The sequence below is a fragment of the Chamaea fasciata genome, unplaced genomic scaffold (assembly GCF_029207755.1).
Source record: "Chamaea fasciata isolate MVZ Bird 193981 ecotype frontalis unplaced genomic scaffold, bChaFas1.0.hap1 SCAF_7, whole genome shotgun sequence".
Lineage (NCBI taxonomy): Eukaryota > Metazoa > Chordata > Aves > Passeriformes > Sylviidae > Chamaea > Chamaea fasciata.
This window is the reverse complement of record NW_027094092.1, coordinates 48,255,028-48,459,917: the sequence shown is the minus strand read 5'-3', so window position 1 is coordinate 48,459,917 and position 204,890 is coordinate 48,255,028. Positions and strand designations below refer to the sequence as shown.

General features: G+C 40.3%; 2 protein-coding genes and 2 long non-coding RNA genes across 8 annotated transcripts; 2 read left to right on the top strand and 2 right to left on the bottom strand.

The window, feature by feature from the left end:
• Window positions 1-20,203: 20,203 nt before the first annotated feature.
• LOC136291809 (uncharacterized) lies at window positions 20,204-22,123 on the bottom strand. Its single transcript, XR_010721742.1, has 3 exons — window positions 22,055-22,123; window positions 21,903-21,956; window positions 20,204-21,240 (listed from the first exon to the last, which is right to left on the bottom strand). It is a non-coding gene; the product is annotated as an uncharacterized lncRNA (long non-coding RNA).
• Window positions 22,124-26,808: 4,685 nt separating this feature from the next.
• Window positions 26,809-27,143, bottom strand: LOC136291808 (uncharacterized). The gene is made up of 2 exons (XR_010721741.1): window positions 27,078-27,143; window positions 26,809-26,934 (listed from the first exon to the last, which is right to left on the bottom strand). It is a non-coding gene; the product is annotated as an uncharacterized lncRNA (long non-coding RNA).
• Window positions 27,144-32,629: 5,486 nt separating this feature from the next.
• Window positions 32,630-107,963, top strand: CLMN (calmin). 3 transcript variants are annotated; one of them, XM_066188742.1, is made up of 13 exons: window positions 32,630-32,863; window positions 84,723-84,784; window positions 87,278-87,373; window positions 88,867-88,950; window positions 91,484-91,576; window positions 92,827-93,014; window positions 94,798-94,991; window positions 95,972-96,054; window positions 97,237-98,550; window positions 99,606-99,784; window positions 100,996-101,059; window positions 102,072-102,133; window positions 103,652-107,963. In XM_066188742.1, the coding sequence occupies exons 1-13, from the start codon at window positions 32,782-32,784 to the stop codon at window positions 103,803-103,805; spliced, it is 2,655 nt and encodes an 884-aa protein (XP_066044839.1). In that variant the 5' UTR covers window positions 32,630-32,781; the 3' UTR covers window positions 103,806-107,963. The 3 variants fall into 3 exon arrangements, with proteins under 3 accessions (XP_066044839.1, XP_066044838.1, XP_066044840.1); XM_066188741.1 differs by having other exon boundaries at window positions 100,978-101,059; XM_066188743.1 differs by lacking the exon at window positions 32,630-32,863 and adding an exon at window positions 77,802-77,829 and having other exon boundaries at window positions 100,978-101,059.
• Window positions 107,964-116,941: 8,978 nt separating this feature from the next.
• On the top strand, window positions 116,942-182,473 carry DICER1 (dicer 1, ribonuclease III). 3 transcript variants are annotated; one of them, XM_066188739.1, is made up of 29 exons: window positions 116,942-116,989; window positions 133,716-133,781; window positions 134,701-134,801; window positions 142,398-142,590; window positions 143,497-143,659; window positions 144,067-144,197; window positions 145,076-145,210; window positions 145,999-146,159; window positions 147,098-147,266; window positions 149,375-149,847; window positions 153,503-153,635; window positions 154,547-154,789; window positions 154,889-155,043; window positions 156,356-156,488; window positions 156,938-157,013; window positions 158,028-158,167; window positions 161,709-161,888; window positions 162,734-162,947; window positions 163,030-163,183; window positions 164,670-164,852; window positions 165,162-165,267; window positions 165,365-165,540; window positions 165,791-166,574; window positions 167,977-168,132; window positions 171,302-172,178; window positions 174,227-174,495; window positions 177,031-177,193; window positions 177,290-177,365; window positions 177,660-182,473. In XM_066188739.1, exons 4-29 carry the CDS (start codon window positions 142,447-142,449, stop codon window positions 177,823-177,825), a joined length of 5,760 nt encoding a protein of 1,919 aa, XP_066044836.1. In that variant the 5' UTR covers window positions 116,942-116,989; window positions 133,716-133,781; window positions 134,701-134,801; window positions 142,398-142,446; the 3' UTR covers window positions 177,826-182,473. The 3 variants fall into 3 exon arrangements, with proteins under 3 accessions (XP_066044836.1, XP_066044834.1, XP_066044837.1); XM_066188737.1 differs by lacking the exon at window positions 116,942-116,989 and adding an exon at window positions 117,033-117,210; XM_066188740.1 differs by lacking the exons at window positions 116,942-116,989; window positions 153,503-153,635; window positions 154,547-154,789; ... (15 more) ...; window positions 177,290-177,365; window positions 177,660-182,473 and adding an exon at window positions 117,033-117,210 and having other exon boundaries at window positions 149,375-150,420.
• The last annotated feature ends 22,417 nt before the right edge of the window (window positions 182,474-204,890 follow it).

The following is a 204,890-nucleotide window of genomic DNA, read 5'->3' as shown; positions in this document are numbered from 1 at the left end:
GCTTTTTATGGCACCATTGATACAGGAAAAGATATGGGGGGAATCCAGATGATGAATGTGCTGTTCAATCAGCTGGGATTTCTTTGCTTGCAAGGAGATAACTCGATGAAGTGCAAACAGAGACAGGGAGCAGACGTTGACTGCTTGTCAGCTATATACAGAGCTATCTCTGGCTGGGGCTGCTGGAAAACACAGCAGCTATTAGTCCCCCTTTGCCCTTTCACAGCGCCCTGTCAGAGGGTCCCCAAGCACTGCAGCCAGAGCCATCCATTAAACATCAGGGCAACAAGTCTGTTAAATTGCTGCTTCTTTACAAGGAGGGGGTTGGCAGCCCTGGGAGGATTCAGCCGACATTTTAACCCACTGGTTCCCCAAACTCCCACTGAAGTGGATGAATGAAGGCATTCCTGTGGGCACTCTGCATCTCCAGCAACAGATCCTGTCTCTGTCCTAGAGGGATGGATGTAGGTGACCCATCTCCGCACAGGGACCTTCATCCCCGGGGCAGAGGTGGGGAGGGCATCAGGAGTCCCCCTGGGGCATGTGCAGTCTCCCTTCAGGCCTGTGGTCATGCTGGAAGAAGGTTTTGAGAGGTTTCTTTCAACCCAAAGCATCACCAGACACAGAGTGAGGCCTCTCAGCCAATGCTGTTCTACTTGAATGGCAGTGTTGGCTGGTTTGTCTGGCATTTGGACAAATATCTTCATTAAAGCACCCAGTGGGCTGTGTCAGCTGTGAGGCCTAATTGCAGGGTGAGATGAAAGTGTGAAATGTTCCTCAGAAAGAGCTAAATACTCATAGAATCATAGGATGGTTTGGGTTGGAGAGGACTTATAAAGACCATCTTGAGCCAACCCTCACTCCTGCAATGAGCAGACACACCTTCCACTAGACCAGGCTGCTCAAAAGCCCATCTGGTCTAGCCTTGAATACTTCCAGGGATGGGGCATCCACAACTTCGCTGGGAAACCTGTTCCAGTGCCTCACCACCCTCAGAGTAAAGAATTTCTTCATAATATCTAATCCACCCTCATTCAGTTTAAAAACGTTACCTTTTATTCTGTTGCTGTCTATCCATATAAAAAGTCCTTTTCTCTCTTTTTTATAAGCCTCCTTTACGTACTGGAAAGTGCCAAAAGTCTCCCTGGAGCCTTCTCTTCTCCAGGCTGAACAACCCCAACTCTGTCAGCCTGTCTTCATGGGAGAGGTGTTCCAGCCCTCAGATCATCTTTGTGTCCCCCATCTAGACTCCCTCCAGAAGGTCTGCATCCTGGGGCCCCAGAGCTGGACACAGGACTCCAGGTGGGGTCTCATGAGAGCAGATTTAATATCAAGAAAAGATAAATGATCCCTTCTTTCTGCCTGTTGCAGCCTGACCCTGCAATGGAGCGGCAGTGTGTCAGTACAGATGGTTAAATCACCATACTACATTTGACCACATAGTATTTTTATATCATTGCACAAACAGAAATGAGCTTGTCTGATCCACTCTTGAGGCAAATTCTTTGCATTTATTGCAGGATTAATTTTTCCCCAATGCCTGATGCATCAACCACCCCATCCCTTTCTCCCATAATCACTGGCCTGAATTCAGAGGCAGAAGTGAGTCTTGGGGCCTGACCCTAATGCTTGCCTGCAAATAGGCTTCATGACTTACACTGAACAAGACACCCAAGCACTAACATTATATACTGGTTTCTATATTATATTTCTTATTCTTCTAGCATTTTCCTTATGAGGATCTCAAGGCCCACAGCAAGGTTAGACTAATTCTCAACAGTCATCTGCGCATTGTGTTCTTTTTGCTGAAATATTATTGCCAGGGCTGAAGGTTGTTGTTGGGCATCTGTCTACAACAGTATACAATACTTTCACTCAGGACTGTAAAAATAAATTGTAACAGCCACAGATCCTTGCATTTTATCATTTTCATTGAGGATTTTGACGTTCATCTTAAAAAATTTCAAATCCAGGAATAGTAAATGCCGAGTCATAAAAGCTTAGGAAATGGGTCAAATCCAGAGTGCAAGGCAGCATTACAGTGTCTGATCTGCTGTCTCTGATAATACCCTCGTAAGACAAGGGTCTCTTTTTTTTTTTTTTTTCTCCATTCCTGAATAAATGAATTGCAACATGTATGAAATCTCCAGAGGCCATCTGTGACTGTAATTCATTTACCCACTGTATTATGGAACAGATTTTCCAGTGAGTTCAAAACTCAGGAAAGGGGGAAGGGAATAGTATGATGAGAAGGATCTGTGATCCATATCTAAAAGCAAAAATATTATTCAATTGTCATATTTGATGGATAAAGTGTCTGACACACCAGGCAAAGCCATAGCAACTAGATAAATATGTTTAAAACATTTAATTTTGATACATTAAGAATGAGTTGGAGCAGGGGCTTATCGACACTGAAATTAAGCAGACATTTCTAAGTTCCTAAAAGCCTCTGATTTTGTTTAGTTTGGAAGAAAATTTGCTGTAGATAACTTGGAAGTGTAAGGGGAAGTTGGACATGGTGCACAAAGGAGCAGCTCTGACAGGTCAGGACTAGCAATTACCTTTCTTCTTCATCTGTTATTTTCCAAGTGCCAGCAGCCCCTACTTCATTTGTGTTAGACCACAAGAGGCCTCTCGGCAAACTTACAGACCCTTGGCTTCTGCTTTTAAATTGAAATTAGTACATTCATTTATGACTTTAGCTGCTACAAAAATATTTTTTTTATATAGGGCACTCTCAATATTTCTGTAGTGCTGTTAACTTTCAGTAATTGTAATTAGTAACACATCCTCATGAACAGCCATTTGGTTATGCGGCTGTAAGCATCAGATTTCCTCCCTGAGTAGTTCCAAGGATGTCACTGAAGCTGCAGCAAGAATGAATTTGGTTCATGGCAGCTGGCAGGGTTCATGTTTACTCTGCCGATCATGCCGGTACCTATTGAAGGGTCTTCATTCTGCACCAGGTCATGTGTTTCTTCATAAAGTGATACTGTTCAGAAGAGGGATGCTGCAAACTTCTAAAAGTTGTTTTCTGTAGACATCTGATCAAGTGTTCTGGCAGAGGAAGGAAAATGTTCTCCTCCTCACAGTAATTAGGGGGCTCTGTTGGAGCAGAGAGAAGTGAAGGTAAGAGGAGGAGCAAGGCTCTGGAGGAGAAGCTTACGTTGCCATCAGTCTGAAATCAATGGGATGTGCTCCACCAAGACCTTCACATGCGGCCCCCGGCACCTGTAGGAACCAGCATCAACTTTTTCCTCCTAATGCATGAGGCCCTCAAAAATCTTTCTTCTGAGCCAGTGCAGAAGTGAAGACACACACAACCACTTTCTTTTCCTTCTTTTTCAAAGGTTGGCAAATGCACTCACCCTGCCTGACTCATGGTCACTGTGGAGCTTGAACTGAGCGAGGGCAGGGGAAGAGCTGAGCATTAACAGTGCAGCTTCCAGCCTCTGGAGAAGGAGTCACAGCTCCTCAGTTGAGCAAAGCAAGCCAAGTGTGCTTGCCTGAGGACTGAGTGAGCCAAATACTGCTAATATGGCTGCATTACTGCTTTCAGCTTGACCATCACAGCTCACTAGGGATGAAGTAAATGACAATTATATTTCTTTTTTGCTCACACCTTCTTGTCTATAGCAGATAGAATACTTTGCGGGGTGCCCACAATGCTGAGTGCAATTTGGTTTTTTTACAATACTAGCAAAACATTCAATGACAGGACTTGGTACACACCAGCAGAACTGTATCTTTTCAACAATTCATTTTCCAGTGGAGAACTAAGATGTTGGCAGGGATGTGTTTTTGTTAGTGCAATTATGTCTATGGAACAGGCTTTTTTTCATGCCAGTATATACATACATACATACATACATATATATAATGATACCTATGATCAGCAAAATTTGTAGTGCTTGTCTTGGTGAATGCAGACTCTAGGTGAGAGGTTAGTAAATAAAACCAGTGTAGGCTTCTCTCTGTCTCAGCCCTTCCTGCTACTCTTCAAAAAATATGATGATGGTGAGAAATGTGACTGATTGCTTTGGCATTATTGCTTAATTTGTAGAGGGTGGCAATTTGGTCCCAGAAAACTAAAACTGTATTCAAAAAAAACCCCAAAAATCATTCAAACCCCAAATTTCCAAGGCTAAATGAGAAAATGGAAATAAAGGAAAGATGAAGCAGTAAGGTTAAAAGTGAATAATAATATCATTTATGTATGGAAAACAACCATAAATGACAAATGAAGTGGCAGTTTTCTCAAAAAGAGAAGAGGAAAGCAGGGTGAGCTGCAGATGAAAATGCTGTTCCAGGAGGAAGAGGAGGGACCTGGCAGGGAGTGGGAATGGGAGTGGGAGTAGGAATGGGCAGGAAGGATAGGGCTACACATGACTCTGAGCACAGAGCTGGTCCAGTGGGAGGGTGACACAGAGGTGACAGCCTGAAGACACGACATGCCCCTTGTGTAGGCACTGGACAGGCCTGGGATTCCTGTTCTCTTCCAGCTGGGTCATGGGTGTCTTCTGGCCACAGGGGGAACCAGGGGCAAATCCTACTCTCCTCTGGAATTCACTGCCAGAACTCCCCTTGGCTTTCCTTCATTTCACAGTGCAATGGCAATTTCGCACTTTGGGAATCTGGCTTTAAATAAGTGGAGAGGAACTGGGGAAAATGTGATGTTTTCCGTGACCAGCTGTAGGTATCTGGCTTGCTGGAGACCCATGAGAGGCAGGGCTGCAGTAAAGGCACAGCCTCAGGCACAGCCATGTGACCCACTGGACATGGGAGCTGCATCCTGGTGCTTCTGGGGGATGCTGATGCCAACTCCCATCCATCATGTACAGCTGCGGTGAGAACTCCAGGAGCTGATCTGTAAAAAGGGGATAAGCAGGGCTCTGCAGTCAGACCTGCCTACGGATCTTATGAAATTCACACCCCAGCTCTGTGCCCTGAAGTCATGCTGGGTTTCCCAAGGGCAGAGGAGGCAGCAAGGCAGCATCTCAGGCAGTGAAGATCCAGTCTGGGCACAGCCATCAGCCTGAAGGGGCACAGCCATGCCAGGGATCTGCTGCCCACACCTCAGCCTGTTTCCTCAGTTCTGACCAGAAAAGCCAAATGCTTTCTGCTAATAATCACATCTAGAGATACTTTTTAATAACCCTTCCAATCAAGAGTCATGTTGCTTATTGTAAGAAATTGCAAACTGATCTTCTTCCACGTTGTCACTCTCTTGTTGTGCTTGGCTCTCCAGCTCTCTTACAGCAGCTGGCAGGGAAAAAGTGCTCCTGGCACAGGGGAATGCCCAATCCCCTGCAGAGGAGCCAGAGGCTCACAGCAGCTGGCCCCAGCCCTGCGTCCAGGCAGGCTGGCAGGGAACCTGTGAATATGATCTCCCTCAGACATTTGGCAGAACTGACCCCTACCCAGAGATCCTGATAACCAGCAGTTACACCCATTTTCCCTTCAAAACCAGCTCAACAGTGCTGTACTGAAGGCAAAACCCAACCAAAATCAGCTTCTGGCCATGCCCATTGCCACAGGGCACCCACACGCTGTGTCTCTGCCTCCTGGGCTGTCTCCAGCCACCTAGGACAGCGCTGGGCAACACAGCTGCCTTCCAGCAGCACAGTCCTCTCCAGAGGGCACCTGGCAAAGCTTCAGGAAAGCTAGAGGGAAAGGTTTGATGGAGAGCAAGGGTAAATTTCTGTATGAAAGTAGTTAACCACTGCTAGTGCCTGCCTGCTGTGCTGGAAGGGCAGCTGGAGAATCTGGGTATCTCCTTTGGCTTCAGAGCAGTCACAAAACGCAAGGTTTCATCCCAGAATGAGCAGTCTTGACCATCACAGCCGTCTTCATGGGGCCAGATTTTGAGATGAGCTATTCCTGCTCTTGTGTGCAGTGCCCTTTCAGACAGTGACAAATGGTTTGTATTTGTCCTTGATAAAAGCCACGCCTTGTCTGAGTTATTTTTACAGCATTTTAACCACTAGTCAATCACCTTGGTTTTGCCGTGGGAAGAGCTAAATGCAGCAATTAGAGAGAACCAGACACTGTGCAACAATATTCAGTGGTGTGTTTAGTACTGCTGTCCCATACTCACCTCAGAAGGCAGAGTGCATGACCCTGTGAGCTGGCAGATGGGTCCTGCAGGAGGGGAATGGCTAATGTGTGTATTGCTGGGTGATTCCTCCAGGACAGCAAAAAGGGTTTAATTTATTATGACAAAAACAGGGTCGAGAGGAAAAGATTTGTGATGAGCAGGAGGAGAAATGTGTTTTCTTTGGTACCGTTTTCTTCCCAGCCTTGAAAAATAGAAGTCAACATCCTCGAGAGCTGTGTTGGATCAAGCTGGTAACTCAAGGTAGCTACCATGAATACAGGCGTCATGTTATGGATGTCTGGATGTCACATTGCCCTGGATTTCTTTGCTTATTTTGAGGAAAGACTTGGGTTCCATAAAAATGGACACTAGTTGTGTTAGAGCACAGACAGCTCTTGAATTTGTGCAAATGTATTGATATTGGAGAGAGAAGAAAGACAGAACTTACCTACTGGCAGCTAAAACATCTCTAAAATCGAACAAAAATCACAGCCAGACATGCATGCCATGCTGCTCACTCCCTGCTGAGATGAGTGCAGGTAGGAGTGCCAGCAGCTGGCAGAAAAAGGATCACTTCTGGTTTTAACCCATTTGTGTCACATCTCACTCATGAGGAGCCTGGTGGGCAGGCAGCAGTGAGAAAAGCTGGGCAGTTTCACAAGCAGAGAAGTCCCTGTGGTCTGTGTACAGGGAAGATCCCTTTCAGAGAGGGGTAATCCCAGAGTGCTGGGCATTCACTCAGTAAAAGGCTGCAAAATGACAGCAGCTGGGAATGGACTACGATCTGCAGAATAAGAGATGATCTGATTTTTTAAGGATTTCTGTTTGGAGGACTTGTCTGATACGACCCTCCTCGAAGGCCCCATGTGCTGACCTTAGATGCGATGGAGCTCCTAGTTGGTATCTCTAATTTGCACTGTTGCTATGGGAAACTCTTTTTGGGGCACACGTGTGTGCATGCACACGAGGCTGTGCATGCTTCCCAGGGGAAGGTGGCAGGCTCCATTTCCTCTGCCCCTTTTATACCACAGCCTGAAACATTTGTGTTTAAATTCCATTACATCGTGAAAAACCTCTTCTGTTTCAACCAGCCAAAACCAGCTGCTATTTCTTCCTTTGTTTGAAATAGCAAAGCAAAACAGTGTTTACTTTAATTCTTGAGAGTGTCACAGATAATCTGTGGGATGGAGTCCTCATTTTCCATGCACTCCAAAACCATGGAGTGTCACGCACAGCTGTCAGTAGTACAAAAATATGAAAACAAGTTGCTTAGCTCAGACAAAAGCAGATAAAAGTTCTGTGTGCATTGCCCTGTAAGAAAAAAGGTGGAAGGGATGAGGAGAAGAATCTTAATATAAAAGAAATGTGAGGATATTAGGCACTCACAAGAGGATAAAAGAATCTGAAATCTGCCAGTAAAGAAGGATCTGTTGCCTTCCTAAAACATGGGGATCTAATTACTCTTTTCTTCCCCCTCTTCGTTATAAAGCAACTATTGCAGAACATAAATGACCTTGTAGACTCATGAGATATTCCTGCCAAAAAGCGTGTCCATTATCAAGTAATACATTTTCTGCTTGTGTAGTTCCAGTGTGCTCTTTTGAAAAGCAGTAAGTTCTCTTCTGTCTCCCTTATCACATTTCAGGATGCCTTTAGTCATGGGACTCTGCTTATTCAGTAGTTCATGTCAAATTTACTTCAGTAAGCAAAACTTAAGGTTCTTTCAGAATTGCCTTCCTGTTCCCCGGTGAGGGAAGTGTTAGGCTTGATCCTTCTCTCACTAAAATGCATTTGAGGTTTGCTGTTGATTTCATGGAGGCCATAAAGACATGAGACAATAGTTTTTGAGCCTAAGTCTCTCCAGAGCTATTCTAATTCACACCATCTGAAGTGTCTTTTTGCAAGAAATCAACAGTGAAAAGAAAATAAGCTTTTGGGACAAGCATTTCAGAAAGTTAGAAACTAATTGAAAAGTTCATCATAGCTCAAGTCCTCCTGGCCAGCTGTACTGTAGAGCATGAAACCTGGATCTTTGATAGGGAATAACTTCAGGCTGAAATCAGACAACAATAATTCCTGATAAATAATAACCCCGAAATGCTAGAAGCAATCTGAAATGGGGAGGCTGCACCCCAGTGCCTTCAGGGACAGCCGTGACCAGTCCTCCCTCTAGCCCAGCTACAAGATGCTGGTTGGCATCAACTACAGCCAGGCCATGGACCATCCCAACAGGTTATCCACACACATGACCATGCAGTGGGAATGGTCACTGCAAAAAGTAGTTATATAAATGCATCTCAGGATCCCAAATTCAGGTAAGTCTGTTGTCCTCTGATGTCAAAACCTGGATTTGAGTGCTTTGCTTTGCTGAATCACATTCAATGATACAATAATAGAAGGCTATGGTTTTGTTACAAATGAGCATATACCCACTATTTTGGCTAAGAGAGTGAGCCTTTTGTTTGCTCAAAATAACTCATAAATTGGAATTGTGCCCTTAATAATACAGCTACTTGCTTTCATTTAAGAAAAAATTTAAATTGCTACTGTTATTGTGTCCCAAATTTTATTCAGTCATAATGGCACTCAGATTTTTATTGTTGCTGTAAAGCATTCAGGCATTTCAGTCCCACGAACAGAACACCAACCATCCATGTGTGGTACATTTTCTATCAGACAATTGCAGGTTTGCAACAAAAGAAATTTTTTTTAAAAAACCCAGAATTTGAAATAAAAGAGTCCAAGAAATGCAGGAAAATGTTCTGACCTTTTAAAGATGTATTTCTTGCTGGGAACTGTGAGTTAAAATCACCTCTCCAGCGTGCTGAAATACTGAGTGTCCCACATTCACACTAGGGTCATTAATGGCTGTCCCACAAGCACCATGCTCCCAGAGAAAAGTCATGTTATCCTTGCCATTTTGTGGTTTCCCAAAATTCTGACACAAAGTAAGCAAAACTTTTGCATGTACTCACATTAGAGGTTTCAGGCTTTTGTTGGCCTAAGAAGTCCAGTGTCATCAACAGGCTGAAGTTCGTGGCTCTTCCCAGCTCCAGCCTCAACTCCCACCCATCCTTCTGACACATGGAAAGAGGGCAAAATCCGAGCATGTTTTAGTACAAGTCAAAGCTGTTGCTCAACACACTGGACAAATGAAGCTGGATGTGGACAAACAGTCCACTTCAGCAGCAAATAATTTGGCTTTGGCATGGCTAAGGCTGCTCTTAACTTCTCATTACAGATGGGGCCAGAATGTTCTTTTGCAGAACCTGGAGTGACCCAACCCTAGCTCCTTATGTTCCTGGAAATAATCATGAATACTTGAGAGAAGATCCCCTTCAAGGATTGTGTCACTGTTCCTACTTACAGAGGGACAAGGAGAAGCCATGGGCTGCCTTGCAGGAGGTTACCTGGCAGTTCAAGGGCCTCAGAATGACAAGCTGGTGTGATGGGTCCTTCAAAAGAAATCCAGTTTATGGCACGGGAGGGCTTTTCCTGAGCCCGTGCTACCCCTTTGGAGCCAATGCTGCCCCAGGGAGACAGGCAGTTCGTGCTCTAGGGAGGTGCATGTTATGGCACCAGGATGGCAAATTCTGCTTCCTCCTGTGCTGCACTACAGCCTGCATCTCCCCCAGTCATGGACAAAACAAACCTGGTTTCTGACACTCTTGAAGGAATTAAAAGGCAATCCCCATGGCTTCTGCAGGAGCAGAGTTTCCGGCAAACAGTTGAAGAACCACTGATTTATTGGGCCAAACAAGTCTACAACAACACATAACAAAGTTCTCCTTGTTGATCTGAATACTGTGGATAAAAATTAAGAATTTACGCCTTCTGTTTTCATTTCTTTTGTTCAGTTCAAGTTTTACTTCTTGTACCCCAAATTGGGAAATAAATGGGGTTTTTTAATGAGCTTCTTCCTTACTAGTAATGTCCCAATAGCTTTGTCTGCGTGGATGTGATTCCCAGGGTCTTTCCAGTCTCACTGCTGACCTTGGAATGGTTCAGTCAGATCATCTGTACACTCCAGACAAGTCAAGGGTATCAGTCTCACTGTGTCCCACTTTTCCTTTACTGAGGTAAAATGTAGTGTAGCATGAGATAGTCCCACTTTTCTCTATGCCTGGAAAACAGCTTCATGCTGAAGGAGAAATAGTCTTCCAAGGTAAGGGAGTGGACTTGTTTGATATGGACTGTCTTCATTTCTTTGCCATCAATGTCTTATTGTTCTGAGACAAATCCTCAGGTCCCAGAATACAAATACTCCCTCTCAAAAACACGGCTATTAATGTGTGTGTCACATTAAATGGAAAATATCTATTGATATTCCTAGAGTACTGATAAAATAAATGTCACAGAACAGCTTTATAACTATCTCTAAGCAAATAGCTCTGTCTACCTGTATCATAAGGGGCAGATTCTGGTTTCAAATGAATTTGCATCTTGCAGTTGATTCTTTTCTAAAAACTGCATTAGGCTAAATCTGCAGCATGTGTTTGTGAGAGAAGACTTTATGAATGTCCATAGCACCAGAAAAAGCTCAATCAGAATTACCTTTTACTACACACAGGATATGGTCTTCATCCGGGAAAGACAACTTGAATGATTGGTGGATTTTTATGTCTAATAAAGCATTAACTGTGATCTAAACTTTTCCTGCAGTTAAAGTATTTAGAATGGCTCTTTCCTGTGTGGATTCTCAGCTACTCTCTCCTCTACTCAGCTGTTTATTTAAGACAGAAATTGCAGGAGCATCCTATCTTTGTGATTTCTCCTTCTCAGTCAAATCTGGTTGAAACTGATCCATAAGCTCAAAAGTTACTATGAGAAGAGCAGTTAGAGATGCACAAACACACACATGTACATTGACCACATAGGCCTTTTCGCCCAAGTTAAAAATAGAAAACCAATTAAATACACTAAAACTACTTTAAAAGATGAAGGCTTAGCCTTAGGCTGGAAAGAGGCCGTTTTTCCCCCCTCTCCAGTATTACCCATCAGTGTTTTGCTGTCTGGGCTCAGCACTCTGATTGGGTGCAGGGTAACCCCCCAGGCCTGGCAGTGGTTTCTCTGATGTGAACACCAAGCAGTTGAACCACAACCCCGTTCCCAAAAGGACTAGGACAGGGGTGCAGCTGTTGCCTTTGGAAGGAAAAGCTGCCGGTCCTGCCCTTGTATCTAGGCTGCCACACCACCCTTTCCACAGACTCTCTCCAGGGAATGCCACTGGCCTCTAACTGATATATACTGATATCACAAATAGCCATGGAAATGAGATTAAACCAAGATTCAGATCAGAATGTCTGTGAAAGTTTGTATCAAAATCCTCATGGCAGGGGCCACTGAGAACCTCTAGCTTTAGGACTTTGGTGATGTGCCTGCAAGGGCTTGTCAGCCTTTCCTCACAGGACCTTCCCCAGGATAACAAACCCACCATCCTGTAAGGTGCCAAATCCATCTCTCTTAATGAAGATGATGCACCCTGATGTACCTCAGTGAAGCATGGAGTACTCAAGCAAAAACCATCAGGTCAATTTAGCAAACAGCAGCTTTTTGCAGGAATGTGAGCTGCTTGTCTTTGTTTACCCAAATCCTAGGATTTCTCAGCTTTGCAGAGAACCATTTTCATTCCACCTGCTGCCTTCCACAAAGGTGTAGTTGTGCTGCCAGGTAAAATGGAGACGGCTGCAGAAATGCACCCAGACTGCATCAACAAAAGGTCTTAAACATGAGGGAAATAAAAAAAAAAATTAAAAAGGCAGGACATGTAGCTCAGCCAATGCAAACATGTAAGAAACTCTGCAAGGGCTCAGAAGAGAAACCAGATTGCTGTTGAAATAGCTGGTTAACATTTTGTCTGGAAGCACAGCTTCAATAAAAATAGGTAAGGAAACCAGCTAAGGACCCCCAATGGCAAACATATTTATTGAGAATCCAATAAAAGTCTCAGAACAAATAGCCTGAAGGACCTGTAGACACAGCCTCTGCTGTAATAAAAATGCAATACAAGGCATCAGGGAAATAGTAAGGGAAAAGGGCTGCTCCATGAGAAAACCAAACAAGAATCCCAGAGCATGAGGCCTGGAGACACAGGCCGGGATGTAATAAAATGACTGCCATTGGGGAAAAAGAAAGAAAAACAAAACATCTAACAAAGGCACAAAGAAGCCCCAGATACCCCAACTAGTCTAGAAAATCACCACAAGTTGCCGTAAAAACACATGGGAAAATAGGAAAAGGGTAATGGCTGCAAAGTGATCAACTCCTGCAGGTACCTAAGGGCAGTGTGTAGGCGAAAGTCCACAGGAAGCCATGTCAGCTGCAGTAAACTCTGAGGGTACCTAGGAGACAAGGCTGTAAAAGGTGACAAAACAGCAGCCTCGGAGGGGCTAAATCTCTGCATGGGAGAAAGATTTACTTTAAATCCAAACCCCACATTGCACGGAGCTACGGTTTTTGTTTTATTTATCTTGGTCAGCAAAACTTTTTTGGTAAGTACAAAAAATGCTAGAGAATTTCTATCATAAGTGCACAGGACAAATTGTTTTCAGAGGCATCTGCTAGCTCAAAGGTTCAAGCTGCACCTGCTTATTGTGAATTTTCATATACTGCAAAAGCAGCCAGAAAAACGGGCAATTATCGTCAAAGTCATTGTCATGTTAAGTACAGTTAATGAAAATTATATAAAAGAAGGGTTCGTAAGAACAAGCACGATTTTTTAAGGTGAGTAAATTGAGAAAAGAAGGTGATTTTCATTTCCTGGCTTCAGCCACCCGCTGCAGGTCTCAGCCATAAAAGAGCAGGTCCCGTGGAAAGGTGAAGCAAGAGCTGCGATGTCGGGCTGTGCCGCGGCTGCCCCGCTGCCCAGGGAGCACGGGGGACAGGACAGCACAGCACAGGGCAGGACGGGACAGGAAAGGGCCAGGTGACCACAGACACTTTTCTGCACTGCCCCTCGTTCTACCATCAGTGGGCGAGGGCAGCCTTTGGCAGTTCTGCCTGGGCTCTGCAGGGATGCCCTCAGGACAACCCACGGTGCAGACCTCACCTGGTTTTCTCCAGGTAAATGCCAGCCCCAGAGGAGCCGTGGCACACATAATAACACAGGTCTGCAGCGGAGATTCCTGTGTGTCTTCACAAAATTTATTCAATCCACATTTAGGGGTTTTGCTTCTTAAACAAAAAATATACATAAATACATAGATAGATAGATAGATAGACAGATAGATAGATACATATGTGTGTATGTATACATACATATACATATACATATACATATACATATACATATACATATACATATACATATACACATATACACATATACACATATACATATATATACATATATATATATATATATACACACATGCTTCTTCTGGAACAGCGGTAGAATTAATTCGCTTATAGATGTGCTGGAAGTTATCAGTAACAAAGGGGGGTTTATTACAATTAGGACACCTAAAGCTGACAGTGCTTTGGACCCACTTGTCAAGTTTACTTTTCATTGCTGACCAAGAATTATGTGCTTTTCCAGTAACACTTCTTCCACCTGCTTGTCGGCTCTGCCCCTTGCACCAATCATTTTAAACCACCCACACTTTTGAAATTGTCCTTCCTGAGCTGGTCTGCTTGTGCTGCACAGTCCTAGGATTTCCTGGGCACAGGGTTTAATGGTAGAGGATGTGGGATTAAGATTTATGTTTGAATCCCCAGCCAAGCATGTAGTGAGTTGTTCCTCACAACTTTGATCTCTCCAGTTCTCATTGATACTTTGGAGTAGAATTTGCCCTTCTTGTGTAATTTACAGTGTTGCTCCCTTTCAAAGACACTTCAAGTTATAGGTACTTCTTCCAGCCCACCTGAGGTGGATTTATCCATCATTTCCATGCAGCTTCCATCTCCTGCTATGCCACGAAGTGCTCCAAGGACACAGCAGTGTCTGCAGTTCACCAAGCCACACGTGCAGGGGTGCTCTCATCACGCGCAGGTCTGGAAGGGAGAAAGCCCAAAAAGACCAGTTACAGCAGAAAGGTTAAGCTCAGAAAGGTTAAGCTGTTATGTCTGGGTCCAAAAGAGCGGCAAGCTGAGCTCATTCCACCAAGTCTCTTGCTAATCTGGTGCTCTCATGGGTGTGAAATATTATCGGCTGTTAGAGTTATTAACCAGTGTTAACCAGGTACTGCGTGCATTGAGCTATGTTTAAGGTTAACTGTGCCATTAAGGGCTTACAAACTCAATTAGAGATTTTAGTGCTCAATAGCTAATGGTTGATTTCTGCAGATGTCCTGTTTCCAATTACTATTCATATATAATGTAAGCAGCATGGCATCACACTTCAGCTCAGACAGACCGATTTTTTAAATATATATTTTAGACCAGCAGAAGGTTTCACTTAATTGTGTAATACCAATATTTAGTATTCCTGGAGTGTCTTTGAAATCCCTTTTAAATCCCAACTATTTTCACCTGTCTTTTTCTATTATTATCACTGTTCCCCACGTCACTTGTGCTCATCTGACCTCACAATGTTACAGAGATGTTCTCTGCTTTGTGCTGTGACCCTCTGCCCAACAGGAAAAAGAACTGCTGCAGAGTGGTCCTTCTACTTCCCACAGCCACAGGAGAGACTCAGAGGGTTTTGGGTTTGGGTTTTTTTTTTTTTTCTCTCACTGGAGATGACGTGGGAAGCTCACAGCCCCCAAAGTGTATGGAGGAGCTCAAATGCAGATTTAAAAGCCTACATTTGATCCTGCTGAGTTTGGAAATTTTTAAGCAACAAAAACCCTCTTGTAAGACCAACTCTGATAAGAGAGAGTTTGACTAAATCTGCAGAGGGAGTTGAGTGGAAAGTTCTGAGTCCTGGAGTTACACTCAGGTGGTAGGAAACTTGCTGCTGTCAATAAAGAAAAAGAGTGAATAAATCAGCTCTCAACTAATGAGCCAAATAACTTCATAAATTCACCCATTAGGAAAAATCAATTACTTTCCATACATGCAATTGTGATATTCCTCCTGAGAAGGACATGAACGCATACCTACCTCTGCACATACGAGTAAATCTATGCTTATCATTAAATCTAAGTTAAGACTACAATTAAATTGAAATTAAATATGAAACGCCTTGGGAACTACTCATGAGCTTGAAATTCAGACATTTAACTGCAATGTTGAACTGGGGCCTCTGGGAGAAAATGACCCCAGGGAGATGCATGCCACAATAGGCTTGCAAAACCCTATGAGATGGTTTCACAAGCCCTTCCAGCCTTCTAATGACTGCACTGCTGTTCAAAAGGCAAGTCCCACCTCTTCTCTCTGCCACGTTTCCCCAGCACAGCAACCAACCAGACTGTTTGGCCAACTGGATCAGCAAACTGATCTGGACAAAAAACAATCCTCCAAAACACCCAATAATTTTCAGATGGGTGTGTTCCTTGACTCACATGACTGCAGGTGCTGTCTCGCAAAATGGAAGGGTGTTGGGGCAGGGTGATCCAACCTCTTTTGGTGGCTGCAGAGCCATCAGCTGGTCAAGGTAAGGAAACTCTGTTTGCTCTGAGAGCCTGTTATAAAGGTTGTGTCATCTGGAAAGTATTTGCAATCACTTCTGACCTGTTTTATTGTGCATGAAATCGTGGCTGTTTGAGTCATTCTTTCAGGTACAAGAGCTTTTTGGATGATATCTAAGGAGATGTTGTTAGTTGACATTTATAGTCAGTGCAGGCAATGTCAGTGCCTGTTATGGATATTCAGGTCAATGCTAGTCTACAGAAAAGGCATGAGCCACCCAATTATAGAGATCTGCTTTTTTCTGTAAGAAACACCAACCAGAGTAATTAACCCCAGTGGTGTAACTGTGCTCAGCCATTTTAAACTGGGAAAGATTTGAGCAAGAGATTAACAGAAGGGAGATAAAACTTCAGCTCCTAAATACAAGAGGAAAAGCTAAGTTCATTTAATGGAATATCAAAAAATTATTGTGGATGGGAATAACAAATGGTTGGAGCTCAGAATTTGTCTAGATATCCCTCAAGTTTTGGGGTGAGATCCATCCTTCTCAGGTGTGCAGGGAATTTACATTGTGCATAAAGCTACTCTGGGCAGGGGTCTCCATTCAGGTGGTTTTTCAGAAGTTGTGGGAGGAATTCCAGCAAAACGCTGGGACCCATCCTTATGCTCAGTGCTTCTTGCTGCACGTCTCCCACAGAAATACAGACTATTGAGCACCTCTAAATGCCCCCCACCAAGTCCCCAAAGGGGAGAGACTCGCCCACACAAGCCTGTAAATGGAAGGCAAGGAAGAGGAGGAATACGGCATGTATGACAGATATTCATCACATTCTTCAAAGGATCACTGGATGAGGTTCACATGGATTGTGTATGAGCAGTATGGAACATATCCAAAACTGAAGGATTCACCGATCCTGCTTAAGGAGTGATTTTCACTTAGCACTTTCACCTTGATGAAGATATTTATTTACATCAGACATTATTTACTTTACAATGGCAGTGGCACCTCTAACCAAGACCAGGCCATCAGAGCAGAGAATAGCCTCAGCTCCCTAAAAAGAGGCAAAATCAGGAGGAGATGAAAGGGTTTCTCAGACTTCATAGGATTTTTCCTTGCCTTTTTTTTTTCTCTCAGTAGAAACTCAAAAAAGCACTCAAGTGAATGGCAAAGTGTCTCACAAATATCTTGAATAATTTGGCAACCGCAATGTTCCACATCTAATTTCATTACAGCACATTGAATGTTTTGGGGGTTTTTACAATGGTTTTTGCACCTTTAACAACATGTTGATTATTGCATTTTGAAATAACTCACTTCTTTAAGAATAACTTAAGTGAAAATTTCATTTAGAGTTGCAACACCTGGAGAAAATCAACATCATGTGACTTGTAGGCACTTCTAAACAGGAAATACTCCATTTATTTTTTTAGCTGTGTTTGTGTAATAAAGTCCAGCATCCAAGTGTGAGCAACACATTTTCTCGTTTTATTAAACAGCATGAAAGGATTTATTACTTCTCCTCTGAATGCACTTCTGGCACCAAATGGAGCTGGACAATAATTGTCAGGCACTGAGTTTAACATTACGAGAAAACACCTTTGGTGGAGTTCAGAGTTTATTGTATAATGAAAAATACACCTAGATGGTGAGGCTTCCTTTGAGAATTTGTTTGGTGAGTATAATCTCAGGTACTGCTGCTAATAAATTGGATTCATTGAAACAGAAATTAAAGTACTGAAATAATATCTAAGACAGTTATTTTTCTTTTCCTTCTCCAGCTATGCAAAGTTTCCTGAGAAGGAAAATAAAAACAGAGGGAATGGAGAACACTTCTTTTACCACTCATCAGGTTAGCACTGCAAAATGTTTGCAAGAGCCATGTACCACATTTGAAATTTTTGTCCTTTTCTCCTCTGATCTTTCTTGAATGCTCAGGCTGTTCCTCCTCCTGTGGTTCCATCTCTGACCAGAGAAAGGCTTGAAGGACTTTCCTCTCTCTCTTTGTTTTATTCCCTGTATTGCAAGGGAAAGTTGCCTCAGCCAGGGCAGGAACCTTGAACATGGGCTTGGCTGGAGAGAAAGTCAGTGAGTGTTTTGCAGGTGTGCAGCATTTTTGTACCCTCAGGAGTTCCTCAGGAATGGAGACAGATGAGAAAAGGGAGAGATGTGGTAAAAAAAGATATGGTAAAAATTGAAGTCCTGCTCTTCAGAGGATGAGCAGGAGGGACCGATCTGCAGCACCGTGCTCCGAGTTCCCTGAATCTTGTACAGGCAAAGGTGCCTGTGCAAAGTGCCTGGAAAATGTGGCAGTTTTATGCTCTCTTGACTCAGTCACAAATGACTGCTCAAAGTTGAAATAATAAAAAGGTCCTGTGTATCACTAGGGTCCAGGGCTGACAAATTCTCCCCGATGTCTCTGTGGAGCATTGCAACACTCAACACTTGATTTGTTTTCCACTGAGACTGGCAGCATATGTATTAGAGGTTTCAGGTTAACTACAGGAATGGGAATAAGCTTTACACAATCCCCAAATAAGGGGCTCTAACTAATGAAAAGCTCTCCTATTTACTGCCTTCCTTGGTGCAGGACAGCAGGCGGCGGGCACCCCGGCATGTCCCGCTGGGGAGTGCAGGGAGGTGGGGAGGGGAGCAGGGGTGGGACTGGTGCCATAAGGCAGGGAAGCACGGAAACCATCTTTACTGCCACAGTTTTTCATACCCCCTTCTAGTTACCTGTAAATTGGGTTATAGCCAGGAAACCTCATTCCATTTAAGCATCCCGGAGCCCGGGGCTCATCCCGAGATGCGGGCGGGCGCCAGGAGAGGGCAGCGGTGCCCGGGGCTCAGCGGTGCCCGGGGATCGGCGCTGCCCGCCCGGCGCGCACCGCGGGCGGCTCCGCGGAGCCCCCCAGCCACGGAGGGCATTAAAGGAGATTTTCTGTACCAACCACGGAGGCTCAGACCTGCTGCTTTGCTGCGGCTCATGCTGCCCGTGACGGTCAGACGACACATGAGCCACCAGACACACAGGCATTTATTCGTCTTCCTCCCCCGAGTGCAGAGCAAGCCATTTCTTAAGGGGGTGCAGGTTTTAAGGCCAGAAAGGACCTTTATGGTGAGGCACAAAATTTTTAGTAGGGCCTGTTGCAATAGGACAGGGAGTAATGGTTCCAAACTAAAAGAAGGTAGATTTAGACTAGTTATTAGGAAGAAATTTTTTACAATGAGTGTGGGGAAACACTGGCACAGGTTGCCCTGAGAGGTGGGTGGATGCCGTATTCCTGGAAGCATTCAAGGCTAAATTGGACTAGACTCTGAGCAACCTGATCTAGTTGAAGTTGTCCCTGCTCATTGCAGGGAATTTGGACTAGATGACCTTTAAAGGTCACTTCCAACCCAAATTATTCTAAATAGCTCCTACTTGGTTACTTTCAGTTGCTTCTTCTGAGTTTAAATGATCCATTTCATTTGTGTGTACTGCAGATCTCATTCGGAATGCATGAGAACCACAGGTGAAGCAAACTGGCAACAAAAGAAAAACTTGTCTACTGATCAACAGTGCTCACAGAAGGAATATAGTAAATCACAGTCAGTAAATACATTTAAAAGTAAGATAAATCTTGAAAATTGTTTGTGCTTTTACACATTAATGTCTCGATGCAGAAAACAGTTATGCATATAATTGATGTTACCACCCTGATAATCCCATCGTGGCACATTAGCTGTAGGTATTTGCATTTTTATAGAAAGCCACAATAAGAAAGCACAATAAAGTCTTTCAGTTCTGCCTTAGTTAGGCAAGTTGCAGGATTTTATGTCCTTATGAACATGTGGATAAATGACATTTTGATGAAAATTATTATAATTAATAGATATTACGGGATCAAGACCTGGTTATAAATAACAAGGTCATTGCTAAAATGGGAATACTTTCCAACCAATTTTAAAGTTTGTCTAGCAAAAACAGGTCAGGCCATACTTACTAAATGGTGTTTCAGGCAATCCTGAAATCAGTTTGGAGGAATTGATTTAGAACTTACATGAGATGTATAATGAAATTTTACAACTTCAGGTAGCTCAGATCACATTTATGTGATTCTGCTCTGAATATGAAACTTTGGTTTCAAAAAGTAGAATAATAACTGAACCTCAGAAATCAAGTGCAAAAAAGAGGTGGTCAGAAGATGTCCTGAAAACAATCTTTTTCTTTTGAGATAGCTATATATGGCATGAATGAATGGCAAACTTCTGAGGCAGATCTCAGGGGCATGTTAATTACCTTCACAATCCTGACTCCTCACAGATCATAGACGTCTCCCTGGCAATCAGACCCTGGAGTCACTGATAAAGGCTTCAATTTGGCTAGGAAATGACTCCTTCAGAGTACTGCAGTTGCACACACAAAGGTACATACTGTATGAAGGCCTGTTCGTATGGAAAAGTGCTGCTGGGATTCAAGCCATTGCTTATATTTGTACTAGGTCTGTTTTTTCATGAAGTCTCTCCAGTGTGATACTGATGATAATTCTTGCCTGACTAGACAGCTCCATGCCTGGACACTGTTCCCAGAGACAGAAAAACCTAGCCTGATAACTCACATTGGTGAGACTGAAGTGTGATAGGGGTAAAAATAATAACAAGTATTTTTAAATATGTGTCTACTTCCAAGTTTCTACACAGAAATCTAGAGCTGGCACTCCTATAAGATTTTTACAGAGTGGACATTGTTTCTGTCTGACGATTTCAGCAAAGCAGCTGAGCATGTGTTTAGATATGAACGATGGTGGGAACAGAGAGAGAGAGAAAAACATGATCAAATGTGGCTATTCTTCCTAGGTGAGCCTGGATCCTGGAGATAACTGGGATGAGGAAGTGATCCTTAGAACTTGGGTAGTTACATTAGGGTTAGCCAGAAAAATGTTACCTCTCCAGAAAGGAGGGAATTGGAAAGACATATCTTGTACTTGCAGGATATATAACAATGCAAATATAAATATATAGCCAGCCTCCAAGTCAAGTCCTCTCCAGCATCATCCCCATGGAATGTCAATAATTCCATCATGTCAGTGTCTGGTACTTGTGCAGGAAGAGGTTAATTCCGCCTCAGCCTTTACAAAGTAAAAGCTCTTGTTATTTTTGTTTTGGTTTGGTTTTTTTAAACTGTGTGAAGAAAGAGGCAGGCTTTAAATATTTGCGTAGGCTGCTTGGCAACAGATTGCATGCGATCTTTACAAAAACAATGAGCTCTCATAGAATTTACATTGTTTGAACTGGGTGCTAATGGCTTCTGACCAGTGCTCAATGGCTGGTCTGTGGGAAGAAACAGGGAGAGAGGTGTTATATTGTGCATTGTGTGCTGCTGCTCCAACTTTCCCAGAAAGAGGCGCTGGCAGAAGTTAAGGACCAGGGCAGGGCGGGAATAAAGCTGCGGCTTTTACAGCACAGAAAATGCATGAGGTGAGAGCTGACACTGGCTGTGGCTGTGCACTCAAGGCTGCTGTTGTGGAGTTAAATCTGCACACACGACATGGTGCTCCAGATGTAACCGATGGCTCCAGAGCTGTCTCCTTTGGTCTCAGGAAACAGCAGTGTTCCCAATATTTTTCCCTCAGAAACGACGTCTAGTTGTCTGCAGAAAGAGTACTATTAAGCAGATTGCAATCCTTTCCCTATCAGCTGGGAACTGATCTAAAACTGATACATCATCTATTTAGGAAAGGCAGAGCATCCTTGTGCCTGCAGTTGTTCAAAAATAATTGAAATCAACTCAGAAATTATGAGATGTCTCAAAGCAGTAAGCACTACTTACTTTGATTGTTTGTTTGATTGGCCCTTTCACCTCTAGGATACAACTGGAACACGTTTTCTTAGGTTTCTTCCAATACTGTTAGAGCAAAACTATACTTCATCTCTCCCCCAAATTTTCTTTCTGGCACGGAAAAGGACTTTAAAGCAAATATCTTTTGCAACATCAGTAAGAAGAAATCCGAGAATTTCTGGTGCTTTCCATAATCTGGGGAGATTACACATTTCCCTACACTAACAGCCTTAGGTTAAGAACTTTGGAACCATTCCTGGTGATCACAGAGGGGTTAAGCATATGCAGTACCGACTGAGATACTCAAAAAGAAGACATAAAAGAGCATAAAAGACATAAAAGAACATGGGTATGTCTGATACCCTACCTTAAAATAGGCACAAATAAAAACTCGGATCACTATTGCTTCACTTTTACCAGCCAAAATACAGGCATTGCTTTCTATTAATACAGGGAATAATGAAACCACATACCTTTCCTGAAACTACCTCCACATGAAGACACACGAGTGTAGCAGTTCACAAGAGCTGGGAAAAGTAGGGCATAGTAAACCAAGATCATCCATACATAAATAAAACAATACGAATTCAGAGAAATAAAGTGATTTACATATGATCATGTATACCCTAAGTCACAGCCAAAGCCAAACTAATATCCAGACTTTTCAAATTCAGGTGCTCTACATTGATGATGCTGATAACATTCTGTAAGTGTGTCACGACTTGTGTTTTAACTCTCAGAACACACCTGAATGGGGAAGATGAGCTCTTGACAAGTATCACCTGGTAACAGGGCACCCACTGACTCCCTGATCCTCTCTTTGCAGATATTGTGTCAATGTTTATGAGTCTTTATGAAGTTACATAAGAGGAGCAGGAGGCAGTCACTTCTTGTGCACAGATGTGTGCAACTCATAGAAATAGTGCTGAACCAACCAGACATTCACATGCTCATGTTCCACCAACAACACTCTTCTGTTTACTCCCATATTTATTAATTCCATACATGTGTATATACAGGTACATACACGATAATTTTATACACACCTTTGGCAGAAAGGCCATTCCAGTTAGGTACACACATGGGTATGAACTGTGCTGTAACAACCATCTAGCAACATTCATTTTCAAATGTTTGCTGTATTGACTATAAATTCAGGATAACCTCGCAAAAATGGACTGTATAATTTAGTGACTCGTGCTGAATTGATAGAAGAGGATTAAATTATGACTATCAAACCATTCACCTTTGTCAGTGGATCTAATCACAATCTGTTTGATAGCGACAAAAAAAAAAAAAAAGCCGTCTGACGGCAGCTTTGTAGCTTTGTGAATGAGTGAATTAGTTCTCAGTGGCTGAGCACTAACTGCTAACTGTTATCACTTCACAGTTGCTATTATGACTTTTGCTTTGCTCAATGGCTTCATTTTCCAAGGTAGAAATCTGTAAGGAATGGAATTAAAATACTTTGACCTACTCTGTGCAAGAGCTGGAAAAACGAAAAGAAAAGCAATAGTCTATTAAGATAAACCCCACAAAACTAAAGGCAAAGGACCATTAGGCAGATCCTCTTATACAGCTTTTATTTTACAAGTCATTATACTTCACACAATTAACCCACTTTTGAATAAACTGTACTGTTAGTATGGCACATCTTCTAGAAAGGCACGCTCTCTCTCTGAAGACATTATGAGTTGGCAAATCGTCATTTCTCTGGATGACTGACTCACTATTAAAATCTCCTCATTTGGATTCATCTTGGCTCCAGCTTCTGGCCATTGGTTTTTGTCTTTCTTGTCCCCAGTGCATTTTAAAACCCCTCAAGGCCGGGTGTTTTCTTCTTAAGAAGGAAATTAACTGTGTGTGTGTGTGTGAAGAGCCCTGAACAGTTTGTCTCTTCATCAAACACTTCAGGGATGTTTCTCACCAATGATCATAGGAAAGAGTTCCTGGACATATGTACATATATACATATTTTAAAATCAGTTGTGCAATAAAACGCAACAAGATTTGTAAATGCTGGTAAAAATCACTGAATACAAAAGGCAGAGCTCTCCAGCATGCCTACATGTGGTCACACTTTTACCTCATCATGGAATATCAAAATGCTCCCATAAAAGTTTTTTGGATCAAATGGGATAAGCCATTGACTTGTATAAAAACATGAGAAAGAAAATCTTTGATTTTCAAGTTTTGTCCCTTTTGGCAGTATTACGAGAGCTTAACAAAATTTGGAAATTTGTCAGATTTTTATCTCAACAGTTCTGCAGTACTGGAGATAAAAATTGCTGTTGGGACTTGCATTCAAACCCATCACCTGCAACTGTGTTGGTTTTGCGAGGTAGGAGATTGCACCAAATGCCTTTTCTGGTCTCTTTGAAGGGGAGAATTGAGGGTATTTTCAATCTCCAAAATTTTTTCTCAAATTAGACCAGCTGAATTTTGTACTGTGGTATCTATGATCATCTGCCAGTTCAAGTCAAGGGAGCTGCAACATAAATAGATGTACTCCTTAAGTCTCTCAGAAGCAAAGCACAAACATTTCCATCAAAGCTGACTTAAGTGAGGATGCCTCATACTTTTGCCTTCCTTGTTAACTGTTGTTCATTTTTGCAAAGAACTTATTATAACAGGGGAAACAATGCATAAGTACATACAAATCCATCCCTTTTTTTTTCCCCTCAACCTAACTCTCTGATACAGAAGGACTGGGTGATACAGAGGGAGGTTGGGCATGGGGAAAGGCAACATTACTGAAATTCCCATATTGAACCATGGGCAAGTTGTCATTTCAGCCTGCATTTCAAGTTCATGCACACACAAACACCTACAAATTGAGCACAGAAAGTTCTTTTTGGTACTTGATACCCACAAGATATTGCTGTTGTTCTCTCTCCAGATTCTTCTGCTTAAAGGATGGGTTTGAAATTCAGAGTTTGATTTGGAAAATGAACAGATCAGAAGGAAGTGGGCAGCCCCCTCTCACTAGAAATCCTTTCTGTCTGGGGTGTTGCTCTTGAAACCAACACTGAGGGCCCTGCTGACCACAGCCAAGCAAGGACATCAAAACCTGCTTAAACAAAGACTCCACTGTGTGATCTCTGACATGACTTTTAAGGTGATTAGTCTTTAAGGGCATATTGGTTAGAGGATGACAAACCCTGACAGATGCTTGCAGTTAACTGAGCTCAGGTGAAATACCACCAACCATGACTTCTAAACTGCCTCTACAGGCACCACAAGGACATTCCTAGCACTCCTCAAGGTCACACTTTGAAACATGATAAAGAGAAACTTTCTAAATCATCAACTTCCTTCTGCTAAGGAATGACTGATGGGTTTTAATTCTCCTTATTTTCGGAGGCTTCTGGCAGAACTGTGACATTAAATATTCAGTGAAATATAAGTAAGGTTTGAAAATGCCTGCTCTGAAAGAGCTTGGAATCATTAGTGAGTGCGTCTCATACTGCAAAAGCCTCCGTCTGGCAGGTTATGCATCGGAGTCTTCCATTTCTTACCCAAAAAATTATCAATTTATTTATCAGCTACAGGATACAGCTCCTCCATTTGAAGCATTTATATATCTCTGTTACTTTCCAAGCTAATATTGTTTGGGAAGGTCAGGGAAGGAAGCTCTTCTCACATCTCTTTCACAATCAAACTGACATGACATTGGATGTAAAATTGAAACCTCTTCTTCAGGCAGGAACAAACAAATAGGAAAAGGTGGAATTGCTTTGGAAGGGTGCTGCATTGACAGGCAGTTTAGCTGAATGTTGCATTTGAAGAATATTTGACATCTTCAGTGCTGTGAAAGAGGTCAGGCAGTTCAAAAGAAGCCTTCTTGCTTGCTGGCTTCTAAGAAACCAATTCATTTTGTTACTATGGTGAAGTACGCAGAATAGATCACACATAATTCATTCCTCCACAAACATTTTATTGCAAAAATATACTGGTTGTTTTCCATAATACCAAATATTATTTCAGGGCTTGTAGATTTTGTTTCAGACAGGTTATGCAAGGAAATTACAGAAAATTGTTATATACAAGAGATTTGAAATACGCAGATGGAAAGCTGTGCATAAAAGTCAGCAATGTTAGCATTGTTTATACAGCAACTGCAACTGCAGTGCTTGAACACTACTAATTAGCTGCTGCCCTGCTTCCAATCCTAATATCAATGGGGTAAAAAAAAAAAAAAAAACAGACCAAGCAATCTCCATTTTTACTTGAAGCATTCTAGTTGGTGTTGGAGAAAGCTGATCCATAATTTACCCCGTATTAAATATTTGTAGTTATGTCCAGAAACAGTCTTTGCCAGTGAGTACTATCACAGAGGCCTTGACTTGTATCTCTGGGGTATACAATGATTGTACCACAAGTTTCTCTACCAAGATAATTGAGGCAGAAGAAGGTAGCTAGGCAGGCCAGGGTGACTCAAAGCTGAGCACAGGGATGGCCACCCCTGAGCAACCTTCAGCTGGATTGCTTCTTCCTGCACCACTTCACCAGCTGACACTGCTCTGCAGGACCCACCATCATCACCTGCAGAGACATCCACACAACAAGACACAGGTTGTTGTCCCTCTCTCCTTCCATGCAGTAAGCCCTGACACAGAACTGGCCCCTCTGTTTCCTGGGTTACTGTTTAAGGCACTGCTTGCACCAGGCTGGCATCTCTACCTTTGCATGGAGATCAGACAGAATGAACCCATGAAACTCATGTTATGGGAGCAGGTTCTGAAGAGACGGAAGCTCCCAGGAGATGCTCAGATGCTCTCAAGGTGAAAGCTTTGCTTCTTTGGTGTTTTCCCTGGCCTATAGGGTGCCATTCAACATCTAGAGCTAGAAAATTGATCCCTTTACTGGTAAACATTGCAACCTTTGTTCAGGATCTACTGGGGAAAGAAATCTTCACAGTGTGCTGAAGCACACAGAAGGGAATCTGAAGGTCCTGAATTCAGCTGGTCACAGATGAATGAGAGCAAGTCAGGCTCAAAGGGGCAGAATTACACAATACTGTCACATGGATGAGACAACTGCATCCCGCATCCATCAGAAACAGAAGAAAAATAGAAGAAGAATAAAGGGAAAAAATAACAAACAAGTTTCCAAAAACTAGATGGAACTTTTTCTGTGTCAAGTCCTCTCTGAATCAAGGAAGGATTTTGCCCTAGGAAGGGGAGATTTTGAATGAAAGGCTCATGGCAACAGAAAGAAATCAGCTCCACAAGTACATAATATTCAAATGAGTTTTACATAACTACTCTCCTTTTCTTCCAACTTTCATCTGCATGAAAGAACAGCAGAAAACCAAACTGAATGTAAGAAAACCAGCCTGAAGGCCAGAGAACAGCCTTTCCTATTGCCTCTGTCAGATAAAGCACATATGTTCTCAGTAAATCACACTTTAAAATGAACCACACTTACCAAAGAAAATGAAAAACCAACAGAGGGTGGACTGAGAGTGACCCACACAGCCTTGCTCCCACCACACCAGCTGTCCTGATGAAGAATCAGAAGGAAGTCACCTCTAGAGCACTAGCACATGAAAGTTGTGCCTGTGATCCCACCCCATCACCCCAAGAGACCCAGACTTGAAAATACCCAAGAGTATTTTGTTACTAAGTCAGTCCAAACCACCTTACCTTGGTAACAAGCAAATAAAACAAATTCGCCTTCCAAGTCAGAAGCCACTGTAACTCCTGGCATTAATCATGGACTGTGTGATGAAACTTATACAGAGCACATAAAGACCTTCCAGCAATTTCCATAGTCTATTTATTGCCAGTATGTGGCAACAGTTGTTGTGAATCACTGTGGTTCACCAGTGTGGTGGACTTCTGGGAGTCAAGGAAGGAGGACACACAGCAGAGGGAGGCTGCTCAACATTACCAGAGTTTGTAAATGTGCTCAGTGGTACACTGAGGCAGGGCCATCACTCCTCTTCCTATCTTACCATCTGAAAATGACTAAGAGGAACATGGGTCTACTAGAGCACAACACTCCTATTTCTAAGCTGGTATTCATTTTATTGATTATACACATTTTATAAATTAATTTATTGCTAGTTATCACACTTTGGTTGGACAAGTAGATCACACATTTTAGTGTACACTCCCTTTCCTTTAAAGAAGTCATAAAGCACTTATGTTTCATATCTTACTTGATTTTTTTTTTTTTTTGCACATGACCTTACTTCCTCCGGTTGCTTAATCCTCTTATTACATTTTTCTCAGTGTCTCCTCTTGACTTGGTTGAATTAGACTGTTCTTTTCTCCCCTGAGTTTTTTTGGTGTTTTGCTTTGAAAGTCTGTTTTACATGGTACCCCTCCCATTGTTTACATGTGTGTGGGAAGAGGAGCCAGACTATGGGGTGGCTGCTGTCAGACAGGGTAATAGAAAATAAATCTTCGCTTACCTGTTCATCTGGGAGAGCTAATGAGTCTTTTCTCTGGGCTCGCCCTTCTTGGTATTTCAGATATGGGCTAAGCAAGGAAAATTAAATGTTGATGAGACCTACAGTGGCATGATTATTGCCTTAAAATGGAGTGACCACTCAAGGTGGTCTGTTGTAATATATCTGTGAAATACAAGAGTTAAATATGAACGTGGATTACTTTCCTGTGTTAGAGACTTTAACTTTCCTCCTTTTTTCTCATTCAGCTATAGGGTAAGACAGTATCCATTTTCAGTCCTCTTCCTGTAAGACTTCAGAAAAAGGGTTAAATTGAGTGAGATCCTCACATATTCTGCAGCCCCTTTAACAAGCCAGAAGAACATGCAAAGACTCAAGGACTATGCCAGTAGTGCAGGGGCAGGACCCAAATGCCCACCACCTTTCCTGAAACACTGCTTGTCATGGGGAGAGAAACACCTCACAGAGTGCCATCTCTGTGGCACTCAGCAGGGATGTTTTGGGAATGTGGGCAGAGGAAGATCTAGAAAGGATTAGTGGAAAGTTGTGTTTGTAGCTCTGTGGTCAGAGCAGCCATAGATGGCTGAGACATGCATGGATAGGAAGTTACACTTCTCTGAGGTTTGGACTGAAATGCAAGATATTTTCACTTGTTGCAAGATAAACAACACTTTTTTCTGGTCACCACTGGTTTAGAACTATTTTAAACAAAAGCAAGAAAAAATCCATTCCTAGAATGACTGTTCATATGGAGAACTCTGTTTATAAAGGCAAAGCAAATTAGCTACAATGGCATAAATGTCTTCCTTAATTTCAGAAATAGCTTCCTTTCTGTGAGATACTTTCCCTTGCCATTTTAGCAGGAATCACAAGGTACCCTCCATCTGGACAGGCACAAAGCTGAGCTGCAGAACTTGATGGCTTTTTCCCTACTATTACACAACCTTCAAGGGTAAATTTTCTTCTCAAACTGAGAATTCAACTCATTAAATCACTCAGTGGTAAGATAGGCAAAGGATGGGAAATGAAAAGCTTTTAACATCTTTATTCTGCATACACTAAAAAAAAAAAAAAAAAAGATAAAGGCTATGCAGAAGAGTGGTAGGTTCTCCATGAACTTCCTATCAGACTCCCTGCCTTCTCATATGTGACCAAACTCTTTTTTTAATAAACCCGCTATTATAGTTCAGAGTCTCTGCCAAGTGTTTACAGCATTGCCCTAAGTAACAAGTCTGAGCCAAGGGACTTAATTAAATCTAACCTGCTTTTTCAGTTATAGAATAGTCCTTTAACATCAAAAGGCAAGTGGACTTTGTTAATAAAATCTGAAATCACTTTTTGTTTAAGAAAAGTTCTCTACTCCTCACTGCATACAATCAGTTACTTCTTAGAAGGCATACAGTATTTTCACAGATAATTTCCACATGTCTTTACAGAGTTTGCAACAACTAACATAACATCTGGTGTTCTAGCTTTATATGAGAATCTCAGATTTCATACTTTCTTGCTGAGGTGATTCACAGACCCCAGGTTGCAGGGAAGAACTTAAAAACTTAAAGAAAAATGTTTATACAGGATGCCCTGTTATCTTACAAATTTTAAATGTCCTTACAATTTTAGAGGCTTACCTTTCCATTTTGGAGCACTTGGTTCTGCATATATTGCAATGTTTTTTACAATTACCTCAAAGGATGTTCTACACCTGAGGGCTTCTGCTAACCACAGAGCTGATTGGGGAAGGTGCTGGAGAGCCATCTGAAAGTCTTGGATGGACAAACGGCAGGTGACATGGCTGCTGCCATGGTACACAGCTGTACATCTGCTAAGTGAAACTGCATCAGGGTTTTCATTCACAGCACCTCATGGTGTTAATGTAAGATGAGGTTGATGTGCTGGGACAGAAACTGGAGTGATCAGACCTGGCAGAAGGGCTGAATCCCAGGTTGAAGTCCTGCTTGACTTGCTGGCAAGAGAAGGGCAGGCTACTCTGCTGATGGTTTTGCCTCCACTGGCACAGGCAGAACTGACAGCCCCAGCCTGTGCTGCTGCTTGACCACACCAGCCTCTGCTATTGTGCCTTCAGAGTACAGGGCAACACAGAGCAGGTGTTTTCTCCAGTAAGAATGGTTTAATGCCTTTTTCCTCTCTCTAAGCGGAAGTTTTAACTTCTCTGTGCCCACAGTGTTAATCATTTACATCTTAAACCCAGCCTGACTCTGAGACCCAGACTGTGCAGGTCAAGTGCAGCTACCGGGCAGGCCTGGCAATGCCAGTGACGTGGGCTGCTCCCTCAACCACCATGAGAGTGGAGCTGAGCAGAGCGGCAGCTCTTGCATGAGGATAAGGAAGGTGAAGGCAGTAATTAGTTCTAGGGAAATCTCCAAGAACAATGAATCACAGCCATAACATCCCAGGTCAGGTGGGGCTGGCAAAGAGAAGTTACAGCAGAAAGAGCGTGGCCAGAATGACCAGGGCAGTGACTGTCCTCCTGTACCTGGTACTGGTGCAGCTGCACCTTGAATCCTTTTCAGTTTGGGGGCCTTCATTGCAAGGAAGACATTGAGGTGATTGTGGAGCTGGAGCACATCCAGCCAAGGGCAAAGAAGATGGTGACAGGTCTGAAGCACAAGTCATGTAAGGAGCTGCTGAGGGAGGGTTAGCCTGGAGAAAAGAGGGCTCAGGAAGGATCCTATTACTCTCTACAACCACCTGAAAGGAGATTGTAGCCAGGTGAGGGCCATGCTCTTCTCACAAGTAACAGGTGATAGGACAAGAGGAAATAGTCCCAAGTTGTACCAGGGAGGTTTAGATTGGATATAAGGAAAAGTTTTTCACTGAAAGAGTTGTCAAGCATTGGAAAAGGCTGCCCAGGGAAATGGTGGAATTCCTATCCCTGGATGTATTTAACAGACTTGTAGATATGCCACTTAGGGATGAGTCTGTGGTGGCCCTGAGAGCTAGTTTGAGAGACTTAGTTTGATGTCTGAGCTTGATGCTCTTAAAGGTCTTTTCCACCCCACACAATTCCAAATCTGTGAGTATATGATTCTACTGCTGAAGGCTGCAGGTTGGTTTGCTTCTCCTCATTCATTTGCCAGCATCTCATACTGCCTCCTTTTGTCCGGCTGGTGTGCTGACCATAGCAAATGGCCACTCAGAGGTCTCACAAGCAGGCCAGTGCAGAATGGAAAAGGCAATTTAGAGAGCTCATGACACCGCAGCTCCTGTAGGTTGCTCACATACATGAGGACAAAGCCTCAGCTGTCCCTATCCGGTACTGGGAGTAGCCCTGCTTCAAGTTGCAGCGTGGATTAGGGATCTCCAGCTGCCTCTGGCAGACAGTATTTCAACTGATGCTGTGAAGTCATTCACCTGTTTTTCCCACAGGCACACTTGCTCAGTTTCCAGCTCCACCTCTAATGTGGTACTGATGCATTCAGCCCACTTGGATAATGCCTGGAAAAAAAAAACAAACAAGTCCTCCCAGTGTAAAATGAAGGCAAAGCCTGGCATTGTGATTTGTGCAAATCTATCTGAGTTCAGACACTTTTTCTTTTCCACAAGCCATTTTTTCTGCTCCTTATATTCAGGTTTCTAAACTCTTTGTCATGGCATTCATATGTCCTTACACCTGTGCAAAACTTTCCAGTCTTGATATGTAAACAGCTGAAGACTGCCTCAGACTCTTGGAGACTGCATTTTGGGATAGCAGACTGCTGCATGTTATAGTGGTGACGAATCCTTATTAGATGCTAAAAGGGGTGACTTTGCCTTCCTACCATCTCCATCTGATTTTGAGTCGTAATGGCAAAATCACCAGTGGAGGCTGTGGGAAGAGAGCTGCATTCCTGAGCTGGGTGAAACAACTGGTTGTGTGGAGTGTTTGCTTGAGATCACATAAACACTTTAGACTTGAAAGAGCCACAATTTCTAGATCCCAGTTTGTTTATATTTAACTTTGTAGATTTTGCTTACATGTTTTGCTAGTCTAAGTCTTGATGCTATACTGGTCTGACTTGATCATGTCAAAATTTGCTGTTTACTAGCACAAAGGTACAAATAGTGGTATATTGCAATGAAACGCCTCGTATGCAAATGAAATGCTCACGCTGTTCATCAGGTTTGTAGAGAACAGATTTCAGTGACACCCAAGGGCCTTGGTAACAATTACTGTCCAAGCTGGATGAAAAACGTTGTCTATGAAGACAGTCAATGGGAGAATTCACCTCGAAGGAAATTTGTGAGCCTGAACAGGCTATCAAGAGCAAACTAAATCAGTATGCAACTATTAGTGTTTTTAATGTGTAGTGTCACTGATTTCATCCCCATGAGGAAAACCCCTCTGCTGCTCATACTTTTGTTCTTCTATTGCTGCCGTGAGTGCTTGACACTTGTTCTAGGGACGAGCCTCCTCCGGTCCCCAGGTACGGCAGGAGGACGCGGGCACAGGCTCGGCGTTGCTCACGGCGCCCCTACCCCGGCAATAAACGCGTTTCCACGGGGGACGGGCGCGGGGTCCCCGCAGCGCCGGGGCCAGCCCCGTCTGTGCCCGAGGGGGTGGCCGGGGCGGGCCGTGCCGGGCACCCCGCGGGGCCGGTGCGGGGCCGGTGCGGGGCCTGGCCGCCGCTGAGGGGAGGAAGGGGCGGCGGGCGCGGCGCTGCCCGCGGCGGAGGCACGGCCGGACCCCGGCCCGCTCCGCCCCGCGCCAGCGCCGACGCTCCGCCGCCCCCGGTCGGGCGGGCAGAGGGAGGGAGGCGGCGAGCGGGAGCGGAGGGAGGGACGGACGCGGGGCGGGGCGCAGCCGGCGCGGAGAGGGGCCGCCCCCCCGCCCGATCCGCTCCGCTCCGCTCCGCGCCCGCCGTCGGTGCCGGTGAAGGCGGCGGTGGCGGTGCCGCCGGCTCCCGCCGCCCCCCTGGCCCCGGCCCCGCGTCCCTATGGCCGGGCAGGAGTGGGACTGGTTCCAGCGCGAGGAGCTCATCGGGCACATCAGCGACATCCGAGTGCAGAACCTCCAAGGTAAACCAACACCCCCGCAGAAACCCCTCCCTCCGCCCCCGCGCCGCCCCGCTCCCCTGCCCCTGCTGCTCCCCGCGCCGCTCCTTCCTCCGCCGCCCGCTCCGCGGGCCGCCGTGCGCGGCTCCCGCAGCTCCGCGGAGCGGGGGTGGCGCGGGCGCGGGGCCGGGGGAGGAGGAGGTCGGCGGGGCCAAAGTTTCCCCCGAGCGCGGCGACGGCCCGTCCGGCCGCGGAGAGCCCCGGAGCTGGGGCGAGCGGCCCCGGGGCAAGGACGGGGCGCGGGGGCTCCGCGGTTCTGGGGATGCTGCGGGGGTGGCACTGCCGTGTCCCCCCGGGCGGTGCTGCCACCCACGGCCTCCCCCGAGGACCGTCGGCGCGGGGGTTGCGGGCTCCGGCTGGGCTCAGGGGAGATGGCGGTGGCCGGGCGGCGCCGGGGCTCACCCTGCCGTGGGGTGGCGGGAGTCGCACCGCCGGGTCCCCGCGGGGCCTGGACGGGGCGCCCCAGCTGCGGGCGGAGCCCGCCCGCCGCTCCCCGGCGGACATCTGGGGTCACTCGGCCGCGGTCAGGGCATGGCTCCGGGTCCGGACCACCGCGATTTGGACCCGATGACTATCAGAGGACTCGATTTAATGTATCCTCTAATAAGCTACTGTTGAATAAACATGGACAGGGCTTTTGGATAAATCATCTACGGGATGCTGTCCTATTCTGCCACAGGCTGTGCAGGCGGAAGGGATGCAAATACCTGGCTCTGAGTGTAGATCAGTATCAATGTAGTAGTAGTAGTTGTAGTTCCTCCAAAGTTGTGTTTGCCCCTCACCAGGTAACTCCTCGTGATTGGGAAAGATGACAAGATTCGATGGAAGAGGAAAAAAACAGCAGTGGTTTATGGGAGAACAACTTGTTTAATGTAACATACTGATCTGAATCAATAACTCACATAATACTGCGATGTATCTTCCTGTTCCATAAAAATAATAGACTTGAATCAGAGGTCATTATCTCTTCCTGTCTATGCATAATTATATTAAGGCACTGACTACTGGCAGAGCAGTGCAATTGCTGGAAATTAGTTTCGGTTTGGATTGATTATAGAAGATACATAATTTATCAGAAAAGAGAGTCAAATTAGCCATTCTTTCAGCTCTGGTGTATTAATGCAGTTAGCTGCTGATGGAGCTACTCCACATCATTTTGACCTGCGTCATCTTAACCTCTGAAATTCAGATTTTGAGTATGGTCAGGGCTGTTGTTTCCAGATTGCATTCCCCTTGGGTTTTGACAGTCTCTCATTACATTGTAGTTCTATGTAGTTTCTGTCTCAATCCTTTTCGATTTTCTATGTTTACATGGCTGGCCTGCCTCTGATCTCTTGTTGCTCAAAACTATAGTAATTAAACCAAGTTTAATCCTTAATTCATGGGCATTTGTGAGAAAGAATACTCAATCATTTGTGAGAGAATGGTTAATTTCCCTTTCTGGAACTTAAAATGCATGTATACAGATGCACACAGCCTCATCTAAAATTCCTGTAGCTGTGTAGGAAAATGTCATCCTACAGAGCAAATTCCTTTGAATGCCATTATGTTCATGAAAAAAACCCTTCCAGTTCTCTTCTTACCATCCAAGAGGAATTTTGAAACATATATTGATAACCATCTTGCTTGCACTACTAAATGGGTTTTTAAGAAGTTTCGTACCTCACATGAGCTCTTATAGGGCAGAAAAAGCATTTGTTCTAAGGTGCTGCTCCAAATCAAGTGATAATAGCTGTCACAAAATAAATGATTTGTAACACATAGTCCTCACACTGTCTTCTAGAGATGAAAAACATTTTACAGATGGCGAGTCTAATACTCGTGAGAGTGTGATTTTTGTCGCTTGGGAGCTTGGTGGCAGAGCATGATGCTTCTCTTCAGAACAGTTTCTTGTAAAATGGCAGCATATGCTCTACGCTCATATGTAGTATTAAACGTGTTTCTGCTTTATAATTCAAAATTCATTCTCTCAAAACAATGCAATCTGGATCATTGCTTAGTATCATTGTCTATCTGTTGTAGAACCAATAACAGCCTTGATGGGCTAGAAAGTCAAGAGTTTAGGATGAGAAACTAGGTGAGGACAGCAGAGTTTCCATCAGCACCATCAGACACCCCCCCCCCCCCCCCCAGGGCCCTGCTGCCCAGAGCCACATGAAGGACCCCGTGCAGTGATGGTCCCTGTCTGCTGCTGCATCTCCAGCTCCTGCAGAGCTCTCTTGTAACACCAGCTGTGTTTAGAGGATGGAAGTGGATGGTTTATCTCATTCCAGAATGCTCCCATTCAGTGGGACATTACGTTTTGCATATGGCGAGATGCCTCCTGGTCTCTGGGGAACCCATCATATTAATGTAGACCCAAGAAGAAGTAAGGAGAGGATGGAAGGCAGCAGCTAAATATTTGCAGATATGAGCAACACATGCAAACACTGGCATGTCTGCAGAGGTGGAGACTTCTGGGCTGGTGCACAGAGCCAGGGAAATGTGAGGTGTGTAGAGCAGATAGAGGCAGTACAGCCATGCTGTCCAAGCCATCCTGCCCAGCTTGGAAGAGCCCAAGTGCTGATGACTGTGAGAAAGGGTCCTGAGCAGCCTAACTGATATTAAGGTTTCTGCAGGAATCATACAGACATCTGCTGTAGCAGTTTACCATACCTTCTCTGCCTCCTTTTTTAAAAGCGAAAATTGTTTATTTCTCATGAAACTGTCTTCATTATGTCTTAGCTAAGCTGTAAAGCATTGCTGTCATAGAATTCTATTTGAAGATAGCATATGTTGTTTCAGTCTGTTGCATCTTCCCTCTCTAGTTTGGTTGTTCCACATCCAGGAAGAATCCAAGATGCCAATTACTGGGAAGTGTCTGCTCTTATGAAGGTGCTTTTGCAGTGGTATGATCCCACCAAATTGAGAAGATTTGGTTGTTGGTGCATGTGCTGGCTGCAGAAGTAGCTTCAGGAACTATATGTTCTGTCATGTAACTGTGTAACTAATGACTTAAATTATGGCCTCTGTGGGTTTTTCAGCTTTTTCATAGGAAGACTAAAACTGACAGCAAGGGGTAAAATGTACTAAATGGGCTGGACTTTGGGGGTGGAAAAAAAGAATGATTTTAAAAATGAAATTACATCTTGATATTTAGGCATATAATGATGGGCTTCTGTTTTCCCTTTCCATCAAGAGATTTTCTATTTTTTTTTTAAAGGGAAGTGAGATTTCAAAACTGTATCAGCTAAATGATGCTAAAACCAGGTGCAATTCTTCCATTCTCAACAGAGGTGATTTCAGAGAACAGAAGCAGAAATGACAATCTAATGGAGGAGAGAGGAATATAAAGAAGGAATAAACACTAGATGTGGTGATGCACAAACCAAGTTCCTCTCTCCCAGTCTGTTCAGTTTCTAAATACATTTAATAAACTGGTACCCTTGTGCTCTTTGTTCTGTTTGTATATTCTCCATAGTGAATTTCTCCACATACTGAGAGAGAAAAAATGGAAAGCCTGCACAGAATGTAGGAACGCATTGTCAAGCAGGGGAATGCTCAATAATTAATTTCTTGCCAGGAGGTGGGTTTTTCCCCCCTATCTTTCTTTCTTTCTTTCTTTCTTTCTTTCATTATAACACCATTGGGAACATTTTGTTACAATGCAAGAATATTTTAAAATCTTCCCTACTGGAAACTTGATTTAGGATCATCAAAAATATACTTCCTTATGTAGTGAATTGCACTTGCTAGAAAGAAGCGACATCCTCATCCTCTTTTTGGATATGTTGGTTGTGTGCTTTGCAATAGTCTAAATGTCTGTTGAGTAGTACATGTCTTTCCTTACATTGCTTGGAATGAAATATATAGAGATGAATAATTGTGCAGTCAGATGTCTTGTTCATCTCTGGCAGACAAGTGCTGCTAACACAACTTTAAAATAGTTATGATTTGAATGTTCATTTTGTATATTTCTAATAGAGCAGATAGGCTGGAGTGGTAGAACTCTACCATTCTGCTATCAGGGGACAAGTCAAGGTGTCCTGCTGCTCAAATTCATGCAGGGTTTGATCCAGAACACACAGAAACTTGTAAATGTTTATTCCTTGGTTTCTGTAGATTTAACTATTTTCTTGATTCTCATTCTTGCTCCGCTGAGGGGTTCATGGCCTCACAAAGTGTTTGGAGGGCTACACAGGACTGTACTGTAGCACTGACAGAAATAATGGAGGAAAAAAAAAAAGGGTGACAGACTGGAAGAAATAACCTGAACAGTATCAGCCCAGTTGGTTCTTCGCCATAGTTTATATCTCTGGGTGGATCACTTAGTCATAAAGTCCCAGCACTCTGATTTTGCTTGTCTTCCTGTTTGGATCCTTGAGAGCTGGACTTCATAAGCTTTGGACAGTAGTAACTATAATTGTAACTAACATGAATCTCAGCATTTTATGAGGTAACAGATTCCAAAACCTCTGTCTCAAGAGGTAATACAAATGCCTAATGCACAGAAGTTAATTGTGGCAGTGAGAGTATCTATGTATCTTTACTTTGCAGGGGCTTAAGCATCACTGATGGATGACCAAAGGCAGGTGCTATAGTCAGACCTGAAAATGTTTCTCTCTGTACTTTTCTTTTTATTTGTGTATGAGGCATATTTTTAATTACTTTTGCACTTAACTACAGAGAGTAATATTTTTCCTTTAATTACAAGATACAGCAGCATTCAACTTGTTTGCTATAGTTTGACATGCTTTTCAAATACACGGAAATTTCACAAGTAGGAGGAAACCTTTTTAATGCATCCATTCATTCTGACAAAAGTACGGTGCTGTAACTGTTCATTACTTTAACTCTTCTATAACTTGTCACCATACTCAGCAGGATTTCATTCTGCCTGTAGGCATGTTCATTTAGTGGAGTTCTTTGTAGATTCAGGTGACATTTGGAAATATTAAATTGTCAGGAGAACCTTAGGCAAAGCGCTGTACAACTACAAAGTGATCCTATTCTATATAAAAGTGAAGTTAAATAGGCCTGAGAATTATAAATGTGAACCCCCCAAATAAAGATTCAGATCCAGGTGTAAGAGGCCAAAGTTAAAGCTGGAAACCTAAGTGTCCTAGTGGGGATGGTCTTTGTAAGGGCAGTCTCTTACCTGATAGTATTTGTCAGCAATGGAAGGAAGATTTACCTGCTCCAGATGTAGGAAACCCTGGCACTGAAATAAAGACGCAGAAGGAGGTGAGACACAGTGCAGATTGCATGTTTCATCATGCAGTTTTAACAAGGTTAGTGCCTCATTTCTCTAACAAATTTGAAGTCTGGGCTCTCTGTCCCACTGAATGGATGAAATGACACCGAATTCAAATCATGCACAGTAGCTCCACAGTCCCATGAACTCACTTGTGCACTGACACTTTGTCTTAAGAGAGACTCTGTTGAGCAGCTGCATGAATCTGACTCGAGGCGTGGGGTTGATGTGCTGTCACTTACCAACATCACCTTCTCTGTCTTTCCTGGGTGAGCTGTTGTTCAAGTGCTGACCAGCCCCAGCATTAGGAGAGCTGGTGAGACCTCGGATCATATCACTTGCCTGAAGTCATAGTTTTAAAAATGAGAGTCTTTAAAACACTGTGTTAAAACTAGGGATGATTTAAAAATATAATGGACTTCTTGTAGTTCTCCTGCTTGTTTTTGTTTTGTCCACTTGACTTGGACAGAACTTCAAACAATTTTCTTTCTCCTAAGGACAATTTCAAGGTTATGTCACTTGCCTTCTGAAGTACGTGTAGCATTTATTTTGAAAATATTACAAAGAGATGACTTGATTTCCTTTTTTCACTTTTAAAGACAGACTTCTGTTGGACTAGAAAAAGCAACCTTGGGCATTTTGCCTTGTCAGTGTCCATTTAGACATTATTTGTTTACGTCCTAAGTTGTTGAACCTTACGGTTGTTTCAGAATGATTCTTAAGGGCATATGTCTAAAGGGAAAGAACCAAATATCTGTCTTGTCATGTAGAACTCAAAATGATCTCAAAAACATATTCAGGAATAGACATTATCAGATAAGCAGTGAGATGTCAGTCAGTGCTGGGGTGGTGAAGGGCATCACAGCACCTTATAAGAAATAAGTATCTTTTTCTACATGTCTCTGTACCTGTTATTCTATTTTTATATCTTCCCAACCAGTTAAATACAGGGGACTGTAGGTGGAGGATTGCAGGATGAATTTTACTTCATTGTAATTGCTGCATATTTCTGTGCAAAGAGCTGAGCTGTATTTTAGCTGCAGTTTGAGGCTGTATAACCATGAACTGAAGTTTAAATTGGACTCTTCTGGGGATGGTCGTAATAGCAACAGCCTGTATTTCTACCGAGTGAATGCCTGTGGACCAGTAAGCTTTAAGCAGAGGATTTCTTTATTAAACCAGAAATCCCACTGAATCTGAATAGATGTTATCAAAAACACTTAAAAGATGACTCTAATCCTGTGCCCATTACTTTATTTGATAACGTGATTCAAGACATATTTGTTACAATAATGTAATACTTCGAGGGATTCTATTAACTTTCCACTAATTAATTTCAGACATAAATTAAAATGTATTTTACATTTTAGTATCTTGAAAGTTAGTGCTGATGTTGGTCAATGTATTTCAGACCTGGTATTTTTGTGAAGAATGAGTTACCTTGGTTTTTATACTTTTAATATTAGCATCTCTTACTGTTAGCAGTCAGAAATGAGACTTTTTTAGACTTTCTAGCAAATCTAGTGCTGATTTGCTTCATTATGTTTTTCCTCTTTTGGTAGTGTAATTGGTAGTTTAACTCCAGTTGTTTACAAAATAAATACTCATTAAATATGTTGTCACAGGGTTCATTTTAAAAACGAAATTTGTAGTCCAGTCCTTGTTATATTTAATGCACTCATCCTTTTGGATCTTCATTTTATCATAATTAAAACTGTGGAGATGAGTGGATTTTGTAGTGTCCAAAACTGCTCTTGTGTAGTGTCCATTACCAGGAAACGTCTGTTAGATGCTCCATGTGCCTGAGCTCCTCTTGAGCCCTGCTAAGGTCAGAGGTGCTTTATCCATACCCGTGAAATGGCCCAGATGCATTTTTACTCATCCAGCCTGTTTCTCCTAAGTTTTCTTCAAGAGATGCACATAACAGTGCACTAAACCCCCGACGATTGGGAGGCCATATGTTATTCATATGTTGTGAGAGTCTCATCACAGCCTGAAGTGTCCATTTCACAGGACTCCAGCTGAAGCTCTGAACTGCAGCCAGAGCAGAGGGAGCAGTTACATGCACAGGCTGTCTTCCTGGTGTGCACTAATGGCCAGATAGAAGTACTTTGCCATTTTGTTTCAGTCTCTTTGAAGAACCCCCTAATGTATGTCAGTAGGTATTTGGTGTATTCACTCAGGGTAGTTCACAACTGAGGGCTGATTATGCTTCTCTTGGCTCAGGGAGAAATGGGAAGGGCAAGAGAGACCTGGCTCTGTGACAAGTGAAAGCAATGCCAATGAAGATAACTTAAAATCTGATCCTTCATATGACTGCATCTGGACACATGATTAAAGTTTTCTTGGCTCTTACTGATGCTTATGATAAACATGAACTGCAGTTGTAACTTAATAAAGATAAATTTATAAATAACATAGTATGAAATGTCTTCTTCAGACTTATTGTCTTAAATACAAGGAATGAAACATAAATCTGTCTGGGCTGTTTGCCCAGGGAGTAACAAGGCAAACAGAAGCAGGCCCGTGGGGAAGAGTGTGTTCCTCAGAAACCTAGATAGTGCGGGAGGGACTGTGGCCAGCATTTGCACGTCATACTTAAACTTGGTGAAACAAAAAAATCCTGACCAAATGAGAAGATGATCTTTCAGAGACAAAATTCCCACTGACTCTCCCTTTCTGATAAGGTACTCCATAGGCCTGTTTCTGGTACAGGACCTGAGTGATTCCAGGAGTAAGACTTAAGAGTAGCTGGGAAGCATTTGGTCCCTCTCCTTGTTCTCAGGTTTCAGGCTGTGTAGGGGACTTCCTGGCCTGATGAGTAATGCCACTGAACAACATTTAGTTCCTGTTGCTTTAAATTTTTTCTATTTTTTTTTTGTTGTTTTTCTTGTTTGGTTGGTTGGTTTTTGTTTGTTTGTGTTGTTGTTTTGGTTTTTTGGGGTTTGTTTGTTTGTTTCAGTTTTTTAAAGATCTCTCAGGACAAGGGATGATTTGAAGTTTTAGACTCTTCCCTGAGTTTTTCTGTTTCTTCCCATTATAGAGCAAAGAGTTGTTAAGGGACCTAATCTTGTTTAAAATAACTTGTGCTCAGTCTTCTTGCAGAAGTTGTTTGGTTATTGCCACTGGAAAGAAGACAGTATATGAGTTTTTACTGGCTAAACTGCATTTCTTCTTGTGAAGGTAGACAGTCTTTTTGACATATTCAGTGTTGGCCTTTCAAAACTTTAAAACATGTTTCCTTATTCTTATCACAAGAATTAAAGAAGGTAGGAGACCTTCATTCAACTCCTGCGTGTATGAGGAGAGGAAGCACCTAGCACAGCTAAGGGATGCTGTAAAATCCTTTGTCTAAGCTGCCGCTGACAGTATCACTCATCATGAGTTTATTTTAGTACAAGAATTTAGAGGTTGCACCAGTGTGACTCCTGTGAAGTCAGGAAGTGGTTGATGGGTTGACCCTGGTGATGGGAGCCCGTTTCTGCTGGAGAAGGATGGTGCACACTTCCTGTCCACACCTAGGCAGAGCCAGGAGGGGCCGTTCTCAGGTGCTGAGAGATCCCAGTGTAGTGAGGAGCTCTGGGAAGCTGATATCCATCTGTTTCAAAAATGTTTGGAAACTAATTAATACAGCAAGTTGTATTCAGATTTGGTTTGAACTGGTCAGATCTTAGTACTTTTCAAGTCCTTGACACTTTAATTTTGGGGAAGGACAAAGCATTATTTCATTGCCCATCCACAGATGGCTCTAGAGCAATTTTTTTTTCATGCAGGATCTCAGCTTTTTTCATGCACAGTGAGTCCCTTGCTTTTCTGCTGACACTGATTACAAAAGCCAGTTGCAGAAGCAGTCTGGATGCCACAGCAAGCACTGATGAGACCCCCTTGCTGCGTCACTCAAGCCAGTAAACAGCTTTGTCATTTAGGCACTTAATTATGAACTGAATGTTCACTTGACCTCTTGTATTCTCATTTCACTAATGAACCAAAGCTTAGGAAGAGTGACTGACTTCAGAGCTGCAGCAGTTTGGGCTCTTTGAGCCAAAGTTTCCACTCATTTCATTTATCATACTAATGATCAGTTTTGGAGCCTACACACAGGAGCTGCATGGAAAATACAGCGTAATGTGCTAATGTGATGCCCAGAAAGATTGATAGAAAGATTGGGGACGGCTGCCCATTTCTTCTTGCCTTTCTGGTCCTGCTACACATGTGTATTCTTGCATGCAGCATCCTTAAAGAGGAATGAAGGGGCTGTTGTGGATGTGAAGTAGCATTTAGGAATTTTTGGTTTTGCAGAGAGGGTCCAAACCTGAGTTCTGGCACTCAGATAATATTGATGTCACATAGGCTTTCCTTCCTTTCCTTTCCTTTCCTTTCCTTTCCTTTCCTTTCCTTTCCTTTTCCTTTCCTTTCCTTTCCTTTCCTTTCCTTTCCTTTCCTTTCCTTTCCTTTCCTTTCCTTTCCTTTCCTTTCCTTTCCTTTCCTTTCCTTTCCTTTCCTTTCCTTTCCTTTCCTTTCCTTTCCTTTCCTTTCCTTTCCTTTCCTTTCCTTTCCCTTTCCTTTCCTTTCCTTTCCTTTCCTTTCCTTTCCTTTCCTTTCCTTTCCTTTCTTTCCTTTCCTTTCCTTTCCTTTCCTTTCCTTTCCTTTCCTTTCCTTTCCTTTCCTTTCCTTTCCTTTCCTTTCCTTTCCTTTCCTTTCCTTTCCTTTCCTCTTCTTTTCCTCTCTTTTCCTCTCTTTTCCTCTCTTTTCCTCTCTTTTCCTCTCTTTTCCTCTCTTTTCCTCTCTTTCCTCTCTTTTCCTCTCTTTTCCTCTCTTTTCCTCTCTTTTCCTCTCTTTTTCCTCTCTTTTCCTCTCTTTTCCTCTCTTTTCCTCTCTTTTCCTCTCTTTTCCTCTCTTTTCCTCTCTTTTCCTCTCTTTTCCTCTCTTTTCCTCTCTTTTCCTCTCTTTTCCTCTCTTTTCCTCTCTTTTCCTCTCTTTTCCTCTCTTTCTTTCTTTCTTTCTTTCTTTCTTATTGTTTTTTTGCTTGTCTTGACTAAAACTGAAATTTCCTACTGCATTCTAGTAGGAATTTATTTCTGGGTGTTGGTTTTTTGTTTTGTTTTGTTTGTTTGTTTTTTTTTTGTTTTTTGTTTGAATGTCCCATTGTTTTAATGTATTTCTCTAGATGAAATACACCCTTAAGTTAGGTTTAGGATAAAAGGCACATGAAAGCCAGTGGATTGATTTCAAAGTTATCTAAACAATCTAATGACATGCTTTTCTGTGTATGAACATGGAAAATTTTGGTGGAGCAGGCCTTGAATCTTTATACTCTCTTTTCAAGGTGACCATTGGAACTACCTGACCAAACTCCTTTCTTCACATATTCTCTCTTTCACTATGTTATAGCAAAAGGTAACAATGTCCCCTAACAATTCATGTGAGCTCTAACACATATATACTGCCTTCTCCATAGTAAACCTTTGCAGCTAATAATTACCATGAAGCTACAGACCCAACTTTCACCCCAGCATGTGGTGTTCTCATGTTTGCTGGCAGGTGGTTCCCCTCTGGGCTTGCATGTGCTTGTTGGTGTTCTGTGCAGTGCACACCAGTTGGTATGAAGGTTAACTGCAACCAGATTTCAGTTTGGCTTGACTTTGGGGTGTTTTAAATTCAAGAAGAACAAAATGTTTGTAGAATGAAATAAACCTGCCTTGCTCTACTTTTTCCCCATTTGTGAAGATGTATTTTTGATGTCTTATGTTGATCATCTCTGAGTTACTAGTTAACTTCAGGTAGAAACTCCTTTTTCCTCTATGGGCTTTGGAATTACCTCAGTTAAGATCCAGGTTAGCTGTGTTCCCTCTGGCTCTTTGTACTATTTCAGTTCACTGAGTTTGTTACGGGAGGTTTTTTTTTTATTATTTTGTTTTGAGTATGTGTTTCTAGAAAGAAGATAAAGTGAAGCTGGGGAAGGAAGAAAAACTTCCTGCTAGATGGGGGAGAGTAATTACTGATGAACATCTCCAGGAACTATAATTTGTTTTCTTTGAGAAATGTATGCTAATAAAAGCTTTCTGCTTGCATGCATAAATGAATCAGATTAAATTTTATCCCAGCATGAACTTGCTGTCAATTCATGCTCTTCAGTTCAGTTCTCAGAATCATCCAAATGTGATTTTAACAAACAGCAGTGCTATATCCATTGCCTTAAAACCCTGTCTGCCTTGTGCACAAGTCTGAAAGAGCTTGGTGGGATAGAGAGGAAGACCAAGGAAGAGTTTGCTGAGGGTATGGATGAGGGATATTTATCTTGTGTGAATGGAGGGAAATATCTATCGAAGGATGTGTGTCTGCCCTGAATGATCATAGGAATGAACATGTTCTGCAAGAGAAAGAAATCAGAGAGTTAATAAAAACAAAATTAGAAATAGGACAGCAACCAGATTCTGTGTTTTCTTACTGCAAAGGTCACTGAGGAATGAGGCAATTAATTGCCTAACCTTTAAATGTGGTTTATAATGGAAGCCCTGCGATATCTGGGAGTGTAAACTGCCTTGATTTGAAGCCAGTTGAAACTGGTGTCTTGTGGAGTTACAATTTGATAAATAAGCCATTCTGACCTGCTCCTGGAAGATTCCTTTCCTTCTTTGTTGTCTATTCCCAGTTTCTCAAGCTCTTTGGTGTTTGTTTGGTCATCTCCATCTAGGCTTGGTTTCATTGCCGGTGCAGAGGAAAGCATTGCTGTTTAATCTCATTGTTAGAGGTGCGTTATTAATACTAGGAGGAAAGAATAAATGAGAGGTGCTTTGCTGAGCACTTTCCCCCTACCTTCTCAATCTTTCTTCCCGCCAGAGCATGGGAAGTGCTGAGGCTAAGTCCTGAAATAGCCCCAAGTCTTCCCTGGGCAGGTTTTTCCCACTGCACACAGGCACTGGCTTGCAATCAGCATGTGCGTAGGAGCTGATCCATCGCTTAAGGCTTCTTTGGGAACCCCAAAGAACAATAATATCCTGTTGACTAGGATTTTACTATTTATATCCATCAGCTGAGCAGCCACCTCCCGTGTCTGCTCCTTAGTTACCAGTCTTTGGACCACATTGTGTGCTGCATGGTTGACAACATGATTTTCAATTTCAGATGAGTTTTCTTAAAACACTTAGAAGAGCAAATACATCGATGACGAAAGGCATCAGCTTTTCTTGTTTTGTTGACCCGTTCACTTTTTGGACATCAGACAAAGAGACTGGCAGGAAGGTAACACAAAAAACAAGGGCTTTCATTAGGAATCAGTATGATAACAAGAGGAAAACAATCACATCTCTTATAGGTATGTTTGTGAAGAAGTGCTGACATACACCTGTCAGATTAAAGACTGAATCCTGCCACCCACATACTGTCCTGGCAGTTTATTTCTTTCCTCTTTTTTTTCCACCCATTTTTTTTTCTGCAGCAGATTTTCAGTCTTCTTGAGTAGAAAAGGTGTCATTTTCTTCCAGAAAAACCCTTCCCTGGCTTTGAAACGTAAGGAAAACCTGTCAAATTTAGCCTGGTGTTTCCTAGGCTGTTTTTTCAAATGTTAGCTTTTTAAGAGAAGCTGTTCAATTTACTTTGAAGAGAAAAAATACAGTCTAACCTGTGAGAGTCAGCTAGAGGGAAGAGAAAAGAAAGCAATTCTTTTACTGCAAGCTTTTATGAAGATTTCTGAGGCTCCTATCAGAAAATAAAGTGTGCTAATAATGGAACTTAGTTATAAAATCCAACTGCTTTGGCTCCTGTATGGATAAACCCATCGTGGACGGAGGGGGTTAAATCTGATCTGAATCAGAAGGGGCCATTGCTCCTCATTGGAGCTAATTTTAATGGTTTGAATGCAGAACACTTAGTTCTGTAATTTTGCTTTTGTGGCATCCTCCATGACCAGAGACTGGTTCTTTTTTGAAGACCTTGCTCGTATCCACCAAGGAAGAAGCATGATATGCTCTTGGCTTCCTGGTTCCTTCTTTTCAGCACTTTGGAATGTGATGGTTCTGCCCATCTTCCTTCTCCTATGGTAGCATTTCCCAGCTCTGCCTTTTGAGGTTTTCCAGTGCATGTATGTCCTTCTTGTTAAAGTACTGCAAGCAAAATACATGGCATATTCAGCAGTGAAAAGTGAACTAGAAATACTCAGAGACACCAGTATATTTTCTGAAACCATTTTTTAATTATAGTGAAAGCTTTGTGCTTACAGAAAGTTTGGAGTATTTTTGGTACCATCTGGACACCTAAGCTTGGACAACAAATCACTTTTGACATAATGACGACAGTGTATAATACTGTGTTCTTCCAACCCATGTCTCATTAATGTGGAAACACATGGATTTTCCTGCAAAGTGTGGATTCACCATCTGTGCTAGTATTTTTTGCATGAAGTGAAAGACTGTTCTTTGTGTTGTGATTGCAATAGACCCATTCTGCTTTTACTGCCTTCTCTCTTGGACCAAATGGAGAGGTCACAGAACAAAATAAATCTACACCAAACACTACTTACTGGTAATGCCTATTTACCTTACATGCAATGTGGGAGCTAGCAACATTTATTAAAGGTGGAACTCACAGATTGACATTTTTATGTTGTTCCCACTTTCACTTCTTTATGCTTTGACATTCATTGGCTTATTTGGGCTGGAACCTCTGGCCTTGGGGAAACTGTGAATTCCTTGTATGCCCCTTGGAGATGTCAAAACCCAAGGGACAGTAGCATTAAGATAAAATGTTACAGGCAGGTGTGTTGCAGCTTGGTTTGACTCATGTTGCACATCAGTTATAAAGTAGCTTAGAGGTTATTTGCCTGTAGGACTAGGATTGGCATTTTAGTTTGATGTAAGGCTGGGGATCCTCAGCTTCGCTGTACTTCACCATTGATGTCTGAACTGCTGTTTAAATTTTCCTGCCTTCATTGTGACTCTTTTTATATTTATGGAATAATAGCTAAGATTCTTATATAGAAGGTACTGCAAAGCAGTCTGTCTTTTAACCATTATGTAATTTGAAGTATTACAAAAAAAGTGTTTTGTATGCTCTGGAACTTTATACCACTATCATAATTACTGATAGCTTCATTCATACTCATAAACTGGTACTGATGGTTTCCCCATGAAACCTGTCAAGCCCAGGGATCTTTGATCATCTTATTCTTTCTTCATCTCTGTCAAGTTCTTCTTTTTCACTCTCTCGACACTGAGAAATAGATGGAACATCTTTAAGTAATAAAATAAATATATTAGCAGTAAAAATTTAATCTGCTTCAGTAAATTAATTGATGTAGTATGACTGAGCAAAGAACTACTAAAGGACATTCTATTTTCTTGTGCTTTCAGTAGTTTTACTTCTGGAATCTCATGGAGATAAGCTGCTTTATGGAAGATACAGATCTGTGTTTTATTAATGAGCTTTTATGGTAATTTTGATACATCAGTAAATAACACCAAAGGGGAAGGAAAGAGCTCTAAAGGAGATTTTTTTGTTGGTGGATTCAAAGTATCAGTTGAGGGGTTAGACTTCTCTGAGGACACTGCAGGGGAAGACAGTTAAAACAGGACAGCAAGAAGATGCTGGGTCTGGAAGGGGACTGAAGAGGCTGGAAGGGGACTGAAGAGGCTGGAAGCTGGACAAGCTGATGGAGAAAGAAGATGACTGATCCCCATGCTTTGAGGGCAAGTCCATCTTTCTTCAGACACAGTGAATTACTCTTATTGAATTCACTAACAAATTTGAAACAGCAATAGCAAAGCTTTTCTTAGGTCCTTAAGGCAAAATTCTGCTGAGGTTTAACAAAGAAGTGCAGTGGCTGGTGGTGGTCAGCAGGATATTATCAGAGAATTTGGCTGGAGTAGCATTTTCAGAAATGAGAGAATGTCAGTAGGGGAGACTTGAATGTGTAGGTAGACAAAACCCTATGATTTTGCCTGCTGGGATGAAAAAATCCAAAGCTGCTCACTAGGGATGTGGAGGAGGAGGTAGTTATAATATAGGAAGATAAAAGACTTCGATGCTTTGTTCATGACTTAAATCCACCAAACCATGCACTCGTGCAAACCTCAGTAACTGTAAGCTGTTAAGCTTGCCTTTATCCTTCCTACTTGTCATATGAATTTCTCTGCCTGCAACTGGGATCTAGTCTTGCACCCACTGAATTTTTTGCCATTGAGCTCAGTGAGGCTAAATCTGGCTACTGCAGTGGAGAAACAGCTCATTTCTGCCTGTCTTACATGCAGAGTTGCATGCTAAGGCTCTGAGCACACAGTGAGGGTCCTCCAAGGGCTGCAGTGTGGCTGCAGCCAGTTTATATAAGTGTATCTACCTGCAGTTCCAAAACCTGAATGTGCAGAACCACATACCAGAATCAAATCCAGATCCTCAGATCAGCCTGATAATCCCATGCACTTGTCCTGGGTTGGCATGTTGCCAGGCGAGCCAGCAGCACACCTGTGCAAGAGGGGTGATGTGGAACCCCTGGATGTTGCAATGCTTTATGCATTCATTTGCCTGGCTGTAGGAGTCATTCTTATGGCTTCTGGCCTATTTCTCAGCAAAGCAATTAGCAAGTCCGAAAGGTCTTGCCTCAAGGCTTTCACAAGCCATGAATTATGCATTTTATTCTGCATCCTGCCTTTCTTTTCACTAACATGCTCTTTCTGATCATGTAATGTCTTATTTTCCCCTCTCATAAAATCTGACAGCCTGGTGCCCAGAGCAGGGGCAAAGGAAAGCCTTTTCATAATCTATTTCCAAGATACAACTTCTTTAGTTGCTTGGCTGGTTGATTTTTTTCAGGTGGTGTTTCTGAAAGAAGGTGCTTGTTGCAGACAGTGATATCTTTAGGCAATTCAGGGCCTTCCCCTCTGAGAGCAATACCAATCTGCTGGGCATTCAGCAGCAACAGCTGCTGCCCACCTGCCACCATTGAAACACAGGTTTAGCATTTATTTACAGCACCGTGGAGCCATAAACGTGGCCACTGCCACTCTGGTCTGGTGCAGCTAAGGAATAATATATGCTGCATTAACATGAGTACCCTCAAAAGTTAATGAGAATTAACTTTCCTGAAAGCCTGGATGCTGGTGTAATGGTTTCCCTGAAGAATGAAAGTGGCTCTGCCTCAGCTGTTAAATGTAAACTGATTTCCATTGCATGCTTGAAGTCGACCTTACAACAGAAGTGGATGCAGAGAAAGCATTGAGGGTGGCAGAGGACCCTGAATCCAGAGAGCTGGGCCAAGCATGTGCTTTGTACCAGGATCAAAACCTGTGGAGCGGGGCTCACTCACAGCCTCTGGTGCTGGAGGTTGTGCTGGGAGGGGCGGGCAGAGGAGAGCTTCGGCTGAAAAGGCTGAGCACAGAGCCCTGCTGGAGCGCTGGGGCTGGGGCTCATTCGCCTGTAATTCTGGTTTTGGCTTTTGACATTGCCTTGAGGCAGGGAGCAGGAGTTATGTGGCTACTCTAAACAAAAATAGACTAGGAATTAATTTGAAGAGTATTTTCCTGCTTTTCTGTCTCAACAAGAAGCTCACTGGGGATGCCTGAGCTGCTGTTAATAACAAGAATGCTGGAAAATCACCACATGCGTGTGGGTATGTTTACTCTGCAGCTGACAGTAGGGTTTTATACTTAATAGCTATATACCTATAGTGGTTCCTGTGAGCAGTTTATTGGGCCTCTCCAGACTTCGAGGGTGCTCCAGGGAAAATGCCTACATGGCCCCATGGCTATACATTACCTGTTCATCTGCTGATCCATTGGATGCAATTATTCCTCCAGCCTCCCAGGAAATGCTCTTCCTAATTGAGTGCCGTGGTAGTGAGTGTGGAATGAGAGATGACTTTCAGCCACTTCAGGAGCTTGCTGCTGCCTCCTCTCAGGAGTCCCCAAGGAATCCTGCATGCCTGCAAGGGAGCTAGCTCGTCTCTCAAATCAGTCATTTGGCATACAGACCCACCCACTCTTGCGATGGTAATTCTGGGCAGTGTCAGCTGGGAGGTAATTTGGTCCCAAGACCCATCGTTTTGCTGCTGGGGATTCTCCGTGGATGCCAGGCTTGCAGCATGTGAGGGTGGGGGAACTCGCAGATTCAAAGCCTGTGCTGGCCAAATTGCACACGCTGTGTTTCCAGTACCAGTGTTCTCCTGCTTTCTTTGCCCTTCTGCACTGAAAATCTTGTTTAGTTAACAAAATCAATCATAAGCTGAGGCTGCTCTTGGACTTCTAGTAAATGTAAAATTTAATTGCTAGGAGGAGAAATATTTGAGTAGTGAATTTAGTGCCATGATGTAAGCAAGGCAAGGTTTGTCGGGAAAGGTAATGCCTTTTTTTAGGCTGGCTGATAAGTTGCTTTGTTGTTTTCCCTGATCCTGTTTGTTGGCCTAATAAAAGCTCTCACCTCACCTCAGAATTTTTTGGTGGCATGCTTATCTGAGCAACAGAAATCAATGACATTAGCCTTGTGCAAGTGGTCATGTTTCCAGACTGCAGACTATGAAACAAACAAATTCAGTGTTAATTTGTATAAATCCAGTTTATTTATTGTCTTGCTTATATTGCTTTTTTATCTAATTTTTGACCATTAAGAATATAATTAGGCTCTTTCATTTGTATAGAGTAATCTCTTGAAAGTACATCATTGTATGTTCAACAGCTTGGCTACAAATAAGTGAGATTACAGCAGTGACTGACTGAGAATAACAAGTAACTAACAGCATAGCCAAGGCCCAGCCTGACTGCAGATGCAAAATGTGAAATTTGGCCTTGGAGGTAATAAATGGATAAATTAAACTACAGCTGTAAGCAGGAGAACAGTTTAGCTGTACTGCCATAACCTGAGTTTTTCCAGTGATGCCCAGTCCCTGAACAAAGTCAACCATCTGTGCTTCATGGTAAAAAGCAGCACATAAAATACCTACCCAAGTCTGCAGCATGCTAGTAATCCCAGCATTTATAATGTATCAAAACAAGAAGTTGCACTGCTTGAAATGCAAATATTGCAATTTATATATACATTTTCCCTAGTTTATTTGACTCTGTAGGGTGAGGCCTATTTAAAGTTCATCCTACCTTAGCTTATTTATGCATGGGAAGTCCTTGAGGAGTACTTCAGGGAGGAGGCAAGAGCAAAGGCTGGGAGATGCCTGAGTGTTTCCTCAGCCCTTGCCAGGCTGTCAGCATTGTCCTGGGATCATTCATTCCCAACAACAGTGGGATTTAATTCACCTTTTCTGTTCTTGCAATGGCTAGTAGAGCAAAGCGGAAATATATTTTAATTTACTAAAGCAGGATTTGAGTACTAACAAAAGCCCCGTGTGTGGGACGACACAGGTGTAAACAGTGGGGAGATTGTTTGAACTGCTCACTTCCCAACTACTTCAGCAAATGTTTCCTTGATCAGTACAGTCTACTCCTATCTGCAGTCACCATAGCTGCTGGTATTACACGCCTGGAAGGTCCCTCCTGTTGACTTAGCCCTCATTAAAGCTGTGCCTTTCTCACAGCTGTGACTCTTAATGACAAACACTTTGAGTTGTGGCACTTTGCAGGGGCTGGATGTGATCCCTGAACCGAGCTGCCCAGTCTCACAAGACTCCCGGGACTCTCTTTACAGTTTTGGCTCACTGGGTGGCATTTCTCTTAAGCCTTAACCAACTGGAAGCTGGACCTTCTCAGCTGGTCATGTAGACTTCCCCTGCAGCCCGGACTTCTCCCTGGGTTTGATGGTTGTTTGCAGTACATGAGAACGTGAAATGCTAAATGCCGGGGTGGGAAAGCACTCTCATTTGCTGTGAGAGAATTAGGCTCGATTTCAGCCTCTGCTGGAACCCTGCAGATGAAAAGGTTTGGGGCCAGCAATGTAAACACTGCAGGCTACAGTGTAAGGCCTGCAGCTACCGAGGTGGCAGAACAAGCAGGGGGGAGACAGAGGTCATCCCAATTTCCTTCTGCCAGGGTCAGCAAACACTAATCTTTCTCTGCCAGGGGAAGGTTGCTCTGTTTCGTCGCAGGGAGCCCTTGGTCACGTCAGCCCATGTTTATGCACCAAACACAGTATGAGAGCACATAAAAGAGCAGTGTTGTCAGCTGAGCACCCCCCTGCCCAATACAAATACTGCCTTGTTTAGCCAGCTTGTCATTTTTATTTCATTTTGGTAGGATAAACTCCTTTTCTTTTTCTTCTGTGGTGTTGGTAGAAGACTGTGTTCCATCTCTTAGTTGCATGTAGTGCTTGCAGGTTGTGTCTGCCTTAGAAACCTCCAGGTTTGTCCATCTGCACCATCCCAGGCAAAGACTGCAAGAGGCAATTCCCGTCACTGCGTATTCTGAACTCAACCTGATCTACTTATCCACATTCCTGCTTTTCTTACTGAATGCAGATTGAATATCAAGTGCTTATGCACAGGTAAAACTATTTGTTATAATTGAGTCCATCAAGTTAATGCTGAATTAACAGGACAATTAAGTGAAAAAACCCTTGGTTGTGATTGCTCATGTAGACCCAAAGAGCATTTTGCTGTGGAAAAAGAACAACTCTACCAACCTGAGTTTCTGTTAATCTACAAAAGAAACTTGTCAGATTATTGCACTTTTTGATTGTTGCTTCATTCCCTTGGCCTTCCCCATCCCACCAGCTTGAATTCACTAATAAATATCACTAAATAATCTCTAAAAATCATAGTGCTGATATTTGCAAACCTGTCCTTGCAGAGAGGTCATTCCTTTTCATTGTAAAGGATGCAAATGTGAAGCAGAAGGTAACTCTAGTCTTTTCTGCATGAAAAAAATATCCAAGGTCAAGGAGAGACTTTCTGTGTGCAGAACTTTAAAATAATACTCAAAACCTAACTTTGTTGTAGTCACGCTAACTGTTTTTAAAGAACCATTGAAGTGGTATTGCAAAAAAAAACAACAAACAAACAAACAAAAAAACAAACAAACAAAAAAAAAACCCCAAAAATAAAACAACAACCAGTGAAAAGTCCCCCAACACCCATTCCTGTAGGTGCTGACTCTTCAAGAGCTGCCTGGCTACAGACTCCCTGTCACTGCTACCTTGGCATGATGTGCCACCTTGGACATGTCTGAACTATGCTGAGCTTGTCTGTAAAGAGAAGGGCGGTACTTCAGCGTAGAAGCTTTGTGTGTGTATCTATGCAGTCTGGAGCAAACTGTCTTTGATTTTAAGTTGTGCTAATAATTAACCCTCTGCTTGTAGTAACTATCCAGCATAATGATAACCACACTGATGGCTCCTGTCCACAAGGTTATTGGGTATGTACTGCACAGCATATCCCTTGCACTCCGTGTCTGGGAGCTGATGTCTGTGAGTGTGAATGAATGTGAAAGAGTCTAAATTAGACACACTTGTCAGTATCTTTTTCCAAATTCTAATACTTTATAGGCACATACCAGTTCATCTGTCCTTTGACCTGTTATGTCAGGCTTAAAGAGAATTCTTCTTGCAGAGACTTCATTAAAGCTCTTGTGCACACACTGTGGGCTGTGTTCTCATGTTTGTGTTAGCGGTGGTGCTTTTTCATGTTCAACTGGTTTGACCATGAACTGTATGAGATTAAGTCTATGTCTGTTTTATCTAGATTGTTTTTTCCTTCTTCTGTGTTACGTGATGGTGGGTAAGCAAAGCAGCAGTTGGGTCTCTGTGTTGCTAATCACCCTTTCTGTCCAATTCCTTGAGGTATGGAGGATGCAAATAGGCAGCAAGTGCGTTCCTTTCTGCCAATCACTGATGCTTTGGCAGCTCACATAGAAACCAAGAGGTGCAGGAATTAACTTTTGTTTATACTTAAAATATAATTTGCTTTAAATTTCATCTGCTTCTTCTTGTCACATGCTTTGCCCTAACTGCATTCCCTCAACTGATTGTCATCAAAGCTGAAATCCTGGCACTGGTGATGTGGCTGTGGATTCCATCATTGACTCTCATCCTGGTGGCTGAAACTCAGCAATGAGAAACTTTTCACTGCAAACCAAACAGGCTGCTCACACAGCCTGGGAAGGGGAGCAGAGAACATGCCCTCACCCCTGTCTGCCCCTGCCCCGAGCCTGCATGGTGACCCTGTGTGGTGACCCTGGGGCTCACCCCACAGACCTGCCATCCTGAGTCTCCCACCAAGCTGATTTACAGCCTCCCCTTAAGTGCATGTGTGTAGGAAGGGGAAACTGAGATGTAGTTAATCTCATGTTTCTAAGCAACCAGGTAATTCTCTGCAGCCAATCCCTAAAGGGAAATTCCTGTTTTCCTGCACCACTGCTCAGAGGATACCTACCTCTTTGCCTTCTCCAGCTCCTGGGCAACAGGCGGTGGAGTCTGAGGAGATTCACAGCTTTGCAGCATTTCTCCAGATGCTGTGGGGGAGGGCGAGGACGCAGAAAAAGGGCACTTTGTTAATGGTCTGTAACAGGTAAGGGGGTGTTCCTTGCAAAATCAGTAGAATAGAGGTGCGGAAAGTTTAAACGTTTTTTCCAGAGCTAAACTGAAAATCACAATCAAAAGTTGGGAGTGGGAAGCTGTGCTTCAAGAAGCTTAAAGATATCTGAATAGTATTACCAATCCTGTTAACAGTGAAACCTGTTTGCTGTAAAGTTTTGATGATAGAAGTGACTGAATTCTATTCTGAGTCTGTTTGAGCCCCTCAGGGTGACTGTAAGCAACTAGCTTTCTATTGATATAAGGCTCCTGAACCTCAGACTGTAGAAATAGGAGTTACAGGAAATTGAGATGAAATGAGATCTCTGAGCTCTTTCACCGTTGGGAGAATGGATGCCAGGCTGGAGCTTCATAATAATAATTATTATTATTTTTAGGGCTTTTTTTTTTTCTTTATTTCTTTTTTTTTTTTTTCAAGTCACATGACCCTTACACAAGCAGTTACACTGCAGGGACCTCAATCTGCTCAGCTGCACCACTGAAGGTGATGTGTGGTGAACCCAGAGATGTGCTGGAATGGTGACAGGAATTGGGCAATGAACTCTAGTCACAGCTCCAGCCCAGTGGGGAAGGTCAGTACCTGACCCTGGAATTAGCTCATTTGGTTGGAGCATGGTGCTAATAAAGCCAAGGTCACAGATTTGATCCCTGTACAGGCTATTCACATAACAGTTGGACTCAGTGGTCCTCACTGGACCCTTCCAACTCAGAATATTTCGTGATTCTGCTCAAGGAAGCAGTGTAACTTGAAAGGAAGCAGATAACTTGAGAAATGCTTCTGTTGTTTGAAGGCTGCCCATTTGACCAAATAAAACTACTGGTTAGAGTGTGGGGGGAAAAAACCCTAGAAATTCAACAGTAGTTAACAGGAGGGAATGTAGTTAATAGAAATAGACATGCCATGTAGGAAAGGTGCATCACTGTCTTGAGGTTAGGGGGGTTTTGCCTCTCCTGGTGTTTTATAATCTGGAGCTCAGCTGAGAAACTGTCCCTGTTGGCCTTTGTCCTGTTTATTGACAAATATGTGCTATTGGCTACTGTTGAGAACACCAAGTCCACTTCCATTTGACTCAGATAAGAGTCTGTGTCAAATGGACATTTAGGTGTGATCCAGCATTCTGTCCAGGAAAGTGCATACTAAACCACTCTGCACAAAGGTTTTACAGCTTGGATAACCAGATGCTGGGAGCACAGTTCTTTGGAGCAAGTCTACAAGCCTGATGCATTTAAGCCTGTAACAAGCATGTACTTTTACAGAGTGAAGTACAGAAATAGGTAACCTTTTGAAAATATAACTTCAAAGTTATATTCTTGAGTTATAACTTATGGAAGAGGCACTTATGAAATGGACTTGCCTTTGGCTGAAGTGCTGACCAGGCAGGGTGCCTTGTGCCATGTACCTCCTCACTTACCTTGGGGGAGCCACAGAGCCACACCTCTGTAATGGCCAACTTCATCCCCAGCATCACCCTGGCCCTTCACTGCTTTGCCCTGGAAGCACAAGGTAAGGTTCACCTGGGTGTGTCCAGCCAAGGGGCTGGCCTGCCCTTGGAGCAGCCTGTGCATGGGCTTGCCTTGCGTGGTGATGTGCAGGGGAACATAACCAGAGCTGCCTGGGGCTGGACAGATTTTATTTCCAGGCAGGAAATGCTGTCAGGGCAAATTATGAGGAAATCTTCCAGCAGACTCATTTAAGTCTTAAACCTTGGCTACGTTTATCTCTTCACATGGCAGTGGAAGGGCACGTACAACAGAGCAATGTGGCTGACACAGGGCAGTGTGGCACACAGGGCAGTGTGGCTGGCAGGGCTGTGTGGCTGACACAGGGCAGTGTGGCTGACACAGGGCAGTGTGGCTGGCAGGGCTGTGTGGCTGGCACAGGGCAGTGTGGCTGACACAGGGCAGTGTGGCTGGCAGGGCTGTGTGGCTCACAGGGCAGTGTGGCTGGCACAGGGCAGTGTGGCTGGCAGGGCTGTGTGACTCACAGGGCAGTGTGGCTGGCACAGGGCAGTGTGGCTGGCAGGGCTCTGTGGCTGACACAGGGCAGTGTGGCTGGCAGGGCAGTGTGGCTGACACAGGACAGTGTGGCTCACAGGGCTGTGTGGCTGGCACAGGGCAGTGTGGCTGGCACAGGGCAGTGTGGCACACAGGGCAATGTGGCTGGCACAGGGCAGTGTGGCTGGCACAGGGCAGTGTGGCTGGCAGGGCAGTGTGGCTGACACAGGGCAGTGTGGCTGACACAGGGCAGTGTGGCTGGCCGGGCTGTGTGACTCACAGGGCAGTGTGGCTGACACAGGGCAGTGTGGCTCACAGGGCAGTGTGGCTGACACAGGACAGTGTGGCTCACAGGGCTGTGTGGCTGGCACAGGGCGGTGTGGCTGGCAGGGCAGTGTGGCTGGCAGGGCTGTGTGGCTCACAGGGCAGTGTGGCTGACACAGGGCAGTGTGGCTGACACAGGGCAGTGTGGCTGGCAGGGCTGTGTGGCTCACAGGGCAGTGTGGCTCACAGGGCTGTGTGGCTGTCACAGGGCAGTGTGGCTGACACAGGGCTGTGTGGCTCGCAGGGCAGTGTGGCTGGCACAGGGCAGTGTGGCTGGCACAGGGCAGTGTGGCTGGCAGGGCTGTGTGGCTCACAGGGCAGTGTGGCTGGCACAGGGCAGTGTGGCTGGAAGGGCTGTGTGGCTCACAGGGCAGTGTGGCTGGCACAGGGCAGTGTGGCTGGCAGGGCTGTGTGGCTCACAGGGCAGTGTGGCTGGCACAGGGCAGTGTGGCTGGAAGGGCTGTGTGGCTCACAGGGCAGTGTGGCTGGCACAGGGCAGTGTGGCTGGAAGGGCTGTGTGGCTCACAGGGCTGTGTGGCTGTCACAGGGCAGTGTGGCTGACACAGGGCTGTGTGGCTCACAGGGCAGTGTGGCTCACAGGGCAGTGTGGCTGACACAGGGCAGTGTGGCTGACACAGGGCAGTGTGGCTGACACAGGGCTGTGTGGCTCACAGGGCAGTGTGGCTGACACAGGGCAGTGTGGCTGACACAGGGCTGTGTGGCTCACAGGGCAGTGTGGCTGACACAGGGCAGTGTGGCTGGCAGGGCTGTGTGGCTCACAGGACAGTGTGGCTGGCACAGGGCAGTGTGGCTGGAAGGGCTGTGTGGCTCACAGGCCTCCCCTTGGAGTTCAGTGGTGCAGCTGACACGGGCATGGCAGGTCCGGTGCCACGGCGTGAGGTCAGCGTGGGTACCGAGGAGCAGCGTCTGGCTGATACCTGGCAGCCTGTGCACAATGAGTTTCTTCCTCTATGGTACTTTTGTTGAAGATCTGACCATGGCTACAGGGAGAGATTAGTGGGCAGGAAGTGCCTGAGAAGACAGAGAGATTAAAGCTGTTGTTGTAATTTTGGTTTGGGAACACACAAGAAATATTCTAGCTGACAACCAGCAGCACTGCATATGAGGTAGCTGTTTTCTGTCAGGTGTGTCTACTCTCAGCACCAACATGGGCTTTCATCTGTTTTTAAATTAATGTTAATTACAAGTTATTAATACTTTTTTAAACAGCAAAATGCAGCTGAAAGCAATTACCCCTAATTACTAATTTGTGTATGTACACCCAAAATGGTAATCTCTTCATCTGAACACCCAGTTCTCACTGGAGTGAGTGTATTTTTGCTTCCATTTTTTACTTCAGTTTTGGATTGTATGATAGTCTTTCTTTTTAATGGCCTTGCTGAAAGCTACGAGATCTCTCAAGTTCTGTGATCTTCTGGAAAGCATGATCATATTAATTGTTAAGGAGGCCTCACTGAAGAGATGTTCTTTGGTTTTGGAAGAATGCTTAAATCACAGGCACTGGCATTGGGAATTAATCAGTTCTTGCAAGTTGTGCATAACATGCACTTGAATTTGTGCTGGATCTCGATTTCATCTGTGAACATCATCATCCTTTTTCAGAAGCTAAAGGGCACAAAGGCAGCTTGTGCTGATAAATTTGTGGTACAGTTCAATGCTGACCTTTGCAATCCCAGATCTCAGATGGCTTTGGACTTTAAAAATATAATTCAGAGATACCACGGCTTCTCTTTCCATCTGCATATTTTCATCCTTGCCAGTGTAGGAAAGATTCAAAGCTGCCAAATTCTGCCAGTGGGAAATGGCCTTTCTGGTGCTGCAGTCACAATCTGGTGGAACAGATTGTCAGATGAGTTGAAATCTGCTGGGACCACCTTCAGCTGGACTCCAGGAGATCAAAGGGCTGACATCCAGCTGGCACCAAGTAGTGAGCAGCGTACTCTGCTGGAGTCCACTTTGCTCGACATTTTGATCAGCACAGAGTGTGCCTTCCTCAAATGTGTAAATGACACTAAATTAGGGGTAGCAACAGCAAATGAGAGAGTCCAAATCCACAGGGATAAACTTGGTGACTAGGCCAACATGAAGCTCATGGAGTTCAGAAAGCAAAACGGTCTGGACCTTGGCAAGACCAACTCCTTGCAGTGGCAGAGGCTGGGAAGTGACTGCGTGGCTTGTAGTCCAGCTGATATGGACGTGGCTATTACCATGAATGCCAAAAGATGCCAGTAGATCTGAAAGTTGAAAACAACCCAACAATGCACCTTGACTGTGAATAAGGGAAGCCATTTTCTTGGTTACATTGGGGAGGTCATTGCCTTCTGTGTTTCGATGTTAGTCACGGCCAATCTTCTCCAAGGAGCGATCATACTGCAGTTGACATTTGCTGGCTGTGGAAGGGCACTTGCCTGAGAGATGGTGTATTCCTGAACACTTGTATTTGTCTGAGCACTTGCATTTGTCTGTGTTTTTATCCTAAAGTTCTACTTGAAATGTGCCTGTTTGCACTTCCTTAAGAGACCTGAAAAAAGTTGAATACACTAAGGCAGGAAAAATGTTATTGGGCATCAACCAGTCGTTAAAACAATGACTTTACTTTGTCTAAAATAGCCCAGCTTTTAAAAAGAACTGAAAGAGGAAATAAAGTGATTTTTATGCCACCTATTCTTAGTGTTACAGAACTGCCTGCCCTTTTTGGAAGATATGCAGTGCTTCAAGTGCTCAGGAATTTCTTTCCAGAAGCCAGGACCTGCAGCTGAGCCCCGTGCCCACTGCCCTTTGGGCTGCCCTTCCACAGCCAGAAAATCCCAACTGCACTGTGGTCGCTCCTTGGAGAATATTTGTTGTGACTGATGCCGAAACACTTCATCCTCACAGTGGTGAGGACTCCCAGGTGGAGGCAGACAGGACTCTGCCATGATCAGCCTTCAGGTGTTTTAGTTCTGTTTAGCAAGCTGAGTATTCAAAGGGCCTTTGTCATCAAAAGTTGTTCTCTTATTTTTCTTATTTTTACATCCTTATCTCAAATGTTAGATCCACCTCTTAGCCTGAGGTATATCCAGAGTACTTTTCCTGCACTAATGAGGGTAAGAGGACTTCTGACTGTGCCACTGGCACTACAGAGCTGTCAGGCTGTTAAGGAGGAAAGTGCAGCTGCCAGCTCTACTGTAGACCTCACACGTGTCTGCAGGCAGCAGAGCCAGCCTCCATCATGGGGCTGTAACACAGAGATTTCCGGACTGGAGAAGCATTTGTTGCACCTTCCATCCTACCTGGGTAGGTGTGGGTCATGCCATGTGTGCCCAGTCCATCCCACTGTGCCCCAGCATAGCTGGCAGCACCAAGCCCCCTTGGAGAGGCTGCCAGGGGTGTCAGCTAGCAGCAAGATTTGCTGAGAGCAGGGATTTTAGTAGGCTTCACCTATGGAAAATGATTTTTCAGCCATGGTCTATATTTAACTAGCTTCTTTTTGTGCAGCATTAAGTCACTGGAACAAGATGAGTTTGTTTCATTTGCACTGACATGGCATCTTGCAGTGAATGCCACTCAAATCCCACACCCTGAGCCCAGCTCTTGTCTAACCATGTGGCACATTTCGTCCTGGAGCAGCTTGTAAAATTAAACTGAAAAGGAGGGAATCTTCATCTGCCTGTGATGTGTCACCAGCACGGTGAAAACAGGACAGTTGTGTGAGTCCTGCAGAAGGCAGGGATGCCTGTGTGACAAACACATTCCCCAGCTGAGAGCCAGAGTGTCTCAGGATCAGTGGGTGTGTGCTCTGCACATCAGACCTCTGCTGCCAGCCTGCTCTGCATATGTCCAAGGGACCTTTGACTCATCTAAGCTCTTTCTTATATATGAAAGTCTGTATCTGCTGGATGTTGTTCTGCTCCTAACTAAAGATTTAGTTCCAGTGAAGAATACCTGCTGTCTTTTAATTATTCATTCCTTCAGCTATGAAATAACTAACAGAGTGGATCCTTTTATGGTGAGCTGGATTTAAAAGGTAGCAGCCTCTTGTGATTCTGATATTTAATGCATGAGTGAGAACTGAATGCTGCTATCAGGCCTCCTGAGATGGTGCATCAGCTGCTGCCTTTGGGCAGCATAATGCAGAGATGCCTGAGGGGTGTTGTGTTCGTCTTGTGCTGGCCTGAAATGTTATAGCTGGAGTGACTAGGTACGTGTATTGCTCCCCTAACCACAGCTATCACAGGGCAGCATCAGAAATGGGTTATGATTGCTCTGGTTTTCCAAATTGTTGTCTGATAAGAAAAAGAACTACCTCTATAGAGCTGCACTACATTATCAGATGTGAGATGGAAAGAAGGAACAGGGAAAGGAAGAGTAAGAGATAACCATGTGCCAAGATTACAGCCAAGATCAAAGACTTAATGGGGAAATCAGCACCAGCAAAACACAGAGGTAGGAATGATAAATGCAAAGCAAGCAAGGAGGAAGATAGTTATTGATCCTTGTGTCTCCAACCACTTGTGCAAAACAAAGTCCTCCATTTACATCATTGGGAGTAGGATTGGGATGAGCAGCTGACAAAATGTGTAATTTAAATGTCAGAAATCAACACTACGTGTATTTTTTTCTGTGGCTTATCACTGGATAGGTAAAGGTAAGTATTAGGGAGAGAGGAAATGAAGAAACTCTTAAGATAAGGACTTTCTTGTAGTGCAGACCCTGCAAATACACAGGAGAGAATGGACAGTCAACCTGTTGACAGACGTTACACATACCTAGTTTTTATCACAGCTCTATGTTACATTTTTGAATGCTTTTAAGAATTTCAATAATTTAAAGGTTTTTTCAGCTGTTTTTTTCATAGACATGCAATCAAAATATTATTCTCATTCTGAGGTCTTCCAAAATTCTTATGGAAGGTAGGGAGACTGAGGCATGAAAAGATTTGTTTGCTTCTCTCATGTTGGTGGCATACCTCAGCCAATCCTTTTCTTTAACTACCAAACTGTAACTATTTCTGAAAGTACAACCGTTGTATGCAGCCATTGGACTACTGAGTATTTTGTTAGACATGCCACAATTTTCCCTCCTGTACGAGGACTCATGCTTTGTTTATGAAGTGTCTCCAGTCTGGACACCAGCAAAAATCTGTGTCATATATGTATGACTCAAGAGACTAAATAAAATGGCTCAAGGGCTTTTAAGACATACTTTAACATACAGTTTAAATAGAAATAAGCCAGTGCTGCTGCCAAGACAGGCAGAGCTATTACACACCCTTTCCCCCCTTGGCGCATACAGGCACAAGTGTTTGTGTGACTGTGCAGTGAATTGGATTGAGTGACCAAGTTAAAATAAACCCTTTTGTCCATTAGGTTAACTTTAGCTGGCATCAAATCCTGCATCTGGTTTCCCATAGAATTACAGAAGGATTTAGACAGCTCTTCCCTATCCCCCACCCCCAGCCATTTGAGTCTGTGAGCTGATGGAGAACATTAGGCAAATCTTTGCACAGGAGCTCTCTGCATGCTCTCATTGGGTGTGTGAACTGTGAATCCATGATAAAGGTAGGGAAGAAGAGATACGAGACTACACGTCATGCTTAGTCATGTAGCACTAAAGGATGAAGAAGAAAGTAAATTGTCACTCTAAATCTTTTCTACCTGATGGGGTATTGCAGACTTGCAGCTCTGTCATGAGATACATGTTATGTGGCTGATGAAGCCTGCTGTAGGCAGGCACTTCTCCATTTCTGCAATTCTGCTTTTGAAATGCCTCCTAGGATAGAGATTTGAATCCAACTACATGAACACTTCTGAGTTAAAAATGTAGTAATATTTTAGTTACAGCCTCTCTTTTTCAAGAATAGGCTATAACAAATTACGATTGAGTTATGAACATATTCAAATGTGACAGTCACAATAAAAGTAGCAAACAAAACTTTTTTTGCCTTTGAAGACGGTGAGAATATCCCTTCCCTTGCTCTGATCCAGGCATTCCACAGCCACCCTCTTTATAGGTATAAGGGCTTTAGTTTGCTTCCAGACCCTCATGGGGTAGGAATTGAGGGCAAAGTGAGGCAGAATCTGCTCTTCTTGCTGTGCATTCAGGTGCCCTCAGTGGGTGTAAAAAGAAGTCTGAGGCTCTCCTGGGGTGGATTGCAGCTGGCTGTGCTAAAATACAAGATGAGCTAAGAACAGACTTGTCATTAAGTGTTTCCCTCCTTTTGGTGGGTGCCAGGATGCAATGCACAGGCTGATGGGTGACAGCCTAACTCAGGGGAGAAGTGTATCCTACTGCCCCAGCTCATTAAAACCAGGAGTTATTTTAACACTACCTTGCCCATTGCTGTTAATAGATTATATGTTGTTACTGTACAATGAAACAATGCAGAGGTAACTGAGATCACACGTGGGCTCACATTTACTTCTCTGCTGCATTTGCCAGAACGTGCAATGAAGAGTTTGACAGCTCAGCACTGACCTGCTGGCTGCAGAACACCAGACAATAACTGATGTGATCCAAAACTTGGAGATATGAAGTTAACTTCCAACTTTTTTTTTCCATTAAAAGGCTGCTAGGTTAAGAATATATTAGTTTGTCATTTTTTGTGATGTGGGTTTAAAAAAATGGTTCCAACAAGCTTTAGGATGGATTTACTGTACTGTTGAACTACAGTGTTGTTCTTTTCTGCTTATGTTATTAAGTTATTATGTTTATCTCTGAATATAATGAAAATGAACTAAAAATTACTTTGCTTTGCAAAGGTTTTAGGAGGCAAACTCTTGGCTAGGGAAAACAGCCTCAACCTAGCATTAAGTGTATCTTTTTGAATGATTTTCTGGGAAAATTACATAACCTACACTTGGGATCCAAGCCACCATGGGGAATAGAGAAATTGAATGCATATGGGGAAAATGACAGTTTCTCTAATTGTGTTTCTTGTCATGAGTCTTGGAACATCAATAAATGTTTAAAGATGACATTTTTGAAAGGGTAGGAGTGCGTTTCTCTGAAAGCTTTAAGCAAGTACTTCAACTTTTCCAGAATGCAGCATAAAAGCTAAACTGACAAAGGAATAGAAGATGATGAAAGTAATCCTATTTAAAACAATTAAATAAACACATCCAGAAAACACTGACAGCTTACTAAAGAAATATCCAGTGAGTAATTTCAATGGTTTGCTAGGCAGCAGGTACATTGCTTGGGCTCCTAACATGGAGGTGACCTGAAATCTTCAAATAATACTTTTGGCTCCAGAGGTGCACCAGGATATCTGTCCTTTCTTGTGAGCACCACCAGTCACCCTGTGGCACCTCATTAGCCTTTTCCTGCCTCTGTGCCAGGAGAGGAGACTCAGGTGTCTCTCTGCAGGTGTGGCTGCAGGAGTTATATCCTAGTCACAGTTTAAGGATATTTTGCACGTAATAGTATAAGATTTGGGGATTTTTAATAAAAAATTTCATTCTGATATGTAGACAGAATAACTAGTTTAAAAAGTCAACAGATCTAGTGGATTATCATTCAGTAAAACTCAGTACACTTTGCATTTTCAAAAAACAATTGACAGTTCAGTGTAACTTTAGCCAAAACTTACAGAAATTTAATGCTTCAGTGAATTGAGTTGGATAGTCATCTTTGGAGCTACAAAAATATCTGAGATGCTGACGTTACTCCAAAGATAAAATGTACAGACTGATATTTGCTTAATAATGTCCATAAATCCTTCCTTTTCTTTCTTCCTTCCTTTCACTCAGAATCATTTTGGCATGGAAAGTGTTATTTTCCCTCACACTGCAGTTGCATGGTTCTTTTTGATGTATCACACTTGCACACTTCCCACAAACTCTGAGCTGCTGATTAATCTTATTAAGGAGTTGGACCCAAATTATACAACAGGAGTCAGTGGGCCTTTTGGAAATCCTAACAAATAGCATTTAGTCAGCTGAGGAACACTGTGCTTACTGATGAGAGTGATGCTTTTAAAAGTGGCCTGCACAGCTGTTTGCTAATTGTTGAAAACATTTAAACTGAAAGCAGTTTAAAACATAATGATGCTTCTGTAGAGGAACCTTTCATGTCCCTGAATTATTTACAATATTGGTGCTTGCTTTTCCATCTGCCTTTCATAGGCATGAAAAAAATGAAAGTGCCTGTGATTTGCAGCTACATTTTTTCCTTGCTACTCAAAATGTTCCTACTGAGGGTCAAATTATCAGACCTGGAGAAGAGACAGAGATGTAGTGTGTTTTTGAGGAAACACAAGAACTGCTCAAAAGCAACATGAAGCAATTTGCATTCAAATTTGAGGAAGGTTACAGAGGAGAGGAATTTGGAGAACCCCACAAGAGTCTGTGTGTACCTAGTGAGACAAAAGACAAGCTGGTCTTGGAATTAGCTGAGGTGTTTCTGAAACCAGCTTTTTCTCATCTTTTCTGAAACAGTGTATTTTCTGGTACTTGGTAAGTGTAATAGAATCAAATAATCAATTTAACAAGTAAAGAATAAAATAGGAAAGCAAAGTAACAATAACTGGAAGATCTATGCATACAGCAGAAACTACCTGGAAAAAGGGTATATAATGCTTTTTAATTGCTATAAAAAGGCAAATAATGCTTGCTTGCATCTGAAAACAGTACAGAGCCTGAGTGCAGAGAGGACCATAGGAAAAAAAGTAATTTAAAAACCTCACTTAATATTACTCTAAAGTGGGGGAGCAAATGACAAACTGGTGAATCTGCAGGATTTATTTCTGCTGTTCGAAATACATGCAGCATCAATTTTTAATGGGATAGAGTGTACTTTTTGGGGAGAGAGAAGTATGCTTTTTTTTTTTTTTTTTTTTACTTGACTTGACTCAAGAAGCAGAAGGAGGATGAATGGTGGGATAATCTGTGGAACATGTGACTCCATATCCCAGGAAAAATTGAAATTCAGCCCTAGAGAAATGCCTGTAAATTGCAAAGGCAGATGAACTCTTCAGGGAAAGGATAAAATAATGCCAGCCACTAGCATGGAAAAAGCTTCCAGACTGCAATTAAAGGAGCTCGAAGAGATTAACGAAGACAGAAAAAGTAGCATCTTATCCAGTATGCATATGTTAGGCAGTGGCACGCGGAGTGTGGAGTAAAACTCGTCCCTGCAGGTTGGGGCAAAGGAGGAGGAAGGGAGGGCAGTTCCCCCCGTGGCCCAGGCTGGCAGAGGTGCTGTGGGGCTGCCCTGGTGCCTGCAGGCTCTGGGGTGCCAGGCTGAGGGCAGGCTGGTGCTCCAGCCATGGCTCTGCTGCTCCGGGAGCCGCTTTGCTGCTGCCCCCGGCACCTGCTGCCTGCTCGGCCGCTGTGGCTGCACGGGTGGTTCTGCAGAGGGGGATCGTTCCGACAGAACTGGGTTAGCTGCGCGCACCTCTGCAGCTTTGAGGAGAGCTGGCAGGAGGATACAAATCTGGGACGGCGATGTGGGACGCTGGCAGGAGCCGTGTGGAGCACAAGGACATGCATTTGCAAACGGGCACCCAGGGGACATGTGGGTTTGAATTAGGCCTCACTGGGCCTCTAACTTCCTAATGAGGAAGGAACTCCCTTTTTCTCTAAAGCGGTAGAGTAGATTATCCATTATCCAAAATGATCCATTTCCAAGGGCTGATACATCTGATACTACTTATACCACCAACTCCATTCAGGGCAGAGGGTTTCACTGGAATGAGCGTTCACCCAGAATGAGCATCCTGGTGTGCAGAGCTAACTAGAACACCTGTGAACCTCTTCAGTACAGACAACTGCAGACAGTGTAACTTGGTTTCAGGGACATTTTTGTACAATTTCAAGCAAGAACCAGGCACTTAAAGGTAAAGCATGAGTTGGAGTTTCCAAACTGAAGGCAAAAATTCACGTGTGCCATAATTGGCCATCAACTTCTCATTGATCCATGTTGCAACTTGGGAAGCTATAAACTTTTTAAAGGAAGGTTTTCTCCGAAACTGGATTGCTGACAGCATTCCTTAATGCAAAACAGTTCTACCTTCTCACCTCTGTATCTGAAGCGAATACAAAGTCTCCAAGCCCTAAGAAAATGCTGGTGAGTGTGTCCAGACCAGTGCAGATCATTTGATGTTTAAGGACTACACTGTAAGAAGTTCCTGCCCAGGAACTGCAAGGGGTGGCAGATAGTCTGAAGGGAATGTGTCCTTGAGAGTGTAGCACAGGTGGCTTTGTGGGAAAAGTGCTTGGATATGCACCTTGTGCATAGGTCATGAGTAGTCACAGTGCTTGGGGACTGAGCTGCTTCCTCAGTAAGAACACAGAGTCCTTTTAGGTGACTGTGGTATTCTCTTTTGCTCCAGGCGCAATTCCTGAAAAAAATACCAGTTAAGAAACACCTTTTTTTTTCCTCTCTCAGAAAAGAAGAGGCAGAAATGAGATGCTTTGAATTGAAAGAACATTCCCATATATCACCATACCCACAGAACTTATCAGATTCTCTTGAGAAGAGTCAAATTCATCACTTAAAATTCTTTCTTCTTGTCTTTGACTGAAAACTTCTCTGCCCAGAGCTTATTCCAAAAGTGCCAGGATGCTCTTACAGGCCAAAGGCAAGAACATTGGACAGTAGGTGCTGACATGCCTAGAAGCAGCAGGTTTCTTTACAAACACTCAGTTGATGTTGTAGCATTTCCTTTCTAGGGCAAGTAAATACAGTGGTGACCTTGTCTGTCAAGCAGTTGCATTGTTAGGAAAACCTTAAATAGTATCATTTTCCATATCCCTAGCTGCTCAGCAAACCTGCTTCACTACAAAAAGCTCTCCTGATGAAGGGAGGGAAAGAAGAGGGGTGTTCATACAACCTAGTTCAGCCCAAGGGAAAGCAGGCACAGCCCTAGGCAAAGCAGGCAGAAGTGTCATTTTCTGATCTCCAGGAAGGAATTAGGGGTCAGGCTAAGATAAACAGATCTACAAGGGGATGGAGAGATAAATCTCCAGAGGATGTTGGCATCAGTGAAATAGTCCTCACTGGGAGGGCAAGAGAAAGAGGAAAGCTCTTTGCTTCTAGTCCACATTGAGTAGACTGTTTCTGCTTTAAAAATATTCTCTGTGGTGACCTGTCTGAGAATAATTTTGTGTTACTTTCCTGACTTTATTTCTGGCTTTTGATTTCCCATAGAGATCTGGAGCCTGATGGATTAGACCTGTTTCTGGGAGTAATTGTGGCAGTCAGGAAGGGCCCCGTATCTGGAATGTGCTTTCCTTGGCAAGCACTGGGTGGTGGCAACCTTCAGGGTGTGACAGGAGACCTATTTTTTTTTACTTTGGTTCTTATGCTCACTGTAGGGGTTTTTCTGTGTGTCCAACTTGGGATGACAATACTTGTCTCCCACCCATGGGCTCTGTGTTAGTTACACAGTCTTAAGACATACACTACAGAAATTTTTCACGGCTGTTTTATTAACAGACAGCTGGTTTAACAAGGCCAGCTGTTTTATAAATAGGTTACTACATTTTAAATTAACAAAGTAATTTGGTAAAGCAGTTGACTTTAACAAGTGTTAGTTTTTACCAGTAAAAGTCAGTGAAAGGCTCTTGGAGTGGGAAGCCAGAGTTGTTTTATCCTTCCTTCTCCCTGATTTTTTTTTTTTTTTAATGTTTCAGTCCATCTAAGGGTCAGACCATACAAGGTTGTGCAAAGAAGACTGTAAATTGATTTGAGGTATGGTAATGATCATCTACTTATCTGCAGTGGTGGAAGTCCTACTGTAGACCGGACAGAGCAGGCAATAGTGAAAAGGAAAACTACACCCAAGCTTTTTGCCTTGCCACTGCTACATAAGTGTGAAAAAGCAAAGGTTTCTCACTTTTTCTCTACCTCCCAGGGCCTTTTATCCAAAGTGGTTTTTTGCTTCAGCCTAGAACATGTCAGCATGCCTTCAGCCCAGGTTCTCTCTGACCTGTCCCACAGCTGAGACTCATGCACTGCAGTACCTGATATGAGAATGTGCTGGAGGCATGTCCTCATACAAAGGTCTGCCCAGTCAAGTATCTCTCTCTGACAATGCCAAAGGGGGTACCTAGTTAGTATAAGAAAAGGTCAAGAGGTTTCACAATTTCCTCATCCAGTCTGCAACCATTTGCAAAACAGGAACTTCCAGAACCAGGAGGGAATATGCTGGTGAGTAACATGGGTGAATTTTCCTTCCATGATTGTGTCTCCCCTTAAGTTCTCACTAAATGTGTTGAATCCTCAGTGTCTGCCTGTGAAGACTTCAACAGTGCAACTATGTGAAGAGTTTTGTTTTTAAACCTGTGCCCTGGTGTTTTCATTTGACGTTCCTTAGTTCTTTTCCTGGGAGAGACAGCAAATTAGTCTCTCAGTGCCACTCATGAGACACCTCACACAAAGAGAAAAAATTATTCTGTCAAATCCTAAATCTTCATTTCTGCAGATCAAATAACCTCACTCTTGCCACCACTCTTGTATCAAAAGATAAAGGAATTGTTTGTCGCCAAAAATATTGATCTGCCAGGTAACCAGTCACAAGAGATTAGCGGGATGTGTTCCTCTGTTCTGGTAGAGCATAAAGATGACAGGGCAAAGGCTGGTATCACCCACCGACTTTTTTTCAGAGCCAGCTCTTCCTAGGCAGAGACACAAGACAGCAATTACACCCTGCCAATACCACTGCAACTTGGAGCTCTTGTTAGGAAACATGCCAGGACCAGCGCTGCCTCCTAGTTGTAGGTGGATATTGGCAAGAAGTTCAACGCTGGGTAACCAGAAGGAATGCTGGAAATATGCAGCTCCTTCTTCTTGCACCCTAGAAGTGAAATATTCACCAGCATTTATGCTTTATCCATGAGGAAACTGGCACTAATGCTTACATTAGTGCCTGGGTAAAGGGGGAAACCACGCACCATGGTGACTTCACAGATTTCCTCCACTGGCTCCCAGGAGCTCCTCAGGAATGTGTAATTCATCATAGCTTAACTGGTACAGCTGTGGATCTTGCCTCTAGAAGTCATTGGTGCTCGAGTGTGCCAGGCATGGTATGAAGTCAGGATACAGTCCCTTTCCTGGAATGCCTCTGGTACCTGGCTGAGCACCAGCTGTCTCAGACTTGAGTAATTAGTCATGCATCTCTATTTCGATGCCAAAGGTTAAAAATGTTTTAGGGCTACCGCTAAAGTATGAGATGAGGACTTGCCTGCATTGACTTTTGGAAGTAACTTGAACCACAGGTTAGGTTTGTTACATAATGTTGTTACATTATTAAAAATAGGTGGATCCTGAGAAATTGTGGGATTTGACTAGAGTGGGCAAGTTTCAGGGATACAAATTCAGCATTGATTAGCCCATCTCTGTACTTGAAGAACAAACTGTTAGTACAAGATGTGAGTGGAGCAACTGTATTTAGAAACATGTTTCCAGGGAAACATTAGTTTCCCTGAAAGACAATCCTGAGACATGAAATTTTATGTGACTCTTGGGACAAATGTTAAGTTTGAAGACTTTTTTTTCCCCCCTTACTTTTTATAGCAAGTACATTCTGCTCCAAATACATTCACTTCAAACCTGTTTGGTAAAACCTATTTTAACTGTGGAGTTCAGTATCACAGAGGATTTCATTAAGAAAAGGGCCCACACAAGCTGCATTTCAAAGATCCATCTCTTGCATAGCAACTCAAATCAAATCAGCTTTCGAAACATATCCTGGCATACCATGCAAAGTGTGATTTAAAAGAGCAAGGCTTGAGATGTAACTTGGCTTTTTGTATGAAATCAGATAAATCAATCAAATGTAACTTGTTTGTAAAATCAGTATAGTGATAATTTCTTAGCTTTTACCCTGAAATTGCATGGATCAATTTTTTAAGTGTCTAAAAATCCAGAGGAAAAGAGTCAGTTTATACCAGCAGAAAGTTTTTCCTTTGACTGGCAATTTCTCTTGAAACCAGGTGATTTCATCTCTTAACCCCTTGGCAGCTTCCTTACCAGCAAAGTTCTCTAGAAGACTGCTGTATCTTATTTAGTGAGCAAAGTTTATGTTCTTTATGCAAGATCTCTGTTGAAACTGTAAATACTATGAATTTATCTAAGTACTTTTTTTCCATTATTTTGTAAATTTTAATCTGTTCATAAACTCAAAGGTTTTATTTCTCTTCACGTCTGTGACAAAAATCTGTCCTTTGCTATATAATTGTACTTCTATACCTGATTGTATGCAATTTTTTTTAATGGAGACAGTTGTCTGAAAGTGTCTAAGTGGAAGGGTTTATATAATTAAGGTTTAAAATCCTATGTTTAGTGTCATAGAAGTAAATCAATTGATTATTGTTTTTTCAGTGGAGACATAGAGCCAATACTAACATTTGTAAAAGTCACCAGCTATCTACATTTTTAATTTTCTCTCCAAGGTGGGAGAGGCGGATGAGATTTGTCTTGGGAATTTGAATGACCCATGGTCCTTTCTTCTCATCTGTTTATGTCAAAGCGTCTTTATTTGCTATAATAAACCACGTGTGAGGTTTAATGTGACCATCCTACAAAAAACAGCTATAAAATTAAACCTCTTCAATGTTGAAAGAACAGATAACTATTATTTATTATTTTATTTATAATGAAATGATCTACAGATTAAATCTGTTTGTTTTAGGAGACAAATAAAAGCTAAATCCTGATGTTTATCTTGAGCTGTGCGTTCTGTCAAGGAAGAGCGTCTGTGGGACACAGCTGTGCCCAGAATGCTGCAGGATGTGACATGAGTGAGGAATGAAGGCTCTGCAGACTTTAAAGAGGTGTGCAGCATGTTGTGGTATCATAGCATCAAATCCTGATTAAATTATGTGCTTAGGGATTTCTGACAAGCTTTTTATACTTAATTGTCAGCCATGTGTTTCATCTGGCATGGAACTGTAAGTAATTATGTTGCTGTCTTTGGTCCATACATGCTTTCTTTGCTTTTATCAACTGTTGATTTCCAGAAGAACAGCAAAGCCCTCTTCTGATAATGTGTCTCCACTTAGAGGATTCCCACCTACTCTGCACACACCATAGAAGATGAAGAGTGTTCGCGTTATTGGTGTTGCTGTTGCTGACCATTTGAAAACAAACAAAAAGTGAAATTACTGGTCTGTCAGCCAGATGCATCTGTAGGCAATAGTGTGAGCTGAGTGGCAGTAAAGCAACATGGAGCAAAGTTATTTTTCAATCAAGTTAGGCTTTACCCTATTAATCCACTGAAGCTGCAAAGGCTGTTTTCAGTAGACTCGTCACTTTATTAAATGGGAGCCAAAGCCAGAGGAAATCCACTTAAGAAAGAAAAGTTAAACAATGTAATTCTGCAGCTGTAGAAATAAATGGAAATAGAGAAGGTATATTTTCAAAGCCATTTTTACAGCTAAATTGCAGTCATAATTATTAATGGAAAAAATGAACTAAAGGGTAACCATGAAAAGTCTCTGTGAAGTTACACTGAAACAAAATTCCCATCCTGACGTTTCTGGTGACTTTCTTACAAATGTCATGTTCCTGAGCAAGGGAAGAATGAAGTGATGAAGTTCAGTTGTAACATTTTCTCCTCTGTTACTTCCAGTATCAGTAACTTTCAGGGTTAATAAGTAAAAGGTGTTTCTGTCTTTACAGCTTTACTGCACTGGGGTGAATATACAGGTGCAAACAATGCTAGCACAAGAGAGGCACACTGTTGTATCAAGTCCCATTGGCATTCCTTCCTTGGCTGTGCAAATGTTGTTATTGAACAGCAATTTTGGTATTGTTGGATATACGACTCATGAAAGTCATCTTACAAATTCCTTATTTTCCAAACATTAGGGCCTGACTTTGCAGTCAGTGTTTGTGTGTTCAGTTTCAAGTTGGCTTCAAAGTTTGAATGATTGCACTGTTACAGATGAGAACCACAGAGCATGAAAATTTACCCAAGGCCAGAAAGGAATTCCCGCAGGCATTTAAGATTTTGAGCCTTCTCCTTGACATACTTTACATAGGATTTTTTGATAGAGGTCATACTCTGGTATCCATGACCTTCCTAGCAGTATTTTGTCGCAGAGTCTAAATGCTGTTTTGCATTGAGAATCATTTTATTTTTTTAATGATACCTCATTTTCAAAGTAGCATCTTTTGTTTAAAGACTTGGTGTTTTCCTGTTGCTGTGCAAGAGGCTGCAATCAGGTTGTTGCATTCCCGATTTTTTTTCCTCTATGAAGATTTCATTGTGTTTCTAATCCTGTGTGGTCATGTTTTAGTCATTATTACTCAATTCTCTGGTCTGGCTTTGCTTGTACTATGGGTGCTGCAAGTGCTTTGATGGTGCTCATTAGCATGCACACTTCAAGCCTGCCAGAGTCCTTGGAATACTTAATAATGTCTTTCCATGATCTCCAAATGGCACACAATGGGCCATATGTGAACTCTGGCTCTCAAAATCCATGAATCATGCCTCATATTTCTGAAATGCTTTGTTTGTTTTAAGTCATTTCATACAGCTGTTAAGAGTAGAAACTCGTCACAAGAGTTAAGCTTCTCAACTTAAAACCAGGCTCTCAAAACTAAGTAGTTGCTGGATGGCATGAGCCAGGCAAGGCACTGATTGCTGCACAGGACCATGACCATCTGCAGAAGCTTCTCAGCTGAAAGCACCATGCAAAGGCAGAATGGCTCTGTCCTGGCGGCTCTAACACAGCTCTATGATACCTGGGCTTCTTATAAAAGAATCTTGTACAAGTCATATACAAACAGTCTTAAAACAGCTTTGAAATCTCTATGTCTGAACATAGGGCCTGAGTGAGGAGATTTTGTCATCCCAGTCACCTGCAGTGCCCATGCCCGTGCTTGTACTGGCTCACCTGATCTCAGTGTTGGTGATGGGTCTGTGTGCAGTGCAGCCTTCCTTATGCTTTTGATGTGTTTTCCTATTTTACTGGATTGTCCAGCTCCTTATGGATTGCCATAAGGAACTGGAGTGTGTTGTCCTGACAGCAGCGGTGTCCTTTCTGCTGTCCATCCATCCATCCATCCATCCATCCATCCATCCATCCATCCATCCATCCATCTCATTTCCTATGGTTAAAGAAAAATGGAGGCCAAGGTACTGATTTTTTCCTGTTGAAGAGCATGCATGTTCCAGCTCTAAAGGTAACTGGAGGCCTAAAGAAGGTGGAGGTATCACCTGTCATCCATATCCAGCTCATACGAGCATTCCCCTGGGCTGAAATTGGCAGGTGTTCCTGTTAGAGAGCGGAAAAAGAGGCAGAACAGAAGCTGACTGATTAGGGCTCTTCTGACTCCTACAGCAGCAGGAATGCTGTCAGCCCTCATGCACTACATTATTCCTATTGCACAGCATTCCTGATACGATATGGCAAATGGATAAAAAAAGCAGGAGGAACATGCACTAGCCAGAACCCTGTTGTTGGAGCTTGGGGTGAGAGATGCAAGGCAGTGCAACGTGGGGAGCAAGAGCGAGCTCATGTGATAATGTTTGTAAGTGCTCTTAGGCCAAGGACTGCTGTACACAGCAGGCCAGCTCTGCTGCCAAAGTGGGGCTTGACACCCTCCCTTGTGCTGGCCCTTCCTCTCATGCCAAAATGCCTTTACTGCTCTTGCTATGGGCCTATGACGTATATTGGAAGGTCTGCCTTTCTCTGGAATATCAGATTAACTTCTTCTGAGTACAAGCTAATATAGCAAATAAATGGCTTATGTCCCGTTTTGAAGTGTATCTCTTAAACACATCTAGGGAGAGATCATTATGCATGCTGAGCACAGTTCAAAGCAACAAAATACGTGTTGTTTCCATGAGCTTTTTTTTTTTTTTTTTAAATTTTAAACTTGGCTTTTGGAAAGATGTGATGATGCCATGTGAGCACTGCAGATTGTATTAAAGGAAGGGCTTGTTGCTTGTATGATAATTGGTCCCCAAAGTTCTTGCTGTTGCCATTTGCTTCTTTGTAACAGAAGACACTGCTGTGTCTTGTCCCCAGGGACGGAAAAGTCTGATTAGGAGGATGACAGAGCTGATGAGGTTGAAGGTACTATGCAAACACAGAACATAGTTATTTAGTAACCAGGGCTTTGCTTGAAAGAAGATTTTCTTGCTATGGGTAATACTATACCTGAGGTATCTCTCTCTGGTAAATGTTGTCTTTGGAAATGTCCATAAAGAACACAGATACTTGCTTGGCACTTAATTCCAAATTCTTTTACGCTTGCCTTTCCTTTTGAGTGGCTGTTCCATGTTGTCTATGAAGGACAGTGTGAGTTTTCATGCTTCCTGCCATGTTCTCATTTGAAATTTGGAAAATAGTTGCAAAAAATAGCAAGGTAGAGAGGCTGTCCTGGAAGCTACAGGTGAACAATTTAATAACAAAGTGAATAGCCATGTCGGTGTCAGTGTTGAAGATGCATGAAGTGTCTACAGCTCACTGTGCTGTGGTTTTTGATGACACTGGTTTAATGTCATAAAATGGTACTATTTTACTGTTGGATCTCCAGAACAAGAGATCTCATACACACATTGCTCTTCCTTGGGTTTTCATCCTGGCAGATTTGTTCAAACCTGCCTTCAGGCATATAGCTAAAATTGTGGAGCTCCATCAAGTGCATCAGTCAGTCAGTCGGTCACTTGAGGGCTGCATTTCCACATGCTTGGAGACTCAGGAAAAGCTGGGATTCTGAGTGTTACTGCTGCAGGCCTTAATCGAAACCCAGTCCAAGATTTTGAGTGATACCTTCTAGTTTTGATTGATTGGTAAGCTGTGCCAGTACTATTTCTGAACTATGTTCATATATTATAACCTGGTCTTAGTTCCTGCTGGAGCAAAGGAAAGAGTGCTACTGACTTCAGAAAAATAATTTCTCTGCTCACTTTTGGTAGCTGGATAGCATCATTTAGAATAATACCCAGGACTTGCAGCTCACTGTTCCCTGTGCTACCTAAAGCAGTGCTCACCAGGGTGCAGAGGGGACCAGGCTTTCTGCTGTGCTGCCCACAAAGCCTGTGTTAGTGCTAGAGGGGACAGGCTTGGGGTCTTGTGGGGGACATTGCATGATTGACTTCGCTGAACACTCAGAATTTTGCCATCCTTAGTCTGCCTGTAACTTCTTCTGTGGCAGGCACCCTTTCTAGAAAAGTAGGAGTAACTCTCTTGAAGCCTCCTAGAATACTCCCAACAGGTCATTTAAGTCAAATGGCAACTCCTCGGGAGTATGCACTGGGCACTGCTAGGCTCTTGCATTTTATAAAATGCATTTCAAAAAGAATTTCTACTGTGGTTCAGCTTTTTATCCATTTTAATCTAACTTGGGCAGCCTACAATCTGCCTTCACCCATTTTTGGATGGTGGTTGCTTTGCGCTGCAATACAGCACCTTGTATAGTGTAGCTCCCACCTCTTATATTGTTTTTGGTGTTCTGTTCCTCTCTGTCCCTCCAAAAGAGTCTTGTACCCTCTACTTCAGATCACGTGTCTGGCCCACAATGAACAAAGCATCTGCTTATTCCTCCAAAGCAAAGAGGATTTTTCTCTAGTTAATATTAATCTCTGTAAATCTCTTCAATCTTTTGCTCTTAGAGTTGCATGTATTTCTGCATGTTTCTAATATTCACCTGAGTACCATGCTCTCACTCTGTTTCTTCTGTGCTGCTTATTGGCTTTGATAAAAGACATTAAAAGGATGAATAAGAGGGAGAAGGGCAGAAGGCAGTGTGGCTCTGGATTCTGCATATCCATCCGAGGCCGCTCCATTTCTTGAGGAGACCAGTAGGTTTTGGTAGTCCCTGCACTAGGTTACTCTTTCTGGCTTTTATTACTGTTCTTTCAGTACTGGACACATATAATTAAGTTTTACTTCTGAAGCTCTTCTAGTGCTGTGGTGTCCAGAAGGCTTTGTAAGCATTCCTTCGTTTGGATAATGTATTGGCTGGGTAATCTTGACTTGTTTGGGGACAGTGGAGGAAGCAGAAAAGAGAAATCCAGAAGCCACCGGTACCCCAATAAGCAATTCTTTGTGATTTCAGGGCTTTTGCAAGGTAGTTCTTTGACACATTTTTTGTTGCCTTTCCTTACCTGATTTTAGAAAATGAAACTGTCTTTTAAGTTTCCCACAGGTAAAGGCAAATTCCAAAGACGATTATACCCCTCTGGTAGTTGTCTTCTCAGCCTTTCTGTACCATCCTGTGGTGCATTAAAGATCCTGGTTAATAATAGCAAGAATTCAAATTTTGTGTTAAAGACTGATTTGTCTAAAGAAGCTCAGGAAACTGCCTGGAACTCTTCTGTGGAAAGTGGACATGTTGCAAATCCCCTGCACCTGCATTTTCTTAATTCTACTCACAGAATTAAATACAATGGTTTCAAATGCATAAAAATCCAGTTAAACACCAACCCGTTAACATTAGCTGACAAATATAGGAAACAGTGGGACTCTGGGCACGTGCTAGTTCTCATCTGATTTGGAATGTCAAGAAATAACCCTGACACATAATGTGGGTTTTGTTTGGCTCCTTTGCTCATCTCAAATTTTTCAGGCTTTAGCACTGTTGTCAGATCTGATGTATAGCAGAATATCTTACTGCATTTCAGATTTTGATGTTTCAACAAAGTCAACCAGTCAAAAGGATTCTTTTTCCTCTCTAGAAATGAAAAAATGTGAAAAATAAAGAATGCTTCACAGTTTAAGTTTTCTAGGTTTGCCATAACAAGTAAAGGTAAATGCAAAGTGGAGATGGAATGGACTGGACTCTGTGACTAGCCCTTACTTGCTGGATGTAGGATGATTTCTGGAGGATGATGTATTAATCATTTTAGATGCCACAGGATGAGAATGGAGATCTTGCCGGGGATCATTTAGAAGTGATACATAGCTACTGGTGCAGATACTGATATGGCTGCAGGACCTACTTCTCCACATGGGAGGGAAAGGTTTGTGCCGTGTCGATGTGAACTTTTTTCAAGAGCCATTTCTCTAACTGATAAGAAGATAGTGCTAACTGGTACCTGTCTGAGCATGGCAACTATGATTTTGTTAGTTTCAGAAGGGTGCTCCTGATGTTATTTTTGAACAAGTGTGGGTAATCTAACCAGATATACTCAAGGAGGTAGAAAAGGTGCAACAGATTGAAATTGAAATTAAGCATTGTGCTTTAAAGCAGAGTTCAATAAGCCAGCAATGACAGAGGTGGGATATTTTGCCCCCTACAGAGCTGGGGACCTCAGTTCTTTCAAGAAACATCAGCAGTCCCAGGAGGTGAACCATTTGGAGAAGCCAAATGCAGTGCAGCAAGCAGCACTGGAACATCGTGAACTCTGGGCGAGGAACAACTCATGAACCACGACGTTATTGGTTGTTGTTGCCTTTCTCCTAATGGCAATTGCTGGTAACAGCAAATCCTGTTTCTTTTCATACGCAGAAGGAGGTATTATGGTCCTTGAACAGTGTGTAATAAACCACAAGAGGTGCTGTGCACACCCTGAAAACCCCTTGCTGGATTCAACACTTAAGTCACTTTTTAGATCAACTTCAAACCCATTGAATTTAACTTAATTAATACTTTATTTGGGCCCAGCAATCTTCACAGTAAACACTGATGTCTGTTTCATTCAGAGTTCAGAACAGAATGGTATTTCTCTTTTTTAACCTTGTCAGATTTTGCTCCATAACATTCCTGGTATGTAAATGAGAAATTCTGTTAATCTGTTCAATAACATTTCCCATGCATATAAAGAGTCATGCGAACAAAGATGTTTGCTTTGTGATTGAAGGGTACATGAAGGGGAATCTTTACCATCTGCCACTACTAAATTAGTTTTCAAGGGAAAATATAAATCCCTCTTATTGGAAGCTATTTTGATCAGCTCTAATAGTAATTTTTTATGTAGGATTTCTCTTCCAAAGCCCAATAGAATTTACAAGTAAATTCATCTAATTCTTTGGTAAGAGAAACATCTGTCTCAGACATTATGAGGATTGAAGCACTAAGCGTTTCTTAGAAATCTCATATTCATCCTGTAGTATTTGTCTGGTGCATGTAATCTTAATATACCAATTGCAACAGTAAATATTTTGCTATAACCAGACACTAAAGTCCAAAAGAAACCTGTTTAGCTGCAGCTAATGAAAATGTAATGCTTGGGATCTTACAATGTTTGTGTTCTGCAGCACCAACTTGATTTTAAAGAATTTTGAATCAATAAGACTTGGACTCTGCAACTTTAATGGAATGAAAAAGCCTCAAGCTTTCAACACCTGCCATAGAAATTTAATAAGGACCCTAATAAATGGGTCAGTTTCAACAAACAATTAACTTAACAACTTCATCTGGAGGGCTTAGAGGCCCTGTTCATAAGAAGTAACTTGAGAGCAGACTCATGTTATATAGTGTAGTTAATGTTTCCTTTAGAAAACCAGGGTTTTTAAGATTTAATATTTCATGTGCTCCAGATTACATCAAATTGGCATATGGTACACAACAAAGCCTTCAACCCCTGTACAGATCAAACAGAAAATTTATATTAATCTTCTAAGCTGTTTGGGGGTTTCTTAAGCACAAGGAAAATATAGAATTTACAGGAATTCATAAGCTTATAAAATAAATTTTGTGGGCAATTTGGCTAAAATTATTCCTTATATTTTGATTATGCCTTTAAAATTCACACTCCTACAAATATGGAGATTTTTATGTGCAAGTACTGAGTGCTCACAGAACAGTGTTGCTGGACTGCACAATATACATGAGAGGAATGTTGTGAGCTATTTTTTCATCTTCTTGTGAAAACATGTAATAGAAACTATGTCTCTGAGCATTCACAGTTCAATGTATTTAATGTAACTCTGCGTTGAGATGAAACAAAAGTACAAAATTTAATTGCACTTTCCCCTGCCCTACCTTACACATTTCATCTTAAACTCTCCAGTTCTTTTGCTGTCAGTTGGTACCCCTGTACCCAGTCTCTCTTGCTCACCCCCTTTCACTTTCATTACACCTTTAATCATCCTTCCTGTCTCAGATGTGTTATGTGTTACTTGCATGTGCTCTGTCCTCGGGCTGTGCACGTGAACTTTGTTCCCTGTATTGTGTTTGAACAGTAGAAGGTCTCCCGGACAAGGATCCGTGCTTCCCTGGGGTTGTCAGTATCTGGTATCTATCATCAACATCCTTTATCTAGTGCCTGACCATGTACTCTAACTAATGGCATGGTCTTTATTTGCCCGTAGGCAATTACTTGCATCTATCATCATCTTAAATGAGCAATTTTAGGTAAAATCCATTTTCTAAGATATCAGTCTGGCTTCCTTTGTGAACAGTGTTTGCAGAGAAAGGAGTATTCAGATTAGTTAGTATGATGCCTAGTAATCAGAAATACCTAAGATGTGTCACAGTGCAGGAACACCATGAAGCCCAGTTTAAAACACAGTTCTCATTTTATTTAGTGGCCTGGAGTTCCAAAGTGGATTGTTCAATGTGTGTTCATTAGAGACTGATTGATTGCTTAACTCTATGAACAGGGGCTTCGGGGAGAAGAAGGCAGAAGGAGAGGAATTTGCATTTCCCAAGACTTAGGGTGTCTGAACCACATTCCACTTTGGAGTTAGGCTGTACTATTTAATTATCATACATTTTCCCAGATCTTTTTGTAGTGCAATAAGAAGTGTCATTTTCTCCAGATCAAAGACTTCAGCAAATGCTGAGATACTGCCAGAGCCATGCACATTATGAACTGGTTCTGTGGTGGACACCGGGTACTTACGAACTGGATATGGTAGGGCAATTATCCTGGCAAGTTATTGCTACTGAAGCCAAGGGTGGTTAAAGCATCCTCTGTCACAGTTAGATGGCCAACATTTCCATCTTGAAGACTTGCTTCTTGTTAATAGTGAGGGTATCTATAGAGGCTGAGCTTGTGGTTGTAAGAAGGAAGCTGGATTTTGTGCTTATTATAAAACTGGAACTTGCCAAGTGTCTGAAAGGTAAGTTTTAAGTGGATATACAAGCTAGCTTGGCCTGTTGTGAAGGTTTTAATGTCATTTGATGATGATATCCTAGATGAAATGCTAATAGGTTTGGAAGCAAATTTGAGTGACCTGCTTTGCTTTGGGAGTAATATCCATACATGCAAATCAGGCAGTTTCCTGAAGCTATGTAATTACACACTGACAAGTGTTCTACTCAAATTAGCTTCCATGTTTCATAGTTCCTTGAAGTGCCCAGCCCTATGGTGGTGTGTCTCAGAGGATTATTCATAACTGGTTCTACAACAACAGAATAAATAGTATTTAGAAGCAAATCAATATTTGCTATCTCCAGTTTTCTGTTGAACATAGAGGCTCTTAGGGATCGGCTTCCTGCAGGTGATGCAAACAGTAGTGACCTTTGAGGAGATATGGGAGGGGGAGAAATGGCATTAGCAAATGCCTGAGGAATTTCTACTGATGGGGAAGGAAATAGTGCCACACAGGAAAGCAGCTGAACTCCCTTGTGCATTAGGAGCTTAACCTTGAATTTTACCAACTGGTTTTTGAACTAGCTTAATTTTACTCTTTGAGGAATTAGTTGCTTTTGCCATAAGATTTTACAAAGCAGTATATCTTTGTGAATGTTCAGAACTGACTAGGATGCAGTTACTGGCACTGAGCCAAATTCTGCCAAATTCTGCTGTCCCCTAGGACCTAGATGTGGGGCAGAGAACTGTGTGAGTTATACAATAGGGTACACCCAATCCTAACAATACACCTTTTCCTTCTCCAGTAGCTTTCTTCCCACTAAATTACTGTAGTTGATGCCTGTCAGTGCCCTACCCATGCACTTTGACACAAACACTGCCTCTTACACCCTCCTGTGAAAGCATGTTGTAGTTGGGCTTACTGGAAGATTGGGGAAGACCCAGCCTCTGTGAGTGGTCAGAATTTGTCTCCATGACTTTTCTCCTATATCAAGATCTGAGCTGAGATGATCAAAAAGGCAATTCCTGACTTTTTACTACCTTCCAGCATTACATCTTTCAATTCAACCCTCACAGCAGGCGTCCTTCTTTTCCAGTGTAGGATTTGTGTGCAGGCCAGCCATATGGTGGGTGTAATTATTATTTTATAATAGTGTTATTGCTCTCTAGCTGCCCAGTAAACACAGAGTCGTTTTTTGTAAACTATATATGTAAGTATAGGAACTTTGGACTTGAATCTTTTATATAATATTAGGTGTGAAGGAGGAAAAAAGATTCAATTTAATTTATAGAAACTGCATAAAGTTTATAGAGTCTCTACAGTCGTCTTAAATGAAAGGATTGTGGAGAAGAGGGGCTGTACTGAAACTGGGAGGTCCACAACACCAGAGCAGAATAGCAGTTAAAGGCACACATCAGTAAATAACCTGTGCTGAACTTTTCCCATTAATTCTGCCATCATGCATATGGACTGCATTAGGGGTTTGTGTGCCTTAGGGATTTTATAAACACATTTCCTCTCCTTTCCTCTTCCCCTTCCAGTTACTGTTGCTTTAAAACTTTACAGAATCAAATAGTGTCCATTCTGGGGTCATCACTCTTCCTGGAAAGAAACTGTTTGCCATAGAGACAAATTCATCTCAGAAACCTGTCTATGTATGCAAGTGCTTTCCTGAATGTGCCTTTTTGTTTTATGTTTGGTGTGTGTGCTTCCCAAAGCAGTAATACCAGCTTGGCTCACCCATCCTTTGAGGCATATGTGCAACTCCTGATTTGCATCATGGCAGAATTTCTTCAGCAAAATTAGGAACCAGTGTGTGCTCAGTTTTATGGATGATCTGTAAATAAACACAGCTCTCTTTTGCATCCTTATTTACACTGAAAGTGAAGGTTGCCAAAGTGACTGGTGAAAATGCAAGAAGAAATCAAGCCTCTGATGATGCCAGAAAACACTATATTTGTTTCTGTGAACCTTTCTGTGTTTCCTTTTTGATTTTGGTTGACATTATAAATCTGTATATCCGGCCCATTTGATCAGGTCTCCTTTTTCTTTTCTGAAGCCTGGCACTGGTGCCCATCCAAGCATTCCTCACCATTTCAGACAAGTTTAAGGTGGCCCTGTTGCCTGCTGCTAGCTCCTCTGCCTGTTCTGCCTTCCCCTTTGCACCAACACCTGTATTTGAACAGAAAGAAATGTATCTGGGAACAATTCTGGCTTAACCTCCACCCACTGTCAAAGGTTAATTTTAACAGCTCGATTGTCGAAGTTACACCCTGGGTGACACACAGCACTTCTGCTGCTCAGCCGTGGCTGTGGGAGTAAGTGCATGGAAACCCAAATTTGAAGCTGAGGAGCTGAAGAAAGTGAAGCCCAAGAAATTTGTGACACATCTCTCAGTTTACTGTACTTTGAGATTTGTAGGTGGTAAATGCTGTGGGTGTTTTACAGATACTCTGGAGTCCTAATATAATTTACAGTTTCATTTGTAGAGAGCTGTTTCAAATCTTTCCACATTCTTCTAAGACATTTTAAAAGAAAAGCCAACAGCAATAATTAGTTTGGCATTTTCTATGTTTTCTAAAGCACTTAAAGGGTAATGACTTTTTTTAACCAGTCTTGGAGAAAATCAGGTTTTATGGAATAAGATGACTTAAAAGGCCTGAATGGACATCAGTGACAGATGTACTTCATGCTGAAAAGCTCTATTCCAATGCATCAAAATAAGGAAAACAGTTATACATATGATTAGAAGCTGCTGACTCTTTGGTTAAAATGATCAAAAAGAACAATATTAAAGTTTGATTTACAGAAGCTACTGCTTGGCCTGTAATCAGTCTGACCAATAAAAGCAACCCAGACTTTTTCAGAATGTGATTTCCCAGTAGATAAGTTAGTTGTTTTTGTAGGGCTGAAGAAACACAAAATGGTTTTAAAATATATTTGATATGCTCTATGAGTAAATTGAAATACTAGCATATAACTTTTTTTAATGGGTTTTGTTCATAAATTGCCAGATTTCCTTAATTCAAGTGAAACTTGAGAGCCACTTGAGAATAATTGTCTTTAAAGTAAAATATTACTTTGACAGTCTACTTCATTTATATTAAATATACGGTTTACTTTTTTATATTACAAGGTAAATGAAAGCTGGTCAGTAATATGATTCCCCTTTCCATAGTTCACTATGGAAATGGATTCAGGAAATGGCAGATGTGATTAAAAACTCTTCAGCTGGCCCAAGAGCTGTTTGTACAGCACCCAGTGCACAGCACTTCTGGCAAGGAACAAGCACTCCTAGTCTTATTGCAATATAAATAAAATGATTCTTCAGTCTGGGGACTTGGGATTTTGATTCTAAATGCACTGGTTAGGAGACTGGGAAGATGGGATTTCATGAGGCTTTTCCATTCATAAGAATGAAGACAAAATTGTTGTTAGTACTGTTTCTATGTGCATGCAAGTAAGTACATTGGAATCCACGCCAGCCCAATTTGCATGAGGGTGTCAGAGCAATAATCCTATAAATTGGCATAGAAGGGTCAAGCTGCCTGCTCAGAGGGTGACAACACTGGAGGGCTCTGCACAGCACGTAAACGTTCACCTCTCAGAAGCTGAACACTGAAGATTGAAAAACTAAGAGAAATTCCTTCCTCCTGCCTTTAAATTGCATCTACAAATGTATAGCTCATGTCTGGGCAAAGGATTTGAATAAAACACTGAAACTGAACCTTAAATCTCCTGATTTGGAATGTGTTTGTTTTATTCACTGAGTTCTTATGAATTCTAACTCTTTGTGCATCAGTTTCTGAAATTTCCTACCAGTTTTCCCTCTTCTGGAAACTTAAGTGCTGTTTTTTGTTTCTGATGTTTCTAGTTGAACGCGAAAATGTACAGAAGAGGACCTTTACCAGATGGATAAACCTGCATTTGGGAAAGGTAAGGCTGACGAACAGTCTTGATATTGGGATACAAGGACATAGCCATTGTAGTTAACTCCTCTAAAGTAGTTAAAATTTGGAAACAAAGTTGACATCTGTGCATATCCCTTTGGTGGAGAATGAGCCAAAGCTCAAATCTGGTTTCTGGATTAATTAAATTCTGTTTTCAGGCACAGTGAATGCTTCACTGGCATTTATCATCTCAGGTGCATTTAAATCTTTAATGCCGCTGTCTGTTACCATGAGGGTAGAATTTTCCCATAGAATGCACCCCCATAAAATGAAATATGGTTGAGGCTCTGAGGTGATGATGTCTGTGTTCTTCCCTGAACTGGGAAGAGCATCTGAGGAATCATGGCTAAAGACAGATGTTCTTCAGAACCTGTCTTCATCCCAGATCTGAAGATGGAAAACAGTAATTCCTTGTCTGTCATGTTATGGGGGGGCAATATGATGGGATCTTCCTATGTCCACTTACATCAGAGAGCTAATGTTTGGACATCATATCTTTAAGTTGTAATTTTTTCAAAATGACACCATAATATGGCTGTTAAACCTAATTTACTGTTCTTATTGATGGTAGGTAAGTACTACCTCTCCTGAGTAATCTGTCATGCAGAGAACATTTTTGCTGCTGTTGAGGTTGAAAAGAGAAAAAAGAATCCTAATATTACTGCAACAGCAGCAGTGCTTAGTGCAGGATCAAGGAGTGAGACCGGCTTCCTGATCTAGACAGAGCCCTGATTCAGACTGATAATGGAGCTTCACAATGCTTGAGTATGTATGGCTAAATTTCAAAAAGTACTGACTGGAACTAGGTTTGGGCTGACTCTCAGTTTAGTAGTTCTTGAGAAGTGATTGCATTTCAGACACAATAAAATAAAGGGGTTTTAGAAGAAAGGCATCACACATATAGTTGCTTAAGTGTACCACTCTGCAGTGAGTGTTTCTGAAGGCATAAAAGGATCCTCTTAAATCTCACTAAAAAATCAGAATAAGGCTAGTTGGAATTGTTTTGACTAGCAATTGCTCTCAAAGGCCTCTCAGAACGAAGACAGTATTACAGGATGCTTTCGTGAATCAGGCTCTAGGGCTTTAAACTAACTGCAGTTTTGGAACTTGTCAGAAAGGGTTGTCAAATATGTGACTGCAAAGATGGTCTTTGATTTACAGAAGGAATTATATAATGAAAAAGGCTGTAGGGTGCTGTTAATTCTGCTGTGCCAAACATATGAAGTCTTAGAACCTTTGTGGGCAGGTCAACTTTCTCTGGAGGGTGTCCAAATTTTTTTCCTCTCTGATTCAACAAATAAAAATGCTTTTCTGGAGGAAGGGTGAAAGCCTTCTGCTTTATTAATATTTTTGCTGGAAGTGGTATAATATACATAACCATGTAAACAATGACAGCTTCACCAAAGCTATCTCTAATTACAGGTGATTCCCTGAGGACACTCACTGAGAAAGATGTCTTCTGCCTTCCTCCTCAAAGAAGCACTTCTTGCAGAGTGGCTTCTTTTTTTCAGAGGCAGCAATGAAGTCTTGTACTTCTTCAGGAAACTTTTGGTGTGATCCCTCTTGGGTCGTCTCTTGAGAGAATCTAGATCTGCTGGTCATGGGATAATTGGGAGTAGTCTGAATTTCTGAGTTCTGTTTGGTCTTCCTTTAAGTACTGAAAGAATAGAACGTGTTTGGGCTTTAGTCTTTCAGATAAGTTACTTAATTTTGAAATGAAAAATACTTTGCTTTCTTTCATGGAGCATTGTTTAGTCTCTTGGCTAGATTAAAGATCAGTAATGAAAATTTGTGGTCCCAGTTTGCCAGGAGCAGTGCTGAATCGAACAGAAGTGTGTTGCCCAACCAAAGATGAAAAGATTGGGCTCTTTAGGAACACCTGAGTGAGTGAAACCTGAGCAGAGTGCAATTGCTGCAGCTGGACCTACCCCTAAGGGCTGAGCTGACTTGGCTGTGTGCCTTGAAGTGCACACATCTACCAACACTGAAGTGCAGAGATGGTTTCCTTTGGAGGAGTTTGCTGAGAAAAGAGAGACACAATACAAGAAGTTGCTTTTTAAAGTACTTAGAAAATGCTGGAAGACAGATTGGCACCACCAGAAGCCTTTCACATGAGAAGGGGCATCGTGGCTGGCTGGATCATGGACTTGTTTCAAAGTGGTATTTGCTTCTGCTGGACATGTCTTAGTCTGAGGGATCAGCACCCAACCCCTGCGTGGGTATTTCTTAGGAAGGGTTTTTAGAGTTAGATTCTGTTATAGGAAATCTGGAATTAGTCCTTGTCTGATTTCAGTTTTAGCTCAACATTCATAGGACAGAATTGCCACCAGTGTGAAGAACAATCAGCTCTTTCTTACAGCAGGCTATGATTTACTTCTTGTATCTCTGTCTTCTAAAATTCTCTTTCCATCTCTCTGAAATCATGGTGATTTATCAAAAGGTAGTGTTTTAAAAACTACTTGGTTTCTTTTCTTCACAGTGCAAGCCTCCTTTGAAAGTGAAAGACTTGTTTATTGATATACAAGATGGCAAAATCTTGATGGCGCTCCTGGAAGTCCTGTCAGGACAAAAGCTGGTATGTACAGAGGGGGAGAAACCTCCATACCTAGGAGCTCAGTATGTTACAAGCAACAGTGCCTGGACATCCAAGGAACAAGGGTGAATTTGGGCCAATGACTTGCATAAGGTAGTAAGAATTTCAGCAACTTTGTTGTAATTTCTTGTGTTACTGGTGGGTGTCCTGAGCTATAATGTTTCAAGGAAAAAGATTTCAAGGAAATATAACAATAAGGTGTAAATGGTGTGTGATCAGTGTTAATGTTCCTACCCCTAAGGGTTTTTAAGGCTTTAATACTTTAATGCTCACACATTCCATTTGGAGATTACCCAAGTCATATTACCAAGAAAACACATATTTGCTGTATCATTTTTTAATCCCTAAATTCTGATTTGTTTAAGTTCATTATGACACTCAGTAGGTCTTCTGATGCCTGCTGTAGGTTTGAGTTTCATTCTGGTATCCTGGCTCAAGTTTCATTAGTCTTACTAATACGGTCTAAATCAACAGGGCAAAGCTTTACTAATCAGAAATTTCTTCTCTCTTCCTTTCTTTGTAAGAGCTGTGTAAAGTTCCACATACCAGAAATGGAACACCCAATGCAAATATAAATGCCCAGTTGACTTTAATGTTTTCTTTCTCCATCAATCTTGTCATCAGAACTCTCCTGTGTGTGGCTGTCACACTTGGGTAAGAGGAGCAGCTGTCTCACCACTGCAGATGCACCTGGTGATGCTCTGCAGTGACTGACCACCTGCATACCCTGCAGCAGGAATGCCCCCTGAATGTGTGCCCACACATTCAGAGTCAAGAGTATTTTTTAATATTCTTGAAAGTTAGCAGAGCTGCAGCAGAAGCAGCAGTGTCTCTGTGCATTCACACAGATTGCATTGAGGGCCAGCCTTGAAATAAATTGAAGGGGGAGATACATCATGGTAAACCCTAGGCTGTGCTCTGGGAGGTCAGGGAGGAGGTGAGAGAAGGGGGTAAGGTCAGCTGGCTGCATTTCTTGTTAGCTGTTTCTGCACACATGGGATAAAAACAGTGTGCCAAAGTGGAACTGCAGGGAGACAGGCATGCAAAATCTTTCATTTCTGCCAAAGTGAAGGGTTTTGCCTCCCACCTGCCTGTGCCTGCTATTAGAATTGTTCATGCTTCCTAATTAGGATAATTTCTTTTAATTCAAGACAAAAGAAAATCTGTTATTATGAATTTTCAGGCAAATCTGTTCCTGTGACTGAACATGGTTGGCGAATGATTACATAAATAATCAATGTGGCCAGTCCAAGAGAGTGATAACATCTGGAGAACAAGAAAGCTGGTTGCTAACCCTGTTTTTTTACAATGGTGTAGTTGAAGCATTTTACTGCTCACAAAAGATGGCAATAATTTTTCATAGAGAGATTTCCTTAGCTTTGTTTTGACTCAATGCTTGTAGTGTTTTAAGCTTTCTATGATGTGGTGAATGATTCCACCAGTTTTAAAAACAGTGTGGAACTTCTTTTTTCTAGATGCATGAATACAAATCTTCAACCCATCGCATTTTTCGTTTGAACAACATAGCGAAAGCACTTAAGTTCTTGGAGGACAGTAATGTGAGTATTTTCAAAGACAGGTTTTAATATTTTCTCTGGATGTATGCTGCAAGTGTAATTGTTGCTAATCTGATGTGCTGCTTATATGCGAGAGGAGTGTACTTCTCAAGAGGCTGTGACTTACATTTGCAGCAATGCTGAAAAGCCACATAAAAATGCACAACAAGAACACCTACAGAGCCTAAAGCAAGGATTATTTTCTCATTTTATATGTTAAAGTTCAATAGGATCAAAGGATCAGGAACGCAATATTAAAAGAAAACAAAAAGAAATGCAAGTAATTTTTATGATCTCGGTCTTAGTGGTATTGCTTCAGTTACTCTGATGGTAAATGACTCTTCTCAGAAATACTTTCACTATTAGAAATCGTATATTTATCTGGTAAACTGATTGCTGCAGCAGCTGATCATGAGTCAAAAGCAAGAGAAAATGAAATCTGGGAACATGATATAAATGCGTAATTCCAGGAATCAACTTCCCTCATATTCAGCGTTGTACTACCACAGCATCACTTCCTACAGTTTTAAGTGACCAAGTGTGATCAAACCCTGTAGCTGGGAATGATTCATTCCTTTTTTTATTTCTCCTGTGATGGGTTAATTCCAAAATCCTGTGGAAGTGGCCTGTGTGTTGTTGAGAGTAATGGGGTCAAGAGAAGCCCCAGCCACGAAACAATTCGTATACATAGTATATATACCTAGATCTTCCAGAAAGAGAAAACAGATATTAGGCAGTTTCCTATAAAGGACTCCAGTAAGGTTATGGGTGAGGAGGGATCAGTGTGTATTCAAAAACCCTGCCTCGTACGGGATGCTCCAGCACCAACTGGTGTCGCTTTGCTGCTTCCCTGCTGAGCTTAGCTGCTGTTCCAGCAGCAGTGCTTGTCATGCAGGAGAGTGGCTGCAAACCCCAGTGCAGGAATGAGCATGGTGTAAGGTCTTAGCACATCTCTTATGACTTTGTAGATGTGGGAGGTTTAACATCCTTTGCCTTTTTCCCCAGGGGAGGATGTGAAAGGTCAAGAACTTGTCCAGTAACTTCCAGGTGTTCCAGCCTCCCTATGGAAACTCCATCAGTAGGGGCTGATCTGGCCCTAAATGTGTACGTCTACACGTCCTGCCGTAGAACTGCTAAGAAATATTTTACATATTCACATATTTCTTAACAGTTTCCCAGTTGATGCTTTTTAACCAAATCCAGCTAAGGCCCACTAGCAGATTATTTCTCTCTGTTGGTACCAGTGCTTGGCAGAGCTGCAGTGGAAGCATATCTGGTTGCCAGGACCTCACTAGGTCCTCAAACACCAAGGCCAGGAAGGAGGAACCTTGAATGCAGGTGGCTTTTTAATTAGTAGTGCAAAAAGCTACTTTCCTATGAATTTCCTGTTTCCTTAAGAGTAAGAAGTCAATATCTTCTAGCTGAGTATCTCTGCTGGGCTGGGTGACAAACATAAGCAGCAGTAAGAGGACAGAGCTCACACTAAGCAATGTAATGATAAATGTGACTTGCTCCCCATTTTGGAGAAACTGCTATTCAAATGTACTAAGTCTTAAAGGTTTTCCTGTGCCAAATACCTTGGAGCTAGAAGGAAATCTGATCCTTGACATATGACTACTAGAGGTGTCTTCTTGCTAAGACTGAAAATGTTGTGCAACCCACTAGATAAAAAGTTATTTTGCTTTCCTTTTTTCAGCTTAACCAAACTAGTTAGTGAAGGGTGGTGATGAAAGTGTTGGCAAAATGCCTTGGCTGCCAAGAGCTTCAGGATTAGATATTAAACCACAGAGGGTGGAACTTGACAGCGTCCACTCCTATGGAACTGGGGCAGCAGGGTAAAGCCCTGCTGAGTGATTCACCATGTCCGGGACTTCTCTGTGATAAATGGGCTGCTGGGCTTTAACTCGGTCTGGGTGCCATGTGCAGTACTGACCGCTTCCTTGTATCCTCCCTCCTCCGTGATCTTTGCCAAAACCAAGTCTATGTTGTCTGAGAGAATAACATCCTGGTGTTATCAGCTGGAAAAAACCTCAGTGTGGGAAAGTCTAGAGTTTGCTTGGATCAGGCAACCCTATCCGTTGCTAACTGATTTAATCAAAACTCTGTGACAAGCTGTGTGAGGTGGGATAAGGAAGGAGAAAGGAGATACATAGAAAAAAAAAAGAAGTAAGCAGATCTTACTAGGATTTTAGATTTTTTCACGAGAAATGACTCTTTACTTTTTATGAGTTGAGTCCACTGGAGGGGGCCCCATCTTCTTCCATTTTTGTATGGAGGAAATGCATTTGTAGCCCCAAAAATGCAGAACTGAGTTCACTTCTGTTCTGCAGACTATGCTGGGGGTTTTAGATAGGAGTTCCAGGAGAAGGGTGATTGTGATCAGGGCAAATTTTCATTAATACAAGATTGCAGTATTGTTTTTTTCTGGCCTGTCAGTTGCAGCAGTGGTAATGGACATATCCAGTAGTCTCAGTGCATTTTTTGCATATACCTTCCTGCTTTGAATCTGGCTCTGAATTTATGATCTCTTCTACAGGTAAAGCTTGTTAGCATTGATGCAGCAGAAATAGCAGATGGAAATTCCTCTCTGGTACTTGGACTAATATGGAATATAATCTTGTTTTTCCAGGTAATAAAATTTGAATACTTTAACCATAAGTAATCAGTCTTCATGGTATCCATCTATTTCAGCTGAATACTTATTTTTAAATTGATTTTTAATCCTAAAGAACATAATTAATCATGATAAACCTGAGCTTTTTTTCCTCCTAATATACACTAATTTTATACTTGCAGCTGCTTTCATTTTACTTCATTGGACCTATTTTGATGTTAATTGGAGACAATTTAAGCCCTCATTTAACTTGGACCTGAATTAGAGCTTCAGATTACTACTTTCCCTTCATTCCTGTGCCTTCTCAGGGTTCTGTTCCAGATTCCATGGATCTGAACAAATGTCCTGGGCATGGTCACAGTTTATTTTCAATAACCTTTACCTGGATTTGGTCCAATGTAGTGGGAAATTCCATTTAGAATCACTGTTCTCTGGAGACTTACTCAAAACAGCAAAAACTTGCAACTGATATACACGGTCATATGAAAGATCTCAAAGGACCTGGAACTGATAACACTTATTTGAGCCTGAAAATTGATTTATCCCCAGGCTTAGATTAAAACTGCTCCCTAACCTACACATAGTTTGAAAATTACCTTCTAGACTATCCCAAATTCTAATGGACAGAGAGAGATGGAGGGAGGGTTCTGCAACTCTCATAAGACTGTGAGGCCGTTCATTCTCTTGGTCCGATTTAAAAAATGGCTATAAGGTTGAAAAAGTGATCTCCAAGTTGCACTGGGGCTTCTCTCGCTGGCTGAGCTCCTCAGGCTAAGCAGTGCTGCACAGAACCAGTTTGGCCAGGCAGACTCACAAGCAAAGACCGTGTGACCAGAACCTGTCACCCTGGCAGCAGAGGGCACGGGGCGCCCAAAAGCAGCAGAGTCTTAAATGTCAGTGCTGATCAAGGACAGGAGTGCTGCTGCAGGTCACCATTTCTTGACAAAAAAATAGTTCACTCAAGCAATTCCTGCGAAGAGAACAATTTCAGTTACAGTAACTTTTCTTTCAAGGACATGTTTCTTTGCTTTTTGTTTAATTTGCACAGTTCAGCCTGAACTGATAGCTTGCCCTTTCTGTTGCCTGGGCTGCTGCTGGCTGTCATGCTTGTAAAGTACAAGTTGAGAGTTAAAATGGACAGGTCTATAATTATCACTTAAAATTCAGTTATGGCACTGATCTCTTTAAAGTTTGCATGAAAACAAGGACACGATGCAGCCAGTGATAATAAAGCAGAACGCTGTGTATTTCACCTTTTATTACAGATTAAGGAGCTTACAGGCAACCTCAACAGGAACTCGTCCTCCTCCAGCCTGTCTTCTGGGCCCAGTGGTCCAGAGTCAGACACATCCCCCAGCACTCCCAGCGTGGAGAGAAACATGTCCATTACAGTGAAGGATCAGCGGAAAGCCATCAGGGCCCTTCTAATCTGGGTTCAGAGGAAAACCAGAAAGTAAGCTAACAAACCCTTGAACAAAACAGTGTCCTGCCACCTGCCCCTTTGAAACTGAGTCTCTTTTCTCTGTCCTGCCCCATGGGTGTGTTACCATGTGCTGTGGCTTCTGCTTTTGGAATTTGGGAGCACAGGATCTCTGCAGGGGGTGTTTCACTATGGCCATGTGTTTACAGCAGCATCTGACCTTGAAGGCCGCTGCTGGCTCCATGGTTTGAGTGTTAAATGTTAACTTGCACTAACCTGCTTGGTGCTGTTTAAAACAGGATCTTTCTCTACTCCCCAGACGCCAGTTTTCATGCAGTCTATTTGGCATCTTTTGCTGATTAAAGGTTAGGTATAACCAGGGGGTGAGCTGAAAAAATAAATGTACTGAAAGACTTTATCAGCAGCCTTTTAAATTAAACAGTAGCCCAGAGGAAGCTTCTCCGTGCACTGCAGAGTGCCTTGAAGGACAGAGCCCCTACTAGAGTCCCTCCTTCCTCAGAATTAAAGAGGGGGAGGGAGTGAAACTTAAGTCACTTCTCTTGAACTTGTAACATTTGAGTGCCTTTCCACTGCACAAGACATCTCTCTCCTCTTTAATAAAAAAGTGGTTCTTTCACCAAAGCATTTTGTGTAGTAATGCTTTATCCTGGCAGAGTTACTGTCTAGTTACAGGTTAAAAAACAGCAGTAATATGTAAGATGTCTCATGCACATGCAAATACTTGGAGTGTATTTTACATGTATTGTTATTTGAAGTAGTGACTGGCAGAGGGTTTTAAAGAGAGCATGTATCAAAGTCGCTTATACAGGTTGGTTAGCTGAATATTTGGCATTTTTTTCTCTGGATTTATATCTTGCTTTTGAGCACAAATTTTCTATGTCTAGTGTTGAAGACAAAAATTTACATCTTAAATACTTGGTCCTGTGGACCACATCATCCCTTGGTTATCTCCAGTGAAGCTAAGGGTGCTTGTTGAGCAGCTAAAATTGCCTCATTGAGATCTGTAGTTCACTGCTGCCAGTGCAGACCATGGAGGAAGTACAGTTTTAGTCCAAAATAATGCTGATGTCATCATTAATAGGTGGTACAAAGAAAGTGAGGACCTGAGAAGTAAAGGCCACAGGCTTTTCAGCCCAGTCAAGGAGTGCAAATTTAAAAGATCTAATAAGAGAAAATTGTTCTTGCAACTGCAGTATTTAAAACATAAAAGCATCATTGTAATCCCATTATCCCATGATCTGTGCAGAATTTTCTATTCTGGGGCTGTTTCTTCCATTGCAAGTTTGATGGCTGTTTTTCCTCCAAATCTTTGGGCCTCTAACACTCTTGTGGTTTATGCATATGCTGACACCATTTGCATTTGGCAGATTTTCTGCTATAGAAGGCCAAGTACACAGGAATGTGAATAATTTATGCTTATGTGTTTAAATATTTAAATCTTGGAAGTTTTCCCAAGCTATGGCATTAAAATGCTGGAGAGCAACAGAAACAGGAATCACAGAGACATTTGGTTTTGTGAATGTTAAATGTGGTTACTGAATTCTTAAGGGCTTTGTTTTTGCTAACTACTTCCTAAAAGCAGGTTGGTGTCAGCTGTTAGCCACACCAATTCAGTTTGTGAGCCCATGTGTTTTCTGAATGTATTTCTAGATTTTGAAATCCAAAAATATCTCAAATGTGACAAGTGCTACTCAGCAACCTTATGTTTTAACTTTGAGGAGTCTGAAAATGATGATGCCTTCACTTTGGATTTTGTAACAAACCACGCATGTAAACTGTATGTAATTCTCTTTAGGTATGGCGTTGCAGTCCAGGACTTTACAAGTAGTTGGAGGAGTGGCCTTGCTTTCTTAGCCGTCATAAAAGCCATAGATTGTACTTTGGTAGACATGAAGCATGCACTGGAGAAATCAGCACGAGAAAACCTGGAGGATGCTTTCAGCATAGCACAGAATAAACTGGGTGTCCCTCGGCTCCTTGAACCAGAAGGTAAACACATCAACTTTGTTGGGTAACACTCAGCCTACGACGAATTCATGAATATTGCATTGTGATACATACCAAAAACCTCCCAGAGATTAGGCTGCTGATGGATTCAGTGTGCTGCGCTTTTGGATAATAAAAATAAAAATGGTCAGTGGCTTGTAATTGTATACTTCCAGTCATATTTGTAAGCTCCTTGAGGTCAAAGATCTTACCGTGGTTTTAGCTGTGTACACTGGTCCTGGCTCATGCTTAGATGCTTTGTGACATCTGCATTTTTAGAGGGCATTAATTGTTGTGCTGAGGGGTGTCTCAGTGTATTAGCACTGTTCTGTAACACCTAGGCTGCAGAGACTAAATGTCACTCCAGGATGAACTGTGTGAGGCTGCCATACCAGGCAAATGGAGTGATACCCTCTCAAATGCATCTGCATCTCCCAGTTTTCCCCTTACACTGCATATATACACACAAGTATTTATACATGTAAACCTGAGTGTTTATGTGTACATAAAATGTGTATAAATGGATTTCTTCTTGTTCTTTTTACTGAACCCTACTAGACTGCTGCTAGGCCTTAGTGTCAAGATTGAAAGCACAATTGCACTTTCATGGCCTGTTAGAAGACTGGGCCATCCTGCTAAAAATAAACCTCTGTATCGTCGCTCAACAACAGTTAGCTGCCTAGTGACAACAGCATAAATGGCAGTATAAAAGTGAATGAAAAGGGAGCCCTGATCGGGGGTTCAGGATGTGTTTGGAAATAGGAAAAAAATGAATGTGAATAGGATGTTGAGAACTCTGTCAAGTGCCATCAGCAGTGAAGAGCATCTCTCTTATCTGTCAAAAAGAAAAAAAAAAAGAAGTAGCTGTTTGTAGCTTGTTATTTCTTTGACCATAATGGCAGGATAAATGTCTGACAATCTGTTCCTTTACAAGAGTGTTTCAAAGCTGTATGTGCTCAAGCCCCTCACGTCTGTCTCCACAGATATCATGGTGGAGTCACCCGATGAACAGTCAATTGTGACATATGTGGCACAATTTTTGGAGCACTTCCCAGAGCTGGAAGGGGTATGTGTTTACTCCTGTGTCATGTAATTTCTTTAATTTGCCTTGGTGTACGTAATAAAGTCAGATTTATTTTCTAGGTTTCTTTCTAAGCTATTTAAAATAAACAACAAACCTGGACTTAATTTTTCATATTTTTGTTAAATCCAGTGAAATGGGCTTTCATTGGTGATTACTAAAATTATTTAGGTAGAATTGTGCTTTTATACATTTACATCCAATTGTGACTTTCAGAGGTTAGAACTGGTTTCACAGGACTCTACTGCTTTGCTGTATTGGTTTTAAAATAAGGCTGAAATTTACTCCTTTATCTATAATGATTCGTTGGACCTCAAATTTGATTTTTACTTCTATCTTCTCAAGTTTGAGGGTCATGATCAGTCTGAATTTAGCAGGTATGAGACACAAAATACCAAAAGCCGAATCTTGTCAATACAACAGTAAAAAATACTCATTATAAGCATGAAATAAATTGCAGTTTAAATAACCATGATTTTAATGCAAGAATAAGGAATTGAGGATTAAGCATGGGCTGACATTATCAAGAATTGCCAAAGGCCTTTTGGAGAAACAGGCATTTTTTCTCATTTCTTGACTGAAGGTTAAAGTTAGGATATATTTTGTAGTTGAAAAAATTGGTGGGTATTACCAAAGTAATTGAAATTAAAATTATTATAATAATCTAATTATTATTATTAGATTAGATGAGCAATAAGATTGGTTGACATTAAGACTTGTTGGCATTTTAATGGACAAAGTTAAAAATTACCTTTCTTTTAATGGAGTCTGTTGGAAGGAAATAATCTGGTATATCAATGTATTTCACAATGGACTTATTGGAGTTGTCAGATTTATGTTATTCTCAGGGTTTGGGATTGTGTCAAAAAGCCAAGTCAATTGTCTCCACAGGTACAGCAGGGAGAGATAAATACATCAACAATTGAGGAGTAGGCTTGTCTGCATTCTGATCTTCCTGTACAAATGCTTTCTTGACGTTGAGCTTTGTTCAAGGCACTTGACTTGCCAAATTAGTTTTCCTACTTTCAAAATAAGTGAGTCATTAATTGACCATTTATAAAGTAATGGACTGAAAGACTAGGTATTTATTCTTTCCATCGTGTTTGGGAAATGTAAAATGGTATCTGAGCTAGGATTTGTCTTCTAATGGTATATCATCACTTACAGGAAGACTTTACAGATCCTGACAAGGAGCTTCCAATTGAGTCCACATATGTCCACATCAAAGACACACCATCAGAAAAGGAAGGCAAAATCTTGATTTTAAGTGAAAGTGAAGAAAACATGTATACTGTTAATCATGAGAGGAGTCATCCGGCTCCTCCAAAGGTCCATATTCATGACATCCCTGAGAGAATCCCATCAGAAACTACTTCTGAAAATTGTAATGGGAAACTGAGTCAAGTGTTAGGTGATTTACAGGGAATGTCTGAAGAGGAGCCTCAAAGGCCTACCTCACTGAAAATTACAGGACCTGTCAGTTTTGAATCCAACTCCTCTTGGGAGGTTCTAAATGATAAATTCATGCCAGGCGAAGAGAGCATCTCTGATGATGCACTGAAACAGAATGATGACCTTTCTCCAGCTGTTCTGACAGATCAGAAAAATTCTGTTGACTCTTTTGAAGAATACTCTGAAGAATTAACTAAGGAAACTCCTACTGAATATGACAATGAAACCAAGAGCCTTTCAGCCAATACTTCTTCTTTGAGTCCATTATCCTGGACTTCAGGCATACTTACAGATGATTCTATTAATAAAATCGAAGACAGCAAACCCCAGTCTTCAATTCTTTTACCAGAAGATACATCAAAACAAGAAGATACGCAGAAGTACGTTCTCCACCTTCTAAATGATGAAATACAGACACTTCCACAAGATGAACATACAAAGGAATCACCTGTCCTTGAGACAGTAGAAACGAATCCTTGTTCACCAAATGGTTCTAATCCCGAAAGCCAAGAACTATCTACACAGCATGAAACATCTGATGACTCTCTCTCAGATGTACCTAAAACTCCAGAGGACCTGGACAGCTGTGATGAAGTTGAGCCTGCAGCTGAAGTGCTACCCAGTTCTTCGAAAGTATCCGTGATACCTCATGATCTCTTTTATTATCCACATTATAATGTTCCCATATCAGCAGTTCTGAACGCTTACCTCGAGCCTTGTATCGAAGGTTATGATACAGGAAATGAAAAAGCTTCTCCTGAAACAGTACGAGATGTTTTACCTGACAAGAACTTACCAGAACAGGACCACAAGGAAGATGCTTCAGAGCCAGACTTGGAGAATAAGCTAGATACCCCTCTATCAGAAACAGATACTGAGAACAGTGAGGAGGAAACTACAAAAACAAGCAGTCACGTGAATTCTTCTGATGAAAAAGAAGTGCCATTACTAGTAGAAGAGTTAGAAATAGAAGAAGATGGCAATAAGGCCACCAACCATGAAGATTCCACTATTCCACAACATCCTGAGGTATTTTATTTTATTACCAGCATTTCTTTGTGTATATATGTGGGCTTAACATCAGATCCCACCGGTTTTCATTTGCTTTCATTTTGCAATGTTTGGGAGAAATACTTAGAATGTACTTGGTTTCCTGTTCCATTACGCTGTTTGCCACAGCCCCCTACTGGAATGAATGGAATTACAGATCCCTGAGAAGATCTGACGTTTAAAGAGAAAACAAGCCCTAATACTAATGGCACTGCAAAAATGTGAATTCATATTATGTTTTAAAATACTGAGAGGCTTCTGTATAATTCTTAGGCATAATAGATTACCAGAGAGGGTATTTTTAATTATCTGTAATGAGATGAACAGAAATTAGTATTGCTACTAAAGAAAGGATACAGGCAATGATAATTTTTGTCTCAATCCAAGTAAGTTTGCCTACAAAAACTTGGAAAAACAATTTGAGTAGGATACGTTAATGGGTAAAATGAAAGCTTGTCTGCACTGGAGGAGGAGAAAGAAGTGGGTGCTTTGGGGGTGTTTGGTTTAGGCAGTTTGTTCCTGCATCTCCTCTTGCAGAGTTTTTGAAGTGCCGTACATGTTTTCTAGCACAGTAATTTCTGACAGTGTTTTTCAGGAATGGGTGTCCATTTAATGCTGCTCTACACATGGTTTAGACATGTTGCTTGAACATGTTTTGATCCTGACTCTAACTACAGTAATGAAGTCAGTTTGCTGTTAACTTGAAGGACTAATTGGGGGTAAATTTTAAAAAGTCTAGAGGATTGCTTGAGCCACGTCATGTCATGACTTCTTAATAGAAAGATCTGACTTTCCAACTGTATGTATGTATGTATGTATGTATGTATGTATGTATGTATGTATGTTGAACTGATGATTCTGTGTATCCCAAAAGACTTTCAAGAAATTCATTGCTTTTTTATTCTCTTCAGTGAGACATTCAGTTTCATACTATCTGCAATTGAGTATATGAGTAGGCTGCACCACTAAGGTATTTGGAAGATTTGGGGAATCAGTCTTGTTGTCTAAAACAAAACATTTCTTAATTTCAACAGGCCATAGCAGAACATCTAGAGGATTTACCAACAGCCATAAAGACACCAGAAGAAAATGGTAATAGGGAGGAGGAAGAAAAAAATGTGATTGAAGAAGATTTGCAGATCTCAGAAGTTGCGACTACTGCTCTGTCCCAAGATGACCTGGAAGAAAATGCTGAATTCCAGGAATTTACCAGGTATTTCACATTAACTTTGTCTTAAACACGCCTAACTGGTCTTTTGAAATTGCCCCGTCCATTGGATATTTGTTGTAGTCTTGGTTTAGGAAGAAGTACTGGGATTCATTGGCTTCTTCCTGTGTTTCTCTTAAATATGTCAAGTGATTCAGTGGGACTTGATTTGACTGTGCTACAAACTTTGCCACACAAAACCCAAGTGGAAGCTGAGTGCATTTTGAACACAGAAGTATTATAATGGCTTTTCTAACAGAGAGAGTATTTTGTAATGTAGATGAAATAGTCCATGTGCATTGTGACACAATGTGGAAGCATGATACTGATTGATTTTAGTAGATACTTTTTGGATGTTTTTTCTGGTTGTGAGCAAGTAAATGAGGTGTTGGGAGAGAAAATAAGATGAAGAACTCATGGGTTGAGGTAAAGGCACTTTAATGAAAAGGCAAAGGCCTTGTGTGAAAGCAAATTAGAAGGACACCAAAAAAATTTATTTATTCTCTACTTCTGATCAGCACGGCAGTGTCCAGCCACTTCCTGGGAAGGAGGGTGTAGCGGTTACTTCAGAAGACAGATATAAGATCAAGTGTGTATGTCACTGCCCTTTGGTCAGTTTGGGTCAGCTCTCCTGGCTGTGTCCCCTCCAGGCCTCTTGACCAGCCCCAGCCCACTGCTCTATGGAAATTTAAGCACAGCCCAGCCAGGCCCAGTACAGACACTCAGCTAATTTTGCTCCATTTACTTCTGTTTTTTCTTATGTTCTAATTTATTCTTATGTAATCTATTTGAGGACATGAACTGTAATTTATTGATGCTTATCACTGAAGCACTCTGATGAATTTGAGACTTTGCTTAGAAAAACCTGTTGTTCCCTTCAAGCTTTCTGTTCCCTGTCAGTCCAATTTATTTTTTTTTTTGTATCAGTGGCCATAAAACTTGGGTATGCTCTCACTTAAATGTCAGTGATGTCAAAGGTGCAAAAATGCTCTCAGATACAATTTTTTAGAAAAGGTTCCTTTTTGAGCATATGAATTTTTTATTGTGGGTCAGATTTTCCCAAAGCCATTTTTTTCATGTTACTGATAAATTCCAGCCCATATTCTAATACATGTAACAATGCATATTTTTGGTTTCATGTAGCTTAAACCTGTCACGTCCATTTGCAGTGTCTCTTTTTAACTTTATGAATTTAAAAGCTTTGCTTTTACATACAGAGACAATGACAGTGATGCCAACATTCATCTCCGAAAAAGGTTTTCTCGTAATGCTTCTGAGGAGGTAAGTGTGGACATTTATTTATTGCTGTTTCTCTGGTTCTCTTAAATTCCAGAAGTTCACACACTGTAAAAAGGTCTGTGACAGTATGAAAGTCATGTGACTTCTAATAATTTTAGTGCTAAAACCAGGCATAGTTGCAAAGTTTTACTGAACTCTCCTAAATACATACTAAACTTTACTGAACCTTCAACAAATTCACAAAGGAGTACCTAATACTACAGTTAAATTTATTGTAACTTTAAATCTTACTTTGTCATACCTGTATAGCTGCAACATTTTGCTTGTTTGAAGCTGCCCAGTTTCTTTTAGTTCTTGCATTTTCTGCATGATGTTGGTGCCCTGGTTTCAACCCTGCAAAAATGCTGGGTGTCTTCTGAAATGCGCTGTTTCTGAAAAATTTGGCTCTGTCCCTTTTCTTCACAGTGTATTATATTATCAGTAGCAGCAACTAACCCTAAAAGAATTTTAGTTGTAATGTCAAACTGCGTCCCTAAAGACAGATGTGATTCATACTGGCTTCTTGAGAGCACACGATACAGCTGAGGTCTGGATTTTTATTTTTAAAGTCAGAAGGAAGGGACAGCATCAGCAATCTGGGCATGCTGAGCAAGGACAGGAATATAGCTTTTTTTTCAATACAAAAAAAAAATTCTGACCATCTTGGAGTTTTAAAAAAATGCTGCCACCAGTGTTCAATGAAAGGGAGGTTTCACGCAGATGCTTTAGTTGCAATGCTGTCAGAGCTACTAGAAATACATATGAATGAGGGGAGTTTTACTCAACTGATGAAAGCAGTTGAAACCAAAAAAAAACTTATTTGACAACTTTTTTCCTTTTCTGTGTGTGCACCAGACTGCAGTGCTGGATGTGCTGATGGGAAATACATTTATAAGCACACTTTCATTTTACTTGAGCAAACATAAGATACAATTTGCATAAAATACACAATTACCACCTTTGTGAGGTGCTGAATTTTATTTTTGTTATCTAATCTATTCCTGGTTTGTTTAAGGAAACCTATGGTGTAAATGAGGAGAAGATGACAGATATGGGTGAAAATCCATTATTCATTGGGTGAGTGTTTTTTATTCAAACTTGGGTATAAGACTTTTGCAAGGAAGCCGTAACTTCTAGGCATTACTAGCAGTGATGCAAAGGGAGCTGGAAATTAATTATAATGGTAGCAACTGTCTTCTGTAATAGCTCAGAGTCCACATTTCCCATAGGTGTAAGATAGAGAATTTCCTTATTGCTCAATCTGTCCCTTGACTAAAATGCTTTTTCTTGACCTGGAAGATTCAGGTGTCTAAGCAAGATTCTGAGCATCTTCCCCATGTGGTGGATATCTCAGGCTGAAAGAAGAGTGGGAGAACTTCAAATGTTAGGCTCTCTGACAGCGATGACTCTTTCCAGGTTTGGAAGTCTGTAAAAACAAAGTTTAGTGAGATGAGTGCCAGGGAAATTCGATTACTTCAGTGGAGGACTGGCCTCTGTTGGAGGATCTATGAGTTTTGATAATTTGCATGTGTTTAGTTTAGTCTTAGTGTGACAGGTCATGAACACAGAGTGTGCATCCCTTTGGTATTAGAGTCTAAATATCTATAAGAAACAAGGATCGCTTTAGGTTTTGTCTCTTAGCTGATATGAATAATACCTCTCAGAACTTCTAAAAGTAAAAGTAAAATGGTTGTTATATTCAGATGCAGAAAACACACAAAATGTTATTAGGATCTACTGGCCTGCCTCTCTGTTAAAAAAAAAAATATATATACAAATAGCTTTTACAGTTTATCAGTAGTACAAATTGCTGATATTAAGTAAATTTTGTGTAATACTCAGGTATATATCCAGTAGGAGGCCCCAAGCAGAAAAGCACAATTTTTTTCCAAAAGTAGATTAAAAACAGTTTACCAAAGTATTTTTCTTACAGTACCACAAAATTATAAAATAATTGTACCATCTTCTGCCTTTTTAAATAAGACCTTTCCTTGTCTTTGTGAGAGCTCAGTGGTGCTGGCAGAATCCATTGGGCTTTGCCCTTATGAACCACAGCTGGAAATTTGGAAAGTTGAAATTTTGGAGTTGTCCTGAAAAACCCCTAGCAGCTAGTTGGTTTCTTGGTTGGAAGTCTTGGGCTTTTTCTGTTTAATATTCTAGTGCCTAGCATGAGGGGCTCTGAAAGTAGATGATTTGGGGGAAAAGTATATCAAGTCAGATCCAGTGTATAAGCAAAACTATGGAAGTGTGAGATGTGTTGCCCAGTGCTATGTTTACTGTTCTGAAAATAAAAGGGCATCTTTTTGACAGGTGGAACTCTCCTTACATCAGAATGTTGTGCTGTAATGGCACTTAAACTACCTGAGAATTTTTCTGGAGTTTTCAGAAGATTGGTTCTTATATCTGTTGATTCTGGAAGGAACACACTGCCAACGCAGTGCCCTTCCTAGTCTAGCTGGGGCCCTCCAACTGACTAGACTGAAAAGGTTCAGTAAACTGCTGTCTTTTAGTCCACCCTCTGATCTTCACAGTAATTATTAACACTGAAGGTTTCTTCTTTTCCTTGCCTCTCACTGAATTCTCTTCTGTTTTCAGGAAGAAAAAGGACTTGGAAGCAAGTGAGACTCCAGCACCAACTCATGAGATAACGATTTTTGAGCAGCCAGAGATATTCTACTTTGTCATTTTCTTCTGGGTGCTGGTCTACTGCCTTTTACTCCTTCCACAGCTTCTTAGCAACAAAGCTTGATCTGTGTGAGGTGTGGAAAATAAAGGGATGGTGGCTGGATTGCTTTGTGTATCTGCATATGAATATGTTCCTTCAGGTGAAGCACAAACAGAAATCCAGGACCTGGCATTTGTGTTTGCTATCAGGTTGTCTTCAATTCCGCTACTGTTGTGCTATGACAGTGTCAAAGCACGTTTTATATTATGGTCATTGTGTAAATATATATAAAAATTACCTGATTTAGTAGATGCAATTTTGTACATTTGTGCCTTGCTTTATAAGATGCTAAATAAAACCAGATAATTATCAGTAGAAGTATGAACAATTCAGAGCTCTAGTCTTCAAAAATCATTCTTCTGGCTTCATTTTGTTATGTAGGGCCTGATAGCTGTGGAAGAGGGATGGTGTTGACTTACCTCTGGATCTGACCACCTGCAAGGGCAAGGCTAGAAATGCTTCTTCACATTTTCCATATGAAAGAGTTGGAGGCAGAGCAGAACTACAGGTAGTGAAATACACACCAAGAATGATTACAATTCCAGCAGCAAATCCAGTGGAGCACCAAAATCAGGTTAAGGGTTTATTGGGCTAGGGAAGTTTGATTTTTTTTAGGATTTAAAGTAATTTTTATCGTGTACCTTTTGGTATGTTTGATTTGCAGAAATAAATTGGGTATGGAGATGTGTGGAGAACATACATGCTAGCTGCTTCTTAGGAGACTTTATATGAGAAATCTCAGGCCAGAAACTAAAGTTTTTTAAAAATACCTCAGTGCTTCTGAGTCTGCTTCTGCTTCAATTTCTTTGCTGCTTTTATTCACAGACTGCAGAAAGATTTCTCTCTTCTGCAGATACAAAAAATAATAGGTAACCAGCTTTGCTGAGGCTAATGTTAAGGCACTAGGGCATGGCAAAAGAATTAGAAATATCTTTTAAGTGTCCAATTCAATTGAGAAAGAAATGACAGACATAAAACTAAATACAAAGAAATGCTGACAACCAGTATTGACTTATTAGTGCAGTTGAAGAGTGGCTTATCCATGGGCACAGTTGAGCTGCTTCTTTTAAGTTTTGTCCACATCAATGATCACTTTAAGATATCTGATATAGGATTTTTCCCAGAGAAGGTGTACCATGCTTTGTAGGACAAAAGATGAGTCTTCAATTTCATGGTAATAACCTTTCTCCATGTGGCTTTTAGTGAAGTCACTACTCCTCATTGGCACAATTTTAGTTTCACTGTATGTTTTATGAGACTACATCACATTGCTGCTTCCACCTGAAAATTCAGAAGGTTGACTGCAATGTGCTTCCTAAAATGAAGGGTGCTATAATTTTACACTGAATGAAAAATAAATGACATGGCTACAAGTTTTGCATATTTTGTTGCAGCATATCCCTACCGTGGCTGAGTTTTCAGATGAACTAGTATCACCTGGGATCAAGATACATCAAAACATATAGCAATTTATTTGCAGGTATTTAAAATCTGTCTGTAGTCATGTTATCTGCTGGGGTAATCCTAACCATCCATCACACTTCATTCTTCTTCATAAGCTTTTTGTTCCCCTGGGATTTTTCTCCTGAGCTGCGGTTACAATTCAGTAGAAGTAAGGAATGACAGGACATCTTAAACATTGATGATAAAATTCTGGACACCTTTCAACAAAGCTGAAATCTTTCGTATTCTGTCCTGCCACTGTTAACTAGAGCTGGATTAACCTCATGAACCTAGAAATAAGATCCATTGTTCTTGGTGACAAAGAGATCCAAATGTCCCAACTTAATTTGGTTTAAATCAGCTTAAGTAAAAGAAAATACATTTCTTTCATCTTGTTCATGAAAATAGTCAAGATTTTGAGTCAGCCAATTTTGTGATCCATGAGCCTGTTTGTGCTTATTGTGGAAGACAATGATACTTTCTTCCAAAAGAAAACCTATATAAGAATTTTTGAAGGTGCTTTCTGGAAGAAGGCTAAAATGGAAAGTTGAAGGGTTAGTGCTTTTTCCTCTGAAAGAATAAAACTTAGTACAAGAAAAGTTTTATGCTTATCCTGAAAACCAGGGAATACCAGGCTGGGGTATGGCATCTATTTAATAGCAGCAAGCAGCAGTGTACTACACTAGTTTGGAGGAAAACTGTTGACAGCTTTTCATTATGTTCCACTCTTCATAGACTTCTTTGTTTTATGATAACTTTTTCTGACCCTTTGTATCTTTACTCTGGTTCTTCCATGTTTATTCATCTTCAGCAGAGGCTATTTGGAGTTGGATTACATCCTCTTTATAAGGCTTTATAGCTATCAAAGTTCAATCAAGTATGCTCCCTTCTTCTTTCCTTCCTCCTAAGGAAATGAATCAGGATGAGGAGCTCTTTGGATGTCTTAGCTAAACAACTGACATCCATGAAGAATGGAAAGGTGAACGGGAACGTGCAGGTGCCAGAAATGTCATTACACAGTATTTTTGTCCAAGAAGGAGAAAACCCAAGGTTTTCTTTGTTACCCGCCACTGATGAATAGTGACTGATACATTGAAATGAACAGTTTAAATGTCAAACAGCATCCCGCAATTGTATTAGTCATCTCAGCCAGTGTTTCAATTGATGTACACTTTCCAGTCTATCGCACTGAGAGACAGAGATTGCTTCCTCCATCCAAAATAGATGAAAGAAAAAATACTAGGCCATTCCATGATATTTGGTATTAGATTGCTTTCAGGTTTTGGGTTTGTTTTGTTGTGGGTGTGCTATTAAAAGAAGCAGTGTACCTTACGCAGCCATTCATGGGTGAGAAGATCCAGGGTGAAACGCTAAGAGTGATTAAACTGGTGGTGTCAATTGTGCTTAAAAAAACTACTGAACTCTTCAGGAGTTTTGCCTTTACCTGGAACTGTAAAGACTGACATCTGCATAAGCAGCAGCTTCCTCCAGCTAAACTGACTTGTGAGCCTGCATCTCTTCTTCCACAGTGAAAGGTCCAATTCCTTAATGTAAGTGCCCTGTTCCGAAAACACTGCTTGGTTTTGGGGTTTGTGGCCTATTCTGAGCTACTGCCTAAAAGCCTGATTATGAAACATTTGTTATGGCAAAGCCTATTTTAACTTGCTGCCCAGAGGACTGGTTGGTGAGAGTGGAGAGTTTAAACCCTGGTGGGCAATCCATTGCCTACCCATTTTCCAACAGATATGTGCAGTGTCTGGATACAAAAGCTTTTGCAGAACTTTTGCCTGGCTTGAAAAATGCTAATCTTGAACTGACCACATTTGGTATATTGATTTAGCAGCTTAATTCAGATACGCAGGGGTACTGATCTGTTAAGACTCTTTCTAAAACCTGCTGGTTTTGAGCAAATGTGGGTAGCAGAGCATTGTGAAGTGTAAGTGTCAGGAAGTGCCTTGAGGATCACTGGATAAAGGATGTTTGGTGTTCACAGAAGCAGCATTAGAGTGGCAACTGTGCTAAGATGGTTCAATGTCATTGTAGTCATGTAACTTAACTGCAAAATGTTTCATTGTGATTTTATAGAAGGTGCAAGGAAAGATACACTATTAAAGACAGGACCCCACTAAACATTTATGGGGCAGATGACTTTGAGTTGAGGCAATGAGTTAAGCAGTCACATAATCTACAAACTGATTGGAATATAGCTTTTGCCAAACTGTAGGAAATTATCAGTGTAAAGGCAGGGTAAGCACAGACTACAGTAAAAAACGACAATCAATTTTCAACGCCATGAATATTTTTGAGAGATTGAGCTCTAAAATGTATTTTTATTGAGTTTCTAGATTGTAATGAATGTGTCTACAGAATTTTATGCAAAGCTTGAGAGTTCAGCTGTTTTAAAATGATTTTTTTTATATAGCAGTGATTATTTTATCTATATATTTAATAGAACTGTAAAACCATTTTAAGAGTACCTGTAAAATTCTATGTATGTGATAGAATTATTTATTAATTATGACTCATGAGAATGAACATTAAGCTATGCATTGGTTGTGTCATCCATTTGAAAACTGGAAACTGCAAACAGGAGAAGAGCTTTTATTGAACAGCAGATCTGAAAAGCAGGGAAAATGATTGAATACATTTGTGTGATTCTTAAAGCTGCATAGCAACATGTCATTTTGTGATGTTAAACCTTCAGCTAAAGTTGCAAAATATACTGAGTGATTGAGCTACTTTCTTCCATTAAAACTTCCTGAGGCTGAAATTTCTACATGTTGATATTTGGCGCCTAAACACACTTAAATCCCGTGCATTTTCTGGACACTCTCAGTTTACTCCTGTTCAGTATGACAGTGACTTCTTTATTCACATAGTGCTCCACTGAGTTTACAAGGGTACCATGCCATACCCCGGGGTTTTTAGGGTTCTCTGCACTAATCCTCAAAGAATCCGAGCTTTAGGAGATTCATTTGGCCAGTGTATGTGGTATCACATCCAGCCATCTAACACAATAATAATTAAAATAGTGCATTATCACTTATGCTAGCTTTAAATACTTGGGAGTCCCTTCTTGCCAAGCACAAATGTGAATGCATCCAGTGATGTGTTCAGTTCCTCTACTTCTGTGGAAGTCAGTGCAACACATCTGTGTGCTAAGCACACACTACAAGATCTGGCCCTGAGGGCACTTGAAATCAACATCAACCACATAGGCCAGAAGTCGCTGAAGCCTATGCAATGCCCATGCAAATCCAGTACACTAACCATACACCACTCAGTTACCTCCATTTTACACAGAGCATTTGTTTGCCTAAATTCTGCATAATCAACCCTCCAAAGAGAGGAAGTAAACATCTACTTCCATCTTCAATTAAGAGAACAGCATCAGGGAACAAATAACTGGAAAACAAGGGTGAGGTTTCGGGCTGGGGTATGGTCATGGAAGTTCCCAAACTGCTACAGCTGAAAGCTCATACCCTGGCAATAGGTTGCCTGCTGTTTCCGTTGAGCTTATAGATAACAGATCTGAATGGAGGTAAAACCATTAAATCCTTTGTACTTCTGCATTGTGCAGGTTTTTGCCGGGTAAATAACTTCCCCTGGCACACCACTGATAACACTAATTCACAGCTGCCCAAATTACCATTGTTCACATTCCAGGTTTGTCTATAAAAAGGACACACAGTATTGGCTTGTCCTCACCCATACTAGCCCAAGATCATGAAGCTATTCATGCAGGAGGATGAGATACATGCACATTAAATTATATGGAAAAGTCATGTTCTCTGTGGAGTAGCTCGCTTGCTCTGTCCATCGCTTCACACAACTCCAGAGCTCACAAAGGGTGAAAAATTAATCCTTATTTTTTCAAGTGCCATAGTCATTTCAGGTTTATCTGAATTGAAATTGTAGAACATCAAAATATTTCTTTCCTCCACTAAATGTAAGACATGGAAAACCTCTTTCCACCTCAGTGGCACCTTTGATAATTCCTTTACAAGCAGCTGCTACTGCTGATACTGGCAAATGAGATGCATATTATTTTCTCCACATAGTGGAGGAAAATGCCTAAGTTTATGTCTCTGGAACATAAAATTTGGCCCTGAGTGATTAATGTATTTTTTTTCTTCATGAAAAAGTTAGAAGGACCAATATAAATGATTTTACCTTAGTAAGAAATACTAAAACCTACCATTCCAAGAAAGGCTAGTTCCTGGCCATTGCGGCTGTGTTAAGGCCAGGTTATATCTTAGTCCCCAAATAGTTTCATTACTTTCACTGGGCCTTCCTGGAATCCCCTTGATTCACAGAATAGATTTGCTGTGTCCAAGGACCAGTTTGCACAGGGGGGTCCCTGGTCCATGGCCATTATTAAGACTGTAACAGAAAATCACTCGTTTATTTCAAGATGACTGGTCTGATGTGAATCCAGTAACTTTAACGTAAATGCTGCTGAGTTCTTGAGAGAAACAATGCAGTCATGTTTGAATGCCAAATAAGTTACACAAGTCAAATATTTTTACTGTAATAAAAAATTCAACTTGTACTTTTGTCTCGAACAAAACATTTTAGTAGGCATACTACCTTGTGCTATTGTATACTGCTGTGTAAAAAGCTGAATAAACTGTTTTACCTTTCTTGTAAAGTTCTCTAGTTTAAAATGTAAAGTGCTAGATGGCTAAAGAGTTAATGAGGGACTTCATCTTAAATAAATCGTTTGTAAGTAAGGAATGTAATATTTAAAATACATGTTTCTCTTTGGCAAGTGGTGAGGAATTATGATTTTTTTTAATGAGAACAAATGCTGCGAGGATTTGAGTGGTGTCCAGATATACTGAAGGAAAGAAATTTTCATGTACTTTCAAATACATTTCTTCTGAACACTTTCAGTCAGGGGCTTGTATTGGATGTTTGCACTAGTTGATCAAAGCTAATTTTTCTGGGAAAGAACTAAATTCTTCTGTATAGCTGGTAAACAAAATGTTTTTAGAAATTGTTATGCTGTAATAAGAATAGTATTTACTAGTGAATAGCTCCAATTTATTTTACAGAATCTCCAATTTTGAAATAAATGGACAGGCTTCCTGTATCTAATCTGTTACCTGTGGGTTTGTCCTTGTGGATTCTAATTGTTTAATTTATTAATTGTTGTTGTTGTGATTATATATTGTCTCTATTATGTATATTATTTTTATCTATTCACACATTTTCATGCCCAAAAACTAAATGCACTTTTTAGGAGAGAAGACCTCAGTAAAGTCTGCAAATTCATAAAGTCCATTGTTTCCCACTTACCCAAAAAGTGACTTTTCATTTTGGAGGAAGAATCTAAACTTTTTTTCTGGTCAAAAAACAAATGGATTTTAAATTTTTATAAAGGGGAAGAATTACTAATTTATTAATGCATACTGGCATTATAAAAGGAAGCCATGGGAAAGCTTACAAAAACAGTTGTCCTTAAACAAATTGTAAGAACAGTAAGTAATTATCTGGGCTGTTTCTGTATTCATGTTTAGACTTGGGGATTAGTAAATTACTAGCTCCAGTACCATTTAATATTTACTATGTACTTCCCCCTATACCTAAATTCCCTTTGCAGTGTATGAGAAAAAGAAAATAAAGTACCATAGAGTTGCAGTACAGTTCAGAATCAGCCCCATGATGTGTGTCCTGAAAAATATATCTAAATGGGATAAACACAGAGAAAGGAAATGGCATGTGGGAAAGGTATAGGAATGCTTCTTCTCTAGAAGTTTCATGGGTATCACACTTTAGGACTTGTAAATACTCCTCTAATCCTTCTACAAAAATCATCCCACATGCTTTTAAATTGTTTCTAACCACTCCTGGAGTAGCTGTACCTGCCTATTGGACCACCCTTCCCTACACCTAAGCATACACAGCAAGAGAATATTCATGGTGCTCTTGAGAATTTGGGATAATTTGGGTCCAGTCCTGTTGGCAATGCAGTTTTCCAGAATCATAGAATGGTTTGGGCTGGAAGAGACCTTTAAATGTTATCCAGTCTAACTGCTCTGCGATGGGCACCTCCACCAAATCATGAGGTTGCTTGGAGACCTGTCCAGTCTGACCAAATGTTTCCAGGGATAGGGCATCTACCACTTTTTATTACCAAAACTTTAAAATCTCTAAATTTTTTTTTCTTTTTTTTTTTTTTTTGCTACTGACACTGTGGATAGGAATTTGCAAGCACACTGGGGAGGGTATGAAGTTCAAATAGGCAAGATGGGTCTCAGTGTGTGGAAGCAGAGTAAGGTTTTACAATGGTATAAGATCCAAAATTTAGTTCAATTTCAAACATAGGAACACAGGAACCATTGGACTGGTTTTCTTTTAACTACTCTGGGATAAAAGTAATTCTGACAGAAACTCAAAAATAATCTCCCTTATCCTTGCTGTGTAATCACGGTTTTTGTAGCTTGAAGATGATGCACATGCAGTGTTGGAAACACTGGATCCATCTGGATTTAGGCAGCAACAAAGACAAGCATTTCAGATAATTTCATTTCAGATAAGGAGCCCTACATATGTGTACACACTGAGTATACACCTGGGTTGTGCAGGAGCCCAGACCTCCTAAGGATACCCTGTGGCCATCACATTTATTCTTGCTGGTAGTGTAAACTGAAACCTTCATCCTTTCTCCAGGGCTCATTTTACCTGGCCAGTAAACAAAAAGCCAGCAGGAGCAGGAGAACCTTCAGTCTGGTGAGTGGATATAGCAAAGCCTTTGACTTGAGGTGTGATCTCTATAAAGACACCAATATATGGTGGTAATCTTTTCTTGAGTAGCTATTTCTACTTATGTTAAAAGGATTATTTCCAGGAGAGCTAATTGCAGCAATTGATGAGATGCCTTCTGTGACTAACTCCATTCTTTGGTAACACAGTACCACTGGCTTACCACAGTCCTTGGCAAACTACACTTTATCTTGGAATATCATATAACATATGATCAAAGCAAAATATATAGCTCCATCTACTGTAAATACTTTGAATTGATTATTTTTACATTTCTTTTTTATGGTTGCTCTGTACCGCGGGGATCAGATTTATCACTCTGCTGATACGTATTTTCTGCATGTTATCAAGAATTGACATATAGATTTATACACAGTAAAGTGGTATTTCTTGGTTCTCCGGCATAAATGAGCATTAACAAGGGTATATCTCAAGGACATTAGGAACTTCTGTTAACTGTTGCATGACAGATCTTTTGCACTGTGCCATTGCAGCTACTTGTGGAATTGCTCCTCTCTTGCAGTAAAAAAATCCCTGTCAGGTGAAGTCCCAGATGACTGGAAAAAGAGAAACCTTGCACCCATTTTTAGAAAAGGTAAAAAGGAAGAGCCTTTCTCCCGTGCTCCTCTGGTTCCCTACTGGCACAAACCTGAAAGGACACGGTGCAGTGCTCAGTTCTTCAAGGCCTCAACTCATCAGTAACCCTGAGCAAAACTTCTTCTTGCTGCCCATGTTCAGGAGATGTTTTTAGTCACAGCAAAGTCTTTTATGACTCCCTCTTTTTTCTACTTTTGATGTATTTCTAAGTTTATAGGAAAACTAATCACAGCATCCAAACCCATTATAGGTTTGATGGCATCAAAATAAGCCAAAAATAATTTCTAGAGGAGTTGGAAGCCAATTTTAGTTTAAAAATACTCTTTCTGTGAGACATTCCAGAACAGCCGACACAATTACAAGCTCAGAGTTGAATACAAATCTTATGGTTGACATAAATTTTGTTCCCCATTTTTTTTTTCACCCACTGAAACCTATAGGGGGTCAAAAAGGGATTTCTTTCCTAACAGAACATTTCTTTTTCTCCATCCTTCTTCCTTACCAGTGATTTAAATTTTTTTAGTTTCTTTAGTGATGTGTCACTGTGACAGAGACACTCTAGAGACTTTAAGTAGAAGATGATGGAGTAGATCATCAGTCTGGAGAAATCCAAGGAAAAAGCAGGGAACTTTGCCTGGGAAATGTTGCCAGGAGACAGAGGAGTCAGTTTCCAAACTACATCAGTTCATATCCACATGTCAGTAATTTAAAGAGGTAAAAAAAAAACCAAAACCAAAACAACCAAACTGAAGTTTCTCTTGCACTAAGGAAAATATTCTTGGAATTACAAAGTCTGGGTCACTGAAGCAGAAAAGCATGCCTTTTTTTTTTTTTTAATGCATTTTAGGGTGGGACAAAGATTCATGCAACCTAACACCTTGTTAAAATCTAAGCTTCAGTTTTAGAAATGGAATGTGTTCAAAAAGGGTTCTTTCATTCTTCCAACCTCCTCTATCATCAAACCTGCAGCTTTTTCCCATAATACATTGCAGGTGTTATTATTAGCACTGTGGTTTAAAATGTTTGCAACTGCTCTTTCCTACAGTGATTCAAGCTATGAGCTAGAAAACCTGGTAGCCAGACCAGGGGCTTCTTGAGAGGAAAACCTCAAGGAGAAATTTCCCAAGTGGAGTGCAGAATAGACACATCCTTTCCTGGCCAGAAACTAGAATGCAACACTTGGGCATGTATTTCCCTGGTAACTGCCAGCTTGTTTCAAAGTGCATTACTGAAGCAGTGTGTGACACCAGGCCAAAGACATCGTGGCTGGTACCAACAGCAGGGAACAACAGAGGTCACCGTTGTCTCGCAGGAAGGAAGCTCTTCAGAGTCTATTTTGGAACCTGATGTGACCGGTGGAGCCAAAACGCCTGGTTTGTGTGACTAGAGAGTTCTGTAGCATGAACAAAGACAACTCATTGTGACAAAGTGATTTTTAATGCCAGTTTTCCTCTTTTCTAACCCAAACAGAATTTTTTTTTAAATCTTAGTCAACAGAAAAAAACAGAAAAGCCTCCACTCCCATTCGTTAGTGATTTTTTAAAAAGGGAGATAAATGGCTCTATTTTCCTGTTGTCTAACAAGTTACTCCATAGAGTAAATATCAGTATTTATAGTACTAAAGATAAGGGGAAGGCTGTTACTTGGTATATTGTTACTTATTCTTTTCCAGATTTTAATAGTTGGGCAGTATGTCCTTTTCATCCCACAGCCTGCTTGTTTTTATGGTTGGTTATGTGGTTTTTCACCAAACTCTGAATGCCAAACAGTTTAAAATATGTAGAATTTTTCAGCTGCATCACACATTGTTGAGTTCATCTCACTTTAAAAATCTTTGTAAGGAATTTGTGAAATCAACATAAAAGTAATTTTTTAATCTGAGCTTAAACTCTGGTTTAAGGTTAGGTCTGATTACACGAATTTATGACGTCAAATATCTGTTTCTTAGAATGGAGAGAGGGTAGTGGGGACAGGATTGTTAAGGAACAGCAGAGATTGTATGCTGTGGTTTTTCATCAAAAATTCCTGTCAGCAGGCAGGCTCAAAGAAGAAGTAGCTGTGGAGAAAGACACCCGATTTTATAAGAAAATAACTTCCAGAATTCTCCTGGCATTTGTCTGCTTTGTTTTCTAAGTATTCTGCTTGCTTTCTCTTTGAACCTACTTGAAATGGATAAAATTCATTATTTAACTATGGCCTGCATTAAGGAGGATTTCTTTCTGCTCTATTTTATGTTAGAAGGAATCAAGAATGCCAATTTCCTTCAGTACTTCAGCTAAAATTGGAAAAATAGATCCATATGCTCTGACATTTCCCACTGGATAAGGCTGACCAGCTGCTCTTCTTCCTCAGCTTTTGTCCTGGGATATAATTATTCTTCCATCCATAAAAAAACCAGAAGGATGTCCTTTCAATCCTATAAAAATACTGAGTACTCTAACATTTAACAACATAATGGCAGGCATTACAAAAGATGTGCTCTAAACAGCCGCAGAGGTTTGTGCCAAGAAAATACTTAATTTGATAATAGCCCAGACCTCTGGATCACTTTGAACCTGAAGTAATTTACTCAGGTTGTTTTAAATGAACCTTAGGAATGCTCCAGTCAGCTTTATCTTTTCATACCGATTTTGTAGGTACAGTTGTGTTACAATGGCAAGTCCCTGGTAGAGAGAAGATGGAAGGAGGAAGCTGGACATCCAGCAACAGATCTTCCATTGAAAACACACTGCCTTCTGCACAGCTTATAAGGGCAGTGGCTGGCCAGAAGTGATATCACATTTATCGTCACCTTCTTTATTGGGTACCAAGGCCGATCACCATCCAGTCCTCCTGCAAGCATATGTGATCATAGGAGACTCTCACTTGGTCCCCTGGCTTTAAACAAATTAAACTCATTCACCTCTGGCTGAAAGGTTTTGGTGGTGGCAAAACCTTACCCTATGCCAGCTGTTTAATCCCAGACATTTCAGGGCACTTTTAAAAACATTTAGTGGTAATATCTACTAGATGAATGGAGTGTTGCCAAGATACTGGAGTGAGACCAGTGGTCCAGCCAGGCAACAATCTGCCTCATGTAATTAACAGAAGGACATGCTGCCTTGGGAGCCCATATAACCCAACCACCTCCAGCTGTCCTTTCTTCTTCCACCTTCTGGGCCCTGCACCAGTGTTACAAACAATCATGAGCCAATTCAAAATCCAAAGATTTATTTAGCAATTTTCAAAAATCAATTTCAAAAACGCCACGATAAATCAGGACAACATTGATCGAATGTTGGGTGGACCACCCAGCAGCAACAATGGTGCTCTCAGGTATGGCCACCAATTCAGAATCTCAGGGTAGGAGCTTTGTACCATTTTTCTGCCCTGAGGCAAAAACACGACTGCCGCAAAGAACACGAATTCGTCCAAAACATGACATCATGCAAATAGCACAACTGCCGAAATGTCCTTCATCCCCCGAGGGATGTTTTTGAAAGGGTTTCCTGAAGAATTGTAAGAAAGTCCAAAAAAGAGTCTGAATTTTCTGTTGGGGCACTTGGATGAAATCATCTGCCGGTTTCCCTCGCGATCGATATCAGATCCTTGAGTGGCTGCGAAGATGCGGCCGGCCCGTGATTAATGAGCCCTGTTCACGTTATCTCTTCTCTTGTGTTGCAAATGTCGTGGTGGCGCCTCCAAGCTAAAAAAAGACTTTGAAATTCTTGGAGACGCCCTCGGACTGTCTCCAAGAATCCAGGGTTTTTAATTCCAATGTATAATTTTCCACATATAATTTTAATACACGAATTTTATATAGTACATCTATTACAACCAGCAAGGACTGAAGGCTCCCCAGTGGAAAAAGCAGCACTTTGTCCGTGGCAGGAAGGTGACTTCTGATGGAAAACGGCCACTTGTGTGTGGAAAGGTGCGAATTTGTTACACGGTCACGAGACTGCTCAGCGCTGCTCTCTATCCACATTGCCCAAAAGGGATCACGGTTTTTTCCCCCCGGCTCGCCGTGCGATAGAACAACCCCATTCCCTCAGATCCGTCTCTCCATGACCAGCCCTGCCCCAGTGGCTCAAGGAGCGAAGGCCGGGGCCTCGGCCCCCTTCCCAAGATGGCGGGCGCCGCCGCGCGCCCGACGCGCCCGCGGGGCACGGCCGAGGGCTCGCGCCGCTCCGGCGGGGGAGGGGACGGAGCGCGCACGCACGTGAGCTCCCGGAGGCTTTCCGGCAGTCGCTGTATCCCGCCGTCCCATTGGCCGCCCGGCGAACCTTTGACCTTTTACCCGGCTGCGGCCGCCAATCGCCTGCTTCCTCTCATAGCGTGGGGGATGCGGAGCGTGCGGATTGCGCAGGGCGGAATTCTCGGAGCGGGGTTGCGCCGCGGGCGCTGGGCGGCCCCCGTTGGTACGGGCGGGAGGGGCGGGGGCGGCGCTCCGTTTGCGTAGCGCCGGCCGTAGCGTAGGGCCGAGGGAGGGAGGGGGAGGCCGTCCCGGGCCCAGGTGAATGGAGGGACCTGACAGCTGCGGAGACTAAGGCGGCGGCGGCGGGGAAATGGCGGCGGCGGGAGCACAATGAGACGCGGCCTGTAGTAGGGGGAAGCGCCGGGCTGGGTCCGGTCCGAGCAGGTAGGAGATGGCGCGCCGGGAGCTGCATGGCGGCCGAGCGCGGGTGTGCCGCGCCCGCTGGCCGCAGCTGCCGCGGCCCCGGCGCCGCCACCGGCGGGGTGGGATGGCGGCAGTCCGTCCCTCCCTCCCGGGGCCCGGGCAGTGCTGCCCCGCCTCTGCCCCAGCGGCCTCCCACGCCCGGGCCCCGGCATCGGCCTGGGCAGCTCCCCCGGCGCCGTCGGGGCCCGCACGGCTGGGCCGCGCTGCGGCCCCGCTCGGCTTTGTCTGGGAGCGGCGCCCCCCGGGGCTCCGGGGCCTCCCGCCGTGTCCGGGGAAAGCAGCGGCGGCTAGTAAAGGAGTTTAAACTCGGCAGTGCTGGTGTTAAAGGCTACATAAGAATGTCTTTGCTCTCCTCTTTGCTTCCTTTCCATCCTTTTCCAGGGTAAATGAAGGCAGCGTGGTTAAGGCAGACCTTGTGCTGTGTTGAGTGTGCGTTGAAAAACGAAAGGTTAAAAAGACGTATTTTGTTGCTGTGTTAGGTGATAGTGAAATAGCTAGCATAAGTTGAAAATGAAGGGTGATATTGATATCTGACCAAAAAAAAAAAAAAAAGTGGGTTTTTTTGTGTGCGTTATGCTTAACCACAAATTAGTTCTTAAAAACAGCGACTCTCAAAGTAAATAGTGAATGTCAGTTAACTGCTCACAGTCCGGAGGATCTTTGGCACTTCAGATGAGCTTTGATGTTAAGGTTTTGGTCTTCAAGTGTTGAAGGTGTGTAGACAGGAAGGTTGTCTTCCGTTTTCTTTCCCTGAACGTGGTAATCGAGACAGAGACTCTGCAGACACTCAGTTTGCCCTGTGTGACTGTGCTTTATGTGTTTTCTTTAAATAAGCCACTTCGGATGCTCTGTTGAAATGCTGACTGCACGTGTATGTTCCGTAGGTGGGGGTGGTGCTTGTTTTAGCAAGTTCATGCAGACACTCACTGAAATTCATTTCATAACTGTTCTCCTAAGTTCCTCTCTTAAGAGAATCTTTCTTATTGTCTATCTCCACATTGTGGTCTTTGAGCTTTGAAGATGCTACTAGCAGTTTTCAGCTGGAAGATGCTTTTTTTTGCATGTTTAATAATTGGATTGCTACCTTATTAATTGGTAAGGTTAAAAATACGTATGTATTTTTTCAGAAGTGTTGACCCTGAATTAGCTACTGCTGTTCTTCAAAGCATCCTGATGATACAGTTCTGTGAAAGTGACAAGTCAGTACTTGGCAGCCGCAAAGTGATTAATACAAGAATTAACAATTAATTGAGAAGGAAATAGCATCAATATGTCATTGTATAAACCTGTTCTCAGTCCATATGTTTAATATTAAATGCAGTTTGGGTATTTTCTCTTTATCTCTGTTCTGCTTTAGAAAGGTTGTGTTAGGCTAAGAGAAGTGTAGATGGAAAATTGACTGGAGCTTTTCACATGAGGAGGGGACATACCGGTGAAGGGATAACAAACATCACAAAGAGAGTCATGAAGAAAGTAGAAGAGGGAAGTGTTGATTATTTGTTTCTCCTGTTTTTGAAGGATTTCTGTATCCTACAGACTGAACACAGATGTGATACTTCTTTACACTGTGTGTAACTGAAAGACATGGTACATCAGTCTGTTGGGAGTACCAGAAGTTTGCAAGACAGTTGAAACAATTAATTTGTAGTGAAATGCATCCAAGGCTATAAAAACAAGAATATCTTTTCAGTCTGGGCAAACACCAAGGTGGCTGGTCCGTGGAAGGTACTTCTGCCTGCCCTGCAACTACACAGTTCCATGCATGTCCTCCACTGGTTACTGGTAGGAGGAAGCCAACCAAGCTGTTTTGTCTGTTACATTACACTGATGTTTTCCTAGAAGTTACACTTTTTTTTCTTTTTTTCTTTTTTTTTTTTTTTTTTTTTTTTTTAATACCTTGATCATCTGTAGCATACAAATGGAAAAACCCTAAAACCTGCAGTTCAAAAACAAGTGTGTTTTCATGGGTTATTTTATCGTAGTCCATAGATAGTTCTCCTTTCCAACCTCAAAAATGTGCAAAGTACTTTGCCACATTTTCAGCAAGGTGTATGGATTTGCTTTAGCACAGGTGCTCAGAGTCTGAGTGTCACTGCTTGACCCATCTTGGCTTTCAGTATGAACTGACTAAATGTGCATTGATCTCTACTGAATGCAGATTACTGCAAAACCAAATGAAGACACATGCATTCTTGCACGAGCAAGGAGTTATTTAGGAAAATGGATAAAAGAGCTAAAATAGTTTAATTTCTCTTTAGATAAGCTCTAGAATATAAGTGAGAGCAAGAGTTCAGGAAGATTGTGTAAAGGTTTCTAGGACTTTATGTACAATGAGCATTATAATAAGTGCTAAGACTACAGGCAGGTTTTTTATTTTGAGGCATAGGTTAATCTATTGATACTGAATTGTTTTTTGCCATTTTGCTTCTCTGTCTTCTTTACATATATATTTGTAGCTCTGTAGTCTATTATTCTATTTATAGCTAGCATTTTACCTACACTATTAGACAGAAAGACAAAAGAAATTCCCCAGTGGCTCCAAGCCCGAGGGGTCCACGGTTATGTTCTCTGGGAACTGTGGTCAAAATGACTAATTGAGACACATTTTCATGAACAAAGTTTAGTTATTATCCTAGGGACAGTTTCAGAAAAGGGTAGAACCAGGGGGGAGTCACCTCGTCACCTGTGTCTCTAATGGGGGATCCTTGTCAGTTTTGCTAATTTGCTGAACATAAAAATTGTATCTGCTTTGTTATGTGTGCATCTTCGGCGCTTTTCATCCAGCATGTTGTGCATCATAAGGGTCCTTGTAAAGGTGACTCCTTTTTATCACCTACCTGTGTCTGGCTTGTGGTTTTAGGGCCAGTGAAAAGGCATCACTACCAGGCAGCAGGTAGAACTTCTGAACATTCTGAGATGGGTTGTTCTGTTCCACAATTCTCTCTGACCTTTTCCCCTCTCGTGTAGGTAATACTAACTGGAGAGTGTATGTGGAGTGATAGGTTGTTGGCAGAACAGCAAAGTGGCTCCTGATTGACTCTGTCACTTTCATGTATTCAAGTAATTTCTTCAGACTGATAGCAGAAGTTTGTTTTTATTTATGTATATATATTTAGGAAGCACTACTTTTAGAGGAAATAAAAAAAATAATGCATAATTATAGTGTTGTGTAGAACAGGGGCTTCTACAAAATATGTGCAATGTGCGTTTAGAATGCTGTATCCTGAAGGCTCCGAATAGTTGGAGTAGATAAGGAAACGTGATTTTGCTTTACACCTTTCTGATACATTTTTTTCATCCTTTAGCCTTTTGTGAGTACCATATGTATTGTGATAAACCAGAAGAGAAGAAAATTGATCTATAGTAAAAACTGAAAGTTAATTTTTTAGCTGAAGTTAGTCTTCGTTGATGTTTCAAATTTTGATGCTTAAACTGTGTTGATTTGGGGTATGGTGGCTTTAGGACTGTTACTAAAATAAACATTCTAGAGGACTTAATCTAGAGAACAAAGCAGTGCCCACTTAAATCTATGCCATGTTATTATGTTAGGTAAACTCTTGGTTTTCATAGTTCTTGCATGCTTATCTAGTAACCTCATGATTTTTCAAGTTTGCATGCTGAGCAGTATTTTTGGAATTCCTTTGTTATTTCTGCTCTGTATTGCAGACTGCCTTAGTTAAATCAGTTTTCCATTATATTTGTCGCCTTCAAAATCATACAGTCAAGAAGCAGGGATCTGAAACTTGTGTCAGGAAATTTACTTGCCTTGTTGCACAGCTGCGGGTATTGAAAGGCTGTCCTTTGATGGGACAGAGAAGAAGGAGCAATATTTTCCACTTTTGTAAGTACTCCTGGATCCATGAGACTTCAGTACTGCTTGTTGTGGCCCTTCCTTTAAGTGCAGTACACTTGTCAGTCTGTGATGTGTGTTTTGGTTGGCACGGGTGTTACTACTGAGTTCCTTCTTAGCAAGACAAAAATCAAAAGTGTTCTCTCTTGATCTTTGCTAATGATAGTAGAAAATCTTGGTTTGCTGTGCTTTCTTCTCTTTATGTCAGTGACTCAGTACTTCTGTGATGTAAGCTAGCATGATCAGTTTCTGCCCATGTTGTAAATATTCTGTTATTCTTCATGAAGGATTAATTCCTTTGGGTTCATTGAATGAGCATGAGAGATCTGAGAAGCAGCAGGGTGGTTATTGACTGGAAGGGTTGATTGCTAGAAACAGAGGTGGACAGTTTAGGACTGTTTTAGCTGGCCTTGGGATTTTTTTGATTTAAATATCGGTATCCTTGTGTTTTTTCATTTGTGCAAATGCACACACAAATATAAAAAGACCCTGATCCCAAATGCATGTTTGAACCAACCCCTTATTGTTAGTTATTAAAACCTGATTTCCGGTACCTGTCTCCTCTTTTGGATTCTGATTCTTGATAATTTGTCATGCCACTCAGTAGCCTCAGCTCAGATCCTAGTAAGTAGCTGGGTAGCAGTAAAGAAATTGGTCCTAAATACAGAATTTAGGATTTTTAAAAACATTTTATTTTTGAAAACTGAATTGGAGTTTTAGACCTGCCCACTTAGTGATTGCATAAATCTCCTTTCCTTCGGAAGTGAGGTAAATACATTTTGCTTTTTAAAGTTAATTTGTTTGACTCCATTGAGGTGATTTGGCTATGCAAGTGTGTCTGGGCTGGCTACCTTTCCAATTCATGTTTCTCTTTTGTTTGCAAAGTCTGCTTTGTTTCTGTCCTAGACCAAGTTTTTTACGGCTTTCTTTGAACTGTTACTGGCCTTTTATGGTATTTTCATTCTATTTTTTTTTTTGTTTAAGCAGAAATGAAAAAGGCTTAGCTATCTAAAGGTGAAATTGCCTTGTAGTTTGTAGTAAAAACTTCTAGAGGTGATCTGAATTCTAGACAGCATACAAACCATGGAAGACTTAACTTCTCTCGCTGAGTTTTGGCAAATCAGGGGGGTTTTTTCCACCCCTTTTAACTTTCAAGTGCATAAATAAAATGCATTTTTCAGATGTTTATATTCTGCATACCTTAAAATATTAGTGTCTGAGATCAATCTCAAGCAAGACTTTTAATTTCTCACTGAAGTTGTGTATTTCTGAGCAGGCAAACTTGTGCTTTGCTGTACCTTCATGGTCAGTGGCTACTAGGCTTTTGTTTTTGGAAGAAGACAGTACAAGCAAAAGCTCGGGTCAGCCAATTTCTTTTAGTGACCCACAACTTTGCCATCTTTCAACTAAAGTTAAATGCCTGTATTGTCAAATTTCTATGTGAAGTTGTTAAGAAGGGATATGACCTCTGTTAAAATTTGTTTTGCAGAAAAAATAAATGCTTCCCCCTCTGCTACTGAAAATAATTTTTCATGGTTCTTGCCGTCTAACATAGTGCTATCTTAATGACCTCCAAGACTGTAGAAACAAAATTACTATTGGAGATAGCTAATGGACATAAAAAAGTACACTAGTTCTTAAAACAAACAAACAAAACCAAATAAACATGCACTTAAACCTCTGTTTCTGCTGTGTGGTTTTTTGAGTCCCCAAAAAGATGTATGTGTTTTTGTCATTTGTTCTTGCTGCTTATACTTTCCTTTTTCTATGAGACGGAATAAGAGGAAAATTGGAATATGAATATTTTCTGCCAGTTTAATGAACAGAGTCAGCATGAACGGCAGAGGCTGCAAGGAGGAAGTGACAGAAGCCTGTTACTGAGAGTCATGGGATTACCTTTGTATCTTTTTCATTATCTCTACAGTTATTGTCAGAAAGGTCTCCTGGACTGCCTTACAATTTTTTACAACGTGTGAAAAAAGAGTGTGGGGAGTTTTTTTCCTTTCTTCATTGTTTCTAACGAATATTGAACTCTTACCAGCATTGGCCTCAGGAGTTCACTGACTCTAAAGAAAGATAGCAAACTGTAAGTGATAGGGCAACAAGAAACTAACAATCTGTATGCTTTCAAGGATTATAACTCAAAAAATAAACATATATCCAGGTATTTCCAGAAATGTATACCCAGTATATCCAGAGGTTTATATACTGAATAGATCAGTTGATTTGTTTACTATGTAATCAGTCACAAAGGCTCTGAGATAATGAAATCTTCCACTACAGAAGTGTGGCTGTACCACCTATTGAGCGAGTTTGAGGCCTGATGGGTGATGAAGCTCTGGAGGAGAAAGTGTGTAGGTTTTAGGAAAGTAATGCATTTTTATCTTCAAGTATTTAATTGAAAAAAGGATTGGAAGAATGCCAAAGACATTTATGAGCTCCCTGGGTCTTTGAAAGACATATGATCAGCTTCCAGGAAATGAGCAATTTTCCCTGTTGTAATCCTTGCATAGTTAATGCTTTGCTATGTTGAATTTAGGAAGTTGAACCTGCCTTGATTAATAGTAAGTTGTCTGGAGAATGGTCTTCTAATGACTGATTAATAGTAAGTTGTCTGGAGAATGGTCTTCTAATGACTCTTTGTTGCCTAAATTGAATACAGGCTGAGTTTTTAGTGTCAAAATTCATTATTTGGTAAAACTGTCTACTGACCAGTCATCTCAGCTGATGAGGGTCTGCACGGAACTATTGGATGATTTTAGGCCATGTAGTGACTGGCATAATGATGAAGCAGGTGCTGATTTCTGGCAGGCACTTGGAGTAGTATGTTACTGATGTATACATTGCCAGCTATTAGGAATTGTTAAAATCTTTCATCGGTTCATCCCATTACTGCAGTCTGCTGCCTCTAGGTGTTTCCTGTGGCACCATTTAAATAAGTTTGGACTACACAGGAAGAAGTTTTGGGTTTGGAATTTTTATTTATCTTAGTGTAACACAGTTCTGCAGCTGTTGACAATATAGAAGAGAAGCTGATGTCTGATTTTAAATTGCATGGTTAAAAACCTGTAGAATCCAATTTCCTTGTTTTCTGGAATGAAGGCATTCAAGTGGCTGTCAAAGTGGATGACAGCCTCCTCCTCATGCCAGCTCTAATACTCCTCTGATCCATATCAACTACTAAATTCAGCTTGCTGAGCCAGTAGAAAACCTGTCTTAAGGAAAAAAATATCCCTTGGTTATATTGTCCTGAACTGTTTTGTTTTTTTTTTTTTTCCCCAGAGAGTCAGACAAGTGTCAAAGCTATTAGAGAAGGGAAGGAGCAGCGACAGTGGGATCACTTCATTAAGCAGGAGGTTGTCATCAGATTGGATCTACAGTCTCATGAAAACTAATCTCAAACTATTTCTCACCAATTAATTGAAATAATTGTAGCATGTTTTTCGTGGTTTTCTACTTTCTCACTTACTGTTAATAGCAGGTGTTACAAACAGGGGTGTTATTGCAGTGGTTTTGTGTATAAAAATCAGCTGTGGTAAATCCAGGATAGGAACCAAAGTGAGGGGAAAATTAAATAAGAAAACAATTGGATTTACCAACACTTCTTTAGTGAGTACTACTGTTCTGAGATATGAACGGCTTTTTAACAAAAGTAACTGTAATCAGTGCAGTAATCAAGATGGAACACTTAGACTGGCTATTAGCTTGGAAGATTCACATCTGAAGTTATGCCTAGCTTAAAACCTCTCATTTTTACCAAATGGTAATTTGTAGTTGTGACTCCATAATTAGGAATTTGTACAAGAAACTGCTTAAAATTCTAGGACTTACTTTCCTTTTTGCCTCAGATGTAGTGATTGTATATTCCAAGACACTAATACAATTGGATATAAATCAATGACTTAATAACTTCATTAAATTTTATTAAAAATGAATGTTATCTTCTATCCATTTTTCCATTCTTATGAGAGTGGTGGGGGGAGGTTTTTAGATGGCATTTCTTCCTAGGAAAAAAAAATATTCCCCCCAGGTCCTGGTATTTGCTGTTAAGCTTCATTAGAGCAAGCATTTCTGAAATTCTATGGTAAAGTGAATTAACAAGACTAATTAATGTAAGAAACAATTTATTCCGTATGATTTTCTTTCATTCTGTTATAGTCTGACTCAGATATGGTCACAGTGGTCACAAATTACTTGGAAACAGTTGCGGAGGCAGCAGGTAGATTAAAGAGAGTAAGAGTGATGCTTTAGGGGTATAACTGTGCCGTACAAAATGTGCAATAAGCTGTCATCAGGAAGCCTTTATTATACATTGTTTTGTCTTGCTGCTGAGTGAAAATGAAAGAAAAGTGATAAAATGAGAAGTATCTTTCTGGTGCTTTGTTAACATCAGAAATTTATTTCTTCTCTTACTGTTTTAGAAAAATGTGACTGTACAACCAGCTACAGATTTTTATAAGCATATCTGAGAAAGCTAAAGTGAAATACCAATCTGGTAAAATGATGGGATGTAAAACCTCTGCATATGCCACGTGCTTAATCCTACTGAAAGAGGAGTAATAAGGTCACTCTTCTCGGTAACAGCTTGCTCATAAGGATTTAAGGCATTTTTCCTTTTCAATGTACTTCATTGCTTTAGTTGATTAGTCTCATTTTCTCTAACATCTTCTCTGTGCAACAAGGTCAGACTTAATAATTTTTAACTTAAAAAATCACATATCTTTAAAATTTCATTTCAAAATTACTTTTCTATTACAAATCTTAGAGGCCTAGAGGTTTGGGGTTTTTTTTTTCCTTTAGTGATTTGATGGTTTTTTCACCAGTTTGAGTATTTGAAGTAGCTTGAATTGCAAATTAAGAGATTATGAAAAAAGTAATTTCTTAAAATCATTAGCTAAAGAGAAATGAAAGACATCCTGTTCAGGGTTGAGAAAGCAGTGCTGAGGAAGAAGAGGGAAATCTCCATTGAAAGTTAGGCATGTAATCTGCTTAAGTCATTCTGGAAGTCATCAATTATCTGCCTCTTTAGGCATCTTAATGCATCTGTTTATGCCTACTCAAATAAGCTGCTCATTAGCTGATGAAAGCAAATGATTAGTCAGTGAAATTGAAAGTCAGTTGTATTTAAATATTTATTCTGAACACTTTAAACTTTATTATTATAAATGTAATATATGTTTGCATTAATTGAGTTATGAATTCTTTCCAAATACTCCATAGTATGCAGGGGGAAAGTTGTCCTACATAATTCAGTATAACAATTAATAAGGTTAATGGTGTGATTACTGCAATGTTGATGGCTGTGATTATATTCTCCTAATTAGTCAGATGCCTGTGTTGTGAATCAGCCTGAATGATATGTATGCACTTGTTTCTAAGGAAAACTGGAAAAGCAATGTAAGTTCCCAGCTAATAGGGTAGTTTTGTAATAACCCTAGATGTAAGCTTTCCCAGTATAAATCTGGGACGTTTACTGGTATGCATCAAAATTTGGGAAGTTAATGCCTCTGATTTAATTGGACTTGCTGTATTGGCATGTTAATGGTAATTCGCTTTAAAATGCTTGATTTTTCCTTGTTGATAAAAGAAATCATTTGGTATCTAAAGATTTTTAGTAAAGCGGGGGGGGGGGGGGTTGGTTTGGTTTTGTTTTTTTTTTTCATCTGAAATATCTCTGCTTTTCCAAATCTTTGATTGTGTTCATGTTTGGTTTTTTTGGTTTGCTTCTAGAAACTTTCTCCTTTCCTTTAATTACCTCATAACTAGGTCGAGTTCTTTGTTGCTTGCATGCTCCCAGTGCTTCTTCTGATCCAGCCAGTCTGACTGACTGCGTTCATTACGACTGCCCTTCACTTCTGTGCTGTTTCATGGATGTCTTCAGAGCGTCTGGGTTTGATTGACCTCTGGAGAAAGTCTGACCTGCTGAATTGGTCATCTGCAGGGTACTGGGAGAATAAACGAGGATAAGAAAGTACTCTTAATCCAGTACTCATCATTAAGTGAAAGAATTGATGTGTGTGCAGAGCTGCCCAGACTGGGGGAGTGATGCGGTGATACCTGTGAGAGACTGTACGTGAATTGGAGTTTTGTCTCCCACAGTTGGAATGGTGGAGATGTGTTCTACTGCTAATCTCATTCTTCTCATTCTTCTTCCTTGTCAGCCACCAGGAATGTACCTGCCAGCCTGTTACTGTTTTCTTCTGGTAGGTCTTAATATATCCAAAGTAGAAGCTGAGCTCAGCAGCAGCGGAAAGGGGAGGTGAAGTCCAGGCTCTGCCAGTGCAGCTGCCAGTCAGCCTCACAGAATTTGGATGCATTTTCTTCTGAAAATTGAGAACTGTTGAATTAAGAAAACAGCTCAGAGTTTTTGATTGTCATTGCTTGATGTTGGCTACGTAATGCTGCTGCAATCAAGCTACTATACTTCTGGTAATTAGATGATACCAGGCATAATAATTGGTGGTTTGGCAGCATTGATGCAAACTACAACTAGCATGGTAAGAACAGGATGGAAGTCTTGCTTTGTATTTTCTATTTTTTGATAACCAGGGTTTGTGGAGCGGGTAATCCTGAATAAAGCAAAATCTGTTGTGTTGTTTTTAGGCAAGAGTCTCTACTCAAACTTGCATTTTTTTTGTTCTGCTCTGAAAATGCAGTTCACAACTGATTGAATTACAGGACTGTCTTATTTTAATATTCTAGAAGACAGGAACTCTCTTCCAGTGATGGTTGTGGACTAGGATCATATACATACGTGTGTCTTTTTTAATATACTGTTGTGTCAGTAATACAAACAGAGTCTGGAATTGAAACAAATATAGGAGTATGTTAATTCTGAGTTGTGCTTAGCAAAAGAGATAATTGACGGGTTTAGTACTATATTAACTTAGTTATATTGCTTCCAGAACCCAACATAGTGTCAGAAACCCTCAGTTGCACCATTTACAGGAATTTAACTCCTTTAAAACATTTCTCAGGCCAGAGTAGTTTTAGATAATAATACAAAAAAAGGAATTAACAATAATTTCATTTCTCTTTCCTCCTGATTTGCCTCTGTAATCATTACAGGAGTATTCAGTAAATGCTGTATCCAGTAAACCACAACTGCTTTAATATTTGGAACAATCCTGTCATTTTCATATCTGGGAATGCTTTTGCATAAATGCAGGAATAGCTCTCCCTCCATTCTGAAAAATGAAAGGTAAAAAGTTACCTCCCCCTTCATGCCTCCCTGCCTATTTTTAAATGATGGCTGTAGCAAAAGAGCTTATTTCAGTTTTTGAAGCTTTTGTTACCGTTCAAGGATGAGGAAGAGCTTGGATTTTTTTTTAACCCACATAGTTAAGAGTATCCATCACTATAGATGTTATGAGAACATTTAATGTGGAAAATTGGACTAATGCTGCACAGGTTTGTAATCTACATTTGGCATTGGGGAAAGATACCTATCAATATACATTGAGAGAACTCTCTCAAGGATACCTATTTTATCTCAATTTATTCTTCTTCAGCTTGCATTTGTTCTGCTATTGTGGGAGTTTGATGGATGAATCAGGAATGGGACTGTTTTCTGATTTGAAGTTGTGCTTAGATACAATAGGATTGGAGCTTAGGCACCTTTATGAACTGGTTAAACCACCTCCTCTGTTAGCAGTGAAGTATGTTTGACCTTGTTCCAGCTGTCATGGTTGATCATAATATAAAAAGCTTTCAAAGAAGGGAAGAAAATACAAAGCTTCTCAGTCAATATTTAGATGCCTGTGACCCCACATGTTGGGGAAAAGAAGCTGTCCACGTCACATTTTGTGGATCTTAAATATTTTTATTTTTCAGATTCAGTTGGGATTCCATATTTACTCCTAAACTTAAGAATTCCCTTTAAGGCATCTGTTAAAAAAGAAGCTTTAATTGAAGATAAACACCTTTGGAGCTACTTAGCACAGAAGAAGTCCTCAAATCTGTGCAAAATGTTCTAGTTTTTCCTACTGGTAGTTCAGGACTGACAGGACACAGAACAAGCATGTCTCATCTCATAGGTATTTTTTACCACTTTACCTTAGATAAGGACTTCAGCTGTACTGTCACAACCTTTTTGCCACGTAAATTGTTGAATATTTTTGATTCAGTATTGTGTCAGTTGTTCTGAAAGGTCAACAGTGCTACAGATTATCACCTGTGATATGAAAATGCTACATGAGGCTTGAAGCATTATACTGGTAAAATGTAATATTTATGGCTTCTCACCACTTTTGATCCCCAGACAGTGTGCAAATGTTTGCTTTATTGGACAATATTGAAAATAAAGATTGCATTAAAAGATAAAAGTTGTTAATTGTTAGGAGCTGCTGAAGTCTTATATTAGTTTAACTGTAAAGAACATGAACGACTGCTCATATTCTGGTCTAAGTGCGTGTATTTACATAGAGGGAAATAACTATATCTTCTCCACTTCGGAATTATAAGTCAGATCATTTTACATGATTGACATTTATTCTACTCGTATCTTGTGCAAGAGTTCTTGCAACAACACTGTTAGTTTGCCCCAGAGCATTTTCACAGAATTGTAGAATTCCATATGTTTTAGGGAAAAGACCCCTAAAATCTAGCTATCAATAGAAGACTGCCCAGTCCGCACAAAACCATGTCCCTATGTGCCGCATCTCGATTTTGTTAAACAGCTCCAGGGGTGTTGACTCAACCTGGGTAGCATCTTCACCTTTACATATTCTTCCATATTCCAAAAAAAACCACCCAAAGACAAACCCAACAACAAGCAAGCAATAAACCAAACCAAAAAATAACCCAGTGGGCCTGTGGAAATGTCTCGGAAGTTACTCACAAATTGTCCTTCAATAAAATAATCGAGTATGCAAGTATGTTTTTTTATGGTTGTGGGTTTTTTTCTCTCCTCTGGTGAATTCTGTGGCAGCTGAAAAGCTTTGAATGTCCTCTGAATTTGGGAGGAAAAAGTTTCTTCGTACTACATGTTTTTATGAATTTAAGACTGACGTCATCCCAGCTTCAAATAAATGAAAATTCCAGTAGTGTGCCCACAAGTTTGTTGCAGGGAAAGGCCGTGTGAAGACAAGTAGTGTAATAACTAATGAGAAGTCTTTCTTTTTTAGGATGAAATTAAAACCAACCGAACATAAACTGTCGACTAAATAATGTGCTAACCAGCATATAATACACATTTTAAGGTTGCACTAGGAGGAGTTGGTTTGATTCACCATTGATGATGAATACTTTTCTTTTGTTGGTGGTTTTTTTGGAACTAAGGCTAGAATTTGAACACTGGTTCTTGGGTGGTACATAAATTGATACGGCCGACTGCAGTAGACTTGAACTCTCATTTTAGAATTGGTAGAAGTTTTAGAGCTTGATTTACAATCCAGATGTCTGCTGGCCTTGCATCATTACTGACTTCAAAGAAAGCCTTTTGTAATGTAGGGAATTTAGTAATTTTGGATGTTGTGGCACAGTGATAACAGTGAACTGTTGAATACTCATGTTTTGAGGAGCTTGACTTTCAGCCACATGCAGAGAAAGGGTTTATGTTTATGCAAATAATGGGATTGAAATCTCCACATGGGGTTATATTCAGGTGGCAGCTGCTGCTTTTACTTATCCAAAGCAAGAATAATTAATGCTTTGGAACTGTACTTGCCTCACAGCTTGCCCCCAAATTGGGGAAGAGAGAAATCCCTGCTCTAATGTCTGCTTAATTGCCTTCCTGTAGAAAGGCATAAGTGCCTGAAAAGCTTGAACGTAACCTTTAAATTAACTAAATCATCACGAGTAAATAATTTGGTACCCAAGTAAACAACCAAATGATAAATAAATTCACAAATATGGTTAGTTATCCCTACTTGTGGTACTGATATTACAGTTACCCATAAATTAGATTCTACACATTGAATTGCAATTTTTCTGTGCAGCAGAAAACCCTCAAATATGTGGCATAATTTAATTCTAATTGCTGTTAAAACTAATAAATGTGTTTAAGAGTGTTTGTATAGTTGAGGGTTTTTTTTGGGTTTGTTTTGTTTTGTTTTGTTTTGTTTTGTTTTTTAGAGAGGTGTGTGTCCTGAGGACTTCCCTGAAGTCTTAAGTCCTTGGATATCAAAGAGTATTTTGCCTTCAAATTAATCTGAGGCAGTAGGGAGTTTCTACTGTGGTTTCTGGTGTAACTTTGTTGTTTGTACCATAATAAACCAAAGAAAAATAGTTGAAATATGAAGTTGCTGAAATAACAAAAGGAAGAGAAGGATAAGTCCTGTTCTATAGTCACCCCTTCCCCCCTGTCCTCAGCATCTGCGACCAGCTGTGATTGTAGAGGCAGGATGCCAGCCCGGATGTTCATTTTCTTCCCAATCATAAATGCAGTTTTTGCCTTACCCCCTAAAGATCATGCGGGACTTTGGTCGTGCTAGAATTCGGTTGTATCTGCATAAAGATTGTTCACTAAATAAATCATGTGATTTTAAGACTCCATAGAACCTCCTGCAGAATAACTTCATTTTCAAGTTTTTAACAGTTCGAATAATTGCTCTAGGGACTAGTTGTTTAATCTCAAATTGTCAAAGACGTTGAAGAGCAAGAACACTGCTGGTCTTTCAGATTCAGCCTTTTGCTAAAACTGTGGCAGCAGGTGTTACACTGTAAATTTCAGTTATCCTTTTTCTGACCATCCTTTTTTAATAGCAAGTTAGGTATCATATGAATGTGGTTATTTTCAAAGACTCAATTACAAACCCATGGAATAAAAATAAAACCTGTTAATATAGTCTTGATTCTCTGATACAGTTGGATACTTGGTTTTTGCATTAGTAGTGTTTCAGTAGCAAATAGCCAAGATACTTGAAGATCTTGGCTGAGATATGCAGAAGTTACGTGTGGTTGCTTGCAGATTTCCACAGCGCTGGAGATTTGCAGAGGCGCCTGCTGTGTCGCTTCTTGGATGCTTGTCTTGACGTCTTTATAGGAACTGATTTTTTTTTTTTTAATGTTAGTGCTTTGAGTATTTATTGTGTTTGCGGTATGTTTCGGAGTTTGACACTCCCGAGTGTCTGATTATTTTAGAACTCTTGCTTTCTACCTGTTGATAAAATACTTGAATGTTGAGCTCTTAGAAGGTGACATTTAAAAAAAGGGAGAGCCTTGCTGTTTGATGAAGACATTGACCTAAAAATTAGGTTTCTAAAATGTCACTGATTTTTCCTTTTTATTTTTTTTAACAAGATCCTGAGAAACTATAGAGCAAAATTAAACATTTATTTGATGTGGCATAAAGGATTTTGCGGGCTGTGGCTGCGGCATGGGGGATGTTCAGCGCCGGGCAGGCCGGCGGTGCCGCAGTCCCGAGGGCCGTCGGCAGCCGCAGGTGCCCCTGGCCCGCCCGGGAGGGATCGCACCAGCCTTTGTCTGAGTGGGTGTACCAGCGCCATTTAGATGCTAATGTGATATACGCTGCTGTTTTGTGCTAGACCTTGACTGCATCTCAGGAATGTGGCCTGTCTGGTTTTAGGTTGGCATTCAAAGGGCCTACTGTAATTCCTGCCGGCCGATCGATTGATTAAAGCCGCGGTCTTCTGGCTCCGGTGTGCCTGAGGAAGCGGTTGTGCTGGTGGAGAATTAGAATTATGTACCTTTTCGGTTCTCCAGATCTTACCTACTGGTCTCTGTGCTTTGTGTTTGCCATCCGCGATTTGGCTGTAAAGTAAATTTGCTCTGTTAAGCCGCACATGCGGCATTAGCTTTACTAACAAGGCTTGAACCTTTCTTTCTGTTCGTGTTTGCTTTTTGCCGGAGTATCCAAGTGCTGCATTGGTCCCTTTAGTTTTTCTTGCAAATATATAGAGAGTGGAGTAGATTTCTATATTTTTACCGTGGATGTGGCAGTTTTCTGTTGTTAGGCTATTTTCTGGTTCAATGGAATACATATTCTGGTTCATGTTTAGATGCAGTGAATAAATAAATAACCTAGACATAACACAAACATGCTATAATGACTCTAAGTTCTACTTAGTACATCTTGGAAGTAATTTGCTGTATTGTGTGCTGAAAATAAAGGATGTGTTTATGTATGCTGCAAACACAAATTTAAAATGTAGCCGAGGGAATAAATTTCTTGTCAGTCTGTTTTGTACATGAATGCAGTATCCATCGGGTTATCTGTTCTGCATTCCTTTTATATTCTTGTAAAATGAAATAATAACTGTTTACTTTGTTTCCTGGAAAAACATACATTCTTTCAGTTCTCTCTCTTAAATGTGTTAAATAATAATTTTCTTCTGGTTTTCCCTACCGTGTTCAGCGAAACATGCATGGAGCACAGGGGAGACAAGCTGTGAATCTAGTTGGCCTTAGCTAGCAATTACTTCTGCAAATAAAACAAAACAAGCCAATATCTCCTGAGCTCTTATGGCTGATCTTTCAGACACTGACTGACTGTATCCCTGGCCAAAAAGGGGCATATGATAATTAGATTTTGAAGGACCATGTGCTCTTGCTGCAGAGCTAAATATTAAAATGCAAGAAAGCAGACTACCACATGGCACAGTTGATTTTAATGGCAGTTCATGGTAAAATGCTCTCTCTTTATGTTGCCTTTTAGGTTACCTAGGGTGAAACAAAATTACAGGCTTGGAGACTCTGGAAAAGCTCAGCATCAGCATTTGAGGTAAAAATGAACATACTGAACTAATCTTGTGAGTGTCCTCTTTGTTAACTTTATGGAATTGATTGGAGGAGAAATTTTCATCAAGATTCATTTTGTGTTTAAGTTTTCATTATTGATTTAAAAAAATTGGACTTCACAATCTCTCTTTTTAGGTCTGGTAAAACTCACACTCTTAGGTGTATATATTGTTCAGATTTTTTTATGGCTTTAAGAACACTCTAGGTCTGCTAAATATGGTATTTTTGCTTTAGGTTGTAGTTTTATATACATATAGTATTTTCAGTATAAATATATGATACGTATATTTGGCTAATATATCTAGAAATTCACTGTCATGAACTTCTTTCTTTCTGAATTTTACTTTTACGGTTGAATCACCATCTTAAGTGCACAGTATTTTTTCTTCTACTTAAAAGACGTGTACTTTGAGAGAAATAGTTGTTGCCTTTTCATGAATTGACTGTATTACTTGCAGGTTCAAATTGAAATAGTTAAAAGAAACCTGAATTCTGGTTTTCTTTTCTTAATGTCTAACTCAGTGAAAATACATGTGCATGGAAAAAGCAGTACAGTTATACAAACCATAGTGAAATTATATCAAACAGTACTGTTGTATTTCTCATGAGCCAGTAATTAATGATAGTAGCTTGGAAATCAGAGTAGGAAAGTATGTGCACATTTAAACTAAATTATCATTTATATCACACTTTTAAATTTTAGTTTCTGATAGTAAACTAAAATAATTCATGTTTGGAGTGAACCTGAATAGTTAATTTCTGTCAGCAAGTTATAGTATAGGTTCAACACATAAATGTTTATGAGCAACTGAACTACCATAATTAATCTTGCTATTGTAGTTCCCTTTTCAAATAATTTTTATAGTTCATAGTTTTGTTTTGTTTTTTTTTTTTTTTTTAAGTGTCAAGGCTTGAAAATTATGTGATTAATCTACAAGCTGTTATCATGATGTCAAAATGCAGTTCGGGAAGCATAAACACAGAGACTGCGGAAATTAAAACGGTAAGGCTGTGCTTTGTAGTATGGGAGAGGCAGGTTTTGATGTATGACTGCTCTATGTTCTCCTGTTTTATATTTAAAGATGCTTCAGGACCATAGAGTAAAGTAATTTCCATGTGTGAGTTTATAGAAATTAACTTAATTTCTTTGGAAAGGAAAGTGAAGGTAGCTACTTCATTTTATTCATAGAAGTTTAGATGTTTATCATGGAACACTTGCCCTGATACTTCTTATGAAGCTGAATATGATTAAAAATCTATTCAGTTTTTCAAAAGTATGTGTGTGTGTTTTTCTATGTATGTGTGTGGGTTTTATATTCAAATGTGGTTGTGTTGGTGAAACACAATCAGTTAAAAAAAAAAAAAGAGAGAGTTGACGCAAGGGGTTAGAATTAGAATTGAATTCATATGTTGTTCCAGATAGGAGATACAAAGTAAATGCTAAGGAAAAGAAGTGACAGGTAAATTAAAGTCTTAATTTTAATAGTATGCTTCAGTTTGAAATATGAGTTCGGCAAAAACAGGGAAAGAGGCTATCTGATTAAAACTACATAGCAGAAGAAGGTGCTTTGATAGCATAGAGAAGACAGAAATATATTTAGTTCCACTGGTGCTCATCTTTCCTTGCATCTTAGATCCATATACTTCATGCTTTATCTTTTGTCATCTGTGTTAGGGAGGTGAAAGGAGTCTGCATAGCACCAGTTCTACACTGCTGATTAAGCAACTGCATAGTTAGGATTGTTGCACAGGCTTGTACACATCATTTTAAAAAATGAGTTTGTTCCAGAGTCTGGCTGCATGTCTGTGCTCTTTAGAGGAGAAACATCCCCTTTCTTAATATTTATTCTGATTGCCTCATGCACTGGTATCACTGGAGATGTGCTACAAAACTGATTTTTGTTTTTACATTGTATTGCTTTACTTGTAATGCCCTACAAGCTGTGTGTGTTCTGCTAATAAATAGTGGCATAATGCATTTGCATTTGACTGTTCAATGTGCAGCAGCACAACTCCTGTGTGAATGCTGACTTGCTGGCTCTGTTGGCTAGTCAGGGTGGATTGATGGCAACACAGTGTTTATTAGGCTTTTGCCCCAAGTCCAGATTTGGTCATACTGGACACTACATGAAGGACTTAAAGGGTTTTCTGAGTCTACTAAGTGTCATGTTGTACTCCATTTCTCTCCTACAAATGGACATTTAGGAAGAATTTGCCAGGAATTTCACTTGTTAACTGTTGTACTGCTTGTAGAAGTGCTTCAGAATCAGCTCATCCAAATGTAGAGCTTCAGTTAAACTTTCGTTTTAATAAGCTCTTTAATGAAACTTTTCCTGAGCATCAGAAAGCACAATGCCATCGTTGTGCTGGTATGCCTTGGTAGGATATTAAAGACCAATGTTAGACTAGTTCTGTATCAGAAAAATAGAAAAAAAAAAAAAAGAATTCTTATTGTTCAAAATGAGTGTTTCTGATTGTGCTAGGGAAACCAGGAAGTGCTTATATTTGAGCTTTTTAAGCATCTACACATTCCCTTCTTGGAAAGGAGCACATCTGAAATGCATTCTTTTTTTTTTTTTTCTTATTTGAAAATATTGTAAGACCAAATGTAAAAATTGCTGTTAGGAAATGCATGGGATAAAGATCTTTGAAGGATGAGAGAGAATTAATGTCTCATAAGGTGTGTTCTGTTTTAAAGAGAGCGCAGTATAAAAGAGATTTCTGATTCATCTTACTGAGTAATATTGTCAGTTGTTTGATGTTTGAGTTTTGGATTCTTTTTTTTTTTATTGCAGATAAAACTTGGGAGTGTTTGGGATTTTTAAGTTCTCTTAAGAGAATTAAAGTTGCAGGAGTAATACTAACAAAATACGCTTCTTTTTCTGGAAGAAGTAGTGTGTTCTTCTGGGCTGTCACTGAAAAAGTCAAATCCTTTTTAAAAGTACACTTTTAAGAAAGCTTAGAAACCGGACAACATAGAAATATTGCAAGTTCACTTAAATTGAGGCAAAACCAATTCTTGCCTCTGAATGCTTACAGTGTGAGTTGGTATGGAACATTCTCAGTGACATTTTACATTTTGTATATTAACATTTACATTAATTTTCTACTCTATATTTTGTATTTGTAATATTTTACATTTTTCTTTTTATTTGGTTCTCCTTTACCCAAGTAAGAATTTTCTGTTAGATCATTCAGCAAGTTAATGTTTCATGTAGCACTTGAAGATAGAAATTGCTATAAAGAAAGTGCATTCAGACTCCTCAGGTGCTCATGTAACCGAATATTCAAGCAGCAAGGTTCTATTGATATTTTTTTATAAATTGTGGTTTATTTCCTTTAGAGTAAGTGGATTATTTTTACCTCTTGAGGCTATCTTGTTTTGGCTGATGTTGAGTGTGTTTTTGGAGGATAAATTAGACATTCTTGGACAAAGATGAAATCCTAAAGCATCAAAAGTAATGTTTGTATCACAAGGATTATATTAGGTATAAATTTGCAAATCAGTATAGAAAGCAAATTAAATACATTGCAAATGGCAGTAGGAAATTTTTGTTGTTAATAGAAGATGATTTAGGTTTGCATTAACTTGTGTAAACAGCGCAAACTATGCTCACAAATGGTGGCAAAAACTTTAAAGTTGCATCCCCAGGACACTACTCTCTTCTCTGTGTACCTCAGTGCCGTTCCATAAACGTTTTAAACTGACCTCCAAGCAGGACTAGATCATGGAAGTCTCATTCCGGGTGAAGCCTCTGGTTGGTTTGGCTTGTATTCCTTGAATACAAGTGCATAAACCTTGAATTTTTTGTGCGCCGCAGGATGGCTTCAAATTGGATATAGTGATGTGACTGAAAAACCTGCACCACAGTTCCAGATTTATTACAGACTGGAAAAAATTGCTATTGCTTGTTGTTGACTTCATTTCCAACATTGTATGTTTTTCTGAAAACTGGTCTTTAAATGACAGAATAAGGGGTTAATTTTAGCACTGCAGTTCACTATCTGTTCACATAAATGTGCATTTAAATAAGGACACTAGGTTGTGAATGCTGCTCTTAAAACTCAAGATCGATGGCCATGAAACTGGAACTTTCACTGTTATTTGAGTAGAACAAATAATCTTGAGCACTGTGCTGCCTTATCCATAACTAGTCTAGAGTCACAAGAAATATGATCTGTTTCAGATGTTTCTTGCTCCAAATTCAGCTACTTCTTACAGTTTCTTGTTCTGTCAAATTTCAAAATAATGCAGTGGACAAAGGCTGAGCATCTTGGCAAGTATCTTTATTACCCAGCACTGGCTGAGCAGGACTAGCTTGGCTTTTTGTTTTGCTTCACTGTTAGCTAGTTTCAGTTAGCTCATGTTCAGTTTTCTGTCCACAGATTCTGAACATATGTGCTTACATCTCAGATGTTTTCAATTTAAAATCTGTTCTTCAAGTACATGTGTTCTTTCCCTTTTTATTTCTAGATGATCCTGTACTGCTTTTCTTTTATTGAAGAACTTGATATTTTTCCTTGCTATTGAAATAGAGACTCTAGAATGATACAATTACTGCATTATTCTGGCTTACTCCCATAATAACGTTGACATTGATCTTGTCAGATCTTATATAATTCCAGTACAAATAATAGAAATGAGGGCCAGGACTAGGAAACCTTAGTATAGCAGAAAGAAACATTAATTTGGGAGGATAACCTTTTCTTTTTACCTTACTTAGCCTAAATTTCTTCCCCCTATATGTTCTTTCAAATCTGTTGTGTCTCATGCAAGCTCAACCCAGGTATGATTGCAGTGGCACACAATACTGTTTTGGTAGTATGTACTTTTCAAGTTACAAATGTGCATATACTCCTTCCTTCACACTTCAATGGGGGTTTTTTTGAGAGTCTTTTTGGTCTCACTGGCATAATTGTGTTTAAGAGCAGGTCTTCTGTGAAGGTGCACAGAAACCAGAGCTGTAGTCTAGGGTATATGTTGTTTCACAGTCTTTCCAGATCAAGCTGAAACTATAGGTAAGCATAAATCCTCTTATTTCTTGCAGCAGGGTAGCTAAACTGGTATCACTGTTATTGGGTGCATAGCAAAAGAGGTGAACTATTTGTAATATTGGATCCTTTACTTGTTTTTTATTAGCAGCTTTTTAAAATAAGTTTGGTTTTCTCTCCTTAATTCCCTCCTGATGATGTGAGATAGCTGTTTTATATGTTCCCAAAGTTGCGTTTATGATTTGAAAAAAACCCACAAGACAGATGGAACAGTAAACAAAGAGGAGGAGCTGCTCATCTAAAGAGATTCATAAAACTGAAGTGGCTGGGCTCATATACAAGAATGATTGAGGAATCAACTTCAGCTTTTACAATGGAAAATGTTTGGGCTTTTTTTTCCCCTGGTCCATTCTAGCAATTATTATGAATGACAGTGAGGTCTCATTTTAAACAAAGCAAACATTAGTTGTTTTTCACCAGTTCTAGGTAAGCAGAGAAGCTTTATTGAGACAGTTTCAATGAAATACTGTAGTCATGCAAAAGACCTTTGTGTTCTTCAAACACTGCAGGGGATTCGAACTGTATGATCTTTAAGGTCTATTCCAACCCAAACCATTTTATAAGGATTTTTTTTGTCTGTGTTACCAACTAGTGCTTTCACTCACTGAAACACAAAAAGAGAAGCTAGATATATTAAAGGAGAGCTTCATCTAAACTTGGAGAAGGGGGTGTTGGGGATGACACCTTTCCCTGCTTTTTCTCCTTCTTCCCTGTTCTCCTGCACCTGAGCTGTCAGTTCATACAAAAGCTTCACTAAGGTTAGTAGTGCCCATAGTTTATGATGCTTTCTGCTGGTGTCTGGGGAAGTTTGTATGTCATGCTGCTGTCTTTGCCAGTGACTGATTTAATCTATCAGTCACAGACTGATAAACATCAGGTACATTTGATGTGCGAATGTTCAGTAGATCAGAATGTCAAGGATCATCACATTGCTACATGCAGCTGTATAACACCTAAACCATTCTATGGTGACTGAATCTTTCCTGCCGGCCGACTCCTATGACCCAAGGCTTTGGAGTCCCAGTGGAAGAACAGCCACTAGTTCCAAGGAGGGAATGAAGCAAAACATCTTTAGTTGTGCCAGATCAGAACACTCTGTGAGATTACTATAGTTGCATTGTTAGAACCTGTGTGTGCTTGTATGCATTCTTTGAAATGTATAGGAACAATTTAAGAATCTTTTTTTGTATTACAACTGAAATGAATAATGATTTAGTACTGATTTTGTGATTTGTGTGGACTCTGTTGTTCTTTATTTACAGCTAAATAAAGCAATACTGATCCATTTTACCTGTTCAGGTAATCTGAAATACTTGGGCTGAAATGATAACTTACATTACAGGAGTGAAGAATAAATGAAAAGGTTGCCATGGATTTGGAGATTGTCTTAAAGCAACTGGAAAAACATAAAATGTCAAGCATGTTCTTTACTATGTCCAATGAAAAAGCACGTTTGTTCATTCTGAGTTTTTTTAAGATTTTAAGGCATCTTTTCTTTCTGGAATCTTCTCACTGTGACAGTTTTTGTGATGCCCAAATAAAAATATCAGACAATATTCCAGCAGTATCAACACACTTTTTATTTTAAAGAGGAACATTTTTCATTGAAAGGAAGTACGTTTATTGATGATCCTAAACTCACGAAGTTTATCCTTGTTCACTAAGTAGCATTTACTTCTGAACGTTTGTCTGTAAAAGGTAAATATATTTTTACAGTGGAACTCTTGTCTATAATGCTACTTCGGCTTAACCTCACTGTTCTTCAGGGCTTCCCCTGCCACTTAGAAAGGAATTGAGAACAAAGCTTTATCTGACCACTGACAGTAAAGTGAAATTACGTCTGACTCTGCAAGAGGAGTGATCATGTAATTCAATGTATTGTCTTCTCTTTATTTTACAATATATGCCTGAGATGGAAAGTGAGGTAATTGGTTTAATATCTTTTTTCAGAGCTTCCTATAATTATTTAATACTAGTTTAATATCAGTGTCTCGACATGGTCCAGATTATAATATTTAATTTTAAAATATTAGCATAGAACACAGCAACAGTGTTATTAGTTACTAGTTGGACACTATGGAACAAATCTAAATGAATATTTCTCTTAATTACAGAATCACATAATTACTAGGGTTGGAAGGGACCTCTGGAAATTTAGTCAATGCCCCATTTTTGATGATTTAATTATACTGCCTTTTTTTTTTCTCTCTCTTTCTTCAGTTATTTCTGATAACCATTACTGGTTCTCTCTTAGATAGCGTATTACACTTCTCTACTTTTTTTTTTATTCCTTACTGCACATTTGCAAAATTAAACAAGTTTCCTGTTGTGTAGAAAAGCAAGAACATTCCAATGCAATATAATGATAATTAGCTTTTCCTCATGTCTTTTTAATGAATTACTGAGTATGAATGCATGATCAATTTTCTCAGCTTATGCATTTCTCAGCTTATATTGATGATAAAATTAATATAGAGTTTGTAGGAATTTTGAGGATAATTAACTTTTGAACGTACTGTTTTTTGAATAGGGTATGTATCCAATTTAAAGAAGGAGTATTCAAAATTCTTTAGATTTCATGTAGTCTGTTTCTGTATACTTCAGCAATACTTTCCTATGTCATCAGGCAGTAAACACTTTCCTAGGCTAAAGGTTTTTATCTTGTGGGGTTGGTTGGTTTGTGTTAGTTGGTAGGTTTTTTTTGTTTTAACCATGATCATTCCTGACAAGTAACAAATGTTTTTAACACGCACACACACACACACACACACACACACACACACACACACACACACACCTCCCATGGTGATGAGGACTTCTGGCCTCAGTAGGAAAGTGTTCTCCAGTGCTCAATTGTCATGAAGTTCTGAATGCTTTGTTTGTGTATGAATTACAGTGTCTATGGATGTTGGTGATAAGCTTGTAAGGATTCCATTTTCTATTAGTCCATACTAGAGTCATCAGCAATTATCTAAAATGCTTCTGCCAGTTCTTAAAAAGATAATCTTATCAGAATCTGATGATTTGAAAATACTGACATTCTTTTGTAGTTTCTGTTCTTTTCCTAGCAATTAGAATAAAATTCCTGTTTGCCTGTATTTAAAGCTTTAATTGGTGAAAGGTGTTTTTGGTTGGGAAGAAAAATGGAAGATCTTATTTTTGTGCCTGTACTGTAAAATTCAGTGTTCTTCTTTCCTGAAGTAAAGCTAAGACAGCTTTAGTTTTTGAAGTTTAAATTTAAAATCAGATTCTGTGAGACCATAAATGGAACTTTATATTAAAATGTGTGTGTGTAAATCCAGATGCCTGGAATGAGCATTGTCCTGTAAAGTACAGCTCCTTTCGAATTTCTGGGGTACTTTGATAAGCACACATCTTCTAGTAAAGATGTGCCTGTAAATTTAAAACTAACATTTTCTGCTGAAAATAGTATGAGAAGAAACACTTCGGTAAGTAAAATCAAGTAATGTTCTTTTCTTGATGAAAGTTTTCTCTTACTGCTTGAGATCGCAAGTATATCTAATACTGATTCATTTTCTTCTCATAGTAGGCTGTGCTGGAACAAAAATGCAATGAAAGAAACACTGGATGAATGAATGAAAAGCCCTGCTTTGCAATCCCTCAGCATGGCGGGACTGCAGCTCATGACCCCTGCTTCCTCCCCAATGGGTCCATTTTTTGGACTGCCATGGCAACAAGAAGCAATTCATGATAACATTTACACACCAAGAAAATATCAGGTACTAGTGGTAGTATAATACAGTAACATCAGAAAAAGTACAGTTAAATCCATTAATTAATGGAAAAAGAAAAAGAGCAGGTGGAAAATGTGCTGTGATGTACGCTATCAGGACGTGTCTCTCTGAGCTCTACCTGTTGGGAGCTAATTCTTCAGTTTGGCTATGTTTAACATTTCTTACATCTCTCCTTTCCTCTTCTCAGTTTGCTCTAATGAGCAGAACAGCTTTTAGGATTAGTATTCTCCTGCCACTCTGCAGGGTGCTGCTAGGTAGAAATAAATTGTGCCTCTCAATTGTATGCATACTTCATGTCTCCTTCCACCTCTCACTTTCTCTTCCACATGATATACTAATGGTGATTTTTGGTTCACATACTGCTCAAAGCAGCCCTCTACAAGTCAGAAGCCCCATCAGGGTACTCCGATTTTTCACTTTAAGGAAAACTGAGTTCTAGAATACCAGCTCCCTTTGCACTGCAGAGGTGCCCAGGAGTGTTTTGTGTAGCATTACTGAGAAATTTGGATCACCTTGAGCTAGTCTACGTGCTTGGGCTGAATTGATGTGTGCAATTAGTTTTAAAGGCTGTAGCTTCTTTCTTCACCCTGTGTGTATAGCAACAGAATTATCTACTTAAAAGATACATTCGGAAGGCTGCCTGAGAACAGATTGTGGTACTGAAGGATTTTAGATTTTGAAGCTGGGCTGTACATAGTGTGTTAATATTTTTGAATGATTGTGAGAATACATTGTTTTGAAGGAGACATGTTAACTATATGGCACTTGAAAGATCTCAAGTGATACTATTGACTTGTACTTGTCTATAGTTTATTTATCACTTCTGTTATTTTTTGTCAGCTCTTTCACTGCATTGCTGCAAGTAAGGACATTATTATTTTTTAAACCTAGGTTGAACTGCTTGAAGCAGCTTTGGATCATAATACAATAGTCTGCTTAAACACTGGCTCAGGGAAGACTTTTATTGCAGTACTACTCACTAAAGAGCTGTCCTATCAGATCAGGGGAGATTTCAACAAAAATGGAAAAAGAACTGTGTTCTTGGTCAACTCGGGTAAGAGGAAACATTCCTAAACACACTACTAATGCTTCCGTGGAGTATTCTGTGGCAGTGGCTTGTGAAAGCAAAGTTGGGAGAAACTTTTACATAAAGTCTTCAACAGCAAGGATGTGATAACTTTCTCATCTTTTGTTTCATCATCTGTTTAATATAATCTGTTTATATATATAACATGTTCTCTAGTTTAGACATTGAATCTGAACTGCAATTTAGTTACCCATCTGTTCCCTTGATGTGGTTTTGCATAGAGGCAGTTGCCATGTACACATGTTTTAACATTAGTCTGAGCTAAAGATCGCATATCACGTGAAATGTGGTGCTAGGTCATATGACACACATCTTATAAGTTAAAGTATGAGAAGACCTTTATGTAAATGAGATTTTTTTTTTTTCCCCTTAAGCAAATCAAGTGGCTCAACAAGTGTCAGCTGTCAGGACACATTCAGACCTTAAAGTGGGAGAGTATTCAAGTTTGGAGATAACTGAATCATGGACAAAAGAGAAGTGGAGTCAAGAATTCTCTAAGCATCAGGTAATGTATTAAGTAAAAACTATAAGCAAAGCATGCATAGAGTTCGGTTGGATCAGAAGTGATTCCTTCCAGTTATACACTCAGTCTTTTTTAAAAAGAAATCCAGCATATTGGTAATATTTGTATGTTCATTTTGAGGCAAATATATGTAGGTGTTTTCAGGTTGTTTTTAAAAAGCCATCCTCTAAGTCCTTTGTTTTCAGTCTCCCTGACTTGTTCATGATATTGATTGGAGAAGAAATTTTGCGTGTGCATACTATATTTTAAATGCTGTTAAAATTTTATTAAATGTTAAAGTTTTGGGGTTTACTTTCTGGGGATTAGTAATGCTCTGTGGAATATATCTGGGGAACTCTGACAGAAGAAAGTCTTACTAAGTGAAGTTTAAAGTGACTGTAAAAACTACATAATTTTATCAACAAACTCCTATTTTTATGTGTTTTGCTTGAAAAAGAATTGTAGTAACATCCTGCTTACGTTACAGCTGTGAATAGTTAAGAGCTTATGAAGAGCTATCTTTCTTGACAGAGACTTGATGATAGGACACATATAGGGCCACTAACTTATTTTATTAGGAATTAATGATGCTTACTCTATGTGGTCGGATTGGTGTTGAGATTGTTGTATTCATTTATTAAATGGGCGTGTGACTGGAGAGATACAGACATACACAAATACACCCCCATTCAGACAGATGGCTTTCTCCAGTAGAGAATGTTGTATTCTCTTTTGTCCTTACCTGGTGTACAGGTAGATGAGTAGGGGTTGATACTTGCTAGTGCTGTTTCACAAGACCTGCAGAAGGCTTTTCCTCTTTCACCTTGACCTCAGACAGCTTGTGCTTTTCATGTACTGACATTTTTTTCCTTTCCATCTAGGTTCTGGTTATGACATGTCATGTTGCTTTGACTGTTTTGAGAAATGAGTATTTATCCCTGTCAAGTATTAATCTTCTGGTGTTTGATGAGTGCCATCTTGCAATCCAGGATCATCCATACCGTGAAATTATGAAGGTGCATTTGTTGTGTGAATGTTTAAATACTTGGTTGAGGAGGAAAAGTCAGTGGGAGGGCTGGAGAATTGGGAACCATTTAATCCCGTTTAAGAATTTGGAACCATTTTTGTAGCAAATTCTGCTACAAAAAAAATATTAGTGGAAATAATGTTAGCATATTCCTGGGATTGTGAAATTACTGTATTGAGTTAAAGACTTCAGTGATACTATGTGGTAGAAGAATAATGTATTTACTGTATTTTACAGTGGGGATTAAAGAAAAATCTGTCTTGAACAAAGGAGCTAAATTTATTGAATTAGGGGAATTTTTAAAATTCATCAGTAAAATATATGAGTTAGGGAATGGGATATACTAATCAGATTTTAGTTATTTTAAAAATGCTGATCTCTGAAGGTGTTTCTGGGGCTCTTTCCAGAGTATTATTGGCTCCGTGTCTTTTTTTGGCTTATAAGTGAGAGATACCTGCATAATAAGTGTCTTTCAAAATTACTTTTCAAGTGCGTGTGCTTTTTTATATGGCATGGAAGTATTATATTATGTATTGGAAGTGTGACAAGAATATTCTGGTTAACGCTGTTTCTATTTTTCCATGTTGTAAATATTTACCTTTAAATGAGGTGGCTGTTTAAATTCTGGTCAGTAGAACAGAAACCATTAATTTAGCGTTTGGTTCCTTTTGCAACACCTGCTATTGAAATAAAATTTTCCAGCCTAAGCATCATAAGTTTGCAAGCAGATTAACAGGATACCTTTTGTAAATAATTTAATTTGATTTAATTTCACAGATCTGTGAGGATTATCCATCATGTCCTCGAATTTTGGGATTAACGGCTTCCATTTTAAATGGGAAATGTGATCCTGCTGAGTTAGAGGAGAAGATCCAGAAACTGGAGAAAATTTTGAAGAGCAATGCTGAAACTGCAACTGATTTGGTGGTTTTAGACAGGTATGTTTTATGATTGTTGGTAAATTGATGCCTGCATTTTCATTCTGCACAGAGGAATAAATCAGTAGCAATATTCTTGTCTTCTTAATTTTAGAAAAGTTTATATTTTATATGATGCTGCTATTCCATTTAGGATGGAGATGGAATGTTAAATGGCTTTTCAGTATAAAGGCTGATTAGCCTTGGTAGGGAGAGATTTTCTGTAGTTAAATAACAAAACAAGAAGTTGCCTTTTTTCCCCCCCAAATGCATAACCTGGGTTTTAAAGGCTAATGAAAGATAGAGAGAGATGAGAGGAGAGAGTAAATACTTAAATAACAGAACAAATGAGTTACAGAATCTAGAGTCCTGTGAATGTTGTTTAAACTAAAGGTGGTGATAATGTGATGACTTGTTGTAGAGGAAATTAGGATAAAATGCTATGTAGCATGTTTTCTTCTACCACCATGTGTAAAAGTTTTAAATGCATTTTTTTAACTTGTCTGAACCATTTCCTTGTAAGAATTTCTTGCTGCCATTCAAGAATAGTAATTATTTTACTTGTGTAAATGTATATATAGACATACATTATGTTATGTGGATTGGTTTTCTTTTGTATAGCAAGAGAGTGCACTGTGGAAAAATAAGTGAAGATATTGGTGAAATAAATAGAATTTGCTTAAATTTTCCAATATTTGAAATGAAGATAGCAATATTAGCCTTCTTTTTAGAAGTGTATTAGAACGGTATCTAGAATGAAGTAGTTCAATATTTTGGGTCGTGGAGGTTTTTATGAAGTGTTTAACTGTATAACGTCTAATAATTACTGATTCATGGTGGGGAAAGAAATGTTCTTGAATACACATCATGTTGCTGTTGTGTTTGCTGTATAACCTTAAGAGCTGAAATAGCTCTGACTTTCAGAAGCTGTGTTTAACTTGATCTTTGCCCTCATTAAGATATACTTCTCAGCCATGTGAGATTGTTGTAGACTGTGGACCATATACTGACAAAAGTGGGTTGTATGGAAGATTATTAAAGGAATTGGATGAAGCACTTGCTTTTCTAAATGACTGCAACATATCTGTGCATTCAAAAGAAAGAGATTCTACCTTAATATCTAAGCAGGTAAGGATTTCAAGAAATGCGAGAAACCTGGGGAATAGAAATCTTACTGTTGTTTTTCTTTGCCATGTATGTTCCATAACTGAAACCTCTTTAGCTAGCCATCCCTGATTGTCTGAAGCAAAAAGACTTCACAGTTTTGTGTTCATTAACATGCAGTTGTTTTCATAAATGAGTGGGGCTTCAATGTCAGACATTGATTAGAATTTCATTTAGTTTGAAATTCAGATTTGCTTAAAGCACTAAAACAGTTCTGCACCCTGATGTTGTAGGTCCTTCTCTGTGAAGTCAAGAATTTTATGTTTTCACAGTCTCCTATGACCTTTGAATAATTCAGTATGGAAGAGGAAATAATGCTTCAGGAAGAATTCGGACTCTACCCCATTGTATTAAAAGTTGATAAAGAAAGAGTTTAGGTGAAAATTCCAGCCAGAGATGTACAGTGTCTCTAGTTTATCTTAAAACAGTGTTGGACTAGTGCTGCACCTTGCTGGAACAGAATTTGAAGCTCAGGCTTGCCCCTGACTTTCTCTGTGTTTGCCCCTGTGTTGTCCTGACCTTTGGCAGAGGATGGTCCAGGAGGTGTGGAGTGTTTAGCAGGGACCTTTCACACAGGGGGTCCGGGTACCTTTTTTAACCCTGCTTGGCCTTCCTAGTTTGGAATTACCTGCTAAGTTACAACTGTGTAGGTATGTAAGTCTTTGAACAAGAAGTCAGTAGTGAGTCACTACTGTGACTATTCCTGTAATCGTCCACAAGAAATTTGGAGAATGTATTTCTTCAGCCCAAAATATTCTGGTTTCCTTTAGCATTCTTAGAAACTGGGAACTCTGACACTGTTTATAAAATATTGTTTGTGCCAGAGGGAAAGATGAAAGATGGTACATAAGGCAGCCTGTTACAGTGCATGGGAATTGGAAGTCCTGGTTACTTTTGTGCTAAACTTAAACCATAATAGGCTAAAATACATAAGGGATGCTGGCTGGAGGCAATCTTCATGACTTGCAGAGTCCAGAAGAGTAGATTAGGCTTTATACATCTAAAGCTTGTAACCCTCTATGCATGGTTAAAACCAGTAGCTCTCTGAGAAGATGGAGGCACCCATATTAAGAAAAGAAACGAGTTTCAGACTGAGGTGCTTTATGTCTTGGCAATGTAGGGTATCAAGCCTCTGTATGCAGTTACAATTAATCTAGATAGTTTTGCCCTTAAGTCATGGGACTAATAAACTTCACAGAGGATAGGATAGCATCAAGAAGATGATAGCCGGTTCGTTATTTCCGCACAGAAGGGAAGAAGGAAGAGAAATTGAAGCAGCAGCTGAAGACTAGCATCCTGACTGTTACAGTGCAGTTGTAGTTCTTCTGGTACAATAAAGGGCATCCAAACGATATGTCCTTTTAATAGCGTTACCAGTGTGCCCCATTTCTGAATTCCTAGTTTATTGTCTGACGGCTTCACTTTTCCAGAGGAAAAGCTTCTTATCAGATAAGATCATGATGGTATTCTAATGCCTATTCTGTTTCCTTTGAATAGGATATAGTTCTCTCTTTTTACTATTCCACCCACACATACAAACCACTGTATTCTGTTTTTCCTTTGAAAGGATAGGTTTCCTAAGGCTACCTTAAGGCCTCTGTGCAACTTTTTGGTTATGTACTTCTGAAACCCTGCCAGCTGTCAGTAGCAAATAAAGTAAAAATGCCCAGTAAAGTGTTTATTAGTTCTATATTATATGATAAAGATAAGAATTTTTGCTTTGTTTATCTAGCTGCTTCAAAAAGCATTCTCCTTTTTAGTATAAATTTCAAATTGCAGTTCTACAAAAAGGCCAAATTTTGATTAAGCTTGGGGTTTCTTGGAGATTCAGAAATGTACAGTTTTAAGTTGATTGGTAATAAGTTAAAGGGGGGGGAACTTGCTCCATTAGAAACACCAAATTTCCTGAGGTCATCTAAATAAGAAAAGCAGACTTCTGCATTTTTTTTAAAGTAGAAAAATTGTCATAATCCTTAGAAAGACTGTGCTGTTAGAGAAAAAAAGCCCCTAGTCTTAAATGAATAGTTCATGAATGTACTCTTTGAACTGATACTTGAATTCATTTGTTGTAGATATTGTCAGACTGTCGAGCTGTGTTGGTTGTTCTGGGACCGTGGTGTGCAGATAAGGTAGCTGGGATGATGGTGAGAGAGCTGCAGAAGTATATCAAACATGAACAAGAGGAGCTGCACAGGAAATTTTTATTGTTTACAGACACTTTCCTAAGGAAAATACATGCACTCTGTGAAGAGCACTTCTCGCCTGCCTCACTTGACCTGAAATTTGTGACCCCAAAAGTAATAAAGCTGCTTGAAATCTTGCGCAAATACAAACCATATGAACGGCAGCAGTTTGAAAGTGTTGAATGGTATAACAATAGGAATCAGGATAATTACGTATCTTGGAGTGATTCTGAAGATGATGATGAGGATGAAGAAATTGAGGAGAAAGAGAAGCCAGAGACTAATTTCCCATCTCCCTTTACTAATATTTTATGTGGAATTATTTTTGTGGAAAGAAGATACACAGCAGTTGTTCTAAATAGGTAAAACTTTTTATTTAAAAAAAAAATATTCTGAAGGAAAAATGCAGACTCAGCTGCCAGGATGTTAATATCGTGAATATGTAAGGGATTGCCTTATATTTTCAGAACTCTATTCATAAAGTTGGTTTAGGAGATCATACGGAATATTTCTAAAGTATATGGGAAGAACCTATGTCTTTGAAAGTTGTACTCGAGGACTTGTTTCAGACCTGAGTTTTAAATTTGCTTCTTTTAGAAGGCAAAATGTGAAATACTGTACTAAACCTGTAAAATAAGCATATACTGATTTGTTGTGATTGGTTTTTAGATTTATATTTTCAATAGATGTTGGAAACTTCTCTGGCCTACTGAGTTCAGTACTTCTGGAAATCTCACTATTAACCTCCTAAATCACAATATTATATGATCCAAGTCTAGAGAAAATCTAATTTATCCTTGCACAAATATCTCTCAGTACTGCTTTCACAGTTGATATTTATAAAGCACCTATTTAGTCAAACACTAAGTGCTTTCTTAAAGTCTCCACCAAGAAAAATATGAATGTGGGAGTATTTGCCAACTGGCAGTATTGTAGTTCAGTATCAGTTCCTATTCTTGAATGTGATACATGTTAGTTATGTCTAACACTTAATTATTAAAAGCTATTTGCCACAAACTGTGAATAACATGATTGATACACCTATCCTGGTTTTGGTTGTTGATAGGTTTCTCTGATAGTGTGGCAAATGTCCGGTGTGAGATGTTCATTGCATTCTGGGTACCTCTAAATCTGACCCCTCTGTTGGTGTATTTTTGCTCGAGTTACTAAGTGCATAACATATCCTTTGATCTGCAGACTTGCCTGTGTGTTTCTTGTCAACTTTTCTCTTCTGTCTTTTCCTTTTTTGCATTTTAAGTACGTTCACATAAATCTGCAGTATGAGGCAAACCAAGCTGTTCAGCAATACTGACATACTCAGTTAATAAGTCCTGAAGAAATTAACAGAGTCTTTTGCTGAGCTGAAACAAGTATTTCATTACCCTGCAGGGAATGAATGAACAGAATTCTGAAAGCTTTTTTCTTCTCTGTTCAGTTATGAATGTGATTTAAATCATACTGGTTTTCCACTGTGCATTCATGTATTCCATGATTTGTACACTATACAGTATCCTAACTGCTGTTGAACCTGACAGAATACAGACTCTAGATGAAACAGGTGATCAAATTCTGCCGTCTTTGAGCTTTAGGCACCTTGAGTAGAGTTTATTGGTGGCAAAATATAAAACTATATGTAACTTTTTATTCACTTCCGAAGGGTAGCTGCCAGATTTTCAAATGCTCCTTTACCTCATGTAACACCTGATTTCAGAATACCTGATATTGTATTGACCATCAAACTTGAGCTGTTGGAATTAAGGCTGGAAGCCTTTGGTAGAGCTCACTGTAGATGCTCTTCAGCCGAGTGCATTTAATTCAAGGGCCTCTGCTGATGATAGCTGTACTTAGGCTATATATAGCAGAAAGACTCTCTACTGAATGAGAAAGTCATGAGTGTTTGAATTAGTGTATCACAGCTACTCCCAGTAATCCAGTATGGATTATTAAATGGAACTGACTTAAAACATAGGTATAATTTTTCTTATAACATAGTTATTATGGTAGTATTTAGAATACCATTTTATGTAATCCAGGATGACTGAAGAAGGGTGAAATTCATGGTGTGAGTTGTACTTTCTGTCTGTAATTATTATTACACTCAGTTGATGGAGTGGCCTGCTCACAGTTTAATTTGATGTATACTGTTCAGTTCTGGTGCTTGTAAACTCCTTTTCAGAATAGAAGACATTTTCTAAAGCCCAGTTTCCTTTCATTTGCATTGCAGTGCCTCTCAGCTCCCTTAAGAGAATGGTTTGAAAGCAGAAGTTCTTGTTATCTATTTGAAAAACACCACCTGTTATCTGCAACAAATAGGGTTTTTTTTAGTCACCAGGTTGAAGTCCTATATGTTTCTCAGGAACCTGGCGAAGATTTGCAATGAAGTGATTATTCAGATGCTTTTAATTGTCCATTTCTATTCAAGTGAACTAAGTAAGAATGTTTGAGATGTTTAGTGGGTACTCAGTCTGTCTGACGTCACAGAAATGCCATGTTGAAATGTCAAAAAAGAAATACAGAAAAAAAAAATTCTGTCCAGTTTTTAACCCCCTACTTTCTTCGAGTGTCTGTCTCAAGAACCTAGACTGCATACAGAAATGTAACTCCATTTGGCCTTGAGCTAACATATCACATTTGCACTTCAGCATAGGAGGATCCTATGGATGGCAAGCTGTCTGCCTCTTTTCTGTCCTCTTGCCTATTTCCCTGGTTATTCCAGTTCTAACAGATTGCAAAGGAGGGAAGCCTTCAAGGTGTTCTTTGTTCCCATAAATTTTGTTCAAAATGGGGACTAAGAAGGGGAGCAAGACTTCAGTAGCTTTCCAAGAGTAGAAAGAGCAGGGAGAACTTTGCCATTTTCCCTCTGGTTTGGCAGCACCTTGCTGGGCAGATGGTAGGCTTGTAGTTGGGGTCTGGCACAGCATCCATCTACTGCTATGCCAGGCAGAAGTGCTAGAGATGTTTTTGGGAGAGGTTTGAGTTACTGCTGGAGGTGTAGAGAGGCAGGCTGATCTTTGGCTGTGGGGAGCCCCTGGTAATGGACATGATGATATGCTTTGAGCGGAGTAGTACTGGGATGGCTATAGTGACACATGCAAGGGATTATTTGTTGTATATAATTCCTTGGGTTTTATTGGCTATCCTGCTCAAAAGCCTGTTACAGTTGAGTAATTTGAAATTCTGTTTGTCCTGAAAACTGATCAACTAATGCTCCAGCATACTTACTTTGCACACTGTAATTGTGGTTTTAAATCCATAAATGCCTCATTCTTAGATGTAGTGCATTATTTAGGTGAGCAGTCCTCTACCTTATCTGTCAAATCAGAACACTGCAGAAGCCAGCCTTTTCTGCTTCTGTGACATAAATAATAAACTGAGTGGAAATTGAGAGTATGAACGCTTCTCACATCCCTGATGAGTATTCCTTCCAAAGAATTGTATTATGCCCTCCATTTGGGTTAATTTCACAAGTAGTAAACTTCTCACTGTGTAGGCTGAGCATTACTCTTGAGAAAAACAGGTCAGCATTTTGTCAGCAGTATACTTGAACAGAATGTATATTCTAATACTAAGTAGAATTACAATCCTACTTTTTAACCTTGAAGCTAACATTTTATACTGAAGAAACATACTTTTGTTGAGGAAGAAGTTACAGGTCTTTCCTCTAAAATCAGCTAGAGTTTACAGAAAAAGATTAACAAAGTAATTTTGAGTAGAGTGCTTTAACAACAGGGAACCTTAGAGTAATAGATTGGTTTAAAAATATCTGGTTTTTCCATGATATGTCTAAAATATGTGTGATGCATGCACACTCCTTGTGTTTCTGTATGCAGTTTGTCTTGTGATAACCTTACAGAGGTTTTTGAGAAGACTGCAGTCAATTTATGTGTTAACATGACTTCATTGTCATGCTTCCACTTTTCCTTTTAATATAGGTCTTTAATACAGGTCTTCCAAATAATAGGTTTTCCTGCATTTTGTAGGTTGTGTAACTTCTAAAAACACGTATAATATTTTTAGGTTGATAAAAGAAGCTGGCAAGCAAGATCCAGAACTGGCTTACATCAGTAGCAATTTTATAACTGGACATGGCATTGGCAAGAACCAGCCTCGTAACAAGCAGATGGAAGTAGAATTTAGAAAACAGGAAGAGGTAACTTGAAGAAAAAAAAATTAACTGACAGTAGTACCCTTTTTGTGTGTCTGTGTGTCTTTGGAAACAAAACAAATTAACAATTGGAAGTTTATAGCTTTGTTTTAACAAATATGTATACTTATTGGAGGTGTTGTTTGTAAAACAATAAAAGCATGTTTGGAGACACTGCTATGTCACATTACACAAATAGGAATTAAAACTTTGTGTAAAATCATGTTTATATCTTGTCAGATCATTATCTAATTTTTCTGCATTGTGTTAGTGGTAATATAATAATATGTTAAAAATGTAAAGGTTTCAGGCTTCCTGACATTTTCAGTACTTAAGCTGATTTTAATATTTATGTTTTCTAAATGTGGATTTGGTTAATCAGTAAATGTTATATATTTAAAAAAAAACCCACCCTGATTTCACATCATTTGAAGCTCATTCTGGCTGGGTTGTGCTCCAGACACGACACTTTTCCTTAGTATTGTTTCATATATAGTGTAAATATTAGAAGTGCTGGCTCTAGAATGTGCTCTATGCCCTGAGGATGCTTCAGCCTCAGGAGTGTTTGGGAAAAGATGGTGTCCTGAAAGCAACATTTGTTTTTTCTTTAATACCACAACTGAAAACTTGTGAGTAAATAGGGGTGGGAGTTGCTCTCCATTGCTAGGGGTTATAGTAGCTTCTTAGACACATGTGATTCCACATACCTGATTTTATTCCTAGAAATCTGCTGGTCCTGATAAATAGTATTGTTATGTTTCTGAAAAGATTCTTTGTAATAGTTTTGTATTTTCATGTCTGGACATGTTTGGGGGGTGTTTGAGCCACTCATCTTGGTTTTACTGCCTTTTGTTGAATCTCACAATGGAAAAATGTCTTGGACTAATATGTCAAATTTGTCTTCGTTACTTTTGCAGGTTCTTAGAAAATTTCGAGCACATGAGACCAACCTACTTATTGCTACTAGTATTGTAGAAGAGGGTGTTGACATACCAAAATGCAACTTGGTGGTGCGTTTTGATTTGCCCACAGAGTACCGTTCCTACGTGCAGTCAAAAGGAAGAGCTAGAGCACCAATTTCCAATTACATTATGTTAGCAGATACAGACAAAATCAAAAGTTTTGAAGAAGATCTTAAGACATACAAAGCAATTGAGAAGGTAGGGGGTCAAAGGAATGGGCCTGGGTTTTTTTTAAGTGTATCATAGTATTTTTTCAGGGAAAAATCTCTCATCATGTTTTGTTCTTAAAATGTTAAGATCCTCCGAAACAAATGCTCAAAATCTGTTGATGCCAGTGAAACTGAAACAGAACCCATTGTTGATGATGATGATGTCTTTCCACCCTATGTATTGAGGCCAGATGAGAGCAGTCCAAGAGTTACTATTAACACTGCTATTGGACACATAAATAGGTAAGAGGTATATTCACTTCTTACTTCATGTCATTGAATAAAAGGTTTCCTGGTCGGTCTTGCAACATGGATGCATGGGCTGGGGCATTTTACACATTTCCTCTTGGGCATCTTGACAGACTCTTCTCTCCTAAAGGAGGTGGTCACAGAGGTTTGAAGGGATTGTTTGCTTTCTTGATCTTTATCCTACTAGAAATTGCACCTCTGATAATAAATGCAATGATATTTATTCCTGTTTAATTAAAAGCTTCCCTGAAAACACTCAGCTTCAAAATGTGTAGTAAATTTGCATTTTTGCTCGTCAAGCTAGTTTTAAAAATAAATAAATAAAAGAACTGCTAAAACAGTAGTTAAATCTTCCAGTTTTAGTATTCACATTTGTAATAGTAGTCTGTTGTCATCTTTACAAACAAAACCATGTTCTAGTCCACAAGACAGGATCGGAGCTACTCAGATATCAACTCTGTAAGGTGATGGTAATTAGAGGAGGTTCTCAGTGATAGGCAGACAAAAAAGACAAGGAAGAAGATCGAGGGACCTGTGGACCAGTCAGTTTAACTATGGTCACATAGAATGCTATGGACCAAGTCCTCATGGCAACAGTTTTTAGGACCATAAAGAAAAGAGGGTTGACAGAAACCAAGTTTTACTGCAGGCTTTTTATCTCCAGTTTCATAAAGTGGTTGACTCTCTGAAAAGCAGTGAATGTCATGTACTTAAGTAAAGCTTTTGATGTAATTTCCAAAGTACTACCTCAGTAGCTGAATTCTTGAGGTTCAGACCGTTTTGATGGTCTGCCAGGTAAATAAAGCCTCTCAAAGCAGTCATATTTGAAGGGTGAATGGCAAATGGTAAATGGCTCTAAGGCTGTCTGGCAGCTAGTTATGTGTGGCATTACTTCTGGACTGTTAGGAGGTCCAGCACAGTTTAACATCAGAATGTTTGCATTTAATGCCAGGTTGGGAGAGAGGGAAGTCAGTACAAGGGAGGAAAGGTGGCAGGAGGGGGAAACCATGATAAGCAGGAGCAATAAGACAGCAGTAAACTCAGGAGACATAATAGGAACCCTGAGACCTGGCGGGAAATAGCCTTGTGCATCATTACAAGCTGGAGTGACCTTTCTGGAGACAAGATTTGTAATAAAGGACTTGGAGGTCTTCTGCTCAGAAATTAGTTGAATATGAGTCAGTAGTATACCTTTACAGTGCTCCATATGCCTGAAATCATCTCCTCTAGCATCCATACCAGTAAGGTAAGGTTTAGGTTTTGATTTGCAGGTTTTGATGATGTGTAAAATGTTTTGTCAACTTAGGTACTGCGCTAGATTACCAAGTGATCCATTTACACACCTGGCTCCCAAGTGTAAGACCCGGGAACTACCTGACCATACGTTTTACTCTACTCTCTACCTGCCAATCAACTCACCTCTTCGAGCTTCAATTGTTGTAGGTATTTGGGGAAGGAAAAGCATGGTAGTATATTAATATGTTGGGCTAAGAATTGGTCTGTGCCATTTCTAGATTTAGTTTCACTGTTGATAATGAAAGCTAATTTTTTCTGTATTGTACTCTCTAACTGGTTTTAGATCACTATCTGTTTTTGTTATAAATAATTTTCCGTCAGTTACTTTTATGCCAAAGGCAAAAATACTTAGATATTCTTCCCTGTACATTGTTGTTTCTGCACTTGTCCTTACTGGTTTTGATCAATAGTATAGCTGAGTTCTTGTAATTCGGGTTTCCTTGGAAAAACAAGCCTGAATATCTTCACAAAACTGCCATCAGTGTATCTTTTACAGAAATTTTGCTTGCCTGAAATGCTTGTGTTAAACTAAACATATATAAGTAACTTGCTAGTAAACCCAAGTTTTTACAAAGTATTTAAATGTTTATAGGGCCCTCCAATGAGTTGTGCAAGACTGGCTGAGAGAGTTGTCGCTCTTATTTGCTGTGAAAAACTGCACAAAATTGGTAAGAACTGGGAAAACAACCTCTTTGTTGAAGTATATTTTATAGTTGAGAAATTGCATATGGTGTGGATGTTATATATGTACATGCCCTTCTGCTGTAACCATCTGTTGCAGCTTTCTTTCACTTGCCTTGTTTCGTGTTGCGGTCATGTACTTACTAATTGAGCTTACACCTTGTAAGCTGAAGTTAAATACCAACATTTAACAAACTTTGCATTAAACAGCAAAAGCAACATCAGTACTACATCCTACAGCCAAAAGAGCATGGTTTTTAAAGTGAATTGTGACAAAATATAAAATACACAACCCTAAACTGATTGCTTTCTCTACTGTATTCTAAGTCATGGTCCAAAAATAGGACATTGCAGGACTACTTCAGCTCTTTTTTCTAGTAAGTATAATGGAGCATGTTCTTCCTTGTGGAACATTTTAAAGATAATTCTGTATTACTGGTTTTTTGTTGAAGTGCGGAGGTATTTATGCATTTTTTAAAGCACAAAGAATTGTAGGTCTGGGGTTTGAATTTTTTTTTCTGAGTTAAACCTTTTGAACACTGAATTCATACCAACAAATGTATCCAAGAATGGCACCCTGTTGGTGGCTCAACCCAGTGTTGGAAGTGCACATTCAAGAGCAGTAATTTACTTCTTAGAATGATAGAGAAATATAAATTTTCCTTCTTCCTTTGTACAACTCCATGTTAATGATTTTAAATAAATATTTCAGTCAGAGATCAGTTTTTATGAACAAAAAGAATTCTTGGATTGTTTTGTTACAGATTTCAGTTTTGTAATTAAGTATGTTTTTTACTACAAATAGGCATTCTTGCCCAAAATTCAGTCTTTATCACTCTTTCCCCAAAGTTGCACTTTGGGAGCCTTGCAGTAGTCCATGTATTTTAAAACCTTACATGTGAGGTGTTTTCCCAAGCAGTCTCACTACTGTGTAGGATCTGAAGGAACCAAGATTTGATTGCTCATAATGCTCTTTCTTTGTACTCTTTCATAATATTCAGGTGAACTGGATGATCATTTGATGCCAGTTGGTAAAGAAACGGTTAAATATGAGGAGGAACTTGATTTACATGATGAAGAGGAAACCAGTGTTCCCGGAAGGCCAGGCTCTACAAAACGAAGACAGTGCTATCCTAAAGCTGTTAGTATCACTTACTGCTGTCCAGATCTCTGATCTAATGCTTTATGTACTAATAAGACAGAATTGCCAAGTCTTAATCTTAGCTCATTAGAAATTTTTAGTAGTCTTGTACTTACAGTGGAAATACTTTGCTGTTCTAATTCTGTGGAAGCTTGCAGTGCTACCTAAGTTTATGGTATCACATGCTTTGGAAGTATGCCTGTAAGCTCGAAGAATATTCAGTTTCTGTAGGGCTTGTTGGCAATTACTTAGTTGCCTAGTATGAAAATAACTGTGAGGAAAATAGTCCTGCATTAATAATCTGTAAAATCTTTATCTTATTACTGGCTTTCAGGACAAATAATTGAACACTAAAGATGTGCCCTGGGCCAAATACAGAAATATGTTTGAGGTTTTTTTTGGATGCTTGGTGTAGTTTGGCAGGTTTCTTTGTTGAACACAGAATTCCATAATTCCTGGTTTAAATCTTAGAATATCAAGTAAGTGTACTTCTAATTTTCTTTTTATTTTAAAGCAGTTCTAAATATTATACTTAATGTTATACTTGATCTGTTGAAAGGGTTCCACAAGAAAATACAGCTCTGTGTTAAGTAATGTATTCACAGTCTGTTAAAAGAGATTTCATCCACACCAGTTTGTAAAATTGGACTTATTAAATGACATTTGTGGGAGAACTGGAAATACTTCAAGAGAAAATGGAGAAAAGAATCTTTGTCCGAGTATTTTGCAAGTACTCTGGAACCTTCCTTTTTCCTCTGCAGTTGTTACAGGTTCTGTCTAAGGTCCTTTGAATAGGACAGGTAATTCATATAGAATCTGATAATCTTTGCATTTCACAAAGATGCACAGTTTGCATTTTTGCATAGCATTTCTTGTTACAAGTGCTTTTCTTTGCCCTCTTACCTCACTACTAGTGATTGTTGGAATGGGGTGATTCATAAAATGCAAGATTATGGTATCTCATTCAGAGGAGTTGATTTGTCAAGTGATGCATCATTCTTTCTCAGTTATTTCTTTTTTAATAAGGAATTTAAGAATACTTTCCCTTGCCTTTGTCCCAACTTCTCACATCTGGAAAAGAAGCTTTGGCAAATGTTTAAGGTCTGCAAGATCCTCTTGGGTTTAATGTAGTTATTAAATTTATGAGTAATTTTCCATTAAGCCAAGGCCATAGTTTTACTGCAATGTAACTTTACAATCCAGGACTACATGTATTGCAATTTAGTTTTAGATAAATAGGAGGATCATTTTGAGACCTGCAAAGTAATGAACTTCTACCAAACATAAGGCATGGTTTCTTAACATCTATGAGAAATATGAGCAGCAGAATTAAAAGTGCTTGTGGCTGATGCGAGTATTCACATCTGCAAGCTAGAATTGTAATGGGAAAACTCATGTAGTGTAGTGCCTGGGCAAAGGGGCAGTGTATTGAATTTTGTTTATGTGTTTGTCCCAAGTGTATCAAAACATTTTTGATACTTTTTAACAATTCTGCTGGAAAAAGAATCTGTGTTAATGAAGCTGTAAGTTCAGTCAAGCTTTTTTTTTTTTTTTTTCTGACTACGCACATTTTCCTTTTTACCTTTTATTTTTCCTGTTCTGCTGTTAAGTTCCAAAGATCTTGGACATAAAATGTGCTGTAGTATTACTGGTTAAATGCAGACATTTGAATCAAAGCTTGTTTCAATCTGCTTAAAGTGAGGAGAGGCATATTTTGCCTCCATCCACTACTGCAGAAAGGAAGGTTCTAAGCATACCCAAAAGCAAGATTAAAACACAAACAAGGTTAAATGGTGTGATCCAAGGTGATAATACAACTTAGTCTTTATTTTAAAAAAAGGACAGAGAGAAAGTAGGAAAATGCCCAGAATAATTACAAGAAGTACAGGAAAGGGGCTACCACTTCCATGGGTCCAGTGCTGGCTTACAGAGTGCAGTGGGGGAGATCTGCATCACGTGCAGCGTGTCTCTCTCCAGTGAAGTCCCTCCCAGAGCAGTCAGGCTTGCCAGTGAGGGAGCAGAGCCATGTCAGCAGGACCAGCACGGTGGGAGGGACATGAGCAGCCTCACAGTGTAGATAGGACAGCACATACAGCAATGATTCTAGTGCTGTGTTGATTTGGTAGCACCTGTGGCAGGTTGGGCACTTGAGTGTAGAGTGTTTTGAGAGTGGCAACAACACATCCACCTAGTAAAGTTCATTGTCTGGCTCTCATGATCTATCAAAAGTCTGCTACTTGTTTGCTTGATGTATCAACTACAAGCTGTTTTAATAATTTTCAAACAGGGTGCTTTATTTTCTAAAACAAAGCAGTTTCTAAGGCTTTTGTTAGAGGCAATTTGATACTTGATTTTGCAAACCTTAATCTTCAAAGAGGCCATGGAAAAACATTCCTTACTTTTTACTTGTTCATGACATTCCTCCCCGTAGGTTCTGCATTGCCTTGAGGAGCATATATGTGGTCTTCTCCCATGGTGGTGATACAAGTGTAGTGAACAGAGGGGAAAAGAGGGATGAATAAGCGTGTTATTGTGTGAATAACCCGGCTAGTGCCAACAATTAAAAATACAAATCCAGTTACTCTTGCAACTCTTAATTTGTGCTAACCACTTTCCCCATCCTATAAGCTCTAAAGACTTTGAGAGGGTAGTAACCTGTGATCTAGGTTCTGATCCATCAAACCAATCTCATGTTTGCATAGATGGAAATAGTTCTCCAGCTTGATCATTTATTTCTTTCATCTTGGCTCCTGCCTCCTCAATGGAGGGTGAGGCATTATGGATGGTAATGCAACAGGTATTTACAGGGAGAATCAATACCCCTTTGTTTTTCGAATAGTCAGTAACTGGGGTAATCTGTACTTGCTCCCAAGGGTAAGGGGTAGGGCTTGGCATTGGTTACAAGGGAAGGAGGAAGAGTTGGGACACCTATGGTGAGTTTCTTTCCCAAACACCCATCTTTTACCTTCTTCATCTGTCCATAATTTTCTCTTCAGGAGGTCCAGTCCTAATAAATTTGTAGCGAAGTATCCCAAAACTTATTAGAGTTTCAATCGCTTTCTCCTTCCCCATCAACCAGCATCTTACCTTAGCAATCTTTTGAGGCTGGGCATATCCAAAAGCACCCACCACAAATGTACCTTGAGGAAATGGTTCCACATGAATGGAGGCATCTTCAGCTTTGAGAGCAGACATTTGAGCTCCAGTATCTACTAGAAAAGATACAGGAACTTTATGGGGACCAATAGGACAGGTTGTTACTAAATTTCCTTTAGAAATTTTTGGTAAGTCTTCTTATGAAGAGCCACCCTCTTCCCCAGCTCACCTACTGGGGACAAAGGAAATCTCATGGGTGCTGGCCAAACATTTTTTGTTTAAGAGAGAAAACACAGCTTGAGCCTAGAACAATTTTTTTTTGTTCCTTATTTTTAGCAATGTGTTTCCAAATAAACCTAAGAGAACATATTCAAAGAATAATAACTAGGTGAAGTTTGCTGATTTTTTATCATATTAAGGTTTTAATTTGTTTGATTTTTTTCAGATTCCAGAGTGTTTGAGGGATAGTTATCCCAAACCTGATCAGCCCTGTTACTTGTATGTAATAGGAATGGTGTTAACGACTCCTCTACCTGATGAGCTCAACTTCAGGAGACGAAAGCTATATCCTCCTGAGGATACAACAAGATGTTTTGGCATACTGACAGCCAAACCTATACCTCAAGTAAGGAATCTATTTCCTTTCCTTATTCTGCATGCCTTGCAACCTGTTATTTTCCACTTACTCCCCACCCAAGAGAGTGAAGAGTTGGAAATAACCATAAATGATGCTTGCATCAAGTAACCTCCAGAAAATAAGCAACACTATCCATCCAGCCAAGTCACCACTTATTTTTCTGTCTTTAGGGATGAAACAATCTATTTTTGCCAAACTTTTGGTTTCAAAATTTAGTATTTTCCGTTGGTAAATTCAAGATGTCCCTCTTTCTACGTATGAGCTATGATAGGAGTAGACATATCAGCTACAGAAGTGGCCTGCACTGCACTACCTTATCTATACAAAAGCTATGATAACAAATGCTCCCAGCATTCCTAGTAGGTAGCAGAAGCATAAAAAGTAGGCATATTAATTGAAATTGGCACCTCCTTCTTCAGAAGACTTTTAATACACATTTTCTGTTGGTGAGACTCAGCTGAGGAAGATTTTTTCAAATTGTATTTTCTGTTGTCCACATAAGAAGATATTTCAGGAGTATTGCTGGTTTTCACATTTCTTTCTTCATAATAGAAAATGCTTCCTTTTCTACTTAGCTTTGAAAGAGAGAAAAGCTGTAAAACACAAGGAGAACTGTTTAAAAACCCAAATTAGTCATTCTTTAACATTCAGAGCCTCATCTGTCATTGAAGGGCCATCACAGTTCAAAATTCTGATCCTGTTTAATCTGCTTTGCTGTAGGGTCAGTCAGGCTTTACCTCAGAATCTGCACTAAACAGCCAGTACTCTGTAAAGGAATCCTGCTTTGGCTTTTTTTTTTTTGTGATTTCTTTCAATTGTGTGTTCTTGTTTAGATTCCTCACTTTCCTGTGTATACTCGCTCTGGAGAGGTTACAATATCCATTGAGCTTAAGAAATCTGGTTTTACTCTGTCTCTGCAAATGCTTGAGTTGATAACACGACTCCACCAGTACATTTTTTCACATATTCTTCGTCTTGAGAAACCTGCACTAGAGTTCAAACCTACAGAAGCTGATTCAGCCTATTGTGTTCTACCTCTAAATGTTGGTAAGAACAAAAAAATTCATAATTTACAACTTGTCAGAAAAGTTCAGCCTAGAAAACTGAGTTACGCATTTTCCTTTTTAAGTTGATGACTCCAGCACTTTGGACATTGACTTTAAGTTTATGGAAGACATTGAGAAATCTGAGGCACGTACAGGCATTCCCAGTACACAGTATACAAAAGAAATGCCTTTCATTTTCAAGTTAGAAGATTACCAGGATGCAGTTATCATTCCACGGTGAGTACTCTACATAGTTTAGGTGTGTACCTATTGTATTTGTACAAACACTTGTAATAAGGGCATGTTAGTATCTGCATCAGAATTGCTTTTCAAGAACTGTATGCTGCTGGTCTGAAAGTATCTGGTAGTGTTTCAAATAATTTAAAGATATTTTAAATCAATAGTTAATTTTATATTAGTAAGATTTGAGTGTTTAGGCATCCTAAGATTCATTACATTTTTGTAAGGAATGGTGGAGCTCACCACAAAACTTACATAGTATTCTGATAAAACACTGCAACTTCATCAAGAAGTGGCTTACTGAAACCAGTTTTTGTTTGGAAGATTGCATGGGAGTCCTGTTCTCTGGTTACTGCTTATGCACACCAAAGGCCTGCTAAAGAAAGGTATCATGTTGGTAGATGGGAAAAAAATTGCAAGTGATAAAGGCCATTTAATGAAATCTTTATATTGAGTGATACTCATTTAATGTACTGGATATGCAAAAGTTCTCCAGAACTGGTAGGCTTTGTGGAGGTTTAATAATTCCCTGTGGACCAACTGGCTTGTGTTATGCCTAGTATATTGTAAACAATGGTACTTGCTGAATATATAGACAGGATAAGTTTAAACTTTGTTTTTTGGCCTCATCTGTCTCAGACGTTTGTTGGGGTTTTTTTGAAAGAAGCTGAAAAGTCTCAGTGATAGTGTGTAAATTTTGTTTAGAGATACTATTTGTTTAGAGTTTCTGTTTACGTATTTTAGAAACTTAAAATGATAGATGGAGCAGGTCAAAGTGTGGCATAACTTAATATGCAAATCTAATTGTTGAATATTGTTTTCATTATTTTTTAAATTATTATTACTGTTATTTTCTGAGCATGTTTATCACCATAGTTTCTAATGAGCCTTGGTTGCCACAAAAAAGATGTTGCCACAGTCTGGCTTCATTTTTAATATTCTTCCTGTAATACGAGGTCTGTTTTCACTGTCATAGAAAGGCTTGTGAATTTCCCTTGCTATATATTTGAGGTTTTGTATTTTAACTTTATTTGGAGGATGACTTGGTTAAAATGCCAGTTTAGTCTTTGTGTGCAGAGAAACTCAATTTCTACTGATGTAGAATACTACATTGGAGACCACATGCTAAAAAGCCAGATTATCAAACTTAGTTGTTAGGTGTTTTGGATTAAGAAATTATCATTTGTAGCATTACTGTTGTCCAGAGCTTGATTATGAAGCATATTGAAGACCTAAATCCTCCATTTAATTTAAATTCATTAATTTAATTATCTTGTTTATCTCATAGGAATTTCACAGATTTTAGATTGACTCTTTATCTTAAAGCACATTTCTCATTTAGCATTTGAGTTAGATAAATGATTCCTACAACAGAAAGAACTCTTATTAATGAAAGATCTCAAGTGCGCTGTTTTATTGACCATGTTAGAATATGAAGAAATTAACAAAAGCTTTACTGTAATGCCAAAATATTTTTTTTTAGATATCGAAATTTTGATCAGCCTCATCGATTCTACGTAGCTGATGTATACACTGATCTTACTCCACTCAGTAAATTCCCTTCCCCTGAATATGAAACTTTTGCTGAATATTATAAAACAAAGTATAATCTTGACCTTACCAATCTTAACCAGCCACTGCTGGATGTGGACCACACATCTTCAAGGTAACAACAGTCATATTTTGTGTCTGATGTTTGTAGTTTGACAGTAAAGTGCCTTTTTTTTTTCTTTAAAATATGGAATAAAGCTGAGGGTTTGAGTCTTCCAAAATAATTACTGATTTTTTTTTCTTGAGAGATTCTTAACTTGTGTAACATGAACTATGAATTGAGTCTGTTTTTTCCCAGAAGTAATGGTGCTGTCACTTCACAGTGCATTGAAGTTGAATACTAAGAAACTTAAGAAAGTTTAGGCTAGTAAGTTCTGTTCATTAATTATGTACTTACACCACAGTTTTTTCACATGGTTTTTAGACTTAATCTTTTGACTCCTCGCCATTTGAATCAGAAGGGAAAAGCACTCCCACTAAGCAGTGCTGAGAAGAGGAAAGCAAAGTGGGAAAGTTTGCAGAATAAACAGGTAAAATAGAAACATCTAATTCAAGTGCAACTCTCTTAATAGTGATCTGATGGCTACCTTTACAAGGAAAATTCTTTTCTTCCCCCTCCTCTGCCAGATACTGGTTCCTGAGCTCTGTGCTATACATCCTATTCCAGCCTCATTGTGGAGAAAAGCAGTTTGCCTGCCCAGCATACTTTACCGCCTACACTGCCTTTTGACAGCAGAGGAACTGAGAGCTCAAACAGCCACTGATGCTGGTGTAGGGGTTAAATCACTTCCTGCAGATTTCAGGCATGTATTTTTTCAATAGGTATTTTTCAATATAATGTCTGACTTATAAGGGGAAACAGCTATTATTGCGTGAATTATCAAACTGGTAACTCTTGTTTAACTCATGGCACTTCTCAGTGAAACACAGTTTAAAAATACTTGATTGTGAGAGGTGAGGTTATGTGTTGCAGTCACTGTTCTTTTGAGAAGGCTGTGGGTCTTTTTAAACATGTGTATTTTTTGTTAACAAACCTTCTGTTTATCTTAACAGATATCCTAACTTGGACTTTGGATGGAAAAAGTCTATTGACAGCAAGTCCTTCATCTCTCTTCCTAACTCCTCTGTAGTAGAGAATGAAAATTACTGTAAGCACAGCACAATTGTAGTCCCTGAAAATGCTGCACATCAAGGTGCTAATAGAACCTCTTCTGCAGAAAACCATGACCAAATGTCTGTGAGTTACAGAACATTGCTCAATGAGTCACCCAGTAAACTCCAAATTGATGTCTCGGTAGAATTTGCAGCAATTAATGGTGTTTCTTATAATAAAAATCTTGCCAATGGCAATTGTGATTTAGTTAACAGAGACTTTTGCCAAGGAAATCAGCTGAATTACTGCAGGCAGGAAATACCTGTACAACCAACTACCTCATATCCCATTCAGAATTTATACAACAGTGAGAACCAGCCCAAGCCCAGCAATGAATGTACTCTACCGAGTAATAAATACCTTGATGGAAATGCTAACAGATCTACCTCAGATGGATGCCCCATGATGGCAGTGACCGCCAGTACTTCAAAAGCTATTAATCTTTCAAAAGACAGAGCAGATTCTGAAAAGAGCCCTTGCAGTGGGTACTCCTCAAAAACTCTCGGTCCTAATCCTGGTCTCATTCTTCAAGCTTTGACTCTTTCAAATGCTAGTGATGGATTTAACCTGGAGCGGCTAGAGATGCTTGGTGATTCGTTTTTAAAGCATGCCATCACCACATACTTGTTTTGCACTTACCCTGATGCTCACGAGGGACGGCTGTCATACATGAGAAGCAAAAAAGTGAGTAGTAGCAATCTAGTCATACTGTGTAAGAGGCATGCTTTAACCAGCCATATATATGAAATTTTTGCTGGAAGGTTGAATGGGAGCAGGTTGATTTAATTCTACAGCTTTGTTCATTATACACTGAGTATCATGCATATTAAGAATAAAAATACAGCACTGTGGGGTTAATGTTGCCATAACTGATTGATTGAAACTGTTTTCTGCAGTTCAGCTTGAAATCTAAACCAGCTGATTATGAACCTAAGAAAGAACAGGACTGAACAAAAGTAAAAGTTCTGGGTTAGTGAGAGCATTTGGTGCACTGAACCTCTAGAGCTGTATTGAGTAGAAGCTCTTTAACAGCATACTTGAAGGAAGGATTGAATTAGCAGCACAGGGCCTTAGGTTGCAGCTTTACTTGACCTTTCCTCTGTTTCCTCAGGAAGATACTTCCTGTGAAATTTTTAGCATCATGCTTAAAAATGAAACAACTAAAAAAAACCTTACAGAACTGTTGCAACAAAGCTTGTGAAAGTATTTTGGAGTAAATGTATACGGTGGGGAGCAGAGTCTTCAGTTCTGCTGCTGCTAGAATAATCAACCATGAAAACTTTTTTTTGTTTTTTCTTCCACATGATGTGGTCATTTCAATTAAATGCCAAGGTGTTGATTGTCTACCTCTAATAAGATGCATCACTCTGAAAATGAAATGATTGTATAGTTTAATCTTGGACAATAAGAAGGGCTAAATAAGTTGCGCTGTTCAAACAAAAGAAATGATTGAATATTCAAGTTCAAATTTCAAGACTTTAAAACATGCCAAGTGCATTTAAAAAGAGAAAAAAAAGATCAGTGGTTGATAGTTAAAAAGGAAAAGGAAATATATCTGAGAATGCTTTTTACCTTCCCCTTAAAATACTTAAAATCATTTTAGAGGCTATCAAAATAACATCTGGATTATGACTTAATAAGTGTTATATGGAACTGTTTTAGCACTTTCTGCTGCCAAGGTTTAGGTCAATTTATCTATAAATAAGAATTTTTCATTCCAAATGTAGTCTGAATGATGAATACTTACACCGGTAATAAATGACTTGTACAGGTTCTGTTTACTATTATTTTTAAAGTAGCAATCTGTCTGTTTTGTGAAGAGAATGTAATATATTAAACTTCTTTAACTGAAACAATCACACCTAATATGCTTGGTCCCAGGAAAAAAAGAAGAGGAAAGTGTGTATCTTGCTTTGAGTTCTACTGTATTACAAAAGCTGAACTCCCTTTTGAGAGCTGGAGAAAATGCATAATAATACAAGATCCACCTTGACACTTTTTTTTAACATTTTTTGCTCCTTTTGCCTTTTAGCCTGTTTATGTAAATGTATGTCCAAAGCTTTTTATCAGAATGTTCTTCTTAAAGGTCAGCAACTGTAACTTGTATCGCCTTGGAAAAAAGAAAGGACTGCCAAGTCGCATGGTGGTGTCGATTTTTGATCCCCCGGTCAATTGGCTTCCTCCTGGCTACATAGTGAATCAGGACAAGAGCAACACTGACAAGTGGGAGAAAGATGAAATGGTATGAATTTATTTAACTGTGTTGATGAGTAGTTACTTGTGTGTCTGTATTCTTTCACCCTTACCTCATCCCACCACCCCCAGTTATTTTGCTGTTTTCAGCAAAGAAAAGGTAAATCCATATATTTATTTTCTTTCTAAAACTTCTGTGTAAAGAAATGAGAGGAAAACTGATTCTAACCAGAACCTGAAGTAAGGAAATTTATTGCACATCATCCAGTATTGAGTGTAGATATTAATGGAGAGGTAGAGAAGAAAAGCTTTTCTGCTGATACGTAGCCTGCTCCCAGGAGTTTGTCAGAAGTCTCTGTTGGAAATTTTAAGTGGTATTATCATCGCTAGTTGTCATATGTTCAGGCAGAGCACTGTCTGCTTTCTAATAAATAATGAGTTCACTTTTATAGAATATATGAAAAACAGTTAAGTGTTTTTCATAGTGCTGAGGCAGATTGAAGAGTAAAACTGACTTAAGATAATGTTCAGTATTGATTGACTACACCATGGGTATGACTGAGAGCTGTTTCTCATGTGAAATACAGTGCTGGCTTAGGCACCCTCACTGTCTTGACACTCTCACTGTCTTATCAAATGCTTCACAATGACAAATCTTAATGAGGAAAGGTTCACACTATTTTCTGACATTCTAGGAGTAGAAGGACATGTTCAGGAATACCGGTGATCATATAGCCATCAGTAATATGAACCTGAAGTGTTTCAGGGTGGTTTGGAGTTCAGGGGAAGGAAGTGGAAGGACATCTTTCTTTTTCCCCGTTCTGAAGACCACACTCAGACTGTAAAACCACCAGAGGGCACGTGAGAGTACTGTTAGGTGGATGTACTGTGCAAATAAATGTTTATTGCAGAATAAAACAACCTGATTATTGTGGTTCTGTACTGTGCCAAGATTTAATTTCAAAGAGACTTCCTGCTATACCTTTCTGGCAAATGAGATAGTGTGTTTGGGTCTGGAGCTAATTGTTGGTTTTTGAAAGTTTTCCACAACATTTCAGTGGCCTCTTCCTCTGTGATAGTCACTGTTTATTTGTAAATAAAACATACAGTAGATATTTTGCTTTCCTGGGTGTAAATTTCATTCTCTGTCCATGGGCTGATGATCTATAACTGAATATAGAGATCTCATTATGACAAATTATTACTAAAACTTAGTAGTCTCTCATTATGACAAATTATTACTAAAACTTAGTAGTCGAATATTAGTATTTATGAAGCTTTGTTAGGGGAAAGAATCTTTCTTCATTCATTTTATCAAATGGCTGATTTCCAAAAGAGGATTAAAAAAGCAATTGACATGTATTTTGCATCATCTTTTAATTGGCAATAACCTCCTGAAAATTGGTCAGGTATTATTTAAGGAAAAAATTATTCTTCTATGATTTATCATTGATTCATTTTTTAAATGCTAATGATGGTAAAAATTAATGATCAAAATTGCTTTCTGTTTCCTTCAGCCACTGCTCATCCTTATCCCTTAGAATTTTTTTTCTGATGTACATGAAGTAATGCACATACAATGTTTGGATAGTTCATGTAGCTGTCCTGCTACTTACAATTTCATTTTAAGAAACTTGTTAATGAAACGACAGTAAAATTTTTTTTATAATTTGTTCCATGCTTTTAAAAACAGATGCCAGAATCTGTTTTGGAGCATCCATACAGACATGTCTCATTCAGATACTTTTTCTTATTTCAGCTGTAGATGTGATGGATCGTGTGTAACAAGAAAAAAACAGCACATGTCCTTGTTGAAACTGGTTAAATTAATCTTACCTTATGTTTTATCTACTACAAGTATCTAAAATGACTGTCTTAAATCCATTTTTGATATCTTTCTGATCAATTTAAGTTACAGAAGTCCCTTTGTGTGTGTGAGATAGTAATTACAGCAGCAGGAATTCTTTCAGCAGAATGTCTAAACTAAAACCTTCTATAGCCACTTTTTTTGCCTCTCCTCTCATCACTAAACATGACTAAGCCTGATCCATCCCTGTGAGGAACAGTGAGATCTGTTTGATCCTTAGGCAGTTTTAAGTGCTGCCTAATGCCCCTTACAGCTGCGACCCATCCACACATCTGGATGAGTGTTCATTTTTCCCAAAGGGAAGCATCTCCCGTGGTAGCATCTGGTTCACAGGCTTGCAAGATTTAGTGACTGAGCCCTACAATACAAAATGCATAGGTTCAGGGAAGATAAAGGCTGTTTCACTTGATTCAACATGTTGTTGGCTTTCAGGACCGAGTCCAGGAAAGTGCTTTGAATCTGATCTTGCTCCTATCAAATTCAGTGGCAGAATTCCTGTTGACATCAGTGTTGCTGTGTTGAGCCTGTTAATAGTCCTTTTGATATTAGGAAGACTACCAGTGCATTTAGCTAATATGTTTAAGTGCTTTCCTGGATAGAGGCCATGGCAAATTGTAAAGAATTATATAGTTTGGAAATATTTGTGTTCAGTTTGTAATTTATGTCAGTCCATACCAATTTGTTCAATATGAGGAGGGAAAAGATATTAGACATCATTAGTTTTGCTGTTGTGGGTGTGTATGTAAGTATTAGAAAATTGATGGCAATTTTGCCTTCTCTTTTGTTAGTTAAATAGCCTGTTAAAAAAAAAAAAAAAAAACACCTGAAAAACCCCCCACTGAATGCATTTTCCGTGTAGAAAAAATTTCACAATTGCAGTGATTCAGTTTCACAACTGCAGTGATTTGTAATAGCCTTGCTGAGCAGCTTGAGAGAAGGATGCACCTGGAACTTTCTTAGGCTTTCTAAAATTTGTTAATATAGAATTTTATGTTGTTTACTTTGGTGTGCAAGTGTATAATGTTTAGTGGATATAAAGTTCATTTTGTGTGCCTCACATTCAAGTACAAGCACAGGTTCCTATGAAATGCAGCATGTACTATGTGTAGAACACACTATTGTAGGTTAGTAACAAAGAGTTTGTATTCCAGGACAATTATTCCAGTCCTTGTGTAAGTTGAGGTTGTATTGTGCTTCTGATCAGACAATGTACTTAGGAACATTAAAAAATTGGTATTATTGTTAGGAGATACTTCTCAAATCGTGCTTTTCTGATGTTTCTGCAGTAAAAGTGTCCCATTTCTCGCTTCAGCACTTTTTTTTTTTTTTTTTTTTTTGTGTTCTTTCATAGACAAAAGAAAACATGTTGGCTAATGGTAAACTTGATGATTCTAATGATGATGAAGAGAATGAAGACCTAATGTGGAGGTTGCCCAAGGAAGAAGCAGACTTTGAAGATGATTTTCTGGAGTATGATCAGGAGCATATCAAATTCATTGATAATATGTTAATGGGATCAGGGGCTTTTGTGAAGAAAATTTCACTCTCACACTTTTCAACCACTGATTCGAACTATGAATGGAAAGCACCCAAAAAGTCATCCATGGGTAATGTTCAGTGTTCATCAGATTTTGATGATTTTGACTATAGCTCTTGGGATGCTATGTGCTATCTGGATCCTAGCAAGGCTGTTGAAGAGGATGATTTTGTAGTTGGCTTCTGGAATCCATCAGAAGAAAACTGTGGTGTTGATGCAGGAAAACAGTCAATCTCCTATGACTTGCATACAGAGCAGTGTATTGCTGACAAGAGCATTGCAGACTGTGTGGAAGCCCTGTTGGGCTGCTATCTGACCAGCTGTGGTGAAAGAGCTGCTCAGCTTTTCCTGTGTTCATTGGGGCTGAAGGTGCTCCCTGTAATTAAAAAGACTGATTGGGAAGGCACTCTGTGTGCTACCAGAGAGAACTGTAACAGTGAGCAGAAAAATCTTTCACCAAATTCTGCTTCTCTAGCTAATTCAGAGCCTTCTCTGTGTAAAGACCTGGAGTATGGCTGTTTGAAGATCCCACCAAGGTGTATGTTTGATCACCCAGATGCTGAAAAGACCCTAAATCACCTTATTTCTGGTTTTGAAAACTTTGAGAAGAAAATAAATTACAGTTTTAAGAACAAGGCTTATCTTCTCCAGGCATTTACTCATGCCTCTTACCATTATAATACCATTACTGGTAAGTCGTTTTCAAGAAGCTCCATATTTTTTTTTCTTCATATTGCAAAAGCAAGAGAAGTAGCATCTTGTGTTTCCATATATGGACTTTTTTTAGACATCACGTTACAATAGTCTTGGAATACAGTATCTAAAAAGTAGTGTTTTGCTCACTATTTAGAGGGGGATACTTGCTCAGTTTGTATCTCAGTTTGCATCTGACTTGATGCAGATAAAGTATATTTTCTGAGGCCTCACCAAGTTTCAAGAAACAGCATCAGTGATAAATGCTCTATCACTAGCTGTGTGTGACTGACATTAGATCCTCATTTAATGGAAGTAAGTTCTTGTAGAACTCTGGAAAATTGCCATGTACTTCAGGAAATAGCAGTCATATTTTCCAAATATATTTAGCAAATTTGCTCTGTAATTGAATCCCAAGAATGTTATACTGTGTACTTCTGAAGATGAACTGTAGACTACAGCTTTTATTAGCTGACTAATCTATAGGAGTGCACAATGTGGAGACTTCCTTTTGAAGCTGTAAATTCAAAGTCTTAATTTAGGTCTAGGCATTTTATTGAGTAAATATTTAAAGTCAAAGTTTGAAGTAATTGACTAAATCAGACTAAATATTAGTTTCAGATTAATGTTTAATGTTTCTGTACATGATCTCGTAAAAGATTTTACAGCTGTAGAAATCTGTTATTTCTGTGATCTTTTTTTGCTCTTGCTTATACTAATTAAAGTAATATTTGTTCATTCTAAAACTTGAATATTTTCCTAGAATAATGTGCAAAAGCAAAGCATGGTAAAATTCCAACCCTTTTTATAGTGATTGGCAAATTTCTTTGCAGTCAGCAGTCTGAATTTTTCCCCATAGTGAATTGGGCCCTTTTTCCAAGGAGTGAGAAAGCTCTGCTTTCATTAAAGAAATAAGTAATTTTGAAATGCTGCTACATTGAGAAACAGTTCTGACAAAACACGGAAGTGCTCCTTGGGTTTTTTGTTGTAGGGGATATTATCCACATATGTATTTACTTTTTACAAATATTTCACAAAACATATTGAAAGTAAATGATTCCTTCATTTTTAGACATATATAAATATATATACACTTCCAGAAACCTTGAGGCATAGTGTCCAGTTAAAATTACATTGTTGAAACTGTAGGAAAACTTTTGATTTAATTTCTCTTTACCAAGTGAGACAACTGTGAATAAGCTGTTACCTGTAACTTTTGTCTTTGATGAGTAGCTAGCAATTGAGGTCTGGCAGTGTCTTGGGTTCAGCTGCTATAAAAGCAGCTTAGTGCTTAGTCAGTTTGCTCTCGTGGTAATTTCTGTAGTAGTTGGTCTTCTTCCTGCTCAACCTACCTACCCACATTTGCATTCAGGAGGGTTTTTGCTTTTGTTTATGTTCTAAAAATAGACATTCTTAGCTCTTTGTTCCCATGGCCCCTGTCAATTGTCAAAAAAGCAAAAGCTTGACAATTTTAATTTCCAGTTTAAAAGACATCTTCTGAATAGGGCTCTTTGTTGAAGGTGTCTTAATATGTGGCAAATCAGACAAAACCCTCAGGTTTTGTGTTCCCCTGCTCTTAATACATTGATTTTTATATTAATTGTTTTTACTTTTTTGTCGTCTTTTTTTTTTTTTCCTTTTTTTTTTTTTTAGTTTTCCCTGTTACAGTTTTCAGACCAACCTGCTGGCAGAATCTGTTAAATTTTACTTTTTGATGTTTCTCAGCACGTGAAGATCTTGAGTAAAAATATTAATTGATTATAACCACAGCTGTTTTTGCTAGCCTGCCAAATTAACATTTTGTTCAAAATAGGCTTTATTATTCGATATAGCTCCTGCTTTTCCTGGTGGTTTTTTTTAGTATTTCATTAGCAATCTCTTCAAACACAAGGATACTTCTTCTAAAAAACAGATTGTCTTCTCTGAGCATTGGTTATTTTGTGGTATTTGCGTGGCACTGTACCAGTCGTCCAGAAAGCCTGGAAAGAATGTGTGTGTTAAACTTAATTGTGGTGTTGTACATTCTTTTATTTCCAATGCTTTAAGATTGTTACCAGCGCTTAGAATTCCTGGGAGATGCAATTTTGGACTACCTCATAACCAAGCACCTTTATGAAGACCCACGGCAACACTCTCCAGGAGTTCTTACTGACCTACGATCTGCTCTAGTCAATAATACCATTTTTGCATCATTAGCTGTAAAGTATGACTACCACAAGTACTTCAAAGCTGTCTCTCCTGAGCTGTTTCATGTTATTGATGACTTTGTGCAGTTTCAAATGGAAAAGAATGAAATGCAAGGAATGGATTCTGAGGTTAGTGGAAGTAGAAGAAATGTGTTTAGTATCTGATTTGAAGCATGTCACTGGATTTCTTAGCATTTTTATGTTTTATGCACACAGCAGCCAAAAAAGCAGGCTCCCAGTAATAAAAGGATGCAATAAGCAAAGTAAAATACAGCCTTCAGGAAGTATAAGATCAATTAGAATTTACAGGAATTAATTATTTTGAAAGCCTTTTGCCTCTGGGTTTTTTTGTGGCACTTGATTTTAGTCATTGTTTTGCTCTTGTGGTGTTAGAACTGTGCCGGACACACCTAACTTGCTGCTTTTACTAACTGATAGGAAGCACTACTACAACATAAAATTAAGGGGAAGAGTTGTTAAATCATGTAGTGCTGACTCTCAGGGTAGGGTATCCATACAGGACCATGAACAACGCTACCTTGGCACAATGCTGGGATTATTAAACGTAGTACACTGGCAAGAGATTTCTGCTTTTTTTCTTATGATTTCTACTGGAGGAGATGTTACTGTAATATACTCAAATACGTCTGTCACGCTCCTAAAGGCATTCTGCTAGCCGTGGAAACATTATATGCATCTGTCAAGTCAGCCACTTGAAAAGTAGTTTCACTGAAGACCTGCAAACACAGGTCATGTTTTGTGCTGTGCTGGAAAGCTGATAATAATGAACCTCTATTTTCTGGAGGATGTGGTAAAAGTCATTAATTTACATAAGCTGGTTAGGAAATCTGTGAGAGCAAGTTCTAATCAGGATCTGGAAGAGATGGATTTCTGATTATCCTTCTTTAAAAGTGTTACCAAGTAGATGTTGATGATAATTTGTCTTCTGAAAAACTGACCAATCTCTTCAAAAATATTCCTATTGACAACATGCCAGTATTAAATAAGCATATTATTTTTGTATGTAGTAGTTTCTTTTTCCTGATACACAACTTAAAACTTTAGGAATCAAAATATTTCAGTCACATATATGTGTTCACAGCCCTTGCACTCTGTTGCAAAGTGAAAACCAGGTTTTAAGGGAAAAAATTCATTAAACATTGAATAAGAAATTTGTCACTGAAGTTTAGATAATATAAATTATATGTTGGGGGATTAAACTCTTATCTGTCTTATTTCCTCCACAATGAGTGAAAAGGCTAGGAACTTTTTTCCAGAGCTTACAGTGTTTTTTGCTTTGTTCAGTTTTTGCAAGTATGCAAAAAGAAACTTTCACCAAAGTTGCAACCAAATTGTGTGATAGCTGTTTCAAATAAAATCCTTGTTTCATTCTCGCTACGCCTGCTCCCTATCTTGGTCTGGCACTGAATTACTGAAACTCTTATTTCATCACTTAATGTAAGAGTCTTTGTTTCTGCAGTTTATGCCAGCTAGACTGGTTTCCATGTGTGTCTCCACATCATCTGCTTTTCTGTTTTTTTCAAATCTCACTCATGAAACATCTGTCCCTTGCCTTACAGCTCTTAGTTTCTCTCTTCTTCTGTTATTTCAGTATAATGCAAAAGTGCTGCAGTTTACACTTGGTATGAAGTACCCAATTCAAAACAGTTGAACTTGGTTTTTAACATCAAAATTCCAGTTTGTGTTGCTGTATGCATCAGGTCTGACTACTTGTTTGATTTAGTTCAGGTAGAAATATTGAGTGGAACACATGTATGAAGTATTATAGTCACTCTTAAAAGGACCAGATTGGATTTTAAACCCCAAATGGAGTGAGAGGGTAGCTGCTGGGGGAGAAGAATGACAGAAACTTACTTCTCTTTAGGCAGAGTAACATAATGGTCAAAATCCTTGTTTTCAAGTAACTTTGGTTGGAGTTAGGCAAATGTATATTACATGTATTTAAAGTGTTTTAGTAAAGGATTAGATCAGCTCAAGACCTTTAAGACGTACCCTGAAAGTTTATTTTTGATAATGAGAATAGATTATTGTCTTAAATTTGTAGCATAGAAGACAACACAGCCTGCTGCACTTAAACACCTATACTTGTCTGCTAGGTCGGTCTGGTGGTATTGGTTTTCAGTTATTAATGTCTTGTTTTACTAGTGCTTGTTTCATGCTTGTCTTCAGGGGTGAATAAGGTAAGGAGAGGTACATGCAACTTTCATCCAGAGACTGGACTTTAAAATTTTTAAAGTCGGTTTTTGGGTGATATATAACGTGTGAACTCTTTCTTTGTTATGGGTGGCTTTCTAGTATTAACTGATAGAAGTCTGGTTCTAATTGGGAAAAACAGACCCATGGTGAAATCCTACAGAATTATCATAGAAGGAATTTACAAAGTATAAAAGTTCCCTGTACACCATGGTGTTTGGGATTTTTTCTCCATATTTGAAAAATGATATAACCAGCAGTTATAGCATAACAGTTTTGCTGTGGAAAGTTGTCAGTTTAAAACTTAATGGAAGCATCATAGGATACAGGATATAAAAGAGCTTACATTTCTGAAGATCTTTGTTTTACTGTAAGTGATGCAATCTTTTCTCTCTTTTTCCCTCCTCTTCTCTCTCTCTCCCACCCTTGTCTTTTTTTAATTGCAAACAGCTCAGAAGATCTGAAGAAGATGAAGAAAAAGAGGAAGACATTGAAGTACCAAAGGCCATGGGGGATATATTTGAGTCCCTTGCTGGTGCCATTTATATGGATAGTGGAATGTCTTTGGAAATGGTTTGGCAAGTGTACTATCCAATGATGAGGCCACTAATAGGTATTACCAGCTTTCAGAAAATTACTAATAATTAAGTGCCATCTGCTATGAAAAGAACAAAGCTGATTTTTGTTTTTCACTTTTTTTTCCAAATAGAAAAATTTTCTGCTAATGTGCCCCGTTCCCCAGTGCGAGAGCTGCTGGAAATGGAGCCAGAGACAGCCAAATTTAGGTAAGAATATGGTTTCTTCCATACACACTGACAGAAAGTGTTTCTAAACTGTGCTTCATGATCTACAGAGAATTTTTAAATGTCACAAAGTACTTGTAATTTCTTTTGCACTAAGCAGCTAACTTAATCATTGTGTCCACTGTTATTTTTTTTTTTCCTTGCACAGCTTTCTGAGAAATGTAATGATTTCAGTTTCATTTTACTGCTTTAACTTCTGTAGAAAAAAGAATGTAGGTCTCTTATTTCACATTACCTTGCTTTGGCAGTAAGTAATTCTTGTGTATATTTTTGCAGTCCTGCGGAAAGAACTTACGATGGAAAGGTCAGAGTTACAGTGGAAGTTGTAGGAAAGGGAAAGTTTAAAGGTGTTGGCAGAAGCTACAGGATTGCCAAATCTGCAGCTGCGAGAAGAGCACTACGAAGCCTCAAAGCAAATCAACCTCAGGTCCCAAACAGCTGAGACTCCTCTTAAAAATAATTGAAATAGGGAAAAAAAATAACATACAAATAAAGCAAATTTAAAAAAAAAGTTGACATTGAGAGGAACAAATTGGAAGACAGAATTTAAAGTTTGTTTGATAACAGAATAGATAACAAAACATTTAACATGTATAAAATTTTGGAACTAATTGTAGTTATAGTTTTTTGCGCAAACACAATCTTGTCTTCTTTCCTCACTTCTGCTTTGTTTAATCACGAGAGTGCTTTAATGATGACATTTAGCAAGTGTTCAGAATAATTGTTGTCAGGTCTTTTTGTTTTACTTTTCTTGTCAGTACAGCTTTGCTTAGTATTAGAAGGCCAGGGAGCTTATGCCTAATGCAGTTGCTAGATTTATATATATATAGTAATCTTGGAATTCTTCAATCTGTGCACTAGTGCCAGTCATAAAGCAGTTGAAAAACTGTACTGGATGATTGGGTATAAGAAAGATTAAGTGTGCCAGTATTCTCCTTTTTATTTTCCTTTTTTTTTTTTTCTCTCCATGTCATCTTTTTACATTAAGATGACATTCCCAATCATTATTGCACTTATTTGTTAGGGACAGATTTTAATTGAAATGGCTGGCATACTGGTAGAATGAAACTTCGGTTTCCTTATGCCACACAGTCTTGCATAAAAAAGGTTCTTGCCTTAAAAATAAATAAACCCTCATTAATAATCTTTAATTTCTGATCTTTTTTGGAACAAACTGTTTTACATTCCCTTCATTTTCTTATGCATTTTACAATGATACAGCTCTATATTTACAGTACAACTCATTACTATAGCTGTGACTTATTACAGGATTATAATAGAAATTATATTCATATATATGTAATTAGGTTATTTTTAACAATTCTGAGGAGGTGGTTAGTCTACAGTTTTTTTTATACCATAAATGAAATATGGTCTTTGGCTAAAATTCCAATTTTACACAAACCTGCAAGCTAGATAGTTCCAATACTGGAAACAGCAACAAATAATTGCACAGTGCAAACTGTCACTAACAAAATAACCTTAGACATATCACACCTAAGATATGCTGCAGATTTTATAGTCAATTGGTTACGTATTTAACAAACAGAGCACCTTTACACTTAGAGATATTTCCACGTAAATTTCTTACTGTACTTTTCAGAGTTGCATGCATATTTCATCTACCAAAGCTGTGCTGTTAAATAACATGAAAGTTGATGTTTGAGAAATAACTGCCGTACTTTTGATACATCTGTGATTTAGGTCCTTAATTTAGAGAAACTAGCTCATTGGTGTTTTGGTCTACTGGGAGCGCGGGGGGAAATCATACTTGTATTTTTTAGGCTTTGCCTATACTTCTTTAATTAGATTTTTGTAGGCACTCTTCACTTAAATACCTCAGTTCTTTTTTTCTCTTCTTTTCCTTTTTATTTTTGCATGCATTGGGTTTTTTTCTGTTTTGGTGCTATGTTTATATATTATGCTTGAAATTTTAATTTTTTGCACTGTAACTATAATACCTCTTAATTTACCTTCTAAAAAAAGCTGTGGGTCTTGTATTCCCACCAGTATCAGTAGAGGTTTGCTGCAATTTTGCCCTGTTAATTATGCTTGAAGTTTGAGAAAGCAGAGCAAGGTGTTTTAACGTTTTCCAGCACAATAGTTTGAACTTGATGCTGTGTCATATGAACTAAATTACAAACAAATACTGTATTTCCTGCTTTTAAACCCTATTCCTTTCCTCACAAATGCACACTAAAACAAAACAAAAACTGTCAGCTCTTGCTTTCTTAACAAAAAATAAATGCCTTAGTGACAAGGGGCAGACATTAAGCTTTTCTGAAATACAGTTTTCAAAAGTTCATATATTTGCTATCTCAGTCACTTTTCAGTCTGTGAAAAGGACTGTTCTTGTATTTGAAAGCTGCTTGTTATAGGAGTCAAACGAAGAATTAAAATACTAGCTTATAAAAAAGTCTAGTATTTGGTACTTCAGTCATGAAAGGAGGTGTAGGAACTGCAAGTGTAGATGATATGGTGATATGGAACATAAAAACATGCAGTCCAAATTCTCAAATGTAAATTCCTTTGCATTAGCTGTTTAAAAAACAAAAAAAAAAGGTCACTGATTTAAGCTATAGCTTGCTCTTTGTGGTAGGACTGAAGTTTCTTTAGTGAAAATACATGATTACTGATGCCAACAATTCTGTGTTTCTGGCCAGACATCAATCAGCAGATTAAATCAGACCATCTAGAAAGTCTTAAGTAGTTTTAATTGCATTATGAAAAGCTAAAATTTCAGTTACTCTTTGAATGCCTAGAATTCTTACTGATTGTTACAAGGTTATAGATTCTCAGGGGTTTCAGATAATTGTTAGCAGTGAAGTGGTTACAGAGTGTTTGGGTGCAGACAAAATCAGCTGAACGTACTCTGTGTTTCAGAACAGTTTAATGATCACTTTGTTACTAGATAAAAGCGTATGAATTGGACATCCGAAATGTGTAGTGGCTGACTATAAAGTAGTTTCTGCTGCTGATGCATTTTTAAATGCGTTTTAAATGCCACGATTTTTTCCAGTGTGACCTCATTGAAATACTTTTTATCCTTTGAGGCAGAAAATCCATATTAGTTTCCATGTTATACATCTGTGTGTTTTACCCTACAGTTGATATGATTTTGATACTGGACAGTGTACGCTATTAAAGACCTAAATCTGATCATTTGAAGGTTGGGATAGAAATCACTTGACATGCTATAAGCACAAGTGTAAGCGAACTATTACAGCCCATCTTCAAAAGCAACCACACAGGCTCATCATAAATAGTGTGGGGGTTAATTGGCATGAACCTTGGGGCTTTTTATCTAAGTCCTGTTATACTGTACTTTAAACAGTCCTCCTAACTATGCTGCGTTTTTATTTTTATGGCTTTTTTTTGCGCTGTTCTGTTCATGTAGCACAAATAAGCATTGCACTTGGTACCATGCTTTACCTCATTTCAAGGAAAAAATGCTTAACAGAGAGGAAAAATGTGGTTTGGCCTTGCTGCTGTTCTGATTTAATGACTTTGAAAAAGATAGTTTTTAATGCCTGCAATGTGTCATTTACTTGCACAACTTAAATAGGTCATTTGTAACGTCTGTGGCATTCTTACTGTTCATGGAAAAATACAACAAAGATGTGTAACAACTCTTGATTGTATTTTAAAGCTATTATTTTTCTACTACATCATTTTACTGTTATGTGAAGTAATTAAAATTAGAATGACCTCTGACTGACACTCCAGTAATTATCTCTGAACAAACCAACATTTTACACATGTAATGTAATTTTTGGGAGAAGATAGCCCCTAGTAATTTGGTCAACCTCAACTAAATCTGTCCAGTCTGAATATTGAGTGCCCGGTAGTGACTTCTGAAGTGTTTGTTCAGCTTGATGCTGCTAAAGTCCATACAAAAAAAAAAAAAAGCCTACTATTTTTAAGTCTCATTACACAGTAGTATGTTGCAACTGCCAAGTACTGAACTTGAACAAGAACCAGTTTAGGTGCTGGGGAGGAATGTAGTGGTGGCCCAGGGATGAGGTGCTGGATCCTCAGCTGGTGCAGATTGATGTATCATTTCAGTCAATGGAACTGCATTCATTTACATACCTGCAGATCTTGTGCTTGTATGTATGTTGCAGAGTTTTGTTTTTCCTCCTTGTGAGCAAATACAGAACCATCAACTGGAAAATGTAGGGGGTTTATGTTACTGCATATGACATAACATATGCTACATATTCTATGCATTTATCTGTACAGAAAATGAATTCTTTGTATCCCAGTCACAGCAGCACACGCAATCCAAAAATGACAAATAGCATTGTGATCTGCTGTGATACTGCACTTGACTCTGACAGTATTCTGGGTTTGTTTTGGATGGGGTTCCCCATGAACACGTTCTCATGGAAATCTCTGTATTTTTTATATGAATAAAGCAAGAAGCATTTTGATTTTTGGTACTTAATTACTGACATTGATCCTTTTTCAATTGCTCTAATATTCAAGAAGTTAATTTTACTTTCATATTAGATTTTAAACTTTAAACACTACAGTTCATGACCATCAAATGCAATATAAATATCATCTGTAACTCAATATGAATTATGTTAGCAAATATCTAGAGGTCATTGTAGTATACTCCACTAGCAGTTAAAATTAACTTCTATCAGAGCTAACTACAATTCTTAAAAATAAATTTCATCCAGTAAAGTGGTTGAGGTTTTCCCTCTTTTATTTGAATGGCAACCACAGACTATTTTAATTGCTTTGTAGATGCACTCAGAATTTACTGCAGCAGCAAGTTCGGGAGAAAAATGTTTGTGAACAATAATTGGAAATTGCAGGCATTTTTATTGTAAATAGTGTGACTGAAAAGATGGTTAAAATCAAGTAGAAAGAGTAACAAATATAATTTGATGGACAATAAAATATTTACCATCACATGCTGCAGCTGTCTTTAAGGGACATAAAAATGTAATTCATTCATACTGTAATCATGCTGCAGAAGTTTGCAATCTGCACCTTATGGATCACAATTACCTTTAATAGTTTTTTGTAATAATTGTAGCTGAGTATATCTCCAATAAAGTTATGGTCTGTTCACCTTGTATTGTCATTTGTTTTTTTTTTTTTTAATTCCTGTTAATATCTCTATAAATCTTGTAGACTTTACAAAAAAAAATTGCTGTTCAGTCTAATTTCAAAAATATTGTGAAAAGTTTTGTGAAAACAATATTTCTTCACCTTGTTTAAAGACAAGTCTGCTTGTCTCCTTCCTCTGATGAATGAACTGTCTTCAGAGCTATGTGAAGACTCTTAAGGGACACTCAGGTTAAAAATGATGGTGTATGTAGTACAATTTGATCTCTGTGTTGACCATTATACCTGCAAAATGTCTGTTGTGGCTGGGAGGCCCCAGAGCACAAGGGTTCTTGAACACAGGTTTTGAGAATGTGCATGACTGGCACATGTTTTAAGAATAATATGTTAATATGAGCTAATAGTCTCAGCATTAGTAATGTCAATTTCATTATTTTTGTGTTTGTTTTCTGTTAGTATTTTGCTTATACTAAAAATTGGCAGTGTGCTTGTAGAATGTCCTGACTGGCACAGTAGTGTCGTGTATCTTTTATGGAGACAAGTCAGACCTGCCAGACAGATCAGGAGTCTTCCTTTCCGAAAGCTTCACAATGTAGCGGTCACTTGTTTGGCATCTGCAGTGAGCATCTTTAACCACACATTTTGTCTTATAGAGCAAGCCTGCTGGGCTGCTGATAGGCACGGTGATAGCTTTCTCTGGGATTTGGAGAAAGGCCTTCAAGGGTAAGGCCCTTCCAGCTCCAGTGTGTAAGGCTAGTAAGGATGACAACACAGCCCCTGCCTTCCCAGTTTTAGCAAGTGAGTCAAATCGGAAAACTTCCCCCAAATTTTCTGCAGGAAAATCTGAATATAATAATAAAATCTGAAAATAATAATATTAAAAATTGGTCGCAGATGCCATTATATCCTGTTAATTGTGGCAAAATGAGGTGAGGGATGGCCTCCTCAACTGGAGTGTGCAGGAAAGTGGTCCATCCCTTGCTGGGTAGCACTGTGAAGCAGATGGAATTTCCTGGAAAGTTAAGGTGTTAAAATCAGTAGAGGTTCTGCTTCAAAGGCATTTTTTGACTGCAAACTTGCCTAGTATCCTTTCCAGTCCTGCATCCATGTCATTAATGGAAATGTTGAGGAGCCCAGGGCTGAGGCTGGAGCTCTGTGGAACCCCACTGGTGACAGGTCCCCAGTCTGATGTCACCCCATTTACTACGTGCCTTTGTACCTGACCTGTGGGCCAGTTGCTCACCCATCCCATGATTTGTTTATCCAGCTGTGTGCTGGATGTTTTGTCCAGAAGAACTCCTGTGAGAGACAGTATCCAAAGCTTTATTGAAATCCAAAAAATTTACATCCACTGGCTTTCCTTTATCAACTACATGGGTTACATTGTCATAAAAGGAAATCAGGTTTGATAAGCAGGACTTTCTCTTCATGGAACTGTGCTGGCTGTGACCAGTGAGTGACTGTGTTGCCTTTCAGGAGTTTTTCAATACCTCCCTGAATAATCTCCATAACTTTACCAGACACTGAAGTGAGACTGACAGGCCTGTAGTTTCCAGGCTCCTCCTTGCCTTTCTTGAAAATGAGGACAACGTGCACCAGCTTCCAGTCAGCTGGGACCTCCCTGGTTTCCCAGGACTGCTCAAAAATTATCAGAGCGGTTTTGGATTAGCCAGAAGTCTTTGAGGATTTTTAGATTAATCCCATCAGGCCCCATAGATTTATAGGGATCCAGCTGGAGTAGCAGATCCCACACAAAGTCAGGGTTGTCTGGGGTTTATCATTCTCGTAGTCACTATCCTCCAGCTCAGGGCATTCGACCCCCTTAGTCCAACACTGATGCTGAAGACAGAAGTAAAGAATGCATTAAACACCTCTGTCTTGTCCCTGCCCCTGTTAGTGAGGTGACCATCCTCATCCTGGAATGGGCTGGTGGTGTTTCTACACTGCCTACTGCCATTAATATATTTGAAAAAGCTTTTTATTATCCTCCACATTTCTGGCAGCTTCCACTCCAGTTGAGTTTTGGCCACATTCTCATTTTCTTCCTCTAGTGGTAAGCAGCATTTCTGTATTCCTCTATGTCACCCAACTTTGCTTCCACTGGGTATGCACCTTCATTTTTATGCCTTATTTCCAAGAGATTACTGTTTAGGCAAGCTTGCCTTCTACCTCCCCTGCTTGACTTCCGACGCTTGGGAATTGCGTGTTCTTGTGCCGTTAGGAGGTGATGTTTAAACAGTGACCAGCACTGATGGACCCCACCACCTGCAAAAACATTGTCCCAGGAGACTTTACTTACTAGTAACGTGAGCATCCTGAAGTCTGGAGTTGAGGTTTTGCTGGTGCTTTTCCTCGGGTCATCAGAGATTTTAAACTCGATCACTTAGTGGTCGCCAGTCTCCACTTGGCGTGTGAGATCCGCTCTGCTGACAAGCAGCAAATCGAGGGTGTCTTTCTGATTTGGCTCACTTAGGACCTGTTTCATAAAATCATCCAGGTTTTTTAGGAATCTTCTGGGCTGGGTTGTACTAGCTGTGTGATGCTCCCAATTGATTCCTTACAAATGAAAGTTTTTGTAAGAACAAAGGAAGCTGACTTGGAAGTGACACTTTGTTCCTCAAAGAATAATTTGTCATTGCCATCATCCTGGATGGGAAGTTCTTTAGAGTCCCATAATGACATCCACATTATTTGTTTGCTTCTTGATTCTTACCCAGAGGCTCTCAACTGTACCATTGCCAGCTGTGATCTCCGTATATTCTACCCCTTCTATTACCTACAGTACCACCCCCTGCCTCTTCTGCCCTGCCTGTCCCTCCTGAAGAGCCTGGAACCTCCAGCTGGTCATTCCAATCACAGGACTCATCCTGCCAGTTTTCACTTACACCAGTGATGTCAAATCTCTGGGACTAGCCCAAAACCTTGAGCTCCTCCTTTGCTCCTCATGGTGTGTGCATTAGTGTAGAAACATTTCAAGTGTGGTGCAGTTTAGCCAACGCCTGGTGAAGCAGATTGAAAGATCCCATTAGTGCTCGTTTCCTCAAGTTCTGGCACATCATCACATCACTCATCACTGACAAGCCTGGTTTTCCCTCTTTCCCCCTTCAGTGCTCATTTAAAGCTCTGCTATTTGTCCTTCTGACAATCCTCAGTGCTCAGCCTATAGGAACTGAAAAGACAGCTGTCTATCTAAGGAAGAGTCTACAGGTACTGTTTTCTCATCTCCTTATTACAAGAAAAATGTGTTTCATAATTGCGTCAGTTGAAATAAGATGTATTTGGTTGGCTGTTACTACTCTCAAATAAAATCATTCAAAAGGAGTTTGAAAACTGAGGGAAGTAAGTTTTGGACAATGCTTGTTCCTGAAAAGAGGCAGTCACAAAGCTAATCATAACTGCAAATCCAGAAACACAGAGGAGCGGGTTTGGTGCATGTATGAGCTTCCCTTAACACTGCTGCCAGAGTCCAGGTGCAGCGTCTGTTCCTTAGAGGAAATCTCCATGTCAGTGGACACAGGCAGTACTGACATGTAAGCACGTTTTATTTTCCTCATAGCAGTGATTAGGTCTTTCCTTATTGTAGAATGTGAACAATAATTTCATTTTGGTGAGCAAAATAACCAAGAACCTTCCCAGTTTTATGGAAACAATATAATTTACTTTGCTGCTTGACCATTTCTACTTACCTGGCTTATACGGTATTTTTGACATTACTTTTAATGTGTATTTTATTGGAAGTCTCATGTTAGCTTTTAAATTGAAGTAATTTTCTTCTGTTAGCTTGAAAATTTCCTGTAGTTCTGAATTCCTGTCTGGCTCTTAGTGAAGTCACTGGGAAGACATCCACTTGGGGTCTGTAACTTGTGTGCATTTGAATTTAACAGAAAAGTCCTTCAGACATGATAAGTGTAAATTCCAGATGTCAAGCAAAAGGTGAGAAACAGGGATGTGCAAATGCAGCCTCTGCTGTTTCGCTTCCATTTTTTCAGACTTTAAAATAAAATGTGGAACATTCACTAGCTGCCTTCTTCTGAGATAACCCAGTCTCTTCTCCCAAGTAACAAGTGGCACGACTAGAGGATGTGGCCTTGAGTTGTGCAGGTTGGTGGATACTAGGAAAAATTTATTTACTGAAAGAGCGATCAGGCACTGGGACAGGCTGCTTAGGGAGCTGGTAGAATCACTATCCCTGGAAGTGTTCAAAAGGCATGTGGATGTGGCTCTTAGGGGCATGGTTTTGTGGTGAACACAGTGGTGCTAGCTTAATAGTTGGACTTGATGATCTTAAGAGATCTTTTTCACCCTATACAACTCAGTGATTCTATGACAATTCTCCTTCAGGCATGCCCTCTTGCAGACAGCCCTGGGACTAACTCCCACTCATTTCTCTGCTGGCAGTGGAGCTGCAAGGCACCATTTGGTTTTCCTGCTCTGAGATCACCCTTTCAAAAGTAGGTGAGTTGAATGAGAAAGAGGCTGCATCCTCCCTAACCTCAGGATGACACCCAGCTGATGACATGGATCTCACACAGTAGCCTGAAGCTGGTGATGTCCTTCCAGGCAAAGTGATGGAACAAGGAGAAAAGGAAGATTTCGTCAGAGTGCAGAATGGCCAGGGAATCACCTGTAATTCCAGGATCACTCTCATCTCTTGCCTAAGTGAGGATGATCCTCTCTTCTTAACAGCCACTTGGCCTGAAGCAGGGGAGACGAATTGCTGCAGCTGTTCCAGCATTTCTAATAAACTGGTGCTAAGTTGCAGACTTACCTAACTGAGGCACTGAGTTCCACGAAGAGAGTGGAGGATCACCAGTCTATTCCTCAATTATATACTCCTTTTAAAAAGCAGTTATCACAGAAGTACTTGAGTGGCATTTTCACATCACTTTTAGGGTAAAGCTTTTAACTTTACTTGTTTCTCATCTATACAGCAACATTGAGGGGAGAGCAGCGCTGTTTGTGTGTGTTGCCTGTCTCACTATCATCAACAGAAAAAAAAGCAGCCAACACGTATTGTTAAGCACAGACATCTGCTTCCATGTTATTATACTACAGCCACTTAGATCAGTTATTTTCACTTTTGTGTATTCATTCTCCAGTCACCACGTGATTTTAGACAAGACCTGTCCCCCTAAAATGTCTGAATGGAACCCTCCCCGAAATCAGTAGAGCCTCAGGAGCTTGATAGTTAAGATTAGAGAGTCATAGAATGGAAGGGATCTTAAAGTGTAGTTCCGCCCTGCCCCACGATGGTCAGGGACACCATCCACTAGACAGTTTGCTCAGAGCCCCATCCAGGCTGGCCTTCAACACTTCCAGGGACTAGGCATCTGCAACTTCTCTGCCTTTTCTAAGATCTACCCTATTCTCACACAACTATACCAATTAATGTTATTTTGCAGCACCAATTTCAAGTTAAGAAATTACTGCTTTCTGGGTGATTCTAGCTGGAATAGCAGGGCATTATGTTCCTGCCAGCAACACTCATCACCTTTTTCCCAGCTTTACATAGTACATGTGCTCTAGGCAAAAGAGATCTCATTATAAAAACAAGCATGGCGTAGGCAGCTGTACCCCTTGTCTGGCCAACTGGCTGCTGTGCAGGGCTGTGCCAGCAAAAACCTGCCCTAGAACAAGGGCAAAAGTTCCTGGGAGTCTGCCTCAACAATGGGGTTGAAATTGCTTGCGGTGGAGATGGGAGGGGTTCTGTGGAAGATTTAGTAACCGTTTTTTGCTGGACCAAAATGCCTTTGTTGGGCTTTAAAATGTTGCTCTTTCTGTGGACTCTGTCAGCTCTGAGGATTCCTGCACAGAGCACTGAATATACTGTCTGCCACGTAGGGCTGAATTCCCAAAGAATGCCACCCTTCTCAGCAGGTACAGTAAGGCAGAGAAAGGCAAGTGAGACCTTCCCCATGCACCTTGCAGGGCTGAATCAAACACACATCCTTGTGCATGCACGTTGAGAGGAAAATCCTTATTTTACTCAACATTTAATTGCAAGCTGTTGAATTTAGTGTAAAATAACCATACAGCAACCTCTGTGGAAGGTTTCTTGTAAAGTGATGTTGGTTTATTGGCAGGTTAGCTAAGGTGAAGGGTTACTTAATGCAGCAGCTAAATAAATTGCAGCAGAGCCTTATGGCACACAGGCTGTAGGAGCTAAACTAGATGTGAGTTCGTAGTCTATGCTACGTATACAGCAGCTGCTCTTTCTACTGGGTGGGGTGTGTGTCAGGAAATCCCAGAAACTGCAATGACTGAGGCAAGGAGTGGTGGAGGACCTGCATAAACACCTGAAATAGAGAAAGGTGTAGACTGAAAATATGTTGGAAGAAATGCCAAGATTCAGACACTTCAAATATACAGAGGAAAGGATGCAGACCTGGGCAAACCAGAAGATAAAATAATTTCACCCAGAAAGGAGTGAGCATTGTGGGGAAGAGCCGGGCAGTGGTGGAAACAGGCAGAACCAAAGGAGTCTAGTAGGCAGGAGTAAATCCATTGATAGTGATTTTCAGGGGCCAGTTTTAAGCCTCTCACTTGACTTCCTTGTAAAGCTAAATGTAACAATGCAGAAGTTGATTCCTTGCCTTGATCAAAGAGGGTCAGAGAAGGTCGTGAATGAGACTGAGCAGGAGAGATTTGGGGTTGATGTGAAAGCACAAGAGACTACTCTGGCAAATATGGCAGGTATGAAGAAGATGAAGCTGCGGCTGAAGCCGGCTGAGGAGCACATTTTTCAGTGGTGTAGGTGACAGCAGTCTTTGATAGCCAAGTTCTAGCTGGGTGAACAGCCTATCAAAAATACATGCATTTCATGATCTCTTCTAATATAGCATTATTTTTGTACCATTTCATCCAGTTGCCCACCACAGAGATATCTATCAGTGCACTCCCACTTTACTGTGGTTTCCTAGAAGCCAGGGTTATCTCTGGGAAATCTGGGCAGTGCAGTGTGGTGATACCAGAGACAAAGCCTTCAAGCTTTCAGATCAGCTCCCTCACCAGGCAGAGCTGCACCACGAGGAGGCTCATCCCTGTCTATGACCCACTGCCTGTGGGTTGGAGCTGAAGGCTGTGGGCTGTCCCTACAGTGTTGGTAGGATTGCTCACCAGTGATGGTTAGGGCAAGAATACCCTGAATTGTGCTAAGTTCTGCCACAGCTGCCTGTGCACCTCCCTCACCTGCAACTGTGATCATGCTTTTTATATGATGCTCCTGAGACTTAAGTATAATTTTCTCTGCTCCCCATCCCCAACCATCTCTCTGGACTGTCAGTGTTTGTAATGGCTGTGCACAATGTGCACAATTCCTCTGCTCCCCTAACCCCTGCTCCACCCCAGAGGCAGCTGTATTTCCACAGTGAACGAAGCAATTCCTGTACGTATGATTTTAAAGTGCTTTGGGACCCTCTGGGAGAGAAGGTGCAATTGTACAAGAACAAGATATTATTAAAACAGGAATCTGTGTAATAGGTGATAAATTTTGATACTGTATGTTTAATATAATATGACGGTTGTAAATCCAGTGTATTACCATAGGTATTTGCTGTGCTGTGTGTTTATGAATTGTTTGGGCAGGTGTTTTTCACACAAAATGTGAGTTGTAGGACAGTTTAATAATATTCCTTACTAGACTCCAATATGCTACAATTAGCTGCAGAAATGTTATCACTTGATGGTTGAGCTGGGTTGCTGATTAGGTTCGTGTATAAGAAAGTAAATGAAAAAAGCAGCAGAGAGAAAAAGAGACCTGCACAAGAAAACTTTTAGATCTGCCTTTGATCTCTTACAAGTAAATATCTTTTAAAGCTGCAGAAATCAATATTTTCAGTATTGTTCAACCTGTATTTTACATGAGCTTCCACATAAGTTAGAAGCAGACTATTTTGATTGCAAGAATGAAATAGTTCTCTAAAAGTTTATATTCAATAGTTAAACTATTTATATTTATTGATGTGAAGGGATATCTGTACTGCACATGTTATTTGAATCAAACCTTATAGTATAGCTTTTTAATCAGATCCAAAATAATGTAATTTGGGATTACATACAGTCAGAATTTCTTATTTTATTTTTTATTGACTTCCACATAAAAAGGCTTATAAGAACTTGCAAAAAATTTTCCAATCTCTGAAGAAGAGAGAAGTGCTCTATTTCACTCTTCCATCTGCTTTTGTACCATGAGCTAAATCTCAGCCTGAGCTGATGTTCTGCCAAGCAGCACAGTACTAAACTTTTGAGGGGCAGGGTTGAGGAGAGCTTTAGAGACTGAAGAGCATTATCTCCATCATTCTAGGATTTCATGAGCGTAAACCAGACTGTAATTAGTTTCATGAAAGCCTTTTGCTGGCGTCCTTTGGAGTGTGGCATCCTTTACTTGATGTGACTTACACGCCTCTGTAGCCACTGCTGGCACCTTTCAGATAAGCAAACCTCATGGCTGGGCTTCGGCGGTTCCGTGGTCCTACTGTTCCAGCTGATGTCCAGGGTGGCTGAAAGCCCTGGTCATCACTGCCCACCTCTCCAAGTCCTATCCCACCATGGCTCATGCCCTCCTGAGTGCCCAGGAGCAGAGCACCACAGCAGTCAGGCCCATGGCTGCGTGTCACTGGATCTCACTAGCGTGATGCTACAAGCTGGTGGCTCAGATGGAGTCTTACTTAAACATTTTCTTTCCCCTTGACTGGTGCAAGGAAGGCGCCTGCAGCCCGCCCCCTCCCCACACCGTGCCTTGTGTATGTGTAAAAGCTGCCCTTGGCCCCAGATGATATGTTTGCATTTCATAATTGATGCTGGACTCGACTTGAGGCAGATACGAAAGGACGATTTTTTAAACAGATGTTGCAGGTCACTTGTAAGTTATTTGTCAAATAAGTTTCAGAGCACAAGCCGCTGCTTTTGCCATTGTAACCAAAGGCGTCTGCTGTTCAGCAGCAGTAATTACAAAGCCAGGGCAACGCAGGGAAAATTCATCTTATTTAAAAGTGTTTTAGTGTCACCAAACAGCTTGCTATGCCATTAGGCAAGTTTTGCTAGACACATTCAAGTTGAGGATTTTAATTTGTTTGAAGTATTCTCTGAAACAGAATTATGTTGGAGTTTACATAAAATGAGAGAATGACATGAAAAGTTTTAACTTAAGCAGCAAAATATAAAGGCTAATCTTATTTAAAAGTAATATGTGTGTCTTGATTGAGTGCCCAGATACACTCAACTGGGACATTTTAGTGGAATCGGTTCTAAGCTGTTACACTGAGTTATACAGAGTAGGTTTTCCTGAGCTCACATTGCCAGACCTGAAATACTCTTGTGGCTGCATTTAATAAAGAAACGAAAGTCTTGGGTAAGGGGATATGATTTTTTATGACAGAAGGAATGCAAATAACTTTTAGTCTCATTGCCTAGACCGGGTTTGGTCTGATTTGATGGAGTTTAATAATGACTTATAACCTGTGCTGACAATGTGCAGACCTGCACAACGTCATTTAACTCATTTATTCTGCTTGCTGTAAAAACAAAGAGATGGCAAATAAATATATGGAAAGTTCATTGTTTGTCAGAGGGCCCAAGCCAAAAGTTTTCAGTGACCTTTTAAAATATGGTCCCAGGCTAGTACTAAAATGTCTGTCACTCAGCGCACACACTTGCACAATTTGGCCTTTTAACCCGTGCATCTTGTTTTTCTCTCTTTCAACTGGTTGTATGAATTTCAAATCAGCTGCAGCTATTTAAGTTTTGCATTGGAGGATTACTGTAAATTGCAGTCTGACAATTACAATGTACAGCGCACAGGAGAGTTATTAATGGATAGGCCTACTGATGGCCTTTCAGCACTGACGAGGGCCTGGTGTTCCTCACCCATAATTAGATCCAGTGGTCGGGGTCTGCACGGATGAGGCAGGGAAGGGGGTCGGCCGGGGAGCGCCGCTTTATCAGGGGAAGATATCAATTGATCAGAGATAGTTACTATCGGCAACGTCTAAATCTCTAATTCACCTTCTTCTTAATGACTTGTATTGGCTTAAGAAGCTAAGTCATTTGACAGCACGGAGCTCAGCTGACAAAGCCGGGCAGGTGGTTTTAATAGAGGATTTCTGTTGCCTGAGATTTCACTAAAGACGGAGCAGCAGTTCAACAGACACAACAGAGGCCAGTAAAAACCCTGGTCTGCTGCTCTGCTCTCTGAGGGTACCAGTGGGGCTCAGGCTGCTCTGAACCACCACTCCCATTTACACACCACTTTTTCCCTTTGCAGACCTGAACAAGGACTTTCTCTGAGGTTTCAGTATTTATTTTAAGGAAGGAATCTTATGTGGGCATAAATTATATGTGACAAATGAAAACCCTTTGGAGGGGAATTTCTTTATTTATTTATTATTGCCCTATGAAAAATGTTTTCCAGGACATAATATTCCTGGAAAATGAAATATACTTTTAGGACAAAGAAAGAGTCCAGTGCCCAGGAAAAACCAGTAAGCTTTGTAAAAGGTGAAGGCAACAGTTGTTTACCATTGATGAACCGAATGCAAGCAAAGTGATTAGATGGCTTCATGACCCAAAATGTCAGCTTTTTAATGAAGTAACCCAAGAAGCTGTGGTTTCATGCTTAGATTATCACAGTGTAAATCCAATAAGAGACGGGCACCTAACACCCCAAGGCGCTGCTGATCTAGCCCCGTTCCTTTCTAGAAGGATTACAACCACCTGCTGGGAAGTTTTCCATGCAGTAAAGCTGGTAGCCAAACTGATATTCACAGTATGTCCCAGAGACTTTTTATTGTTATTATTTGGATGATGTATACACATGGGAAATATAGGTTTGAGTCTGTTAAGGCTCTTTTTGGGGGTAAACATTTGTTTAAAATCTTGTTCCAATCTCTTAACACGTATTGAAGTAAAATCTAATTGAGTAGAGCACTGGCGTAGGCAGAACTTTCTGTTGTAGTTCTTGAGGGAGAGCTCTACTGAAAAGCAGGTCTATGGGACTTTGCATTGTAGCCTTGAGTGGAAACATATTTATCAGCACAAAGCCTGCTATTTTAAGCTCTTCTGGAACTAGCAAAACTGATGGACATTTCTTCTGGTTTCACCACCAGGTTCGTGACCTCACTCCCAACACCACTTCTAGGTTCATGTCACGGTTTCCACTTGTGAGCCATTTGTACTTTCAATTAACTTGCAACCCAATACTGTAAGCTATGGCTTTGCAGCTTCCAGGTTGAGGACCACTGGCCCGAAGTGTTAAGAATAAATACACTTTACACCTGTAGCATGCTGTTATCTCAAGATCTCTAAGTGCTTTCAAAACTTGCTAATTATGGTTTATAAAGCCCTAAGTGTTCTATCAGAGGAGAAAACAAAGGCAGGGGAAAATAAGAAACTCTCCCAAAAGCAATAAATTGTTAAATTGTTCGTTAAGTAATTTGCCCAGCCAAAGTTTATAGGCTGAGCTGGAGTACAGATTGAAATCCTGATCCTTTGATACTGATGGTGAAAGTCAGAGAGTCACAAAATTGTTTAGGTTGGAACAGACCTCCAAGATCATCCAGTTCAATCTTGGACTGATCACCTCCTTGTCAATTAAACCACAGCACTACGTGTTCTCTCCAGCCATTTCCTGAACACCTCCAGGGACGGTGATTCCACAACTTCCCTGGGCAGCCTAACACATAACTCCTTCAGAGAAAAAATTCTTCCTGATGTCTAAACCTCCTATGGCACGGCTTGAGACTATGTCCTATTGTCCTATCACTTGTTGCCTGGGAGAAGACACTAATCCCCATCTGGCTTGAAGCTCTTTTCTTGTAGTTGTAGAAAGTAGTAAAGTCCTTTCTGAGCCTTCTTTTCTCCAAGCTAAACACCCCCAGCTCCCTCAACTGCTCCTCACAAGACTAGTGCTCCAGACCCTTCTTAACCCCGTTGCTCTGCTCTGGACATGCTCCAGCCCCTCAATGTCTTTCTTGTCACGAGGGGCCCAGAAATGAACACAAAATTTGGAGTTGTGACCTCACCAGTGCCAAGTACAGGGGGACAATCCCTGCCCTGGTCCTGCTGGCTGCACTATTGCTGACACAGGCCAGGATGCCATTGGCCTTCTTGGCCACCTAGGCACAGCTGGCTCACGTTCAGCTGCTGTCACCAGCACCCCCAGGTCCTTTTCCACCAGGCAGGTTTCCAGCCACTCTGTCCCCGGCCTGTGGCACTGCCTGGGGTTGTTGTGGCCAAATGCAGCAATGGGCCTTGAACCTCATACTGTTGGCCTCAGTCCATCAGGCCCATTGGTTTCAGTGTACTCGGGAGCTCACCAGCATTTTCTTTTGCTTTACATAAGGATGGTACCCAGAAGCCTAACTCACAGGTAATTATCACAGAATTTTAAACTTGTCATTAAAATGAGAGCTGTCATTTTGGAGCTGACTGACCAAGGTAGCTGGAGTGTCAGCATCATCCTGAATTTAACGTGGGTGTACCAGAAGAGAGCTAACTGGAGAATGGTGCTGAGGTGGAAGGCTGCTTTCCTGTACAGGGAAGCAAAACAAAAACATGGTGATAGCACTTGTCTTCAACCCAAAATGTTCCTATTCTGCCATGAACAATGAGAGATGCCCCAACAAGTACTTTTTGGGACATGTGTGTAGGGGAGCTGTTTGTTGTAAAAAATTGTTTTATTTTAGAATTGCCTGTGCTTATGCCCTTCGACTTCTGCTTTTTGTGTTTGAAGTTACATGGTGAAGGGGAGGTTTCTTGACTCATTTTTCGAGTAATCCCCACAGTGAAAAGCTATTACTGACATCTTTGGATGCTATTATTTAGTCGCAAACTACTGGCAATGGTGAGGGCATTAAGCAGTGTGGTTGTTGAAGATCCCAGCACATCACAGAGTTTTCCTCCTGTCATGTGCCTTGTGTCATCTGCCAGGTACTGGTGCTGGGGCAGGCCTGTGTCTCCACCATGTTGTCTACAACTACCTGCCAAACAGACAAAAGTCACACTTCTCACTGAGAGTTTGGTACCAAAAATCAAGCACAATCTGTTCTCTTGCTGTAAGTCTGTCTTTTTTATTATTTAATTTTTGGTTAAGTATGGGTTGGAATATTTCAATTTATTTTGCTTTACCTATGTTGAGGGACTTGGTGTAAGAATTTTTTGGGAGGTAAAGAGCAAACCTCGATCATTCAGACCTTAGAGGTGACAGTTTTGGCATGTTTTGAGGGCATGAAGCAGGGGGGCCGCATTCTTTGCTCATGTTAAAAGGGGAACCTCTGCTGACTCAGTCAAGCTCTGTTCATTTATACAGAGAAGATAGGGCCCAGTGGTTTGGTCTGTAATGGTTTCCATAAGAGACATCTCGGCTCACTCCCAGTATTCTGTGTGGTGTGAATAATTGCAATCTGTTAGCAATTTCGAGCAAGCCTCTTAGCACCATGAGCTGATCAGCTGAGTTTTGCAGAGACGTCGCTGAGCTGTTCTGTCTCTCACAATCACTTTGCTCTGGCAGTTCATCTCTTCCTACAGGGTGTGGAGGAGCTAACATGGGAGCTGCTGGTGTTAGGTAACTCTTCCCCCATTTGCTTGCCCGTCATGACTGTGCCCCACCATGAAATACTTCAATTTAAACATGCCTGTTCTGTTCAGTGGCTTTGAAGGCAGTTGCGCTCTTGCTTCATGCCCATTAGCTACTGACATTGTGATAAGCTGGTCACAAGAGGGTACGTGATTGCTGACCTAATTCTACCACGGTGCCCATGAACCATGATCAAAACATGATTTTCCCTGTGCACTGAGACTTGTGTCTATACCTCATGTCCCTTCCCCAAGTAAAAAAGTTTACTAATTCAATCTTTAGTACATGTATATCTGTGTAAATACATATGTATACATACATGCTGTAAGTGGGTGTGTACATGACTCGTTCATCTCTGACTTGCATGTCAAACATCTGACGACAAAGCAAAGAAAACCACCAGCTCTCCAGCTTCTGAAGTGAAGCACTGCTGCAAAAAGTATTATAATGAATAACTGACTTCTGTCTTAGTGCCTTCATCTTTTTATTCCTTTTTAAAATAAAGTCTGTTTTGACTGTTTTGCTATACTGTTAACAGACGGATACACTCAAAATCTTGGCAGTTATGTTCAAGACTGGATTAATATAAGTTTGTTATTTTACTAGCATATTCAAAGGCAAATATTCCTACTGGACTCCACCCTTCAGCTGTGAACCAGATTGTAAATCAGTCCCTTTTTTGTTGTTTTTAAAGTAGTTTAGGGGCTTTAAAATGGTATTTAACATTATTACAGTCTGCTTGAATATTGCACAATTTCTAACTATTTCTCTTTTTTTATGTCCACTTTCCTGCCACTCAGAAACTTCTAAAGAAAACAGTTCAGTCACTGCTAATGCCATGGTGTAGCAGAAGTGCTTATACAGTTCTTGATGACTGTTCTCTCCCAAGTATTTAGGTGCTATGATTTTTGGCTTGTTAGGAAAACCCAACATTTACAGAAGGAAAGAACGAAGGCTGGATTTTCAGTTTTTGTTTTTAAGGCTGGAATGGGTAAATTTGTCATTGCGCCATTCCCTAGGAAAACTCCAGTAGGTGCAGAGTCAACAGTCCTTGTCCCTTCGCTGCCATCCTTAATGTATCACTAAGACTATGGAAAAAAATATTCTGCATCTGGAAATATGGAAGGAAATGGCTACTGGATCAGGAGCCAGCAGTTCTGATGCTAGCACACATCAGACACATCCATCAAGCACTCCATGACCTGTGAAAAGTATATCCTAAAATATCCCTTTTCATGTGTTTCTATTTTGAAATTTTGGTCTCTGGGTTTATTCTCTTTCCTCAAAGGCAGAGCAATGTAACCTGGGTACTGGAGGAAACTGTTTTTTGAGCTGATCTTAGATTCTTGACTATTTCTAAAAATAGGGCCTGCCTACCCATTAAGATAAGACTGAAACTCTGTGACATTAAACACAGTTATAATAGCTTTGGTGTTCTGGTCTGCAAAAAAATGTCCATCCTGTCTAGCAGGGCCACTGTGTTGGTCTGGTCTCTCAGACCTGCGTGAGAGGTTCCAGGCTATCAGATGTCACCTCCCACCCTGTCCAAGCAGCTACTGTCTCCAGAGGGAGAGAATAAGCGAACATATGATGTTTCAGAGCTCTTGTGATAAAGCTTGAGTACCCTGGAAAGCAAATCTGCTTCTTGCTCACCTCATTCTCTTTTGATTTCATGTCCCTGAACTCTCTTGTGCTGCTTGTTTTCCTTTTCTTTGCAAGGCTCCACTTATCTGGACTCCTGCTGGATCTCATGTTCCCGTTCACATCCTGCCCCTGTGCTGTGGAGGGCACGTGGGATCAGTGCAGCCTGTGCTGGGAGCGCTCAGCCTCACTGAGGGCCAGCATCTGTGCACAGCATGCTGTGCAAGCCCAAGGCTGCTGGCTGTGTCAGTAGCATGTTTAGAGTTTTGCAAATGAAAGGACTAAAAGGTGAAAAAGATTATCGTTTCTCAATCCCTGTAATCTAATCACTGTGTAGACTGACATCCAGCCTTGCTTTCCTGCCCTCCCAGCATTGTGTTCCTGCCCCTGCCACCCCAGCAGCAGTGTTTGCAGCCTGCACGCTGAGCTGGCCAAGGGAACTATTCTCATCACAGCCTGTCTTTAGGTATTTTTCTGTTTTAAGGTCATGTTAACTTTAAGCTGGATCAGGTTCCTCATCTGACCTACTGCATAATTTCAGGAGCACTGGCATCAACAGGAGGGATAAGACAGGGCTGCTGGAGGCAGGGGAAGTATGACCTGACACCGATCTCTCCTGGCCCTGGTTGTGAGCTTCTGTGAGACCTCTGGGAATGTGCTCCCAACCTGTGTCTGCCATCACACCAGCCATGGCAGCATCACCCGGTCCAGCTGCTGGCCTGGTGCTCAGGGTACTCAGTGAGCTGATGTGTCCGTATAGAGCCCTGTGGTCCCAGCACAAGGAACTCCTTAGGAATTGTTGACAGTGGACTGGTGAGGGAGAGCTGGGCCATTTCTTTCAGGTTGACAGTGGGTCAGAATAGGTGTGGTGTGAAACTGTACCCACATGAAGGCACGAATCAAAGCACCAGCTCAGCATCCTCACGTCAGACACAACCGAGCATTTAACAATTTACCTTGAGGATGGGGCAGAAGCAATTTGCTTCATACTTCTGCAGGTATCAATCTGTGTGCTGGCTCCCTGCCCCCCATCCACTACGCACACGCACAAACACACACACAATGGCTTCTTTGTTGGAGTGGAAAAATGCTCCATGGGGAGCTGCACATCCCAGAATGCAGCTCTGTTTGAGTCTAGAGCCGTGATGGATCACTGTGGGGAACCTTAAATCTCTGCAGTGCTCAGATCTCTATCAAAAATGAGGGCAGCTGGAGTACGCTCCATTTAATGTAAACTGCATGTATAGCTGGATTCCTTACCACCTTGTCAGTGCCACCCCCAACTGCCAAGGCCCAGAGCCCCTGAGACCACTGAAACCAAAGGGAGGTGAGCATTTTCTTTGACTTGGATGCAAGTATTTTAAAGGGAACATGGGAAATAATTAACACATAATTAACCTGTGGAACTTTCTGCCAGGAAGTATTACTGAGGCCAACCGCTCTGCAGGGTTAGGAATTTATATGAATAATAAGAAGTCCAAAGTGGAAAAGGTATCAGCCTTCAAAGTAGACAGGACATCATTAAACAAAGTGAGTTAAGGAGATGGTTTTCTTATGAATAAATTATTTTCTAGTGGTCTATTGTGGGATGTCTCTCACATTCCTGTGAACTCTCTGGGAATAACTACTGATGAAGACAGTAGGCCACTGGTCTGATCCACTCTGTCAAGCACATTTCCTATTAAATACACAGTATTGCAGATGTACTCTAGAGCTATTAGAGCAGCACTCACCCTGGTTATTTCTGTGCTCTGGAAAACAACTGCTAGTTCAAACAATGTTAAAAATAGTATCTTATTGTATCCCAGGCCTGTCACTCTTGTAGATTACCATTATATGAATGGTTCATTGTCACTTTGTCTCACTGGCAAGTTGTCCATTAGAAATGAAAACATATATATGGAGGAAGCCATTCTGTTCAGGGGTGAACTACATACAACTGTCAGAACAGATCAGACTGGAAGGCTGCCCTGCCCAGAAAGGACCTTTGGAGTTGTCTGTAGGTGTCTGAGGAAAGAGCATAAGCAATGGAGTTAGTGAAGAGTTATCCTTCCTGGTAAACCATCTAACTAATAGTGGGGCTTCATACCTTTGAATTCCTAGTGGAGCATCATGTCATAACATTGTAACAATCCCCACCACAGGGATTAATACGCTTTTTTAAAAAAAATTTTATTCCTTATTGAATCCTTTTTATATTTTGGCCATCACTACATGCTGTAGCAGTGTCATCCCATGCTGTCTCACCTTCTGGGTAAGAAGGTGCCTCCTCTTGGTTGTTCCGAGCTTGCTTGGCCCTGTCCCATAAAATGCAGTGGAGTGAATATTCACTCCCACAAGATATTGGGGCCACAGGGTCATTTTCTGTACCTTCTTCTTCCTGCCTCCTCACAGCTTTTCACCTAGCAGATCCTGAGGCATCTCAGAGCCTCTGTTGCTCCCATACTCTCCTCTTCCAAAGAAGAGCTGAAGCACCTCTAGTCAGATGGGCCCAGCAAAAGACACAGAAGCACAGAATGGGTCAGGTTGGAAGGAACCACATTGGGTCATGTGGTCCAACCTCTCTGCTCAAGCAGGGTCATCCCAGAGCACATGGCACAGGATTGTGTGCAGACAGTTCTTGAATACCTCCAGTGCAGGGGACTCCACAGCCTCTCTGTATGTTCTGTTCCAGTGTGTGGTCACTGCACAGTAAAAAAGTTCTTCCTCAAATCCAGATTGAACTTTCTGTGCAGCAGTTCCTGCCTATTGCCCCTTGTCCTATAGTTTAACACCACTGAGCAGAGCCTGGATCCACGCTCTTGGCATGCCCCCTTCAGATACTTATATACATTGATAAGGTCCCCTCTCAGCTGTCTCTTCTCAAGGCTGAAAAGGCACAAGTCCCTCAGCCTTTCCTCACAAGAGAGGTGCTCCAGTCCCCTCATCATCTTTGTGGTCTCTGCTGGACCTCCTCCAGGAGCTCCATGTCCCTCCTCCAGGAGCTCCATGTCCCTCCTGTAGTGAGGAGTCATTGGACACAGCACTCCGGATGCCCCTCACCAGGGTTGATTAAAGGGGCAAGGCTTGCAAATATTTGTTGTTTTGCACCCTAGGTGCAGTAGGCTTGACTTTCTTTTCTCCTTGACCTTGCAAGAAGTCTAAGTTTTTGCTATCTACTTTCTCTGTAGCATTTGTGACTTTACATACTTCCATCATATCTGCTCATCTTTGCTGCCCCGATAAAATTAAGTAATTTCAAAGTACCTTTTCCACTGACTGCTTCCATGTGTGAAAGTTCCAAATATCCTTGTCTTTCACTGCCCTCCATGCACTTTTCTCCAATATTCTTTTGCCTTTCCCTTTTGCATTCTGATGCATCCTGCTAAAGACAGGGCAGCCAAAACGGCATCAGGGATTCACAGTGTAGGGACACTGTATGTTTACACAGTGGGACAATGGGCACGGTGGTGATGTTCTCCTGACCCCAAGTTCATGATTGCTCTTTGGACTACTGTGAAACCCAGAGCTGATGCTTTCAGAGGACAAACCACAGCAAGTCCCAGTTCTATTTCCTAGGCAGTTTTTGAGCCTGCTTAAGGAGCACAACTCCAGGAACAACTCCTTGAGTCAGCTCCTTATGGGTATTTTCTTTCCACTGCACAAATGAAAAATGGTTCCTCTAAATTTTTCATAAGAATGAAACTGTGGCCATTTTGAGTCAGACCAGGAATGTGGCTTGGCCATAGACCTGTCTGTCTGATAATGTCTTGTAGAGATTTAGGGGAAGAACCAGGCATTATACTGTGATATTTTCTGTACGTATTTTCCATATCTGTGGCTTGGGAACTTCGTGGCCAGGAGGTTGCATTTGTTTTTGTTCTCACAGTCCTCGGGGGACCTTTCCTCTGTTCACTTTCACATGGATTTTTTAATACTTTTTATTCCAGTCATTTTTTAATCTGCAAGAGGCACTGATCCTTATCCTAGAAGACTGTAAGGAAAAGCAGGTTTCTGACCTTTTTTCACAACTCCAGACTTGTTCACCTTACCACCATAATAGCCATTGGCTATTATAAAAATTATCTTTGCATATACTTTGAAAAGTATCTTTTTCTAATATAGTCTCCTTTTGCTTTTGTCTGCCTACATGTAGAAACCCAAAGGGGATTGCAGCTCATGAAAACTGTCCAACCCAGCTTGAAACTAGCAGCCTCAGAGCACTTGGAAATGATGGGAAGGTGCACAGATCTCCATGGGTTACTCAGCCTTCTGCTGCCATCACTGCGCTGTTATCAGTGTCCAGCAAGCCAGATGAAAGCCACTCCTGCTGTCTGCTCAAGTCACAGTCACACCTCCAGGCTGCAGTATAGGCACACCCCTTGTCTGAGAATCTTACTCTGCATGAGTTCTTCCAGTTTTAATAAATTTGCAGTGAAATATTAAACGTTGGCATATACATTATTTTTGGCAAAAAGAAGCAAAAGTTGGAATCTGAATTTAAAACTGTAATGCAACAAGTGGACATGAAGATTTATGGACTTAACAAACACATACAACTTTTGAGACATGCCTAGCAGACATCATGCTTTTAAAATGTCACAGTTCATGTAGTTGTCACTTCAAACACTAAGGAAGCTGGCACTCCCCAAGTGCCAGCAAGCTCTGACTGGACAGTAATAAGACTCAGACATCTAAAATTAAAAACTGTCCAAGAAAATGTATAACTTCTTAAAGGCCTCATTCTGCATGTTTTATACCACACTCTACTTTGCAAAGAAATGGTTGTCTGATCAGCTAAATAAAAATGGGATATTTCCACTACACCTTCAGCAGAGGAAACAGCTGTTTGTAATGGAACAGCTTCCATGGGCAGTGTTATGAGCCCTACTGATTGAAAAATGTCTTCTATGAGGTTTGCTTGCCTTTCTTTGGCAGATGTCTAGTCAATGACTCTGAAATGTGTTTTAAACTGTGACCCATCTGAACATCTCTGATGAATAGGATGTATTTTACTTCTCCAGTTATCAAAAGCCTCATTTCCGTTCACAAGTCAGATAGTTTTTCTTTCTGTCACAGCACTTCAGTAATGTCAGCTTAGAAATCTCATTGCAGCCTGTTTCAGAAAGCAAGGTACCCTGACCTAATTGAGACCTCTGGTACAAATAGGCAAAACTTTGGAAACCTGCTGCCTTCTCCTCCTGACATCAGCAGACAGACACCCCTATGGAAGCAAATTGCTGCTGCTGAAAAGCACCATTGATAAATGAGCCTTTTCTTCCGGTTCTTCAGAAAGTTAAAATAAATATTAAAACCCATAATACAAGAACACTTTTTATGAATTCCAAGCAGACTTCACTTTTCAAAGAAACATATTTGTGTTTGAGTTTGAGAACTTAAACATACAAATTTTCTGGTGAGCTGAGGCAGGAGAATTCTGGAGCGAATTTATTCTCTGCTACCAGGATATTCGACTGATGCACAGCATTAAATAATCATAGATCAGATGTTTTAAATGTTATTTTCCATATACCTGGGTGTAGTTTTACAGCTAGCTGTTGCCTCCTCATCATCCTAGAGACATACTGGTTATTCTGGATTTTCCTGTCCTTTTGGTTCATGTTTCTTTAGGTCAGTGAGATCAGTTCCCTCATCCAATGGCCTCTCCTCCTCGAGTCCTGCTGTGAGCCCAGCAAGGGACAGGTACCTGTGCCTGAGCACAAAGGAAAGAACAGTTCATGCCCTTTCAGACGCAGGCTCAAAATCACATTTTTCAGACTTCTGATGCAGATGTTGGACACCAATTAGAGCACTGACTACCTTGTTCCACTGAATTCCTTGTTTCCCTCGATGCATCCAGTCACACTTCCAAGCCAAAGGTTTCTATTGGGTATGGTGAGATTTTGCACTTTGACTTAATTAAAGCACATAACAGAAGCTCAGTAAAGTCTCATCTATAAATGTGGAACCATGCTAAAAACACATTAGGATGAACAGTTCTGTTGTAGTTTCATCTTTTTTCTATGAAGATTTCCTTTGGTGAGGAAATGGAAATAAAATGGAAAGAAAAAGAAATATTCTTCCCTATGGAGATGAAGAAGAAAAGTAAGAAAGCCCATTAAAATCCTAGTACTGTATAAAAAAGACAAGAAATAATTCCTGCACTGCCACCATTCCTGCGCCACTGGGACGCAGCAAAAATGAGTGTTGTCTGTCAATGTTGGTCAAGTTCCTTTTCTTGTCTCCCCTTCAGGATCTGAAGGGAACAGCAAGAACGGTGGTGCCAATGCACTTCCCAAGTTTACTCATCTCCATTCTTTCCCCTACCAAAGTGTCTGGCTCTTTGAAAAAGACTTCCAGTTCACAAAAAGTTCAAGGATTACAAACTTGTGCATAGAAGGACTGAAATAAGAGATTTAAATTAAATTCCAGACTTGTAATAGCAACTTAGAGTTAAAGTATTGTCACAATGGACAATTATTGTTTTGGAGAATTTGGTTTTTTTCTAACATGCAGCACAAATCTAAGTAGGGCAAAAAGAAATTTCAAGAAAATGAGAAAGGAGGAATCTCCAGTCTTTGGGTCATCAGGTCCTTTTTGCTCAGAGTTTGTAGCAGGCATGTGGTGGGATACACTGCAGTCCATTGTATCTTTTTGTATACAAATACAATATGCTATACAAATACTGGCCCAAAAGAAGTTTCGTGGATAACTTTCTTCTTTTTTGGGTAGGCAAGACTCCTTGCTTGCAACTGCAGATGGAGTGTTACTGCCCAAAGTGTGATAGCAACTTTATCAAATGGGAACACAATGTACACAACCACAGCTGAGCTCACAGATTTGCCTTCCCTGGAGGAGTTACCAAGAGAGTCCATCACAGCCTTTTAACAGCTCTCCAGTATTTAGAGACACTTTCCTCAGACTGAGTCCCACTGTTGGATCCTTGAGAACACAGGTGCCAAAAGCATGAATTCTCCATGTATGACTACACGTGCTTCATGTCCTTCCCCTTCCAGTCCATGTGTATCACAAGCCTCCTGCTCCAGCCTGGCTGATTAGGTGTGGCTAGAGCTGACCAGTTAGGTGGGATGATTTCATTAATTACTCCACTGGGAAGACTAAACTATTTCCCTAATTTTGTCCAATGAGCTGGCTGTGTATTTGACACCCTCACTTTACAAGGAGATGACAGGGCAAAAGATTTGGTATAGGGTGTATTGGATGGATGGATTATG

Bases quoted from the DNA above. Each gene is read 5' to 3' on its own strand.
- DICER1 (XM_066188739.1), top strand. From the start codon at position 142,447: ATGAAAAGCCCTGCTTTGCAATCCCTCAGCATGGCGGGACTGCAGCTC. The intron at 164,853-165,161 runs GTAACAACAGTC...CATGGTTTTTAG, and splicing joins GTGGACCACACATCTTCAAG to ACTTAATCTTTTGACTCCTC. The intron at 165,268-165,364 runs GTAAAATAGAAA...CTCCTCTGCCAG, and splicing joins AAAGTTTGCAGAATAAACAG to ATACTGGTTCCTGAGCTCTG.
- CLMN (XM_066188741.1), top strand. From the start codon at position 32,782: ATGGCCGGGCAGGAGTGGGACTGGTTCCAGCGCGAGGAGCTCATCGGG. The intron at 32,864-84,722 runs GTAAACCAACAC...TGATGTTTCTAG, and splicing joins CCGAGTGCAGAACCTCCAAG to TTGAACGCGAAAATGTACAG. The intron at 99,785-100,977 runs GTATTTCACATT...TGAATTTAAAAG, and splicing joins GAATTCCAGGAATTTACCAG to CTTTGCTTTTACATACAGAG.